Source organism: Chiloscyllium punctatum, chromosome 11 (assembly GCF_047496795.1).
Source record: "Chiloscyllium punctatum isolate Juve2018m chromosome 11, sChiPun1.3, whole genome shotgun sequence".
Lineage (NCBI taxonomy): Eukaryota > Metazoa > Chordata > Chondrichthyes > Orectolobiformes > Hemiscylliidae > Chiloscyllium > Chiloscyllium punctatum.
This window is the reverse complement of record NC_092749.1, coordinates 35,501,807-35,769,416: the sequence shown is the minus strand read 5'-3', so window position 1 is coordinate 35,769,416 and position 267,610 is coordinate 35,501,807. Positions and strand designations below refer to the sequence as shown.

The 267,610-nt window shown below is 39.5% G+C and overlaps 1 protein-coding gene and 1 long non-coding RNA gene across 2 annotated transcripts; both read left to right on the top strand.

The window, feature by feature from the left end:
- The first annotated feature begins 38,794 nt into the window (after positions 1-38,794).
- LOC140482895 (uncharacterized) lies at positions 38,795-42,843 on the top strand. The gene is made up of 3 exons (XR_011961804.1): positions 38,795-38,898; positions 40,933-41,018; positions 42,488-42,843. It is a non-coding gene; the product is annotated as an uncharacterized lncRNA (long non-coding RNA).
- An 86,576-nt stretch (positions 42,844-129,419) lies between these two features.
- Positions 129,420-266,317, top strand: lrpprc (leucine-rich pentatricopeptide repeat containing). The gene is made up of 38 exons (XM_072580618.1): positions 129,420-129,590; positions 136,311-136,522; positions 145,883-146,005; positions 149,026-149,147; positions 149,564-149,622; positions 153,949-154,035; positions 163,009-163,135; positions 164,038-164,182; positions 165,675-165,832; positions 166,792-166,897; positions 169,925-170,032; positions 183,511-183,629; positions 185,515-185,608; positions 186,181-186,250; positions 191,598-191,625; positions 192,201-192,258; positions 192,803-192,909; positions 193,113-193,190; positions 195,272-195,328; positions 201,542-201,655; positions 206,437-206,567; positions 206,841-206,926; positions 208,025-208,232; positions 220,203-220,327; positions 221,962-222,068; positions 229,221-229,289; positions 230,572-230,662; positions 233,727-233,869; positions 237,381-237,522; positions 245,329-245,455; positions 250,895-250,983; positions 252,709-252,913; positions 254,665-254,804; positions 257,842-257,957; positions 262,758-262,832; positions 263,632-263,716; positions 263,844-263,986; positions 266,109-266,317. Exons 1-38 carry the CDS (start codon positions 129,451-129,453, stop codon positions 266,187-266,189), a joined length of 4,275 nt encoding a protein of 1,424 aa, XP_072436719.1. The 5' UTR covers positions 129,420-129,450; the 3' UTR covers positions 266,190-266,317.
- Positions 266,318-267,610: the final 1,293 nt, after the last annotated feature.

Here is a 267,610-nt window from a genome sequence, read left to right as displayed (position 1 = left end):
TGGGATCATGGGGTATCCCAACAGCGGTGAGTACATCCATTACACTGAGTGGGAGATCAGGTTAACATTAGATGAGCTGTGTACCCTGGGGGCATGGTACCTACTTAATGAGACAAACTTAAGATGATAGTGTGAGAAAAGTCACTGAGGCTTATGGAGTAATGCTGTCCATGAAACTCAATGAAAATGACCCTCAACTGATTCCTGAAGATGGGTTTAGATCGGAGTGGTCTGGAAAAGCACAGCAGGTCAGGCAGCATCCAAGGAGCAGGAAAATTTACTTTTCGGTCATAAGCTCTTCCTGATGAAGGGTTTTTGCCCGAAACGTTGATTTTCCTGCTCCTTGGATGCTGCCTGACCTGCTGTGCTTTTCTAGCACCACTCCCATCTAAACTCTGGTTTCCAGCATCTGCAGTCCTCACATTTGCCTGATTCTTGATCATGTACAGCCCAATGTTTCAACCTTGTCACCTCAGTATTCTCAGTATTTTTCCTCTGCCTCCCAATAGGTCTGGGGCTGTCCCCATTTTTGCAGCAGCAGTGGAGGTCACTTGATTTGTGCTTGGTCCTGTGGGCATTGGATCATGGAGTCATTGGATCTGGAGTGCCTAGGCTTATTGAGAATCTTCTGTTCAGATTCAGGCTCACCCTCCTTCTCTCGAGAAATTGGGATCACAGGTAGGGTGGAGGTGAAATCGTTTTGAATTTCCTGAGAAAGTCCAGAGAGGCAGCCAGTCTATTGCCCCTTCGTCATTTGGGTGCCTCCTGGCATAATCCTATCATCTTATGTGGACAAGGTTTCCATGCCCCTCCCCTCCTGCGTTGCTATTGATGCTTAGCAACTATGATTAGAGTGATGAAGAGTTGGCCCAGGCATACATTTGACTTGATTCATTACTATTGTATGTACCAAGGTACAGTGAAAAATATTGTCTTGCATACTTTAGAGAGATCAATATTAATATTAAAGAGGTCCATTGAAAAGTCTGATAACAGCAGGCAAAAAGGTGTTATTGTATCTGTTCATACATTTGTACAAACTTTTATATTTTCTGCCCAATGGAAGAGAGTGGAAGAGAATAAACTGGAGTGAGAAGGGACTTTGGTTTCCCAATCTAGTGGGAAATATTGATGAAATCATTGGGGTGGAGGCTGATTTGCGTGATAGATTGTGCTATGTTCACAACTCTCTGTAGTTTTTTTTAGTCTTGAGAAGAGCAGTTACCATACCATGCTGTGATGCTTACAAATCATCCAATGGTGATGTGTGTGTTGGACTTGGCCTTCCATGGCTGTTGCCAATTTGTCTGCAGAGACAGCCAGTCTCATGAATGCTGGAGCTAGCACACCACCTCTATTCTTCAATATCTAGTGTATCGAGTGTCTCTGACACTGTTACTGGCCTATATCTGCAACTTGGATAATGTCATTAATGGCCAGGACCATAGACCTGTCTACTGTCTGAGGCTGAGTGAGTGCCTGTTCTCTGGCACTCCACTGAGCCAGGGATCTAGGCCTTTCTTCTCCAACGAGCTGCCAGTCACATGCTCGTCAGATTCTGCTTCCAAGTTTAACCTACATAAACTAGCCATCAAGGTGCAAATTTCTGTGCTTGTTCAGAGTGCAGGTGAAAATTTTGTCAGTACATCCTTTAAAAGAAGCCTGGATTCCTGCTCAGAGGTGGAGCTGGAGTGAAGGTCTTCAGGACTGCCCTCTCCTGGGCAAAGATTTGCTGGGCACCAAAGTGGCTACATGAGGGAAGAAGGAACTGGTGGTCTAAGAAGAATTAATGTATAGATTAAGAACAAGTGAGTGCTGGTGATAACAGGAGAGCAGCATATTGAAGTTGGCTGGAGTTTTTGGCCATTGATGTCTCCCTGTCTCCCTCTCTCGCTATTTCAATGCTTTCTCCCCATATAAAATGAGGTGGCCCTCAGGAAAAAGGACTGCTTTCATTTCCACCCCCCATCCACCAATGCCTCCAAATCCCTGTTGCAAAGTGGGGAACAGGATTTCCTTTTCTCAGGGTCCTCTACTTGGTGATAATTAACAAACAGCACACAGTGATGCTTCTGCACACTTTGTGCAGCTAAGAAACAGTGACATGAATACCAGAAGGTGAGCACTTTCAATTCCCCACTGCTCAATTCCCTGAGAAAGACATCCAAAAGCATCATTAATGAGCTGAAGAGTGGAAGATTGGGCGAGGAACGTCACACCAAGCCATGGTGGACTAGTCATTATGAAACTCACACGACAAAACACTTCATCAAAAAATGGAAAATTTCTACGTGTGAAACTTCCAGTTCTTTGCAACTTGTATAATCCTGACAAAACTTTTTAAAGACTTATTTTACTGAGATTTTCCTTAGTCTTGATGATCCCATTATCTCATTGGAAATTTGACTCATGTTACTTAAGATTAACTTCTGATTATTAAAAATCAACTTTTAAAAAGCTGAGGAATGATGTTTCATCACTCATAACCTAAGTAACAGAATGATTTGACTCACAGATAAACAGAACAAGGCTCAAGGAGTACAAAGAAATCCCAGAAATATCGACAGATAAAAGAATTGTACAAGAATGTGATTTGATGGCCCAGGAATACAGCAGTTGCAGTGTATTCCCTGGGCCAAAACATTTGAATCTCTACTTTGCAATCTACTGTAGTGTATTGTTAAAAACAACTTGGATGGTCTTTGGTATGAGATATTTTTATGTAATGTTTCTACACTGCAGTTCAAAAAATCTCTTGATACATTCTGAGGTCACAGAAGTTGCTATATAAAAACAAGCAGTTATTATTAAAATGAAAATTTCATTTGAATTGTGTGGGCATTAAAGATGCAAAACCACTTTCCAAAAGAGAGGAAGTTACTAACATTTACTCCCACCTCCTGCAAATGAGAATAGATTAAATGTTCATTCATCTCACTGTTGATGATGTGATCTTGATATGTGTATAAATCACAGCAACATTTACTTGTAAAACTAATGAAAAAGTAAAACATTGTGGGCAGAGTACTTTGTAATTTTTCCAAAAGATATTGTTAGATTTAATGTTTAGGCAAATCCTCACTTCTTTTAATGAATTCCAACTCACAGTTTTGTGGGTAACATCTGGAGGCAGCATCTACTCTCTCAAATGTAGATTTTAATGCATTGTATAAGGGAGACTGCACATTCAGGAAAGTAAGATTAAGAAAGACAAGAAAGTCATTCCAGTACAACTAAAATGGTAGTTTACGACCTGGCACAAGTAGTCCTGCGCTTGAACATTTAATAATGTGTGCTTCCCTCTGTGCTTTTCTTGACAGTGACTTTTTGGATGTTACACTACTCGTTATACAAGAATTTCTGCCAAATGACATGCCACTGAATACTAATTATGGCCATTAGTTAATGGAAGTAGAATACTCCAGTTGTCAGTCAAAGTATTATTTGCCTGAAATGAACAATGGACTGACTGTGGTTGCTTAGTGCAGAGAGAAAAAAACTGCAAATGAGTATGCAAACTGCACCATGACAAAGCCCTCCTTGAGAGCAATTTAAAGCTGCAATACTGCTCTTCGTAAATACAACTTCTTGGTTTGAAAGATGTGTCAAAATAAAGAATGATGGATGCAAGCCAGCGATCAAATTGAGGGGTTCAGGGGTGTAATTGGTCTATCTGTGGTAACGTTGCAATCCATTTTCCTATGTATAACAGCACAGTTATTTTGCTTCTAACCTTACTTTTAGGATAATTACTGCAGCTCCATATTTTCTGCAGTCAATTAAGCACAGATGCAATGCATTACTGCACAATAACTAAAACACGAATTATTCCAGTTATTAAAGAGCGGACTAAAATGAAGTCAACCTGCAATTTTCCAAATCAGATACCAGTATAATCCACATGTACTCACGTGAATTCATGATACAATAGAGGGTTAAAATACCACTTGCACACACTGACTCTTTTAGCAACTCTAATGAGTCGCAGGAATGTCTCATCTGCATGAAATATTTATTTTGGCAGCAGAAACCTTACAGTAGAAAAGAGCAAAAAAGAGAAGGAGAATTTAGAAATGAGGTAATATCCTTTCTGAAGAACATACTGGCAAAGAATCAAATGTTTGGCTTTGACAAAACAGTGGCTTCTATGTAAGTTTTCACTCGGTAGACACTGCGCTTATTGACTTATTCTGTCAGTTGCATTCAGAGTTGGAAACACCATCTTTGGTGGCCACTATTTTACCTGTAGCTGTCAAGTCACTGCAGCCTTAATTTCTATGAAAAAATTTTCACCATACACTTCACTCAAACACATCCAAGAAATTCTCAGACATATAGCTAAAATGTGGTTTGAATGCGTCTGTAACAATTGGGAAATTTGAAAAAGGAGGAGCAGGTCATATTAACTCTCAAGCCTGTTTTTCCATTCAGTTTAGATGAAGACTGTAAGTTCTACTTCCTATTTTAATGTTATCAATATTTTAATAAAAGTTGAATGCGATAAGGTAATTTTCATTCTTTGTGTCATTACTAATTTATAAGTAAACTGCTAATATATGAACATTATACCTGATATCAGATAATAAATTGAATCAAATTGGATTATCCTTTAGGTCATAAGATATCAGAGCAGAATTAGATATTTGGCCTAACAAGTCTGCTCACCCACTCAATCATGGCTGATATGTTTCTCAACCCCATTCTCCTGCTTTCTCCCTGTAACTTTTGATCCCCTTAGTTATCCTTTAATCCCTCAGTGCCAAAAATTCTATCAATCTTCATCTTGAATATATTCAACAACTGAACACCACAGCCATCTGGGATACACAAATCTAAAGATTCACAATCCATGGAATGAAGAAATTTCTCTCCATTTCAATTTGAAAAGGTCAACACTTTATCTGGACACTGTGATTTCTGGTTTTAGATACACTCCTGAGACAGCAGAAAATGTCTCTCAGCTCCATCCTGTGTATTCCTCAGCATGTCAGATGTTTCAATGAGATCACTTCTCATTCTTCAAAACACCAGAGAATATAGCCCAATTATATTCATGGCTGTCCTCTCATCCCAAAAGTCAATTTGTGAACCTTAATTTTACCTCCTCAAAACTAATTACATTAATCCTTAGGTCAGAAGAACAATGTTGTACCCAGCTGTAGTCTCACCAAAGCTTGTACAATTGTAGCAACACTTCTTTGCTGTTGTATTCCAATCCCATTTTTCTTTATAATCACTTCCTGTACCTGAATGTTAACTTGTGTATAAGGACAAACAAGTCTTTCAGAATGTCAATATTCATTAGCCCCACACTGTTTTAGAAATATTCTTATTTGTTTTATTAACTAAAGTGAATAATTTCATATTTCTTGATGTATTGTGCCTCTTTTGTATTTTATGTATTTTTAAAATTTTGTTAATGGTGATGGCATAGTGGTTTTGTCTCTGGACTTGTAATCAGGCAACTCAGTAAATGTTCTGAGTTCATTGGTAGAATTTGAACTTATTAAAAAGTCTGGATTTAAAATTCTCATGATGACATTGTTGATTATCTGAAAAAAAACCCATTTGGCTCACTATTGCCATTCGTGTCGGGAAATCTACTGTCCTTACCTAGCCTGACCTAGATGTGACTCTAGACACACAGCAATGTGGTTGACTCTTTACTGCCCTCCGAAATGGCCCAGCAAACCACTCAATTATATCATATCACTAAAAGGCCTGAAAAAAAATCTTTTTACCATCATCTGGAGGCAAGTAACTAAAGTGGGAATTGGGAGCAAGAGCCTCATAAAGTCATACTCAGAATACTACCTTATGGGCAATATCCCAGACTACACCATCATCGTTCCTGGGTATGTCTGATTCAACCAGTAGAACATACCCAGCAGAAGTGGTGGCATGGTGGTAAGCAGTTGGGAGTGAATTGCTCTGGAACTCCTTAACATTGACTCCAAACCCCATGAAGGCACAAGGCATCAACTCACTCCTAAACTAGGCAACCTCCAGCTGATTACCATGTGTCCTCCCTTCAGCTGATGAATCAGGAGGAAGCACTAAGGGTGTCAAAGGCTGCCAGATATTTACATGCTAGAGGCAGCACAGTCCTAACGGCATTGCTTCGATTCTGCAACCTTTGTGTCAGGTTTCCCAGTGCCCCCAACAGACCTGCCTGTTGCTCCATCATCTGCCTATCCATGTCAATTAAGTCACAAATTGCTGACAGCACGGGGTTCCCTCCTGCTTGGGGCTGAGTAGGGTGCCTGGTTGCTGGAGTCCTCTGACTGTCAGCAACCTGATTCATTTCTTCCTTGACCAGCTGTGGGATTGAATGGTAGCAAAAGAGACAATGCACGACCTGCAAGGGATAGCAATTGTACCATGTTAATAATAGATTCAGTATGTGAGTAAAGGGAGAGTAACACATTAATGGACACTGCATCTTATGCAGTGGCATAACATGTTTGTTTCTATGTCTCCAAAGGACCTGACTCACTCCTCACTTGCCAAGATCCTCTATCATATGGAGTGAGGGACCAAATGTTGGGCCCCTGTCCAGCTCTTTATTATGGGCACTTTACTCCTGGAATTGGAGAAAGGAAAGATTATGTGAGATGAAAGTGGGTGACATGGCTGTTAGTTCAGGTTGTAAGTTTGCTCACTGAGCTGGAAGGCTTGTTTTCAGATGTTTCATCACCATACTAGGTAACATCATCAGTGAGCCTCCAGCGAAGCACTGGTGTTATGTTCCACTTTCTATTTATGTGTCTTGGTCTCTTAAGGTGGGTGATATTATTACCAGTTCATTTTCTCAGAGGATGGTAGATGGGGTCCAAATCAACGTATTTATTGATGGAGTTCTGGTTAGAATGTTCGATCTCAAAGACATCTCTGAAATGAATTCCAGACTACTCAGGCCCCTTGGCATCACGGTAGCTCACAAACCTGCCAACACACTTAAACAGTGACCAATGAACCTAAAGGACCCTATACAAACAACTAGCAAAACAAATGTCATTTACAAAATAACATGCAAGGACTGTAACAAATACGACATTGGACAAACAGGCAGAAAACTAGCCACCAGAATACATGAACACAAACTAGCCACTTTAAGACATGAAACACTATCACCAGTATCCTTACGTACAGACGAGGAAGGACACCACTTTGACTGAGAAAACACATCCATCGTGGGACAAGCTAAACAAAGAACACACACGGGAATTCCTAGAGGCCTGGCATTCTAACCAGAACTCCATCAATAAACACATTGATTTGGACCCCATCTACCATCCTCTGAGAAAATGAATCAGAAATGATGTCACCCACCTTAAGAGACCAAGGCACATAAATAGAAAGTGGGACATAACACCAGCGTTTACCAAAGGCTCACTGATGATGTTACCTAGTATGGTGATGAAACATCTGATAACAAGCCTCCTAGCTCAGTGAGCAAACTTAAAACCTGAACCTCAACCTGAGCTACAAATCTTCTCAAAAATGGCATGGCTATTAGTGTTGATAAAGGTGGGGGAAAGTGGTGAGTGAGTCTATAGACAGCAGAGAAGGCATGAAGTGTTAATAATGTTGGGGGTTAGGGTGGGAGAGTGAGCAATACAAGATGCATTAGTGTGATCAGCAGAGCATAAGCCTCGGTAGGAGGTGGGTTTGGAAATGGAGTGGCTGAGTTATCAGGGAAAAGACGCTGGCACTTATTGTGACCGAGTCGAGAAGGTCATTGACTTATCGTGGCACTGCTGGGCATTTCTCTGGGTGGCTGATAATGCCCTGACCCGGGCGGCTATTACATGCAAGGCTGGCAGTGTCTGGTGTTGTGGCCTTCTTTGCTGCTCCTGACAGAACAGGATGGTCTTCTTCACCATCTTAACCATCAGGACCTCTGGGTCCCTGTCTGTATAGTGGGCTGCCAATTTCCCTGTGTCTGCCATGTCTGAGGCATATCTCGAACCGTGTAGAGAAGCTAAGAACTGTTAGCCTTGAACTGGGTGCACAACAGCAGTGAGTACATCCACTACAGTGAGGGGGAGATTGGGTTAACATCAGATAAGCTGTGTACCCTGGGGGCATGGTACCTACTTAATGAGACAAACTTAAGATGATAGTGTGAGAAAAGTCACTGAGGCTTATGGAGTAATGCTGTCCATGAAACTCAATGATAATGACCCTCAACTGATTCCTGATCATGTGCAGCCCAATGTTTCAACCTTGCCAGCTCAGTATTCTCAGTATTCTTCCTCTGCCTCCCAATAGGTCTGGGGCAGTCCCAGCAGCAGTGGAGGCCACTTGATTTGTCCTTGGTCCTGTGGGCATTGGATCATGGTGTCATTGGACCTGAAGTGCCTAGGCCTATTGTGAATCTTCTGTTCATTTTCAAGCTCACCCTCCTTATCTTCAGAAATTGGGATCACAGGTAGGGTGGAGGTGAAATTGTTTTGAATTTCCTGAGAAAGTCCAGAGAGGCAGCCAATCTATTGCCCCTTCTTCATTTGGGTGCCTCCTGGCATAATCCTATCACCTTATGTGGACAAGGTTTGCTTACCCCTCCCCTCCTGCATTGCTATTGATGCTTAGCAACTCTGGTTAGAGTGAGAGGGAGTTGGTGCAGGCGTACATTTGACTTGATTCATTACTATTATATATACCAAGGTACAGTGCTTAGTGCTTCCTCCAAGAATCAGGAGGAAGCACTAAGGGTGACAAAGGCATAGAATATACTCTCGCTGAGGGACTTCAATGTCCATCACCAAGAGTAGTGTGACACCACCTTTACTGATTGAACTGGTTGAGTACTAAAGAACAAAGTTGCTAGACTGGTTCTGTGGCAGATGGTGAGGGAACCAACAAGAGGAAAAGACATACTTTACCTCATCCTCATGTAACAGGCCCGCCAGCAGTAGGTAGGAATGATGGGGATGGTACGGCACAGGGGATTAAGAGCAATTGTGCTGGTACCTCTGCCAGCAGATGGCAATGGTGAGGAATTGTAGTTGAATAGATCCCCTTTGTAAAAAATGAGTATCCTTGGCAGAAGTGAGGGGTGAGGTGGTGGGGAGATACTGATGGAACAAGGAAGGAGTGACAAAGAATTCCTTCACCAACCTCCAAAACCACCTGATGAAGGAGCAGCGCTCAAAAAGCTAGTGCTTCCAAATAAACCTGTTGAACTATAACCTGGTGTTGTGTGATTTTTAACTTTGTCACCAAACATGACCCACAGGCTCATTCCATTTACATAATGTCAAGAGATCCTTGTTTATCTTTAAGTTCTTTTCTTATTTGAAATGACCTGATACCAGTGGAATAAAGAATCTCTGCTTTGTAACCTTTGTTTTGTATGTGTGTGTGTATTCAAAGCACAGATTACATTTGTGGCATAGTGAGCAGGATGCCACAAGGGCATTGGATCATGGTCAACAGGGTTGCAGGGCACCTGGCTCAGTGGATAGTGGAGGAGTTGAAACTGACAATGTCCATGAGAGAGGCTGAAGCTGTTCCACATCCTTGGGTGTTTGGATATTTGCAAAAGGATTTGGACCTTGAGCCAAACCCAGACAAAGGCTCCCTACGTATGTTCCCCAGATGGTACAGTGAAAGAAGGCGGTACTCCTGGTTAGATATTATATTTGCCAATTAGCAGGACGTGGACAGATTCAAAGGAAGACCAGAAACACTTGGTGATTTGGTCATTGAGGATACACAGCTCGTTATGATGCTTAGAGGCTCTGACATGAGTGAGCAGTTGGCATTTGTAATGGAATATTTGTACAGGAAAGCCCATCCAGAATTACTAGGAAGATGTTCATAGAAATCCACAGCAGATCTTTGAGATACTAACAAGGGGTTCTGAGGACAGCAATAACCTGACATAGCTACAGCAGAGGTTTTATGAATAGAAGCAAGCTGAATGTGAGAACCTGGTTTCTATATCCCTGAAAGTGGTGAAGTTGTCTGATTACACCATCCTCCTGGATAGCTCCTTCAACCAGAGACAGGAATGGAAAGCTTGCCGAGCAGAAACAGTGAGGGATGGGATTTCTAGATAGAATTGAGGAGGTCTAATATGACAAACCTCAATTATCTCTTTTTGAAATGTGGGATCATATCATCCAGGTCATGGAGAAAGATTGAACTTCTCAGATCAAGAACCAGGCTCCTATCAGGGAGCATTGACACCTATAGGGACATAGACCAGTCCTTGCTATCCAATCTCTTGATTAGCCTCACAATCTATCTCATCTAAGGGGTGCTCTGAAGACATGCTAGAATTGTGACAGGGCTGGGACTTCAAACAAGACTCCCTCAATAACTACAGCTGCCACTGCCATCGTTCACAGAGATCCCTTCCAGTATAACAGCCTTCCCTACCCACCAGATGTCAAACTTGGTGCTCCTATTGACAGCCAGATCTTTGGGAGGAGGCGGAGGTTAGGTCATCACAGGAAGAGGCTCCACTTATATAGATTGATGGGAACTTGCCCTATACTGAGTGTGAAATTTGGTAAGGTTGAAGCATTGTGTCTAATTGACACAGGAGTGGGGGTGTCAAATGTCACTGACCAGCTTTATTGTGCTCATCTTGCTGAACAGCATGGGCTGGATGATGTCTCTTCCCTCATTCAGGACTCAGCTTTGCAAAAGGCAGACATCCCCTATCATGGCTACATCGAGCTCTCCCTATCTGTCTTCAATCACACTTCTTGGTTGAGATTTCTATGAGTTCCTGACCTGATCAATGCTCCAGTGGAAGTCAGGAAGTTGCAAAGGCTCATAATGTTAGGGTGAACATAGTAAGAGAACTTGCACTTGAGAAACATGTGTTGAGACTGTTATGAGCAGACGGGATTGGCAGATGGGGCAAAGGTGTCTTTGACCTTGTTTCACCCACACTAGAACTTTTCAAGTTGCAGGGAATTGGGCTGTGCTTTTACCTGCCTAACCATCACTGTTCTTGATGATTTATGCCAGCCATCTCCAACTGAGTGTCATGTGCTATATGCAGCAGAGCTCCCACTTGGTGTAAACCTGGAAGCTGCCCTTGCTCCTGTGGGAGAATAAGGAGGGTACCCATACAGATTGCCAATTTCAATGACAAAGAAATTTGCCTCCAAACAAGAATGCCCATTCATGTCATTAAACCTGCCAGTGTCATGGACAATGGATCAGGAGATGGCATCTCCAACTTAATTTCAAAGATGGACATTGATAAGTGGATGAGACCCAGAGGCGGAGACTTGTTTCGATTCTTACCAAGTATAAGGCATTGGAGATTGTGATGTGTTAACCCACAAGATTGTGACTAAAGGTTCCTGACAGCCAGATCCACCCCCCCTCCCCAAATCTTGAGGAGGATGTTCAGAGCCATCTGTAGAAGCCTTTACAGTGAAGAGTCATCTGAGAATCCGCAAGTCTAGAACACATCCATGATAGCCTCATGAGGAAGAGAAATGGAAAACTGAGGAACTGTGTCAATGCAAAGACTCATAAGGACATTACTGTCTACCTAGGACTGAAGAAGTATTACAAGTTCTCAAAGATGCAAGGTCTTTCCATAGTCTCTATTTACCCCATTGTTATTAACAGCTACCCATGGCTGAACAAGACATTGTAAAGATGGCATTCCAAGCACTGGGGAAATACACAAGATTGTCATTTGGGCTCTGTATTGTCCTTGTCATCATCATGTATTTGATAGACAAAGTTTGGAAATGTTAATTTCCAGCCTCTCCTTACCTAGACAACATATTAATCTTTAGCTTTACATTCAAGCAGACCTGTACAAGAGCAGACAATGTCATAGCGCACTTGTCAAAGTTGAAAGTGGAAGTCAAACCAGAGAAGTGTTAATTTTTCTGGACAGAAGTATGGTAATTCAGGCACTTTGTTACGAGGGGAGGCATTTCTCCAGATGATGAGAAAATCCAAGCAGAAGTGGAGACATCCCAGCCTTAGCTGGAGAGAGAACTGCTTTAGTTCTGACAATTAGTGGGTTGCTATCGGAGATTTACACAAGGCTATGCACAGTTTACCTTCCCACTCTATGAGTTGCTGAGGAAATAAGAAAATGCTGATGGAGTGATCGGAAAAGAATGTATGAGGCATAATACTTTATCGAGCATAACAGAGGGGTTGGATCCCCAGCATACGAAAGTTCTTTTTTGCACCCTTAAGCAGATGCTTATCTCATCATTTGTCCTTGGCTAAGCAGATTTCACAGTGGAAACTGATGATATTTTCATTGGTCTAGGAATGGTATTGTCACAGGTTTAAGGACAGAAGAGAGTGGTTAGTGTTTATGTTGGTTGGAGTCTCAAAACCGAATGAGAGAAATATGGAGAATTCCTCCAATATGAAATGCAAAATGCCAGGCTTGAGGTAGGTTATTTCCTAAAAATTCAGGAACATTCTGAGTTTGAATTATTTACAGAACACAACTGACTTAGCTACTTTCAAGCATTCACCAAAATGCAGCAACATATATCCAATGGTTTTTTGAATCTGGAAACTTTCACTTCCAGATTCAGTGTCGGTCAGGCTAATGCTAATGTAAATGCTGATGCCCTTGGTCAGGAGACTGACTATGTGAGGGAAACTACCCTTGCCTGGTTAGAGGGGGCTGTGTCTAATGTTGTAAAGGCAGACTTCCAACCCAGATTTCCTATGACACTGATATACTGATGAGTGAGATGCAAACCAAGTCCAGACAGATACAGTAAAGTATGGTTTCACCTATCTTGAAAGAGAATCTTGGACACCTTCAGCTGATTGACACGAACATCAGTCAACTGCATCATTACTTGAAAGCCCAATATCCATTGAGCCAACAGTCACTGATGAGGGAGTCCAAACAGGAATTGCTGAAGTGCTGGAAGAGAATCAGGAAGAACGATGGAGTCCTCCACTGACTGGTTCATGACAAGGAGCAAGAGGTGAACCAAATCATCCTTCTCAACAGCCTCAAGTGTTGGTATCGGTTCATGATCGAGCAGGACACCAAGTGATAGAAAGATGCCTGACTTGACAGAGTGCTACTGGCCCAGGGTGGCTCCTGATATTGAGAACTACTGTCACAATTGTGGGAGGTATACACTTCCAAAGCAAGGAAGTGACCACCCACACATGGGACTCCTGGTTGCCAAGAGATCTCTAAAGATAATTGCAAAGGATCTTATAGCCCTTGACCTCAATCATAATGGGACTGGCATGCTCCTGTAAGCACAGATGTCTTCACCAAGTTCACACAGGACATTCCTATCCATAGCCAAAAGGCCTGAACAAAAGCCAGGATGTGAGTTTGTGATCTGTTTGTCCATTCTGAAATTCCAAGTCACATTCACAGTGATTAGGGTAGCAAGCTCAAGCGCAAGATTCTACAGGAGTTTTGCAAGACCTATTGCACTGCAAAGAGTTCCACCACCCTTATTATCGATATAGTAATGGACAGTGCAAGCAATTTAACCATACCCCGCATGACCATTTTTATGCTTTGCCTCCTGAGACTAAACAAAAATAATCTGAGTACCATTGCTGGTTTATGCTTATAATAGCACCCTGCATTCATGCACAGACTATTCCCCATCCTGCCTGAAATTCAGGTAAGATCCAGTCCTCCTGTGGACCATCCCTCTAGGGCTCACACATCTTCTGATTGAGACGGCCAGGATAAGTAGATAGTTGAAAATTGCACGAAGCCAATAAGATGTTGATTGTGTGGAACCCAAACCCACAAAGTCACTGAGCACTGCACACATGTGGCCAAACCTGATATTCTTGAACCAATAGTTAGAGGGTAGCCTCAAAAAATAGTTTACTGGAGGGATTTGCTTGAGGCTGGAGGTCTAATGGATCGTGTGGAGACAAGCAACTTACTCAGAGGTATTGCGGAGGCTGAACTATCAGTGCATAAATGCTGAAGTGAAATTGAGTGGGATAGGCATGTGGAATCCTGGGAGATTTGCTTGTAATTGTTCTATGTTTTTCTTCTCAACATTTTTCTCTCAGTCCTCTTGGTCACCATCTAAAACATCTGGCTTAGCCTCATGCAAACCTCAGCTAGCTACTTATTAATCTGGCCGTCTCGATCAGAATGTGTGTGGGCCCTAGAGAATGGTCCACAAGAGGACTGGTTCTTATCTGAAGAACAGGGTAGAGAATAGTGAAATAGAGTGGAATCGCAATGTGTTGTGAAGCCAGGGGGTGGATCCAGTGTGGGATCTCCTACCCTAGAAACTGTGCAGGGAGGTCACTAAGCAAAAAGTGCTGATCATATCATTTCTGGAGACCTGACCAACCTAGACTTCAAAATGGCTGATTGACCACAGTACCTGGACACCTTGGAAGGTACGAGTACAGATACAAGGCTTAGTAGATATTCTTGACTAAATACTGGATATCATATCAACCCTTACCATTTTGTCAAATCAATGGTGCAGTGACTCAAAAGATCTGGCCATCATTTTGGAATGAATCTACAAATCATGTAACAGTTTAGGACACAGTCACTGTGTCTTATCTGTTGTTGTCAGAACAGCAAGTTTCAAAATGGGAAGTGTGTAATGGGATCTCCAGCAGCAGGCAGCAGTGGTGAGGGAGCCACTGAGAACGAGTTAACAGTTGTGCTGGTATCTCCACAAGCAGGTGGGAAATGGTGAGATAGGGTAGCTGGAGTGGTTGAACAGACCCTCTTTGTAAAAAAGATTTTTTTTAGCACACGAGCATGATGAGTCGAGAAAGCAGAAAATAACAGATTTCTCAAACCAATATGACCCATAGGCTAACTCCATGTACATATTGTAAATAGCTCTTCGTTTATTTTTTTCCCCTCCTGTTGTAATGACCTAATGCTTATGGAATAATGAATCCCTGCTTCATGCTCCATGGACTCTCTGTGTGTTCAAATATCACGTTACATTCACCAATCTTTCTACCAAAGACACGTCTCTCCAGAACAGTATCAATCAGAGTTTTTGGTGTAACAAAGCCCGATCTTCACACTGAAGAATTCTCTCCTTTGTGTTGTGTCGCTATTACTGTGCTAAATGGAATAAACTTTCGACATCTCCGACAACTCAAGACTGGGTATCCATGAGGTGTTGTGGGCCCTCAGCGACAGTCGAGTTTTACTAAAACACAATCTGCAACCTCATGCCCTACATAATTCCCATTTTACCAAACTAATCCTAGTCCAATAAAGAGTTCAGTAGGGCATTTCAGGAAGAGCACAAGTCTTAGCTAAGCATGAGTTGCCAGCCATACCTAAAAATGAGTTGTCAGTAGTGAAGCTACCAAACAGGACTGCTTGTGCGTTAAACAGCATGAGAATCAAGTGATAATCAGGGCAAAATGATTCAACAATAAATATTGGACCTAAGCTCTGCAGTGCTACCACATCCTATCCTGAATGGTGGTGGGCAGCAAATCAACTCATTTGAGAAGGAGGAGGTTCCACAAATATCCTTGTTCTCAGTAATGATGGAGACCAGCTCCACTGCAAAAGATGAGGCTGAAGCATTTGCAACAATCTTAAGGCAGAAGTGCTAGTCTATGATCCACCTCAGCGTCCTCTGGAGGTCTCTTGTATCACAGAAGCCAGTCTTCAGCCTATTCAATTCACAACACATGATATGGCTAAAGGCATTGGATACTGCAAATACTGCAGGTTCCAACAATATTCCAAAAATTTGTACTGATGCTGTATGCTCCAGAACTTTCCATGTCCCTAGACAAGATATTTCATGATGGCTTCTGAAGAAACTCACTGGATTTTCTCTCTACAGATGTTGCCAGACCTGCTGAGTTTCTCCACCAATTCTGTTTGTACATAGTTTAGGAGAAGATTTGTAGCTCGGGTGCTCGTTGTTGTGGTTCTGTTCGCTGAGCTGGGAATTTGTGTTGCAGACATTTTGTCCCCTGTCTAGGTGACATCCTCAGTGCTTCGGAGTCTCCTGTGAAGCGCTTCTGTGATGTTTCCTCCGGCATTTATAGTGATTTGTATCTGCCGCTTCCGGTTGTCAGTTCCAGCTGTCCGTTGCAGTGGCTGGTACATTGGGTCCAGGTCGATGTGCTTATTGATTGCATCTGTGGATGAGTGCCATACCTCTAGGAATTCCATGGTTGTTCTCTGTTTGGTTTGTCCTATAATAGTAGTGTTGTCCCAGACGAACTCAAGTTGCTTGTCATCTGTGTGTGTGGCTACTAAGGACAGCTGGTCATGTTGTTTCATGGCTAGTTGGTGTTCATGGATGCGGACCGTTAGCTGTCTTCCTGTTTGTCCTATGTAGTGTTTTGTGTAGTCCTTGCATGGGAATTTGTACACTACATTGGTTTTGCTCATGCTGGGTATTGGGTCCTTTGTCCTGGTGAGTTGTTGTCTGAGAGTGGCTGTTGGTTTGAGTCCTAGAGGTTGCAGTAGTCTTTTGAACTGTGTCTTGATGCAACTTCTTTTGTGTGTGTTGGGGTGGTTGCTTTCGTAGTTTCTGTTTCTACATGTTTAAGACTCAATGCCTGGCTACTGAGAAGGACTTTGACATAAAGTAAATGATGAATGGAGGTATAGAGAGAATTGTAGTCTGGAGAGGGAAGTCCATGGCAGGAACTGTCTCATAATAAGGTAGTTGAAAATAAATAAAGTTTACCAATTATTTTGTGGATCTTCTGATCATGTTCCTGCTATCTGGCAGAGGTTAACTGATAGAATGAAGACTTTACATCTGAGAATGTCAACATTTAAATACTGAGAAGATCCTAGTTTGCCTGCAGCAGGTATTCCCCTGATGTTGAAAGCCTTAATGTGAACATAGGAGGAGCCATGGTGTGTCACACGAAGTAGGCATTATTGATGACTTTTGAGTGAGTAACCAAGTTGCAGTGTTGCAACCATAAATCATGTCATCGTTAGGTACAACAGTGTGGGTTCATTCCCTGCACTAGCTGAGGTTAACATGAAAGATTCTCCTTCTCAACCTGAGGCACAGTGACCATTAGGTTAAACTGCCACAAGTCCTCGCTCTCTCTCTCTCTTTCTCTCTAATGAGAGAGCAGCCCAATAGTGTGGTTGGACTATGGTGACTTTACTCACATCAGCAGGGTACTTATGCTTGCCCAAAATATGTGTAGCAAGATTAATAGCATTGTGAACAATTTCATGGCAAAAAGATAATTTTTTTATTTTGGTGAGAATTCATGGTGTGGTATTACAAAGTCAAATGACTGTATGTTCACTTTAAAATAGAGGGATACCTGAGTTTTGGTTGCTGTTATGGCAACTATTCAAATTTAATTAATTACTTTAAATTATGTCCAGGATACTAAAAATCAACTGAGTTTGAATTTATCATTTTGACAACATCAGTCCAATGAGAAGGAACAATGTTGGGTGTATAAAAATGCGGGCACTACCACCGAACAGCAGAGCAACTGTCATAGAGCCAGAGAGCTAAAAGTCTATCTAAAATCTTGCTCTCAAAGAAATTAGAAGACAGTCTATTTCAAAAGGTACGTTTTCCTGTAAAACATACTCACAGTAAAAAGAAAGAAGATGCAGGGAGATCAGTAGATGGAAGATTGAAGACAGTGGAGAAGACAGTGACTATGTGGGACTTGAGATTAAGTTAATGTAATAGTTAATAATTGTGTTATTGGAACAGCAGGTTAATAGGATGTGTTCAATTAGGAGAAAGAGTGTTAAGTTTGCTAATAGCTTTGTTTAGTGTTCTGTTAGGAAAATAAATTATTATTTTTCTTTAAATAGTGGAAATTAGGAGTTCTTTGTCACTCACACACTTTAACAGATTACGAGGCAAGGTGAGGTTTTCTGGGTGTCTGGTTTTCCTTAACAGAGAGGTTCAATCTCTGTGTTGAAACAGTTTGGGAGCTCATCAAAATGGCTCGACAGGGGATCCATGATGGCAGCGATCTGAGTGATCTGCTTTGCTCAGCTCGCATCTCACCTGCCCATTTAAGTTATTTCCATGATAATTCAGTATTTAAAGAATTATAGAATTTATATAACTTTCTTAAAGTCTGTTCTATTAACGAAATATGACAAAAGGTAATGGTTCCGGCAAGTCCCAACACGTGGGACACTCACCCCGAGACATCGGACGCTTTCACGGCCACAGCTGCAGCTCCCTCCACTCGTCCATTAGAGTCACTTACCCACCAGGCCCTGCTAATGAGTTTGCAAAACTGTGAGACATGATCGCCAATTGAGAAGAAGTTCCACGGTAGGCTGGACCCAATCGTGACCATGCTCAATCAGCATGGGGAGCAGTTGGAAGGCCTTGGATGCTGAATGGAAGAAGATGAAAGGAACTCTTCAAAGGAGTGAATTTGAGTTCTTAATGGTACAAGTTGACGACCTCGAGAATAGAGGTAGGCGGGAGAATGTCCACGTCGTGGGGCTGCTGAAGGGAGTAGAAGGCAACCAGCCAGCGAGCTTCTTTGAAAGTTGGCTGCCACAATTTCTTGGCTCGGAGGCTGTGTCGGACCAGGTGTAAGTTGAGAGGGCCCATCAGGTTGCAGTGCGCAGGTCTGGCTCGGACAAGTGCCCCTGTGTGGTCCGAGTGAAACTCCACAGTTAAAGGGACAAAGTTAAAGTCATGGAGGCCTCCAGAATAAAGGGGAAGGATTCACAGACCTTAATGTATGATGGTTCCAAGATAATTTTTTTAAAGATTTCTCTGCAGCTGTTATTCGTAAAAAGAAGTCCTCTGATGAAGCTAAGAGAAGACTGCAAGACCTTGGCATTCGGTGGTGCATCGCTTCACTTATGGTGGGTCTGTGCACTCATTTGACCCTTCAGAAAATGTCAAAAACTTTTTGGACATTTAAAATAGATCGGATAAAGGATGCAGACAATAGTGTTTCTTTTTCTCTCTCTCCTTTTCTTTAAGAAAACGTTGTTGAATTTGTTCTGATACTAATGGGTGTCAATGTATATTTGGAGATGGGCAGAATGTCTACTTTTAATTTCTTTATTAATATGAACTTCTCTTTACTCTTGTGGCTCAGGCTGGAAGGAGTTATGAAAGTGTTTTTGACTGATGTAAGTGCTCCCTGTGGGCAGAAGGTAGAGCCCCTCATTAAGTGCCTTGTATTTGGTTTAATTTGTTGGTTTGTCTTATACATAGTTGTTGTTATATTAGTTGTACTTGTTTTAGTTTATGTATTTTTTTAGATTTCATGAGTTTTTTTTTGTTTATGCTCAGCAATTGGTAAGTTGGATTTTCCTTTTTTGAATTCAAATGATGTTATGGAAAGTCATTGTTAATTGTGTCCTCAAATGGTCTACCTGGAATATTAGAGGGAGCCATTCACCAGTTAAAAGGAAAGAGGTGCTTTTCAGCCTTGGAAAGGAGAGGATGGGCATGACCCTTTTGCAGGAGATTCATCTCGATGATAAGGAACATCTGAAATTGCAGCAGAATGGGTTTGATTGGTTGTACTTCTCCTTCTTTAATATGAGGAGCAGGGGAGAGGCCATACTTATTCAAAAGAATCTTTCAGTTAAGTTGCTAGATCTGATTAAAGATGAGAATGGGTGGTTTGTTTTGAGGCTGTTTTTGTAGGATGAGAGAAGTAGGGTGAGAGGAGACTTACTTGAGACATATAAAATAATTGGAGGATTAGATAGGGTGGTCAGTGAGAGCCTTTTTCCTCAGATGGTGATGGCTAGCATGAGGGGACATAGCATTAAATTGAGGGGCAATAAATATAGGCCAGATGTCAGAAGTAGTTTTTTTTACTCAGAAAGTAATAGGAGCATGGAACACACTGCCTGCAACAGTAGTAGACTCACCAACTTTAAGGGCATTTAAATGGTCATTGGATAAACATATAGATGAAAATGGAATAGTGAAGGATAGATCAAATTGGTTCCACAGGTCGGCGCAACATGGAGGGTTGAAAAGCCTGTACTGCGCTATAACATTCTACGTTCTATGTTCTATGTCATTCTTAAAGGCTCAATACGAGGAGAAGAATACGGTATTTTGAATGTTTATTGCCCCCCCAGCGCACCCACTTATATTTTTGATTCTCCAAACTGATGGCTGTTGAGCCGTGGCAGATAATTACAGGGAGAGACTTTAATTACCTCATGGATCCCCCAGTGGATAGAATATCTCGAGGCCCTTCAACACTTTCTTCACAATCTAAGCAACTAATGGACTTAACTGCTGAACTGAGATTGGTGGATGTATGGAGGTGTCTCCACCCCACGGGTAGGGACTTTATGTTCTTTTCTAATCTGCACAAATGTCATACTAGGATTGAGCTTTTCCTAACCCCTGCATTATCCTTGGATTTGGTAACATTCTGTACAATTGGAAATATCATTAATTCTTATCGTGCTGCAGTATGTTTAGAGACTGAGGTTCAGGGCAATATTGCAGGCTCTCGGCACTGGCAAATGGATCCCTTTATTCTTAAGGACAGTAAGTTCATCGAATATTTCTTCAATGAATTTAAGATATTTTTAGACACCAATTCGGATATGGCTAGTGACCCATCGATTCTGTGGGAGACTGCTAAGGCTTATGTCGGGGGATAATTAGTTCTTACTCTGCCAGTCAGAAATGACAGAAGGACAAGCAGCAACACCTGCTTGAGGCACGACGAAAGACAACTGAGAAGGTGTGTTTTGATCAGCCATCGGTGGCTAAGCTGCAGCAGGATACAGCTCTTCGGTTCACCTCGAATTCCATGCTTATGCAGACAGCGTGGAAGGAACTTCACCTTGTGAGAAAAAGACACTTTGAACATGATGACAAGCCGGGCAGGTATCTAACATATCTTCCCAGGAGAAAGAATGTCTCCCAATCCATTACCTCAATTAAGGGTGGGACTGGGACAGTCACTTGCAATTCTAAAAAGATCAATACTGCATCTTGGAAATTTAATTTTGAAGTATACCAGTCTGAACGTTGTGTAGATGGATGGGCAAAGATGGAGTTTTTCTTGAAGAACCTGGATCTTCCAGGTATTACGTCCAAACAGGCGTCTTTCCTTAATGCAAGAGGTACAAGAGGTTGTGGAGCAGATGCAGAGTGGGAAGGCGCCTGGCCCTGATGGTCTCCCTAGCGAGTTTTACAAAGAATTTATAAATATATTGTTGGGGCCGATGTTAGACATGTATAATTACTCATACAGCCAGGATTGCCTCCTGTCGTCCTTAAGAAAGGCTAATAATTCTCTCATTCTTAAGAAAGGGAAGACCCCAGAGGAATGTGTCCCCTCTAGGCCCATCTCAATTTTAAATTCAGATTTTAAAATTTTATCGAAGCTTCTTGCATTAAGATTACAAACTGTGCTGCCTTCCATTGTTAAAGATGACCAGACTGGCTTTATAAAAGGCCGTATGTCCTCTATTAATGTCAGGAGGTGACTGAATATGATTCAAGTGTGTCAGCAGCAGTCGGTTCAGGGATTAGTGATCTCCTTAGATACGGAAAAGGCATTTGATCTGGTCGAGTGGCCGTATCTTTTTTATACCCCTGAACGATTTGGACTGGTGGAGATTTTTATTAGGTGGGTGAGGGTCCTCTATAGTGATCCTCTGGCGGCGGTTCTCACCAATGGTGTGAGATCTAGAAATTTTAATATTTGTAGGGGCTGTCGGCAAGGCTGTCCCCTCTCACCATTGTGTTTTACATTGGTGATTGTGCCGCTGGCAGAGGCTATCTGTAGGGATCCTAATATAACTGCCCTGGAAGTAGGCTCAAAATCCTGTAAGATCATGTTATACCTGGACGATGCTCTTGTTTTTCTGTCAAATCCAGTGGTCTTGGTACCCCATTTGATACAATGTATCCATTCATTTGGCTCCTTTACAGGTTATAAGATTAATTTCTCAAAATCAAAAGCCATGCCTATGGGGGTCTTAGGAGAATATTGATGCGGCAGGTGAGTCACAGTGAGTCACTGGAGGGTTTTCTTTATTTTGGCATCTTTATTACTACTGTCTTTGATCAGTTGTTTCAGGCCAACTTTGCTGATTTACTCAACAGGATTAAGTAAAATCTCCAGCGATGGGAGGCACTTCCAATATCCTGGCTGGGCAGCATAGCTCTTATTAAAATGAACGTCCTTCCCTGTTTGCTATATCCTATATCAATGTTCCCTTAATTTTTCTGAGGCAAACATTCCAAAGACTTTATGGATTTATTTATTCAGCATTGCAGGCGACCTCTTACCAAGCTGGCTAAATTGCACTTGCCCCATGGGTTAGGGGGAGTGGATCTCCTGGATATTAAAAGATATCAATTAAGTTCCCTTCTATCCTTCATGAGTAACTGGGTTTGTGAGGACCCAGCATCAATATGGCTAAAGTTTGAGGCCTCCCAGGCAATGTCCCCTCATTAGCCTGTTGTTCTTAGATAAAATGAAGAGTTACAGAATATTGCTGGAATCCAATTGTTATTAATACTGTTAAGGCGTCAAGGGCAATTTGGCAGAGTGAGGGTAATACATCCAAAATGTCCTTTCTTACGTCTGTAGCTGGTATGCTCGGTTTTCAGCCGGGGGTAATGGACTCCGGATTTTATGTTTGAGCAGCTAGGGGAATCTCCTGTTTGGTGATTTATTTGAAGGTGAAATAATGATGACCTTTGACCAAATAACCCATAAGTATTGTTTAGCTAGCAAACACCTTTCTTGTTTTTTTCAGGTCAGGGATTTTAATCAAAAAGGGACCAAGGGACCTTGCTTTTGACCAACACCTACAGATCTGTTATGAAGGAGAGGGTTCTTCATGCTAAAGGGACTCTCTCTATAAGTACTCTTTGTCATATGTTAGGGGGTGATCTTTCAGAAGACGTTGAGCAGCTTTGTGAAATCTGGGAGAGAGAACTAGGTATTGAGATTTCGATGGAGACATGGGAGGACATATGCGAAAATGTGAGGAAGATTTCAATCTGTAATAGGACTCATGCCATGCAGCTAAAGATTCTGCATAGGGTCCATTTGGCCCCAGACCATCTCTCAAAATTTAAGGTGGGAGTATCTTCATTATGTCCTAAGTGCAAAATAAATATTGGTATTCTCACTGTCAGTGGCATTGCCTCAGGCTTCTTACATATTGGAGTGCTGTGGCATGAGTTATAGAGAGGGTCTTGGGAACTGAGGTTAAGATAGACCCTATCTCTCTTCCCTAGGCTTACTCAATATATTCTCTAGATGCTCATGGGAAAAAAAACTTGTTAATATTGTCAATATTCTAATGTGTTGGGACTTTGGAAGTCCCCTGGGCCTGTCGGTTTAGTGAACGTGATGTCCTCAAAAGAAGAATTTTGAATAAGTGTTAGGTGCATTAGTCAGGGGTGAATGTAAGGGAATGAGTCTGGGTGGGTTGCTCTTCGGAGGGTCGGTGTGGACTTGTTGGGTGAAAGGCCTATTTCCACACTGTAGGGAATCTAATCTAAACTCATGTATATTACTCAATGCTCTCGGAGGTCAGGAGCTAATGTCTTGTGCTGAGCTGTTTTATTTACTTATTTATTTCTTAATTACTTTTGTTGATTTGCTTATATTGCACATGAGTACAGTTGTGTTTTGTCTGTGTTGTTTTGCTTTTATTTGTTTTATATATAATGTTTTTATTGGTTTATTGTTGTTGCAATTTTGTAATTTTAATAAAAAAACTTTTCTCTCAATAAAAATATCAATTTAAAAAATTGGCTCGACCAGGCCACTGTTATTATTTACTCTGCTATCAGATTTTTCATGGTACACAACATTGGTGAAGGTTAGTATCTGTCCAGATATTCGAAATTGCTGGCTATTGTGTGCTCCTTCACCAAGGTAATCTTTATGCAACTGGAATAATCAAGAATTGATGACTTCTCTCTTCCTTCCCACAAAAAGCTAACTTTTTAAAATAAAAACACTAATCAATGCTACCATGAACCCACAGTTATTTCAGTATCTGGGTGAATGCCATTTTGCACCTGGGAACCTTAAGATTGATTGATGGAAGTTTCTATTAGCTATAATGGTTCTGACCAAAACTACTTTTGGACAGTTGAAACCCAGTTCTTCAACACTGGAAAGACACAGTATAAAATTGTGCATTGTGATACAAATTGCTAATCTGTTTATCAGCCATAATGATGACAGCATGTTAAATGGAAAAATCATATTGATGCAGGAGGCTGTGCTTTAAAACCTGAGGTTAAGGCTTATTGTTGGCAAAGTGGAGGGTATATTTGCATTTCATCTAAACTATACGGATTTACTAAGTACTGTTGACAAAATTTCCCCACAGCATATCCCCAAAAATTGAATAAAATAAATAAATGAACAAAATTGAAAAGCTATTGTAGAATCATTGTTCTCATTGAGAGCAGGTGGATCTTAAGTACACGAGACAGATTAATAATGGGTGCACAGAATGTGTGATCATCCTCTACTGATAGCAGAGGGAACCATGGTAACAAGGAGGAAGCCTCACTATAATCTTGCACTAAGCAGACTTGTTTGTTTACTTTTATTTTAAAAATTAATATAACCACATAAAGCTTTGATTTGCAGTTAAAAAAAATTTGTATACGCATTACAATTTAGTCCTCTCGCCAATAGGATCAATCTCAAACAATATTAATTAATGGTGTTTTTCTGATTTGCTGTGCCATCAGGTTCAAGGGCTGACATTTAGGCACAAAAATAACATGTCTGTTTTTGTATTACCAAGACTGGCTTCTTGTACAATACTGCTGTTTCCTTTGTCCCACCACTGCTGAACACACCAACTCACCTAAGCCCTCGACTCTCAAAATTCATTAACTCCTGGAGTAGAAATTTTGAATGGGTGGCAGAAGTAGAGTGCAATACTGCAGCTGAATGGCTTGGTTCAGCCATAGTGTTGATATCAGGATGGATACTAACCTCCATGAAGAATCAGATGGCAGAGTCAACAATGGCAGGGCCACTGATCATGGTGTGCCAGTGTTTATGGAACTGAAAGCTGAGATGGTGTAGGAAAAGACTGCAGGATACAGGTTGGACACTGGGTCAAGGGATTGTTCTTATTAGCTTCACATTTAGGAATGAAGGGCCTGATACTTTTGAGAACACCAATCACCATCGGATTGCTTCTCTTGAACCATATTTATTACCCTGCATTCTGTCCCTCCCATTTCTGAGTCCAACCTCTGATGCTGGAGGCCTCAGAAATGAGCAACATACCTATTATCTAGCTGAATCCTTAAACTGTAGGACAGTTTGAGGAAGTCAAGCCACATCCTTTGTTTTACAGCAGGAACTGCAGTGTTCTGGTATATTCATTCATTCACGAACACACTGACAAGCTGAACATCTGAATGGATTTTTAGTGTGTTAGTTAATAAATGTGAGTCAGAGAAGCGAATAAGGGTCTTGCAATTATAAGGGGCAGCACAGCAAGAGGGTCGTATAGAATGATAGACAGTTTAGGCATTTAGGTAGGATGGTTGGGTAGTGAGGGTGTGTTGGATAGTTAGAGTGTGTTGAGTAGTGAGGGCACGTTGGGTAACAAGGTGAGTAGGGCAGCAGGGTATTTGAGTGAGTTGGTTGGTCAGTAACGAGTCAGATCAGTTTACAGGGTGTAGGTTGGACCTGGAAGTAGGGAGGGAGGGAGACTCAGGTCAGGTCAGAGGAGGTTGGATATGGATGTGGTGGGAAGAGATTTAGGTCTAGTTTAATTCAGGTTGAGAAATGAGTTACAGTCAGAAACGGAGGGAATGGGAAGGTGGGGTCAGGTCAGGTCAAGAGGCAAGTTGGGTGTGGGGAGAGTTGATTCTGGGCTGGGTAAGGTTGGAGAGGTGTAGGGAGTTAGGTCTGTGTTGGTTGGATCTGAAGGGAGTAGGGTCCCGACCAGTAGGGAGAAAAGAGTCAAGTCGAGTCAGGTCAGATTGGATGCAGAGATGGATGTGGGAAGAGACACGTGTGGGATGGTGAGGTCTGAAGGAGTAGTGGCAGAGTCGGGACTCGGTCAGGTTTGAATGAGAATAGGGCCCAGGGAGGGTTTGGATCAGGTTGGTGGGGTGTTGCAAATCTGTAGCAGTGTGTGAGGAGGTGGGTCTGCTCAGTGTCATCAACAATGGACTGGGAGGTGGGATTGTTAGGGTGTCCCACAGGGTCTCAGGTCAGGGGTTCAAGGGAGGAGTAAAAGGTGGGTGGGGCTGTCAGTTTTACAGTTGTCCTGGAGTTACAGTAGCTTTGATTTTCTAATCATTGCTGACTATTAGTACATGAGTCAGAAACCTCTGAAGTCATAGTCATGGAGTCATAGAGATGTACAGCATGGAAACAGACCCTTCAGTCCAACCCGTCCATGCCAACCAGATATCCCAACCCAATATAGTCCCACCTGCCAGCACCAGCCCATATCCCTCCAAACCCTTCCTATTCATATACCCATCCAAATGCCTCTTAAATGTTGCAATTGTATCAACCTCCACCACTTCCTCTGGCAGCTCATTCCATACACATACCACCCTCTGCATGAAAACTTTGCCCCGTAGGTCTCTTTTATATCTTTCCCCTCTTACCCTAAACCTATGCCCTCTAGTTCTGGACTCCCCCACCCCAGGGAAAAGACTTTGCCCATTTACCCTATCCATGCCCCACATAATTTTGTAAACCTCTATAAGGTCACCCCTCAGCCTCCGACGCTCCAGGGAAAACAGCCCCAGCCTGTTCAGCCTCTCCCTATAGCTCAAATCCTCCAACTCTGGCAACATCATTGTAAATCTTTTCTGAATCCTTTCAAGTTTCACAACATCTTTCCAATAGGAAGGAGACCAGAATTGCATGCAATATTCCAACAGTGGCCTAACCAATGTCATGTACAGCTGCAACATGACCTCCCAACTCCTGTACTCAATACTCTGACCAATAAAGGAAAGCCTTCTTCACTATCCTATCTACCTGTGACTCCACTTTCAAGGAGCTATGAACCTGCATTCCAAGGTCTCTTTGTTCAGCAACACTTCCTTGGACCGTACCATTAAGTGTATAAGTCCTGGTATGATTTGCTTCCCAAAACGCAGCACCTCATATTTATCTGAATTAAACTCCATCTGCCACACCTCGGCGCATTGGCTCATCTGGTCCAGATCCTGTTGTAATCTGAGGTAACCCTCTTCACTGTCCACTACACCTCCAATTTTGGTGTCATCTGCAAACTCACTAACTGTATCTCTTATGCTCGCATCCAAATCATTTATGTAAATGACAAAAAGTAGAGGACCCAATAATGATCCTTGTGGCACTCCACTGGTCCCAGGCCTCCAGTCTGAAAAACAGCCCTCCACCACCACCCTCTGTCTTCCACCTTTGAGCCAGTTCTGTATCCAAATGGCTAGTTCTCCCTGTATTTCCTGAGATCTAACCTTGCTAATCAGTCTCCCATGGGGAACCTTGTTGAACACCTTACTGAAGTCCATATAGATCACATCTACCACTCTGCCCTCTTCAATCCTCTTTGTTACTTCCTCAAAAAACTCAATCGAGTTTGTGAGACATGATTTCCCACACACAAAACCATTTGACTATCCCTAATCAGTCCTTGCCTTTCCAAATACATGTACATCAAGTCCCTCGGGATTCCCTCCAACAACCTGGCCACCACTGATGTCAGGCTCACTGGTCTATAGTTCCCTGCTTGTCCTTACCACCCTTCTTAAACAGTGGCACCACTTTAGCCATCCGCCAGACTTCTGGCACTTCACCTGTGACTATCGATGATACAAATATCTCAGCAAGAGGCCCAGCAATCACTTATGTAGCTTCTCATAGAGTTCTGGGTACACCTGATCAGGTCCTGGGGATTTATCCACCGTTACCCTTTTCAAGGCATCCAGCACTTCCTCCTCGGTAATATGGACATTTTGCAAGATGTCACCATCTATTTCCCGACAGTCTATATCTTCCATATCCTTTTCCACAGTAAATACTGGTGCAAAATACTCGTTCAGTATCTCCCCCATTTTCTGCAACTCCACACAAAGGTCGCCTTGCTGATCTTTGAGGGGCCCGATTCTCTCCCTAGTTACTCTTTTGTCTTCAATGTATTTGTAAAAATTCTTCGGATTCTCCTTAATTCTATTTGCCAAAGCTATCTCATGTCCCCATTTTGCCCTCCTGATTTCCCTCTTCAGTGTAGTCCTACTACCTTTATACTCTTCTAAGGATTCACTCGATCTATCCTGTCTATGCCTTACATATGCTTCCTTCGTTTTCTTAACCAAACCCTCAATTTCTTTAGTCACAGCATTCCCTATACCTACCAGCCTTTCCTTTCACCCTGACAGGAATATACTTTCTCTAGATTCTTGTCTCATTTCTGAAGGCTTCCCATTTTCCAGCCCTTCTCTTTCCCTTTATTTGTCCCCAATTAGCTTTCGAAAGTTCTTGCCTAGTACCGTCAAAATTGGCCTTTCTCCAATTTAGAACTTGAACTTTTAGATCTGGTCTATCCTTTTGCATCATTATTTTAAATCTAATAGAATTATGGTCGCTGGCCCCAAAGTGCTCCCCCACTAACACCTATTTCCCAAGTGTCAGTCAAGGTTTGCACCTTCTCTAGTAGGTACACCCACATACTGAATCAAAAAATTGTCTTGTACACATTTAACAAATTCCTCTCCATCTAAACCCTTAACACCATGGCGGTCCCAATCTATGTTTGGAAAGTAAAAACCCCCGACCATAATCAGCCTATTATTCTGACAGATAGCTGAGATTGCCTTACAAGTTTGTTTCTCAATTTCCCTCTGACTATTAGGGGTCTATAATACAATCCCAATAAGGTGATCATCCCTTTCCTATTTCTCAGTTCCACCCAAATAACTTCCCTGGATGTATTTCCGGGAATATCCTCCCTCAGCACAGCTATAATGCTATCCCTTATCAAAAATGCCACCCCCCTCCTCTCTTGCCTCCCTTTCTATCCTTCTTGTAGCATTTGTATCCTGGAACATTAAATTGCCAGTCCTGCCCATCCCTGAGCCATGTTTCTGTAATTGCTGTGATATCCCAGTCTCATGTTCCTAACCATACCCTGAGTTCATCTGCTGTCCCTGTTAGGCCCCTTGCATTGAAATAAATGCAGTTTAATTTATTAGTCTTACCTTGTCCCTGCCTGCCCTGACTGTTTGACTCGCTTCTGTTCTCAACTGTACCAGTCTGAGATTGATCTCTTTCCTCACTATCTCCCTGGGTCCCACCCCGCCACCTTACTAGTTTAAATCCTCCCAAGCAGCTCTAGCAAATTTCCCTGCCAGTATATTAGTCTCCTTCCAATTTAGGTGAAATCTGTCCTTCTTGTACAGGTCACTTCTACTCCAAAAGAGATTCCAAGGATCCAAAAATGTGAATCCTTCCCCCATACACCAGCTCCTCAGCCATGCATTCATCCACTCTATCCTCCTATTCCTGCCCTCACTAGCTCGTAGCTCCGGGAGTAATCCAGATATTACTACTCTCGAGGACATCTTTTTTAAATTCCTGCCTAACTCTCTGTAATCTCCCTTCAGAGTCTCAACCTTTTCCCTTCCTATGTCATTGGTTCCAATGTGGACAATGACCTCCTGCTGGCCCCTCTCCCCAGTGAGAACATTCTGCACCCTCTCTGAACCATCCTTGATCCTGGCACCAGGGAAGCAACACACCATTCTGCTTTTTCTCTGCTGGCCACAGAAACGTCTGTCTGTACCTCAGACTACAGAATCCCCTAACACAATTGATCTCTTGGAATCCAACGTACCCCTCGTTGCATTAGAGCCAGTCTCCATACCAGCAACTTGGCTGTTCGTGCTACGTTCCCCTGAGAATCCATCACCCCCTACATTTTCCAAAACAGCATACCTGTTTGAAATGGGTATATCCACAAAAGACTCCTGCATGAGCTGTCTACCTCTCTTACCCTTCCTGGAGTTAACCCATCTATGTGACTGTATCTGAGACTTTCCCCCCTTCCTATCACTGCCATCCATCACATCCTGTTGCTGTTGCTATTGCAAATTCCTCATTGCTTCTTACTGTCTCTCCAAACAATCCATTCGATCTGATAAGTTCATCTGCCGTCCCTGTTAGGCCCCTTGCATTGAAATAAATGGAGTTTAATTTATTAGTCTTACCTTGTCCCTGCCTGCCCTGACTGTTTGACTCGCTTCCATTCTCAACTGTACCAGTCTGAGATTGATCTCTTTCCTCACTATCTCCCTGGGTCCCACACCCCCACCTTACTAGTTTACAGCATTTATGGCAGATATAATCCAGAGTAACCTTAAACTCTCTTTAAACTCCCACATCTGACAAGAAGTACATATCACTCTATTACAGACCATTTTTGCTCCTTCACAAGAAAATAACACCGTCTTTTGCCCCAGGTTAAATTAATAGTTATGGCTTATATTTTAAGTTTAATCAAGAGACATAGCTCCAAAAACATATAATCAAGAAAGAACCTACTCTACTCACTACTGCAGATTCACTGTAGGCCACACTTAAAGCAATGATTAACTTATCCAATTCTGTGCTGTGAACTTCACCCAACAGTTCCTCCAAGATTAGTTGTGAATTTCACTGTTTGATAATTTTCTCAGGTGCACTCCGATGTCCAGCGATACATGAATTCAAACAGCAAAGGCAGTAACTGTGCAGGTTCTCTCTCTCTCTCTCTCTCTCCTGCACTGTCCTCACCATGTGCTTCCTTTGTCTGTTCTTCTCCCTTTTAAAGCTGCTGTTGTTTTGACTTTTTTTTTCCAAAGTTTCAAACAATGCAACAGCATATAAAACAGTAATGGCTGCTCCTAGAATTCGAGGAAATCACCTCCAGCACCTAAAATACCTCAAAAAAAGGAGCAGCTGTTACAGCCAGAAATTTATCCTGTCCCCCATCTTGGAAGTCTTCAAACTTAACTCAGAACAGTGAGTCTATGCAAAGCTAGTTAAATGATGACTAGGCAATAAATTTGTCCCAAGAAAATTTTCTCGGTCGGCAGTCTATACTTTGTCTCATTTCAAATATTTAAAATTCTAACTTCAATTCCTCGGAGACCATTTGATTTTCCAGATGCATCATCTTTGAATTTGCTTCTGCAACTGGAAACTGAGTGCAATTACTACACCCTAGTTGGGTTCCTATTCTCTTGTTAAACACAGAGTAGGACCGAAATTTAGTTGAGGAAAATAATTACAATTGTTTTAGGACAGTTTCAGCTGTCAAGGAGTCACTGATTTGAGAGTCTATTCAGGTCACTGGTGCAAATTTTCAATTGGACTCAGCTACCAGTCCTTTATCTCAAAGCTATATCTCTTTTTTTTTTCATTTTAACTGTTTGATTTTTGTATCTAAAGACCAATTTACAGCTGGTCATGAAAACATTACACGTTATGATTCACAGCCTCGAGGGATCCCGGTATGGACTCAGTGAGCTCCTGACCTCCAGGGAGCCCAGCACAGACTCGATGGACTCCCAGCCTCGAGGGAGCCCAGCACAGACTTGCTGGATTCCCAGCTTCGAGGGAGCCCAGCACAGACTCGATGGAATTCCGGCCTCGAGCATGCCTGGCACAGATTAGGTGCAGACTCTCTTCTTTAGAAGGATTGCAATGCTGGACTTTAACCTTTATTTCTTTATCTTTATTTATTTTTATAACTTATACATAAGATATAGTACCTGGGTATCTTTGTAGCTAAGGTGGCACCAGATGACAACTTTGTACATGTATCCCTGTACTTGAGTACATACGATAATAAAAGCTAATTCTAGTTCTAATTCTAATTATCAACCATTCAGCCAATCTCAGATTCATCCTTGATAAATTATTTCTTCCATACTTTTAACTATTCTTAAATGTTCCTTGCGTCTATTTAGCCTTTATTTTTTGCCTCTATTTGGCAATTGATCATGATGAAGAACTTCCAGACTTGCTTTTTTCTCGATTGAGCTTGTAACTCACTGCTGTAGTTTAAGAAAGAGGTGAAAGAGAACTGAGGAAATTATAGACCTGACAGCTAGGCATCAATAGTGGGAAAACTGGTGAAGGTAACAATGCAGGATACCCTTAGAGACAGTCAATTTTGCTTTGTCAATGGTAGATCATGTCTTACAAATTTAATTTTTTGATGAGGTGACACAAGCAGTGCATGAGGTAGTGCTGTGGATGTTGTATATTTGGACTTTCAGAAAACATCTGATACAGCGGTCACATAGTCAGTTGGTGAACAAATTAGAAACGTTTGTGGTTAATGATTCCTTGGCAGCATGGATTGGAAGTTGGTTAAAAGATGGGAAACAGAAGGTAGGTACAAAAGGGCATTTCTTAAACTGAAAACAAGTTGAATGTGGGCTCCCCAGGTGTTGGGATCCTTGCTTTTTTGATTTATATAATCGATTTGGAGATGGCATTGAGGGCAATATCTTTAAATTGGCTGATGATACAAAGTTAGCGAGAACAGTGAACTGTGAAGATAATGCTGAGCAATTTCAGAGAGACATTGACAAGTTGGCAAACAGGCAGACACCTGGCACGTGAATTTCTATGCAGGAAAGTGAGAAATATTGCATTTCAGTTGAGGAAAATGGAGGGAGAATACATGCTCAATAGTACATCTTTGAGGAGACCAGAGGGACCTCAGGGTTCAAGTGCATGATTCTCTGAAGGAGGCCAAGCAAATTGATCCTTGGGTTTATAAACAGAGACAGAGAGTATAAATGCAAGGAAATGATGCTATACCTCTACAAATTATTGGTCAGAATACTGCTCTGGGCATCTTACATCATTAAAGATCTGAAGAGACTGCATAGCAGATTTATTAGAATGATATCACAAATGAGGAATTTTAATCACAAGGAAAGATTGGAAAATTTAGGCTTTTTCTGCTTGGAGCAGAGAAGGTTAAGAGGTGACCTTATTGAGGCCTTATTGGGATTGTATTATGGACTCCCTAATAGTTAGAGGGAAATTGAGAAACAAATTTGTCAGAATTGTTTAAGAGTAATAGGTTGGTTATGGTAGAGGCTTTTAACTTTCCAAACATAAACCGGGACTGCCATCGTGTTAAGGGTTTGGATGGAGAGGAATTGTGAAGCGTGTACAAGAAAATTTTCTGATTCAGTATGTGGATGTACTGACTGGAGGAGATGCAAAACTTGACCTAGTCTTGGGAAATAAGGCAGGGCAGGTGACTGAGGTGTCAATGGGGGAGCACTTAGGGGCCAGTGACCATAATTCTATTAGTTTTAAAATAATGATGGAAAAGGATAGACCAGATCTAAAAGTTCAAGTTCTAAATTGGAGAAAGGCTAATTTTGACGGTATTAGGCAAGAACTTTCAAAAGCTGATTGGGGCAGATGTTCGCAGGTAAATGGGTCGGCTGGAAAATGGGAAGCCTTCAGAAATGAGATAACGAGAGTCCAGAGAAAGTATATTCCTGTTAGGGTGAAAGGAAAAGCTGATAGGTATAGGGAATGCTGGATGACTAAAGAAATTGAGGGTTTGGTCAAGAAAAAGAAGGAAGCATATGTAAGGTATATTCTGGATTAGTGGTGCTGGAAGAGCACAGCAGTTCAGGCAGCATCCAAGGAGCTTCGAAATTGACGTTTCGGGCAAAAGTTCTTCATCAGGAATAAAGGCAGTGAGCCTGAAGTGTGGAGAGCTTATCTCTCCACGCTTCAGGCTCACTGCCTTTATTCCTGATGAAGGGCTTTTGCCCGAAACGTCGATTTTCGAAGCTCCTTGGATGCTGCCTGAACTGCTGTGCTCTTCCAGCACCACTAATCCAGAATCTGGTTTCCAGCATCTGCAGTCATTGTTTTTACCTCATATGTAAGGTATAGACAGGATAGATCGAGTGAATCCTGAGAAGAGAATAAAGGCAGTAGGGGTATACTTAAGAGGGAAATCAGGAGGGAAAAAAGGAGATATGAGATAGCTTTGGCAAATAGAGTTAAGGAGAATCCAAAGGGTTTTTACAATTACGGTAAGGACAAAAGAGTAACTAGGGAGAGAATAGGGCCCCTCAAATGTCAGCAAGGCAGCCTTTGTGGGGAGCTGCAGGAGATGGGGTAGATACTAAATGAGTATTTTGCATCAGTGTTTACTGTGGAAAAGGACATAGAAGATATAGAAATTAGGGAAATAGATGGTGACATCTTGAAAAATGTCCATATTACAGTGGAGGAAGTGCTGGATGTCCTGAAATGCATAAAAGTGGATAACTGCCCAGGACCTGATCAGGTATACCCTAGGATTCTGTGGGAAGCTAGAGAAGTGATTGCTGGGCCTGTTGCTGAGATATATTTATCATTGATAGTCACAGGTGAGGTGCCTGAATACTGAAGGTTGGTTAACATAGTACCACTATTTAAGAAATGATGGTAAGGACAAGCCAGGAAACTATAGGCCAATGAGCCTGACGTCGGTGGTGGCCAAGTTGCTGAAGGGAATCCTGACGGACAGGATTTCCATGTATTTGGAAAGGCAAGGACTGATTAGGGATAGTCAACATGACTGTGCGTGGGAAATCATGTCTCACAAACTTGATTGAGTTTTTTGAAAAAGTAACAAAGAGGATTGAAGAGGGCAGAGTGGTAGATGTGATCTTTTTGGACTTGAGTAAGGCATTCAACAAGTTTCCCCATGGGAGACTGCTTAGCAAGGTTAGATCTCATGGTATACAGGGAGAATTTGGATACAGACTGGCTCAAAAGTAGAAGACAGAGGGTGGTGGTGGAGGGTTGTTTTTCAGACTGGAGGCCTGTGACCAGTGGAGTGCCACAAGGATCGTTGCTGGGTCCACTACTTTTCTGTCATTTACATAAATGATTTGGATGTGAGCATAAGAGGTATAGTTAGTAAGTTTGCAGATGACACCAAAATTGGAGGTGTAATGGACAGCAAAGAAGGTTCCCTCAGAATTCAATGGGATCTTGATCAGATGGGCCAATGGGCTGAGAGTGGCAGATGGAATTTAATTTAGATAAATGCGAGGTGCTGTGTTTTGGGAAAGCAAATCTTAGCAGGATATATACTTAATGGTATGGTCCTAGGGAGTGTAGTTGAACAAAGAGACCTTGGAGTGCAGGTTCATAGCTCCTTGAAAGTAGAGTTGCAGGTAGATAGGATAGTGAAGAAGGCACTTGGTATGCTTTCCTTTGTTGGTCAGAGTATTGAGTATAGGAGTTGGGAGGTCATGTTATGGCTTTACAGGACATTTATTAGGCCACTTTTGGAATATTACATGTTGTTCTGGTCTCCTTGCTATCGGAAGGATGTTTTGAAACTTGCAAGGGTTCAGAAAAGATTGACAAGGATGTTGCCAGAGTTGGAGGATTTGAGCTATAGGTAGAGACTGAATCAGCTAGGGTTGTTTTCCCTGGAGCATCAGAGGCTGAGGGTTGACCTTATAGGGGCTTATAAAATCATGAGTGGCATGGATAGGGTAAATAGATAAGGTCTTTTCCTTGAGGTGGGGGAGTCCAGAACTAGAGGGCCTAGGTTTAGAGTGAGAGGGGAAAGATATTAAAGAGACTTAAGGTGCACTTTTTTCACACAGAGGGTGGTACATGTATGGAATAGGCTGCCAGAGGAAGTGTTGGTACAATTGCAACATTTAAAAGGCATCTGGATGGGTATATGAATAGGAAGGGTTTAGAGGAATATGGGCTGGGTGTTAGCAGGTGGGACTAGATTAGGTTCAAAGTCTGTGAGAAGATTTGTAGCTCGGGTGCTCGTTGTTGTGGTTCTGTTCGCCGAGCTGGGAATTTGTGTTGCAGACATTTCGTCCCCTGTCTATACAATGTATTCACCAAAAACGGATACCCGTGCAATTTCATCAACAGATGCCTAAGGGAAAGACAACAGAATGAGGACATGCCGCAACCCAAAGGACTAGCCACACTACCATACATCAAGAGCATTTCCGAACTGACAGCCAGACTACTGCGACCACGAGGACTCATAACAGCACACAAACCAACAGCCCCTCTCAGACAACAACTCACCAGAACGAAGGACCCGATACCCAGCATGAGCAAAACCAATGTAGTGTACAAAATCCCATGCAAGGACTGCACAAAACACTACATAGGACAAACAGGAAAACAGCTAACGATCCGGATCCATGAACACCAACTAGCCACGAAACGACACGACCAGCTATCCTTAGTAGCCACACACGCAGATGACAAGCAACATGAATTCGACTGGGACGACACCACTATTATAGGACAAGCCAAACAGAGAACTGCCAGGGAATTCCTAGAGGCATGGCACTCATCCACAGATTCAATCAATAAGCACATCGACCTGGACCCAATATACCGACCACTGCAGCAGACAGCTGGAACTGACAACGGGAAGCGGCAGATTCAAACCACTACAAATGCCAGAGGAAAGATCACAGAAGCGCTTCACAGGAGGCTCCCAAGCCCTGATGATGTCACCTAGACAGGGGACGAAACGTCTGCAATACAAATTCCCTGCTCGGCGAACAGAACCACAACAACTAGATTAGGTTGGGATATCTGGTCGGCATGAACAACATAGAACATAGAAGAATACAGCGCAGTACAGGCCCTTCGGCCCTCGATGTTGCGCCGATCAAAGCCCACCTAACCTACACTAACCCACTATCCTCCATATACCTATCCAATGCCCGCTTAAATACCCATAAAGAGGGAAAATACCCATAAAGAGGGACCAAAGGGTCCTGAAGTTCAACAAGTTGAACCAAAGGGTCTGTTTCTGTGCTGTAACATCTCTATGACTCTATTCAAAATTATGAGCTATTTTGACAAAATATAGAAGTATATTCTGTTTCATTTCGTTGGTACGTCAGTGACTAAGGGTCACAATTTCAGGATTGTTTGCACGAGATTTAGGAATGAGATGAGGAGTGTTCTTCCTAGAGTTGTTAGAAATTGGAATGCTGTGCCTGGGAGAGCCCTGGAGTTGGATTCCATAGGAGGTTTCAAAGAGGGCTGGATATGTATTCAAAAATGATGAACTTAGAGGGTTATGGTGATTGGGTAGAAAATGGGACTAGCTGCGTATCATTTTCAGGAGCTGGTCCAGTCACAATGGGCTGAGTGGCCTCCTTCTGCACCGTAAAATTCTATGATTCTATGACAATGCCCTGAGCAATTTCAAGTCGTGCTTTGGAATGGTGGGGATTAGCCTCTGACAGCAATCATCGTTTTCCTTTTGTATCAGGTATGACTTCAGTCAATTTAGGCTTTTCCCACGGATGAGCACGGACCTTCGATTTCCTGAGGCTTCTTGATACCATGGTTTTACTAGATTTAAAATGACTAAATTGACCAGAAAACTGGATATTTATTACCATACAACAGGGCCAAAAAATGTATATGGCACTCCCACAATAAAGGTGAAGTCACAATAGTCCAGAATAAAGCCAAACACATTTGCAATTATAGAAGTAGAGATAAATTCCTTCAATTACTTCTGATTAATGTGCTATAATTCAGTCAATAAATGAGTGGGGTTCAAATTTGTTATTTCTGTTATCCATACCACTTAACCTTGATGACAATTCTGAAATGCCACCAGCTTAGTCCCAGTTGCTGGCAAAATTGATTTTTTGGTAACCTACATACTCACTAAGAAGTGGACTGAGACTGCCCAGTTCCATTCCACTTTAATCCCACTAGTATGGTTTGAATTCAACTGTGGATCCCAAAGGCAAAGGGACAGTAAAAAAAAATCCAACTCGACACATATAATGATCATTTCAACATGCTCACAATAAAGATTATATTTAGAAACTTTAGCTGTTTAGTTGACCTGAAAATATGCAGACACAAAGTTTTTGAAATCCTGGATTAAGAACACACCAAATAAGTCAAACTGACAAATGTTTACACTTATCCTAGAGCAGCAGTGAGCAAGAGAAGCATACCAGAGAAGTTGCGTAACTCTGCAATAATGTGTTTTAAAAAAAACTTGTAAGAGCCCAGCAGCAGTCATGCGATCGTGTATCATATTACTGCTCTGTGACAATGCCTATAACATGTACTTGTTTGTATTCTGGCACAACATACTCATTATGAGGCAGTGTTCTTGTTGTCATTAACGTAGAGTGAGTACAAACTTAGAAATTAGAATAAAAGGAACAACTTTGAAATGCTTAGCACAAATCAGTGTCTAGCTGATGATAGCATGATTGGTTGCACAATTACAGACAGATGATGTTTATAAATTGCTTTAGCTTCATTCTCACTTTTTATGATGTCAGCTGACTCCTGCCAGCTGTACTATACCCTTCTAACTCCTCTCACTATCCTGCTTGAAATATGACTTTTTTGCATTTACAATAAAGGTTGTTTAAAGCCAGTTCGTTTTCTCACGAACTAAATTTGTGATTGAAATGTCAATCTTATCTTGGCTAGCTGGTTTCACCAGAGAAGTTGGCTCATTTGAATAAAAACTGAAAGTGCTGGGGAAACAGAGATCAGGTCTGTCAGCTGTTGTGTAGCTGCACGAAGAACTGAGAATGCGACTGTTATTGCTAATGAATCAAGAACCAAGATGCCACCACAGTAGCCACAAGGAGTCCAAGCACCAGCATGTTACACTTAAGGAAGTACACATACATTGCAATATAATGATAAGTTATTAGCATGTTCAGTAAACCTGTTTGAATTTTCGAGTAAGTCAAACTTACACGACTTACCAATCCAGTATAAGAGCAATAATTCAGTGTGAAGGAAGATGGCTCAAGAATACTCTGTGGTAATCAGTGGTAATTTCTCCCAACAGATGAGAGCAGCACCATGAAGTTAAAAACCACAGGAAAAAGCCTCAGATGATGCAGAAGTTACATTTACACCAGTATGCTGGAAGTAAACATCACTGTCTCTGGCTGAACTGTGAGTACTTGATTTGTGAATTGCCCAGACTGGGAATTTTTGCAGGCAATAAGTTGATTCTGTATTGGGATACAATAGCTGCAGAGCACGTGGGACAATCTCAAACCCGAAGCAAAAAAAGGCCATAAACTAAAATAAGGCTTGGATTGCAACCAAAACCAGCAAGGAAGAGTTAAACAGAAAGCAAAGGAAGCACAGTATTGATATTGATAATATCTTCAGAAGACAAGGGAATATTTCCAAGATGGTGACTAAGTTCCCTATTATGAATCAGAAGGCCTTAGACATTCTATCTGGATTTAGGCTTTTTAAACAAAGCATGAAAATATATTTCCCAAGTTTAGTGATTGCAGAACTGACACAGTAGAAAGGATCCTGGAAACAAGCAAGTTGTTTGAGAATTGTGATCTTTTGCACCCACTGCAGAGCGATCTTATGTTACAACAGCTTTGCAAGTTATGCAATACAAAAGGACTATGGGTTCACACATACAAACATTTGATTCCAGAGATACAATATACCAAATAAAAGCTTGTGCAACATTGCGGCAGCACAAATGGGAATGCGTTAGAGATCTGCATACACATAAGCACATACATGAGGTTAGCAGCTCGATTGACCAGGGCAAGAATTCAGAGGAGATGGTGCACAGGCTTACCATGTTGTGAATATGATACAAAGTGTAGATAAAGTCAAACAGTTAGAACCTTTAGCCAGTATCAACTTGGTGTGCCCGAAGAAAATTGGTTTGTGCGTGCTTAAGTCCAAAGTTGACATGGGAGTTTGTGCAAGTATCCTACCAGTTAGAATTTGAAAGGATCTATTTCTGGGTCATTAGAAGTCAAAGATACAACTGACGCAGAAAAAAAATCTGATTACAGATGATGGGTGGGATTTTTAATCGACCAGTTCAGCCATAACCTTCTTTGGAACAGGTGAGACTTAAACCCAGGCCTTTCAGCTCAGAGATAGGGACACTATCACTGCCCCACAAGAATTCACCCATTCCTTACAGATATTTTCTGATCAAACTGCTCAGTGATGTCATTGTACAACTTGTGAGCAGGTGTTCTTTGAACCCATGCCTCATGGTCCAGAGGTAGGGAAACCTACCACAAGAACTCTTCACCAATTCCTTCGAGATATTTTCTAATAAATCTGTTCAGGGATGTTATTACACACCACTGGAACAGGCAGGACGTGAATTTGAGATGGTGATACTATCACTGCATCACAAGAGGACTTACCCATTCCTTCCATTTGTACATTGATGATGAAATGTAGCCATGGCACTTGTACATAAAAGAACACAAGTATTTACTTGGCAGACACTAATGGATTAGCAATAAAAAGATTGCTAGTGTGTCCAGAACTCATGAATGTCAGCATTTATGAAATTACCACAATACTAATTTGAATAACATAGGTCAAGAATATTCACATGGAATCGGTCCAGGACGTAAAAACAATTGAAATTGAAATTGTTCCACAGAGCAGGTATCCCATCACCAAGTCACCCTGTATTTACACATGGAGAGTTATTAACACTGATCCAGCTCCCTCAGAGTCAGCTCTCAGAGTGAACTGAACCTCTGACACTCCTATCAGCCAGGGCTCCCTGACTGCACCAGTTTAACAGCTCCAGTCAGGGAACTCATATTCTATAAGGTCCATCTGGCTGACCTTATTACATTCACTACAGTAAGCAGACGGAATGCAGAGAAGCTTAAAGTGTGTGCTGGACAATATAGGTCGTAATGGCATTGACTATTGTGTGTATCAGCAGGCAGACTTCTGCAGTGCTGGATTGGCCATGCTAAATTATTCCACAGTGTCCAGAGATATGTGGGATCGGTGGATTAGCCATGGTAAATGTGGGTTACAGGAATAGGGTGGAGAGCTGGGTGCGGTTGGGATGGTCTTTGGAGAGTTGGTGCAGACCTGAGAGGCTGAATGTTTTTTTTTCTGCACTGTAGAGATTCTATGATTTCAAGACACATATCTTGTGTTGTTTCCTAACTGTATTATGATTAGATCCCAAGTCTACAGGATTAGACAAGGAATCTATGAAACGGGGAGATGATTTGTAAATTCGGTTATTCAACACAATTTTCAAAAAGGTAAGTGAAAAGCACGAGGTTAAGAGAATGAGCTAACATGTTGAGAATACCTTCTTTAATAGAAATGTATAAAAGAGAATCAGAATTGAAAGAGTTATATCAAACTGCCTCCTCAGAGATTAAATCTGAAATATTACCTGAGATCTATTATATGAAATACAAAGAATTGTTGAGGAAATGGAGATTTACCTCAAATACCAACAGATGAGGATTAGGCAGTGGTCCATCAGGTCGTAACTCCATTTGAGTATCGCAATCAAATTCTACCATTGACTTGCAAAATTCCAAAGGCAGGTCAGTTCGATGTTAGGAAAACCCAAACTAAACTACTAATACATTTTTCTTGGTCATGATTACAGAAAACTGTGGTCAGATTTTTCAGACTCGCTATACATGCCTGCATCTGAAGAACCATTTAGTAGGGTCTAAAACAATTGCACAGAACCCTAACCAGAAATAGGAACCAGTATCATTTCATACAGTTGAATGTTTCCGCCAAATTTCCTGAAAGTATGCCTTTCAGAACCATTCTTACACAAATAGTAATGGAAAAGTTTTCTTTTTGTAAGATTGAGTTACGCAAAGGAAACCAATCATGTCAAGATTCAAGTTTTATGTCACCAATATTGAAAGAAGTAATGGCTCATTTTGAAGTAAAACAATTATCTTCAGTTTATCACCCATAACCCCAAGGGGGACCAGAAAGATAGCACAAATCTTTGAAGGCTATGAAGTAGAACTTGAAGTGAATAATTTGATAATGATTGGGATAAGGGAATTATACTGTTAGTTTTTGCCATGAGAGATGCCGCTAATGAGTCCATAGGACTTAATCTGTTTGAACTAATAATTAGACATGAGGTGAGAGGACCATTTAAATTAATTAAAAATGAATTGATAAACCAGAGTTCAAAAACTATGCTTCCAGACTATGTTTTGTATTTCAGAGGGAAATTGAACAAAACATTTGTGTTGGCGAAAAAGCATTTGAAGGATGCTCAACGAACCATGAAAACGAGAGCAGTCAAAAAGACCAAAGATTGCAATTTTATTACTGGATGGCCAATGTTAATATTGTTCCTGTCTCGAGGAAACCAATGAATGTTCACTGAACATTCTTAAAGCAGGAAGAAACTTATTGATGAAAATTATGTGGGGAGTACTCTGGACAGGAGACAGTATTAGCAAGTGTGTCATGTTACCATGTTGAAAAGATGTTATGACAGGAATTATAGACAAGAGAAAAGTATACTTACTGTAGTGAAAGATGCAGGAACAATTTATCGTGAAGTATAATATAGTAATTTATTGTTACTTGTATTTAAGAAAATATGTAAAATGTGTATAAATCACCATAATCTGGTACCATTTTAATTAAATAAATTATTTTTAAAATAATTCACACAAAGTAAAGACAAGTTTTGTTTTTTGTTCAATCCATGACTTCTTGATTTCTGAAGTGGCTACAGGATGCCGCCTCACTGCGCAGCCACCAAAGCAGGCCCTGAGGTGGCAACACCAGGAAGGAAGCACATCGAAGCAGTCCCACCACTGCAGACCGGATCCAGATTGTCACTTCTATAGAAGCTGTCCCATTACCACCAGTACTGCAGCCAACACCTTAACCAGGAGACTGTCTCAACTCAAAAGGACCAGGACCCATCTCAATTCCTGAGGACCAAGGGACCTTCCAAACTTACCAAGGGATCATTCACTCTGCCGTCATTGCAGGCATCACTGAAACACCAGAGGAAAAGAACTAATTCATCGACACTGGAACTGCTGTTCAAGGCTGCAGCCACCATGACCACAAGGAATATACCAGATCCACCGCTCTATAGCTCCCAGCTACCTTCAACTGTTCCTGTTGTCACTGAATATCTCTATCTCAGCTAAATGTGTTGTTAGGATGTGTACAAAGCTTTCAAACAAAGATTGTTTTGTCTCCTTCCTATTATACTATTCTTTGAATGAGATGGTCAAATTCTGGGCCAGTGTCATGGAAACCACCACCAAGTCTTCTTTTTGAGAGTTTTGAATTAATTCCTTGAGGCAAGCCATTAATTCAGGAATACAGTCATCACTTGCCACCATCCTACTCACTGCAGCAGCTGGTGTTCTGATGCAGGAGTGTGTGCTTCCCCAAACAGGGAAGGGGAGGTGAGGTCATGGGATTGAAGGACATGTGCAATTGGAGGATGAATTAAAAATGGAAAAGTCAAAAGTTGGCTCTCCAACAAACAAATTTGAAAGTACAGAGATGTTTAAATAGCATCATGCCTTAACTTCCAGAAAACCACTCAGGTGACTTACAAGATCAACTTGTGAGAATAACTTAGGAAAAATGGTTTTGACTGATCATGATGTTCATGTGAGAGATGTCCATAAAACAAAACCCTTACACTCATTCCAGAGAAATTGATTCATGAGTGAAGGTATCAAGTTCATGATAGACAATGATGTGGAGGAGCCAGTGTTGGACTGGGGTGGACAGTTAAAGATCATACAACACCAGGTTATAGTCCAACAGGTTTATTTGGAAGCACTAGCGTTTGGAGCGCCGCTCGTTTATCAGGTAGCTGTCCTCAGCACCGAAGTTGACAGGGTCCTCAGCTGGGTCTGACCATCTTACGCATTTCAGCTCTCACCCCTTCTCTTCCCTCCCACAACAGCGATAAGGTCCCCCCTATCCTCACCCACCATCCCACCAGCATCCACGTCGGGAGGATTATCAGCCGCCATTTCTGCTACTTCCTGTGATATGCCACCACCAGACACATATTCCCCACCTCTCCCTTATCAGCCTTCTGCCAGGACCATTTGCTCTGGGACACCCTGATCCATTTCTCCTTCACTTTCAACACCCTCCCCCCATAGCCATATGGTACTTTCTCCGACAACCACAGAAGGGTGTAATACCCACCTGTTTACCTCCTCCCTCGTCAGTACCCAAGGGCCCAAACACTCCTTCCAGATGAAGCAGCGCTTTACCTACACTTCACTCAATCTAGTCTACTGCATTCACTGCTCACAATGGGGTCGCCTCTACTTTGGGGAAATGAAATGTAGACTAGGTGACCGCTTTGCAGAACATCTGCATTTTGTCTACAAAAAAGACAGCTTCCAGTTCCCTGTCATTTCAACACAACTCTTTGTTCTCTGGTCAACATCTCTGTCACAGGCTTACTGCATTACTCCAACAAAGTTCAGTATAAGCCGGAAGAACAGCACTTCATTTTTCACGTGGGAATTCTACAGCCTTCTGGGCTCAACAATTTTATGGCTTGAGACACCTTCTCTCATGTCCTTATCCCTACCCCACACATGAGGCCTTGTTATCACTTAACCTGCTATGACACACCACCTATTGTTAGACACTAATAGTCCCCATTAGCAGCTAGCCACTCTTCTAGGTCGACCATTATCAACTCCTTTGTCTGTCCAACTATTCTTCCCTCTCTTTGGGCTCCATCTCTCCCTATCATGTACTCTTTACCCACTCCCCATTCCCAGTCTTCTGCATACAAACCAACTTTTTCTTAGCTACCATCAAGTCTGAAGAAGAGTCACCTGACCCAAAATGTTAACACTGATTTCTCTCCACAGATGCTGCCAGACTTGCTAAGCATTTCCAGCAATTTCTGTTTTCGTTTCTGATTTCCAGTTTCTGCAGTTCTATTGGTTTTTATTGGATCACAAAGATTCTGAAATGATTATTGCAAACTCAACATGATAACAAAGTAGATTCATAACTGATTTTGAGATTGAAGGATTATATTGAATGAATTGGACACAGGCTTTGTCACAAAAAAAGGGGTGGAAAGGCTGTTAGGACTTGTGCATGTGGGGAAAGATATTTTTTAAAATATGTTCACTCATGGGATGTGGGTGTCAATGGCTGGGCCAGCATTGATTACCCATTCCTTGTTGCCCTTGTGAAGGTGGTGGTGAGTTGCTTTTTTGAAATACAGCAGTTCATGTGCTGGAGGTAGACTCACAATGCTGTTAGAATGGAAATTCCAGGATTTTGAACAAATGACGCTGAATCAATGGTGATATATCTCAAGATGGCAACTGGTTCGGAGCAAACTTGCAGGTGATGGTGTTCCCATGTATCTGCTGGTCTTGTCTTTCTGTATGGAAATGGCCATGGATTTGAAAGGCGCTGTCTAAGAATCCATGTTGAATTTCTGCAGTGCATCTTGTAGGTAGAACACACTTTTGTTACCGAGCACTGATGATGGAGGGAGTGAATATTTGCGAAGATGGTACCAATAAAGTGGGCTGCTTTGTCTTGGGTGGTGTCAAGCTTCTTGAGTGTTGTTGAAGCTGCATTCATTCAGGCAAGTGGGGAGTATTCAATCCCACTCTTGACTTGTATCTTGTAGATGGTGTATTCAATTTGGGAAGTTAGGAATTGAGTTACTGAATGCAGGATTCCAAGTTTCTGACTTGCTCTTATGCAGACAGTATTTATATAGCAAGTCCAATACAGTTTCTGGTCAATTGTAACTTATAGGATGTTGCTAGTGAGGGTCCCAGCAATGATAATTCCATTAAATGTAAGATGGTAAGATTCTCTTTTGTGAGAGATGGTCATTGCCTCATACATGTGTGGTATGATTATCACTTTCAACTTATCAGCCCAAGCCTAGATATTGCCCATGTTTTTCTGCATTTGGACATTTAATCATAGAATCCCTGCAGTGTGAAGCACAGCATTTGATTCTTCAAGTCTACACTGATCCTTCATTAAAGTCAATCATGTAGATTTTTTATTCTTATAATTTTCTTTGCTTCCAATGAGACAGAAAAGTAGAGAAAAAGATATGAAAGGTACTTGGAAGAGGAGGGCGATCTTGAAGACATGGACAAGAATGAGGTGCTTAAACGTGGAGAAAGAGCCAGAGACGTATATAAGGTTGCCGAACTTGAATTTAGAGAAGAAAACTTGACCTACACTTGGGAAATAAGGCAGGGCAGGTGACTGAGGTGTCAGTGGGGGACCACTTTAGAAAATGGGAAGCCTTCAGAAATGAGATAACAAGATTCCAGAGAAAGTATATTCCTGTCAGGGTGAAAGGAAAGGCTGGTAGGTATAGGGAATGCTGGATGACTAAAGAAATTGAGGGTTTGGTTAAGAAAAAGAAGGAAGCATATGTAAGGTATAGACAGGATAGATCGAGTAAATCCTTAGCAGAGTATAAAGGCAGTAGGACTATACTTAAGAGGGAAATCAGGAGGGCAAAAAGGGGACATGAGGTAGTTTTGGCAAATAGAGTTAAGGAGAATCCAAAGGGTTTTTACAAATACATTGAGGACAAAAGGGTAATTAGGGAGAGAATAGGGCCCCTCAAAGATCAGCAAGGCAGCCTTTGTGTGGAGCTGCAGGAGATGGGGGAGATACTAAATGAGTATTTTATATCAGTATTTACTGTGGAAAAGGATATCGAAGATAATAGACTGTAGGGAAATAGATGGTGACATCTTGCAAAATGTCCATATTACAGAGGAGGAAGTGCTGGATGCCTTGAAACGGGTAAAGGTGGATAAATCCCCAGGACCTGATCAGGTGTACCCTAGAACTCTGTGGGAACTCTGCTGGGCCTCTTGCTGAGATATTTGCATCATCGATAGTCACAGGTGAGGTGCTGGAAGACTGGAGGTTGGCAAACGTGGTGCCACTGTTTAAGAAGGGCGGTAAAGACAAGTCAGGGAACTATAGACCGGTGAGCCTGATGCCAGTGGTGGGCAAGCTGTTGGAGGGAATCCTGGGGGACAGGATGTACATGTATTTGGAAAGGCAAGGACTGATTAGGGATAGTCAATATGGCTTTGTGCGTGGAAGGTCATGTCACACAAACTTGATTGAGTTTTTTGAATAAGTAACAAAGAGGGTTGATGAGGGCAGAGCAGTAAATGTAATCTATATGGACTTCAGTAAGGTGTCTGACAAGGTTCCAAATGGGAGACTGATTAGCAAGGTCAGATCTCATGGAATACAGGGAGAACTAGCCATTTGGATACAGAACTGGCTCAAAGGTAGAAGACAGAGGGTGGTGGTGGAGGGTTGTTTTTCAGACTGGAGGCCTGTGGCCAGTGGAGTGCCACAAGGATCGTTGCTGGGTCCTCTACTTTTTGTCATTTACATAAATGATTTGGATGCGAGCATAAGAGATACAGTTAGTAAGTTTGCAGATGACACCAAAATTGGAGGCGTAATGGACAGCGAAGAGGGTACCTCAGATTACAACAGGATCTTGACCAGATGGGCCAATGGGCTGAGAACTGGCCGATGGAGTTTAATTCAGATAAATGAGATGTGCTGCATTTTGGGAAAGCAAATCTTGGCAGAACTTATACACTTCATGGTAAGGTCCTAGGACGTGTTGCTAAACAAAGAGAACTTGGAGTGCAGGTTCATAACTCCTTGAAAGTGGAGTTGCAGGTAGATAGGATAGTGAAGAAGGTATTTGGTATGCTTTCTTTTATTGGTCAGAATATTGAGTACAGGAGTTGGGTGGCCATGTTGCAGCTGTACATGACATTGGTTAGGCCACTGTTGGAATATTGCATGCAATCCTGGTCTCCTTCCTATCGGAAAGATGTGAAACTTGAAAGGGTTCAGAAAAGATTTACAAGGATGTTGCCAGGGTTGGAGGATTTGAGCTATAGGGAGAGGCTGAACAGGCTGGGGCTGTTTTCCCTGGAGCATCAGAGGCTGAGGCGTGACCTTTTAGAGGTTTACAAAATTATGAGGGGCATGGATAGGATAAAGAGACAAAGACTTTTCTCTGGGGTCGGGGAGTCCAGAACTAGAGGGCATAGGTTTAGGGTAAGAGGGGAAAGATATAAAAGAGACCTCAGGGGCAACTTTTTCATGCAGAGGGTGGTACGTGTATGGAATGAGCTGCCAGAGGATGTGGTGGAGGCTGGTACAATTGCAACATTTAAGCTGCATTTGGATGGGTATATGAATAGGAAGGGTTTGGAGGAATAGGGGCCAGTGCTGGCAGGTGGGACTAGATTGGGTTGTGATATCTGATCGGCATGGATGGGTTGGACCGAAGGGTCTGTTTCCATGCTGTACATCTCTGTGACTCTATAACATCACAGCAGTATGCCATAGAATGTGGTGAAATGTGAATTGAGCAACTAGAATTTGGTGACTAACAATTCTGTTGGGCAGTCAGAGTATTATCAACTAGAAGAAAATGAGGACTGCAGATGCTGGAGATCAGAGTCCGAGTGTGGTGCTGGAAAAGCACAGCAGATCAGGCAGCAACCGAGGAGCTAGAGCATCATTTCAGGAATAAGCAGGCTTGTGGGCTGGGGAGGGGGATGGTGTGGAGATGAGAGATAAATGTGTGGGGGCTGAGAATACAATAGGTAGATGGAGGTGAGGGGGAAGGTGATAAGTCAGAGAGGAGTTTTTATTGTGGAAATGGAAGACACAAAATAAGCCAAATAGGTTAATTGAAAACCTGTTTGGAAGAAGAAATATTTTTTCTATTGATTCTTTCTCATGGGGGCATTTTAACTGTATAATGTTAAGGAAGAGACAAAATATTTATATCTAAACCTAACGGCTGATTTTGATTCAAACACATGAGCAACCAAAATTCGGAAATTTCAGGAATTATTTATGTTGATTTAATCAAAATGTATTTGAGCAAAGTATGTTCTGCACATGCACCATTTCACCTTGTCAATTGTTAATGTTTTAAGTTTGGTGAATGGGTCTTTATACAATATACTGTGCATTTTGTTATGTCTGTTGGGAAGGTCGAAATAAAGTTGTTCAGTAAGGGCTGCAAGCATGTATTAGTCTCAGAGGAATACTCAGTAAGAACCGGAAGCAAGTTCCAATTCGGCACAGCAAGAGAGTTTAAGCGAGGGGAACACACAGACCCTGTGGAGGGACGCTGCTCGGGAGGGGATCTATAGGAGCAATTTAATGGTCTGTCACTGGGAGAGCAGCCTTCAGTGGTGCACAGCGTCATCTCGTGGATACCAGCAGCAGCGAAGGCCGCCTGGCGTCAGACTCTGAGCCTGAGCACCGGCCCTGGACTATGGGTAATGTGCAATGGGCTCTTTCTCAACGTTCCGAAATCCGCAGAGTGTTCAAAAAGTTACTGATTACTCTAGACAAGGTACTTCGCTCAATGCGTTGTTGCTAATAGAGCGAAACGTGGATTATAACAAGCAAGTAATTCACAGCATTAAAACTGAACCTAAATACTCGAATCCAAAATGTTCACCACTCCCAAACACTCCCTTCTATTATTATTGATGGAATGTCGGGGTCAGGAGCTTAGTTTTATAGTAATTGAATTTAGCTTCAAGTATATTTTAAACTCTGCGCTATCAAAATACTTCCAAGTTGACTTAAACATGGTAGAAAGTAACACACATAAATGCAAATAAAGTTCTTGGAAGAGGAATTTAATGCTTTACTTCTCTACCCTATACTCATGGGGCGTTACTAAAGTCCAGGATTCTTAGTGGACTGGCTACTTCATATGTCTCTGAGATCAAATTAGAGTTAAATTATTGACAGTGCTGAATTTTATTGTACTGTATAGGAAAGGGCAACATAATAAGGAAGACACGTAAAATCGAGTCTAGATAGAAGGAACTACCTATTTAAAATATTTTCTCGTTTTATGCCGAAATATATTACCTTCAAGAATTCTGTTTCGTGTTTGTTATATTGTAATATTATTCCAATATGATTTAGCAACTATGTTGATGTTCATGAATATGGATACGATACATCAATCTCGGTTGCACTCCAGTCAGTGGTATGCAACAATGTTTCAGTCTCACGAAGAATGCTCCAGCATTTAGTGTCAAAAAGTAAGACATAAAAGCACATTTACAATAAATTTCTGATTAGTAGAAACCTTTCACCCCAACTCCGTGATGTTATAAAATCAGAAGACACAGACACCAGGTTATAGTCCAACAGGTTTATTTGAAATTACAAGCTTTCTGAGTGCTGGCCTTTAGGTGAAGTCATATCATGATGGTATAGACTGAGAGCATCCTGTAAGGCTAGCTAGCTGCCTTACAAATATTGGGCCAAAAAATGGTCCCCTCTGTTGTAGTCTTCCATGATTCTAACTTACTCATTTGGAAGCAGCAGGATCTATAGCCTTTGCCAGCACAGACATCAATAATAAAACTTTGGAATCCTGGGAAACCACACCACCTTCTGTGGTTGCAGAAGTATCTGAAGTTCCAAGTACTGTTTCTACTACTCAGAAATTCAGTGTAAAATGCTTCTATGTCTTACGTTTTGAGACTAAATGTTGAAACATTCTTCAAATATATTTCGCTGATCTCACACAGCTATTCTGTGGCACTTGTGAAAATATAGTTCATTCTTCACATGTTTTAGGATATAAGTTCGAACATTAGGATATGAAAATCTAAATGGAAGGGAAATTTATTCATTGAGAAACTGATAACACTAGCAATTCAGACAAGTTTGGACTTAATTACAGTTAAAAGTAAACCTATTTTCGTCTTCAATGTCAGAGTTAGAGGTGTAAATACTGAACAATAGATAACACATTTCTGGACTTCTTGATAGAGCCAAGGTGTCTATCAATAGCTCTTAAACAAGAAATTAAAGTTTGCAATTCTGGGAAAGAGTGCTATAGAGCTCTAAAAGTGATAGAAATTATTCCAAGTTGCAGAATCAAAGACTTGTATTAAAATTAAGACAATTTGTTTGCATTTTTGTTTAAATCATCCTAAAGCATTTCACATTCTCATAGAGATAGTGATTTGTGTGGAGCGCTGTATTAGAAGACTATTCTGTTTAATATATCTATGCAAGTTTGATATTGGAAGCAAGCAGTTCAGTTTGACAGAACAGACAGAGGCAGTTGCAGATTTGATTTGGGTTAGACAGATTCCCATCAGATTGAGAGTCAAGAAGGAAAGACAGTCAGTTAGGCCAGCACTTCAAACAGAGAAAATACTAACTGCATTGTTCTTTAGATGGAACATAGATGGTCTGGAGCTTCATTTAAATTTGTGAGGGAGAAACAGGTATCAAGGTTGCTTAAGCTTTCAGCTCATGGAAAAAATCAAAATTGGTCCTCAGACCCCTACAGTCATAGAGACATACAGCACAGAAACAGACACTTTTGTCCAACTTGTCCATGCTGACCAGATTTTTTTGAATTACTCTCGTCCCATTTGTCAGCATTTGGCCCATATCCCTCTAAACCTTTCCTATTCAAACACCCATCCAGATGCCTTTTAAATGTTGTAATTGTATCAGTGTTCACCACTTCCTCTGGCTCATTCCATACACACACCACCCTCTGTGTGAAAAAGTTGCCCCTTAGGTCCCTTTTAAATCATTCCCCTCTCACCTTAAACCTATGCCCTCAAATTTGGGACTCCTCCCCCCTGCAGCAAAGAACTTATCTGTTTAATCTATCCATGCCAGTCATGATTTTATAAACCACTAAAAGGCCACCCCTCAGCCTCCAATGCTCCATGGAAAATAGCCCCAGCCTATTCATCCTCTTCCTGTAGCTAAAACCATCCAGCTCTGGCAACATCCTTGTAAATCTTTTCTGAACTCTTCCTAGTTTCATTATATCTTTACTATAGCAGAGAGACCAGAATTGCATACAGTATTCCAAAAGTGGCCGAACTAATGTCCTTTATTCCCTCTGAAATTTCATTCCATACATACACCACCTTCTGCATGAAAAAGTTACCCAAGGTCCCTTTTAAATCTTTCCCTCTCACTTTAAATCTATGCTGTCTAGTTTTGAACTCCCCTACCCTGGGGAAAAGACCTTGTCTATTCATCCTATCCATGCCCCTCATGATTTTATAAACTTCTATAAGCCCACCCCTCAGCCTCCAACACTCCAGGAAAAATAGCTTCAGCTTATTCGGCTTCTCCCTATAGCTCAAACACTCCAACCCTGGCAACACCCCACAAATCTTTACTGAACCCTTCCAAATTTCACAACACCTTTCTATAGCAGGGAGACCAGAACTGAATGCAGTATTCTAAAAGTGGCCTCACTGATGTCCTGTATAGCTGCAATATGACCAGTAAAGGTAAGCGTACCAAACGCATTCTTCACTACCCTGTCTATCTGCAGCTCCACTTTCAAAGAACTATGAACCTGCACTCCAAGATTTATTTGCTTGGCAACACTTTGTTGGTACGCAGTGTTGGCTTGGAAAGTTATGGGACAGTATCGGGTGTCTGCCAGGAACCTGAACAAGGAGCTGAGGCATCCACAGCCATTTTTAAACAGAAGGTGGAGGGATGTGAAGCCAAAAAGCTATTGGAAGAAATTTCAAAGAATCTTACCTTGGTGACTGGTAAGAACATTGAAAAGAAAACAAACTGATTTCTGGATGGCTGTATCACACCTTTGGGTTGATTATGAAAAATGATGAACTTTCAAAGTTGCTGTAATTCTTATTATAGAGAAATTCTTGGGATAGAGAAGTTAAAAGTAGAACAATGTTCAAAGCATAAGTAATTATAAACAGTTGTGTTACATTAATAATGCTTGTTTTGTTTAATTTTTGTTTATAACAAAAGTGTTTTTCTTTTTAGAATGTGAAACTTTGTACTTGACAGCTTCAAACTTTTGTTCTGTCAATTAATGACTGGATGTTTGCACTTATCTATAAATGGTTCTCTTTAACAATTCCTTCCCAAATCGTAAAACACTATGGATACCAGAATCATTCTCTAAGAGGTGCAAGAAATGCATCAAGAAGAAAACAAATACAAGATGAGATAAGTACTTGGAACAAAGAGAGAAGCAGAAAGAAGAATGAATAAGGCAGATAAAAGTACAAGAAATGCACACCATAGATAAACACTGCAAAGAACTGGAATCAAAATCCAACAACAAAGATGCATTTTTCAAAATTCACATCTAATAGAAGCAACATGTTAAAAAACCTGTAAAGGAGGTTTCAGTTTTGGTCATAGTTGTAAAATTACTTCAAAATTGCATATGAACATGTGCTGATTTGGTTACTTTACACAGCAAGCTTCCACTAAAATGAATTTATGCAACTACAAGCATAATATTTTCCACAATACAATGTAATTTAGATTGCACAATTGTTTATTTTACTCCTTTAATTAGTGTTTTTTGATCATTGAAGAATGGTAACTTGTGCAGTCTTACTAATACATTTGAAAATTGATTTATCAGCAAGTTTAAGACGGATGGCAAGTCTTCTATCTGTGAGTAACCTGATTAAAATTATTTATAAAATTTAAACTGAACCATTTAATAGTTCTATTTTTATACAATAGATTGCCTAGCAAATTAAATACTCTTTGATTTGAAGAATCTTTTAAAAAAAATGCCTAATCATACTGGCATGTCTCAAAATAATGAAATGAAAAGCAATTTTAAGAGCTTTTCTGAACCAGTGCAGTCAGCAGAATCTTGCTTTCCTGACCTGGGAAATCAAACCGTTCTGTAGGCATGGTCCTGATTTGGACAATTTAAGTCTTGACCAGGATAAAAGAAAGCCAAAAGCTGAAATCATAAGCATAAAATGGGTTTGAGTGTAACTCGTCTACATTTTCAATTATCTGATCTTTTGCCCTTGTTTGTCTGATTCCACAGTCTGGGCAGAAACAAATAGAAATGTAAATACCCCCATTCTCATTACTTGAAGTAAATGGGTGAAACTTCTGCACAAGAAAATGTGTATTTTTCGACTGTCTTAGGTTAAGCTGTGAATGCAGCTTCAAATGTCAACTCTTGATCAAGTTTCAAATTGCATTATCAAATACAACTTGCCTGCCTCACTTTTCATTGTCCCTTTTTATATATTTTTGCCCACCATCTCACACTTTTGCAATGGGTGCTTCCTCCATTCACTTTTGTCTCTATCAAGACACCAGCTGTCCAACCACCGTCATAGCTTTTAATGCTTTTAGTGCTAAGAAATGAATTGAATTGTTTCATTAGTCTGTATGAACAATATGACCAACAAGACATCTGACTGGCATTGTCATTGGTTTTTGTTTTTGACATAGTGTGTGAACCTCTAGGGTTAGTTGTTTTGTAATTGTGTTGTAAAGGGAAATAATACAAGCTGACAAATTAGTCAATTAGTGACTCCCTCTCCCATCTATATCATTGTAAACTTCATTTCATTCTTTGTACGTATATGTCACCCTATCTGTAACTGTTTTCATGTATATAGACATTACTTCTGAACACATATCTCTCTTTCTGTATTTAAGTGTATTTGTGAATGAACCTTTGATTTTACGTATATAATTCTAAATGTGCCTTTGTGTGAACATCCTCCTCTCTCAAACTGTTTCTTTCACTGTTCATCTCTTTCTGAATTTGACTGTGATTCTTTTGTGGGAGTGCAATAACGGTTCACCAGATTAAACTCTGGGATGGCAGGATTGTTTTATAGAAAAAGATTAAGGAAACTAGGTCTGAATTCATTAGAATTTTGAAGAATGAGTGGTGATCTCATTGAAACTTACAAAATTCTTACAGAGGATATAGATATGACACATTCCCTGGATAGTGACTGTAGAACCAGATGCCATAATCTCATAAAGTCAGGCCATTTAAGACTCAGATTAAGAGGAATGTTTTGATTCAGAGAGTGGTGAATCAATAAATTCCAAATATCAGAGGCACGTGGAAGTTCAGTCATTGAGTAGGTTCAAGACAGAAATTGATATCTTTCGAGAAACATATGACACGTGATACAGAGATAGTGCAGGAAAATGAGGCTAAGGATATGAGTAACCATGATCTAGAAGGGCAGGGCAGGGCAGACTGAATAAGTTTTATAGCCTACTCCTGTTCCTAGATGAGTAAGTATGTATTAATTACTGAGTTATTAAATATTGGAAGACTCAAGCCATAAACACCAATTCTATTCCCTTACTACCAGCTATTCCCTTAGGAATTCCACTCCTCTCTCTGGAAACAGTCTGCGATTACACCAGTCTGTTTGCAATCTTGGTGTCACACTTATAGCACAGAACTTGGAAAACAGTGACAGGTTTGAACACAATCTGCATAGATTTACTGAAGAGCAATTGTGCTGTACTAATCTATTAGACTTTTTTGAGGATCTGGTAGAATAGATCAGGGGTTCCAGTGGATGTGGTTTACTTGAATTTTCAGAAGGTGTTTGACAAGGTCCCCTGTAAGAGATTAACATGTAGATAGGATTGAAGTAGTGTACTGTGACAATGCTGCTCCTTTAACAAGGTTGTGTGGTCCTTGCAATTTTTTTTCCAGAGGGATTGTAAAGGCAGAGGTTCTGATAAGTCTGGATTTATCTACTAGAAGAAGCTTTTAAGTAAAAACAAAACACTTGTACAATGAAAGGGGAATGACCAGTTCTTCCAGCTTTACTTTTCTCTGGTTTGTTTTGGTTTTAGCAGACTGGCTGTTTTGCAGCTGCTGGTCAGTTTAAACTGGGGAATCTAAAGAAACAGCTACACTAGAAGGAGGTTCCATGTTAAATCTCTCTGCCATCTCTCTCTCGTAAGGACCTGTGTCTGATTATATCTTTTTGCCAAGGGGGTTTTTATGAGGACTGTTGCAGGCATTTGGAACAGCATCATGAAGTTGGGATAGTCTGTGGGATTTTTGGATAGGTTAGGTTATTCTATGTTCTGTTCTCTTTTGTTTGTGTTTCATTTGGTACTCTGTAAATTAATTCTATTTTGTTTAAAACCGAGAGGTTTTGATCAGCTGCATCACTCCTGGAATATTGACTTTACACATGCTTAAACCAACTAAAAAGATTAAGGTTTGGGCTTCCTTCTCGAAATGTTTTGAGGGGGTCTGGCCTTGTCCATAATTGCACTGACATGGATAAAGAATGAGCTGTCAGAAAAGAAACAAAGAAGTAAATGGGTGGCACGGTGGCTCAGTGGTTAGCACTGCTGCCTCACAGCACCAGTGTGCCAGGTTCGATTCCGGCCTCAGGCAACTATCTGTGTGGAGTTTGCACATTGTCTGCGTGGGTTTCCTCCGGGTGCTCCGGTGTCCTCCCACAATCCAAAGATGTGCAGGTCAGGTGAATTGGCCATGCTAAATTGCCCGGACTGTTAGGTGCCTTAGTCAGAGGGAAATGGGTCAGGGTGGGTTAGTCTTCTGAGGATCGGTGGAAACTTGTTGGGTCGAAGGGCTTTTTCCACACTGTAGGGAATCTTATCTAAGTGGGTGGCTAGTGATTAGTTGGGTACAACTGGTACCAGTGCTTGGACCCCAGCTATTCACAATAAATATTAATGTTTAGATGAGGGAACTAAATGTAATATCTTCGGGTTTGCAGGTGACACAAAGCTGGGTTTGAAGGTGATCTGTGAGAAGGATGCAGGGATACTTCAGAGTGATTTGACAAGTTGGTTGTCTGGGAAAATGAATGGCAGATAAAGCATAATATAGATAAATACGAGGTTATCCATTTTGGTAGCAAAAACAGGAGGGCAGATTATGATCTGAATGGCATTAGATTAGAAAAGGGGGAGTGCACTGAGACCTGGGTGAGCCTAGTCACTGAAAGTAAGCATGCAGGTAAAGCAGGTGGTGAAGAAGGCAAATGGTGTGTTGGCCTTCATAATGAGAGGATTTGAATACAGGATTAGGGATGTTGTTGGAATAGAAGGATGTTGTTGGAATAGAGCATGCATAGGATTGCATTCCATTCAATAATTTTCTGATCTCAACTGGCTAACACTGAGATCCAAAACATCCACCAGGCTCTGTTTTTCACCAAGCAAGAGGGAGAATCAGCCAGACCAGATCACATTCCTCCCAGCAACCTCCAGTGCCCTTGACAGATGTCGAGGTGTGGGAATAGTAACACCGTAAATAGCCTGAAAATATTTAGTAAAAGCTCCAAACTTGCAGGTTTTCATCAAGTGAGATGGAAGTATGAGCAAAGGAAAGGCACTTAAGGATGTGGGGATTTTATAAGCTGCGGGTTGCAGCAGAAAGTGCTGACCGAGAAAAGTAAAGACTTCCACTGTTCTGAGCTCCTGGAGAAAAGACTGAGCCTCTTTTTGCTCACTGTGCCTTCAAGGAGCTACCTATGATCTTACAATTATGAGTTCTTCAATTATGATTCAATAATTTTGCATGTTACAATTAGACAGACGTTTACAAAATAAATGTTAAGAAGAATTGAAAGAAACAAAACTGTTATGCCATAAACACAGTAACAAAAAGCTGAATATGATATGAAGTGTTATGAGAGTATGCATGTTATTTTGGAGTTATTTTTTAAACATACTTGTCAGCTAAATTACAGATTACCATTAAATGGCACAGGTGATGAAAGATAGTCATCATGAATTATGTATGAAAATACTTTGCAACTAAAGAAGCATAGAGTATAATAACAGCACTGAATAAGTTTGACTCAAGGTGGTCTCGCTAATGCATGGCAAAATCAATCAATCCTTAGTCTATGTTTACAACAATTCAGTTGGAAAATCATTTCACAAATAAATATTTTACTGACAGAAAAAAAAGAGAAAAGAGATGACCTTCAATGAATTTGACATGTGTTCAGGAACTATTGATTGTATCATCAGAAGCCTTCCACTTGAACTCCATTTGCTTAAATGAGTGAAAAAAAAAGAATCTTATCATTTTAAACATTAAGTGTACAAAAATGTCCCTTGGAAAATAATTCACAAATGATTCAATTAATGGCAGTTCTCAAAGTGCTCACTGGTTCAAAATGTATAAAAGTAATCATGCTGGAAGTAACTTTGAAAGCAGGAATCTATGTAGTCACCTTCTACAATAAGAATAGGTGAATTACAAATTGAGTCTTTTGTTCCCAGAGGTATGCAGAAGAACATATGCCAATATGATTGCCACAGATAAAAAAAAGAGTGAGTGGTACAGCTTTTATCCTAAATATATAATAAAACACAACATAAGTGTTACCAAGCATAAAAACATCAAGTTGTTCAAATGCCATCATAAATTGCAAGAAGAGAGCTTGATAGGTTTAGCAATGTCACACAAACCTGTTTCAGAATAATCTCCTGAGAATGTAATTTTATCTAGGACTTAACAGTGACTTACCTTTTCTAGGATAACTATCTACATATGCAGAAGGACTTCTCACTAATAACAGGTCTTGTCAAGATATTGCACAACTGAACAAATTACATTGGGATTTATTTCTCTGGGTGATGCAGACAAATCTCAAAACTACTGTATGAATATTACAAAGTCATGGATTCTGCAGCACAGAAACAGGCAGTTGAGTCAATCTGTGTTTTTCTTCCAAATTAACCATCTGTTCTGAGCTGCTTTTTTGTCATTGGGTTTATTATTATTTCCATTTTCAAATAATTATCAAATTATAGAGGAATAAGCTACATTCTAATGGAAGTTTACACAGCAGAAAAAATTATTGAAAGTGTCACTGTGGTCTAGTTCCTCTTATGGCTGAGAATAAGTGTCTCAGTCAGAATCACAGATTGAACCTGGGACCTCCTGACTCAAAATGGAAGTTGTCATGGTCCAAAAATCTGCTCTCGCATTAAATGGGGTGACTAGTGGTGAGTTTAACATGAAATCACCACTCCTTAGGCAAGAGATGACTTCAGCCAAAATAGGAATTTAAACCACGGCATCACTCTACATAACAAAACAGCTGACCGCGTGAAAGTGAGGATTGCAGATGCTGGAGATTAGAGTCGAGAGTGCGGTGCTGGAAAAACACAACAGGTCAGGCAGTATCTGAGGAGCAGGGGAATCGACTTTTTGGGTGAAAGCCCTTCATCAGGAATGATCTCACCTCATGAATTAAAAAACGAGCTGACACACACACACTCATTGGGCATTTACTTACGAAGACAGGAAAACCTGTTATTTTTAATTACAGAAATAAACTTTTTAAAATTCCTGCTACTTATTTGAGTTATGACAGACATTAATGAACTAACCTGAGGGATGCTATGAGAAAGCAAGCTTTTTGTTCACAAGCTGATGTTTTCATTTTAGGTAAATCACCTGAATTTTCCTTTTGAAGGATATCAAAGATTTACTATCAACTTACTGCTTAGTTATAACATAGGGATAGTGAGCCAAATCAAATCAACCTCATTATCACAGGATTTGCAGCACAGTAAAATTCAGTGACCCTCAAAATTGCTCAACTGTGCCTGACAAGACTTTATAAATAGCAGATCATGGACACCAAATTTATAACAAAAATTAACAACTTATTATTAATAATGCAACTTTAGCAGAACAAAGATAAACTACAAGGTAATCAAATTAATATATATGATCTAAAACACAATCTTCTTTAGTCATATCCCCAACTGACGCATGGAAAAACAGACAGAATAAAGGGATCATTTAAAAAATAAAATGGAATTTGCCAGCTCAATCAATCATTTCAAATGTAGGATAGCAGACCTTCATGAAATCTTTAGACAACAATTTGTTGAAAAGGAATTAGAAATGTATATCTTGCTGGAATTCCAAAGTTACTGGTCAATGCAAACAGCTTCAGCGGACTTCCAGAAACTTTTACCCATTCCCTACAGATTGGGATTCTTTTCTTAGAACATTTAACAACCCTCAATAGCAAACTAGAGAGAGCAGAACACAATACTCCAGAGTTTCCAAAAATTATTCTCCTACCAAACTCAGTCAGAACTAATTTTTTCTCCTTCCAATCAATATTCTCTGTAGTTGGCTGGTTAGTACTGGTCCTCCCTTGACTGACCAATTCAATATCCAACCAGCTGCCAGCACTGAGCACAGCAACCACCCAGTGCTGATTCATTTCCTTTACAAGTACTGCAGCTGCGTTATCTTCCAAACAATATATCTTTGTTTTCTTCTCCTCTGAAACAACCTCATGTTCAAAGTTCAACTCTTAACCTCAACTTCCAGTTTCAAATCAAACAAACAAGAGAAAAATGAAAGATAAATAGTGATGACCTCTACACTTGGTGTTAAATAATTATCACAGACTGACAAAATGTAACAGTAAACTTACAACTTGAAAGATCAAAATCCACCCACTGACAGTGGGAAGTCTGCCCAGGTGATGGAGGTAGCTCAGTACAGAACTGAAAATATAGGCTGTTCCTTTCACTATCTCCACCATAATACATGGGTACCTATATCACCAAGTTGCTTGCCCACCATACTTTTAAGACAGTTGATTGATTTGCAGATCTGCTTGCTGTCACATTTTCTGATCATACAATTTGACCTCACTGAGTAGACCCCTCTAATAACTTAGTGACTTGCCAAGACAGACTTTCTGAGTGTGGGGGTGAGGACGGAACACAGAATACGCTGAATTGTTGTTTTTAAAACATGTTGTGATAGATGCTTTTTGCTTGCATTAAACAAGTTGATTTGCCATTAGGCATCTCTGCATTTAGTAAAAAATTTAAATCATTTCAATATTGCTGCCATATAAAATCATGTTTCTTGCTGGAAATCATTCATTTTTTATGATATGATGGAGGTGTATCATTTCTGCCACCCGTCTCGAGCACTCTAACCAGCTTGTACATTGCTACAGTTCGTCTGGAAACTGAAACATAGACCCAGTTTGATAACATTTAAAAGAAACTCCAAGGTTATTGCTTAAAGAGTTCAATAAGCTATAATAATTGTATGGGGTTAAGAAATAAAACATTTTCTAAATTTGAAGTGAAACAAAAGTATCTATTCATAATAATTATACTGTGAAAATGTCAAGGTTTCCATCAGTTGGCTTATTCAGACAACACAAAACTTTCATGGTTCAAATAAAGGTTGTTTTAATTGCAAAATTAAAGTGGTGCTTTAAAATTGCAGCATATGCCAAAATTGAATGTTACTCTTATTCTCTCTCATTTCACCAACAAATGTCTCATTGATTAAAATAGTTTCGCCTTCTCTATATTATTTCATTGTGGGATATTGGTTTCAAAAATATATTGGAAATTGCACAGTGGCTTCAGAAATATATTGCATAGAAGTTGCATAGTGTATTTCTCAGTAAAAGCATTACTTTTTACTTCCTGAGGTGGAGTTTTGTAAGTGGGAAGGCCACTTACTTAACTGCAGTAATATATACATGAATCTTCATATCTCCAATGGAACTTGTTGAAGGCAGAAGGATCCATGGATGATCTACCCAGATTTAAGTGGGCCTGTTGCCATACAGTATGCCCAACATGTAAACCTTCGGACAGCTCGTGAGTTGGGATGTGCCCTGGTTTTTCAATCAAAAGCAATGTGTTTTTGAGAGACTGGATATGTGAGGGGTGGGTGTTGGTCACTAAAAGACACCACACACATATACACAGAGAGAGAGAGACACACACAGATACATACATATTTGAAAAAAATGATCAATACTAACAGATCATGGAGAGTGATTGATGTTGTGCCTTTGTTTAAAAAAAGATGTAAGGAGAAACCGGGGAACTATAGACCTGTGAGTCTGGCTTCGGTTGTGAGTTAATTGTTGGAAGTGATTACAAAAGGTAGGGTTTATGGACATCTAGAGAGGGAAAAAATGATTAAGGATAGCCAGCGTGGTTTTGTGCAATGAAAATCACATCTCACAAACTTGATTGAGTTTTTTGATGGAGTTACAAAAGGTTCGATGATGGCGGTGCGGTAGACATTGTTTATTTTGGATTCTAGGAAGGCTTTTGATAAGGTTTGATAAAGCGTAGTGCTGGAATAAGCACAGCAGGTCAGACAGCATCTGAGAAGCAAGAGAGCCCACAGTGGGCGGCACGGTGGCACAGTGGTTAGCACTGCTGCCTCACAGCGCCAGAGACCCGGGTGCTAACTGTTTACTGTTACATTTTGTCAGTCTGTGATAATTATTTAACACCAAATGTAGAGGTCATCACTATTGTACCAAAATGCAATACCTGACATTTATCCAAATTGAACTCTACCTGCCATTTTTCAGCCCATTGACCCATTTGATCAAGATCTGTCTGTAATCTTAGAAAATCTTCTTCACTGTCTACTATTCTACCAATTTTGGTGTCACTGCAAACTTACTAACCATGCATTCTATATTCTCATCCAAATCATTAATATAATTGACCAACAAAAGAAGACACAGAACCAATTACTGTGGAACACTGCTGATCACCGGCCTCCATTCCATTAAGCAACCCTCCAATATTATGCTCTGTCTGCTGTCATTAAGCCAACTATGTATCCAATTGGCAAGCTCACCCTGAACCTCATGTGATCTCATGTTACTAATTAGTCTACCAGGCAGAACTTTGTCAAAACTAGGAGATAGTGAGGACTGCAGATGCTGGAGAAGTCATCATGAAGGGTTATGGCTGAAACACTGACTCTCAAATTAGATTACTTACAGTGTGGAAACAGGCCCTTCGGCCCAACAAGTCCACACCGCCCTGCCGAAGCGCAACCCACACTTACCCCTACATCTACCCATTACCTAACACTACGGGCACTTTAGCATGGCCAATTCACCTGACCTGCGCATCTTTGGAGTGTGGGAGGAAACCGGAGCACCCGGAGGAAACCCACGCAGACACGGGGAGAATGTGCAAACTCCACACAGTCAGTCGCCTGAGGCTAACCACTGTACTACCATGATATATGAAGAGAGCAGATATGGTTAAGAAGGTGCACTCTGTCAATACTATATGTAGAATATTGGTTTCCTGTCAGCCTAATTGGAAAACCAATTGTGTGTGCTCTGTTGTAATATACATTTCTACAGGCATCCGTACACTGCAAAGACTTGGGGGTTTTTTTCAACTTAAGGTCTTTTTTCCATCATGAAAAGTTATATTTTTGCATCTCTCATTCTGGCAATGTGATTAACACACAATTCATTCTTTCGACACTTTGACAGAGTGGAGATAAAGTTGTAAAAATGTAAATTATGTAATTTCTGCAAGATGTGTTTCAGAAAATTGCTGATTTTATTTCACAGTTACACAGATTCAGCACAAACACATTGCTATTCAAAATATTCAAATTACATTGGACCTATTCTGTATCTTCAGGGTACAGATGCAATAATCTGGGCCGTAAGTACTTTAGATTTTTGAACCTCACATTTTTGTATTATGCTTTGTTGCATTCTATTCTATGCTATAGATAATGAAACATGTTATTCTTAAAGTAACCAAGCTTTTAAAACACATGCCTCAAGTCATGTAATATTTCTTGCTTAAACTGATTCTTCAAATTTTCTTCCCTTCTTGCCTGAAAATACATCCTGCAAATGAGTTTCAGCAGATTATTTATAACTATGAAGGGCACTGTGGGCAATTCCAATCTGCTTTTGTCTACACAATTGCACTTTCTTACATATGGATTGCAATCAGTAATGTCTCTTGCCCAGTGCAAAGACCACCAAACTCATTGCATTACAAATCCAGTAACAGTGAGGCTGATTTGAAGTCAAAGTTGAGATTTTAAGAGTATCACAAAAGTTTACACAGAATGTTTAATTCTGTAGTGTCTATGCCATCTCTTGGAAAGAATTGGTTCTGCACACTGCTCTTTTCTGAGCCCTGCAAATTTTTCCGTGTCAAGAACATGTGCAACTTATTTTTGAAAAAAAATCTGATCATTTCTTCAATGCAAACTCAATGTTCTGAATGAAGCAAAGTGAATTTTTCATGGCATGTGGACATCACTAGCAAGGTCAGCATTTGTTGCCCATTCCTAACTTTTATTTGAACTGAATGATTGCTAGACCACTTCTGAGGCTGTTAAGAGAAAATCACGTTGTGGTGGATTTGGACTCACATGTAGGACAAACCAGAGGACAATGGCAAATTTTCTTTCTTAAAGAACAATAGTGAGCCAGATGGATTTTTGTGACAAATCAATAACTCTCTCAATTCCAGATATGTTAACTGAGCTTTAACTTCCACCAGATGTCAAGGATGATTTTGGAACCATATTCCTCACAGCATTAGGCAAGGCCTCAAGATTACTAATCCAGTGACATCACCATGACACTCCTAACATTGATGTGACACATATAGTTGGTCCCATCAAATGTAAAACTAACATTAGAACATAGAACTAATGTAAGAGTAGGGTATAAAGAACCTCTATCACTGCCCTAGAGATTATTGTTCCTTAGCAAAATGTTATATTTAGATACTGCAGAGATGCAGAATGTGACACACTGGCAATAGAGACTGGAGATCTGCATTTTTGCAATGACGGATGAAAACAATCTGCTCAAAGAATATGCTGTGTGATAAGGTTTTTGACTAATTCTGTGAATGAGTGTAATCTTACCAAACAAACTGTTAATAAGATGAATGAAGACATTGCTACAACACAGTGATAGCAAGCCAAACCAAACCAGCCTCACTGACACAATGAAATTAGAATATTCGGTGACCCTCAAAATTGCTCAATTGTTCCGAACCAGAGTTTATAAAGAGCAGATCTTGGACACCAAGTATAGAACTTTAAAAATTAACAATTTTTAAATAAAAAATACTTTAGCAGAACATAGATAAAACAAAGGGCAATCTAATTACTATCTATGATTCAAGCCCAATTTTTAAAATCATAAATTCTCAATCATACAGCAACAGACAGGCACAGTTAAGGGATAAATTAGAGAAGAAAAGAAAAGAATCAATATTTGCCAGTTCAGTAAGTGTTTCAACGATGAATACCAGGCCTTTATGGACTGCTTGGATGATGGGTTGTATTACAAGCACATAGGACTATATAACTTGCTTGACTTCTGAAGTCACCACTCAATGCAAAAAGCCTTAGCAGACTTCCAGAATTATTCAATCACTTCTTACAGATTGGGATTTCTTTCTCAGTACATTCAACAAGTCCATAACTGGAGTGAAATCAGAGAAAGAACAAAACAAAATTGTAACCATCCAGAAGCATTCAAAGGATGAAACTGTCTGCTGCTCAAAACCCAATCAGAACCATTCACTCTATGTTTTCTATTTTTCCTTCAACATTTTCTGTGGTTGGCTGGTCATCACTGGTCCTCCCTTGATTGACAAATTCAAAATCCAACTAGCTGTCAGTCCCTGAGCATCTCAGTGTTGAGTCATCTTGTACAGTGTCCTTAAAGCAGTGATTAACCTGCATTATCTCTTCAGGCCAGTTCCCCACTGTAAACATCTCTCTTTGTTCTCTCCATTTTTCTTGTAAAAAGGAAGCTGTTGTTCATAGTTCCAAGTTCAATTCTCAACTTCAACTCACAATTTCAAAAGAAAATGAGAAAAATAAAAGAAAAATAGTGATGGTCTCACCAATGTATGAATCAGGAGCATGAGAAGATCCATAGAATCTGTCAACACTACTTCACCATAGCATGGTCTTGGTTGATCTTGCTCTTTAAATCTTCTTTCTGTGCATGCTTTCTTTCGGAGCACTGCTCCTTCATCAGGTGGTTGTACCACCTAATGGACCACCTGATGAAGGAGCAGCGCCCCAATAGCTAGTGCTTCCAATTAAACATGTTGGACTATAACCTGGTGTTGTGTGATTTTTAACTTTGTACACCCCAGTATAACATCAGCATCTCCATTGATTCCCTCAGAGACCAAACATGGGTCTATTCTAGTCTTACATATAGTCAACGGTGGCAGTCTGGGATAACAAATGGTTCTCAGGTCAACTGGCCTTTTAGCCTACCGATGATTAGTTTTAGCATTACAGGTTATTTTGCATGAAATTTGTATTTACTTTAAAGTCTATTGATTAAAAGGCATAAATTTAATGATGGACTGTAACTCATTTTCAAGCATCAAATGAGTAGACCTAACAGACTCTATGGGGTATGGGCATCACTGGTAAAGTAAGAATTTGTTGCCTAATCCTAATTTCCCCTAAACTGAGTGGTTTGCTTCCTTGGTCATTGTAGAAGCAGTTAAGATTTAACTATCTTGCTGTGGATCTGGAGTCACACATAGGTCAGTCAAGGTAATGACAGTGGATTACTGGGACTAGCTTTACATATCACATTCATAGTTTAGACTGATCAGTCCAAACAGTTGACATTACAACCAGACAGTGATTTTGTGCTATACACCATTGGGGAAGCTTATCTGCTCCTGTTTTCAGTCAAGTGACTTTCATAGTTAGCCCTCGTCTTTCATCAACATCTTTCCGACCCAGAATACTTTCTTCTTGCATGTTTCTGTTAATTTGCCCATCATCGGTGTAATGTTGTCATTATACTCCCATCTCTTAAAAGCATTCTACCCTACATATTGTGATTTTGATGAATACACCAAGAATATACGTACAAATATATATTTGGACTAATGTGCAAACATTATTATACAATTTTACTTCGTCAGAGAGTCATAGTCATTGAGACGTACAGCACGGAAGCAGACCCTTTAGTCCAACTCGTCCAGGCCGACCAGATATTCTAACCTAATCTAGTCCCATTTGCTAGCTCTTGGCCTATATCCCTCTAAACCCTTCCTATTCACATACCCACTCAGATGCCTTTTAAATGCTGTAATTGTACCAGTTTCCATCACTTCCTCGGGCAACCCATTCCATATGCGCACCACCCTCTGTGTGAAAAGGTTGCACCTAGGTCCCTTTTATGTCTTTCCCCTCTCACTCTAATCCTATGCCTTCTAGTTCTGGACTCCCCCACCCCAGGGAAAAGACCTTGTCTATTTATCCTATCCATGCCCCTCATGATTTTATAAACCTCTATGAGATCACCCCTCAGCCTCCGATGCTCCAGGGAAAACAGCCCCAGCCTATTCAGCCTCTCCCTGTAGCTCAAATCCTCTAACCCTGGCAACATTCTTGTAAATCTTTTCTGAACCTTGCAAGTTTCAAAACACCCTTCCGGTAGCAAGGAGGCCAGAACTGTATGCAATATTCCAAAAGTAGCCTAATAAATGTCCTGTACAGCCACAACATGACCTCCCAACTCCTGTACTCAATACTCTGACCAATAAAGGAAAGCATACCAAACGCCTTCTTCACTATCCTATCTACCTGCGACTCCACTTTCAAGGAGGTACGAACCTGCACTCCAAGGTCTCTTTGTTCAGCAACACCCCCCAGGATCTTACCATTAAGTGTATAAGTCTAGCTCTAATTTGCTTTTCCAAAATGCAGCACCTCACATTTATCTAAATTAAACTCCATCTGTCATTCCTCAGCCCATTGGCCCATCTGGTCAAGATCCCATTGTACTCTGAGGTAACCTTCTTCGCTTTTAACTATACCTCCAATTTTGGTGTCATATGCAAACTTACCAACCACACCTCCTATGTTCACATCCAAATCATTTATATAAATGACAAAAACATGTGACTTCAATTGGTAAAAGTCACAATGCTGGTTAAGATGTTAAACCTGCAAATTTTGCCACTGAAAAAGAATTCAAAAACAATCTGATCCTACTGTTAGCATATAATCATTGATGATCCTCCAAACTTTAAGTGCAAATCGAAGCAATTGACTTCACTCTTCCTTTATCATCTTCCTTTTACATCCTGTTCTAAAGATAAAACAAAAATACTGAGACCAAAATGTCCAAATAACAATAAACAAAGTTCATGCCATGGAGTCTGACATATCAAAGAGACTTTTCATGTAAAACTCATTCATCCTCTTGGCTAGGGCCATTAGCCATATTATTAAAGGAGTGTTTCATTTTCAGAAAGGTTGATACAGATCAAGGGCTTATTTTCTGCTTTTTGAAACTATGGTGTTAATTTGGTAATTACCTTTTTCTTTTAACAACGTTTTAATGTTAATTGCTTAAATTTCCCAATGGATGCATTTGATCAATGGGTTTTCCATCAAAAAGGAGGACAATTACAGTCATCTTCACTAATGATTCTTTGGCACCTGTCAAGTGGGTTAACAGTCACTTAACCAGTCAAGTAATAGTCCATGACATCACTTCAGTTTGAAAGAATGTGAAACTGTCAGAAATTAAGCAGAGCATTTAATTTATTGAGTCCACTTTACTAATGCACAGTCTTTTTGTTTGGATTTTGAAAGCAAGGTTTATAGATATGTGCGAAAGAACTAAAGAATATTTCTTTATGTTTGTACGTAATGTCAAAGCTGTGAAACCAGGGAGAACTTTTAAAATGGTATGTATGATTTGTCTTTATTAATTGTGTTGAAAATTAACATTAACATAAATTTATTAGTTTTGATCTAGTTTGTACATGTAATGATTCTCCTAAGAATCAAACCTAGAGGTTTCCCAAGAGGAAAATTGAAATGCACAGCTGACCAATGCATCATGACTCTTAAAGAGTTCACAGGTCAAAGTGTGAGTGTGTGGGGTGCTTATATATTGAGTGATTTAAGAGAGTGTTGAAACCTATGAGTTTATGACATCATCAACAACAAATCTACCTATGTATATCAGTTGTAAAAAATAATCACAACAGTGCGATGGCTGGCACACATCAAAGTGTACCAGACACCTACTCTTCATGTTATCAACTGTAGAGGCCTGATGTTTGCGAATATGCTCTACGACCACCTCGCATACATACAAAGTATACCAATGATTTGTTGAGGTTCTCCAACTTATTTCAACTTGCCTTTCAGTTTTTCTGTCTCAGTTTAACTCTTGGAAGCAATTTTCTTTTCAAAATGCAGGAAACAAGTCTCAAAATAGCTGTAGGTGAGCAGTCCAAGTGTACTCAGATTGCATCATCCCCGGAGCTTCTTGTTAGCCAGAATGCATCAAGGCTTTGTCCAGTTTGCCAATGTACAAAGGTCCAGTTGTTTGGTTCTACATAACATGTATATTGCTGAAAATAGACACATTTTGTTGATGCATTTCATCTTGTAATCAGAATATGTATGTTAATATACAGGTCCCTGTCCTTTGCAGATAGATACAGCATGTGCACAAATTGTACCTGTTTCAGTGCAATAAAATAGGTGATATTCATTCTCTGGCTCATTTCTCGGGGCAAAGGCTTATCAAAAAAAAAAGTCAACTTACCACTTGCCTTTTTCAAAATTTAAATAATGCTTGGCAGTTAACGGTCAGCCATCATTACCTGGTGCATTCTCCATGGCAACAACACCCCTATCAATCAGAGTTCACTTGCCAACCAATCACCCTACTCATCTCATACAACATACTTTTGTTTGATACACTTGTGACTTGTCCTGATGAGTGCAAGATGAAACACTTTGAAGAAGTGTGCCATTTTCAGCAATGCATCAAGATCAACAGGTCTTCTTGCAGCTGATGATGCAATTCTCCAGCCAGCTATCTACTGAGTTCCCAGTGCAGAAACTTCAGGTTATTGTGTTGATCTGTTGGTATATTGCCCATAGTAATGTAGAACATGCATAGTATATTTCAGGTGCCACTTCATATCCACAGCAACTCTATTGATCCTGTTCAGTCCAACACATTGAAGATAATTTTGCCACGTTCTGTTGCCATAGCAGCATCATGAAATCTACAAATCTTAGGAAGAAAGAGGACTGTACCATTCTATTAAAGGGTTTCTGACTCATGTTACTGCGCAGGAAACTTACCACAGCAACATAGTCTCTTCAATAGGAATAAGATATCTGCAGATATCAGTTGAATTGCTGATGCATTGCCATGCGCTTTGTGCTAGTGTCCAAAATCAATAATCACCCTTTGCTTCTGTTTTACATGTCTTTGATCATGATGTATCATAAAATGCTGGGATTGGCATTGCCATAAGAAAATGTGTTTAAAATATTTTCATGCTAATGGCTTTTTTAGTTGTATAGCGCAACCAGGAACTGTTGATAAAACAGCAGTCAAAGTCAAAGTTGATATCAAGATCATTCCATTCCAATAAACGCACTGAATTTTAAGTGATGTGTCACTCTCTCTCACACACACACACACACACACACACACAAACTCTGGAAAAGGTCTAGATTTCAAGCAAGATCCTATGGTGTTATGGACACCCTGTTTTTTATATTTCTCCTGATTTTTACTTCTATTGAATTCAATTGAAACCGGATATCATACAAACAAATTTTCTTCAGGTATACAGTGAATGCTTAAGCTGAGGTCAGACAAAACATCACTCAGTAAGAATGCAGAGGCCTTTTGCATTCCCTTCAGTCAGTTGCAGAATTTCTCCGCTCCCAAACAACTTTCAGTTTAAGTTAGTTCTGCTATGTTTTTCTTCAAAACTGATCACAGCAGCATATTGCAGTATAATTGAAATGGTAATTTTTACTTCTCTTTTCTTTTCCAGAACAGCTTTTAGCTTCAATTGTTGCTTTTAAATGCCAGATTTTTAATTAAGGTAACATGTTATGGCTTACACATATTGCAGAAAAAAATATTAAAATCATAAATAAAGAAGTATAATGAACAATATAAATTACATATCGGTGACAGTCAAAGATGATTATTGCAGTCTAACTTAGATGAAGTACAACATAAATGTCTTTGCTCTTCCCTGGAAATGTGTTGTAATGTGACTAAACATTGTTTAAAAATAAAAGTGCTTTACCTCAGTTGGTTGTGGCCTTGTTGATAGTATTCCTGCCTCTGCAGCAGAAGGGCAAGGTTCTTGTGGTTCACTGGTTATTCTCGGCCTAAAAGACTAGATTTCAGTCTCACTTCTCCTGGAGGTGTGATACAACATGTCCAAGCAAGTTGATTAAAAATATTGCAGCTGCATGCTGTCAGAATGCCACAGTGGTAGCTTTCCTATCTGTAGCCCAGAAGGCCTAGGTTCAAGTCCCACCTGCTCCAGAGGAGTGGCATAACATGTCCAAACAAATTGATTGAAAACAGAGAATACTGGAGAAACTTCACAGGTCTGGCAGCTTCAACTTAGGTATGACTCTTCTCGAAATGTTAACTCTATTTCTGTCTTCACAGATGCTGTCAGACCTGCTGGGTTTCTCCAGCATTCTCTACATTTGTTTCAGGTTTGTAGCATCCGCAGTATTTTGCTTTTATTCAAGTGTGATGTAAAATGTCTTCTGAGTGTGGTCTTATGGTGCAATTGTAGCACCCCTTCCTCTAGACTCGAAGATCCAGGCTTAAGGCCCACATGTACTGGAGATGTTTTACAATATGTTTAAACGGTTTGATTAAAATAAATGTCTTCTGTGTGCTGATGGTCTCGTGGCAGAATATTAGTCTTCTTACCTCTGGGCTAGAAGACCTGAGTTTAAGGTCTACCTGTCTCAGATGCAGCCATGTCAAACATCTGCCAGATTTATCTTCTGATTGCAAGTGGGCCCTTAAGTATTTATTTTTTTAAAAACTATTTCAAAAACTGGAGGTCTCAAAAAATAACATTGAAAAAAATCACAGTCAAGATACAAAGTCAAGTTGGAAGCAAAAGGTTCCTGACAAGACAGTATTTAACCTCCAGTAAAATAAAATAGATTGTGTTTTAATATGCAAAGCAGAGGCATAGCTAGCGGGAAGCTGAAGTGCACAAATATGCATTTTGGAAGGAAGTACCTAATTTAATTTGACACAGCAGTCTGTACGTATGCATAGGTGGAGAGATGAACTGCGAGATAACTTTTCTTCATAACATTGGAGATGGAACAAATGGCTCAGTATAAATTAATTTAATTTAACTTACAGATGTTTTGCCCTCATGCTATTAGATGGGTAATGCACAATTTATCAATTCCAGCCTTGAAAATAAATACGAAATCCAGCATTCCTCAGAGGGCAAGTTTCAGATCATTATTTCTGCTGACACAATGCAGCTGTTGCTAAGTTTTTCTCGAGGAACAGTTTCAATTTTTTTTCTGCCACACAAGTCTTTAGCGGGAACAGGAAAGCATGCCCTGTTTGAGCTGTGATCTAACACCAGCTGACAGGCAGGTTTCAGGCAAACCTCTGGGGCCATAGCCTCTTGAGTGGCTTTACCACTCCAGAACTCAATTACAGCAAAGTTTTACGCTCCACAGCAAAACTACAGCCTTTTTCTTGATGCAAAACCCTATCACATGGAAAAGTAAATAAATCATGACGATGATATGGTTCACCATCTAATATTCATTGTGGTACACATGTTAGGAAATTGGATGTTTAGAATGAACCCTTGCTCTTCATTTATATCGACACAAAGCTATGAAGATAAAAATAATTGAAGTGAGGGCAGAAAGGTTTTGTTGTTTATTTTGCATTTTAATAGTAATTCAGTTATTACAGTAACTGATCACTCTTGATGGAGGAAATCTTAATTAGTTAATATAAATGGCATCTAATTACTGTCTGCTGTACATTACCATGTGCCTTGTGATATAAAGCTTTGGCTGGTGACATCTGCTTTAATAATGCAATACAGAGCTTCCTAAGGGGGACAGGGTTTGATTTGAAACTGAATATGGCGTACTTGAAATTCCCATCCCTCAGGAACTCTGACTATCTGATAAGTGCCATGAGCCAGAGTGGGGACTGATTCTGTCAAATCAGGCTCAAACAAAAGGCATAATGTAGAATCTTCTCAACTCTCCATGAAGTAATGTGAGCAGACACTTTTGACATTAGACAGTGCATCAGTTGTGGAATACTACACAGTTCACCTTTCTACCAGAAGGATGATCTCAGATGATAGAAAGAGGACAAAATAAACTGTATCAATTCCTTTTACTTTAAATTTTAAATTAATCACTTTAAACAAAGTTGGAATAAAACAACAGAAACTCTGGCTTCGGAGACTGCACTCTTCAATCTACTCCCAGGAGGTCAGAAGTTTAACTGCAAAGACGGCCCTTTAGCCTTTGAGTTTACAGCCTCAGCTGGAGGAAGTTTGGTGAATTTATGAAAATGGAACAACGTAAAGATTGTAGAAATCAGGAGGTCCATCTCAGTAGAAAGATACTACAGGTTCACTCTTTGCACAGTCATTGGATTCTGAAAAATATTTTACTTGAAGTAACAATCTTTCTCATTTTTTTTGTTGGAAAACGAAATAATGGATGATAAAAAATATAGTGCAGGACACCAGCAAAGTTGAAAACAGATGGTAGATGGCCAAAGGGTAGGCATTGGCACAAAGGGTTCAATTATATTTTTCTGTACTCTGACTGATTGTTTTTCTAAATATGTGAAGAAATAATGATTGGATTTTGTTAACCTTGCACTAAAGGGCTAAAAAGCAATTAGTTCCAAAGCTTTGAAGTTCTGGGAAAGAGCTAGAGTTTGTGGTCGTGCAGTTGGTTCTCATTTGCTCTTCATTCAAGAAGAAGATGTATACCGGTGAGCTGTTTGTATCTTGGTCAAAGAATGCAAGTAACTGTCGTTAGCTCTCTGTATGCTAAAGTACAACTATCCATTCAACAATTCTAAGAAACCCTTGGAACTGCGCTTAAAACAAAATGTTGCTATATAAAAGCGTGCATTTCTTCTCCTAAATTCTGTAGTTTGAACCAACAGGTACTTGTAGAACAGAAACTTTAAATATAACCATCCTTCAAAAAATGTTGACAGTGCTGATTCCAGAACTGTGAGTATTTAACTATCAGGAAAGACTTCTCTGGGATGACAAGATTGAGGTGTGACCTAATAGTCATCTTGAAAATTATGTAAGGATTGAACAGGGTAGATATAGAGAACTATTATGACCTCTGGGCATACAGGTTTTCCAAACATAAGGGGTCATCAGTATAAGATATTCATCGTTAGATAAGGAATTTAGGAAATAAAATCTTCATCAAGACACTGGTTGGAACATGGAACTTTGTACCCTGTCAAATAGTTGAGGTAAATAGCACAGATATATTTAAAGAGAAATTAAATAAATACATGAGGAAGACAAGAACAGAAAGATATGCTGATAAGGTTACAGGAAGTAGAGCTGGAGGATGCTTATAACAACAGCCAGATCATTAGTTTAAGCTGTTCGGTTTTATATGCAAAAATAAAATACAATGAATTCTGGAAATATAACATAACAAGAAAAATTCTGGAAATACTCATATTGCATCAGTGGAGAGAGAAACAAAGTTAATATTTCAGATCCATGGCCCTTTTGGCTGAGTTGGAAAAGTTAGAAATGAAACAGGTCTTAAGCAGGTTTAAAAACAGGGAGTAGGGAAACAAAAGAAAGAACACATGAAAAGGTCTGTGGTAGGTTAGGGCAATGAAAGATTCAAAGATAAAAAGGATCCCTGCATTTCATTGAATGATGGAACAGGCCTGAAGGATTGAATAGTATACTCCTATTCCTATGTCCCTATAAAGGTGTAAGACAAAATGGGATTAAAATGGGATAAGTAAAAATCTGGAGGGAGTATAAATGAGATAGCACAATCACTACCAACAGCTACTTCCTGAAAAAAAAGGTATGACAGTTATGATTTTAAATTGTCTAATGCAGCAAGTCCAGAATGCTGCAAAATAACTGTTACGACATAGGGTAAACCCTTTGTTAATTAAACCAAACATACAGAAAAAGCTCACCTCGCCTCATAATCTGTTAAAGTTTGAGTAACAGAGAACTACCCCAAATTCCACTATTTAAAGAAATAAATAATAACTTTTATTCTTTAACTCCAAAAGTGAACATTAAACAACAACTACTTACAACTCCCAGTCTTTGTCTGAAACATTTGATATCTACCTCCCACTCTGTAACAATATACTGATCCGATAAAGCCCCTATTAAATTTTCAGCAAATCAATTTTCAAAACCAGACAGCAGTGTTGATCCACCTCTGTAGATCTCCCTGGGTCGTCTTCAGTCTTCTACTGCACAAATGTTTCGTATGAAAGAAGATACCTTTTAGAGAGTTTTCGAGCAGTATGTCTGAAAATGGCAGAAGATGCTCTTTCTCTGGTATAGCTGTCCAAAATGCTTGCTTTTTATAGCCCAAAACATCAGATCGTCTCATTGGTTTGATAATGTCAAAACAGTAAAATTCAAATGTGATTGGGTTTTCATATCTTGGGGCATAATTTAAACTGATTGTTTTCACAGCAGTTCGAATCTAAACAATGAGGTATCTAAGTTACAGCTGCAATGTTACATCTTCAAATTGTGCAATACACTTGTGCTTGACAGGTGCTTGCCAGATTTCATTCTCTCTTAAAGGTACATTACAATGCCTTCAACTTCATAACATTCCCAACTGAAGATAAGTTGCTGTTTCTTAAAGTTACATTGAGCTAAGGACAGAGATGTCAGAAAAGAAGTGGATTGGAAATTATAATGGGAGGTAGTCAGGAGCTCAGTATCATGTTTCAAGCTCTTCCTTCCAAACATAGCTGATTTCTTCTTATCTTGATTTCTTTTTGACTGTTGTTCAATCTGGTGACTCCAATAACATCCTCTTGCATTTTGACAATTTTGTTTCCGAAACCCGATCATTTCTTTTCCATTCTTCCTCTCTAGTGCTCTGTCCATCACAAGAATGACATGAAGACCCCTTGATTTTCCCATGAAAGGTGTTCCTGCTTTATAAGCCTTGTATCTTCACAGATTTCTTTGTGTGTAAAGGTGTTTCCTAATTTCATTTCTGAAAGGTCTGGCCCTAATTTTTAGACTATGCATCCTACTTCTCTTCTAAAAGGAGAAATATTTTATCTATCTTACATTCTCCTTAATATCTGGAAAGTTGCAATCAAATAATTGTTTAACTTCTAATCTTCTTAAGGTGTTTAGTCATTCCATCCATTTTTATTCTTAACAACAGATGTTGGTTTAACTGTTCATTACGTTTTGCCTTCCCTTTCATGATCATCTTATGTTACATATTAACTGTGAATAACTCTTGCCAGGCTTAGGGACAACTGCCTCTCACCTCTTATGATTTTTTAATACTTCCCTTTGAAAAGATAAATGTACCTTCCATCCAGGTCTTATGTAAAGTGGCATACTTGTGATCAGGATCTCAACATGCAGGAGATCATAGGTTACAAATGTTCTATGGCCTATTGGTGGTCCAGCCATCAGTTGATATCAAGAACATGGCCTTTAACAAAAACGTTATGCTCTGATACTGATCTGTTATTTTTCTCATTAAATCTTCTTGAATAAACATTTTGATTATGCTCGCACTATATTTATTGACTGCTGAATATCTGGATATATGACTAGAACCAGTGGCCTGGTCAGTGAACCAATAAAATGTGTCAGGACAGGATGTTTAGATAAACAAAGGTTCAAGCCAATTCAACACTTTTATCATTTACAATTCACACTCTGAACATAATTAGAATTGAATGAGAATTTGATTAGAAAATAAAAATAAAAATGAGAATATTGTTCAATAATACTGAAACTACGATTTTGCCCTGATGAACTTATAATTGTCTGGAGTGCACATTCAGAACACTTGATTTTATATTTTTTTTATTACGTACTTTCAATGACTCTGTTTGAAGAATCAGTCTCCTGCTGGTGGGATATTCATGACAAATTTCTACCTTGTTTAAACATATTTGTGAGAAGATTTGTTGCTTGGGTGCTCGTTGTTGTGGTTCTGTTCGCCGAGCTGGGAATTTGTGTTGCAAACATTTCGTACCCTGTCTAGGTGACATCCTCAGTGCTTGGGAGCCTCCTGTAAAGTGCTTCTGTGATGTTTCCTCCAGGATTTATAGTGGTTTGTTTCTGCCGCTTCCGGTTGTCAGTTCCAGCTGTTCACTGCAGTGGCCGGTATATTGGGTGTAGCCACCAACTAGCCATGAAACGACATGACCAGCTATCCTTAGTAGCAGATGACAAGCAACATGAGTTCGACTGGGACAACACTACTATTATAGGACAAGCCAAACAAAGAACAGCCAGGGAATTCCTAGAGGTATGGCACTCATCCACAGATTCTATCAACAAACACATCAACCTGGACCCAATATACCGGCCACTGCAGCGGACAGTTGGAACCGACAACCGGAAGCAGCAGAAACAAATCACTATAAATGCCGGAGGAAACATCACAGAAGCGCTTCACAGGAGGCTCCCATGTACTGAGGATGTCACCTAGACAGGGGACGAAACGTCTGCAACACAAATTCCCAGCTCAGCGAATAGAACCACAACAACTCTGTTTAAAATCCATTTACATTATAAACTTTTTTTTTCCCTGATGAATTGCTGCCTTCATTTTGCTTAACTATATTATTGACAGAATATAAATTCCTTTTTCTCAGTTTCTCTCTACATATGATATCTCTCTGCATCTTAATTCTTCTCCTCATAAGGTGCATTTTGAAATTCTCTATGTTATCTTTTCATTTGGTTGTTTGAATTTTTGTGCTCATTTACCCCTGTACTGTACTTTCTAACCTCTCTTGATGTCTCTGTCTGATGACATATCTATGATTGGAAATTATCACAATTTGCATTACAACATTACAATGTTGACCACATTCAAAACTACTTCATTGACTGTAAAGTGTTTTTGGAACAACCTGACATCACAACTGGTGCTTTGTAAATGCAATTCTTTATTTTTAGACAGAGCAAAAGGAAAGGAGAATCTGCATTTTTGTTCTGTCTTTTCCAGTAGAAATGCTTCATAGCCATTCATATACTTTTGAAATGAAGTCCATGTTCTAATGGACAGAAATGTAGACAATTTGTACACAACCAAATCCTAAAACAGTAATGAGACAAAGATTTTTTTAGATTCAAAATTCAGAATCAAAAGTCTGAATCACAAAGATAATAATCTGTGGATTACTACCTGAGTCGTGTGCAAATTGGCATAGGGTAAATAAGACCAGAGAGGTAAATGTATGGCTCAAAGATTGGTGTGGCAGAAATAGGTTCCAATTTACACCCCTGTTCAAGAATGGAGGGAGACTGAAAGTTTGAAACTACAGGCCAGTTATCCAGCATCTGTTATTAGGAAATGTACATTATTTAAAAAGAAATAGCAGTGCAATTGCAATAAAATAGAGTCAACATAGTTTTGTGAAAGGGAAACTATGTTTGACAAATTTGCTTGAGTTCTTGGAGGATATAACAACTAGTTCTTGGTAGATGTTGCGTATTTGGATTTTCAGAAGCCATTCAATGAGATGCCACATAAAAGGCCATTGCACCAGACAGGAGCTCGCAGTATTTGGGGCGGGGACAACATAATAGCATGGACTGAGAATTGGTTATCACACAGAAGAGCTCGGATTAATCAAGATGAAAAGTCATAGCTAGTGCCACAGGGATCAGTGACAGGCCCTCAATTATTTACTATCTTTTTTAATGTCTTGCCTGTGCTCAAAATATAGAAAGTTAGCATGCAGATACAGCAAGTAATTAAGAAAGCAAGTGCAATTTTGGCCTTTGTTACTGCAGACTTGGAGTTTAAAAAAAGAGAATTCTTTTTGAAAATGCAGAGGGTATTGGTCAGATGATACCTGGAGTGCCTCATTTAAAACTGAGAGGTGAAAGAATTTCTTCTTCCAGAGGGAATGAATGCCTGGAATTCTTCATCCTAGAGAGATGTTGAGGCTACATCACTCAAAGTATTTAAAGAGGCAGTAGATAGATTTTTGTCATATCAGGGAGTTGAGGTCTATGGTGAGCTGATATGACAGACAAGTTGAGGACTTCAGGCAGATCAGTCAAGATTGTGTTGAAAAGCAAGCAAGTTTGAGGGATCAAATGGCCTACTCTTGTTCCAGATCTTATGTTCTTAAAGCCTAATTTAAACAATTTCAGTAGATTTGCAGAGGTATAATTGTTGGTTTGTTCATCAATAGGAAATCTTCAGTCTTCTAAAAGTACTATGGAATCTAAAAGAGGTGACAATATTTATTTAATGACTCATGGATGCAGAGAGGAATTGGAGCAGAATACGGAGGTTTTTCTGCAGTTATACAAGGTGCTGGTGAGACTACATTTGGGGTACTATGAGCAGTTTTGGTCCCCTTATTTAAAGAAAGATATCATTTCATTGAAGGCAGTTCAGAGAAGGTTCGTTAGCATGATCCTCAATATGAAGGGGTTGTCTTATGAGCTAACAGGTTGCGACTTGACTCACTGGAGTATCAAAGAATGAGAGACGATCTCATTAAAATATATATGATCCTTAAGGGACTTGACAGGATAAATGCTGAAAGAGTATTTCACTTCATGGGAGAGTATAGGACCAGAGGGTACATTCTCAGAATAAAGGAACACCAATTTAAGATTGAGAAGGGGAGAAAATTCGTCTGTCAGAGAGTTGCAAGTTTTTGGAACTCCTTGTCACCGTGGGCTGTTGGGGCCGAAATATTGTGCATATTTAAGGCTGAGATAGATAGATTCTTGATCAGTAGGAGAATCAAGGGTCATGGAAAAAAGCAGGGAAGTGGACATGAGGAATTTTAGATCAACCAAGATCCTATTGAATGGTGGGGTAAGCCTCCTCCTGTTTCTATTTCTTATGGTCTTATGTGTGAGATGATGGAACATTTACAGACACAAACTTGACACAAATTAATTGGAGGATTGGGAACCTGTGGTATGATGCTGTAATTTACAATTTTTTCTATTCTAATTTACTGTGTTCTGTGAACTCAACTGCCAACTTTAAAGCAAACCTCTGACAGAAAATATCTCTTCCAACAACACTTCATTGACAGTCCTGGAAATGCAAAGTATCAATATTATTAAACCACAAGCTAATAATTGGATAAACAAAGTTTTCAAATGTTATTTTCTATTTTCTCACATTTGTCTGTAGATTCCTGGTGGAGTAGGATTCCACAGTTGTCCAAATACTTGCAGAATAAAACAGAACCTTTGGTCCAACAGTTTGATGCTTGTATTTATTCTTCCTTTAAGCATCCTCCCTTGTGTCTAACTATTGCCAAATATGATAGCATCAGAGTCAAACTTGATACTATCACCTAACCTCATGTACATCTGAGCAGAAGTCATTGAACAGCAGACGGTAACTGGAGTTATGTGCAATTTCTCATCCTTTTGTGTTATAGTATTCTAGCTACTGGCTGGTACCACCACACTGAAACCATCCCCTCACTGAGCCATTGTGGAAGAAAAACCTCACAGGACTTTTTGAAGCCATGGACAATCAACACTCAATTTATGAATCAGGACTCCGAGAAAAAGTATTGTCCACTGAGTCATAATTGTTCCAAATTGGTGCAATTTTGCTTGATATATAAAATTTCACTTCAGAGCCAGGTAGGAAGCCAACACTATTGCGAGTCCTAATGATATATGAGATGTCCAGTTCCAAAGGTCATTATGAAGGGAGTCACCTGTCATTAGCCTGAACAAGTGATAGACATCAAACAGCAACTACGTCTTCAAAATTATCTTTCTGCTTAAAAACTTTCCACAGTCAAAGAGTGATAGAAGTTTGGAACCTTCTTATGCAAATAGTTAAGTAAATTGTTATTCTTATTGGAGATTGAATTATTTCTGCTAACCAAATTAAAGGAATGACACAATGTCAAATTACAGATCAGCTACTAACTCATTGAATGGTGGAACAAGATAAATAGCCTACTCCCCGCTCCTATGTTCTTGTTGCTGCGCTCATATCTGAGTCCTCAGAGGTCTGCAAGTCAGACATGAAATCATAAAAATGTTAATTACACTTCAGCCTAAGGTATATTAAATGGACAACCTAGTCATGGGAGGTCAGAGTGGCATTCATGTCTGAAGTGTACTGTTCAGATTACCTCAAACTAATTGAAAGATCCTCCTTATCAGTCTCACAACTTTTCAAACATAAAAATTTTCACAACATTTCATTGTGTTTTGGCCAAAAACAAATTTTAAAATAGTTATTAACACCTGGTGTTATAAAGTGACTACACTAAAGAAAGGTCTACTTCGATGAATCTCAATGAAGATAACCATTAATTTTTATTTTAAAATCCCTGCAACAATTTGCAATGCAGTTACATTTCCCTCAGTTGCGAAATTATATTCCACAGAATCTGATTTCTAGGAGATTGAACATATCATTTTGCAGTAACTAAGGACCTGAGATGAAATGCATGGATAAAAGCAAAATATTGCTGATTGTGGACATCAAAAAGTGCTGGAAGCACTCAGTGGGTTTGGCAGCATCTGTGAAGAGAGAAGCATAATAATCTGTTTCAGGTCTGTGGCATACAATGTTTGCACTACACAATGATCTTCTCCAATAAGAGGCAATCTGCCCCTTGACATTCAATGGTCTTACCATTACCGAATCCCTGCACTGTCATCATCTGGGGATTTTCCAGAAACTGGACTCACCATATAAATTCAATGGCTACAAAGCAGGTCAAGGGTGAGGAATACTAAAGAAAGTATCTTACCTCCTGACTGCCCAAAGCCTGTCCATCATCTATGTCAAATTCAAGAGTATAATGGAATACTCCCAACTTACCTCATTGAATGCAGTTACAATGATGATCAGGAATCTTGACATTATCGAGGACTGAGCAGCCCAGACTTGATTGGCATCACATCCAAAAACATTCACTCCCTCCATCACTGGTGTTCAGTTGCAGCAGTGTGTATCACTTATATGAAGCTTCATAGAGATTCACCGAGATTCTTTAGATAGCACCTTCCAAACCACTACTACCTTCAAGGGCAAGAGGAATGAATATATAGGAACAACTCTACTTGCAAGTTCATCTCCAAGCCACTCACCATCCCGATTTGGAAATCTATTGCCGTTCCTTCAGTGTTCTTGGATTGAAATTCTGGAATTCCCTCCCTAACAGGATTATGGATCTACCAACACATCATGGACTGAAGCGATTCAAGAATTCAGTTCACCACTACGTTCTCAAGGGCAACTGAGGGTGGGCAATAAATATTGGCCCAACCAGCGATGCCTGCATTCCAGAAGTGAATTTACAATGTGTAACAAGATGGAGTGGAGAGATTCTAAGACAAGAACAATCATCATGCAAGGTCAAAAGGAGAGGGCATGGAATATTTAAGGAACAAATGATGCATCTAGAAAAGCTGTGAATGATGGTATCTTGGATGAAAAAAAGGAGAAAGCGAAATGCATGAGAGAGAAAGAACAATAAAGAAAGAGTAGACAAAATGGAGCATGGGTTGCAGTGTAAAACCCATTTTGAGTTCAGATGATCTCGTCAAAAAATGAGGTGCTGTTCCTTGGGCTTGCACTAATCTTCATTGTAACATTGCAGGAGGCTGAGGGCAGAAGGTCAGAATTGTAGAAAGCCAGAGAATTAAAATGGCAGGTAACGGGAAGTTCATGGTTACATTTATGGACTAAGCAGAGGTGTTCCATGAAGCAGTTACTCAGACCTCATTTAATCTCCTTGGTGTAGAGGGGATTTATTATAAAGATGCAGAATTATATTTTGTTGAAACAATCTTTAACATTTTTCTGATGTCATTGGTTCGTCTGAGGAAGCAACCAAGATGCTTGCAGTTTTTAACTGCAGATACTCTACAGAGAGTTTTGTGCACAGGTGCTGCAAACCATACAAACAGAGGTGTTAAGTGCTAATTACATAACTGAATGCATGCAGAACAGTTTATCATTTCATAAATAACCTCTTGCAACTCTTCAGTTTGTTAGTGCCAACATCACCGAAGTCAATTCTCAAAAATTGGAGTGATAGTTATTATTTAACAATTGGTTTTCTGACTTGCTAGCTGGTGATTGTTCAGGCAGACCTATCATCCAGACTGGATGCACTACCGTGTACATTTAAATAAGATGCAAGTGTACTATTAGGTGGATTGTGAAAAGCACCAACTTCCATGTGGAAACTCCAGTTCATCATTTCTGAGGTGGAGGCAATCCAATTTATTGGTTGTTTGACAAGCTTCTCCGAATTATAAAGCCCAGAATTGCAGAAGCAGATGGAATTTCAAGATTCAAGGATTGAGAGGCAGGAGGTTTGTTGTGATCCCAGTTGCTGTTAATACAGGGCAAATTAATTGTCAATTAATTGTTTTGTTTCAAGCATGGAGCCTTGCAGTGAAGACATTCATAAGGTTTTCAATGCATTTCTTACACAAAGAATAAAACATTTATGAAACAAGAAAATAACATGAACATTGGACAAAATGATTTCATGACAGACATCGGAACAGGATTCAAACTCAAGATATTTCTTTTATCTCAGAAATATTATTATTAATACCAATGAAGAGTCAAGACTACCTTCACATCAAGATTTTTTGCACAGGCTGACACAACTGCACCCAGTTACCTTGCAACAAATGTCTGCATATTCAGTAAATGTTTCTCCTTCAACTGTTATCTCTCCGTGAGACCCTTAAAACAAACTGCAAACTAAATTATCTTGTAATTTAACATCAAAGCAATCAAATGAGTTCTTCAAACTCAAGTTCCAGTACTTTTCATCTGACATGCTGGATTACTGACCTCTTTTTTACTGTCTTCTGTGCATTCCTGAACCCCTGTCACTAGGCAACAGTGCAGTTTCTAAAACTCTAATTTTACTCTAATCAAACCGCTATCACCACTTCTTCACTACAAATGTTTAAGACCTCATTAATAATGCACATAAGCAAAGAAACCTCCAGATCCACATCACCCAAGCTGACAAAAATAACACAAAAATAACTAAAACCATATCTCTCCCTTCTTAACACATAAAGTAGAAAACATCAACTACACTTAAAGTTATTCTCCCAATAATTCTCAATTGGAAAAATGGGTGAAGAAGTAGCTTTAAGCAGCATTTTCATTTTCTGTTACAACATCCTCCCTGCATTATTTTAATTTTGCTTATGTACACAAACAGTAATCCTTCAATTACATCAAAACACACAAGCACATTCCATTACAAAAACATATTCTTCACAAAAACATCTATATTTTTCTATATTTGCTCTTGATAAGGTATCAGATATGAGATTGCTGCTTCCTGTCATAGTATCATTTTAATGTATTAACATGACACATGCATTGCTTTTTTTCTCCTATTTGGAATACTCACTATGTAATTCATATCATGATATTTCTTTTTGTTTTGATAAGATCTTGCTTCTAATGTCTCCCCACAGACAAGTAATACTATAACACCTTGTCTCCAGTGACAAAGTTTTGAGATTGGGCATTTTTATCTGCTCTAGCTTTTATTGTTGGACAATTTTAAGTCTTGGCCAATTGACACATTTTGGATTTTTTTTTTACTCTGGGTAGGCTGGGGCTTTTTTGTCCCCTGGAGTATTGGAGGCTAAGGGGTGACCTTATAGAAATTTATAAAATAATGAGGGGCATGGATAGATGAATGGCCAAGGTCTTTTCCCTGGGGTGGGGGAGTCCAAAACTAGAGGGAATAGGTTTCAGAAGAGAAGGGAAAGATTTTAAAAGGTCCTGAGAGGATAAAATCAAAGCTTTCTTTCGGCATTTGAAATACAACTTCTAAGTCACTTTTTAATTTAATTCTGTATGATGGAGCCAGTTTCTACCCTTTCACGGATACCTCCAATTAATATTTTTTTAATCATCAGCCAATGTCAGTGAGTGAATTTCTCCATTTCTCCCAATATCTTTATTAGTTTGAACAATAGAACTAGAACAAAGAACAAAGGAAATTTACAGCCCAGGAACAGACCCTTTGGCCCTCCAAGCCTGAGCCGATCCAAATCAACTGTCTAAACCTGTCGCCCAATTCCTAAGCATCTGTATCCCTCTGCTCCCCACCTACTCATGCATCTGTCCAGAAGCATCTTAAATGAATCTACCGTGCCTGCCTCTACCACCTCTGCTGGCAATGCGTTCCAAACGTCCACCACCCTCTGTATGAAGTACTTGCAGCACGTATCCCCCTTAAACTTTCCACCTCTCACCTTGAAAGCGTGACCTCTCGTTATTGAACCCTTCACCCTGGGAAAAAGCTTATCTCTACCTACTCTGTCTATACACTTCATGATTTTGTAAACCTCAATCAGGTCCCCCCTCAATCTCCTTTTTTCTAATGAAAATAAACCTAACCTACTCAACCACTCTTCATAGCTAGCACCTTCCATACCAGGCAACATCCTCATAAACCTTCTCTGCAGCCTGTCCAAAGTGACCACATCCTTTTGGTAATATGGTGACCAAAACTGTACACAGTATTCTAAATGCGGCCAAACCAATGTCTTGTACAATTTTAACATGACTTGCCAGCTCTTATACTCAATACCCCATCCAATGAAGGCAAGCATACTATATGCCTTCTTGACCACTCTATGCACTTGTGCAGTAAATGTCAGGGTACAATGGATCTGAACTCCCAGATCTCTCTGCCCATCAACTGTTCCCAAGGCCCTTCCGTTCATTGTATAATTCGCTATTGAATTAGTCTTGCCTAAATGCATCATCTCACATTTGTCTGGATTGAAAACCATCTGCCACTTTTCTGCCTAACTCTCCAGTCTATCTATATCCTTCTGTATTCTCTGACAGTCCCTTATGCTTTCTGCTACTCCACCGATCTTCGCGTCATCTGCAAACTTGCTGATCATACCAACAGTGCCCTCTTCCAGACCATCTATATATATTACAAACAACAGTGGTCCTAACACTGACCCCTGTGGAACACCACTGGTCACCTTTCTCCATTTCGAAACTCCCTTCAACTACTACTCTCTGTCTCCTGTTGCTCAACCAGTTCTTTTTCCACCTATCTAAACACCCTGCACACCATGTGACTTCACTTTCTCCATTAGTCGACCATGGGGAACCTTATCACACGCCTTACTAAAATCCATGTATATGACATCAACAGCCCTTCCTTCACCTATCAAGTTAGTTACTTCCTCGAAGAACTCTATTAAGTTGGTAAGGCACGATCTCCCCCACACAAAATCATGCTGCCGATCACTGATAAGTCCATTCTTTTCTAAATATAAATAGATCCTATTCCTCAGTACCTTCTCCAGCAACTTTCCCACCAGTGACGTCAGGCTCACTGGTCTGTAGTTAGCCGGAATATCCTTACTACCCTTCTTGTACATAGGGACAACATGAGCAACACTCCAGTCCTCCGGCACCTCGCCTGTATTTAAGGATGCCACAAAGATATCTGTCAGGGCCCCAGCTATTTTCTCTCTTGCCTCCCTCATTAACCTGGGAAAGATCCCATCCGGTCCTGGGGATTTGTCCACCTTAAAAACCTCTAGCCTTACCAACACATCTTCCCTACCTATGTCAACGTGATCCAGACTAATCAAACTTTAAACTCTAATCTCAACATTCATCATGTTCATCTCCTCAGTGAACACTGATGCAAAGTAATCATTCAGAATCTTACCCATTCACTCAGGTTCGACACAAGCCTTCCTTCGTTATTCTTTAGTAGACCAATCCTTTCTCTAGCTACCTGCTTGCTTTTTATATAAGAATAAAATTATTTGGGATTCTCCTTAATTCTGCTCACTAAAGCTATTTCATGACCCCTTTTAGCCCACTTGATTCCTCGCTTAAGACTTGACTTACTCTTCCGATATTCCTCCAGGGCCCGCTCTGTTCTTAGCTGCCTAGACCTTATGTACGCTTCCCTTTTCCTCTTGGCTAGTCGTACACTTTCTCCTGTCATCCACGGTTCACAAATCTTGCCCTTCCTATCCTTTGCCTTCAACGGGACATGCCTATCCTACACTATCTTTGAAAGTCTCCCACATCTCAAATGTCGACTTCCTTTCAAATAGCTGTGTTCAATCCACATTTCCAAGCTCCTGCCTAATTTTGATATCATTGGCCTTGTCCCAGTTTAGTACTCTTTCCTTAGGACCACTCTTCTTTATCCACGAGTATTCTAAAACTTACAGAATTGTGGTCACTATTCCCAAAGAAATCCCCCACCGCAACTTCTACCACCTGTCCTGGCTCGTTCTCCAGTACCAGGTCCAATATGGTCCCTTTCCTCGTTGGACTATTGACATACTGCTCTAGAAAACTCTCCTGGATGCTTCTTACAAACTCTGCCCCATCCAGACCTCTGACGCTAAGTATATCCCAGTCAATGTTGGGAAAATTACAATCTCCCATCACCACTACCCTATTACCTCTATATCTTTCCATAATCTGTTTACCGATTTGTTCTTCTACCTCATGCTCACTGTTGGGAGGCCTGTAACACAGCTCCAACAATGTAACTGCACCTTTCTTATTTCTCAGCTCCATCCATGAGGCCTCACCACCCAAGATCTCCATAGTGTGCTCCTTTAGCACAGCCGTGATATCGTCCCTGACCAGCAATGCAAATCCACTCCCCCTCTTTTACTTCCCTCCCTGTCCTGTCTGAAGCATCTATATCCTGGAATAGTTAGTAGCCAATCATTATGTCCTTCCTTCAACCAAGTCTCTGTGATGGTAATAACGTCATACTCCCAGGCACCAATCCAAGACCTGAGTTCATCTGCCTTACACATGATACTCCTTGCATTAAAGTAGGTGCATTTCAGGCCACCAGTTTTTTTGAGCTCATCTGCTGTCTGCCTATTCTTCCCTTTATTAATGCTATCTTCATAATTCTTACAGTCTCCAGTCTCCACCTCACTACCTACTTGTTTTCTCTTCTGGTTCCCCGCCCCCTTCCACATTAGTTTAAAACCTCCCCAACAGCAGAAGCAAAAACCCCCCCCAAGGACATTGGTTCCGGTCTGGTTCAGATGTAGACCATCCATTTTATAATAGTCCCACCTTCCCCAGAACTGGTCCCAATGTCCAACAAATCTGAATCCCTCCATCCTACACCATCTCTCAAGCCACGTATTCATCCTGCCTATATTTTCATTTCTTCGTTGGCTAGCACGTGGCACTGGTAGTAATCCTGTGATCACTACCTTTGAGGTCCTCCTCTTTAACTTCTCTCCTAGCTCCCTGAATTCTTCTTTCAGGACCTCATCTTGTTTTCTACTTATATTGTTGGTGCCTATATGCACCAAGACAACTGGCTGTTCACCCTCCCCTTTTAAAATGCTCTGCAACCAATCCGTGACATCCCTGACCTGGGAGGCAACATACCATCCAGGAGTCCCGATTTGGCCACAGAACTGCCTATCTACTCCCCTCAAAATAGAATCCCCTATAACTATGGCCCCTACAAGTCTTTTTTCCGCCCTTCTGAACAGCAGTGCCCACCACATTGCCATGATACTGGCAACTGCTGCCCTCCCCTGGTGAGCCATCTCCCCCAACAGTATCCAAAACAGTATACCTGTTTTGGAGGGAGATGACCACAGGGGACACCTGCATTGCCTTCCAACTCTTTTTCTGTCTTTTGGTCACCCATTCACTGTCTCCCTCAGCAATTCTAACCTGCGGTGTGACCAGTTCACTAAACGTGCTATCCATGACCACCTCATCATTGCAAAAGCTCCACAGTGAGTCCATCCACAGCTCCAGAGCCATCATGCGGTCAAACAAGAGCTGCAGCTGGACACACCTCTTGCAAGTGTAAGAGTCAGGAACATCAGACACGTTCCTAAGCTCCCACATCAAGCAAAAGGCACATGCCACGGGTCTGAGGTCCTCTGCCATTGTAAGCTTAGATTTGTATGAACTAACTAAAACCAAACAAAACACTTAAATGTATGATAATATTAGATTTGATTAGAAGCTGAAGGGAATATCTTTCCAAATGTGGTTCACTTATTTTGTTGGAGAAATAAGGGAACAGTTTTCCTTTCAAGATCAAATATCGAGAACTTCTCGTAGCCTGGCTCTTTTTAGCGATTATCAAGAAATAATTATTTTCATTATTATGAGCCACCCTTCATAATATGTTCTGAAGGAACATGTTTTACGTCTACCACTGCTATCATTTTGATACCCATTTTCTTTCCTGCTATAACTTTTCAGAGGATTCTTTAGGCCATGTTAGTAAAGCAATGGGTTTTCTACTTATTTGCCAGCAATCAGTCTTAATGCATCCAATCTTGTTACAACAGAAACACATAACTTTCCTCACATCACTTTAAGGTTCTAGCTGTCTCCTGTATAATTTTGGCATTCACTGTTCCCTATGGTTAATCCCTTTTCCATTCCCAGATTTTCTATTTGGCCAATAGCCTTGTTGATTCCTGTATTGCCATTTCTCCAGTTATAACGATCAGTGTTAGATGTCATTGGTGTCTGCTAGAACAGCTACTTCTTCGAACTTTAGTACTTGACACTCATCTAACTGAGCTTTCAGGATAACCAGGATATTATTTCAGAATTCTTCAATGATCATGATTTCCCTCACATTCTTAGAATTTCTCTATCATAGAGTAATAGAGATATACAGCATGGAAACAGACCCTTCGGTCCAACCTGTCCATGCTGACCAGATATCCCAACGCAATCTAGTCCCACCTGCCAGCACCCATATCCCTCCAAACCCTTCCTATTCATATACCCATCCAAATGCCTCTTAAATGTTACAATTGTACCAGCCTCCACCACATCCTCTGGCAGCTCATTCCATACATGTACTACCCTCTGCGTGAAAACGTTACCCCTTAGGTCTCTTTTATATCTTTCCCCTCTCACCCTAAACCTATGCCCTCTAGTTCTGGACTCCCCAACTCCAGGGAAAAGACTTTGTCTATTTATCTTATCCATGCCCCTCATAATTTTGTAAACCTCTATAAGGTCACCCCTCAGCCTCCGATGCTCCAGGGAAAACAGCCCCAGCCTGTTCAGCCTCTCCCTGTAGCTCAGATCCTCCAACCTTAGCAACATCCTTATAAATCTTTTCTGAACCCTTTCAAGTTTCACAACATCTTTCCGATAGGAAGAAGACCAGAATTGCATGCAATATTCCAACAGTGGCCTAACCAATGTCCTGTACAGCCGCAACATGACCTCCCAACTCCTGTACTCAATACTCTGACCAATAAAGGGAAGCATACCAAATGCCATCTTCACTATCCTATCTACCTGCGACTCCACTTTCAAGGAGCTATGAACCTGCACTCCAAGGTCTCTTTGTTCAGCAGCACTCCCTAGGACCTTACCATTAAGTGTATAAGTCCTACTAAGATTTGCTTTCCCAAAATGAAGCACCTCGCATTTATCTGAATTAAACTCCATCTGCCAACTCTCAGCCCATTGGCCCATCTGGTCCAGATCCTGTTGTAATCTGAGGTAACCCTCTTCACTGTCCACTACACCTCCAATTTTGGTGTCATCTGCAAACTTACTAACTGTACCTCTTACGCTCGCATCCAAATCATTTATGTAAATGACAAAAAGTAGAGGGCCCAGCACCGATCCTTGTGGCACTCTTCTGGTCACAGGCCTCCAGTCTGAAAAACAACCCTCCACCACCACCCTCTGTCTTCTACCTTTGAGCCAGTTCTGTATCCAAATGGCTAGTTCTCCCTTTATTCCATGAGATCTAACCTTGTTAATCAGTCTCCCATGGGGAACCTTGTCGAACGCCTTACTGAAGTCCATATAGATCACAACTACTACTGTGCCCTCATCAATCTTCTTTGTTACTTCTTCAAAAAATTCAATCAAGTTTGTGAGACATGATTTCCCACGCACAAATCCATGTTGACTATCCCAAATCAGTCCTTGCCTTTCCAAATACATGTACATCCTGTCCCTCAGGATTCCCTCCAACAACTTGCCCACCACCGAGGTCAGGTTCACCGATCTATAGTTCCCTGGCTTGCCTTTACCGCCCTTCTTCAACAGTGGCACCACGTTAGCCAACCTCCAGTCTTCCGGCACCTCACCTGTGATTATTGATGATACAAATATCTCAGCAAGAGGCCCAGCAATTACTTCTCTGGCTTCCCACAGAGTTCTCGGGTACACCTGATCAGGTCCTGGGGATTTATCCAACTTTAACTGTTTCAAGACATCCAGCATTCCTCCTCTGTAATCTGGACATTTTGCAAGATGTCACCATCTATTTCCCTGCAGTCTATATCTTCCATATCCTTTTCCACAGTAAATTCTGATGCAAAATATTCATGTGGTAACTCCCCCATTTTCTGTGGCTCCACACAAAGACCACCTTGCTGATCTTTGAGGGGCCCTATTCTCTCCCTAGTTACCCTTTTGTCCTCAATATATTTGTAAAAATGCTTTGAATTCTCGTTAATTCTATTTGCCAAAGCTATCTCATGTCCCCGTTTTGCCCTCCTGATTTCCCTCTTTAGTATACTCCTACTTTCTTTATACTCTTCTAAGGATTCACTCGATCTATCCTGTCTATGCCTGACATATGCTTCCTTCTTTTTCTTAACCAAACCCTCAATTTCTTTAGTCAACCAGCATTCCCTATACCTACCCTGACAGGAATATATTTTCTCTGGATTCTTGTTATCTCATTTCTGAAGGCTTCCCATTTTCCAGCCATCCCTTTACCTGCGAACATCTGCCTCCAATCAGCTTTCGAAAGTTCTTGCCTAATACCGTCAAAATTGGCCCATCGTTCACTTATCAAAACCATTGATCCCATACTTCTTTTTCTCTTTCAATTTCAACAAATGTTTAACTGGGTCAACTTCTTACAGTCCTAAATTTTAATTGATAAGCTTCATGGACAAGTTCATAGGCATTAATTATTGCCAAATTAACAGCTTCACAATATGCAGACTAACCCTCTGACAGACTGGTATTCATTGTTGTGCGTATCAGGAAACCCTGCAACAGACAGGTTCAAGCATACTTTGGCCACTTCTACTTCAGATACCTTTTCAAATGAGGTGAAATATCTTTCAAATTTATCCTCTGTAAATTTAGGCATGAAACAAAGACTTTTTTGTTTAAGCAAATGTATCAGTGGAATCAAAATCATCCTCTAAACTATTATTTCTTAGGCCTGTGACCAGTGGAGTGCCACAAGGATCGGTGCTGGGCCGTCTACTTTTTGTCATTTACATAAATGATTTGGATGCGAGCATAAAAGGTACAGGGAGTAAGTTTGCAGATGACACCAAAATTGGAGGTGTAGTGGACAGCGAAGAGGGTTACTTCAGGTTACAACAGGATCTTGACCAGATGGGCCAATGGACTGAGAAGTGGCAGATGGAGTTTAGTTCAAATAAATGCGAAGTGCTGCATTTTGGGAAAGAAAATCTTAGCAGGACTTATACACTTAATGGTAAGGTCCTAGGGAGCGTTGCTGAACAAAGAGACCTTGGAGTGCAGGTTCATAGGTCCTTGAAAGTGGAGTCGCGTGTAGATAGGATAGTGAAGAAGGCGTTTGGTATGCTTTCCTTTATTTGTCAGAGTATTTCTTCTTTTTCCTTTACTCTAAGTCAGTCATACCAAGTCATGTTGTCTGAATTCTCTCTCCGTCTGGATTCCAGTCTTTTTAAATTTTAATTTCCCTCTTCATTGCTTTATTTTTATCTTTCTCCTCTTTGCAGTTTAAGCTTTCATTTTTCCATAATCTTTCCATTTCTCTTTTTATTCTTACCACTTCAAGTTTTTCTTTCATTTCGCTTTCTTTTTCCTCCATTGAAAGATTCTTTTCATTTGTAACTGAATCTTTGCTAATTCTAGGAGTCATACATTACTTTCAGGTTTTTCTCCTTTTAATTCTAAATGCTGAGTAATCATTTTAACCATGTCATCTTCACAAAATCCTGCTTTTATTTCTACCTTCAATTTGTCTGTTAACTCTCTGTTTCGCTTTAGCCAAAGATTTCAAATGATCTACTTTACATTCTCTCCTCCCAGAAAAGTCTTAGTGACAGTCAAAGCCATGTCATATAATTTACAATAATGCTCAGCATCTCCATATGCTTATTGTTTGAAGGATTCACAGATTCCTCTGAAATTTGAGAAATTTTGATCATAGAAAATGCTACCACTTTGTTATGATCTAAGATGATGTTTACATTATACTGGATTAGTGGTGCTGGAAGAGCACAGCAGTTCAGGCAGCATCCAACGAGCAGCGAAATCGACATTTCGCGCAAAAGCACTTCATCAGGAATAAAGGCGGTGAGCCTGAAGCGTGGAGAGATAAGCTAGAGGAGGGTGGGGTGGGGAGAGAGTAGCATAGAGTACAATGGGTGAGTGGGGGAGGAGATGAAGGTGATAGGTCAAGGAGGAGAGGGTGGAGTGGATAGGTGGAAAAGGAGATAGGCAGGTCGGACAAGTCCGGACAAGTCAAGGAGACAGTGCTGAGCTGGAAGTTTGAAACTAGGATGAGGTGGGGGAAGGGGAAATGAGGAAGCTGCTGAAGTCCACATTGATGCCCTGGGGTTGAAGTGTTCCGAGGCGGAAGATGAGGCGTTCTTCCACCAGGCGTCTGGTGGTGAGGGAGCGGCGGTGAAGGAGGCCCAGGACCTCCATGTCCTTGGCAGAGTGGGAGGGGGAGTTGAAATGTTGGGCCACGGGGCGGTATGGTTGATTGGTGCGGGTGTCTCGGAGATGTTCCCTAAAGCGCTCTGCTAGGAGGTGCCCAGTCTCCCCAATGTAGAGGAGACCACATCGGGAGCAACGGATACAATAAATGATATTAGTGGATATGCAGGTAAAACTTTGATGGATGTGGAAGGCTCCTTTAGGGCCTTGGATAGAGGTGAGGGAGGAGGTGTGGGCACAAGTTTTACAGTTCCTGCAGTGGCAGGGGAAAGTGCCAGAATGGGAGGGTGAGTCGTAGGGTGGTGTGGACCTGACCAGGTAGTCGCAGAGGGAACAGTCTTTGCGGAAGGCAGAAAGGGTGGGGAGGGAAATATATCCCTGGTGGTGGGGTCTTTTTGGAGGTGGCGGAAATGTCAGCGGATGATTTGGTTTATGCGAAGGTTTGTAGGGTGGAAGGTGAGCACCAGGGGCGTTCTGTCCTTGTTACGGTTGGAGGGATGGGGTTTGAGGGCAGAGGTGCGGGATGTGGACGAGATGCGTTGGAGGCCATCTTTAACGACGTGGGAAGGGAAATTGTGGTCTCTAAAGAAGGAGGCCATCTGGTGTGTTCTATGGTGGAACTGGTCCTCCTGGGACCAGATACGGAGGAGGCGGAGAAATTGTGAATACAGGATGGCATTTTTGCAAGAGATAGGGTGGGAAGAGGTGTAATCCAGGTAGCTGTGGGAGTCGGTGGGTTTAGAGTGGGTTTGTTTACATTAGTCAACTCAGGCCTCAGAATGAAACCTGGCTTAGCCTACCTAACTTACCCTTTTGGTTTTGATTTGGAGGTCAGTTCTGAATGCATTCACAAGAGTTTGTATGCACGCTTTTCACACAATGAATCAACAAGAAATGAAAGAATTGCATTATACAAGACAAAAAGTTTGAAAATATTTCATTACAGACAACAACAAAAAAATCAAATCCACTCTCTTCCTTTTATCCCAGAAATATCCATACAAACACTAAGAATGTCAGTATAGAATTATCACTATTATCACACCAAGGTTTACTTAGACTGCCACAGACATTGAAAACAAAAAGTGCTGGAGATCACAGTGGGTCAGGCAGCTTCCATGGAGAGAAAGCAAGCTAACATTTTGAGTCTAGATGACTCTCTGCCACAGACACATCTGGTTTCTTTGTGGCAAACGTCTGCATGTTCACTGGATGTCCTTCCAGTATCTAGAGATCCATGTATGTACAGTCTGGGGAAGGGTCACAGTCAGTCCTGGGCCAGGAGGCTTGTCAGTGTCAGCCTATAGGATCCTGGCTTTAGGTGAATCCCCCCCCCCCCCCCCCCAAGTCTTTATATATTACATGTCTTGTTGCTCAATCAGTAAAAAAAAAGCCATCAGTGAGACCGAGCAGTAACATCACATGGTGCTGAGGTTAGGTAGCTCTTAATGCTTCAGTCAGCAAATCATATGAGTGTGTGAAGTTTCTTCTGTTAGCCAGGAGGTTGAGGGGAATCTTGTTTTGATCCTTCCTTCATTAGCAATCTTGAAATGTTTCACTATCTATATTGACTGTTCAGTTTGTCAGAGAGTCTTGAGCATCTTCCATGACAGCATTGAACCAGCAAAAGGTGGTGCTGTGTATGTGTTTTTTCTCAGGACACCCGTGAAGGAGTGTGGATATGCGGCAATTCCACCTTCTATCTGTTTGCATTTCAGATGAAGAATATAAAAGCGACCTAATAGTTGGGAATCTACTCTGAGAGCTTGGAAAGGATGATGGGGGTTTGGTTCTCTACTGTATTGTTTCAACCAAGATGTTCTGATTTCATTTCGGAATTTCAACCCTGTATTGTCCTAACATACCTTTTAATCCAAATACTTAATCAATGAAACACACCTTAAAATGAGGGACAAATTGGAATCATTATTTTATTGATGTGCAGATCTTCATCATATAAATAATCCAGTAGTAAGTGCTACATGTCATACTTCTCACAAATGCAAATAAATTACACCTCAGTTTGGTACCATCTAATTTGTATTTGTTTTCACATTTTGTGTTCTCAGTAATCACAATTCAAGAATTGTAAACAAGTAACAAAGCTGATCTTGAGTTTATAAAGCTCTTGTGCTTTAAAATGTCTTTAATTCCTTGATTAAATTCCTAGAAATCTGTTATTCTTCACCCTTGATTTGTTTATATGTTGATTAAATCTGCTGTTTCGGCTTAAAGGCTGAATTCTCTGCACGGTTAACACACCTGTACTCTTTGTCTATTTACGAAACAATTTCACAATTTTTGCATGTAAAGACCTTTCCTATCTTAATGTAGATTATATGTGTTAAAATTTATTGCTTACCCTTCAAAGTGTAGCATTAGTCTACTTTACATTCAGTTGTAAGAGCTTCAGGCTGTTCCCAGACAAGCAGCAGAGAGAGCTGTGAGCTTACTGACAAATCCACTTACATCAGTCAGTTTATTAGGTCAAGTGCAAACAGAGATAATACCGTATGGTTCAGTTTTGTACATGCAGCTGTCTTCTCACTGTTCAAATATGGAATAATTCGATTTTTTTCAAAAATTCTTCATAAAATGGGTGTTATACAGACTTGATCATTAATTGATCTCAATAGATTGTGAAGATTACTAATTTACCAGCTTTGGAACAAGTGCCTCAGGTAAATAAAAAAAATTGTTTGATGATATTCCAAAATTATTCTGGGAAACTACCAAATAGAAACAGAATTCAGTGCTAACTTGCTTTTAGTCTGCATTGCCGTTCAAACATATTTAACTTCGATTCTAATTCAAGACAAAGTGCATCATGCAAACACAAACTCATATTTTCATCTTGAAAGAGGCCGAGAGTCATTTCAATTCCGTTGACTCATTTCAACGTTAGAGGTGATTCTCCTCCTGAAACCTTGCAGGAATCACAATCTGGCCAATGGAAAGTCATGGGTACTGGGGAGCTGGAGATCCATCGGCATGATCCCCAGCATTAAGGTAAGTGATAACATGAGGGCTTTAGTGAAAACATCCTGATCATTTGGGGTGGGATTGGAGATGGTGGTGAATTGAGAGCAGAGGAAGCCTATGATTTTCTTCTGAGCACTCTTGGGCATCTGGGTAAAAAGGAAATCAGTAAAAAATGATGCAAAAAATTCTGAAAATTCTTCTTCCTTGAGTCTGACATGGTTATGTTCAGAAGAACCACCTAAACTTTGAGTGAGTGTTATTGCCTCCAGCTCTGAAGGACAGATGAAAAACAATCTCAGATCCTGCGGCTGTTTGGGCAGGTGAGTAACTTACATGAAATAAATATCCAGCGTTCAGTTTTCCCACAAAGGTCAGGTTATCCTCAATCTTCCCTTTTTTTAAGAACTTCATTATTTCACATTCTGAACAATGGAATATATTGCTAACAGTAATGTAACATGTAATATGAGAACCAACGTAAGGGAGAAATTGACTTGATCTCACATTCACTCATCTATTTGTTGCAATTGTCCATGACATTACCATCCAAGTGACCATGAACTGTCCTTCTTCATACAGAGGGCATTCTTCACTGTGTTGAGTGGCACTTCCATTATGTTAAATGGAATAGATTCAGTGGGTGAATAGCCAAGGTCTTTTCCTGAGGATAAGGAAGTTCAAAACTAGTGTTCATAGGTTTAAGGTGAGAGGGGAAACATTTATAAGGGACTTAAGGGGCAAGTATTTCAGAAAGAGGGTGGTGCATGAATGGAATAAGCTGCTAGAGTAGGCGGTGGAGGCTGGTACAATTACAACATTTGAAAGGCATCTGAATGAGTATCTAAATAGGAAGAGTTTAGAGGGATGTGGGCCAAATGCTGGCAAGTGAGACTAGATTAATCTAGGATATCTGGACGGCATGGATCAGTTGGACCGAAGGTTCTGTTTCTGTGCTGTATATTTCTCTGACTCTATGACTGCGTAACAGATATTGTCATTCAAAGCTGACAATACATGAGGTATTGTGTTAAAAATCACACAACACCAGGTTATAGTCCAGCAGGTTTAATTGGAAGCACACTAGCTTTCGGAGTGACGCTCCTTCATCAGGTGAAGGAGCGTCGCTCCGAAAGCTAGTGTGCTTCCAATTAAACCTGTTAGACTATAACCTGGTGTTGTGTGATTTTTAACTTTGTACACCCCAGTCCAACACCGGCATCTCCAAATCATGAGGTATTGTGGGCCAGTAGCAAGGGCATATCATAATTTATAAACCTAGTGTATCCTGCACTCTACCATAATCATCATATCAGGGTCAAGCCATGTTACAATGAGGAGTGTAAGAGAACATGCAAGGAGCTGCACCACTTGGAGCTAAAAATGAATTACCAAACTATTAAAGCTACAACATAAGACTATATCCATGCCAAAGTGGAAATATCATGATGTAGACTCCACAAAGTTCTGAAAGCAGTTTTCCGTTTTGGATAATCCTAAACAGCTCATAGAAGACAGAGGATCCCTGAATATCTCTGTCCTGAATGATGATGGGGCCCATAACATATGTTTAAAAGACAAGGCTAAAGTGTGGCAAAATGTGTTCAGTTGATGATCCATCTTGCCTTTTTGAGGTCCCGAATATTACAGAATCTAAACTTCAACCAATTTGATTCACTCCATCCAATATCAACAAACTTTCAATGGACACAGCAAAGATTCCAGGTCCTGCCAAATTCCTGGCTGCAGTGTTGAAGACTTGTGCTCCAGGGCTAGTTGTGCTGACAGTAACATTTAGCCAACAAAGCAAGAAATTACCATATATGTGCTGTACCTAAAAATCACAAAGAGTCCAATCCGTCTTGTTTTTGCAACATCAACTTACTCTCTATCATTCACAAAATTCACAATACAGCAAGTGGTATATAGGCATCAACAGCTTGCTCACTGATGTTTGAGATTTCACTAAGATTTGAGATCCAATTATAGCCTAGGTTACAGAGCTGAATTCCAGAGATGAGATTTGAATAATTGCCCTTAGCAACAAGGAGTAATTGGTCCAAGCGGACCATCAAGAAACGTTTGAAAGATGAATTGACTAGACAACCGGGTTGTAATGCAGGATGATGCCAACAGTATGGGTTCAATTTCCAGACTGGTTAAAGTTACCATGAAGGAATATCTTCTCAGCCACTTCCCTTGCCTGAGATATAATGACACTCAGGATAAATCACCACCAGTCATCTCTCTTTCTCTCACTCTCTCTAATGAGAGCATTCCTGTGGTGATTTTACCTTTACCTTGATAATCATTGTAGTTATTTGAGGTCAGTGATCTTAATCTCAGAATATCACTACAGGAGTTCTGTTCTTCAGAATAGTATTCTATGGTCAACTGTCTTCAGCTGATCCATCAATAACCTTCTCCCAATCATAAGAACAGAGTGGGAATGTTTGCTGATAATCACAGAATGTTCAGGTCCATTTGCATTCCTCAGCTGATGAAGCAGTCCATGTCCACATGTAGTCAGAGCCATACAATTTTCAAGTTTGAAATAAAAACTGACAAATTACATCAATTTCACATAAGTGCCAGCTATGATCAAGAAGAAATCTAACCATGTTCCTAGAACATTCAGTATTGGAAACGTTACTGTTAAGATCATGGGGTTTACCACTGACCAGAAATTTAATTGGAACAGCCACATGCAGTTTATTTTTTGAGGCTGGTAATTCTGCAGCAAATCATTCACTCCCTGTCTCTCTTAAGTCGTTTTGCCATCTACAAGGCACAAATCAGGATTCTCACAATCAAGGCTCAGCCCTGAAACACACAAATTCAATTTAACAATATAGATTCACAGTTTATATTCAGCACAATTCAAGATGCTCAGCATCATTAAGGAAAAAGGATCTGACTGGATTTGAACCCCATCCATCACCAACATTCACTCCCTCCACTGCCAGTCCAACGAGCCTGCATTGTGTATCATTTACAAGACCTATGGCAACAGCTTGGCAAGTCTTGTTTGACAGCTCTCCAAACTGCAATCTCTACAAAGGCAGCATGTGCATGAGAATGGCACCATCTTCAATTTCCCATTTTCTCACGTGCCTTAAAATAGGCTTCTCAAGTAAATTGGAATCTAGAAGCATAAATGTAAAGAGGTCATAGTTAGCTTATTGTTGAAACACTGTGGAAATGTTTGTCTCCCTCCTTATTGTAAGGCAATGAGAACAAAATAAAGTTGCATCAAAGATTCATTCAGCTCTTGCCTTAGGTGAAGGATTGCAGTTATGAAGAGACCCTTGTAATGTTATGACATTTCTAATTTAGCTGGGAAAATGTTTGGGGCTGAATTGATACATATCTTCAACATAGAGCAATGATTTCCACTGGTGAGTGAGATAATAACAAAAAGCATAATTTCCAATAAATCTGAAAAAAAAAGTTAAAGCAAAGTTTGAGAAACATTGTATACACTGAATGGTTGGAATTTGAAATTCTCTGGCCCAAGTCATTGTTAACGCTGAACCCATGAACCTTTCTGAAATGAATCACTTTGTCACTTGAAAATGGGAGAATATGAAAGAGAATACAGGATGAGAAAGAGAGTGGTTCATATGAACAAAAAGAACTACACTTCTCATGCACTGAATAGCCTATTTGGGCTTTAAAATTCTACAGTTCTGGTATTTTTTCTTCACCCTTTTATTCTGAAAGAAAAAGCTCTAATTTGCCTGACAGCTTAAGAAGGACAAATTTATTATGCCAGCCATTGAAATCTCATTGCAATAAATCTATATGACCCTGAGGTGTAATTAGTCAGTTTGACTGCGGACACATTCAAAACAAAATGAAAATATGGTTTTGAGATACAATAAACTGACTTCACAATGGATTTTTTTTTCCAGGTGGAAACAATACTGAGTTAATAAAAAATATGGGTGTTTCAAATTCTGTTTAACATATTTCTATAGTAGAGCATGTTCAGAGTGCTATTACTAATGTTGAAACAGTTGAACATGTCTCTTGTATTTCTCACTGGTGAATCTGAAGGGGAGAAATTTAATTTCCTCATTAATTCACGTTCTGTGCCTCCAGAAATGTGTGCATTACATAGAAACATAGAAAATAGGAGCAAGAGAAGACATTTCAGCCCATCAATCCTGCTCCACCATTCAGCATAATCCTGCTGTTTCCCATACTCCATGACAGCTTTAGCCTCTGGAAATCTATTTTATTCCTTCTGAAACATATTGAAAGTCTTTGGTGGAGAAAATTTCATAGATTTACCATGTTCTGAGTGAAGAGATTTCTCATCTCAGTCCAAAATGTCTTCTCTGTATCCTGAGATTGTGCACTTTGTGCGAGAGACCCACCTAGTGGAACGATCGTCCCAACATCCAGTCATGCTAGCTCTGTTAGAATTCTATGCATTTCTATGAAAGCTCCTCTCATTCTTGTAAACCTCAGCAAATACAGACACACTTGCTCAAAGGACAAACCTGCCATCACAGGAATCAATCCAGTAAACTTTTGTTTTAAGTATATCTTTTCTTAGGCAGGGAGACCAAAACTGCAAACCATACTCCACATGCAGTCTCAACAAGCCCTGTGCCTAATTTGTCATACAGCATAGCTTCAAAACGATGAGATGGGTCAGTTCATTAATTAAAACATTGAACATCAAGAGACAATATTTGCACTTTTATATTGCTCCTTATCAGAGCCAATTACTGGATATTTAAGGGCTGCTTCCCACCTGGCCTCAAATTTGAGGCTGGAGGTAGTAGTTCAGGGCCAGGGAGACATTCAGCAGATCACCCTGCTTGGGCTTTGTAGGAAAAGGTGAAGTGAATCCATCACATTGGACAACCCAAACTAAGGTTTGCACTTCCTGAGTGCTTGCGCTCTCCAGGGCGCTCGTATAAATCCCTTGACACCGCCTCCCCAATCCCCAATCCCCACCCCCATCCCGGACCACAGCACCCTTCCCTGCCATGAGGTAAGTCAACAGTCACCTGGTACTGGGCACTGGGGTTAGAAACCGGGACTGTCTGCAGTCACAACCGGGCCGGTGTCACAAACGATGATGTTGAGTGTTTAGAGCTGTCGACCAATCAGAACAATCAGCTCATTGAAGCAGAACAATGAATGGCTGTGGGACTGCTGCTATTGACAAAGATATGCTCCTCATTTACATGTACTGTGCCTGACTGCAAATATGTTCTAAGTATTTTTTTGTGTCTTCACTTGTGGGACATGGGCGACACTGGCTGGTCAGCACTTGTTGTACATCCTTCCATGTTGATTGTGTTTATTGATTAATTAGTTGATTGGGTAGATATAAAGGGGCAACAGGTAGGACTAGTCTGTATGAAAGCTGTACGACTGACTAGATAACAAACTGTTGACAAAGATGGTTGTCTTGGTCTCATCTATTGACTTGGATCTGATTTCACGTTGGTAGCCTAATGTTTGTCTATAGGTAAAGTTTAGAAACTAAGGATTGAATATTTTGTTTTTTTTTGTCAAGCTCAGAGTTATGCTTGGTTTGAAGAGTTTTGTGCTGAAAGGCCAAGTGAGACTTCTCACTTACCAAGCTTGCCTTTATCTTCTTACCCCACCCCTATGGCATTGCTCCTATTTGATTCTAACCCTGTACTACCTTGCACCATTCCTGGAACAACTTGCTGCTCAATGGATATCCTCTTAAAAACCAGCATCCTATATTTGAAAGGCTACTATGCACTAGTAAAGTCTGAAGTTACTTGCTTGGTGATAGGTAGATAGGTTCTGAAAATGGCCAAGATGGCACAATAATTCTCTGACAGAGACCTGGATGTTTGATGCAAAGGAAGGGCATCCAGTTTCCAGTGGGTTGGCAGAGAGGGCCACTACATCAGGCCTTGGCAGTCTGTTCCAAGGTCACTACACATGTCAGTGAATTAAAAATCACACAACACCAGGTTATCGACCATCAGGGTTATTTGGAAGAACAAGCTTTTGGAGCATAGTTCCTTCATCAGGTAGCCAGTGTGGGCAGGATCATAAGACACAGAATTTAAAGTAAAAGATCAATGTGTCATACAACTGATGCGATGTATTGAACAAACCTAGATAGCTGTTAAGTCACTGAGAATGTGGATGCAGGTTTCAATTCATTAATATGTAAATCCCAGAACTTCTGAGATAACATAAGGTTTTATATTAAAAAAAGTGACATCTCAGCTCAGACAATGATTAGAGTCTGTCTGCATCCCAACCTTGAGTTAGACTGGGTGGCGAGATAACAGACCATTGTCCACCCCTGTCCAACACTGGCACCTCCACATCAGGTCAGTGAGATCTCAGTAATTCAGGTCAATAATCTTCTCCACTCTGCAAGGGTAAGTGCCACACTCTTTTCTCTGCTATCTCACACTCACTCAATCTCTGCTACTCCACTCATCTTCACCCAACCCCCCTCAAGGCTCTACCACTGTAACTGCTGCCTGCAACATCTTTCCTCACTTGCTCTTGTTTTGCCATTTATTGTTGTTTCACCTACTCTCCCACAGTATGAACCCTACTTGGCTTCTTTGCTGCCTACTCATCACCTCAGGACAACTCACCACCTTTCTTTTCCCCGCACCAGCACTAACAGCTGTGCCACTCACCTTCAGCTCATTCAATTCCTCCCTTTATCTCATTCAAGGGGAAAGTCTTTAGACAGCACCTTCCAAACTCACAAGTAATTCTATCTAGAAGGACAAGAACAGCAGATACACAGGAAGAGCACCACTTGCAAGTTCCTTCCAAGCCATTCACCATCCTGACTTGGAAGTATATCACAGTTCCTTCAGAGTTGCTGGATCAAAATCCTGGAAGAAATTTCTCTTCATCTCAGTTCTGAAGGGTTGTCCCATCAATTTGATGCTGTACCCTTGGGTTCTAGTCTCTCATAATGGAAACATGGTCTCCATGTCTACTCTACCTAGGCCTCCTGAACTGCTCCTCATATGAAAAGCCCCTCCTCCTTGGGATCATTCTTGTAAATCTCTTCTAGACCCTTAAATACAGAACCCAAATCTGCTCATGATATTCCAAATGTGGTATGACCAGACCCTCAGACACTTCAAAGTGTACCTTTTTCTCTTGTATTCTAGCCCTCTGGAAATGAAAGGCCCCTTTGTGCTTCAGATTTCTGAAGCCCTTCCCCATTTAAAAAATAAACTATGTCCCTATTCTTCCACCAAAATGTATCAGCTCACACTTGCCCACATGGTATTCCATCTGCCACTTCTTTGCCCACTCTCCTAATCTGTCCAGGTCCTTCTGCAAACCTTCCTGCTTCCTCAACACTACTTACCTTTTATATTATTGTGCCAGTTGCTCAACCTCTGTGGATGGAAGTACTGAGGACTCCGAAAAAGCATTGATACCACCACCAGCTCAGATAGGGACCTCCCAGAGGGACAGTTAACATTAGAAAATGTGGAATCACAATCTGGTGAGCTCCTCACCTCAACAATTCCACGGCTGATCATGGAGGACTGCCGGAGACCAGGCACTTATTCAGCCCCTGGGCAGCAGAGGACCTGATGGTGTCGACGATCAGAGACTTAAACCGAATACACTGGGAGGAACAGGAGCCGCAGACAGGTAACCAGGGCGCTGTGAGCCTCAGTGCCCAGAAACTGAAGCACAGTGGTAACACATACAATTGTTTAGTTGCCTTCTTGGACAGGTTGTCACTTACCAAGAAGAGCCAGGTCCAGCTCTGCCCGGATCTGCTGGAAAGGCGCAACGTCTGCACTCATCACCCCCATTGTTGATCCTTAGGACCAAAGGCATGGTGACAGTGGGATGAGGAACCTGGCAAGCACTCTGGATGCCCCATCTTCACCAGAAAACAAAGCAATGTCTGGAGGCACCCAGCTGGAGAAGAACCACACACTTGTCCCCCAGAAGTCTCCTCTCAGAACACTCCAGATGTTGCTCTGTTTTCCATTGCTGCCCTGCCTCCCCCACCTCCAACACTGGTAATTCTAGTGGAGTAGGGACCACTTGCCTCTGGCAAGAAGACACTTTACATGTCTGGGCCATCTAGACACAAAGGCCCCAGTGTCACCCAAACAAACACCCAGGGTTAAATGCCTACATTACTGAGCAGGCTCAGCTGTGGAACCAGAAACTACACTGAGATGCAGTGGGAGTGAGAGAAGGAAGAAAACCTATTGGGGGCACTTTGTGGAATCATAGAATCCCTACAGTGTGGAAGCAGGCCATTCGGCCCAACAAGTCCACACTGACCCTCCGAAGAGTAACCCACCCAGACCCATTCCCCCTACCCTATATTTACCCTTGACTAATGTACCTAACCTCCACATTCCTCAACACTATGGGCAATTTAGCATGGCCAATTCACACTGAGCCACCGTGCCACCCATTTGGGTGGCATGATGATATTGCATTGTATCTGAGTTCTAATAGTTGTATACATTAGTGTGTGTTTGCTCTAAATCTGCTGGTTTGAATCTGTGTCACCCTGAATGTAACTATAAAGCTATAACAGATAGGAGCAGAAGAAAACCATTTAGCTCATTGAGTCTGTTTCACTATTCAACGAGATTGTGGGTGATCTGACAATCTTGCGCTCCACTTTCCTGCCTTTTCCCCATAACCCTTGATCCCTTTACTGATTATAAAACTGTCTATCTCAGGAGACGTGCAGCAAACAGAGAGCTAATATACAGAATTGGGATCACCAGGTCAAAGGGGGTGTGCAGGTCTGTGTCCAGTACAATGCAAGGGTCTGTGTTTACTATTAAAGATCCTCACATTGGTGAGTCCTGCAGCCTCCTCCCTCACAGTGTATCTTTACTCAACATATCTCACATGATCCTGCACCTACCTAGCTTTTCCTGCAGCCTCTGACCGACATGGTCACCATACCAGCTGTGATCACACACTGTTCTCCAGTGTCCCTAGAAGCCATGTGCTCCTGACTATGGACAAATTCCCCCACCTGCATGACCTTCTTGCTATCCATGCTTTACCATATCTCCTTTTAACAAATATAGTTATGCTTCTTCCACTTAGCCTTCTGCCCCTAATCCCGAGGAATAGTTTCCCCGAGTCTCCTCATTGTGACAGCAAAGCCTCCTTGTCCCTCACAACACCCTTTCCCCTTAGTTTCTGTGGGCAGACACAATGGATTGACTGTAGCCCACCACCTTGAGTGATTTTAAATGGACAGCTTGATGTGAGAAATGGCAGTGGTTGGCTGGACAAGATGTAAACATGCAAATTGGTATGGTTTGGGGAAGAGTGAAGCCTGTAGGGTTAATGGGATGAACTAATAATACAGGGAGGTGGATATTTTGGGCTCATCAGTAGTTATGAAGAAGGGTCGACTGGACTTGAAAATTTAACTCTGTCTCCACAAGTGCCCCAGCAATTTCTGTTCAGGTTGCTTATATTTCAGATTGCTTTTACAAAGCTGGGCTAACCTGTAGTCAGCTGATTGAACCTGCAATTTGAAGTCAGTGTTTATCCTTTTTAAAACTGTTTTAGTCCTCGAAGGTTCCAGGTATTAAAATCAGATGAGGAAGTTGAAAATTGATCATCAATAATTGATCACTATCTTGATACCTCCGCACCATGAGAAAAAGGAATGTAAGCAAAATTTATCTTCTTTGTTCATGGAAAGGTTTCCATTGTAAGGTTGATATGAAATAACAATTCAGAAATTGGGACCATAATGTACACACATACACATTCATTCCCTCCTCATTTTGACATGCATTCAAAACCTGCATAGGGCATGGCAGTCAGACTTATTCATTCTCTGGGCCACACGAATGGTCCAAGTTTCAGCCCTTCATTGCCCAGTTTTATAATTTATGTGCCAAATTCAGACATTTTTACAAACTTGATTTCTCAGAGGGTTGTGAGTGGTAATCTGATGATTGTCTCTTGTAGGGTGTCTGGACTTTCATTCCAGACCCCACTTGTATCCAATTTAACTTTACATCAGCCTGAAAATGAAATTTTCTCATCAACCTGTTCAGAGAAACTATTATACACCTCTGGAGCAGGAGGAAGTTGAATCCAGGTCTCTTGGCTCAGAGGTTGGGGCACTACCATTGCATCACAAGAGCCCTTTCAACCTTATTTGATCCATTAAGTTTTAAAAATTGTTTCTTTTCTTTTGATCTCCCAGTGGGCACCTCTGTTTTACCTTATTTGGTAAGCCCCTGTTATCCCCACCAGATGTGCCAGTTCCCTTCTCTTTCCATTTCATTTTGAAAAAGAATTTTCTACCATCATTTCCATTTCCCTGGAACCGGGTGGATGTTCAGCTTCTGCAATATTCCCCTGTAGTTCTTCCATGAGGTGAGGCTTCACCTTTACTTTCTCCTGCCTGTCTCAGAACTCTTCTGGAACTGCTTTAAATTTGGAAGAACAAGCAAGCCAGGTAACATCAGGAGGTGGAGAAGTCCACGTTTTCTTCAGGACTGGGGGTGGTTTCATTCCTCTCATTGACCAACCAGATCATATCCTCTGCCGGTCTTCACCTATCCCCTATCAGTTGTGCATGGGAGCAGTTCTGGCTATGAAAGGAAAAAAAAACAGTCAGGGAAAGTTTTACCTTCTCTTTACAGTCTGGCTCATCTTGGGGATATTTATGTTGCAAGAACCACACTTGGAAAAAGAGACACACTTGCGAAAATGTATTTTATTCATCATTCAAATCTATTTCTGTGTCCTGGTTCCCTTGAGTGTAAATTGAAAAGATTCAACCTCTGGCCTCTTTTGAGCAAAGTTTATGTTCTCTACTGGGAGAAAGTGAGGACTGCAGATGCTGGAGATCAGAGCTGAAAAGTGCAGCAGGTCAGGCAGCATCCAAGGAGCAGGAGAATCGACATTTCAGGCATAAGGCTTATGCCCGAAACGTCGATTCTCCTGCTCCTTGGATGCTGCCTGACCTGCTGCGCTTTTCCAGCAACACATTTTCAGTTATGTTCTCTACTACCAAGCATTTACTTAACCATGGAATGAAGAACTGTAATCAGATCAGATAAGGATAGCAAGTTGCCATCCCTGAAGGAGAACTTTATAAACGAGTTTGATTTTTGCATTGGCCCTGTCATTTTCCTGGTTATGTGACGCTGGTCTACAAATTAGTAGATTTGCTGAATTCAATTTTCCAATTTACCAATCTCACAAGCTCTAGATGGTCAATCCAGTATAATAATAATAATTTGGATATTAAACTGCAGTACACTGAACATGAGTGTAACCAGCACTATTGCAAATCCCTGAGCTCTCTTGTGTGATTGTTGAATGGTAAATGTGTTGTACACAGCCTGAGCAAATGGACTGTCAGTGACATGCTTAATGCAGCTGCATTCTGCAAACAGGGAGTTGCAGCTGAATTCTTTTGTAGCAGTCAAAAGTAAGTTAAAGATTGTGACAGCAGGGCATGGCCCCATGGTCCACATGACAGCAGTAAATGAAATTCTTCTCACCAGTGAATTGGTTAATGCATAATCTGGTATAAGATCATAGAAGCCTTGCAGTGTGGAAACAGGCCATTTGGCCCAACGATGCCACTCCAACCCTCTGAAGAGTATCCCACCTTATTACTTTATATTTCCCCTAACTATTGTACCTAACCTATACAGCCCTGAACACCATGGGCAATTTAGCATGATCAAGTCACCTGACCTGCACATCTCTGTGGGAGGAAACCGGAGCAAACCTGCACAGACACGGGGAGAATGTGCAAACTCCAAACAGACAGACACCTGAGGCTGGAATCAAACCCAGGTCCCTGGTGCTATGAGGCAGCAGTGCTAACCTCCAAGCTACCATGCCATCCCCTATATATACTAGGAAGGTTGGGCGCTAAAACTGGTCTAGAAATCTAATCTAAACCTATTTTCTGTCCTGAAATGTCATATAGTGGCTCTTGTTGAAAATTGCAACTGTGCGGATGTGCAGGAGAGGTAGGATTAAGATTAATTGCTTTACGTTTCAGTGAAATAATCTGTTAACATCATTTGGAGAGGCTCATCTATATGAGGCAAACCCAGAAAATGCTGGGTAAACCCACCAGGTCTCGCAGCATCTGTGAAGAGAGAAACAAAATTAATGTTGCGAGTTTGATATGACTTCTTCAGAACTGAAATTTGGAAAACGATTGTTTTTATACTCTCAATAGAGGCAAAGGAGTAACAAGTGATACAAGAGGTTTGAAGTTCTGCACAAAGATAAAGGAATTGCTTATTGGGGTGAAAGAGGAATAGTGATGTATATTAAGGTGCGGAAGGGTGAAAATGCGTCCTCTCAACTGAGAGCAAAATAAACTAGACACAAACAAGACAAGCACATATATGTGAGAGAAGAACATAAGAAAAATGTAGACAGACATAATGAGGTCAGTATCTCAAGTTGTGGAATTCAATTAATTTACATAGGCAAAAAAATGCTGCCTTATTCCTAATCGCCCCTCGCTTGGTCATTTCATGATGAGTTAATAGTCAACTACATAGCCATAGATCTGGAGTCACATTTTGGTGAAACCAAGAGACGGTCACAGATTTCTCTTTCCAGAAGGATATTACTGAGCCAGGTGGTTTTCACAATGGTTTCACATTCATTTATCATTCAAATAATTATTTGTAATTCCAGCTGTATTATTGAATTCAAATTTTGCCATTTGCCATGGAGGAATCAAACCTATGCCTCCAAAGCATTAGCCTGGGTCTCTGGATTACTAGTCCAGAGTCGATACCACTATGTCACTACAGTTGTCAAAGATAATACTGAAATCATCAGCAAACATCTGTCCTTACACTGAAACAGTTGAAACTAGTTGGGTCAGTGACACTAACCTGAGGAAAATCTGCAGTGAAATCCCATAGTTGAGATGATTGCTCTCCAGCAACCAGAACCATTGTGCTTCGCACTAGGTATGACTCCAATCAGTAATGAGCATTCCCCATAATTCCACTTGTTTGGACTCGCTGATAGTATACAATACTCAGTCACTTCTGAAGCACAGCTCTTTTGCCCATTTTTTTGAAGAAAGACCACTGCAATGAGGTCTGAAGCAGAGTGCACTTGGCAGAACCTATACTGAGTATGATTGAGCAACTTATTGCTACCTCAGTGCTGCTTGATCACATTGGCAATTACATTTTGTATCACTTGATTAATGATTGATAATAAAGTTATGGGGTGATAACTGGCCACTATAGATTTGCTCTGCTTTTCATGGTCAGAACATACTTTGACAATTTCCCATGTTGCCAGATGTCAGTTGGAGCTGTATTAGGACAACTTGGCAGGTGATGCAGCTAGGTCTGGGGCAGAACTTTTCAGTATTATAGCCAGATCGTATCAGGGATTTGCTGTATTCAATGCCTTCAACCCTTTGTGGATTTCACTTTATATGTCCCAGACTATTGACATTCCTCCCAAAAATACTTATTTAGTTGCTAGTAGTTGGTTTCATTAAATATGTAACTTGTAATAATTTACAAGGCGTCATTCCAGAAATTTAAGATGGATGCTGAAATTAATCCACATTCCAATTGATTCCCTACTCATGAAAGGTCACTGAAGGATCACACACAAAAAATTAAATCCTCTCGCATCCATTCCACTCCAGAAAATTGTTCTATATGAATAAGTAATTCATCATTTTTATGGACATTTGAAAATAAAACCATTTTCCTTTCTTCTTCAATGGGAATGTAATAGGATCAATGACAGACCTCGGTGTTCCAAGTACTCAATTAAGTGGACCCATTGGTTATTGACTAACCACCAATACAATAGATCGCAATCATGATAAGAAAATCTGGTTATTTTTCTCTCTTCAAATTGTGAACACAATGTGGATTTCTTAGACCCTGAAACTATTGCTTATTTCATTTTCATTTTTAAAAAGTAGCAGAATTTTATTTGGAGTGTTTGTTGCAAAAAAGCTTCCTTCTGGTCACATTAGCAGTCAAATTAATTTCCAGAAAGAGTAAAATCTAGCAAGCTATATTCAAGCAGAGTAAGACTGATAGCAACTGGCTATTGCCACATGCAGTTGAAGTCTATATTGATTCTTGATGGCACTGCAAAGCGGTTCCTTTTATCCATGAAGCTTATGAGGCACACTGACTTGACACAGATTGTTGTGGCAGCAGCAACTGGAGAGTGTCCAGAGACGGAACACTCCAGTATTAGCATTATCCCGGTGGATTCGACTGAGTTGATCTTCAAAATGTCAACAGCTCCCATGTTCAAGCTAAAATAGGTAAAATAAAACACACACACAGACAGTACTTCCATATTTTTCTAATCTCTGAAGATGTCAGATCTTTCAAAACTCTCAAGGCCAGCTCACACATAATGTATTCTTTATGTACAGCAGAGGAGTTCACAGAGGCCACTAGAGGAATCATTGCCTGAACTTGCTGCAGGCAGTGCAGTCAAATAAAATAGCACTTGAAAACCATAGAGAGGTTAAACTGGAAATGATACATTCTCAAAAGCAATGTGATAAAGAATGAACAATTTGAAGAGAATATGTCTAACCTCGATACATCAGGGAGAGCAAATATTTGCAATACTTCATGAAGCAGCCAACTTCAGCTGCTTTAAGACTGTGCACCTTAAACCTTGTGTCTTATTCATTAAAAAGGTGAGGAGAGCAGATAGTGTTTACATAAGCAAGCTAACTTTTATTTTGTCAAATTCCTAAACTGTAAAGGATTTAATTACCCTATGAATGGTTTCTCTTTTTCTTCCTATTCATTTTTCATCAGCCTTTTGGACTGAACATTTACTTCACCAACTGTTTATTTGTCTAACTGATATTCTTCTAGTGTTCTTCGATTTACATTTCATTGTTTCCCCTTTCAAATTATAGCCATTCTTCATACATATCTTTACAATATGTTTTCAAATACCTTGACTGAGATAATGTTTATATTATGTGCAGTAATGAGACTCTCTTTCGAACAAACGAACTGACAATTATAAAAGCAAATTACTGCAAATGCTGGAATCTGTACTGAAAACAAAACCTGCTGGAGAACACAGCAGTCAGGCAGCATCCATGGAGAGAAAGGAAGCTACCATTGAGTCAAGATGACTCGTCATCAGAGATGAAGTGAAGTTTGGACGGGGCAGTGTTTATTCCAAATTGGGTTGGGGGTTGGCGTGGTGGAGAAGAAAGGATGTTGACAATCATATTTCTTACTTGTGAATTAATTAACATATCTGGAGTATTAACATCTTTGTTCTCCCTTAATGTCTTTGTTTTGAGCAGACCTAGAAATCCACCTGCACCTCATCCCTTAATATGGTATGCCACTTCTGAAGAAACATTTCACTATAAATTGTCATCTTTGTTTCCAATTAAAATGCTGACTGATCCATTGTGCATTCATAACATGTTTTCTTTTGTTCAGAAAACTAAATTGAATTAATACATTTTAATAACCCTAACAAATTACAAACACATGCATAGTTGTTTTTAATGATAATCAATCTCAGTTGAGAAACCGGTCCTGAGTGTCTGCAGGGATTCTATCCTGGTAATAGTGTGGATCTACAGGAGCCCACTAATGGCCTCACCAAGTCTTTGTAGTTTGAGATCAAACCTGCACAGCTCCCTCCTGAAGATCTAAGAAATAGTAGGATTTAGGCTTTGGCTGGCAATGTGAGGGAGATAGGACTGATGCATCCTGGAAAAGTAATAGTGCAGTTCCTGAGCAGCCCTCCTATGACATACATTTGGCACCGATTTTCAGGGCCTCATCCACAGCCAAGTTAATGTTATTCCCTCCTTCTACCCTATAGAGTCTTTTGAATCTTTCTGTAGGCTGATGCAGCTACATCTCACACTGGATGTTAGCTGCTAAATGTAGGCAAAAGTGAGGACTGCAGATTCTGGAGACCAGAGTCAAGATTAGAGTGGTGTTGGAAAAGCACAGCAGGTCAGGCAGAATCCGAGGAGCAGCAAAATCGATGTTTCGGGCAGGAGCCCTTCATCAGGCTGCTAAATGTAGCCAGGCACCACATAATGTCCTTGTTTGGAATTAACCGTTTTTCACTCTGTGCCTAAAATAATGCCACTGAAACCTCCTTTACCAGACCAGGATCCAGTACATAATGTTCCAATGAAGTTCGAACTGTTCTGTCCAATTTCTAACATATTTCTGCAGATCTCTGGTGGAATTATTAGATAAATTTAGGAACATTTGTACTTTCGACTGGAAAATATGTCAATGAAGTTATTACCTTGGACAGTGTGCAACACTTTTTGAAAAAAAAACGATTTTCTGTTAAGACAGGAAGAAGGGTCATAGACGTCATGCATAGAACCAAGTGAGAGACATATTAAAGATTGATTCAATAATTTTCAGGATGGACAGATTGCTGGCTATCTTGAGGGAGGAAAAGGACAACATCAAAAATCAGAAAAAAATCAGAGGTCAGTTGGAAGACCATGATCCAGAATCAACAAAACAACATGGTTACAGCTGGTAACAGAGCAATCTTGCCCTCACCAAGAGTTGAGGGATTTATTAAGAAACCATAGACAAACCCTTTGTCTCTTGGTACCAAACAATAACATCAATAACATGCTGCCAGTATCATTAAAAAGTGACAACAGCATTCAATGTTTTTTTTTTGCCACAGCCTTCTTCCAAGCACTGGTCAGTTTGCAGTTTAGAACTGCATTATCCACATCACAGATGTCCTGGTTTAACATGCGAGTGAATGTCAGAAGATCAGCATTGGCTTGCAGACCTACAGCAGGAAAGGTTGACAAGTATTTCTATAATCTTACCACTTGAATGAGATGGCCACCTTAGTGCCAAGCTTTTTTGTGCTTGGACCAATGCCACGATAAACTGACCATTTAACCTTTATTCCAGGCAGAATCCTGAAAGGAACTATCAAGCCCTACCTAAACAGAAAATAAGAAAAATGAAAATATAAAAATGTACAAATACCCAAAGGAGTTTACATGTTCTAGCATTTAATTTGAGTTCTGAATGCAAACTGCTTTATTGCTGGACTCGATTAAATGTGGAGAAAAGAACCCAAAATTGTTGATGCTTCACAGACTTTGAAACTTGAGCATTATAAGTTATTATGTGGACCACATAGAAAGGAAAGTCATGTCTGTGTGAACATTTATTCAATCTATCTAGGTACTGACAACCCTATGGGAAATACGAACACTTTTCAGTTTTCACACATTCAACATCAGTGAAATATCAGGAACACAGAGACCACCTACGGACTGAAACAAGTAACAGCCAGTGGATATGACAATTCCGACATGTAATTCCAGCCTGATTTGTCCCTCAGCAGTTGAAATGAAAACAACCTCGTCACTCTTAAAATCTTCTCTAACCTCAAACTGACCTGGATGAGTTATACATTTCAGTGATTTTATTTTGAGAAAGGCAGGACACCTCGATGGACCATAGAGATCCACAGCACAGAAAAAGGCCCTTCGGCCCACGGCGCCATGTTGGCCAAATCAATCACCCAACTAGTCTAATCCATTTTCCAACACTTGGAAATTTGGGCTCAACATTAATTTTCTTTGTAAGTTTTTTTCCCCATTTACTTTCCAAGAGTTATGAAATAGAGACCTATTAATTGTTAAGCTTATTAGAGATTATATAAAAGTTTCATCATTAGCCAATCAAACTCCAGTATTCAAGGCATAATCTATTGCCCATTTTGTTGGTGGCCCTTTAGGCTGACAGAACTTCAGGAAAATTGTTCTGAACCTATAACTTCTTGTTTAATTCCTCTAAGTACAAACCTTCTACTTGCTTTTCCTCCCACAATGGCTGTTTCCTCCATTTAGAGTAATAAAACTGCAATTGTCTGACTTGTTAAGAGGTCTGAATCTCTAAGCATCTAAAGTCCCATAAGCTACTGCAAAACATGCATTCTGTACCTTTGCTTAATGGACGAGGACTTATTGAAACAAAATTTGAAATAGCTGTCTCAGGACAAAGTTAAAAATCACACAACACCAGGTTATAGTCTAACAGGTTTAATTGGAAGCACTAGCTTTTGGAGGGCTCCTCTTTTGGAGTGCTTTGAAAGCTAATGTTTCCAAATAAACCTGTTGGACAATAAACTGGTGTTGTGCAATTTTTAACTTTGTACACCCCAATCCAACACCGGCATCTCCAAATCATGCTGTCTCAGGACTTGTACCATGTGTGGTTGGTGGACAGAGGTAGGGAGTAAAGTCGGGAAAATAATGTCAACTTTGCTAACACAACACTTAATGCTGATTTTAATTTATTCATGAGGCTCTAGGAGTATCAGTCATGTCACCAAGTTGTAGAGTGGAGGAAAGGTACTGTTATTTAGTGCTAACAATCATTCCAGAACTATGAATCAATGCTGCAAGAAGCTTATCACCTCAACAAGGCAGGCAAGATAACTGTCGTGACTACCCCTGGCACTATTACACTCTTCACCCTCTAAAAGCAATACCTGTACAACTAGACATAACTGTGCACTTTGGTTAAGTGGGGCTGTAATTCAGGATTTTGCATTACAGCTCATTTCTTTTGGTGCACAACTCTGTCAGGTTACTTGGCACATTCTCTTGAACTGCCTGCCTTCTCTCATTGATGCTACCTCCATGAAGGAAACATTGTTGTACAGCTCCTATTGATGTGAGGCTATCAGAGGGGATGCTCTCATGTTTATAGCCTTCATATTCACAGAAGGCCGTGTATACACTGGGGAGGTGGTGTAACATTTTCCACAGAAAATAACAAAGTTGTAATTATTAGCATGAGTCTGGATGTAGGTTTGCTTGCTGAGCTGGAAAGTTCATTTTCAGAAGTTTCGTCACCATACTAGGTAGCACCTTCAGTGAGCGTCCGAATGAAGCCTTCATTCGGACGCTCACTGAAGGTGCTACCTAGTATGGTGACGAAACGTCTGAAAATGAACCTTCCAGCTGAGCGAGCAAACCTACATCCAGGACCTCAACTTGAGTTATAAATCTTCTCAAAACTCGCTATTAGCATGAGTCTAGAGAATGAAGGTTGGTGTAACATAGGTGAGCAGCTTTATGGCGGAAAAACTTGAATGTGTTTTCACAATAAAGATTACCCCACTAGTTTGGACAAAGCAAGTGATACAACTTAAGGTTAGGTAGGTAGACTTTAGGGGAATGCTCAAGGCCATAATGCCAGTGTAATAATTCATAATAAGATTATGATTGTTAACACTTTGTTCACAATTAAACAGACATTCTTGAGGGAGATGTGGAGAAGTGTAGTGATTGCTGTCCTATTGATCTGGTTTAAGTGTGACAGGACAGAGATTAGAAAGCTAATTGGGAATGTTAGAGAGAATATAGGATGGGGGAATTGAGATTGTTGTTCATTTGATGGTGGTGATGGATGTTTTGATACACCCTTCAAAGACACATGTCATGCAGCTTTGGGCTTGTACTGGTCAGAGTCAAGACTGAATAGTAACTGGAGCATAGGATGACACAGGAAGAATACATATTTTGGGTAGAATTTCATGGTGGAAGAATAGTAAACAAGAGGAAAGAAAAGAGGCATGACTGAAAAAACAGGAAAATGTAGAAACAAGACAGAAGGACTTGAGGGTAAACAGAAGGGACAAAAGGGGAAATAGAAGGAATGGTCTCAAGAGCAGCAGTGAAAATGCACACAAGTGAACACAGAGGAAGTTTGGGTAACATTGGTGTGGATAACATATGACAGACGTATACTGGTTGTAAATGGAAAATGGGATGTCACTATAAGATTGAATACGAAGCTGAAGTCAGAAGTAGCATGTTCAGATGAGATTGATTTGCAGAAAAACTCTGATTAGAATGGAGCAACAAGTAATTAATGTCCAGCATTATAGACATTGTGAAAGACCGAATGAGTTCCATGAGTTTGAGGGGCAGGGTATCACTGAGGTTCGCCATAAAGAATGCATTGAAAATTGAAAAGAGTTAGCTTGTTCTGGGGATCCAGAAATTGTGAGGTATTCCGAGTCACTTAGTCCACACCAACAAAACCTGCACACCAGTGTGAGTATGTCAGTGACTCAAAATGGTAACTCTGTTTCTCTCTCTCGAGAGAGAGTTGCTGCTAAACTTTGTGATTTTATTTCAAATTTCATGTATCCACAGTATTTTGTTTTTGTTTATCAGTGCTCAGTCAGTGATGTAATCCTCATCCAATCACAATAGAAAGAAACATGAAATGTGAACTCATCAATACAGATGAGTAGATTTGCAGTAGGGAAGCCATTAACTAAATGAAGATCGCTTCCGCTGGGGAAAACATTGTTAATTTTATCTTACATCTTGAATTTTCTTATTTTTTCATTGTAAGCTTGCTGAAGATCATTCATACTTAGATCCAGTCGCAGGTCATTTTGGTCATACCGCTCTGGCTCCTCTATCATATTCAGACAAAGTTGCAAGATTATGCAAAACACTTCTGCCATTTTGACCCTCACTTCCTTTAGCAACATGGGATGCAGCCATTCAGGCTAGGGGATCAATTCACTCTAACCATAACCAGTCTTTTCTGTATGTCTTGTCTGGAAACTTTCATCCCATTCATTGCCTTTACTAATACTTTGACAGCATCCTGTTCCTTACCAACAGTTACCAATACTAAGCATTCTAGTTTAGTTCATCGTCTGCAGGCATTTATCACCCTTTTACTACCTCTCATGAGGAGGTTGAACAGTTCATCAACTTCACCAGCATATTCCACCCCGACCTTAAATTCACCTGGACCATCTTTGACATCTCTCTTCCCTGGATATAGGTTTGTTCACTGAGCTTGGAGGTTCATTTCCAGACGTTTTATTACCTTACTAGGTAACATCTTCATTCAGTGGGCCTCATGTGAAACAATGCTGAAAATTCCTGCTTTCTATTTATATGTTTGGGTTTCTTTGGGTTGGTTATGTAATTTCCTGTGGTGATGTTACTTCCTGTGGTGAAGTCACTTCCTGTTCCTTTTCTCAGGGGGTGGTAGAAGCAATGCTTCACATGAGGCCCACTGAACATGTTACCTAGTAAGGATAAACAAAACGTCTGGAAATGAACCTCCAAGCTCAGTGAGCAAACCTACATCCAATACCACAACCTGAGCTACAAATCTTCTCAAAAACTCTCTTCCCTTCCTGGATGTCTCCATCTCCATCAACCGTGACCGACTCAACACTGACATCTTCTACAAACCCACTGACTCCCACAGCTACCTGGATTACACCTCCTCCCACCCTGCCTCATACAAAAATACTATCCCTTATTCCCAATTCCTCTGCCGCATCTGCTCACAGGAGGACCATTCCATGACAGAACACGCCAGATGGCCTTCTTCTTTAGAGACTGCAATTTCCCCTCCAATGTGGTTGAGCTCCAGCGCAGCTCATCCACATCCCACACCTCCGCCCTTGAACCCCACTCCTCCAACTGCAACGAGGACATAACCCCCACCCCCGATCCTCACCTTCTACCCCACCAACCTCCGTATACGTTGCATCATCCTCCGCCATTTCTGCCACCTACAAATGGATCCCACCACCAGAGATATATTTCCCTCCCACCTATATCTGCTTTTCGTAAAGACCATTCCCTCTGTGACTACCTGTTCAGGTCCACACCCCCCTCCCCAACAACCCACCCGCCCCTCCTGGCACCTTCCACTGCCACCGTTGGAACTGTAAAACCTGCACCCACACCTCCCCCCTCACCTCCGTCCAAGGAAGCAAAGGAGCCTTCCACATCCATCAAAGTTTCATCTCCACTTCCACACATATCATTTACTCTATCCGTTGCTCCTGACTGTGGTCTCCTTGACATTGGGGAGACAGGACACCGACTCACAGAGCACTTCAGAGAACACCTCCGGGACACCCTCACCAATCAACACCAATGCCCGTGGTCGAACAATTCAATTCCTGCTCCCACACTTCCAAGGACATGCAGGTCCTGGGCCTCCTCCATTGCCACTCCCTTACCAACTGAAGCCTGGAGGAAGAACGCCTCATCTTCCACCTCGGGACCCTCCAACCCCATGGCATCAATGTGGATTTAACCAGTTTCCTCATTTCCCTTCCCCCACCGTACCCCAGTTCCAACCTTCCAGCTCATGACCCGTCCCATCTGTCCACCTTCCTTCCCACCTATCCGCTCCACCCTCCCCTCCAACCTATCACCTTTACCCCCACCTCTATCCACCTATTGCACTCTCAGCTACCTTCTCCCAGCCCCACCCCCCTCCCATTTATCTCTCCACCCAGAGGCTCCCAGCCTCATTCCTGATGAAGGGCTTTTTCCCGAAATGTCGATTTTCCTACTCCTCAGATGCTGCCTGACCTGCAGTGCTTTTCCAGCACCACACTCTTGGCTCTAATCTCCAGCATCACAGTATTCGCTTTCACCCTTATACGACCTGCCGACCATTTAACTGCCCGTTGATGATTTTGGAGTTGTGCTTTATGCCATTCTTTTCTCACATTCTCTGTGTCAGTCTAATTTTTCCTCTTATTTCTCCTTTCAATTTAATATTTGATCTGGTTGTCACTTGACAAATTATTCTGACACGCAATATACGCCTTTCTTTTTGTTTCATCATATTCTATATCGCCTCTGTCATCAAGGCTTTCGTTTTTCTGACTTACTCTTTTGTTGAAATATACTTAGTCTGTAACTGAAACATCTCCTACTTGAAAATCACCCATTGTGGTATTAAATTTTTCTATCAATCTTTATTCTATTTTACTCTGGCTAGGTCTCCTGTCATTCTATTCCATTTGCTTATTTTCCAACTTAAAAGGTGCACTTTAGATTGTTCCTCATCCTTCTCCATTATCAATCTAACGCTTATGATACACTCACCCAAGTATTCTTCCATGGACACTTGGCCCACATCATTTCCCAGGACCAGATTAAGCAATACTTCTTCCTAGCTGGATCAAGAAATGCTCATCAAAGAAGTTTTTTTTAACACATTTCAGAAATTCTTGTTTTTTTTTGTCTTTACTTGAACATTATCCCAATCAATATCTGGGATATTAAAATCCACCAACATCATCCCGATTGTGGTATTAAAGTTCCCAAAATATCACCACTCCATAGTTCAGGCACATTTCTGTGATTGCATTCCAATTTTCCTCCTCTAACTCCCTCTCTTTCGCTATATGAAGACTAGAGAATGTCTACAATGCATGCTTATAGCTCTTTGTTTCTCACTAACCAAATGGATTCTGCTTTTGCCTCCTCAAAGATATTCTCTTTTCAATACTAATGTCCTCACTAATCATTACTGTTACTCCTCTTTCCTTATTTAGGTCCTTTAAATACTATGTAATCATAATATTGAGTGCCTAGCCCTTACCATTTTAAGTCATATTTTCACTTCAGCTTTAATTGTCAGCTTCTATAAAATGCAAAATAATTACCGAAAAACAAACCTTGCCTTTTAACGATGCCAAGTTACAGCTTGAACAAATCCCCATTCTCATTATTATTTAAATTATTCAGAAATGGCCACTTATCGTTGAAATATGCCTGGAATCATGACTAATCTATTGACACTTACTGCAATTTCCATATAATTTGCTCTGCTTATTTTCTCCATATGCCATATGTTTGTAATACTTTGTCAGCAATTTTCTATGCTTTGACTTGTACTCACTGTTATTAATCATGTTTATTCTGATCTTGCTGACTGACCCTCACTGTGGCTGTTTACTCAAAATTGCCCAACATCAGTTTAAATGTTGACACATTTTACAAGTCAGATTATTCACCAATTCCACCTACATTAATATTTTAGCTCAGTAGTACTGATACTTTGGTCCAGAAATCTTTGAATCTTGGTAGACTTGTTGCTGCATTTGCTGTATTCATGATCTTTTCTGTCTGTGTAATGTGGACTAAACCAGGATTCAATACAATTGTTCTCCAGCAAGAAAAATCATAAGAATGCTTTTAGGAAGCAGGTTTATAACAGCTCCCTCTCTGTCGAAAGGTCACAATTAAAAAAAAACATATTCAATAAGCTATTTGTCCTTTCCTCCCTTTTTCCTGTGGCGAAGTGCTTGACCTTCACTTGGCAACTGTCCATTCTTACACGTCTGAATTCAAGGTCTCAGTTGATGAAAAATCACAAGCAGTGACTCAAATGCTTTCAATCAGTAAATAAATATTCACACAATGTTTGGATTGAAATTGTTAAAAATCTGTACTTATAAAAGTCTAACACTTTAAGCTATTTCTCACGTTGTGCTTCCAAAGGGTCTTGTTGAATCTATGATTTTGGTCACGGCTGTCTAGACATGCTGTGTACATGGCCATGGAAAGAAATATGTATAAAGTGATTGCCACGTTTGACTACATGATAAATTGACAACACTTCAAACAAAAAGGAGAGAAGATAAAATTCAGGCAAGTGATTGTGAGAATGAGCGAGATAGGTGGATTAAGGATAGATTGAGTAAAAGGTTGGATACCTCAGAACAATGACAAGACAGCAATGAGGGTTTGAAGACATATTTAATTTATGATCCAGGTATATTATAAATCTATCAAATTTAAAAATGACATAATTGTAATAGTTATTCGATTTTCTGATTGATAGCATACTATTAGTTTTAAATTTATGTATATAATAATAGTAATTATTTTAAAAAGTCTGATGGGAGTGCTGGTCAGATTAGTTTACAAAACAGAGCCCAGGGATATGAAAAGTGCAGCTCCTGTGAAGGCAAGCTGTTTAAGGTAAAGTTAACACCATAGCACCATCTTCAGCATGGCGGAAAGTAGTGCAGTCTTCTATCAGAGGAGAGGCAGCATACACTTAACATTTTACCATTAGAAGTGCAACAATCCTCCCATCCATTGTTGTTTTTGTTGCAAGGTATAGGGTTAAAATTGTGCAGAATAAGGGAACAGGTGTTGCTTCACCAAAAGCTTACATTATAAAATTAGGATGCGCAAGCAAATACTAAACAGTGAGAAGCGAAAACAGGTAGAATTATCTATGACTAATAGGGCAGAGCGACCGTGTAGCGGGATGTACCAGTAACAGGGCTGGCACAATGGCTCAGTGGTTAGCACTGCTGCCTCACAGCACCAGGGTCCCAGGTTCGATTCCAGCCTCGGGCAACTGTCTGTGTGGAGTTTGCACAGTCTCCCTGTGTCTGTGTGGGTTTCCTCCAGGTGCTCTGGTTTCCTCCCACAGTCCAAAGATGTGAAGGCCAGGTGAATTGGCCATGTTAAATTGCCCATAGTGTTAGGTCAATTAGTCAGAGGAAAATGGGTCTGGGTGGGCTACTCTTCGGAGGGTCGGTGTGGACTGGTTGGGCCGCAGGGTCTGTTTCCACACTGTAGGGAATCTAAACAGGAGAATAGTGTGCCAGTCGCAGGAAGGATGTGGCCAACGGATGGAATTTAGTTTGGCAGGATGATCGCATGAAGACAGCAAACTATACAGTCACATATAAGGAATAAGATAAATAAGAGTAAGGGGCGACAGGCTTAGAGTAATGGGAGAAGTAAACAGAGGCAGAGAGAAGCTAGACAAAGGCGGAGTGAAGCTAGAACTTGTGATTAGTTACTTTTGCTGTAGCGCGTAGCCTATGGGGTGAAAGAGGACTGAGAGACGCAGCTGAACTGCAGAAATCAGAATTTAACCCTCAGATCGAGGTGCTTACTCGTTAGGCACCCGATCTTTCAAGTACGTATCAATAAAATTTGCTGCTTCAGAATTTGACTCGGACTGAAATTTATTAATATGTGAGTTTTGTTTCTCAAAGAGTAAACAGTTTTTGATGCAGAATTGGGCATCATAATGTGATGAAAAAGATAACAGATTCATATTTCTGGAATATTAAACTAACAGAAATGTCACATAAGTGATGTGGTCATTGTCAACTCCTTCTCTAAAGCATGTGAGAAAACGGGCTTTTGACCAACTACCCAGAGAACTAAAGTCCTCAATCAATCAAGTCTCACATTACAATGCCTACCACTGTCAATTAAGATCAATGGCTGGATCCTGGAAAGTGTGAAGTGTTCTCCATTCGTTGGAAGCTTTCCTTGCAAGGAAGAAATATTGAAATTCATCATCATTCCCAATGTGCCAGCTCAGTCTTCAGCTAATGAAAAATAGTTTTGATGGTCTCAAACCCAACAGTAAGGCCATGGTTTACCAGGCAGCACTAATCCCTGGACTTTACATCCTTTGGGACTTTGAAAGCCTTCAGCTGGCATCACAGAGTACTGTGGAAGTGTCAACATGGATGCCATCACAATGTCCTCTAAATATAGTGGCATGAAAAGCAATCCAAAAGCAGTGTTCTCACCAAAGCCAGATGGCATGCAATTTCGGCACTAAAAGCTTTAAATTAGCTTAGCTGCTTGGGATACGTTGGTTGTATTTCTGACACCAGACTCTTGAAGCAACTGCTCTACTTGGAACGCAGTTGTCACAGCAAATTATAGGAGAACAGTGCCAACATTATAGGGACGTCCTGAAAGTATACCTAAAGAGGTTAAACATTCTTGCTTCCAAGCAGACCTGTGACTGTCCAAAATAGAGAAGGTTCATTCATGAACATACCAAAATCAACAAGAAGCTTTAAAATGGGAACACTCAGAGTTGAAGTTGAGGCTTTGGAGAGATTGATCAAAATTCCCAACAAGTTATTTTCCTAATCCTTTAAGCAATATCTGCCTCAAACGTGGCAAGAGTCACAGATCATCATTGGACTTATTAGTTTTCTCAGAAATTGCTGAATTGGACCGGAAGCAAGCAACTCTCTACTTCAAGGGAATGCCTAATAAAAAGAAATTCTTCTGATGGCAAGGCAATAATTCAGAAGTAATTTATGTGGTTTCAAAATTCTAACACATCCCCTTGATATTACAGATTGATTCCAAGTTTTTTGTCTTGCTCACAGGTTGATTGTGGAGAAAGATGAACTGAAACCTGTATCTGTTTTGTCTACTCTGAGGCTGGCAATTAGCTGAAGAGAATTGAATCTTACGTTCTCCCTAGGCTCACTAAAAAAAATTAGAGGCGTCCAAAAAAATTACTGGTTGTGGAAACAGGCAGTGTGTATTTAGGTGGGGTGGAAAGTACAAGTATCATCAAAGGTCTGTCGGACAGGTTGTTTGTCCATCATTTTTCTTATTTTTTTGGATAAAAAATAGTAGAAAATACAGCAATTCTGCAATAGGTGTAGACTGCGCAGGCAGGTTAAAACACACCAATCAGCAGCTGTACGAGAAAGAAAGCTTAATGTTCTGAGTAATATCCTTCATCGGGGCCAAATCCAAAGTAGCCAGAGCTGGGCCCTAAATGAATCGGTATATTCCCTAACCCATCATGACAAATCTTTCCTTGTTCTGTAAGTACTATTTCTGAACTTACCTGTTATGTTGGAATTACAGGGAGAAATGAGGACTGCAGATGCTGGAGATCAGAGTCAAAACATGGGGTGCTGGAAAAGCACAGCAGGTCAGGCAGCATCTGAGGAGCAGAAGAGTTGACATTTTGGGCATAAGCACTTCATCAGGAATGTGTGTGTGTGTGGGGGGGGGGGGGGGGAGGTGGCTGGAGGAGCAAAGGGGACTGAGAGATAAATGTGGGGTGGTGGGGCTGGGAGTGAAGGTAGCTAGGACGACCTATGGGGTGCAGTGAGAGAGAGACTCACACAAGGATCTCAGTGAGTCTCTTACTGCACTTCCCAAGTCATCCAAGCTACTTTCTCCCCCCACCCCCTCCCCAGCTCCACCCCTGTCCTATTTATCTCAAAATCCCCTTGGGCTCTCCTACCCAACATTCCTGATGAAGGGCTTATGCCTGAAATGTTGACTCTCCTGCTTCTCAGATGCTGTCTGACCTGCTGTGCTTTTCCAGTGCTACACCTTTGGACTCTGATGTTGGAGGCAGGAAGTATACACTGGCAGAAAACAGAAACAGGAGATATATTCTGAATTTTGAGCTTCTGATAACAAACTGCATTTTGATTTTGGCTGATGCCTTAGTCACACTGCAAATGGTTTAAGTCTGGAAGTACCTTTGAGCAATTCAGTTTGGAATCAGGAGTTGTACTGTCTGCTTATACTTTTGCAATAGGAAAGCAGAGTTCACGCAGTACATGCTGAAACACAAATCCTCATTGTCCAGTGTGCATAGGAACGGGGTGGTGTCAGATCCATAAGTCTGCTGGTAGCATGAGAAGTACACTTTTAGAAACCCAATATAGTATTCTCCAGTATTCTTTGGATAAAAAGATCTTAAATCTAAATGTTAAAAAGGCAATTTACTTGCTAGGTTCTAGACTTCATTCACGCCATCAACAGAATCAGCAATTTCAACTTGAGCAGCAGCTGATGTCAAGGGTTGAGGAAATGGGGATTTTGGCCAAGTCGCCCTCTTGCATAAATTTCTTCCATCTGCCTGCTTGCATGCTTTCCTTCTCACATGCAAAAATTGGAAATGTAGGAAATGAAATTACATGACAATTTGTGCAGTAAAGCAATTTCACTGTTCAACGAGTTTCAGAAACATTTTCACATCCTTCAGCAGCAGTCCACCAGAAGACCTTTGCCCTTCTGAACTTTCAGTCTGTCATGATTCAAAACTGTCCAGTTTCTTCTGCATTTAGTGTCACTGTAACGGCAGCATTCTTGTCAACATTCATCAAGTTCATCTCTGGAAATGTTTTTTCATTGGATTTACAGCACTAGCACAATCAACCAATTCCATCAATTCTTCGCACATAGTTTTCATTTGCTTGCTTTTTTATGCACAAAATTCTCTGGAAACTTCTTTGTTGTTGGACAATCCCTCTTCAGAGGCTATAGGTTTTGCAAGATCTTGGCAGAGTTTCACTTTCCACCTGCTTCTATGTAGAGGCCTCATTTAAAATGCAGCTTTTGACAAGAGAACTTGGACTGAAATTCATGAAATGGTACTTCATGGTTTTTTGGCTTCCCCATAACATCACATCAGTAAAACAGTTTCAAATTTCGGATCATTCCCTGATTCCCTATTTACCTCCCTCATTCCTGGAATTGAGGAATTCAAAGAGGAATTGAGGCCTACAGCAGATCAGCCATCACCTTATTGAATGGAGGACAAGGTTGAAGTGTCAATTGCCTACTCCTACTTCTTATTTTATTGTAAGGACTCCCAAACCAGAGGCCATTGTTTAAAACTCAGGGACACCCTTCCAGGACAGAGATGAGAGGGTTTTCTTTCTCTCAGAGGATTGTGCAATTTTGGAACTCACTGCTTTAGAAGCAGTGAAGGTATTCCATTGAGTACTTTAAGGCAGAGTGAGTTTTCATGAGTAGATGGAAATGCAGAATTCAAAGTCCAAACAAATCAGTCTTGATCTTAATAAATGATGGAGCAGACTTATGGGGCCTAATTGCCTAGTTCTGCTTCTAATGCATACGCTCTGATGTCCAATACATGCTCAAGTGTAAACTGAAACAGGAGATGTGAGTTTCTTGACACTTGATTCAGTTGACTGTTTTTAAAGTCTTTAGTTAGATGGTAATTTCAATTCAGATCATTTAGTTAATTTGACATAGGTTTCCAGAATATGACTCCATCTATGGTCAGGTTGCAGGTTGCAGCGATTTAGGGCCACGTTTCTTCCTTTTTAAAAACTTTTTTTTAGTCCATGAAGGTCTTAGGTATTAAAGTCAGCTGACTGAAATTGAAAAGTTGTTCGTCCATATTTTGCCAATATTATACTTGAATAAAATGATTTAGCAGGGATCAGGCAGAGTTAATTAGATTGCTCCAGAGGGAGCTGGCATGGACTCGATGGGTTGAGTGCTGGAAATGAATCCATAAGAAAGATAGGTTTGCATTTAGTCTCGTAGAATATCATGTCAGATTGAAGGAGAAATAGTTCTTAACAATGTACTAATGGTTCAAAACTAATTTCTTTTGCTGAAAATGGAAAGAGATGAACCATAGGCAATCAGCAGCAGAAATGAAAGAAATCCACAGTAAGATTGAAGAAACCTTCCAGACTTCCCTTCTAATTTCTTTCACATTTGAGTATTAGTCCAGCAGCAAACCTGGCCGTAATACACTGATCAATCAGTATTATTTATGAATTGTGGACAGGGTGGATGTAAGATGTCTGACATTCTGTAAAATAAATTTACTGTAAAGTGGAGATGTTGGTGTTGGACTGGGGTAGGCAAAGTCAGAAGTCACACATTACCAGGTTATAGTTCAACAGATTTATTTAAAAATCAATTTTGGTGTGTTGCTCCTTCATCAGGTGAAGTGGAGGGAGGCACCCAGGTAGGGAGACCGGAATTGTATGCAATACTCAAAGAGCTAATGGCAAGATAATTCCAGGGAAAAAAAGAGTGTCAAAAGATAAGTACAAAAGGGTTAGTCAAATGTCAACAGCAGAATAACTTGTAAAATGTATCATAGAGTCATAGAGATGTACAGCATGGAAACAGACCCTTCAGTCCAACCTGTCCATGCCGACCAGATATCCCAACCCAATCTAGTCCCACCTGCCAGCACCCGGCCCATATCCCTCGAAACCCTTCTTATTCATATGCCCATCCAAATGCCTCTTAAATGTTAGAATTGTACCAGCCTCCACCACTTCCTCTGGCAGCTCATTTCATACACGTACCACCCTCCGTGTGAAAATGTTGCCCCTTAGGTCTCTTTTATATCTTTCCCCTCTCACCCTAAACCTATGCCCTCTAGTTCTGGACTCCCTGACCCCAGTGAAAAGACTTCGCCTATTTACCCTATCCATGCCCCTCATAATTTTGTAAACCTCTATAAGGTCACCCCTCAGGTTCCGAAAGCTCCAGGGAAAACAGCCCCAGCCTGTTCAGCCTCTCCCTGTAGCTCAAATCCTCCAACCCTGGCAACATCATTGTAAATCTTTTCTGAACCCTTTCAAGTTTTTTCCGATAGGAAGGAGACCAGAATTGCACGCAATATTCCAAAAGTGGCCTAACCAATGTCCTGTACAGCTGCAACATGACCTCCCAACTCCTGTACTCAATACTCTGACCAGTAAAGGAAAGCATACCAAACGCCTTCTTCACTATCCTATCTACCTGTAACTCCACTTTTAAGGAGCTATGAACCTGCACTCCCAGGCCTCTTTGTTCAGCAACGCTCCCTAGGACCTTACCATTAAGTGTATAAGTCCTGCTAAAATTTGCTTTCCCAAAATGCAGCACCGCGCATTTATCTGAATTAGACGCCACCTGCCACTTCTCAGCCCATTGGCCCATCTGGTCCAGATCCTGTTGTAATCTGAGGTAACCCTCTTCGCTGTCCACTACACCTCCAATTTTGGTGTCATCTGCAAACTTACTAACTGTACCTCTTATGCTCGCATCCAAATCATTTATGTAAATGACAAAAAGTAGAGGACCCAGCAACGATCCTTGTGGCACTCCACTGGTCATAGGCCTCCAGTCTGAAAAACAACCCTCCACCACCACCCTCTGTCTTCTACCTTTGAGCCAGTTCTGTATCCAAATGGCTAGTTCTCCCTGTATTCCGTGAGATCTAACCTTGATAATCAGTCTCCCATGGGGAACCTTGTCGAACGCCTTACTGAAGTCCATACAGATCACATCTACAGCTCTGCCCCCATCAATCCTCTTTGTTACTTCCTCAATAAAGTCAATCACGTTTGTGGGACTTGATTTCCCACTCTCAAAGCCATGTTGACTATCCCTAATCAGTCCTTTCCTTTCCAAATACATGTACATCCTGTCCCTCAGGATTCCCTCCAAAAACTTGCCCACCACCGAGGTCAGGCTCACTGGTCTATAGTTCCCTGGCTTGTCCTTACCACCCTTCTTAAACAGTGGCACCACGTTAGCCAAGCTCCAGTCTTCCAACACCTCACCTGTGACTATTGATGATACAAATGTCTCAGCAAGAGACCCAGCAATCATTTATATAGCTTCCCACAGAGATCAGGTCCTGGGAATTTGTCCACCTTTACCCATTTCAAGACATCCAGCACTTCCTCCTCTGTAATATGGGCATTTTGCAAGATGTCACCATCTATTTCCCAACAGTGTTTATCTTCCATATCCTTTTCCACAGTAAATACTGATGCAAAATACTCATTTAGTATCTCCCCCGTTTTCTGTGGCTCCACACAAAGGCTGCCTTGCTGATCTCTGAGAGGCGCTATTCTCTCCCTAGTTACCCTTCTGTCCTTAACGTATTTGTAAAAACTCTTTGGATTCTCCTTAATTCTATTTGCCAAAACTATCTCATGTCCCCTTATTACCCTTCTGATTTCCCTCATAAGCATACTCCTATTGCCTTTACACTCTTCTAAGGATTTACTCGATCTATCCTGTCTATACCTTCTTTTTCTGAACCAAACCCTCAATTTCTTTAGTCATCCAGCATTCCCTATACCTACCAGCATTTCCTTTCACCATTACAGAAATATATTTTCTCTGGATTCTCGTTATCTCATTTCTGAAGGTTTCCCATTTTCCAGCCGTCACTTTACCTGCGAACATCTGCCTCCAGTCAGCTTTTGAAAGTTCTTGCCGAATACCGTCAAAATTAGCCTTTCTCCAATTTAGAACTTCAACTTTTAGATCTGGTCTATCCTTTTCCATCATTATTTTATATTTATATGCGAAAAACTGATGGATTTATATGTATAATTTTTAATTTTAGATGATGAAGGTTGGATTTATGGAATTGGGTTAGTGACTGGTGGGTTTTTTTTCTTTTAAAAGATCCGAATTCCATCACATAAATAAAGCATCTACACAAAGAGGCCAGTTCCTATGGTTACAGTTAGTTGGTGCATGTTGTGCTCCTGCAAAGAAAGAAGGACCACATCAGGACAACTCGGGGAAAGCTTTCAGTCCGCCATCCTGTTGGACTCTACCAACTGTGGTATGGGGGGGGGGCAATCTTATAAAACGCAATGATAGTAATTTTAAAGCTACAGTAACATGATAGCAGATGTTCTAATTATAATACCCGAAGTATTACAATGTTAAAATTAAAATCTTAAAAGTTGAAATGTTGCTGTTCGAAATTACAAGGTAGTAACATGATATGTCCTCCCCCATTGCAGTTTAATCTGTCTCTGTGACCTTTGTACAACCACGTGCTCATCCACCTTCTCCCCCTTCTGGTAACATGGCGGCGCTCCTAAGGTCGGTTCGTCTTGTCAAGCGGTTGCTGGTGACCCGCAACCTGCACTCCGGCTTCGGCCCCGCGAGGTACACACAGCTCGGGAATGGCGTCGCTCCTCCTGGTCCCTGTGGTGGTTGGTCCAGGTGAGTGCTAAATGGGGAGAGGATCTTTCGAATTCACTCTGAGCCATCGCGCCGCCGCTTTCTTTTATTTCTTCAACATCAAAATTTTCTGGTGAAAAGGAGAGTGGAAGAATGCTCTTTTTCAAAATAAACGTCTGTGACAGTGAGGAATCTGGTCGCTTCTACACGTGACAGCCTTCTTGACCTTGAGGTCCATGTGCTGAGGGGGTGTGGGTTGGAGCAGGGATTGTAAACATTCAAAATTAACATATTTCATCTTCAATTGTGCTCCAATCTATCAGGTAGGTTTTATGATCATTGCTTTTAGCCCTTGTGTGTACCCCAGCACTTTGAAAATCTGTAATCTTCTAACTTTCCTGTCGCCTTTCCTTATCTTCTTCCTGGATTAGGCCATCACACATGGTATTGCCCAATGAGCTCTTTTAGGTTTTTGTTACTGTCCAACACATAGTCTAGTTGCGCCATTCTGTTCCTTATTGTCCCACCTATTATGTCTCTTGGCTTCTTTCCCACCCTGTATGTTACTTACAATTAGGGAAAAGTGAGGACTGCAGATGCTGGAGATCAGAGCCAAGATTATAGTGGGGCTGGAAAAGCACAGCAGGTCAGGCAGCATCCGAGGAGCAGGAACATCGATGTTTCAGGCAAAAGCCCTTAATCTTGCTACTTACAATTGCCCTCTTCCTCCTCCTCCTCTGCTCCTTTGTTCCCTTGGTTGTTCTTTTTACCCTATCTCCACTGTACTTTCTCACTCCAACTTGGGCTAATGGTTTGCATAGATTTGAAGAAATCTCCATTTTTAATGAACATTGCTGCGTTAATCATATTCCAAGAATTGTATCCAAGTGTAAGCAAATCCTAAAGTTAGCAATTCAAGGTTTAAGTGGATTTGACCAATTTTGATTCATGTACGTATCTGGAAATCTTGGATGCCAATTTCAATCTGGGTGCAGTCCTAATGGGTCATATCAAGCTGCATTGTGATATGACATTCAAATCTTTGGATCAGATGTTTAAGTTGAAAATTCAGTTCAAAACTTTGTGCAGGTCTGGAAAGAAATATACCATTAATGATCAACCACAGCTGTTTGTGGAGCTGAGATTCCTTCTATTATTGTTTGATAGTCCTGCAATTAGGTGGGTAATCCTAGCTCATCATATGACCATGTTTTATCCATCATTAATCTTTACTCTATCCAGATCAGGAACATTTGATCTTTGCTCCATTCACTGTACTGTTCAGTCTCCAGCCATCAGTACAGTGAAGTGCTGTTACAAGCACTTGACAGTAGTGTCAAATCAATTGTGTCTTCCATGTAGTAAAAGCCTTTTGATCCAAGTTGAATGCAAAAGATTAGGGAAAGTGTGACTTTACTTCAGGCAGCCCTTTGATATATAAAGGCACTCAATAGATGATTTTAACTAATTGAGCTTTGCTGTATTTCTTACCCTTAGATTTCCATCCCTCTCACTTAATCTTCTCACTTCTAAAGTCATGAGCCAATCTTTCATCTTTCTTTTTCTCGTGATGTGTGGTAGGAATGTAATTCTGTGTTGCTGAATAATGATAAGTTTTGAATTTGACAGTCTACAGGAATGCCTCTGTTATTGACAGTGACATACAAATATTAAGTTATGTATTGTAAAGATGAAGTAAATGCCTTCCAAAAGTGGATTCATTTTAAATTGGATTCCTGATGAGTAAGAAAGACTTTTGAATAAACACAATTGTTTCAACTGCCGGTTTAAGATTACACTGAAAAGGCTTATGACAGGAAATATATGAATAATTCAATACTGAAATACTACTTGCACAGGAGACATGTTTAAGCAACATATATCAAGGGATAAAATTATTGCAGTTATGGCTCGACAAAAATTTGATTGTGTTTGGTGTTGAGATAAAAACAAAATACTGTGGATGCTAGAAATTTAAAATTCAGAAAATGCTGGAGAAACATGGGTCTGTTAGCATCTGTGGAGAGTGAATGTAGAACATTACAGTGCAGTACAGGCCCTTCGGTCCTCTGTTGCGCCAACCTTTGGATCCAATCTGAAGCCTATCTATCCAACACTATTCCATTTTCATCCATATGTTTATCCAGTGACCATTTACATGCCCTTTGAAGTAGGCTAGCCTGCAACTGTTTCTGCCAGGGCATTCCATGACCCTTACTATTCTGAGTAAAGAAACTACCTCTGACATCTGTCCTTTATCTATCACCCCTCAATTTAAAACTATGTCCCCTTGTGCTAGCCATTGCCATCCGAGGGAAAAGGCTCTCACTGTCCACCTTAACTAACCCTCTGATTATTTTATATGTCTCAATTAAGTCACCTCTCAACCTCCTTCTCTAACGAACATAGCCTCAAGTCCCTCAGCCTTACCTCATAAGACTTTGTCTCCATACTGGGCAACATCCAAGCAAATCTCCTCTGCACCCTTTCCAAAGCTTCCACATCCTTCCTATAATATGGTGACCAGAACTGTGTGCAATACTCCAAGTGCGGCCTTTTTAACAACCCTATCAATCTGGGTGGCAACTTTCAGTGATTTATGTATATGCACACCGAGCTTTCTCTGCTCATTTACACTACCAAGGATCTCACTGGCAGCCCAGTACTCCTTATTACTGTTGCTCCTTCCAAAGTGAATCACTTTACACTTGTCCACATTTAACTCCACTTGCTGCCCCTCAGCCCAGCTCTGCAGCTTATCTATGTCCCTCTGTAACCTGCAACATCTTTCAGTACTATCCACAACTCAACCGATCTTAATGTAATCCGCAAATTTACAATCTGCAAAAGCACAGCAGTTCAGGCAGCATTCAAGGAGCTTCGACATTGACGTTTCGGGCAAAAGCCCTTCATCAGGAATAAAGGCAGTGAGCATGAAGCGTGGAGAGATAAGCTAGAGGGGGTTGGGGGTGGGGAGAAAGTAGCATAGAGTACAATGGGTGAGTGGGGGAGGGGATGAAGGTGATAGGTCAGGGAGGAGAGGGTGAAGTAGAAAGGTGGAAAGGAGATAGGCCGGTAGGACAAGTCCGGATGAGTCATGGGGACAGTGCTGAGCTGGAAGTTTGGAACTAGGGTGAGGTGGGGGAAGGGGAAATGAGGAAACTGGTGAAGTCCACATTGATGCCCTGGGGTTGAAGTGTTCCGAGGCGGAAGATGAGGCGTTCTTCCTCCAGGCGTCTGGTGGTGAGGGAGCGGCGGTGAAGGAGGCCCAGGACCTCCATGTCCTCGGCAGAGTGAGAGGGGGAGTTGAAATGTTGGGCCACGGGGCAGTGTAGTTGATTGGTGCGGGTGTCCTGGAGATGTTCCCTAAAGCACTCTGCTAGGAGGCGCCCAGTCTCCCTCATGCAGAGGAGACCGCATTGGGAGCAACAGATACAATAAATGATATTAGTGGATGTGCAAGTAAAACTTTGACAGATGTGGAAAGCTCCTTCAGGGCCTTGGATAGAGATGAGGGAGGAGGTGTGGGCGCAGGTTTTAGAGTTCCTGTGGTGGCAGGGGAAAGTGCCAGGATTGGAGGGTGGGTTGTAGGGGGGCGTGGACCTGACCAGGTAGTCACGGAGGGAACGGTCTTTGTGGAAGGCGGAAAGGGGTGGGGAGGGAAATATATTCCTGGTGGTGGGGTCTGTTTGGAGGTGGCGGAAATCAACTTCAACAACACATTCCACCCTGACCTTAAATTTGCCTGGATCATCTCTGACACCTCCCTCCCCTTCCTAGCCCTCTCCATCTCCATTAATGATGACCAACTTGACACTGACATTTTTTACAAACCCACCGACTCCCACAGCTACCTGGATTACACCTCTTCCCACCCTACCTCTTGCAAAAATGCCATCCCGTATTCCCAATTCCTCCACCTCCGCCGGATCTGCTCCCAGGAGGACCAGTTCCACCACAGAACACACCAGATGGCCTCCTTCTTTAGAGACCGCAGTTTCCCTTCCCACGTGGTTAAAGATGCCCTTCAATGCATCTCGTCTACATTCCGCACTTCCGCCCTCAGACCCCACCCCTCCAACCGTAACAAGGACAGAACGCTCCTGGTGCTCACCTTCCACCCTACCAACCTTCGCATAAACCAAATCATCCACCGACATTTCCGCCACCTCCAAACATTTTTCATTTGAACCATTAAATCACCCTCAATCCCATGCCTCTCTACTTTTTGCAATAGCCTACTGTGGAGAGCCTTATCAAATGCCTTGCTGAAATCTATATACACCACATCAACCTCTTTGCCCTCATCCACCTGTTTCGTCACCATCTCCAAGAACTCAATAAGGTTTGTGACGCACGACATACCCTTCACAAAACCGTGTTGACTATCCCGAATCAACTTATTCCTCTCTAGATGATTATAAATCCTATGTCTTATAAACGTTTCCAACATATTGCCCACAACCGAAGTAAGACTCACTGGTCTATAATTATCAGGGTTGTCTCTACTCCCCTTCTTGAACAAGGGGACAACATTTGCTATCCTCCAAACTTCTGGCACTATTCCTGTAAACAATATTGACAAAGATCAAAGTCAAAGACTCTGTGATTTCTCCCGTCTTCCCAGAGAATCCTAGGGTCAATCCCATCTGGCCCAGGGTGCTTATCTATTTTCTCACTTTCCAGAATTGCTAACACCTCCTACTTGTGAACCTCAATTCCATCTGGTCGAGTAGCCTGTATCTCAGTATTGTCCTTGACAACATTGTCTTTTTCCACTGGGGTGGATACCAATGAAAAATATTCACTTCGCGCTTCTCCTATCTCCTCGGACTCCACGCACAGCTTTTCACTACTAGCCTTGATTGGCCCTAACCTTTCTTTTGTCATTCTTTTATTCCTGATGTACCAATAGAAAGCTTGAGGGTTTTCCTTGACCCTATCTGACAACAACTTCTCATGTCCCTTCCTGGCTCTTCTCTGCTCTCTCTTTCGGTCTTTCCTGGCTAACTGGGAACACTCAAGAGTCCTAGCTGGGCCTTCACATCTCATCCTGACTTAAGCCTCTTGACAGATTTAACTTCTTTAATAAACCACGGCTCCCTCACTTGACCACTTCCTCCCTGTCTGACAGGTACGTATTTATCAAGGAGAGTTGAAAGATTTAAATGGAAAGCCGATTGGAGACAAGTGGAACTTGAGATGGGCATACCTAGAAGAAAAATGGCAGTGAATTAAGCACTCATAAAAGCAAAGTACTGTAAATGCTGGAAATCAGAGGTAAAAACCAACTTGTGTAGAAACTTACTATGTTTGACCATTTATGTGGGGAGAGAGAGAAAGAACTTTGCTTTTCTCTCTCTACAGGTGCTGCCAGACCTGTTCGGTGTTGAAAAATAGATTTTTTCCCTGTTGAGTGAGCTGGTACAAGTACAACATTTAAAAGGCATCTGGATGGATACATGAATAGGAATGGTTTCAAGAGATGTGGGCCAAATGTTGGCAAATGGGACTAGATTAATTTAGGATATCTGGTCGGCATGGATGTGTTGGACTGAAGGGTCTGTTTCCATGATGTACATTTCTATGACTGTCAGCTGCAGATCATCCAGTTCGGAAACCACACTGGGTTAATAGTTAGAAGGCTGCCACAGAGATACTTCTGATAAAAGTGATTGTGGCAGACATCAAGCAAAAACTGAATGGTTTGCATAACATAACATTGGAAAAACATTTTGCTGTCTACTTGGAAAAGTTAATCCCAAATCTTTCATGAAAACTGGAGGTTTCTTAGAATGTTTTTGTTATGCCCATGGCACAATAGTTTCTGTAATGTGTTTGAGTGTAGTAGAGCATAAAAATTGTGTCTTGTCCCAAATCAGTAGAGTTCACCTGCCGTGTGCGTCAAATTCTCATAGAAAAGTGGAAAAAGCAACTAATGTAAATAAACTATTTTCAGATTGAAGTCAATTGGAACAGTAAAACAGCATATGTAGTCCTGAAATTTCCATTCTGATTGTATTGTTTTTAATGCATCTTCATTACGTAGTTGAGCTACCACGTATGTTGGACTTTGGTGCCATGAGTAAAAAAAAATGTTCTCTGATAAGTCTTATAAGACACAAACTCTGCATCAACTTTAATGAAAAGATATGGAAGGGCATCTTCCACTCCTTTGGAACATATTAAACACTGTGACCAGGCTCACATTGACATCATCTTTTGGCTTTTATTGAAATACAGTACTGTAAGTACCAGTGGCTTTCATGTGTTGGTGATTCAAATGTTTGTTTGTGTATGAGCTTGCACACCTTCAGCTGGCTTTGGAAACCCCAGAGTTGTGTCTGAATCTGAACTTGGTTAATATTGATGTATGTCCTTTCCAACTATCAATGGATGGTCAACGGAAACCCCAAAATAGCAGAACCATGCTGAGGTCAGCTCAGGTGCCCATTGTTAATCTGACATTAGCTCACTTGCTTCTAGTGAGGGATCAAATATGAATCTCTTGGTGCAACAGGAATTGCCATCATTCTTTGGAGTAATGATTGTGTGATTTTTAATTGCTCAGCTTAAGCCAGCTAACACAAATTCATATTTGTTGCTTGATTGTTCATGTCCATTGTTGCTTGTGTGCCCTCAATTTACTGTTCCAGTCTATCAGTGAGTTAAGAGAATCCCTATAACAAGAACATGTTTGTCAATACTAAAGGTGACTTGTATAAGAGTGTGCAACTGTTTAAATCAATTTATTATTTTTAGTTTTTGCAGATATCTGAACAGCAATGTGCACTTGTGTGCTGTAGTCACAGAGCAGAAGGCACCTCCTAAAGATGAGGGGATCACAGCAGTTCGAGCTAAACAATCCATGCAGTTTGACTGGGCCTTGAACAAGTTGGACTCATCTGTACGGAGAACAGGCCGTATCACAAAAACCTTGTTGTTGAAGATTTTTCATGACGTTTGTCGAACAGGTTTGTCATTTGTTATATTTGGAGCACTTTTTAAAAATTGGTTTCTAATTGATCAAAATTTGCATTATAATTACTTTATTACCTGCTTTATTACCTGTTTGTCATTATTGAAATATGAACTTTGAAATAATTTTGAAAAAAAATGTGTAAAATATTTTGCTTTCCTCCTCTGAATATTTTAAGGCTTACATGATAACCCCCAATTGCTGTTTAATACATAGTTTTCTCTGCTTATTCTGTTATTTTTTTTCTTGATATTGAGCTACATACTTGGATGAGTCCCATGTGGGCAATGAGTAGTTTCAAAAGCCGATTGAATGCATTGACTTAAATACAATCATTTGAATTGAATGCTGCCTTCTAGTGACTAAGTGACTGGGACTTCCGGTTAATTCAGTTAAAAACTGAGTGTGATTCCAATAAATTATGTTCATGGGATATAAGCATTTCTGGTAAGTCCTGAATCTGTTGCTCTCCTCTAGCCTTCCTTGAGAAGGTGGTGATGTGTTATATTTTAATTTGCTGCAATCCAAGTGGTCCAGGTACATCAACAAGCTGCTGATCGGTAAGGAATTCTAGGATTCTGACCAGTAATAGTGAAGGATCAATGGTAAAGTTCCAAGTTGGGGTAGTGCATGGCTTGGAAAGAAACTTATGCTGACATTGGTATTCCCACATAAATGTTGTTTCTCCTTTCAGGTAGTAGAGTTCAACAGGTCAAAAAGAGACCCGTTGGCTCACTGTGCCCACATCTCTCTTCGGGCATCTGCTTATATGTCCCATTTTCCACCATTTGACCTATAGTCTTGTATGATATGGCATTTCCAATTATCATTTAAATACTATTTAAATTTTATGCCTGTATCTCCCCTCAGTCTTCTCTGCTGTAAGCAAAAAAAAAAGCAACACTGACCTAACTACTCCCTCTTCGTAGTTGAAATGTTCCACTAGAGACAACACCATGGTAAACCTCTACATTCTTGCTAGTGTAGTCACATCCTTTTAATGTGGCAACAGTTGGGGTTTGGTAGGTACTATCAAAGGAGCATTGATGAATTGCTGCAGTGCACCTTCTAAGGGGGAATACACAATCCTGCCATGCACTGGTGATGGAGGGTGAATGTTTAAAGTGGTGAATGGAGGGCTAATCACTCTGGCTGCTTTGTTTTGCGTGATGTTGAACTCAAAGATGTAGGCAAGAGGAGAGCATTCCACCATACCTCTGACTTGTGTATTGTAGATGTTGGATAGCCTTTGGGAGTGAGCTGAATTACTTGCTGCAGCTTACCCAGCCTTTAACCTGTTAATGTAGCTGTTATATTTATTTGAATGATTTCTGGTTATTATGCCATTTTCTATCAAAAAAAGGTTACATTTTCTATTGTTGAAGGTGATTATTGTCAGACATTCATGAGCTATGTCATTTATCTGCTCAAGCTGTTTGTTATCCAGGCCTTGCTGCATGAAGTTAAATAACGCTCTGTTGCATTTGTAATCATCTGCAAACATTCAAATGTTTGATCACCTAACTGTGGAATATCTTTAGTTCAGCAGCTGAAGGTGGTTGGTTTAAGGATAATAGTGTGTGTTCCTATCTCTGAGCCATGAGGACTGGGTTCAAGTTGCAACTGTTCCAGGGGTGTGTAAAACCACCTCTGAACAGGTTGATGAGTAAATATCTACCCTGGAGAACTTAGGACTGTGATGGTGCAGTTGTCATGTACCACCTTTTGAGCCAGGAGGATTGGATTCAAGACCCACCATAGATGTGTATTAACGTCGCTTAAAAGGTTGATTCGAAAATATTTACCCTGCAGAACATTTGCATCAATACCCATGGCTGAGACGATTGATCCTCAACTACCTAAACCTGCTTTGTGCAAGGACTGATTCCAACCAGTGGAGGATTTTCCCTTTAATTCTCATCAATTTTGGTTTTGCCAAGGCTCCTTTCTACCATCTCCAGTCATAGTCATACAGCGTGGAAACAGACCCTTCAGTCTGACATGTCCATGCTGACCAGATTTCCCAAATTAAACTAGTGCCATTTGCCTGCATTTGGTCCATATCCCTCTCAACCTTTGTAATTCATGTACTTGTCCAAATGTCTTAAATGCTGTCATTGTACCTGCCGCTACCACATGCGCACCACCCTCTGGGTGAAAAGGTTGCTTTTCTGGTCCGTTTTACATTTTTCACCTCTCACCTTAAACCTACCCCTCTAGTTTTCAATTCCCCATTTGAGCAGTCATTCCCATCCCATGTCTGGAATTTAACGTATTTGTCCCTGTTTGGAGAGATGCTCTAATGAGGACTGGACCCAAGTGACTGACAGAACCCAAACTGAGTAGCGGTGAGTAGGTCATTGCTAGGAAAGTGACACTTGATAGCATCACCTATCACTTGGCTAACAATTGATTAGGGCAGTACATAGTCGGTTTGAATGGATTTGTCCTGCTTCTTGTGGACAGGTCATGGCTATCATTTGGGTTGTAGGGCAGTAATCTAATTAAGTCTGGTTTTCTTGAATGCCATAAAAAAATTGAAATTGTGAAGAATATTTAAAAAAAACATTTTAAAGAGCAGGGAAATGTTGGTTACTTGTTTAGGAAGACAACTTTGGGGTAATTTCTTGGTATTTCTTTTTCCTGAGATGCTTACACACTTGATGCAACTGCAACACGCCAACCTGTCTGAACAACCAAAATTTTATTAAGCACAGTACAATATATGCTTTGGAGAAACCCTGAACACACTTCGCGATGCTTGCGAGGTGTGACCAGGGAAGCTCTCCCTGAACAAAGGCAGCAGTCCTTCCTTTATACAATATCTTCATATCATAGTTAGTAATGCCCACAAGACAATCTCCCGTCACATGCTACTCAAGGCCCAATGCACTGACCACATCATCCCCAGAAACAATGTAAAGCAAATCATCCCTTAATGGCCAGATCTGGTGTGAATTGTATTTTTTTTATCTACAGGGAGTAGTCAAATTGCAACTGTAATGTTGTTCTTGATTTCTGAATAAGGACAGAAATGTAAATAGGCTTTTGAATGGCAAGGAAATGGCCATGTAAATGATTCTGAATAATAGATGAGAATGTAATTTCTTACAATCTATCTGTAAGTCAGAGGCATCCCACCCTAGCCTCGGGATGTTCAATTTCCGGCAGGTCAGCAGAGCAAGCTAACTTTTCAATCTCACTCTAAGTCGCGGTCTCTGACCACTGTCAAATTCTATCAAGATTCCAAGTTAGTGGAAAACTTGGAATATCTCTTTTGTTTAAGTTAGGCTTGTTCACTGGAGGTTGAGTGATAGGAAGAAAAAGGAAGTTTGATTTTAAAGAAAGAGGGTCTTGGATTTTTAAATAGCATCTTTCGTGACCTCAGGATGTCCGAAGGTGCTTCAAACCAATTTTGTTTTCATCCATTAGTGGATGTGGCCCATCTCTAGTTGCCCTTGAGAAGGTTGTATGTTGAATATATTTTGAAGTGTAACTGCTTTTGCCATGCAAAAATGCTGACAACTAATTTACACATAGCCTGGTTCTTCAAACAACTGTGATGTGACAATCAGATAATCTATTCTTTGAGTAATATTTTATGAAGTATAATCCTGCCCAGTACATCAAAGATAGCTACTCTTTTGGAAAAGTGTTACTGAATCTTTGACATCTACATGAGATGTAAATGTGGCCTTATTTTAATGTCTTACCTGACAGTGCAGTAGCCCCTCATTCTGCACTCGCTCATCACTCTAGATTATGTTGCAATCTCTTGGCTGGGCCTTGAACGCACTGCCTCTGAGAGTTTGACCATTGAACCATGGTTGACACCAGTACGAAGACTTAGAATATATTTTTTAACCTGCAGTAAAAATACTGAAAGCACACAAAGTAGAACATTTTTTAAAGTGCAAACTGTTATCTGATGTTTCTTCAAAGTGCGAAGATATTGGTTTTCATGTGATAGTCAATGGCAATATAAGCTTGCAAAGCAGGATGAATGAACGCATTTGTGATAGCATCTTAGAATGGTTAATGCTATAGATAACAGTCAGACAGCGTGTCAAAGCCCTTTTCTGTGCTGATCGTGATGGATTAATTACTGATTTTAAAGGCTCCAACTTTAAGTTTTCTGAAAAGTAAAATTTTTGCATAATTCCAATGTTGATATATTTTATCAACCTGTTCAGCTATGTTGTATATACCTCTGGAACAAGTGAGGCTTGCATCCTGGCCTTCTGGCTAAGAGTTGGGTCATTCCCACTTCATCAGAAGAGACCCTATCAAGTCGAATATAGTACCCAGGGGCACATGGGCTACTGGAATAGGGTGTGCATGTGTGGGTCTAGATGGAATTCTCTTTGGAGATTCAGTGAAGACTCGATGGGCCAAATGGTCTCAATCTTCACTGGAGGGATTTTGTGATTCTATGGTCGTATTATAGCTTTTGGAAAAATAAGACCCATGAGCCAAGTATATGATTTAATCTTGAGGCTTCAGATAAATTATGAGAAAAAAAACAACTTGAATTGGTACATCTGCCACTCTACTATTCCAATTAAACCAAGAGGTCAACCCTGGTTCACTGAACAATGCAGGAGGATGTTCCAGGAGCAGCATAAACATACCTAAAAATGAGGTGTCACCCTGATGAAGCTACAGCTCAAGGCTACCTGCATACCAAGCAACATAAGCAGCAAGTGATAGATATAAGCAATTGCGCAACCAGTAGATCAGATCAAGGCGCTGTAGACCTGCCACATTCAAGAGTGAATAGCATGGGACAATTAAATTCTATGGCGGAGGCAGTTGAATTTTTAGAGCACGAGAAGACTGCAAGGAATAGAAGTGAGTTGGTCATTTGGATCTTTTGATTCTGCTGTGTCATTAAAACTGTCAATTGCTGATCTTACACCTTAACGCCATCATCTTGCTCAATCATCATATTCCTCAGAGTTGGGTCCCGGAAATTAGGTTTACCCGTGACCAGAGTTTTGCCTAGTGGACCCTTAGTTTATTTTTCTGTTTGACCTTTTAGAGACAGTTCCATTTGGGAACAGAGAGACGCTGGGTGTCCAGTTTCTAGACTCTGCTGGTGTTGACTCTTCTTTTACAAAGAAGTAAGAGAATTTTCAGCCATGCCATTCTGCGTTGTTTTTCCTCCTTACTCTGCTTACTCCAACAAAGAGTGACCTTTCTTTGAGGAGGCTGAATCTGGGAGCAGCTAATTGGGATTGAACCTTTATTGCCTTGTTCCTTCATACTTTGCTTCAGTGCTTCCATATAAGAGATCATGGTTGACAATTTATTTATGGTATGAGTAAAATGATGCTTTTTAGTTTAATTATTGCTTTGTCTTGCTTGGTGTTCCTGATTGTGAGACTATGAATCAATGGCAGCTCTCTCACTTTGAAAGTCAGTTCATGTTGTACTGCAAGTTGAGCACCCCAAACTTGACTGGTTAAAAATCAGATTTGCCTACAAACCAGATATATTTCTTTCAGCCCTCAGACTGAAATGAATGGAGAGAAAATTGATTTTTAAAAAAATACAATATAACTCAAATGTTTGCTTGTGTAAATTTTATCCTTAGAATGATTGTAACAACAGAACAGTATTTTTACTGCTCTCAATCTGAAGCCTGAAAATTAAACACAGAGAGACTATTTTGTTGATTTTATACAGTTATCCAAGAGGGATTGCTAACAACTGAAACAAAAGATGAACAGCCTCAGGCCAATTCAGAAACCTGAAAGTAAAATGCTGGTCTTTATCATCTATCGACTCTCATCTGATCCAGTGGATAATCCAAATTATGGGCAAATCTGACATGCGCCATGATCTGTTCCGAGGGTGCAGGATTTTGGACGTCAGAATAGTATTTGTCTTTTCTTTGACAATTTGAAGCTGGGGCTTGCAGATGAAAGTTACAGAAAAGCAATGAAACACTGATGGGTGGATGGCCTTGTGTGTAGCATTTCTCTTATTGTGTTGCTCGTGTACCACGTGTTATCAGATTGGCATGAGCTTAGCTACAAACTTTTTGTTGGATTTGGTAGTTATGTTCCCTCGGTAAAGCTGTTGTGTAGGGAAAAGTTTGGAGATGCTCATTAAATTTGAGCACTGTTTTCAAGGCTATGCAAGTTTCTTTACAAATTAAGGGTGAAGTGTGGTATATACCAAGTACAGTCAGCTTTGAAGCAGATTCCACATCAAATTGAGAAGTGAGATGAGAGATCGCTTGGTATTTCTGCATCTGTTGAAGATTGATGGAGTCAATGATTATGTTTAGTGACTAAATCCATTGTGATGGAATAGTGTATTCACCATGATGGTGGAAGGCCAACTAGAAGGGGTATGGAGGCCTATGACCAGTGATATGCCGCAAGGATTGGTGCTGCATCCAATGCTTTATGTCATTTATACAAATGATTTGCATGGGAGTATAGGAGGAATGGTTACGAAGTTTGCAGGTGACACCAAAATTAGTGGTGGAGTGGACAGTGAAGGTTATCTCCGCGTACCCGGGACTTTTGAGATGGGCAGATGGACTGAGGAGTGGCAGATGGAGTTTAATTTAGATAAGTGAGATGTATTTTGGTAAGGCAAATCAGGACAGAACTTATCCACTAAACGGTAAGGTCCTGGGGAGTGATGTTGAACAAAGACCTTGGAGTGCAGGCTCATTGTTCCTTGAAAGTGGAGTCAAAGGTAGACAGGATAATAAAGGTTTGTTATGCTTGAATTTAGGTCAGTGCATTGAGTATAAGAGTTGGGATGTCATGCTGTGATTGTATAGGGCATTGATTAGGCCACTTTTGGAATACTGCATTCAATTCTGGTCTCCCTGCTACAGGAAAGATGTTGTAAAACTTGAAAGAGTTCAGAAAGGATTTATAAGGATGTTGCCTAGGTTGGAGGATTTGTGCTATAGGGAGAAACTGAATAGGCTGAGGGCTGGCATGAGAGGTGTATAAAATCATGAGCAAGGATACAGTGAATAGCCAAAGTCTTTTCCTTTGGGTGGGGAAATCCAGAACTAGAGGGCAGAGGTTGAAGGTGAGGGTGGAAAGATTTAAAAGGAGTCGAAAGGGCAACATTTTCGCGTAAAGGGTGCTAGGTATATGAAATGAGCTGTGAGAGGAAGTGGTAGAGACTGGTTCAATTACAACATTTACAGGGCATCTGGATGGTTTCCTATTCAAAAGTTTGAAGGGATAGGGCCAAATGCTGACAAGTGGGACTGAATTAATTTTGGATATCTGGTCGGTGTGGATGAGTTGGACCGAAGGGTCTGTTTCCATGCTGTGCAACTGTTTGACTCTATGTACTCGCCAAGATGGTGGAAGGCAAACTAGATATGTCTTAGGAATTGCTCAGTGTGATAAGACTGCTTTCCTTTGAAAGTCAATGCCTGTAGCTTAAGATTTTTTGGTTACAAAGAATATGAAGGAAAGATAACCAACAACGAGCACCCGAGCTACAAATCTTCTCCCAAACTTTGAATATGAAGGAAAGATAACCTAGTCAGGAGCTGATAAACAATTGATCCCAAATTTGAATTTGAAACTTCTACAGGAAGTTAAAACTGAGGAAGGTTTAAAAAAAAGTGACTGTTTGAAAATTCTGATATTGTCATTGACTAAGGAGATAATTCAGTGACTATTGAATTTAACACTGGGATTCTAGAAAGAGGAAGAACAATGAGCATTTGAGAAGGAACAAGTAAGGGAAATACAGATAAGTCAGATACAAAATCAGTTATGAACATTTTTCAATTTTAAAGCATTGAATCAAAGTTAAGTTGAGAGCACTAGCCTTCATGTTCAGATTAGAAGATCTCCTTCTGGTAGTTGATGTTTTTCCCTGTCTCTTTGCAACATAAATGGGTGGCCAAATGTCTTCCTGAACCCCTCCAATGTCATGGTTCATTTGCTGCAGGAAAGTGAAAAATTATGGCAAGTGTTTAGTTGTACACACTTTAGTAAAGGCAATCAGACCCATATTCAGTGGTAATAAATGAGAGTTCTCTGTCATTGCTAGCGAGCCAGATTTTATAAAAAGTCATTCAGAGGATGTGCGCTTTGCCAGCTAGGCCAGTTCTTATTGCTGATCCCTAATTGTCCTTGAGAAAGGGAATTCCAGGATTTTGATTTAGTAATAGTGAAGGAACAACAGTATATTTCCAAGCCTTGGTTGTGAATGGCTCGGAAGGGAACTTGTAGGAGGTGGTGTTCCTCTGTATCCGCTGTCCCTGACCTTCGAGATCGTAGTGGTCACGGGTTTAACAGGTGATGGTTCAAGTGCGTGAATTTCTGCAGTGCATCTTATAAATGGTACATACTGCTGTTGCTGTGCCTTGGTGGTGGCATAATAGGAAATTAATGTTAGTAGATGTGCAAATCAAATGGAGTGCTTTGTCAGGGATAGTGTCAAACTTCTTGATTTCTTGTGTTGTTGGAATGATACTCTACTCTCCAGGCAAGTGGATAGCGTTTCAACATGCTCCTGACTTTTACCTTGTAGATGGTGGGAATGTTTTGAGGAGTCAAGAGATGAGTCATTTGCTGCAGGATTTCTAGCCTCTGATCTGCTTGTTTAGCCACAGTGTTTTTAATGGCCAATCCAGTTCAGCTCCTGGCCCCATAGCTTTTGCAGTATCCAGTGCCTTTACCACAGGGTAATTTAACATGGCCAATACACCGAAACTGCATGTCTTTGGACTGTGGGGGAAGAAAAAAAACCAGAGGACCTGGAAAAAAACCCACGCTGACATGGAGAAAATGTACAAATTCCACACAGATAGTCAAGCAAGGCTGGAATTGAACCTGGGTCGCTGGTGCCATCATGCACCATGCTGCCCTGGATAAGACCATAATTACTTTGCAATTCAAGATGAGTTTGTTTGTAAGATTGAGAAGTCTGGGCAGTTTTGACAGCTTGAGCTCAATTGTTCAGTGATTCCTACCATCTCAACATTTCGGTGTTTTTAACATTTTGGAGCTTTCTAGGAGTCTTTCATATTTATCAGTTGCCATTTGGTAAGAAACTGACATGAGTTGTAAACTTTTTAATTCATCCACTTTTTCCACTGTTATGGTATAGAATCTTTACATGAAACTAACTTCCTTTCTTGGTCATCTTTCTTTGTGACTGAAGAATCTGTGTGCTTTTTTTTTCAGTTTTGTTACAGCTAGGTTATTTTGGGATCAATTTTGTGGTTTGAAGTTTCATATCTGCAATCAAAATTAAATGCATTCTCAACGTTTTTCCATGTCCCCGCATTACTGCAAATAGAGCGAGTTCTATCAGTATTAAGTTACTAAGCTGTTTTATTTTTGATCTAAACCAGGCTTTCCTAGTGGCAATCAAGCCTTGCTTCTGCTCCGTAGCTGTGGTTCTCTGCTTCCGGAGATGCAACTCTCAGAAAGAACGGATTTGGCTCACAGAATCTGGGACAAACTGCAAGAGCTAGGTATGGTTATGGGGAGAGTTTATTTTCTCTGCAAAAATGAGGCTGAAGGCACTGATGGATAACATAAATAGCTGACGTTTCTTCAGATGCTTATGGTCGATGAGAAATGTTTGAATGCTTGTATATGGCTGACACAGCCTACAAATAAAGGTAGTCTGAAACTACATAATTTACAGGAGATAGTTGGCTATAACAGGCTCCACTAATTTTTGAGACGGTGTTGTACAGCATTTTATTCAGATAATTGTTAAGGTGGAAAGCTTCAGTTAACACATTTATTATTCATTTGATCTTTAATTGAGAGAAAAGATTTAGAAGCCATATAGAGAAATATAATACAGAGCAATGTTTAATTTTACTTGGAAATTCCTATTTACAGCTTCCTTATTGCACAAAAATGTTGAGGTTCATTGTACACATGGCATTACTAAACAAAAAAAATTCCCTTTTTAATTTTTTGATTTAAGAATTCAATTTCAGCCCAAATTTTGCAGTCAACAGTGAATGAACTGGCTTTACCATTTGTTCGAACTAGATGGATTTTTTTTTGTCAGCTTTTGACCTGCAACTTAGGAAAATAAATATTAAACTTTGGTAGCTCTGGTATGTGGGACTCAGGAAATCAACATTTTGGCTCTTCAGGCAATCGGATTGGTAAATCTTAACTGTAGGAAATAAAATAGAGAGGTGAAGAAAGGTTGGATTGAGAGTGTAATGGGATGGAAAGAATTTTTTCCGTAAAAAATATTCTGAAAGATGGAGTCTCCATGTAGATCAAATTAAAATTTCAGTGCCAGTAAGGTAGTTTGAGAGTGTGTTTTTACTTATTCTTTGCTGGGATATGGACATTGTCAGGAAGGGCAGAATTTCTTACCCTTGCCTGCTTGTCTTTGAACTGAGTGACCACTGTTCGGCTATTTCAGGCAGCAGTTGAGAATCCTCCACTACAATGAATCTCGTTTCTGTAGACCAGACAGAAAACAATGGCAGATTTCCTTCCCTAAGGAACGTTTGTGAGCTGTTGGGTTTTTATCACATCAGATTGTTTCATGGTTAGCATTACTTAGACTACCTTTTAATTGCAGATTTAGTAATTAAATTCAAATTCCACCAACAGCTGTGGGGATTATGAATCTGTGTTTCTAGCGCATTAGCCTGAGCCTATGTTTTACTGGTCTAATGGCATTACCATTATTCCACTGTTACCCCCAAAATTCAGGTACATTATGGTACTAAATGTTCTTGTGGTTAGGAATTGGATTTCAGTACCGAATCTCTGAGGTACTGGTCTAATGCTTTTTTTTTAAGAATAGTCAGGAATTGGTCAGCAACATCCAGATTTCCATGTCGTACTGCATATGTGCAGCTGCCAGAAGTTGCTATCCTATTTAGCCAATACGAAATAAGAGTGCTGTCAGCTTCACCATTGCTTTTCATAAAAAAATCCAATTTTTTACATTTTAGACACAATACATCTCTTTTGTGAATTTTCTTAGTGTTTGGCCAGTGAAAATCACAGTCTTGCAGATTTATTCTGCTTTGTAACAGCCAAACATCGTTGTGACATGCTCTATTTTCAATTGTCACAAGTCTGTTCATTATCTCACAAATGTGAAATATTGATGCTGTGAATTTATCCTGTTTTACGGTGTATGCGCAAGTAAGCTAAAAGATTGCTTCCATTTTCTTTCTGTGACTATATCGAAAATGGCAGTAGCTCCAGGCAAGTTACTATATTCATAAACACTTCGAAGTAAATTTGAAAAATCTAGGTGGCAGATAGATTATATAATTCATCTATACTTTGTAAGGCATAGAAGCAAACTTTGTAACCATCCAGGTCGTTTCACCAATTTGAATTGAATAAATCATGTAATTTGTTGACTTGCTTTATGATTTATTAAGCTTCTAAACCAACAAGATGTTTAGTCTCAAACTCTGTCGATAAAATGCTGTCACACATTATGATCACGTTTGTTTCACAATTTCTATAGCTGCTTAACCCTTTGCTTTCATTGACACAGTGAACTCAAAGCCAGCTAATCTAAGGGTAGTTTTTTAAGAAAAGATTTTTTAAAAATCTCATGGGAGTGTTTCTAATACTTCATTAGGATGTCTGGTCAAGGCAAGTTCAACAGCCAGATAAGCACCCTCAACCTTTGCAATAAACAATTTGAGATCCCTGCACTATGATGCATGTTAGCCTTTCACTTCAAATCTCATGACAGCTTTTGCAGTCTGTGGAACCTGAAGACTTACAGGACACATGGAAACAATAATAAATGCAATTGTTAACTGTAAAACAGAGTACGATTGGCTCCGGAATTCTGAAATGAAATTGAAATGCTGAAAATGTTCTGGCTATGCAACATCTGTGTTGAGAGACAAACAGAGTTGATGTTTCAGGTCTGCAACCATTTTCTCTCTATACAGGTGCTACTTAGCCTGCTGGGCATTTGCAGCATTTTATGCTTTTATTTTAAGTAAATTTTAACTGTTGTAATGTTCAGAATTAGATCTAACAGTTATATTGTACAAATGATCTATGGTCCCATTTCATAGGACTTAACAAACTCAGTTTAAAGCATCAGTGGACTTGTTATTGCTTGGAGCTATGAGAAGCAATGAGCTCAGTTAATTGGAGAGTGAAGTTCTTTTACTTATAAGCATGCCACTTAGTGCAGACAGCTACATCCATTGTAAAACTTCCTCTGCACTTGGATCAGAGGCACATAACTGATGTTTTTCCACTTCTCATCTAAACAAGCCTGTATCCTTATTAGTAAGATTGCCAGTTGGAACTGAATTAAAGACAGTTTTATAGTATGTATGTATGCCCATTCAATTGATAACGTAAGTATGTGACCTTCCTAGCTCATTGAAGATTTTCATATCATTTGGGCTAAATTTAATCCAGAATCAGTGGTTTTACTATCCAAGTTATGCCAATCGAATAATAACCAGCAGCTACGAGTTCAAATGTGCTGATCTTCTACTGATCAATTATCTATGATTTCCAGGTGCTGCATATGATGTGAGCCATTATAATGCGTTGTTGAAAGTCTACCTTCAGAATGAGCATAAGTTTTCACCAACTGATTTTTTGGCAAAAATGGAATCTGCAAATGTGCAACCCAATCGAGTAAGTTATTTACCTGTTTACCACTGAGTTTCGAAGTTCATTGTCTCTCTATTTACCTTTAGCATATTGCTGAAAATTGTGAACTTCTGTGTTGAAATGTGCAGTTTAATATCATATTTTATCACGTACTGCAGTTTTCAGTTTGAAAGGGGTTTGGAGAGTCCTCGCTGTCAACTTTCGCAGATTAAAATGATGACAAACCTGTTATTTTGTAGTTTTTTTGGATCGTTATATAGTTTGGCATTAGACCAAATCTATTTTACACATTTTTTTTGATATTTTGACTTGATTTTGCAGCTGGAATTGCATATAATTTTTCAAGTTGTTTAATTTTTGTCTAGAAATAGAAGTATTTTTATTATATAAAATACATGAAGCAAATCCTTGAATGTCCTTTTTTTCCTCTTAATATCCAGGTTACTTTCCAGAGACTAATAACAGCGTATTGTAATGAAGGAGATATTGAGGGTGCAAGGTATTGTTTCTAAAAGATTATTCATGTCCTGTAATTAGTGTGACTACAGAATGCACGTGATCAGAGAATGGCTACAGCACAGAAGGAGGCCATGCAGCTGAACCTGTCTTCACTGGTTCTCCAAATGAGTGAATTATTTATCTATTGTGAGGCATCTTTTCAAAAGCCTTTTTAAAAATCCACATAAATCACATCTATTGCATGACCATCTATGCTTTGTGTTTACATTTCACAAAAAGGCAATTGGTTTGGTCAACCAAGATTTCCCCTTGCTCACTATTCATTTGTTGCATTTTTCTTCTGTACATAGATTTGGAGGGATATGGGCCGGGTGCTGGCAGGTTGGACTAGATTGGGTTGGGATATCTGGTCGGCATGGGCGGGTTGGACCGAAGGGTCTGTTTCCATGCTGTACATCTCTGACTCTATGTTGTTCTGTTCTTTCTGTTAGTAAGGATTCCTTTACTTTTCCTCCCTCGAATGTTAAGCAGATTGGTCTGGGCATGTTGTACTCTCCTTCCTGAAATAAACATTGCATTAGCTTTCTGTTAGTCCTCTGACACTTCACCTTTTTCAAATGCATTATCAACAATGTATTGTAATGCCTCTTAGAATTTCTCTGGATTATTTTGTAATCCATGCATTTGGACAAGTGCAGATTCATTAAAGAAAGCTAGAATTAATTTGTTTAAGGTTATTTATGCTAAATGAGTTGGATTGTGTTCTTTAAGCGAACAAAAAATAGTTGAGTAGAGTAATGTGGTTGATGTTGTGGGCATGGATTTACAAAAGGCATTTTGGTCAAGTGCCACATCTTAGACTTGTCAGCAAATGTTGAAGTCTTACTTTCGATAAAATCTTTTGTGTAAGATTGATAGCAAAGGTAAAAGCCCATTGTTTTTAAGGAAATTTGGCAAAATTGGCTGAGTGGCAAGAAGTAGAGGGTGATGATTTGAGAGGGAATTTTCTTACTGGAAGTTTATATCCGTTGGGGTCCCACAGGGGTCATTGTTGGGGCCCTTGCTGGTTGTGGTTTATATAAACAATTTTAGACTCGAATATAGGAGGGTAAGTTCACAGATGAAACAGTTTACCACTGCACCAGTTTTTTGTGAGAAAAATAGTCTTAGATTGTGATAAGTTATAGACTGCTGGTCAGTGGTAAATGAGATGATGCAAGGGAATAAGTGAATGGTCCGACTCGGAGAAGCATTGAGAATCAGAGGTGCATATGTATACCAGTTCTTTAAGGTATCAGGATAGATGGATAACATGATTGAGAATGCATGTGGTAACCTTGCCTTTATTACTTGAGGCATCTAGTTTAAAATCAGGGAGGTTATGTTGGAACTGTATAGAAACATTAGTTAGGTGACAACTAGAGTATATTTTACAGGTTCTGAAATCCACATTATAGGGATGATATGATTCCACTGGAGAGGGTGCCTTGGCTGGACCGTTTTAGTTATGAAGAAATTTGAATAGATTGGGATTTTTTTTTTCCTTACAGTAGAGGAGATTGAGAGGCAACATGATTGAGATGTACAAAATTGAGGGGCATAAATAGGGTCGACAGGAAAAAAAACTTTCTTCTTTGTGGGAGGAATCAATGACCATGAGGCATAGATTTAAACTAAGAGCCAGAAGGTTTAGAAGAGTTGTGAGCAAACATTTTTTACCCAGAGGGTGTTGGGAATCTGGAACTCACTGTCTGTTGAGGCAGGAGCCCTCATAACGTTTAAGATGTATTTTGATATACATTTGTGAAACCAAAGCATTTATGGGGCCAATTCTAATCAAGAAAGCTAATGCAGTGCTTGCCTTTATATTTAAAGGACTGGAGCACCAAGATGTACAAGTTATGCTGCAGTTACTTAAAAAAAGCCCTGGTTAGAGCCCATTTGAAGTACTGTGAGCAGATCTAGGCATCACACCTAAGGAAGGATTTGAGCTTTGGAGGCAGTACAACATCGGTTTACAAAAATATCTGGTTTTCAGGCTTTATGAGGAGAGATTATACAAATTAGGCATGTTTTCACTTGAATTTAGATGGGTGATCTGATTGAAGTCTTCAAAGTATTGACAGGAAAAGAGAGGGTAGCTTAAGATAAACTCTTTCACCTAGTTGGGGATCCTAGAACTAGGGGGCAGAGACTGAGGATTGTGGCCAAACAATTCAGGAGAGATATTAGGGAGCATTTCTATACACAAGAGCTGGTCAATGGTTGGGACTGTTTTCCACAAACGGCGGTAGATACAGATCAATTGTTAACTTCAAATCTGAGCTGGACTTTTTTTTTCAGCAAAATCTTTTAAGGAAATGGTCCAAAAACAGGTATATGAGATTAGGCCATAGATCAGCCATTATCTCATTGACTAGTGGAACAGACTGGGGTGTCAGAATAGCCACCTCCTGTTCTTAAAAGGCTGTGGGCAAAGTGGTAGAAAATGGGGTGAGAATAGTTAAATGGTTGCTGTAACCAGATTTAATAATGTGGAGGAGCTGGTGTTGGACTGGGGTGGACAAAGTTTAAAAAAATCTCACAACACCAGGTTTATTTGGAAGCACTAGCTTTTGGAGCACTGCCCTTTCATTAGGTAGCTGTGAAACAGGATCGTAAGACACAGAATTTATAGCAAAAGATTACAGTATCATGCAACTAAAATGATGTATTGAACAAATTTAGATTGCTGTTAAATCTTTCATCTTTTTGGTTCATTAATATGTAAATCCCAGAATTTCTTTCATGTCACATTCTTGAGATAACTTAAGGTTTTATTAAAAAAGATGACAGGCGGCATTGTGGCTCAGTGGTTAGCACTGCTGCCTCAGGAACCCAGGTTCGATCCCAGCCTCTGGCGACTGTCTGCATGAGTTTTCTCCGGGTGCTCCAGTTTCCTTCCACAGTCCAAAGGTGTGCAGGTTGAGACAATTGGCCATTATAAATTGCCCATAGTGTTATGTGCAGTAGTCAGAAGGAAATGGGTCTGGGTGGGTTACTCTTCGGAGGGTCGGTGTGGACTTGGGCCAAAGGGCCTGTTTCCACACTGTAGGGAATCTAATCTAATCTGCAGAGAATCTAATCTAATCTAATCTAATTTAATTTAATGCATTGTCTGAGCTGGGATTTCATCTTTAAATTGTTTAATTTTATTGAACAGTACAAAATTACAGTTGACAATAAACAGAAAACAGCTATTCACAAAAAAAACACTATATACAGGGGAAAGGGCAACAAAGCTGAACCCCTTTGTACAACCAGTTTTCAGGGAGGTGAGGACAAACCTCCAATCCCCCTTCTATTTATCACAAAGACAACAGATAAGACAGTGCATACCGCACAGACCCAATATAGCTGTAAAAAAGACTGCTGACACCCATCCACACCACGTACTGATCAGACTGTCTTTGGCTGGCCTTTCTGCAGGACAGTCGTCGGCTGCCCTGCGTACTGACTGACTGACTGTCCCCAACCCACTTCCTTCTGGGATGGACATCAGCCACTGGCACCTAGTCACCCCGCTTACTAATCAAACCACCCCCGACCTGCTTTCCTGCTTTTGGCCTTCTAGCACCCAGCTGCCCCGTGTATTCACTGACTCTTTCTCTAGGCCAGTGTTTCTGCGGACCGGCCATTAGTTGTCTGGCTCCCAACCTCCCTGCGTACTGACCGGTCCACACACCCCACCCCTGTCGGCCTTCCTATGGGCTGCCATCAGCCTCTGCACATATTGACCAGCCTGACCTATATTGGCTTTCCTGTGAAAACGCTATCAGTTGCCTGGCCCCACCCACTCCACGTACTGACAGGCTCCTCCTGGCCCAGTTTGATTTTTTTTATTTAGGTGACAACATTTAGATAATAATCAAACAATGATTGCAGTAGTTGCCAGGCAATGACTTCCCAAGCTGAGCAGAAGTTGAATGGGTATGTGGTCATGATTTGAAGAGAATAAAGTGGTAACAGTTTGGATATGCTGCCAGTATTAAATTTAAGCATGAGATTTTAAAGCATTTTTATCATTTAGTTTGAAAATTTGCGTGAAACACCATTGCTTTCACTTCTAAGAAACGAGAAAGAACAGCAATGACAAAATACGTGATTAATGTTTGTGTGTGCATGCTTGCATAAGCATTTATTAAATAATATGTGTTCATTTTATAGTATTTATGGTGAATGGATCTATTGTCAGTGGAAATAGTTAGATGCAAAGTTTGGGCATTTAACACTTCAGCACATTAGCGATCTTTTAATTTTTTTTGTTAGAGCCTAAAGTTAAGTATTGTTAACACTTTATTGATGAATTCATACTGTTGTCTTTTAGTAAAATCCTCGGCTTCATGAAAAGTAAGGACCTACCAATTACAGAAGTGGTGTTTAATTCCCTGGTGACAGGACATGCACGGGCTGGGTAAGTAATGTGCTGCAGTGAAGTTTTCAAAGGTATATTGCTTAATATGAATGTGTGTATGTTTAATGTTTTGGATGGTGTGCTCTTTTTCCGTAACTCTTTGTAAATTTTGACGGTATTAGGCAAGAACTTTTGAAAGCTGATTGGGGGCAGATGTTTGCAAGTAAAGGGACGACTGGAAAATGGGAAGCCTTCAGAAATGAGATGACAATCCAGAGAAAGTATATTCCTGTTAGAGTGAAAGGAAAGGCTGGTAGGTATAGGGAATGCTGGATGACTAAAGAAATTGAGGGTTTGGTTCAGAAAAAGAAGGAAGCATATGTCAGGTATAGACAGGATAGATCAAGTGAATCCTTAGAGTATAAAGGCAGTAGGAGTATACTTAAGAGGGAAATTAGGAGGGCAAAAAGGGGACATGAGATAGCTTTGGCAAGTAGAATTAAGGAGAACCCAAAGGGTTTTTACAAATACGTTAAGGACAAACGGGTAAATAGGGAGAGAATAGGGCCCCTCAAAGATCAGCAAGGGGGCCTTTGTGTGGAGCCGCAGGAGATGGGGGAGATACTAAATGAGTATTTTGCATCAGTATTTACTGTGGAAAAGGACATGGAAGATATAGACTGTAGGGAAATAGATGGTGACATCTTGCAAAATGTCCATACTACAGAGGAGGAAGTGCTGGATGTCTTGAAACGGGTAAAGATGAATAAATCCCCAGGACCTGATCAGGTGTACCCGCGAACTCTGTGGGAAGCTAGAGAAGTGATTGCTGGGCCTCTTGCTGAGATATTTGTATCATCAGTTGAGGTGCTGGAAGACTGGAGGTTGGCTAACATGGTGCCACTGTTTAAGAAGGGTGGTAAGGACAAACCAGGGAACTATAGACCAGTGAGCCCGATGTTGGTGGTGGGCACGTTTTTGGAGGGAATCCTGAGGGACAGGATGTACATGTATTTGGAAAGGTAAGGACTGATTAGGGATAGTCAACATGGTTTTCTGTGTGGGAAATCACGTCTCACAAACCTGATTGAGTTTTTTAAAGAAGTAACAAAGAGGATTGATGAGGGCAGAGCGGTAGATGTGATCTACATGGACTTCAGTAAGGTGTTCGACAAGGTTCCCCATGGGATACTGATTAGCAAGGTTAGATCTCGTGGAATACAGGGCGAACTAGCCATTTGGATACAGAACTGGCTCAAAGGTAGAAAACAGAGGGTGGTGGTGGAGGGTTGTTTTTCAGACTGGAGGCCTGTGACTAGTGGTGTGCCACAAGGATTGGTGCTGGGTCCTCTACTTTTTGACATTTACATAAATTATTTGGATGCAAGCATAGGAGGTACAGTTAGTTTGCAGATGACACCAAAATTGGAGGGAAAGTGGACAGCGAAGAGGGTTACCTCCGACTGCAACAGGATCTTGACCAGATGGGCCAATGGGCTGAGAAGTGGCAGATGGCGTTTAATTCAGATAAATGCGAGGTGCTGCATTTTGGGAAACCAAGTCTTAGCAGGACCTATACACTTAATGGTAAGGTCCTAGGGAGTGTTGCTCAACAAAGAGACCTTGGAGTGCAGGTTCATAGCTCCTTGAAAGTGGAGTCGCAGGTAGATAGGATAGTGAAGAAGGTATGCTTTCCTTTACTGGTCAGAATATTGAGTCCAGAGAGGTCATGTTGCGGCTGTACAGGACATTGGTTAGGCCACTGTTGGAATACTGCGTGCAATTCTGGTCTCTTTCCTATCAGAAAGATGTTGTGAAACTTGAAAGAAAAGATTTACAATGATGTTGCCAGGGTTGGAGGATTTGAGCTACAGGGAGAGGCTGAACAGGCTGGAGCTGTTTTCCTTGGAGCGTCGGAGGCTGAGGGGTGACCTTATAGAGGTTTACAAAATTATGAGCGGCGTGGATAGGGTAAATAGACAAAGTCTTTTCCCTGGGGTCGGGGAGTCCAGAATTAGAGCGCATAGGTTTAGGGTGAGAGGGGAAAGATATAAAAGAGACCTCAGGGGCAACCTTTTCATACAGAGGGTGGTATGTGTATGGAATGAGCTGCCAGAGGATATGGTGGAGGCTAGTACAATTGTAACATTTAAAAGGCGTTTGGATGGCTATATGGATAAGAAGGGTTGGAGGGATATGGGCAGGTGGGACTAGATTGGGTTGGGATATCTGGACGGGTTGGACTGAAGGGTCTGTTTCCATGCTGTACATCTCCATGACTCTATAAATTAAACATAGTTACAGTAATATAGTATCTATTTTACTGGTCTAGAATCTAGTGATCAAGACATCAACAAGTCATGGCCTAGATTGGGAGGACAAACTCATTTGATTGAAACACCATTATTTTGGTTGGCATGAACCAAGTTGTTCGACACTTTGATTGTCAGAGTGTAGCTTTACTTTGTTGAAAACAAAGGAATAGGTCATCTAAAACTCAGAAAGATAACTAGATTGCTCTTCGAATTACTACAATACCTTTCTCGGACCATGACTTGTCACATGTATAGTGAGGCCATCTTTATGCTCTGAAGAAACTTAGAGCAGAAAAGTTCAAACTGTTCCTGGACAGAATTCTATCCGAAAGCAATTCCACCAGCCAAGGCCATCTGAATAGTTGAAGTGCTGAATCTTAGTACGACAGAAGAGAATAAGAGGTTCTCTCTCTCTCTAACCTGTTTCATGTTCAAGCTCTCCTGCAAAAATTAATTCTGGGCAAGTGGGCTAAAGGAACTGTTGTAACCTCCAAAAGTCGCTCTATTTTGAAGACCTTCACTTCAGTCTAATTAAAATGTGACTGAGAAACATTAGGCTTGCACCAAAAGAGATTGATTGAAATTGCATTTTTATTTACGATCAACATTTTCAATTTCTATTTTGTCATCTGTCTGTGTTTTTAGTTTTTTTTGTGTGTTAGTGTAAACAAGTTGCATGAGTGAGATTTCATGTTCTGGTTAACACCTGGGTCAACTGTTGTGAAATAAAGTAACCTTCATTTTTAAAATTCTCAATTGTCCTTGTGTTATTTAAATTGACTTGATCTCTGTGAACTTAGAAAATACAGAACTGCATAAAGTAACTTATTTGACCTCTGGCAAATAGAAGGAAATGGTTTGTAAAAAAAAAATACCTGTGATAACGTAATTTATTTCTGAATTTACAGATGAAACCAAATTGGGAATGTGATGGTCATTACTGAGCAGGAGAAAGTGAGCACTGCAGGTGCTGGAGGTCAGAGTCAAAAAGTGTGGCACTGGAAAAGCACAGCAGCTCAGGTAGTATCCGAGGAGCAGGAGAGTCGACGCGAAGGACTTATACTTGAAATGTTGACTTTCCTGCTCCTCGGAGGCTGCCTGACCTACTGTGCTTTTCCAGCACCACACTTAATATGGAGGTGACTGATAATAAGTTACTAGGAAGGCCCATTAATAATGTTGCAGAATGGACAAATAAGTAACAAATTTAATTCAACACAGATAAATGTGAAATAATATATTTTGGTGGGGAGAATAGGCAAGTCAGATGACTTGATGTTACGAATTTGAGGACGTGTACTGTACCTTTAAGAGAGAGTGAATGCTGTTCTGAACTGAGGGGTTACCAGCACCTGTGTGTATGACTAGATGTCAGCCTCAATGTACTGGAAAAATTAAGCCGTGAAATGGATACCTGAGTTTTGGTTGCTGTTTTGACAACAATTTGAATTTAACCAATCACTTCAAATTATGTCCCAGGATACTAAAACCCAATTGAGCTTGAATTTATTGTTTTGCGAACGTCAAACCGATAAGACAATCCGATGTTGGGAATATAAAATTGCAGACATTTTGAAAATTGGAGACAGACTGCCATTGAGAGAGACCCAAGATATTAGGAAACACTCCCTATCAAAGGTTCCTTTTCAAATGAAATATATTCACTGTAAAAAGAAAGAAGACAATTCAGGGAATTCAGCTGGAAGTGTCAAGTCACAGAACATGACCCGGCTGTGTGGTTTTGAAATTAAGTTGATGTAATTTTAATGAGTGTCTTATTGGAACAGCATATTGTTATAGAGTTGGAAGCAGGTAATAAGCAGTTAAGAGAAAGGGGGTCTTAGAGGTGTGACAGTTGTTGAATGTTCACTTTTAGTGTTAAAAAAAAAATTGCTGTTATTTTCTTTAAATAGTTGAATTTGGGAGTGCTCTGTCACTCTTATTTTGACAGATTATGAGGTGAGGTGAGCCTTTCTGGATACTTGGTTTATTTAACAGAAGGGTTCACTGCCATTTCATAACACTTGCACAGTGCAAGTCTGTGTGGGGCATAGGGTTCGTAAATTACAAATACACCATTGACTAGAAAGTGTAACATTTGTTTGTGAGACCCACAAAAAAAAGCAAATCAAATACCAAATTTTTGTTCTTGCAGAAGGCTGGGATTGTGAAGTAACGAAGTTGTGTTAAACCTGTATTGAACCTTGGTCAAAGAAACTTAGAGTACTGTGTGCAATTCTGGTTACCATGTTGTGAAAAGAATGAAAGGTAAAGTCACCATTGTCCTCCTGGACGATAGGGCAGCTGTCTCAATAGAGAGAGACAACTGGAGGTGATTTGATCTGAGGGTCACCATAGCTCAGGTAAGGGTAGAGGTTGAGAAGGAGAGTCCTTCATGGTAAACTCAACCAGTGTAGCAATTGAACCCACGGTGTTGGCATTATTCTGTATTGCAAACCAGACATAGTGAATAAAGCTAACTAAACCAACTTGTAAAAGGAATATAAGGCACTGGAGGGGCAGGATGCACAGGAATGCATAGATATACATTTATCAGGAAATGATTGAGAAGGAGGGTCTCTTTTTTTTTCTCAAAATAAAATTCTCTAGTGGTGACTTAATGAAGGTCTTTAAAAATTATGAAAGGCTTGATTAAGTGGATTCCCTCTTGGGGGGGAAAAGCACAACGAGAGCCTGTCAGAACAAGACAATCACAAAGAGATCCAATGAAATATTTAAAGAAATTACTTCACCCAAAGAAACATGAGAATGTGCAACTCAGTAATATTAGGAGGGTTTTAAGCACATTACAGAAGTACTTAATGTGAAATTGGGCAAGTATATCAAAAAGAAGGGAATAGATGGTTACGGTGACCAGTTTCAATGAGGAAAGGTGGGAGAGGATTGAGTGAAGAATTAACAAAAGAATAGACTGGTTGGACTAAATAGCTTGTTTTTGTGTTGTTGTGTTGTGATTTTACATGTAAGAAATCATTTTTAGAAGTTCAGTTTTATGATCGAGGCACAAAGAGTTTGTCAGTTCAATGAAAATATTTGTCAAAAGTGTTGGGCGGTTTTGCTAAGTGCATCAGAATTAAGAGATTCATGTCATTGGATTTTGAAAGGAAACATAAAGTTGTCTCAATGATTCAAGAAAAATAATGAAAGTTAAGAGTTATAAAGCTGAGACAGGAGTGATAATTCTTTGGGATCAAGACTGTTGGGTGGTATGAAAGAGGTTGAAACTTTGTTTTTGTTAATAGATCTCCAAACATTTCTGTTAATGTTGCTTGGCTTGTTTTTCTTTTTATGTAATTAGCTTGTGCTCTATTGTTTAAGAACGTCTTTAGCATTGTGAATATGCTTTAGGACTAACCAAAATGTTAATCATCTACAAAAACAAATTAGGGTGTCTCAAGCTAGGTTTCATTCTAGCATCTGTCTTGTCCATTGTTAGCATTCGCTGGAATCATAATATCCAATATAATCTGATGCATGTAAGATTTTTGTTAATGTTAGATACTGGGCAGTTTACCTGTCAGATGACAATGACACTCCTTGACTTCAGAATGTATGATTAACAATGAAAGTGGAGCACAAGTAATTTCAATCTTGAATCGTATTCCAAAGTGAAGTCATTGTTGTAAATAATGAGTAAGGAAAAGCCAGGGAACTACAGACCGGTGAGCCTGACATTGGTGGTAGACGAGTTGTTTGAGAGAATCCTGAGGGACAGGATTTACACTTATTTGAAAAGGCAAGGACTGTTCAGGGATAGTCAACATGCCTTTGTGCGTGGGAAATTGTATCTTATGACCTTGATTGAGTTTTTTGAAGTCGTAACAAAAAGGATTGATAAGGGCAGAGCGGTGGGTGTGATCTATATAGACTTCAGTAAGGTGATCGACAATGTTGCCCATGGGAAACTGGTTAGCAAGGTTAGATCACATGGAATAGAGGAGGAACTCGTTATTTGGATACAGAACTGGCTTGAAGGTAGAAGACAAAGGTTGGTGGTGGATGTTTGCTTTTCAGATTGGAGGCCTGTGAGCAGCGGAATGCCACAAGTGTCAGTGCTAGGGCCACTGCTTTTCGTGATTTATGTAAGCGATTTGGATGTGAATACAGGAGATATGGTTGGTAAGTTTGTAGATGACACCAAAGTTACAGGTGTGGTCGATAGTGAGGAAGGTTACCTCAGAGTGCAACAGAACTTTCAACAGATCGGTCAAAAAGCCGAGGAGTGGCAGATGGAATTGAATTTAGATCCATGAGGTGCTGTATTTTGGAAAACACATCAGTGCAGGACCTATACACTTAATGATAAGGTGCTAGGGAGTGTTGCTGAACAAAGAGACCTTGGAGTGCAGGTTCGTAGTTGCAGGTAGATAGGATAGTGAAGAAGACATTTGGTATGCTTGCCTTTATTGGTCAGTGCATTGACTGTAGGAGTTGGGAGGTCATGTTATGGTTGTCCAGTATACTGTTTAGGTCACTTTGGGAATATTGCATTCAATTCTGGTCTCCCTGCTTTCGGAAGGATGTTGTGAAACTTGAAAGGGTTCAGAAAAGACTTGCAAGGATCTTATCAAGGTTGAAGGGTTTGAAGTGTACCGAGAGGCTGAATAGACTGGGGCTGTTGTCTCTGGAGCTTTGGAGGCTGAGGGGTGACCTTAGAGGTTTATAAAATCATGAGGGGCATGGATAGGGTCAGTAGACAAGGTCTTTTCCCTGGGGTAGGGGAGTCCAAAACTGGAGGGCATAGGTTTAAGGTGAGAGTGAAAAGATATAAAAGAGACTTAAGGAGCAACTTTTTAATGCAGAGGGTGGTGCATTGTATGAAATGAGGTGCCCCAGGAAGTGGTGGAGGTTGGATGGGTATATGAATAGAAATGGTTTAGAGAGATTTGAGACTAGATTTATTTTGGGATATCTGGTTGGACCCAAAGTTGCTTCTGTGCTGTTTATCTCTATGACGCTATGATATAAATAATTGCTGCACAAAATCTGCATCAGACTGCAGGTTTTCATGGTGGAAACAACATTGTTAGGATTTGTTTAACTATGGTTAAGGTGGTTTAGTGCATGTGTATAGTCCATATAATTGTAAACATTCAACAGTACTGTCTTCCCTTGTGTGCCTTTTCTTTGATAAAAGGACAGGTAGTGTCATGAACCTCAAGTCTGAACTGTTTTGGTCATGTTTTCTTGTATTTTAATATGACTAATTTAGGATAGACCCGTCTCCTTTGCGCATCTCTCTGTTTTAGTAAATTTATTTTGTAATTTTATTACAACCTTGATTTGATTTGCATCTTGTGTGATCTTATTTAAAGAGCATAGAACATTACAGCGCAGTACAGGCCCTTTGGTCCTCAGTGTTGCGCCACCCTGTGGAACCGATCTGAAGCCCATCTAGCCTACACTATTCTATTCTCGTTCATATGCCTATCCAATGACCATTTAAATACCCTGAAAGTTGGCGAGTCTACCAACTGTTGCAGGCAGTGTGTTCCATGCTCCTGCTACTCTGAGTAATACAATAACATTTTATATTTGTGTTATTTTAGCAAGATTTCAAGTATGTTTCAACAATACTGGAGTCAGATCTGACTCTTGTAAATCTTGTCTGCAGTCTGAATGGGGATTATGTAAATTCTTACCCAAATTTTATATTGTCCAGTTTCATTGTTGTCCCATTGTACATTGATGAAGTAGAGCTGGGAAGCATCTTAAGTGTTCAATCCTTCTGTATTTAGTCAATAACTTCAACACTGTGCATGGGTAATTTAATTGAGCTGTCTGGCATATGACCATATCTTTGTACTGATTTCATTGTCTTGTTACTCACAAGAAAGGTCTGTAGCATGAATGTTTTTTTTCACTTGGTTGCCACCTTGTTTTTGAACTAGAAATTTAAAGGTTTTATCTCCATTTTTAAACTTCATTTCATTTCTAAATTTTGTTTGATTCTCCACTGCAGTGCTGATTGAAGGCTGTGCTCTTGGATTGTGAAATTCAGTATATCCATTTGCTGTGATTCAAATGGATGTTTATGATCTCATCCCAAGAAGAATAGTATGCCCTGGCCATTATTCTTTGTCAACATTCTTCCCTCTACCGACCATGATAAATAAATAAATAGTGAAGATTAAAATTTTCTAATTGATTGGTTCTCATGTACAATTTGGCTAAAACCGTTAGCTGCGTAATAACAGTGTCTGCATTTAAAAGTGATTTTTGGTACTTTGAGTACTTGAGATGTATCTGGAGGACAACTACTCAGACAGTATAAAATATGCCAGTGCACGAATGCTTCAGATACTTTGTGTTTATTCGAACAAGTATAGTATTGACTGTTGGATATCTCCATTGTTCAGTTTTAACTGAGCTGTGTAGCATCTGTAGATCTCAGAATAAGGGGTTGCATATTTAAGACAGCTGAGGCATTTCTTCTCTCAGAAGGTTGTGTACCTCTGGAAGGCTATTGAGGCTGGGTCGGTAATTATAGTTCAACAGGCTGAGATATGTGGATTTTTGATCATTTAAGGGAATCAAGGCTTATAGGGAAATTGCAAGAAAGTGGAGATGAGGATTATCAGATCTGCCATGATCTCAATGAATGGTGGAATAGTTTGCATGGGCTGAATCACCTATTTCTGCTTCTATATCTTGTGTTTTATCTGTGTGGTGCTTTAACTCTTAAACTTTATTCCAGTGATATGGAAAATGCAGAGGGCATTCTAACTGTGATGGGAGGTGCAGGAATTGAGCCTGGTCCGGATACCTATGTTGCACTACTGAATGCATATGCTGAAAAGGGAGATATTGAGAATGTGAAACAGGTAAAAACTGGGCAGCATCTGCTTTTGTTCAAGTTCAACTTAATTGCAATAGAAATTTATGTAGAAACATTACCTATTCTTGGGAATTAAGTTTTATGCAAAAATCCTGAAATTATGTGAATAGACTAAAGTTTGATTTGCTGCAACAGTTTGTTTTTATTTGTACTGTTTAGTCATTTGTCAAAAGTCATATTTTTGAAGTTGTCGCTGTTCAAAATAATGAAAACCAAACACTATTGGGGTCTTTTGAGTGTAAGCATGCTAGAATTTAGTTTATGATGCTTCTGTAACTTTGTAAACTTCTGTAAGTTTATGCAATTTCTGTCGCCAAGGGTCTTTTATTTAATTATGCATTTCCATGAAAGTTTTAAAAATTGCCATTTGGTTTGTGATATGGTATAAAATTTCTCGTATGCATTCTACAGAATGCCATTATTTATGGTTTGCTGTTTTCTCTCTTTGTTAGATGACATCAGGTAACAAATGATTGCAATAAAAATTAGTTTGACTGAGACTACAAAAGTAGGAGGAAGTAAAAGTTCAGATTTTCAAATTCAGTATTTCTGTTTATTTTGAAGTGACTTTTTATAAAGAGTCCCATAAATTCAGGTTATAAATTTTATATGTAAATAAATATATCCGTATATGCCATGGAAAATAAATGTTTCAATCTCCGAACTTATTTACTAAATTTAAACTCTATAAATTGTTTATTCAGATGGTACACGATAAGAATTGGTAGGGTAAAGCTTAAAAGAACAGATTGTGACAAGTTTGGGAGAAGGAACAAGATTAAAAGGTGTTGAAAGCGAAAAAGAATTGTCTTAGCACAGCCTTAAGATATTTATGTGATTTGAATGTAAAGTCTATTTTTGTGTGCTTAATTTTTCTCTTGTTGATAGACACTGGAGAAAGTTGAAAAGACAGATGCCAGCCTGATGGACAGGGACTTGATGCAAATCATTTTCAGCCTGGCCAAGTCTGGCTATCCACAATATGTTCAGGATATTGTGGAGCGGATGAGACATGACAGGGGATATGTACCAGGCGAGTTCTACACTAGTGTTGTGGATATATGTGGTTTTCAGTTGTGATTTCTCAAATCTTATTCACTTCAGGATTCTTGAAATTTGACTTAGACAGTGTAGAACATATTCAAACTGGAAAAAGCCTGCTAAGTAAAAACTAATTTTGTTTCTGTTTATATGGATGAAAAGTACTGTATTATCCTAATAATTGTTTTTCTATTAGCATAAGCTATGGCAAATGACAAGCTCGTAAAATGTAAGTTTTTGGGCAAGTTTAAATGAATATTAGACTAAAAATCTCCTTATCCTGTACTTAAGCATTAATTGCTAAAATACCAGTTTTTTGTTATTGCAATATTCTAAGGAGTTGTGTTCCATAATTAATATTCTAAGTATTTAGAGAGACGCAGTGAGGAAAGCTGCAAATGGTCAAAATAATACAAGTTGTTAGCATCTGATATCTCTGCTTGGATTCTTTAAGGACAGTAGCCATTCTTTTGGCATGTTGAGAATGTCCATTGGTTGCTCTGCCTTCTGATTTTGGACAAACTAGAAACACAGTTGTGTTTAATTTCATGTTATATTAAGTTCTGCCTCATTGACATAATGAATGAAACGATGGATCTTCTCGCACTCTATTTCAAGACTTTTACAGTAGTTGTGAAGGATTAAATGAGAGCACAGAATAATCTTAGAATCATATCATCGAATCTTTTTAGCATGGAAGCAGGATATTCAGCCCATCGAGTCCATACATAGTGTCCGAAGAGCATCCCAACCAGATTTAATTCCCAATCCCTACCCCTGTAACACTGCATTTCTCATTGCTAATCCATCCAACCTACACATCCCTGGACACTTTGGGCAACTTCAGCATTGCCAATCCATCTAACCTGCACATCTTTAGACTGTGGTAGGAAACCTGCGCAGACGCAGGGGGAATGTGCATATTGCGTGCAGACAGTTGCCTGAGTGGTGGAAGTGAATCCAGGTCTATGGCACTGTGAGGCAGCAGTGCTCACCACTGAGCCACTATGATGTCCCTGTGAGTGAATTTTTCAAACATAACACTTAATTTAGAGTATATCGGCAGTTTCTCTCTTCGTTTTGAGATTATCCACAACTTAAATCATTTACCTGGTTCACAAAATAAATTGTGAAATTTTAATGTTTTCATTTTTGTTCATGTAGTTATTGGTCTATTTTAAAACATTGGTTAAGAGAAATTTTGAGAAATCCTAACATTGAACACACCATTTTCCGGTAGCAGTTTTTTTTGTTGCAAGCTTCAATTAATGTTTATGAATCTGTTGTTGGATTACAATACTTAGTACACTTTTATGAGATCAAGCACAGTAAAACATCAAATAGTAGCTGAGCAGACTTTTCATCTGTAGGCCGACCATATTTAAATGTTGATTAAGAATTATATTTCATAATTACAATCTTTTTGGTTATAATGGAATAATTGTCACAGTTTGGCTTATTTTGTGATTTGTTGATTGTTACAGATGCAATGAATCTATGTTTGAGCTTGATTACACAAGGTTGGGAAGAAACTGCTTTCCAAGTGTTGAAAACTTTTCCTACATTTCAGTCTGAGAACCAAAATGGCGATTCATTAGATCTTGGTAACTTTTTCATCCGGCACTGTACTAATCAAGACACGGTAAGACAAAGTAATGGATAATAGTCCCATAATAATCAGGTGTCTAATCAAAATTATTGTATGTTCAAAAAACTTGGTGATAACAGTATCAGTGAGGTACTGTTGATCATCAGCAGAATTGTATTTAACCATAATCTGTAAATTCATAGGCCAGAATATCCCCCACTCCAGCGCTGTCATTAAACAGGGTGGGCAATGCTGGCTCAGTGAAGAGTGCATGAAGGCATACCATCTATAACTAAAAATGAAACATGAACATAGTGAAGCAATGGCACAGGCCTGTTTGCATGCAAAACCAATAAATGATTGAGCTACGTGATTCCTCAACCAATGGATCAGACTTAACCCCTGTGGTCCTGCCCCATCCAGTTATGAATGGTGTGGACAGTTAACATCTAAAATATACCCAATCTCATGATAGGGAGCTCAGCATAACAGTGCCAACAACTAGGCTAGAGCATTTGCAAACTTCTTCAATCAGAAATATGGAGAGGATGGTTCATCTTGGTCTCCTCCTGAGATCCTCAATATCACAAATGCAAGCCTTCAATCAATTGGATTCACTCCATGTGATGTTAAGAAACAGCTGAAGGCATTGGATACTGCAGTCACCAGCTCATTGATACTTGATTTGCATTCTGTCCAAGGTAGTCTGCTTCTGTCTTCATGACAGTCTTTGTTCAAACATGGACAAAAGATCTGGATGTAGGTTTGCTCGCTGAGCTGGAAGGTTCGTTTTCAGACGTTTCATCACTATGCTAGGTAACATTATCAGTATGCCTCCAGATGAAATATGGCTTGCTTTTTATTTGTGTTTTGGTTTCCTTGGGTTGGTGATGTCATTTCCTGCAGTGATATCATTTCCTGTTCTTTTTCTCGGGGTGGTATTTTGGTTCTATTTGTATGGATGGCCATTTTCTTTAAGGAAGTAATTAATTTGTTTTTTTATTCTCTTCTAGACAATAGACAAGCTCTGTCACTTCTGTGAGGGACTAATAGAGGCCAATTTGCATTCAGCTCCTTTCCACTTTGCTCTTTACTGTGCACTGGATGCCAAAAAATCTGGTTTGTATTATGTGAGAAGTTTGAAGGATATTGATTAATAATTAGCTTTATAAAAAGAAATTACTATGTTACGTGTGTCATGTGTGAAACATGGCTAAGGGCTACTTTAATTAAGCTCGAACTACAATTTGAATTTTACTTCCACAAATTTAATTTGTATAGAAGAAAGCACTAAGACTGGCTGTATAAGTGTACTTGATATGAAAAGGATTTAGGTCAGCAGACAATTATTTCTGTTCCATAGAGAGCTTCTCTTCATCCAGTAAAATGCAGGACTGACTTCTGCAAAACTAATAGCATTTCTTTTCACTTAACTTTGCCTTTGGTGTAACTGACCAGAGATGTCTGCAGTGTAAAAACCCAGATTAGTGGACCTCTGCGTATAAAGGTGTCGGTTGAGCCATTTAAATGCAGATTTTGTGTGCATGTCAGTGCAACCCAAGCAGCATTAGTAACTGTACGAAGTGGAACCATTCCTCTTTTCATTAGAGAGGGCTGTGGCCGAGTGGTATTATTGCTAACTATTAATCAGAAACTCGGGTGATGGCGCCCAGATTTGATAAGGCTGAAGCATTCAGCCAGAAGTGCCGAGTGGGTGATCCATCACTGCATCCTCCACAGCTCCCCAGCATCACAAGTGCCAGTCTTCAGCCAATTTGATTCACTCCACGTGACATCAAAAAACATTTGGAGGCTTGATACTGCAAAAGCTATGGACTTTGACGACACTCAGGCAGCAGGACTGAAGATGTATCCAGAACTTGCTGCATACCTAGTCAAACTGTTGCAGTACTAGCATTTACCCAATAATATGGAAAATTGCTCAGGTCTTGCATAGAAAAAGCAGAACAAATCCAACCCAGCCAATTACCACCCCATCTGTCTACTCTTGATTGTCAGTAAAGTGATGGAAGGTGTCATCAACGGTGCCATTAAGCAGCACCAATTTGCTCATTTCACTGTCCTCCAGTTTGGGTTCTGCCAGGGCCACTTTGCTACAGACTTCACTTCAAATGTCGACAAAAGAGCTGAATTCCAGACCTTGGCTGAGAATGACAGCTCCTGACATCAAGGCTGCATTTGACTGAGTGTGGTCTCAAGAATCTCAAACTAATTGGGTATGGGTGGATGGGGGTATGGGGCTGGAGACAACTCTTGAATGATTGGAATCATGCATGGCACATAGGAAGATGGTTATGGTTGATGGAGGTTAAGCTGTAGGATGTTAATGCAGGAGTTACTCAAGGTAGTGTCCTGGGCCCAACCATCTTTAGCTACTACATTAATGGCCTTCACTCCATCATAAGATCAGAATTGGAGACATTCACCAATGATTGCACAATCTCTAACGTCATTCCCAGCTCCTCAGATACTGAAATAATTCAAGTCCAAGTGCACTAGGGCCTGGACGTTATTCAGGCTTGTGCTGAAAAGTGGCAAGCAATGTTCAAGTCATACAAACGCCAAGCAATGACTACCTCCAATAAGAGGCTCTACCACTGCGACCCATTGACGTTCAATGGTGTTACTATCGCTGAATGGCCATTATCGACATCCTGGGAGCTATCATTGACCAGAAGCTAAACTGACTGCAAGTGTTGCTGTAAGTAACTCACCTGACTTCCCAAAGTCTGTGCAGCAGTTACAACACAAATCAGGAGTGTGATGGAATGCTCTCCATTTCCCTGAATGAACGCAGCTCCAACAAGACTTGAGAAGCTTAACACCATCTAAGACAAAACAGCCCACTTGATTTGCATTGCATCCATAACTGTTGCAGTGTGTACTATTCACAAGATGCATTGCAGAAATTTGCCAGATCTCAGTCCACTGCACCTTCCAAACCTGTATCCTCTGCAATCTTGAAGATCAAGAGCAACAGATATGTGGGAACAGCACCACCTGCAAGTGTACCACTGAGCCATCTTAACTTGGAAATTTATTATCATTTCTTCAGTGTTGGTGGAACAAAATCCCTCAATTCCTTCTCTAATGGCATCATTGGTCTAAGCTACAGCAAATGGGCTGCAGTGATTAAGAAGGCAGCTTACTAGCACCCTCTCAAGGACAACTAGGTTTTGGGCAAGAAAAACTGGCCCAGCCAACGATTCCTCTGAGTGAATTTAAAAAAAAAAACTCACATCCTAAATTCATGGAAGGGGCAAAAAATATTTTGTTTGTAGAATTTGTATTTTCAAAATCATTTCAGAAGATAATCTTCGGCATTTTTTTGTGAATTAGTGATGACAAGTGCAAAAAACACTGCATCAAATAAAATAATATTTTATACATGTCACTTGTTCATAACCGTACAAATAAAATTGGAATTAATAAAAAGAAAATTAATTACATGTTGCACTTCAAGAATTATTGAGTTTCACAGCATGGAAACAAACCCTTCGGTCCAACTTGTCCATGATGACTGGACATTCCAATTGAACTTAGCCCAATTTGACTGCATTTGACCCATGTCCCTCTAAGCTATTCCTATTCATGTACCCATTCAGATGCCTTTTAAATGTTATTGTATGTGTCTCTTTCCACTTCCTCTGGCAGCTTGTTCCATATGTGTACCACCCTCTGCATGAAAAAGTTACCCCTCAGCTCCTTTTCAAATCTTTTCCCTTGCCTTGAACCTTTACTCTCTCGTCTTAGGACTCCCACCACTCACTCACCCGAGGGAAAAAGACCCTGACTGTTCACCATATCTGTACCAGTTATCATTTTATAAGCTTCTATAAGGTCACCCTCAGCCTTTGTTCTGGGGACGAAAGCCCCAGCCTAATCAGTAGGTCCCTATCGCTCAAACACTCCAGTCCTGGCAACATCCTTGTAAATCTTTGCTGCACTCTCTCAAGTTTAACAACATCCTGTAGAAGACCAATCAGAACTGTAAGCATATGAAAACACTTGGAATTGAGTTTGTATTTTGTTGTCAAATACCATGGGAATTGGACAACTTTTTTCTATTCTCGTATCTTTCTGTTCAGTATTTCTGATGATAAATTTTTTTTTAAATATTTCTAGAAATGTCTGTTGAGCTCATGAAGATCATGCAGAAGAAAGGTTTATCTGTTCGGCCCCATTATTTTTGGCCTCTGCTAGCCCAGCATCAGAAAGAAAAAAACACACAAGGTTGGTGATATTTGAAACCTTCTCGTTTGCTGATTATTTTCAATAAGACAAAATGTTTGTTGTATGATTCATGAATAAGCTAAATGAGTAATGTAAGTTAGCTAAGAGAACTTCAGTATGATCATGCACAAAGTGTTCTGATCTGAAGTGTGAAGTACAGTTTCGCAGAAGTATTTTAACATTTAAACAGCATTAATTTGAAATCTAATCTTGGATCCTAAGCCCATTCCAATTCCCTAAGGAACTCCAATGTCTAATGTCTGTCTGAATTTGTTCTGTAAATATGTTTTTATTTTTAAGAAGAATTCTGATTCTATATGGGACATAATCATTCAATAATAATTATAATTAATGAGTGGTTATGTTTTGACTGGTAGATTTCTCTTGTCTGATTCTCATCTGGACATTTCCAGCTGTAGCTTTTTAAGGTTGCTGTCAAGTTTTAATGAAAGATATATAATTTTCAATTAGTTGATCTTTGGTGAAGGTTTAGAATTTTAAGATAAATAGAGGACACTTTTAAAATAGTGATCCTTAGTTTCAGATTATCCTGCAAGAGAAAAACGTCTCTCCTGATCTCCTGTGTTAAGATCTCTTGGGATACGTTTCAATCAAGTCATCTCTTAGTCTATTAAACTCTAGTATATGCAAGCCAAACCTGGTCAGCCCTTTCTGAAATGAGCAACCTGCCCATTTCAGGTTTTAGTCTGGTAAATCATCTCTGAATTGATTTCAAAACATTATATTTTTCTTGAACCAAGGTGACCAATACTGTGTATGGTACTTCAGACATGGTCTTAGCAGTGCTCTGTTCAACTGAAACATAGCCTCCCTACGTTTGTATTCAACTCTCATTGCAATAAATGAAAGTATTTCAATAGCTTTCCTGAATTAATTAATTATTTTTTGAGGTAGGAATCCCTGCAGTGTGGAAACAGGCCCCTCAGCCTAACAAGTCCACACATTATTGCTGAACCTGCATTCTAACACAACACCTTTTGTATCTCTAAGCTGTACCCTGATAATAGTTTTTCTATTTTTCCTGCCAAACTGGACAACCTCTGGTTTTCTGACATACATTCCACTGATCAGATCCTTGCCTACTCACTTAATCTATATCCCTGTGATGACTTTATAATTCCTGCTTTTTGTGGTTCTGAGTTGAAGTACTATGAGAATTTGGGAATTTTTTTAAGGTCAAAAAAATTTTGAAACATGTTTTTAGCAATGCATTATTTGGTAGTTGCATGTCTTGACAAATGTTTGTTTACTGGAAACTACTTGTCTGGATTTGTCACTGTAAGCTTTCAGTGTCGACTTAAATATTATTTGGAGTGGTTGGTAAACAGCCTGTTGAAGGTTAAAATGTTTAGGAGTTGAGTTTCTGAAAAAATCTTGTTGTCAGTCCACAATGAAACCAAATTGTCCCCTGAAAATATCTGGAAGAATTTTCACGACTGTGTTTCCTAAGAAAGCTATGTTTTCAGAGCTCCCAGAGACAAATGTGTATGCTTGGTAATGCTAGAACATTTACACATGCCAGAACAGCAGATTGATAGTCTCCTGAACATTCCACACCTTTCTGCCTTCAAGAACTAGCCATTACTGTCCATTTCTTTTTCCAAAGGTGAATCTCTGCAGACGGAGCAACATTTTTCTTTCCACTTAGTATGGAATTGGAGTTAGATTTTATTGTCATGTGTACTAAAGTACGGGCATACAGTGAAAGGTGTACCAAGTCTCTCTTCTCCACTGTCATCTTAAATTCTGGTTTTGTATTTTCTATTTTAAATAACAAGAGAAGTAAAAGAAATAGAGCCCAATGAAAAATCTTCAAATCTTCAAGTCCCGATCCAAATGAAAATCAAAAAGTCAAGATTTTGAAATCTTGTCTTCCTGGGCATGTCCGTGGTCTGGAATTTCTATCAGTCTCCTCCTGGGACATTCTCCACCACTGGCCTCTGCTGCTGCCACCGATTGCTAAGACAAGCCATCTCAATTGCTGCTGCTGCCGCCACACATGCTCAGGAGACTGGGCCTGTTCTCTCCTTGCCATAGATGCTGAAAAAGGCTTTTAAAGAGAGAAAAGAAAAACAGCAAAAGTAAAAAGAAAGAAAATGACCAAAATTTTTGTGTTTGTGCATGTGATTGTTTTGTGGTACTTGGAAGGGTAGGTAATGTATATTTCAAACAGCGTGCAATTCTGATCTCCTTCCTATTGGAAGGATGTTGTGAAACTTGAAAGGGTTCAGAAAAGATTTACAAGGTTGTTGCCAGGGTTGAGATGACTTGAGCTATAGGGAGAGACTGAATAGGCTGGGGCTGTTTTCCCTGGAGCGTCAGAGACTGAGGGGTGACCTTATAGAGGTTTATAAAATCATGAGGGGCATGGATAGGATAAATAGACAAAGTTGTTTCCCTGGGGGGAGGAAGTCCAGAACTAGAGGGCATAGGCTTAGGTTGAGAGGGGAAAGATATAAAAGGAACCCAAGAGGCACCAAGGGTGATGCTTATATGGAATAAGCTGCCAGAGCAAGTGGTGGAGGCTGGTACAATTCCAACGTTTAAAAGGCACCTGGATGGCTATATGAGTAAGAAATGTTTAGAGAGATATGGGCATTGTGCTTGCAATTGGGACTAGATTAGGTTGGGATATTTGGTCATCATTAACAAGTTGGACTAAAGGGTCTGTTTCCGTGCTGTACATCTCTATAATTCTAAGTCTCATGTTTCTAATCAATAATTTTGATCTTAATTAAAGAATCTTGATTGTCTTTAATATAAACCTAATATAGAGAAGATATCTCTGGCTATATCTGTAACTGGATATAGCATTTAAATTTACATTGTGGTCAGTGAAGTAGTCGAACTAAAGAGAGTTACAATGAACTTCTCCACCCAGTGTCATAATATCCCCACAAAACAAAGGGAGTTGAAATCACATTATCAGCCTTTTTAAATTTTATCCAGTTGTTAACTATTTTGGCTAGCACATCTGACTTACCCTTTTTGAGTTGGTACCTTGAATGAATGTCAATTTGCTGTCAGCCAAGTAAAAGTTCTTTAAAGACTGTCTACTGACTACATACAATCATGCCATTTAATGTAATTTCACTTGTGCCTCATGTTTTCAAAATTTTCCTAATTCAAATTTAACTCTGCTTCAGATTGAACTACCTCACTTTCAGGTTTGATGCAAAATTCCATCATTGTAGTCTTTCATCCTTGAAGACTATATTGCAGTAAGATCAGTAACTAGCCTATTTTCATTACATAATACTACATCCAATATAGCCTGACCTGTTGTTGGCTCTTCAATATGCTGAGAGATCGTGAGGACTGCGGATGCTGGAGAGTCAGAGTCCAGCTCCACACTTTGCTGACTCTTTAACATGCTGTTCTTGGAACCCATTCTTAACATTTTCCAGAAGCTCGTTTCCACAGCTTTAACACGCATTTGGTTTACCCAGTTTCTCTGCAGATTGAAGTTATCCATGGTACTTGTGTGTATATGGTACAAGATTCTCTCATTTCTTGAATTTATCCCAAGACCCACACTACCACCATTATTTGGTATATAAATAACTTCAACGAACCACTGTTGCCCCTCGTAGTTTCATGGTACTATCCAAACAGTTATCTTGTGATCTGCAATTCTCCCTTAAAAAGGTACTAGTCCCATTTCACATTATCCATGCAACTCCACCTCCTTTTCCTTCTTGTCTATCCTTCCTCAGCATCAAATATCCTTGAATATTCTGTTCACAGTCTTGGTCACTGTGCAGCCATGCTTCTTTCATGGCAATTATAATCGTATACTTTCATTTGTGCTTTTAGATTATTTATCTTGTTGTGAATGTCACACATGTTCATGTGGTTTGCCCTTAACTTTGTCTTCATGGTATTGTCCTACGTTTGTGGCACACAAGATGCTCGCCTTTGTTTCTTCTGTCTTCTAGTCTCCCTTGCAGCTCTTCTACTTCCTTTTACCAGTTCAATTCCCTGCCAGTTTGGGAAAGCAGGAATATGAATTTAAGTTTAGAGCCATGACCTTATTGAATGACGGAGAGGGCTTGATAGACTGAATGGCCAACCCCCTGCTCCTTGTTTGTATCGGTTATTGTTAAGGAGCCATAACTAGTTACTGACAAGGTAAGGTGCAAATCCACTTTTCTTGCCAAAATTATTTATCGCACTTTGTGTCAAGTTTATTTTGTGCCTTAAGATGGTTTACTCAACAGCACATACTTCACGAAAGACTGCATCGGTAATTATCAAATAACTTCTCCCAGATTTTGATGGAATTTTTCTTATTCCTCCATGTGTTTTCATAATTCTATATTCCTTATCCTTGTATTGACTGTCATGATTTAGTGAATTAAGATATCATTCTAATCAATCTTTCGTAACTTAATGTTGAAGTACAATGTAGAGGTTTTGGAGAGGTATTGGAATTGAAGAGGTATTGAAATTATTACAGAATGTGAAGGTGGACAAGTCCCCTGGGCCAGATGGGATCTATCCTAGGATCCTCTGGGAAGCAAGTGAAGAGATTGCCGAGCCTTTGGCATTGATCTTCAAATCATCATTGTCTGCAGGAATAGTGCCTGAGGACTGGAGGATAGCAAATGTGGTTCCCCTGTTCAAAAAGGGTTGTAGAGACAACCCTGGTAATTACAGACCAGTGAGTCTCACTTCAGTTGTTGGTAAAGTGTTGGAAAAGGTTATAAAAGATAGGATTTATAGCCATCTAGTAAAGAATAATCTGATCAGGGACAGTCAGCACGATTTTGTGAAGGGTAGGTTGTGCCTAACGAATCTTATTGGCTTTTTTGACAAAGTGACCAAACAGGCAGATGAGAGTAAACCGGTTGATGTGGTGTATATGGATTTCAGCATAGTCCGCTATTGTACAAAATGCGGAGGAATGGGATTGTGGGAGACATAGCAGTTTGGATCAGTAATTGGCTTGCTGAAAGAAAACAGAGGGTTGTAGTTGACTGAACATGTTCATCTTGGTGTCCAGTTACTAACGGCATACCACAAGGGTCAGTGTTAGGTCCACTGCTGTTTGTCATTTTTACAAATGACCTGGATGAGGGCATAGAAGGGTGGGTTAGCAAATTTGCAGACAATACTAAGGTAGGTGGAGTTGTGGATAGTGAGGAAGGGTGTAGTAGGTTGCAAAGAGACATGGATAGGATGCAGAGCTGGGCTGAGAGGTGGCAAATGGAATTTAATGTGGACAAGTGTGAGGTGATACACTTTGGACGGAGTAATTGGAATGCAGAGTACTGGGCTAATGGTAGGATTCTTGGGAGTGCGGATGAGCAGAGGGATCTCTGTGTCCTTGTACACAGATCCCTGAGAGTTGCCACCCAGATTGACAGGGTTGATAAGAAGGCATATAGTGTTTTGGCCTTTATTAATTGAGGGATTGAGTTCCGGAACCAGGAGCTTATGCTGCAGCTGTACAAAGCTCTGGTATGGCCACACTTGGAGTATTGTGTACAGCTCTGGTCACCGCATTATAAGAAGGATGTTGAAGCTTTGGAAAGGGTGTAGAGGAGATTTACGAGGATGTTGCCTTGTATGGAGGGAGTGTCTTATGTGGAAAGGCTGAGGGCCTTGAGGCTCTTCTCGTTAGAGAAAAGAAGGTTGAGAGGTGACTTAATGGAGACGTACAAGATAATCAGAGGGTTAGATCGGGTGGACAGAGAGCCTTTTTCCAAGCATGGGGAAGGCAAACACTCGGGGACACAGCTTTAAAGTGAGGGGAGGTAGGTATAAGACAGATGTCAGAGGTAGTTTCTTTACTCAGAGAGTAGTAAGGATATGGAATGCATTGCCTGCAATGGTAGTAGATTCGCCAAGTTTAAGTGCATTTAAGTCGTCATTGGACAGGCATATGGATGTAAATGGAACAGTGTAGATGGATGGGCTTCAGATTAGTAAGACAGGGCGGCGCAACATTGAGGGTCGAAGGGCCTGTACTGCGCTGTTATGTTCTATGTAATGTATCTCATGTTGTAAACTTGATGGAGTCCTCTATATTGACATTTGTCACAGGACTATAACTCTTTGTAAATGTATAATTTCTTTGGTTTCATCTTTAACTTTGACCTGTTCTTCCCAATTCTCTTTGTCATTTCAAGGCACTTGCTCTGCACAATTTCCTGCAGTTCACACATTAACTGTTCTTTAGACATTCCTTGGATTCATTCAGACATTACTTCTTTCAAATTCTGTATTCTGCAGTAATAGCCAAACCTATTAAAGATGTGTTCATCCTCATTTTGATGTTGTTAATCGTTAATCCTTCCACTGAATTGACACCTGTTTCTGTTTCTGGATCATTTCCAAATCGTGTAATCGTTAGATCTTCTGTTCTTTGTGTCATTGTGCAAAATCTTGTGTTAGATGCTAACTGAACAAAATGATTGTTCCCTCTGAATGCTTCAAAGGCAGAAGATATCAAATCCATTCGGACCTCAATTGCCAAGAACCAACATGCACGTGAACTAGTTGTTTGTCGATATCAGAGCACCTTTATTATAATCCAGTAATTTTAAATGCTAGTATAGATTGCAGAATTCCAAATTTGAATTTGATCAATTTTTTCATAACAAATAAATGATTGCAATTGTGTTCAACTGACATAATGTTCTCTTCCTCTGCTGTAAATACTGACAATCAATCACCATTTAGCGTTTCCACCATTCTTTATTTTAATTGATGAGATTATTCTCATGCATATTTGAGGAACCCATATTTACTTCTGACCACCTGTTCCCTAATGTGACTGTAAATCATCTTCAGGTGCTTTAATATTTCTTAGAAAATTGTATTTCATAGCAATTCAATGTCACTCATGCATTCAAGGAAGGATTTTTTGCTAACATTGTCTTGTGAAACTAAATTATCTTGGGGTTCAACATCTGTATGAAGGTTTTATCTTTTTGAAAAATGTCAATTTTATATTTCAGTTGTAAAATACAGATTTAGCCAATTTTGACTTTATTTTGTCATCCACATTTTATGTCTGTTCAGAGACTGTAAAGCTCAAAAGTAAATATTATGAATTGTATCGCATGTCTCAGCCTAGACACTGTACATCAGACAAAGAAAATATGAAAGCTTGTTGCTTCCAGCTCTTTGTTATTTAATTTAACTGTCATTTCTTCCCATACCTGCTTTTCACCACTGTTAGTTGAAGGCACATCTGTTCCAATGCTTGTCAGAATTATAAAATGTGAAAAAAAAAGCAGCACTTAGCCTTGAACATTTGATAAATCTTTTTTTTTGAAAAAACTCATCATGAAATATATTAAATGGGAAGAAATAGCTTACAAAGAATCAGAAAAAATGTTGGTCTCTGCTGTTCAAACTACTAGATGTTCAACCAAAATTCTGCTTTTTAAATAACATTTTTATTATTATTGTGACAACAGCCAAGAACAAAATCGCCTGTCATGGATAGATATTTGACCAGAGATGGAAGTGTCAGTTAAGTAGAGTAGAGCTGGAAGCAATGAATGTTAAATGTTGTCTTCAGGTTGATGTGCAGAATCTGTTTAGCAATGCAATGCATTTGGAAAAATGGTATTTAAACCAATATTGGCATTGCTGTCTTGACTTGTTGCATTGATCATGTGCAATGTTTCCTCACCTACCTGTTGATTTGTATGCCACTGACAATCTTTAGAATCCCACTTATTTGGGAATCAATATATTTGCATCTGATTATACTTTCATGAACTGCATTTTTATAATGAACGGATTTTAATATTTCCAAACTTTGGGGTTATTTTGCAGCAAGTTGTTACTGGTTTATTATTCTTTTGTGTAATATGATAATGGTCATTGATGAAGCAGCTGAAATCTTTTAGGCTGCATGTTACATTTAACATACTCAAGAAAACGCAGGAAAACCTGTTTGAAAATGTATTTTGCCTTTCATAACCTAGTTGTTTGGTCCAAGAATATCATTCTAGTTGAGTCTAGTGGTCTACCTCAATATGTTCTTGCACCTTGGTCTTCCAAATTAAGTCTTCGCTTTGGAGAGTGCTTAAGTTCTGAGGTGTTGAATTGGGGGCAGTTCACCTGCTTACTTTCTCATGTAAAGGAAGCTAAGAAATGACATATATTGAGGGATAGAAAGTATTACATTTTTTATGTCAGAATACCTGCAGATTTTCTTTATAATTGAAAGAAATGAGTTGGACAGAATTGTCTGAAGTTTGGACTGCGTAGCCTGCTTGATTTAAGTGCATTATTTGTGACATGGTTGTCACAAGGCCTATTTAATGTGTTAATAGCAGTTATGCTTTCAAGAGAAATGCCATTTACTGGATGCATTTTGCTGTTGTACTAGGACCTGGCTTGTGACATAATTTTCAACCTGAATTTGCTCAGATTACTGCTTCCCAACATTTGTTTTGCTTGTATGTGAATGGTAATAACCTGGAATTTGCTGCTTGTAGAATGATGTATATAGAAACAATCAATTTCTGAAGGAAATTGGATGAGCACTTGAAGAAAATAAACTTGTAAGCAGTCGGGGCCAAGTAGAGGAGTGGGGCTTATTTTTCAAGGGCAAACTGGTATGGACTCGATAAGTCAAATGGCTGTCTCGTGTGCCAAAAATGACTCAATGATTCTGTTCTTCAGATTTGTTTTTTTCCCATTTACAATCCTAAATTTGGAAAGGGGTAACAGTACAGAGTATTTTTCACCATGTGCTAATTGCATGGAAATTTTACTTAGTCATCCATACATTTTGAAGAAATTGCAATGACAGCAATGAATGAACTAAATATTTTGAAAATAATTTAGAATTAGGATAACTAAAATGTTCAATTTTGACAAAACAAGTATTTGTGTAGCTTATTGAGTGTTTATTAACAAGTTGCTGAAATTGCCAGCCTTGGTGAAGATTTGATTTCTGTTTAGGTGCGTTATTCAGGGTCATTGGGATCAGCTGAGATGAATGGAATGTATAAATTCAAGTATTAGAATGAAATGAGCTGATTTGTGATACAAATTGCATCAAGCATGCATTAGAATTAAATGTAAGGTAGGTATAGCTCGCTCAGCGTCCTTACAATCTTACCAATTTGGTGCAGGTGTAATTTAGCAATTTTCATAAACCTGGTCTAATGTGTTTGTCAAAAAACTGACTTAATCTAAGAAAGGTTTAAATAGCCCAAGTATCATGAAAAGAATTGTGTACATGGTAATGTTATGGTTGAACTACTTCATAACCAGTATATTGTGCACAAATACCATACAGTGCTCATTGAAATGATTTTTAACAAGTCAGTAAAATTATAGCTCTGGAAACTACAGTGAAATTAATAAATTTTATTTCACAGGTTCTACACATGAAGTAATTTTTCTCTTTCCAGGAGGGAGGATTGATGCTTTGAATAAGGGCATTTCAGTTTGGAGATGTTTTTCTTCCAAGCACTGCAGTTTCAATTCATATTCTGGTTTGTTGCATGTCCTAATGTTACTGTAGAAATAATTTGTGTGCATTATGAAGTTTTCTGGATTTTTTTTTGTTTCCAAGGTCTTAAATAAAATTCAATTGACTGGCTTCTGTTTTGAATGAGCTTTGAGTCTGTGAAAAGGTCTATTTTTTTAATTCCCTCTTAGACAGTGATTAGTCATCCTGCATCTGTTCTGTAGTTGTAGTTATGAGCGTCATTATCGACAGAGGTTACTGACTTAATTGTTTGTGTACTGCTAATTAGCAGCAGTTTTTCATTAGACGGAGAAGTTCTTTGCAAATAAACTGTCACGTCATTACTTTTAGATTAAGTGGAAACATTGAGTGACAGCTGAGTGAATGTAACTGCAGCTGACAATTTTTTTTAACATGATATAAACCACCTTCTTTAGCAAATAAGATCTGCCTCGGAATTTCAAGATTCTGGCTGCTGATGTAAATTATGAGGGAACTTGAACATAATTGATCTTTTCAATGGCAAAACAAGAATGAAACACTGATCTACATATATATGTAAAAGTATTTTTCAGCTAAAGAGCAGAGGCCATAAAGCAGAACTTGAATGCATAAATTGCATGATAGTGCAATGCAATTTTTGTAACCATGAGGAGCGTGCAGACCTCAAGATATAAAAAGATTGAATTGTTTGAATCCAGAGCACACCAGCCTAAATAGCCATTTGGGTTTCAATCAATACCAAAACATCTGTTGTTGCTATATAAAGTAATCCAGGTTCACAGCTTAAAATTGGTGGTATATTTATGTAGATAGGTCATTAGTAAGTATTGCCTTAGTGGCCCTCCTTTACTAATTTGACAAGTAATCTTTCAAGTACAAAATACTCTGCAAGCATGTGCTCATTTACCTTACCGTTTTTACTGTTCCATTTCCTGCCCACACAAAATATAGTAATGCATAAATGCAAAAATAAATATGAAGTTGTTCTGGGGCAAAATAGGAAAAAAGTGTTGTGACTTTAATTTAGAGTGACTTAGCCCCACATAGACATTTGTGCTCAAAGGGAAATCACTTTGGATTATCAGCAGTGTAGCGCACTGCATAAAATATTGAAGGCTACTTTACTTTCTAAAGGTGGCACTTCAGGCTAGAAGAGCTTTAAGCAAATTTTACATTTACAAATAACTGACAGAGGTAGCTGATGAGCTGTGAACAGCATATGCTGCCTTACTTCAAGATGTCGTATAAGCTGACAAGTCCATTTCTAATAACAGAATTGTTACATTTGCTTCTGATGTGATTTAAGAGGAAGGAGAGCTGTAAAGTTTTGTTGTGTTTGAAGTCATCTTTCCAGTTAAATTGAAAATAGCATTTAAAATTGAAGGCAGCTTTAATTGTTCTGCATATTTTTGAATTGCGATTGTTTTTCTCTCTTGTCACTGAGTAATACGGAGTTAGAGGTGAAATATGTAAGAGGGCTTGATTCTGAGCTGAGACAATAGATAAAGCAGACATTTTATATACTGCTAATTCTCAGAAAATTTGTTTCAAAGCTGGTTCAGATTGGGCAGTGGCAGTTAAAGTGTCTTTTAAATTCTCTTGACCTGTTGATTTACAATTTCGTTTGAAATTGGGTACCTGACCATTCTGAATAAAAACATTCATTCAGCTCAATAAAAGGTATTCTTGCCCAAAAAGAAACAGGGTGCTTAGGAAAATGTAAAGGTATTATTAACCCAAACTGTTCATTTTTTAATATTTGTATACTATATAATTTGAGATTGGCACTCCTGATCTGCAAATGTTTCCAAGGTCAGAAATTAGAGCTGAAACATTATTACGGCCATCAAAACTCCTCCATCTAAATGTATTTTTCCCACTTGATAGCCTAGTACCTTATCCAAATGTTGCTTTTGTTAACCTTTGGTTTAACTTGCATGACAAACTCAAAGCCAGATCTACGAACTGATTACTTGCAATGAGAAACACAGCATTTCTGATCTTGCTGCTTGTTTGAACCTGTGACACCATGTTCTTCTACTATGATTTAGTTGAGATTATGGTCCAGATTTACCTATTTTATTGTGTTTATTGTCTTGATTGTCTGAGTTTCACTCTGCTTTCTTTCGAGACTTTCATCGTCAAATTCAAAGATCAGTCCTTTAAAACTGCAGATTAATGTTGTGGGTCTCTGGCCTTTGGCATTTTATGTAGAACTGGGCATAGCATTCATGGCAAGTCTTGATAGCAGTGCTTTAACAGTTTGAGAGTGGCATCCATTAACTTGATCTTGACTGTACTGACTAGAAAGTTTTTTTTTAAGTATTGCTGCAAATAATGGATTTCCTAAGTTACATTTATACGATGTCTTTTAACTTTGTCTTTAACTTTGTTAGGTTTAGATGAAACATTGGACTACAGTCTGTATCTTCACTTAGGGGAGGTATAGCAACCCATGGTGTTTTTCCAGTAAGACACATAAAGGTCTCGGTGACCTGGTTGATATTTATCTCTCAACCGGCATCACTAATCTAGATTGTACCTTGTTTGTGGGACCTTGCATAATACAGCACTTCATTTCACTTTTGAAATGTTGCTGAACTTTTTCATCCAGCACTTATAAAGACAAATTAGAAACAGCCCAAATTTGAGATGTGTTAAACTCGGGACAAAAGCATGTTGATTGGTGAGCAAGTTAACACTGGCTGAGGCATTGCCTTGGTGGAGGTTTTGTCGAATTACAGGCTCCCCAGCCTCCCAGCTAATAGAAAAAACGTCCAGGATTTTTAACAGATTTCACATATTTGTTTGCAGAGACTAGATCCCTGTGTCTGAATGTATGACACTACTTGCAATTGTCAGTAGATTATCAAAAATGTATTGGTAATTTGACTGTTAGTATGCCTGGGTTGTTCAGTATATGCTGCCAGTTGCAAAATTGTGCCTAACAATTGATGTTCTGTTTTGATTTTGTAAGCGTGGATTATTATGAACAACTGAAGAAGCAAATTGTTTGATTCAATCAATCAGTTGCTTAGATGTGCATCACACTTTTACTGAACTTTATTTGTAACATTTCCTTATTAAGTGGTATGCAAAATATCTTTTGGGTTGATGGCAGCATCCTGTTCATGGAAAATACCACTCATGTGGCCACTGCATTGTAGCAATATGAAGCAGCTTATTTAAATGTTCAAATGTTTGGGGATGTTTTATCAATTTTTAAACAGTCACAGCAAGTATTTGTGCATTTGTCCTAATGAGTGTAAAATGAAAATATTCAATATGCAGCACTATTCAAATACTGTGCACCAAGTCATTTTCCAAGTACTTCATGGCTTTGAAAACATTTTATAATTGTTTTCATTTGAAATTTTTCTGTCCTATTTGGTCGCATTTTGTGTTGGCTTGCATTCAGTTTCATTTGTTAACATTTTGTCCATTGACATTTTAATTCATTTTAATTTTTTTTTATGCGATCTGGGCATTGCTGGGGAGGTAATCTTTTGTTGGACATGATTACTTGAGGACTATTGAGATATGTTGAAGATACTTTTTATGTAATTCATTTTGTCAGCACATGGCTAATTTATCAAGTTATTGATGCCTTCAAATTTGGTGATGTATGTCAAATTTGTCAGTTTTCTTTGCAATTGTTAGTCACGATTGGTAGCATCCAAATTCTTATAAATTTTTATGCTCACCATTTGGAGGTGGACAACTACCCGATTGTATGTTCACCATGCTTAAACCCCTTCATTCTAAATAGAAATCAAGCCTTGCAACAATGCATTCATGTCTATTTGAAGTGGAACTGAAGGTTTCAAATTTGGTTTGAACTTTTCCATTAAAACTCCCACTGTTGTGTTGCAAGTAAAGTAATTTGTGAAAATTATGGGTGATGGACTTGAATATTTCGAAGGAGGTAGAGAATAAAATTATTAAATAAGCCCCAATCAGATGTATTAACAGCTAATATTTCGATTTACAAATGGCTATTAATTTTCAGGGATCGTAGAAGTACTGAAGGTCATGCAGAATCTAGGAGTAGAACCTGATGTAGAGACCTACGCAAATTATGTACAGTCGGCATTTGACAGCATTGAGACAGCTCGTATCCAGCTTGAGGTTTGTATTAACAGTATCTCTTAATCAGCAATAACTTGCATCTTATGTAACCTCCTTAGGGAAGTTAAAATATCCTGAGGCAAGTTCACTTCATATAAGCTTGCTTCCACTAAAATTGTAAATTGTTAGTGACTGTCTAAAGAAACAAGGATGACATTAGAAAATGTCTTTGTATCAAGTGGTTAGTAACGGAAATGCCTGAGTGTGGTGGAGGCAGGTGCAATCATGGTTTTCAAAATTAATTTGATGTTTACGTGAAGATTTTAAAAAAGGTTGCTTGGTCACTAGGGAAAAGACAGGAGTGGAATTCACTTTGTACTTCTGACAGAGAACTGTTATAAGTGGAATGAGTTGAAAGGCACTATAACCATTCTGTGATTTATATGATAGAACCAAAGAACAATTAGAGCACAGACAGAACCAATTCAGGTCTGAATTTGTCTGCACTGGTTGAATAAACGAGTCACTCATTCCGATCTTTCCAGTACCTTGTCTGTAGCCTTGTCGCTTACATTCCCTCAGGTGCAAATCCAAGTTCCTATTTAATGAGTTCAGGGTTTCCGCCTCAACTCCCAAATGTGGGCAGTGAATTCCAGATGTCCACTACCCTCTGGGGGGGAAAAAAACTAATCCTGATGTTTCTAGTCCTTCCAACAATCACCTTATCTGTGCTTCCTCTAAATGATCTCTCCACTAGGGGAAACCATCTCTGTCCACTTTTTTCAGCCCTTCATTAATTTGCATCCCTCCATTTAATTGCTCCCCAGACTCCTTTGAAAGCAAAGCATCCATAGCCTTTCCAATCTTTTGCTCATACCTTTGCAAGCCTGGTAATATTTTTGGTAAATCTGTGTTCTCGAGAGCAATTATGTCCTTCCTGTATTGTGGTGGTCAGAACCGTACTCCAAGCTCCAGCTGAGGCTTCACCTGAGGCTTGTATAATTCCAGCATCACATCCTGCTTTTCTTTTATTGAATAGCTCTCCCAATAAAGAAGAGAATCCCCATATGCTTTCTTTAATACCTTATATATCCTGCCACCTTCCGGAACCTGTGGACATGAAGGACTCTAGTTGATTGCTTTCTTCTCCCCTTCTCAGTCCCCTCCCTATTGGTTATTCCGTGTTTGTTTGTCCATTCCAAATGCGTAACCACTCGCTGTCCTAGGTTGAATTCCATTTGCCAATTTCTGCTCATTCAAGCAAACTGTTGATATGTTGCCGCAGTTGACAATTTTGGTCTGGAAATTCCTGAATTATGCCTCCTGCATTAAAGTCTAAGTAATTAATACATACTATAAACAGCAAAGGACCTGAAACTGTGACCTGTATAATACTACTAGTAACAAGTCTTGATTCACAAAAATGTTGGTGAACCATTATTCACAAATCAGCTCTCTGTATAATCTATAAATATATCAATAACTCGGCTAAATGACAGGATACAATTAGTTTCTCACAATCTAACTTGCCTACAGAAATATGGCAGTTGAATTGACTAAGATTATAAATTAGTAACATATATGGAATATTTTGATCTATCATCAGGGAGTGCTTCTGAATCATTCTTTTTCATTTCATTCATTAACTTGATGTGCAGCTGTTTGTCTGAATTCGATTGTATTAAACAGTTAAAATTTGAATTAAAAAAAACAAAGATTGGGTCTATTAAGTTGCATTGCTGGTACTAAATGCATGTAACCGTATAAAGAATGTGTTTTGGAATTGTTGGGTTGATACTCAAAACACCAGCTTTGGCATATTAGCAAGACTTTTAAATGAGTGCCTCTTGCATAACAGAAATTTGGTTAATTAATTAGTTGAAGTCGATGTTGTCAGCTAAAGAATGGGAAATGTGGAGACATGATGGATGCTTTATTTATGAAGGAAAATGGATGTCTGGTCAACACAGTTGGATTTTATGCCTCTGAACTCAGAACTGAAGCTTTAAATGGACATTTGGACAAGGTTTATTCAATGTGTAAGTATTATAACATTCTGCATGATCTGTATTTTACCAGATGGGATTTTAAAAATTATTAAACAATTTGTGGTATGTTGATCTTGCTTTTCATTTTAAAAAGGCTTGATCTTAAACACAACATCAAAAATTTCCTTAAAGCTGCTTTTGTTTAGCAGGGATTTCTTCTGCAGATTTGAGGAAATGCAGCTTCAAAAATTTTATCATAAAATGTAAATACAAAGCAAGAAATAATGTAAGAATTGGTATACCTGATATGTTATGAATGTTATCAATTTTTTGAAAAGTACTGAATTATACAAAAACTGATATTTTTTGATGTAATGTTAAATAAGCTTAATTCTATCGATATAAGTTATCGATCTTACATATATAGCATCTATTACCAGTTGCTACAAATTTCTAACTTTCTGCTGGGCTGAAAATGCGACTTCTGTCCTTATCATCTGATCATCATCAGTATATTGGTATCGTTGAAAACAACGAATAGAGTATTATTCTATGGTGGTGGTGCTGCTGCTGTTTCACTTTGTAATATTCTAAATTCACAATATATATTTTTCTCTTCGTAGTATCATTACCAGAAAACCCAGCAGTGGATTTGAGCAGTTTCAGGGGCAGTCTTATTTTGGGATTCAAAAGGTAAGTTCATAACATTTTCAAAAAAATGAATATGAATCATTTAGGAGCCCAGTTAATACTGTATATTATGAATATAATTGATCCAGCATGTACAATACCATACTCCAATGAAGCACAAATATTTGTGTTTATTTTTTTAACGTTTGGTCATTCAAATATTCAAAATAATAAATATGCTTCAACCTGTGACATTATTGCATTTTTTGTTTTCTATAGCAACATGAAACATGTTACTGACAAAATAGATCAATCAAGCCTTCCTTCAACCTCTTGAATCTTTCCAATCTGTTCAATCACAAATACATATCTTGTCCACATGTGTGTATTCTTATTGTATATGCTACCAACAAACTAACTTTGAATCAGACAATATTGTGCTTGATAGCATTCTTGCAAAATCGACTTTATCTCCTGTAAAACAGGCTTTGAATAACCCATGCCAGAGATAGGTACTAATGAAGTTGAATGCCTGTTCGGGTTAATTGAGCAACAACTTGCTGACAATCTAACTGAGTGAAACATCCCTGCCACAAATGCGAGTAAGGGAGCTTAAGAGTGCTCTGAAAGAAAAATAAGAGTCAACTTAAACATTGGGTGGTATCCTGAAGATCTGAAGAAAAGGCCCAGGGGTAGCTTCTTTGGAATCATCCAGTGTGGTGGTGTGGGTTGTAAGAGGGCCATTGCCTGAGATGATATGGCTGTATTCAAGTAACCTATTGTGTCACCCTATTGAGTTGAACAATGGAGAGATGTTGGAGGTGGATGGGTTATTTGCTCTACCAAAAGACTGCAGAGAGTTCAAGGACTGATGATATATCATGTCTGAGGTGATAGAAAAAAAGGAGAATCAAAGGATGACAAAAATAGGAGTGGATTCGAGATTGAGGGGAATAGAAGCTTAGCAAAGGACTGGCAAATTTGCAAAAACAGATGGCTGGATTAGAGAAACATTTGAAAAATGACACAACAGGGATTAATCCCAGCTATGTAACATCTATTTTGAAAGCTGAACTTTTTTTTATTGTAAAAGCATTCTCTTAACGTGGTAGGTGAATTAGATCTTTAGGAGAGCGACCAGGAATGAGAGAGCTACATCAGCCTGGGGCATTCAGTTCAATTGTACGTGCTCCAGACGACATAAGTTTAATCTGTGTATATTTCGAACTTGAAAGTGTGGTGCTGGAAAAGCACAGCAGGTCAGGCAGCATCCGAGGAGCAGGAGAATCAACATCTATTTCTGACAAAAGGTTTATGCCCAAAATATTGATTCTCCTGCTCCTCTGACCTGCTGTGCTTGTCCAGCACCACACTCTTGGCTCTGATCTGCAGCATCTGCAGTCCCCTCTTTCTCCTTGTATATTCGGAACTACCTGGCAAATTTTATCAGTCAGGAATTACACAAAATAATGGCAATGACCTGGCTTCCACAGCTCTCTGTGGCAATGAATTCGACAAATTCACTACTCTCTGGGAAAGAAGTTTCTTCTAATCACTGTTCTAAAGGGTCTTCCCTTTACCCACTGCCACTTCCCTTTAAAGTGAAAACATACTATGCTTATGTCAGATTTAGGAGATTGTGAAAAATAGTTAAAACTAAGGTTTGCAGTTTTTTTTACAAATGAGCTATAATTGGCTGCACTGTCATCTTAAATGCAATGCTCAATGTAACAAGCATTTTAATTAATCAGCAAAACTTTGCCTTTGCAAATATATCTTTAATAGTTTTGTGCTGCAGTGCGTTGGCTGCATTAAAGCATATGCCTTTTTGTTTGAATACTAAGCGTTCCCATTTAATTTTAGAGCAGGGGCACAGATTGGAAATGTGTGACTTATTCGCATTTGCATTTCAGAGGATTAAAAAACAAATTTAACATAAATAAAGAACACGCATACTTGCAATTATTAAGTAACGGTTCTGTCTCATGGGTATTAAAGGTTTTTGTTTCAAGTGCATACTTACAAAAGGACTTTGAAGGATGTGAATTTGCACTCACTTCTGTTTTGCTGCAAAACTGCATTGCGATCAAATTTTACCTTTGGTTAAATTCAAAATTGATTGAATGAAAATGGTAAGGAACAATTAAGTGGTATTTGGAAATATGGTAACCGATATTAACTTGAGCAGTTTGAGCTCAACTGGTTAGTGTCTTAGAGGCAGACCACAGGAGCACAAATTAGGCCATTTAGGCTGATAGGTTTTTCACCCCCATTCCCCTGCTTTCATCCTGTAACCTTTGATCCCCTTGACAAACAAGAACTTATCTATCTCAGTCTTAAATATACTCAATGTCCTGGCTTCCACAGCCCTCTGTGGCAATGAATTCCACAGACTCACTACTCTCTGGGAAAGAAGTTTCTTCTAATCACTGTTCTAAAGGGTCTTCTGTTTACTCTGAGGCTGTGCCCTCAAATCCTTGTCTCTCCTGTCAATGAAAATCGTCCCAACGTCCACTCTGCCCAAACCGTCCGGTGTTCTGTAAGTTTCAATCAGATCTCCCCTCGTCCTCCTAAACTTCAAGTATAGTCCCTGAGTCCTCAAACATTTTTCATGTGTTAACCTTTCATTCCTGGGATAATTCTCGTGAACCTCCTCTGGACCCGCTCCAGGGCCAATGCATCCTTCTTAAGGTATGGGGCCCAAAGTTGTTCTGCAGCACAGTAAAAGGCCCATCTGTGCTAGTTAAACATAGCCGCCTAACTATTCTAATTCCATTTTCCAGCACTTAACCCATGGCATTGTATGCCTTGGCATCGGAAGTCTGCATCTGAATACTACTAAAATGTTATGAGGGTTTCTGCCTGTACGATCCTTACAGGCACTGAGTTTCAGATTCCCACCACCTGGGTTAGAGTCATGGAGTCATAGAGATGTACAACATGGGAACAGACCCTTCGGTCCAACCCGTCCATGCTAACCAGAGATCCCAACCCAATCTAGTCCCGCCTGCCAGCACCTGGCCCATATCCCTCCAAACCGTTCCTACTCATATACCCATCCAAGTCCCTCTTAATTGTTGCAATTGTACCAGCCTCCACCACTTCCTCTGGCAGCTCATTCCATACACGTACCACCCTCTGCGTGAAAAAGTTGCTGCTTAGGTCTCTTTTATATCTTTCCCCTCTCACCCTAAACCTATGCCCTCTAGTTCTGGACTCCACGACCCCAGGGAAAAGACATTTCCTATTTACCCTATCCATGCCCCTCATAATTTTGTAAATCTCTATAAGGTCACCCATCACCTCCAATGCTCTAGGGAAAACAGTCCCAGCGTGATCAGCCTCTCCCTGTAGCTCCAATCCTCCAACCCTGGCAACATCATTGTAAATCTTTTCTGAACCCTTTCATGTTTTACAACATCTTTCCAATTTTTCTTGACATCTCCTCTAAACTCCCCACCCCTTATTTTAAATCTATGGCCTCTGGTCATTTAATACTCTGTGAAAGGGTAATATTCCTTCCTGTCTATGCCCCTCACAATTTCATACATCTCAATGATGTTCCTCTCAGTTGCCTCTCCTCCAAGCGAAAGAACCCATCTATGCAAACCTAAACCTTATAGGTAATATCGTGGTAAATTTACTCACCATCGTCTCTAGTTGCATCACATCCCTCCCATAATGTGGATTCCAGAACTGTGCACGCTCTGGGCGTATCCAACGTTTTTATGCAGTCCTAGTATAACCTTCCTGCTCTGAAAGTCTGCCTTGGCTAATAAAAGCAAGTCTTCCATGTACCACCTTAACCCATACGACCTTCATAGATTGGTGAACATGCACACCAAAGTCCTGCTGATCTTGTGTGCTTCCCAGGGTCCTACTGTTCATCAGGTGTTCACTTGCCTTACTTACCTTGCCCAATTTGGAGTATTGTGCATAGTTTTGGGCCCCATATCTCAAGAAGGATGTATTGCTTCTGGAATATGTTCAGAGGAGGTTCACAAGAATAGTCCCAGGAATGAAAAGCTTAAAATATGAGAAATGTTTTGAGGACTCTGGGTTTATACTCAGTGGAATTTGGAAGCATGAGGGGTATCTAACTGAAAGATACTGAATGGTCTAGACAGATATTGAAAAGATGTTTCCATTGGTCGGAGAGACTAGAACCGGAGGGCATAGCTTTAGAGTAAAGGGAAGACCATTTAGAATGGAGCCAAGGAGAAACTTTTCAGCCAGAGAGTTGTGAATCTATGAAATTCATTGCCACAGTAGGCTGTGGAGGCCAGGTCATTGAGTATATTTAAGACTGAAATAGGTTCTTGAGTGTCAAGGGTTACCGGGAGAAAGTGGGAGAATGGGGTTGAGAAACCTATCAGCCATGATTGAATGGTAGAGCAGACTCAGTGGCCTAATTTCTGCTCCTATGTCTTGTGGTCTAACGTGCACCATCTCACATTTACCAGATTGAATTCCATTTGTTACTGATTAACCTTTGTGACCAGCTTGACAATATCCTCCTGAGATATAAAGATTTCCTCACATTACACCACCCAACCAGCTTTTGTCTCATCAGAGAACTTACTGATCAGCCCTTCTGCATTGAAGTCTAAATCATTTACATGTTCCACAAGCAGCAGGGATGCCAACACTGATCTGTGTAGAATCATGCTTTCCTTGACACATGCTTACAGTCACAAACAGTCCTTGACTATCACTTTCTGCTTCCTGCCATGAGCCAATTTTGGATCCAAGTAACCAAATTTTCTTAGGTCGTGAGGAGCCCAATGGATCCATGTGGGTCATATCAAAAGCCTTGCTGAAGCCCACATTGACAAATTGTCAAATGCATTGTCCTCCTCTGCACACCTGGTCAACTGGCTGGCAAAAGTCCACAACATGAACCTGCACTCTAATGACAGATTAACAAATAACTAAAATTGTAAAGCTGCCGATGAGGCAATTGGAATTTTTTGAAAAAGCCATTTTAATTATTTAGATTATGGGAATGGCAGAGGGTCATCGAACCTGGGCAGTCCTAGTCCATGCTGTGTTGTAGTTGCATTACCGATTTGTTACTGTCATTGTCCATCCTGCTTCTAGCCTGTACCATAAAGCTCTTATTCATGTTACTGCTAATTTTCCCTTTAATACATGACCAAAAGCACAAAATGAACCACACAGTTTTAAAGGCAAGCTTTTTTGTATTTTTTTGATGATTAAAATCCAACTAAAATGTTGATTTTGATGCAGTACTTCGTGAAATTTGCCATGTTGTTGAAAATGTAATTGGACATTTTGTTTCAGGACTTCTAAAGCTGTTTGGTAGTTCTGCTCTTCGTGGTCCTCTGTAGTGTTTGTTGAGATAAATATAATTGAAATATAATTCTTTATGTTTTGCTGCCCTCTGCAGGTCTGAAGATTTTGATTTTCTTGCCAAGGTATGTGCTGGGAAATAAATAAATTCACTTGGCTGTAATGACTTATCAGAAGTATGAATATAAATGACTTAATTTAATCATTCAATTATGCTAGAATTTTGATAGGCATAAAACTTTAAACTTTCTGTGTTTAAAACTTGCTCCATCTTTTAATAAATCATTGATTTACTGCTAGGTTGAAATGTTGAATTTGTATGAATACTTAACCTATCAAATTCCTTTGCAATTAATTTAAAACTGATACGCATTTAAAGGTACACTGACTATTCATGTTTCTTAAAACTTAAAACATATTTGGTGCTTTAGTATCAGGATGGCTAAATACAATTTTGTGATAAAAGCATGTGTGTCATTGGGAGATAGTCTCATATTTTGTTCAGTTTTATTTCCGAAAGAAAGTCAGCTATTGAGTGGACGCTGTACTGTCCAGCATTTTACAGATGAAAAACCACAATATAGTGTTGATTAATACCTTTGTAGAAAAGTGCTTTGTTATTTAGAAAATACAATTTCAAACACTGCTTATTCTTGTGCACTACTTCCACCTACAATATATTATTATTTTGTTTTTTCAGATAACGGAATTGTTGTACAAAGATGAGCGTTATTGCCAGAATTCTCCAGGACCGACTGGTAGTGTTTCAATTTCCTTGATTGTAACTTGCCCACAAATCCGTTCTACCTAATGATGGGGCTTGAGAGATGACAGGAGTACACTGATTGCGTTTTTTTAAAGTGAAAAATTTAAAGTGTGTAGTCAGAAAACCTTTCAGTATCTTTATGTTTTATGTGAGTTTTTTTATTAATCTAAAACTTAAAATGCTTTTTGTATTTGTAGCTTTTGATCATCTTAATTTTAACTAAGAAATTTATGGATTTACTGAGAAACAACATGCTTGTGCCAAATATTGATGTTGCAGTTATGTCATTGGACATGTGTTGGTGAACATTCGTGGGATTTCTACATTTAACTTCTATTTAGCTTCCTTCATTTCAGTTGTTTGCTGTATATGCTGCTGAGCAACACTATCCACATGCCTCATTGATGATTGTTGCCATCTCAGATACAGAATCCTGAGCCCTGACAAACGATTTGTGGTAGATTAGTCTTGATAATGCAACAATCTCAATAATTTTGTGGCTCGATTATCTTGTTTCTCTTCCCTCTTTCTTACAGAAGCTGTTGGCTATTTTCTTTATAATTTGATTGACAGCATGAGTGACTCTGAGGTGCAGGCCAAGGAGGAGCATTTGAGACAATACTTCCATCAGTTGAACAAGATGGTACAATTTCATTTTAGCTGCATAATGCATGTCATGTTTGACATGTATCTATTATACTTAGAACTGCTGCTTTTAAGTACACTAGGATCTCATTTACTGACATGGTTATAGTTGAAGAAGCAAATTACATTTCAAATAATTCCAGTTAGAGAATTTCCAGCTATTTCCTTCAGTAACAGTTAATTTTAAATGTTTTTTTTCAGGATGTAGTAATTCCAGCAAATATCTACAGAGGAATTCGAAATTTGTTGGACGCTTATCACATTCCTGAGTTAATTAAGGTGATTTGCATTTGTCATTTATCTTGTATAAAGATATTTTTCTGCATGGAAATTACTGTATTATTGTGTCATAATATTGTAACGTTTAAAGTACTGTATCTTTTCAAACTTTTATAGAGGGTTATTTAGGAAGGCCATACTTGAAAGAGGACTCAGTCTTCATTTAATGTCATGGATTGTTACCGGCTGGGAAGAGGCTCTTTGGCCCATCATGTCCATGTCAGTCATTAAGCACCAGTTTTTTACTTTTTTTACCACTTGGTCTATAGCACTGGATGGTATGGCATTTCAAGTGTTTATTGGAATACCAGTAAAGTTTTGTGATGGTTCCTGCCTCTATAGCCCATTTAGGCAGTGAGTTCCACATACACGCACTTCTCTGGGTGAAAAAAAAATTCCTAGAAAGTTCCTGCCCCTTAACTGAGTAAAAGCTTCTTCCTTTCTACCCTATTTATGCCCCTCACCTCAGTATTCCCTACTCTAAAGAAAATATTCCAACCTGTCTAATCTATCTTCCTTGCAAAAATACCTCAGCCAACCTTCTGGTGAATCTCCCTGCATTTTCTCAAGTGCAGTTTCTATAGGAGCGGCACAGTGGCTCAGTGGTTAGCACTGTTGCCTCACAGCACCAGAGACCCAGGTTTGATTCCAGCCTTGGGTGACTGTCTGTGTGAAGTTTGCACATTCTCCCCGTTTCTGCGTGGGTTTCCTCCGGGTACTCTGGTTTCCTCCCAGTCCAAAGATGTGCAGGTCAGGTGAATTGGCCATGCTAAATTGCCCATAGTGTTAGGTGTATTAGTCCGAGGGAAATGGGTCTGTGTGGGTTACTCTCTGGAGGGTCGGTATGGATTTGTAGGGCCGGAGGGCCTGTTTCTACACTGTCAGGAATCTAATCTAAAAAAATCTAGTCTAAAGTAGTGTGGCAACCAGAATTGCACGCAGTACTCCAGCTGTGACCTAACTGATATCACTCAGGTTCTGAGCTCATTTGCTGTGCAGTGAACACAGACGGGTGTATGATTTTTAAAAAAATCCATAACTCTTATCCATGATTACTTTTTAAGATGGCATGCATGGAAATAGGTAACAGAGGTTACCTGTCACCCTTAAATCCACAGAAATTGCACTGTCTTTAAGATGAAGCAAGAAAATGGAAATAACCCAGTTGTTGCATTTTTAACACCAATGAATCTACTTTGCATGTGTTTTTGCACAGAATATGTTCCTGTATTACTTCTGTTGTGTAGAATGTGGTTCATACATTTGACATGGGTCCATCTTGAAAGGCACTCAGCTTGTGTAAATAATGTAATAGTGTTTTTTTTGTGTACAGAGCAAATCAGCTTTTAAATCCCAAATCAACCCAACCTGACAACCGAAGGTTATTAACCCGCCTAAACTAATGCCTATGTCACTCTGCATTTGTAAAGATAGATATCTTGACCAGACTCTGTAATTAGACCTGACATAGTAACACTTTTTTCAACGATGAGATCTTTGAAAATAATATTTCTCCTGATAATGTGTATAGCATATTTACCAGGTATGTTGCAGATCAGAACATTTTGTAGTTCTTCCATGTACGTCCAGCACTGTGCCTCATCTGAAACTTAACCAAATGTTTTAAGCATAGATTCTGAAGTTGAGCATTTTTGCCTCCATTTCATGTATTCAGTATCCAATCAGCATTGACTCAAACATCTCTGGATCAGTAACTGGGCTTCTTTTTGTGTTTCCTCTTTGAATGTGAGAGAATGGAATTAACAGTAGTGCCTGAAAAATGAGATTTTTCTTGTATTTCTTTTGACTTGTGGATTTTATTTGTTTAGGAGAGGCAGGTGAGTTGGTGATGAACTGAAGTGAAATTAGACTGCAGGCTTAAGCAATTTCTTCCTTTGTTCTTCTGTTACAGGAGCGCGTCCACAAATAAAGATGCCTGAGCATTTTAAGAAATTTGAATCCAGATTTTTTATCTTTTAATTTATTGAATCTCTATCTCCAGCACTTTCTAACCCACAGGGAAAGTGAATGAGAAGCGTTGAATGCTTCATTTTCTAAATTCAAGAATTGTTGTTTTTCAGGATGTCATTGTTTTAGTTGATGAACAGGATAAGCTGTCTGCTGCTGACCTGCCAAAAGTGAGTACAAAGTTCATATTGAAGCTTTGAAAACAATGTTTTCATATGAAAACTGAAGCATGGCCTAATTAATCTGTTAGTCTAATTTAACAATGAAGCTAATTTATTCATGCAAACTGCAGTCTTACTGAAGTAGTTGATTAACCAGCCTTAGAAGCCTTGTGTTATCTTTTTTTCATTTGGTTGGGTACATTCAACAAAGTATTTGTCTCTGCATTTATGTGTATTTTCATTATCCTCCAGCTCAATCTGCTGTGATAGCTGAATCTTGTCAGATTTATGCCAGAGGTGTTTAATAGACCGCTGCAGAAAATTACCAGTGTGTAAAGGTGTAACAGTCTCTCCTTGAAACCAGAAATGCAGCAGGCATTTTTAAAGTCAGGAACTGAACAAACTGGAATAACTGGCACATGGTGTTGGATATCTTGATAGATTTTAGAGAATATACATTACTGCTGTCATAAGGATTTGCTGTTGTTTGTTTCAAAGCAAGCAATTTTTAATTTACTAGGCAATGTAAAGGTGTGAATAGATATATATTTTGGTTTCTTGGCCCATTAAGTTAAAATCCAGATATTACAGTAAGAAGAGAGTTTACATGTTACAATAGCAACTGAGATTTATATTGCCCCTTCTTCTTAATAATGATCCCAAGGTGCTCAAACAAAAAATGATGCTTAGTCACATCTGGTAGATCAAATGACCAAGATTAATGAGTTACAATTTAGAATCTTTCAAGAAGGATAGCAAAATGAAGAGAGGAAGAGGTGAAGGGAGGCTAGTCCCAAGCTAAAGGCCTCTGCAATGGAAGGTGTGGCCGCCAATACAAACAAATGAGTTCAGAGAAGACGTAGGCCATTTGGCCCCTGTGTTTACTCTGCCATTTAATGTATTTTGCTGCTTTAAAAATATTCAAAGACTCTGTTTCCACTGTATTTTGAGGAAGAGAGTTTCAAAGATACGTGACTCAGAAAAAACATTCACCTCAGCTGTCTTAAATAGTCGATTCCTTATTTTTAACTATGTTTAAATATAAATTAGGAGCAGGAGAAAGCCATGCAGTCCCTTAAACGAGCTCTGACATTCGGTAAGATATTGGTTTTTGTTAATGAATTTATAGGATATGGCAATCCATTAAGTAGGCCAGCATTTAGTGCCCATAAGAAGATTGTAGTGAGCTGTTGTCTTAAACTACTGTAAGTCGTTAGGTGTAGGTAAACCACAATGCCATTAGAGAGGGAGTTCTTGGGTTTTGATCCAGTGACACTTATAGGATGGCAATATATTTCCAAGTCTGGGTGGTGGATGGCCTTTTGGAGGGGGAGGGGGGGAAGAATGGCTGTCACATGGAAGTGGTCGTGTTCCCGTATACCTGTTACCTTTGTCCTTCTAGATGGTAGAGGTCATTGATTTGAGAGATAACTGTCTAAGGAGCCTTATAGATGGTATGCACTGTTGCTGCTCAGTATCTGGTGGTGAAGAGGATGAATGATTGTGGATGCGTTGCCAGTCAAGTGGGCTGCTTTGTCATGGATGACATCAGTGTTGCTTGAGCAACACGTATTCTATTACAGTCTTGACATGTGCCTTTTTGCTGGTGAACAGGTTTTGGGGAATCAGTAGGTGTGAGGTACTGACTACTTTTTGATTGTAACCTCAAATCTTCATTCTGTCTGATAACCTCACACCCTCATGCCTAACAAGAATTTGTGCCTTAAAAAAAAATCAGGACTCTGCTTCCCCAATCTTTTTAGAAAGACTGCTCCAAAGAAATTTGATAACCCCTTTCTCTAGATTGTCTATACATCCACACTGTCAAGACTTCTAAGGATCCTGTAAGTTTCAATCAAGTGACCGCTTACCTCTCCATATACAAGCCTAGCCTAATTGGCCATTCCACATAATAGTACAGCAAACCTACTTTGAACTGTTTCTGATGCATTTACATGCATCATTAAATAAGGAGACTGATATTGTACACAATACTTCAGATGTGGTCTCTCAAAGTATGAACTCCTACTTTTGTATAACTTAATGACCAGTTTTTGTATCATCAGCAAGTATAGCTACTACACTGCCAATTCCTCCTTCAAAGTCAGTTATATGAGGTCCCAGCACTGATCCCTGCGGCCCACCACTCATTGCTGTTTGCCAACCAGAAAGTTAGCTTTTTATGTTGACTTTGTTTCCTATCAGCCAGGATATCCGCCATAATGCCAGTATATTACCCGATACACCCATGAGCTATTATTTTCTGTAATAACCTTCGATGTGACATCTTAGCGAGTACAACACACCCACAGATTCCCCTTTATCTGTAGCATGTTATTTCTTTGAAGAACTCCACTACATTGGTTAAATTGGCTTCTCTTTCAGAAAAACATGTTGACTGCCTGATTACCTTGTCCAGTGTTTCCAAGTGTCCTGCTATAATATCTTTAATAATAGCTACTAACCTTTTCCCGTTGACGGATAAAAATAGTTTTCGACATTCTGTCCCTGTTCCTTTTGCATAAACGCTATTGTTATTTTCCAGTGTAATGCATCTTTTTTGCAGATCTAGAGAATACTTTTCTAACAATACAATCAACTGTCACACTTTCCACTTCAAAAATGCATGAATGAAATCCATCAGGACTTGTCAAACGTAGCTCAAAAATTTATTCAGTCCTGCTTTCCTGCTTATTGTAATTTGTTTGAGCTCCTCTCTGTCTTTTTCTATTTCCTGATTACAAGTTGTTTCTGGTAGGTAAAGTTGTCATAGGATCAAAGGGCTGCTGAGTTATGAGAAAGTGAGAGATGACTGGTGGTGGTTTAACCTGAGGGGTGTGACAGCTTGGGAAGGGACGAATTTGAGAAGATGTGATCTTCTTGATGATCTCCGCTGATATGGGAATTGAATCCACACTGTTGGCATCACTCTGTATCACAAACCAGCCATCCCACCAACTGAGCTGACCTCTATATGAAGACTGATGCAACATTGCTATTCAAATTATCTTCTAACTGCTCTATTTTTATTAATGTTTACCCAGATTCATTTTATAAGCACTTTATAAAAAACAAAATATTCTTCAAAGTTCTTGCTTGCTATTTTTTGTATTTTTAGGTAGTTTTCTCATGCTCTACTGTGCTGTAATTTTGCCCTGATATGTATTTTAATCATCTTTGCTGATCTTTATTTTCTGGTTCAGTCTTATGGCCTGCAACTTGTCTTGGCATAATTATATGCTTTATGCTTACGTTTGATATACTATCTTTGACTTTTTTTAGTTAACTTGGATGGTGAGTTCCATCCCACCTCTTTAGAATGCGTCTGTTCTGAAATATTCCAGTACATGTCTGTTGTCTATCCCTTAAACTAATTTGTGCTTTTGTTTTAACTCACACTCCTTTTATGTCACAATAATTGCCTTATTTAGATTTCAGGTACTGGTCTTGGATTCACTCTTCTCACCCTCAAACCAAATATAAAATTCAGTCCTATTACAATCACTGCACCTAGGTGCACCTTCACTGTGAGATTATTAATTAATCCCTTCTCATTGCACAATTTCAGGTCTAGCATAGCCTGTCGTCTTTTTGCAACTAGAATGTGCTATGCTAAAAAAAACTACCCTAAAGACATTCTGTGACCTGCTCATCTAGTCGACCTTTATCCTGCTGTTTTTCTCAGCTCCATATGTAGACTAAAATTACTCCATGCTTATTGCAATACCTTTTTGGCAAGCTCCTATTATTGCTTCCTTTTCACTCTGTCCTACTATGTGGTTACAGGTCGGGAGCCTGTACAACTCTCCCACAGTGACTTCTTGCCTTTCATTTCTAATCGAAGTGCTTTTGCATCTTTTAAGGCCATCTCTCTCTATTGTACTAATATCGTGATTAATTAATAAAGCTGTCCTTCCACTTTTTCCTGTCCTTCCTACATGTCCTGTATGCTTCGGTGTTAAGGTCCCAATTCATGTCATCCTGCAGTTACATCTCTGTAATAACTATTCAGTTGTGCTTACTTAATTCTGTTAGTGCTGTTAGTTCATATGTTTTGTTTCAATGCTACCTGCATCATTTCTTTAGTTTTGTATTGTTATTTTTTTTTTATCTTTCTCCTTGCATTGATTTATTCTTAGATTTATACTCTAGCTCTTTCTGTTATCATTTACTTATTATATTACTATTTTTTTACCATATTACAATATTACTATTTTTCTCTAACTACTGTCCTCTACTCTTATTTCACACATCCTTCTAATTTTGATTTTTAGTTTGAAATCTCTCAACTTCCCTAGTTGTTATTTTTCAGGATCCTGATCCCGGCATAATTCAGGTATAGACTTTCTGAATGGTATTGATCTGCTTTCTACAGTACTGGTGGTAGTGTCCACATGCCTGAATGCACTTCTCTCACAAAGGTTTTTGAGCCAATAATGCAGTAGTTGAAACGAAGGATGCTGAAGTGACCCGAATAGGCATATTTTGGAGGATTGTTGCAAACTAGAGGAAATTACAAGGTTGAGAAGGATGCAGCCATAGAGGAGTTTTGAAGCAATGATGACAATTTAAAATCAAGAATTTGCTTGACCAGAAGCCACTGTACGTCAGCAAGGGTGGGAGTACAGTTAAATGAGACTTGATGCAAGTTAAGCTTCTGTACTTGTCCATTTGCAAGTCAATTTGTACGCAAGTTGGGACACAGTAAAAGACAAAACAAAATAGCCATTTGTAAGTGCAAGGAAACGTTCATATTTCATATTGTAAATCAAGGAGCCCCTATAGTTAAATGTTAAGATATTGAATTCGTGAAAAATAGTTTCAGCAGCAGAGGAGCTGAGACAAGAATTGATTATGAAAGTCAACACAGACCAAAGGACCATAACCTCCTCTCTCATTGGAGAGGGGTGACTGATGGTGAATTTAACTGAGGTTCACCATGCCTCAGGTGAGGGCCAAGTTGTGAATGTGGGATCTTCGTGGTGACCTTCATCAATATCGGAATTGAATCAATATGAGACATTTAGGAAGGACAGGAAAAAGTAGCTTTGTTAATTAATGACGATATTAGTACATTAAAGAGGGATGGCCTAATATGCCTAATATCACCATCCAGCCAGCTAGCTGAGCTAATCAATTCCACAAGAACTAAGGATGTTAATGAGCTAAGGACCAGGTTCACATCATGTGGCCACTATAGCCTTGAGGGGTCAAAGTGCAGCATACTGGCTTAATAAATAACTTGCCGTTACAGAGCAAATGATCAGTTTGGCTGTTAGGTAAACCTGTTTTTGATGTGGAAATAAATAGAGTCTACCCTACTAATCAGTCCAGTAACAAAGGCAACAAGTAATATTAAAGAATGGAATATGATAGGAAACCTCCTCACATTCTACCCCAGCAACCTCCGCATACATTGCATCATCCTCCGCCACCTGCAAACCCCGAACACCTTATCTTCACCATGGACATCCAGTCCCTCTACACATTTATCCACCATGATGAAGGCCTCCATGCCTTCCATTTGTTCTTCTCACACCGATGTAACCAGTACCTTTCCACTGACACCCTCATCAGCCTGACTGAACTGGTCCTCACCCTCAACAACTTCTCCTTCCAATCCTCTCATTTCCTTCAAACCAAAGGGGTAGCTATGGGCACCTGTATGGGCCCCAGCTCTGCCTGCCTCTTTGGGTATATGGAACAGTCTACACTCCATGGCTACACTGGCACCATTCCCTACCTTTTCCTACGCTACATCGATGACCGTATCGGTGCTACCTCGTGCTCCCACGAGGTTGAACAATTCATGAATTTCATAAACATCTTCCACTCTGACCTCAAATTCACCATCTTGGACATCACCTGCCCATTTCTTGGACCTCTCCACCTCCATCGACTAAACAAACATGGACATTTACTACAAACCCACCAACTCCCACAGCTATCTGGACTACACCTCCTCCTGGACTACACCAACTTCTTGTGAAGATATCATCCTTTATTCCCAATTCCTCCACCTCCGCTGCATCACCTCCCAGGAGGGCCACTTCTACCTTAGAACATCCCAGGTGGCTTCTTCCTTCAAAGATTGCAATTTCCTCTCCCACACAGTCAACGATGTCCTCCAGTGCATTAACAGTTCAAATTATTTCCTGTTATCTAAATGGCTATTTTTTTTCCATTTCTAAGTCAGTAACAAATAAAATTTTTATTTGTCAGGGGTCAGAGGAGAAAATTGCTGCCCTGGAAGCAAGGTTGGCAGAACTAAAAATGGACAATAAACCTATTGGAGAGACGGTGAAGCAACTAATCCTATTGCTTTGTGGAGCTGAGGTATTGTATATAGAATAATATCATGTGTTCTTTGTGTGAAGGTGTGTCAGTAGTTCATTGTCTACTGTTGCTTCATCATGAGCTATCTTAGCAGTTTTTGTCCATGGTGAGTTGTCATTACTTTTAATTCTCAGGGGCAGGGTTAGGTAGCAGGTCCATAGTCTGTCTTCATTTAGAATGGGAACCAAACTTGTAATCTTGGTGTTATTCTGAACGTCACACTAGTAAACAGAACTAGACAACCCATATAAAAGAATAACCTTTTGAAATGTTACTGAGCAGAGTTCTCAATTTACAAAATTTTTTCTCATTGAATTATAATGCTGGAAGAGGATTTCCACTCCTTTACAACACCCAATTGACCAGAAGCATTCTGTTTGTCAGAAATTTTCAGCACCACTCCCCCTTCTATGAAATGTTAAGAAATGTCCTTGGCCAAGCATTACAGTTTCAGAATGCAAGTGCGTGTCCGGAAGCACAGCAGCCTCATAGATATGATGAGTGCCAGGGATGCCATTCTCTCTGTGGATGCCCAATGAGTAGAGAGATGTATCAGGAATAGTGCATACAGGTTGTAGTTGGAAGCATTGTTCTGCAAACTGCTTATTCTGACTACATGTGAACGAGAGGCTCTGGGAAGGTAACCTCAAGTAACAAATTTGAATTTTAAAGAATGCTTCCTTGCAAGTTTCTGCTGAGTTTCCAAATTAAGAGCAGGAGTAGACCATTCAACCCTCCTGGCTTGTTCTGCCATTCAGTAACATTGTGGCAGATTTTGATTTTGGCCTTAACTCCATATTCCCACCCATTCCTGATAACCTTTTGTTAGTCAAGAATCTATTAAACTCTACCTCAACACAATTCAGTGTCCTGCTTTCCATAGGTAAAGGGAGTTTCAAAGATTCATGATCCTCTGAGAGGAAAAAGTCCTTAACCATAAATGGAAGACCCCCTCAGCGATCTAATTGGCACTTAACAGAATTCATGTAGGACGGTTACAAAAGCTTGGCAGGTGAGGGAAAGGCAAGATTTCTAGTGACAGTAAACACAGTCTGAGTTTATGGTACAAGCCATCTAGTTTTGAGAAGGGGAGTTTCTTTGTGATGAATCTTGGAAATCTCTACCCCAAATGGCTGTGGAAGCTCAGTCATTGAGTATGGTTATGACTTTAACAGGAGGAATACACTGGTAATGAAAATCCACTACAAGAGCTGTGCCATGAATGCAAATATTTTAATTCAGTCGCCAGAATGGCCAAATTGTTTCCCTTTATTACTGTTATCCAGAACAAAAGAGTCTTTCACAAGGTTCCTTTGATTTCTAAAGTAAATTTGAGATGTGTTTTTAATCAGTAAAGGAATTAAGAGTTACGGATAAGGCAGGAGAGTCGAGTTAAGGATTATCAAGTTAGTCATGATCTTGTGGAATTGCAGAATAGACTTGATGGGCTAAATGGCTCTGTTTAGTTGAAATGGGCTTTTTACAAAAGCAAAAGTGAAAAAAGATCCTGGTGACTAAAGGATTTGCGATAACATGGGATGGTTTAATGTGGTTCCTCAAATTTCCTGTCAAAGACATGAAAATACTTGTGCTGCAGAGTCAGTATCAAATTCGGCAGTTAGTCAGTTAGACTTGAGCCTTTGATTCGAGATAATCGTTTTTCTTTAAGTGTCAATGAAGTAAAGATACTTCAGATAACTGGAACTTTTTCAGGTTCCCAGAAATACTTCAGTAAGAGATCTATGCAGCTTTTTCCTCTGCAGAGTTTCTTCTTACTACTTCAGTATAGAGAGATATTTTCAACTGTAGTCTTTTGACATTTTCCCCTCCAGTGGCACACTAGAAAGACAGAAGGGTCCAGCAGAATATTCATAGGCAACCCTTCAACACAAGTCCTATCTCTTGTAAACCAAGTTTGGCTAGCACTTAAAACCATAAACCTCTAATCTTCTTCAAAATCTTTGGAAAGCAGAGACTTGAAGCATTGTTGTTTTCCAGTACATAGCACTAATTTAAGTATTTGCTTGATTTCTAATAAATTACGTTGTGAAATCTCTTTTCAAACTACATATGTTGAAGATTTTAAGCCATTTGAACTTAACTCTTAAATAAAAATGTGTATTGCGGTGCATTCAAGTTAAAGGTCTAGATTAGTTGATATAGAGAGATGAAGGTAGAAGAGGAAAATGCTATTGAGTTCAGTGTCAGCCATTATCGAGGTTGGCAGAACAAGCTTGAGAGGCCACCTCAACTCAGTTTTCAGTACCTGATTACAATCTGGAGTTCTTTCAAGAGCACATGCTACCAGGAAGGATATCAATGAGAGCAACTTGTGGATGTCCACCTTCAGTTGCACGCATATTAGTTTCAGAAAAGTAATTGTTGGTAAATCCTAATTAGTTTCAACGTTATCAATAAAGCAAAACATTGGTAAATGTTTCAACTTTGGTTTATTAGGTAGAACTGTCTCTAAAATGTTCATGCCCTAGCTTGAGCCTCCTGTAATGTCATTCTTCATATAATTCACTGTCTCAAGGAGAACGTTTAAAGAAAAATGATGTTACATTCGGGATTGTTTTCACAGTGCAGTACTTTATAATTTTCAGCAGTGAGGAACATATTCTGTAAGAGTAATCAGTCAATGTAAAATGGTGTCTTGTAATCATTCGAGCTCTACAGCACTGAAAAAGGCTCCTCGGCCCATTGAGTGGCACCTTCCTAACTGTTCTACTCCCATTTCAAGCACTTGTCCCATAGCTTTGTATGCCTTGGCATAGCAGTTGTGCATCTAACTACTTAAATGTTATGAGGTTTTCTGCCTCTACACCCTTAGAGCTAGCGAGTTTCAGATTCCCATCACCCTCTGGATTGAAAGCATTTTTTTCTCATATCTCTGCTAAACCTCCTGCATCTGACCTTAAATCTGTAATCCTGGTCATTCATCCCTCTGCCAAGGGGAGATATTTATTCCTGTCTATGCCTCTCTCAATTTTATACATCTCAGTTATGTCCTCTCCTCCTCGATCTCATCTGCTCCAAGAAAATCAATCCCAGTATGTCCGATCTATTTTTGTAACGAAAACTGTCCAATCTAGGCCATATCCTAGTAAATCTCCTCTGTACCCTCTTCAGTGTAATCAATTCCCTCCTATGTGGATTCAAGCCCAAGAACTTAACAAAAGCCTTGCTGAAATACTCTAGTTGTGACCTAACCAACTTTTTATGCAGTTCCAACATAACCCCTTTGCTCTTAAACTCTATGCCACCCATAACACCCATGTGATATTTCCTGCCTGCGTGTGTAAGGAGGAATTTGTAAGGGTGTTAGAATTTCACTATAGAGTTTTGTGGTTAATGGTTTATTTTCTTTTCTGTAAGAAGCATCTATTTATTTGTAATACTTAGTGCCAGTATATAGTCTGTGCTGTCTGGGTCCAGGGAATTCTGTATAACTGGATAAAATCTTTTACTTTTGTGACGACTTAAGAAATAATATGGCTTGATTTCCAGTGTGCAGCCTTAGTTAAGATTAACACTAAAATGTCTCACCTTTCTTTCCTTACAAATGTGCACTAAATCTTGGGAGCTTCTTTTAAAATATGCAGTGCAGCTAGAAACGCAAAATCCATGCATTGTTACCTTTTTTGTTTGTTGTAGTTTTCTCACCATTTTACAAAGATACTGACTTCTTTGGATATAATTACTCAGGAGTTGAATCACTTATAGTCAGTGAGCATTATTCATGTGCAAACTTTGTCAGTGGGTGTTGGCATGTTATTCAAAAAGGGAAATGGTGAGGTAGTGTTATTTGGAGTAACATTACAGCTAAATCTAATTTCGTGCTTACACTGCAAAAGTTTTCTACAGAAATCACAAAATGGCAGTCAGCAAAACTGTCCACTGAATAGATTTCACCCCGCTTCTAAATCTTTGGATACTGAGGTTACTTTTGCTTCTGCTGGTCTGGTTGATAGAACTAGTTCAGCAGAGTGCTGACCTGATTGCTTTAGGCAATTACTTCGTTAATGTTTTTGAGTATGTGTCACACTCAGGTGATGCTTGGTTCTTTGCATACTTTTAATGTATTTTCCTGTAGCTTTTTCTTCGTGTTTTCATGACCTGAGTTATCCCCATCTTGCAGGTACACCACTGCTACGGATTTCTTGGACTTGTCAACAACTATTTTATTTTATTTATTTTTAAATTTTTTCCCCACACCTTTGTTCCTGTAAAAGATGGTAATCTTTCATCATTAACTCCCTCTAAAAGCATTACTAAGGTTATTATAACCATCTGCATTTTTGTTACTGATTATGATGTTCCCATGAACATAAACAGTGAACAGCTGTGTCAGAAATTGTAACCTATCAAGAATTTAGTAAATATTATGTGTATTGCATGCTAATTTTTTGTGTTTAAACTAAAGCAGGCGAAAGTCAGTTTGTTGGGAGATATAATGTTCTGTTCATTACATTGAAAATCGTTATTTAATTTTATCATCAATATATTGAGATATACAAACCAATTTGCTTTTTACTCCATTGCTTAAATGTTTTGTTTTCTAGGTCCTTAATTCCCAGTGAAAAATTATCTTTTTCATTTGTTTTAGCAGCCACCATTCTTAATGATGGTATGCAAATCCACCTATATACCAATTAAGCATACTGAATAGCCATGAAAAGTGCAACAACAGCTTTTGAAGTTCTGGTGAGAGGAAATCTTAGTTATCTTATACAGTTCAGTCTGCCTTCAGCAGAACAGTTTTCTCATTCTCCTTTTAGAATATGCAAAAAGCTCTTGAAGTGAAAACTCAATATGAATCGGACATGGCTATCGGTGGCTACGCTGCACTAATAAATCTTTGCTGTCGACACGATAATGCAGAAGAGGCAGTGAACCTTAAACAAGAAGTGTAAGTACACTAGTGCAGAAATATGTCAGTTTAATTTATGCTGATATATGGACCTTCCTGAATTAAACAGGTAGTAATCTTCAAACCCCCTTCATAAAATATTTATCGGTGCCTGGACCATGGCTAAATCAAAAGTGAGAGTTGCTACATATTGATTTTATATAGCATGAAGTTGAGCATTGCACCACTGCAGCATTTGAAGAACAAAATAATGCTCTGTTCAATTGTGAAAAAAATAACCTTTCTTTCCTCCTCCTTATTCTAAAATTTAAGGGACCGTAAAGATTCCTCGGCTGTCCTTGACATAAATAAATACTTGGCACTTGTGAGGGTCTTAGCTAAGCATGGCAGACTAGAAGGTAAGCTGACTGCTCCTATAAAATAATTAGTTTTTCAAGAAAAATGGCAGTTAAGCATCTACACCTCCATAAGGAGAATTTTGACTTTATTTTGCTGGTATATATCCTGTGTTCAAAGATTATATTAAAGCATTGTGCATGCTAATTTTCATATGAATTCAAATAAAAGTGCTGGACAGTGCAACCCATTACAGTAGTTATAATGGCTTGGCAAGCTTGTCATTTATATTTTGCACAGCTCAGTGCATTTGCTTTTTGTTTGAAGCTCTTTTTGTTAGCATAGCCATTCAAAGTTTGAGGAACATGACTAGTGGCATAGATTGCCTCCTGTGCCTCTACTAATGGTTTTTATTTTTGTTTTAGTATGGCAGTGTACAATAACTTGAATATGAAGTTGTATAACATTTTCACAGTTTTAATGCGCTATTGGGAAATAAATGTTTAGTTTAATTTCAGAATTATATATAAAACTTAAAATATTTTGAAATAATTTAGTCGTTTGAATTAGCAGCTAAAAGCCAAGCTGTTGAAATAAGAGAAGGGACTTGATCAATTCCGTAAGGAAAACTAATTTGTTCAGATTATCAAACCTTTTTTTATGGTAGACTGTTAGAAAGCTTTCCTTCGCTAAGACTGGATAATTAGTATCGGCTCTGCAAACAGGCTGTATCGGTATCAAGCCATTAGTCTAGATGTAAATACAGTGTAAACACATCTTAATTATCTGGCCTCGTGACAAACCATCTGCTAGAGAAACAATGGTGTGATTTAGCAGATGCTATCATTGAAGGATAAAAGCATCCATTTACTGAGATTGTGCAGCTACAGGGCAGGCTGTGCAGGGTTATACAGTGCAGAGTGGGCACACAGATACTGCCTATAATTTGTAGTCACAGTGGCAGAGAAATGATAAAATCATGCCATTGTGGTGTATAATTGTAGTCTCGCATAGATATACAAGTAGTAATTAACTTGAAATCTGCATTATACTCCAGAATTTGCATTCTTGCTCAGTTAAAATGCCATTTTTGAAAAAAAGGCAGTTTGTTTTTCTTTTGAAATAAATTTTGTCTGGGAACTTTTTGTTTTGCATTGTAGATGCTATTTTAATCCTAAAGGAAATGAAAGAGAAAGAGGTTGCTCTCAGAGATACAACCACCACTTCGTTCTTCCATATTCTGAATGCTGTTGCCTTGAAAGGAGAAGCAGATGCAGTGAAACAGCTACTTGAATCCATTGTCAATTTGGGCTTGGCTAAGCCAACTGCCAACCTCTGTTCACCATTGATCGGAGTCCATCTTGATCAGTAAGTGGAAAAATCAAGATTTCCCAAAAGCAACAAACTAGATATTCTTCTGAATTAAGGGCACTCCTCTCATATAGTTTGTGCTTATTTTACAAAATACTCTAATTTTTATGAGAAGCTTTATTGTCTGAATGATTAGTAATGCAGTATAACTTCATGATAGCATAGGAGCAGAAGTAGGCCATTCAACTCCAGTCTAGATTCCCTGTAGTTGGTTATACACTGGCAAACCTCACTTCAATTCCCTTCTGTGGTGTACTTAAAACAGTTCATTGCTTGGTTTTGGAACTTGCATTCAACTCTTCCTTAATTTTTAAAACTGAGTTGCATCATCAGTTGTGATTCTGTAAACACATGCATACCAGTGACTCCCAACTCTTCCCTTTATTGATGTTGACCATTTGTGCTGCAAACAATCACATCCTGGATCAGCTGTAATGTTTTCCAGCTAAATAATTTGACAGGTCAAAGCCATAATTTTCATTCCAGCCATCAACTATATCTTTACTGTTAACGACATTTTGGTCTGAAGCAGACTGATCACAACCACAGTATCTGGTTTAGCACCGAGCTGAGGATGGGGTAACTTTTTTTTGGTCTCCCATCAGACAGCTACCTAAGGCTGTTGGTCCCAAATCTGTTGTCTCTCTTGTGGTTTATGGCTCTTGGCCTCACTGCCTCGTAATTGAAACATGTGGATGGCAATTTTGGTCCTTGTCTATGAAACTTCTCCAACACATGCATATTCTTCAGTACTGTGACTCTAGTTGCTTCTACATCTGCACCATTGCCTCCTGTGACTTAAATTGTTCTGGTCCCACTTTTAAAATTTAATAAACTTGAAGCACCCTGTCATGATACTTTCTTTTTAAGACCTTATATTCAAAATGTTTTGATCAAACCGTAGTTTGCCTGAATCATTTTTGTCTGGTTTCAGTATAATACTCTGTGTCTTTGAAATGCTTTGAGGTTTTTTTTCCTAAGTTTTCGCACACACACAAGCCCCCCACCACCCTACATGATAAATACCTTCTCTCTCCACTCTCCACCATACACATTCAAACTCCATATGTTTGTGAAAAGTTGACAGGTTCTGTCTATTCATGACTGTATGGAAAGTACTATTAAATGTAGGAATGATTCAGGGGCAGCCTGGTGATCTGTGAGCTCTAGTTTGCTCCAGTATTTTATTTTTGGTCTATTTCTGTACAAAATTTATAATTCTCACATGTAGAAAATTTAATCTAAATTTGCTGATGTCAATTATTCATTTAACGAGTCATTGGAAAGATTTTTGAAAAGATCTTTCAAATGTGTATTTAATTATTCTTGAGCTAAAAGGACAGGTCAGACACTTTACACGCAGCAATTGTGCAAATAACTGATAACATTATGGTTTGCAATGTCTGGTTCTATTTTTATGTTCTAAGCAAGAATAATTATTTAATTTAATGTAATCTTGTGTTGTAACTTAAGTATTTATTTGAAGTGAAATTTGATTCAATTATTTGATCTTTAAAACTTCACTTAACATTTAGAAATGAATATTTTGGATTTTCATTCAGTTTCTCTTTGAATGTTAATTTAAAGGGTGACATCTTATGATAACATGACAGGAAACCAACTTGTATATTTCCAAGTCTAACAGTGCAGAACAGTCAAATTTACATATACAATTGACATGACATGATCGTTGAACCACTCTGCATTAATGATAGTATCCACTAACGTTAATTCAACTTCTTTGCATACTGCCAGGTTCAGAAACTCCTTCAAGATGGTTCTTCTTGTGTTGTCATCAACACTCCTTTTTTTCCTAAATTGCACAACTGTGCATTCGTGGCCACATTCTTGAAATATTTTTGAGGACTATTGCTGATCAGCATAAGTGAACTGAGCTTGACAAATTGAGACTTTTTTTTATTTCTATTGCCATGTCACAAGATGTTAAACTTAGTCTTAATTGCTCTTTATGCCTATTGGATATGAGTTTCAGGAATGACAGCAGAAAGGAATGGCCTACAGACTGATCATCAGTATCAAATATCTTGGAAAGACAAATCTTACATGCACAGTTGCACATTCTGGATGAACCTCTTGCAGGAATAAAACCACCATTCCATGTAATCAACTCAACAAGTACCCTGAATGTATTCTGTTTTGTATGCTTTACAACTTGCCTTTGTCTTAAGATGCTGCCAAAGTTTGATGTACAATTGATGTTGTTGCATTTTATTCAACTGGCTGTTCTTAGCGGGGAGCTTGAGTGTACTGTGTTGTGAGGCTATCAACTACTTGTGATATCATAATTAACCCAGCCCTTTTAATTTAACTTTCCTGATAGAAATAATCAGCAGAAACCTTGATTAATCTTTTGATCTGAGAATGCTCAGACTTCTCATCCAACTAACTCATTTTGAACTGCAGTCAAACTACATTCTGTCCCAGTTTGTATTCTACAACAAGCACACTTGCTGACATTTCATTAAAAGATTAAGGTTGTATTTTATAATGAATAAAGTATCCGTTGAGAGAATCCTAGTTTGATGGGGCAAAGAACTGAACATATAAATATGGTACTAGGTCAAAAACAGGTGTTTTGCTAAATTGGGGGTTTTGAGATACATTAGGGAAATGGTCAGGATTACTGCTCACTTCTCTGTTCTAGGAATGCTTCGTGTATACAAAGTGCAGAGGTGTTCTATTCTTCAGCTCAGGCATTCCTGTCCTTAATTAGCTTTTCAGATTGTCAAACTTGTCATCTCAGCCCTTCAAGGAGCATGATTGAAGTGTCAATTCAGAATGTAAACAATTGAGCTTGCTCTGCTCTATGAGGTATACTGAGTAAAATTATTGTGCCATTCAAGGTATTGTTTTGAGAATGGGGCTTTATATTTAAGTAGTTGCTAACGAAATATTTTGATGGGGGAGGGGTGGGGAAAGAGTAAATGCAAAGATAAAAAATTAAAAGGGACACCAACTTCTCACAAATGAACACAACTATCACTATTAGTTACAGCTGATTAAGAACGAAGTGTTATTGTAAATATCTTGTTGATGTTTAGTGAGGCTGACAGATATAAAATGCAATAATAACTGCAGACTTGGTCGTCTTTATCCACCTTGCATATTTTGACCAGAGACAGCTATTTTTCAGACCAAAGAATTTCAAACTGAAAACATTCGATCTTTAAGCTTAAAATTTGTGATGTTTATCCTAAGAGTCACAGTACAGAATTTTAAAAAGTTGGTTACCTGAAGCATGTTTCCTCTCACCCTATTTTATACTGTATTCTAAGGATAGTAAAGACTTCTGTGTAGCTTGCCTTATTTTTCAAACTCCTTTTTTTCCATTATGATTTTAGCATCACCAACGATGAAGGACAAAAGTAGTTCATTTGCTTTGCGGAGACAGGACACTGATAAGATGATTTTTCGTCAAGGATCATTGGGTTGTAATTAAGTTGCATTCATGGCTATTGCATTTTGAAGGATGATTGGTAAATGACAGGCTTCATGTGCTTAGCATGGACAGCGTTAGCAATTTTTTCTGTCCCTGTCAGAAAATCCTGTTGAGGCTGATAATGTAAATGCAGCATATTATTCCGAACAAAAGAGCAGGGAAATGAGCTATCTTGTCTAGTCATTCAGTTGTTTAACAGTGACTTCCAGTTAGACTTAATTGGTTGGAAAGCACTTGACATGTGAAGTTACAGCTATTTCGAAAGCGTGTTTGAGTAAATTTTAAAGTAAGTGACAGCTAAATTGTACCTAGGGAAATTATAAAGCCTTCAACACAGTTAATTTTTTGAGGATTAGTTGTAATTGCAACACCAGTCTCCTTGAAGATTCCTCATTATGTCTAATGAACAGAGAAACATTTAGCTCAGTAAAGAGCCAGTCCTTTTAAATGTATGATTGTGCAAAGCTGATTGTACCGTGTAGAATTGATTTCCCTGTACACTAACATCTGGTTTAGATTTGCCGATTGGGATTTGTTACACAAGTGTCTTTTTTTGCCTCCAGTCTTTTTCTTTCCACCCTGCCTCCCAACCCATTTTTATTTTGCTCCTTTCTCTGAGGTTTTCAGCTTCAAAAGACAAGCTTTTCAATCAGTAAGCCTGTCATGAATTGCCACTTAACTGAAGCTTTTAACATAACGTTACCACACTACATGGCAATTAAAATCAACAGTCCACAATGTTTTCTTATATAAAAGTGAACTGTCTCTTGCTTTTCCATTGTAAACTTCTTCACCACCAAGCAAATGGAGACTAAGCTGTTGAATAGCAGCTGTAAGCTTTTCACGGCAGTGCTCTATTGTTTGTCTAGTCTGTTGCTTTTATTTAGTTGCACATCTATTCACAGATAAAAAATTAACCTATAATTTTGTCTTCATACAGAGTGACAAAAATTTGAATGTCTCAGTAGGGTTCCACTCACTGTACTGTAAACATGGCTTGGGAAGGGTATAAGGTACATATCTATCATGTGAAGCCCCGTTTATATGGAAGAATAGCACTGTGTTTAGATTGTAATGATCCAATTTAGTTATTTCATTTTTGGAATTGAGACTTTTTTTATTTTGCAATGTTTAATAGGTTGCCTGAACAAATGCTTAATGACAGTGTAGCCTGTTTTTTTTAAAAATGTTACTGAGGCAGTAGTTTTATTTTTTTAATTATCACTGCATATTCTTCTCCAGCCAAGAGGGTAAGACAATTCTGATCATAGGGGAAGGAAGACTTTGGTTCATTATTAATAATGAAAGGATGAACATTTTCTTTTGCAAATTTTTATCGTTATGTCGCTTACAGTGAAATAACAAATTAACTCCAGGTATGTGGTCACAAAAAGAGATATGTACAGGCTACCAAATGCAAACACCTAATGGCACACTACATTTATAATTCCTGCATCCTTGATTTGAGGCAGGAATTAAAAGCATTGCCTCGGTGTAGCATTCTCTTTACAAGTCAACTACATACTAATGTCATTTTGCCCACCAGGAAAAGTAAAATAATAAAACTGCCAATTTGGAATTTGGTTCTGTGAATGCATACTTCGACATTTGCATTTTTGTCATTTGAGTTGTCAGGTTGCAAAAAAAAGGATTGCTAATAAAACTAGAGATAGATTAAAAAGTAAGTGGTAATTACGTCCTGAATGCTTCCTGAAGCTCCAGCATTGTAAATAAGGGTGCAATGACTTTAGTATTTGCAGAAATGAAGACATTAAATTGCTATTTTTAAAATTGTGGTTGTTGTTTGCTGGGCAGTTAAGAGTCAACCATTTGTTGTGGGTCTGGAGACACATCTCGGTCAGACCAGCAAACAACAGCTGATTTCTTAACCGAAAGAACATTAGTGAGCCAGATGATTTTTACCATGATCCCAAACCAAAAGGAACTCTGGGTTACTTGTCTGGTGACTATTGGCTTGGACAGAATTTAGTTTGGGATTTTGCAACTTGGTGCTCTTCTCTGTTGCTTCTTACACCTGCCCTGTATTTCCCCAGGATGCCCCAAACTCCTTCCTCTGAGGCCAAGGTTGTGGAATGTGACCACTGCCTCCATCTCTGCTGAGTGTGAAAGATACGTACCTCTGATTGGCTGATGATGACTCTTAGTAAGTGGGTCTTCAATGTGAATCCTAATACACAGAGAAAGCCTTCCAGCCACCAGGAAGATATCAGTTAGCCAGATCCTAATAGGGTGCAAATCTTTCTCCTCTCTTCTGTCAGAATTAGTGCAAAATGGGCAGGTGCCTTCCCCCTTTGTAAGAAGAACATTTTTTGAACTGTGTAAAGGCTGCTTTATATTGTTGGTAGACAAACAGGAAGCTGGAAGAACACAGCAAGCCAGCCAGCATCAAGAGGTGGAGAAGTCAGTGTTTCGGGTATAACCCTTCTTCAGGACTAGATGTGGGGATAGTTTAACATTTAAGATTAACATGAAACAGATATCAGTAAATGGGCAAATCCTGGTTGAACACCCCAAAAAACTACACTTTAAATTGCCAGTGCCATCAAGCCAGATCCCACCCATATGTTGGTGATGCTGTTGGTCATGAAGTCACATTAAAACTTTGTTTCCCTTCAAAGAGATTCCTATTCTTCATTTTCAAAGACCTATGCTTGGAACTCCCTCACAGCCTGTCCGACTCAAGTTGCCTCAATGATTGCTTATACTTTGGTAGTTTAATCTCTCTTCCGAAGACTCTGTTTCCAAACATCTAATTATAACCATCATTTCAGCTTTTATCAAACAGCCATTTTTACCAAGCTACTGTTAAAATTCTTTAAGCTCCAGTCTTTTTCGCTTGTGTCAAGATTATGCTGCATTTTGGGTTTTTTTTGGCCTCCATTTTCAACTGCAGTAAAACTATGAATGTCTCCCAGTGCTGCTGCTTAGTTCTAACTTTGCTCCACAGCATGAGCCACCACATTCTGGGATGACTTCTGAACTGTAACTGCCCCTTGTCTGTCAGCAGAAACATTTGGAGGCTGGAGCCACTATTTGTGTTTCAGCACTCTCCCAACTCTGACCTACACCTGATCTCTCCCAACACACAACCCCAGAAATATAGAAACGAGCAAACCTTCAAAATCAAAATTCATCTCCATGATGATGTAGCATGCTCCAAGATGCCCTTAACATAACTTTAGGGTTCGCTGGATGTTTTAAAACTAATTCAGGTCTGACTTTCTCTGCATTACCATTCCTGCAAACTTTCCAGATAGCAAACCTTTAGCTAAGTAAGTCTAACTGCTGCTTTTGCAACTCTGTCTCTTCCATGTTGATTTTGTTAAATAAACATGGTAGACCTTCCAATCCTTCATTTGCTTTTCGCGTTCTGATAATAAAATTCAGTATTTTAATTACCGTATTAATTATTAACTTTTTAAGTAACATGATCCCAACTTTTGAACTGCACTTGACTTCCAGGTGCTTCAGCAGCACTTATCCCATTTTTAACTGCTGTTTTAGTTATAGGACTTAAAGTTTATATTCTGAAGCACCTGAACCATAAAGTAGATATTCATGGCAATGTTGACACACAGTCTCCTGAACTGATGTCATGATTACACCATTGTTTTCTCCAATTCTGCATTAGAAAGACTGAAACCTTGTTTTTAACTTTTGCATAAACTCAGAGGTTGTTTCCCTGATTTCTAAGTTCATGGTCTATCTTGTTCCTATTTCTTATGTTCTAAACATTGTGTTTTTGTGCTCAGGAGACAACAAATTGAGGGTAACCAGGGGGCTGATGAGAATAAGGAAGATAAAGTTATTAATATCAGTAAAGCAGAGATAATAGGAAAAGTCCAAAGGAGTAGTCGCCAATAAATTACCAGTACATGTTGCCCTATATCCTTGGACTCTTTCTAAAACAAAATAAGGGGCTGCAGATTTAATGGGTGTACTGGTCATATTTTCCAAACACTCCAGATTGTACAATGGTTCCAGCAAATTGTAAATTAACAAATGTAACACCATTAATTAATGGAAGGAGGAAAGGGAAAGCAGGGGACTACAAGCTGATTAGCCATCACTACTTAACTAACAGGGCAGCACAGTGGCTCAGTGGTTAGCACTGCTGCCTCACAGCACCAGGGACTCTGGTTTGATTCCAGCCTCTGACGACTGTGTGTGGAATTTGCGCATTCTCCCAGTGTCTGTGTGGGTTTCCTCCCCACATTCCAAAAGATGTGCAGGTCAGGTAAATTGCCCATGCTAAATTGCCCATAGTGTTAGGTATTAGTCAGGGATAAATGTAGAGAAATGTGTCTGAGTGGTTACTGTTCAGAAGGTTGGTGTGGACTTGTTGGGCCAAAGGCCCTGTTTCCACAGTATAGGGAATCTAATCATGTAGGGAATAATCTTAAAAAAAAACTAATCTAAAATGATGATAAAGGAACCAGTAGATGTAGTGTGCTTGGATATGTAAAAGGCATTTGTTAAGGTATCAAAGAAAATTAATATGCATTTAAGAACTCACTGAGTTCAGAGTAATATATTAACTTGTTTAGTGAATGAATAAACAAGCAGGAAACAGTGACTAGAAAAATGGGGCATTTTGGAGTTGAAGTTTTGCTTAAATGAATGTATCCAACTTTGCTGCTGATACAAAGCTAGATGGCAGTGCAAGCTATGAGGATATAAAGGCTGCAACGAAATGCAGGTAGGTCAGGTTGAGTCAACAGCAAGATAGCAGATGGAAAATCATGGTGTTATTCAATTTTATACGACAAACAAAAAGCAGAATATATTTTAAAGGATCTGAAACTTAGAGACTGTGGTTCATTTTATATATATAGCTTAGGTCCATGCTGGGTCCAGCAGGCAATTAGGAAGGCAAATGGAATGTTGCTTTTATCACAAGGGAACTGCGAGCCAAGTGCAAATAAACTTTGTCCCAGGCTTCCATAGCTTTGTCAGATCTCTTGGAGAATACTTTGTGCAGTTTGATTGCTACATCTAAGGAAGTACGTAATTTGACTTGGGACTCAATACAATGATTGTAGTGCCAATTGGTTGGTGGCTTGACAAAGTTGTCCTATGGTGAGTTGCTATGCTGTCTGGAGTTCAGAAGAATGAGAGGTGATCCAACTGAAGCATACAAGATTCTGAAGGGCTTGACAGAGTTGTTACTGAGTCATTGCTTTGCCTGGCTGGGAATCTAAAGCATGGGAACGTAAACTGCTTGTTCTCAAATTTTTTTCTGGCCTCACTTCAACTATTTTTGCTCCTCCTTTTGGTGTATGTTACAGGATCTTGTTTTGCGTGTTTTGTACATAGTGCCTCAAGTTTGATGGCAGAGCTATCAATACCCTTGATAAAGCTCCCTTCTAAAGTCCATCACTCTTCAGCTCCTCTCACTGAAACTTTATAATACCCAATGTTTATGCCTCACCTCTGCTCTTTAATAGTATGATATTGATATTAATATGTGAAGCACTGAGTGCCTTCTATGTAAACTTCTATCTTAATGCAGGTTGTCATTATTATTTTGGTGCTTTTTTTAGAACCAGGAGTTGTATACCAGGTAGGGGTAGACAAATAGTAAATCTGAATAGGAACACAATGAAGGGAGGTTCATACCTCCACAACTGGTTCTGGACTTGATCCAAGGTCTGCCCTTTCAGGTCACCTGACCAGCTTTCTCAAAGGGACACATACGTGACACGCCTCACCTTTATTTTAAAACTCTCATCAATAAATGTACACAAAAATTATAAGTGTTATACTAGCATTGTAGCTAACATACATTATTAGGAATATATACAAAAAGATGTGGAAAAAGTAAATGACCCTTCTAGTTTACATTAACATGATCAGTCTCTCAGGAGGTTGATGATTCCTAGAAAACAGTTTCCTTGTTTCAGGAACTTTTTCCAGTGTAGTCTCCCGGGCTTCCAGAAACTCTCTGTTGTTCTGCAAGTACATTCCTTCCTGCTGTGGTTGGTTTGTGATACTGCTATTGTCACCTCCCTGGGCATGACTGACCCTGACTTGGTCAACACCACTAGTCCCATCTGCACATGCTTGGTATTCTGAGGACTTACTCCATTTATGAGGTGTGACCACCAACTGGTCTGCATGTCTCCTCTAGACCAGTTCATCCCTCGTCTGCACTACATATGATAATGGTCCTGTTTGAGCCACCATCACTGTTGGGCTCCATTTTTTCTCAGATGTATAATTCTGGGTCAGCACGGTCTCTCCTCTTTGGAGTAGCCTTGACCTTGACGTTCCTTGTCATTCCCACATTAAACACAGAAAACTCCTACCTTCTGTAGAGGTAGGGATACAATTCGGAGTGGTTTCCAGGACTGGTCCACACTCCAGATGAAGGCTCAAAACTGGGACACCAGCACCTTGTCATCCTGGGAAAAGTACATAATATATTGCCTGGTAGTGGCAGCCTTGACAGGGCATCTGAATTGACATGTGCTTCTCTGCCTGACCGTTTTGATCTCGTGTGAGTAGGCTGACAGAGCCAGTGCCCATCTCTGTACGTGTACTACCACCATTGATGGTGTTTCCTGTGTGTTGGCCAAAGATTGAGGGTTGGAGGATTATATATGGTCAGTTGCCTGAAGTGCCTGCCCTAAAGGAAATGGGTGAACTTTTGACACCGAGCACGATGCTCATTCCTCCTTTTTCGACTTGAGTGTAATTCTCCTCAGTCTTGATTCATAGAATACCACTCATAAAAGACATATGCACTGGAGTGGTATGGGGAAAGAAACTCTGATAGATGGATCTGTTGCAGGCCTACTTACAGATTGGGGTCACGAAGAGTCTCAACTGCCGCTAATAGTGGCATGTGGGACTTTTCTGCGACAAGCAATTTCCTTTAGCTATTATGTCAGCTGTGTTTCTGAAAACCATGGATCAAATAGTAAGTGGATTGCCAGGATTCCAGTGTCATTTGGATGACATTTTGATTGCTGGATCCTTTAGAGAGGAGCATTTGAAAAATTTAGAAGAAACCCTAAAATATTTGCAGAAGCACAGCCTACAAGTGAAAAGAGAAATGAGTTTTTTTTTAAATGCTCCATAGAATATTTTTGGACCATGCAATGATGGCGAGGAACTACATGAGGCACCCAAGAAGATGGAGGCTATCACAAAGTCCCTGGAGCTGACAATAATGCAGGGTATCTGTGTTTTACTATGTGAAGTGGCATTTCTGCACACTGGTCCCTTAACTGTACTTTCACCAATACATAGCCCTTCAGTGGTGCCACTTGCTCAGTGCATGTCCAGAGTGTAATTTTGGCAGGCTTCAACAGTAGTGCCCTCAACATCTCTGTATAAACTGATTTGGAAATCATCAATACCACTGTGCCTGTATCCAATTCCATTTTTACTGTTTTCCTCTCTAGTTTGGGAAGGACCCAGAAATGATCCCGTACTGACAGTATGTTTAATTGAAATCCTGTTGACTCTGGGCCTTCTGCTTCCTCTACAGACCCAACTGACGCCCTGTCTACTACTTGGTTGGCAGCGTGCACCTTATGCCTTGTCCTCAGAATTGTTTCTTTCTGACCTTTCTTAATTTTTGGGAGTGAATAGTTATTGTCTAATTTTATTGCTTTTGTCAAGTTTATGATCATGGGAAGAATACTTCGCAGTTGGATGATTCATTGAAGGTGGGAGCCTCTTCAATGTTGATAATGTCATTGTTCCTCTTGCATTTTTTGTCACCCAATCACAGAATTGATGTCACTATCCCTCTTTCCTTTCTAGTTTAGAAAACGTTAATCGTCAGCTTTATTCAAAGACAGTTTTTCTGAGCATTCCATTACCAGGTATAAGTGGAATTAAAAATAAGCTCTTTGCCTCATGAAACTGTAATAAGCTGCACTGTTTCTGAACAGGATTTATTGTGTGCCAAGCGTTTTCTCGTGTAATTTGCTAGTATTCAATCCTCCACTGTCCCTTCAGTTTTAATGGAAGTAGTCAGATTGGTTTCTGTTCTGCAGGAAGCATTATTTATTTATTCTGCATTTGATACCAAAACAGGGATATCACCATGAGAAAACTTGGACTTGTTGCTGTCACTAAGAAAGAAATGTAATGCTTCTGAGTTGAGTCGTTTAATAGCGACACATTTAACATTCTGATTACTGTAACTGTTCTTTATAAGGTATTACTTAGTGTGTGAATTTCTTGAGCAAAACGTTGTCTCCTCAGACCAAATATAATTTAGAATACAGAGGATTCCCAATTTACAAATTTCTGACTTATGAATGCTTGTATTTGTGAATGTGATCCGATATGGAGTGTTATTAATTTTAAAGATCCAATGTGTGAACATTTCCTTGTACTTAGGAGAATGCCATTTCCAACTTGTGTATAAATCGACTCATGGGAATGGTCTTGGATTCACAACCCAGGGACTGCCTGTGTTGCTTTTAATGCTCAAATATATTAATGAGGCTTTTTGTTTTCTTTTTCAGGGGGAATCTACCTGCTGCCCTAAATGCAATAATTGATTGTCAAAAGAAATATGGCCAGATGCCGAGGCTTCATGATGTTCTGTGCAAGTTGGTCGATCAGGGGGACACTGATCTCTTACAGAAAGGTGGCTGATACTGGAGATACTGTGAAAGCCAACTGATTTTGTTTTGTGTTATTACCAGGCTCCCTTCCCTCTCACTCCAACTGAATTTGAATCACAGCATCCTAATTATTGTGTGCCCTTTAAAAGCAAATCTGTAGAATATTCCCTACATAAAAATTACGGCTTTTTATGGATTAATTTTCATTTGAGTTTGCTGTGTTAGTTCTGAACTTGACTTCACTGGTGATTATTTATCGATTCATGAATACCATAAAGCTTCATATGCTGCATTTTCAGCTGCTTGATTGGTAGATATAAAATTAATTTACAGGCAGTTGCATAAAAATTGGTGTAAAAAATTATTCTGAATGTTAAGTGCTTTTACCCCTTAAACTCCTTTTCAACGTTTTCTATTTTTGTTTTATATTTGATTATTTGAATGTTGGCACTGACCTTCAAGGAGAATACTGAGGCTTTTTTGCTGCTATGTAACTGATGCACTAGATCAGATTGTTTTTGCATTGAATGTTATTTCTTCAAATTTGATTTCTGCTCTATTTCAGTTTGTTTTACCTATGTGTTGCTTCTTCAGTTGGTATTAGAATAGCACCTCAAATTTCTGTGGCAGCAGAATGTTTTGCCCTAAATTGGTGTGAGGCATAAATTAGTGTCTCTTTTCTTGGTCTATTTTGTGGACAGTTTTTACCTTATGAAGTGAAGTCTCCCATAGGAACTAAGAAAAATGTTATGAAATGAAATACTAATTAATTGAAATTGATTAATTAAGTGAAGTGACCAGTAGTAAAACAAAGAAAATATTTGTGTGTAAGTCTTAGCATATCTTGTGTGAACTTCCAAGTATTTACATTCAAAATTACTCAGTGATGCAGTGGCTGTTATGTTGCAAAAAGCACAGATTCACATTTTGGGTGAAAACCTTCAATTCTATATATTTGCATTATTTAGTAGTTATGGGGATATTCAAAAGAAATTGCAATATATTAAAACCAGTGGGTTTATTTGTAGTGAATGGCTGAGCACATTGAGCTTGTTTTGGAAAGGAGGAGAACCTGAGCTGATAGTATACTAATAGTTTGCATAATAATAGAAGTTGAGAATTAATCTGGATGAATTGTTCCAAAGTTTAAAAACCAGGGGCTAAATGAGATGTGCAAAACCCAGTTGGTAGAGGTATTAATTTTTGGGGGGCAGCTAAGAGGTTTTTGGTGTCTTTCTATTTCTGTGCTGCTTATGTTTTATTGACATGGAATATGTAACCAAGGAAAGCTACTAAGCTAATTTGTCCAAATGGATTCAGTAATAATTAAATGTGATACTGCAGAGGTAGCGAAGACGGATCAAAAATGAAGAGGCTTGTTCGGACGAAACGCATTTTCATTTCCTGTAACTTCCTTCTCGAAAGAACCTTCCCACTTTCCTCAAACTAAAATCTGCATTGTGACTGGACAAAAGATGTGTTAAATTAACTTTTTGCCACTGAGAAGCCAAAGTGATGGGTAGAACCTTGTGGAATGTACAGTGCATAGAATTTTTTTTTTGCTAACATTTCTTGGAATGAAAAGAAATTAAGATTTAACTTCAGTTTTGATGATTGTTGAATTACATCGCTTTAAAATTTTCTCTTGTGCTTGCAGCTATGGATTTTGTAAACCAGGAGCGAGGTGAAATGACAATGCTGTATGACCTTTTTTTCGCTTTTCTTCAGAGTGGGAAATACAAAGAGGCCAGAAAAATTATCGAGGTGAGACTTCATCCTATTATGCTGTTCACATAGCCATTTTAGTTTGAACAATGAGCATCAATTAATATTCTGAACCTAAGATGAGTATTAGTCTAATTCTGACTGATGCAATTTAGTCTACAAATTGAATAATGTTAACCTTATTAATGTGATAAGTATAGAATTTCTTCTTTTGATGTCTGCATAATGCTGCAATAAGAATTATAGCTATTGTTTTTGTTAGATGTTATTCAAATTAAAATGTTGTTCTAGCTTGGCTTGATTAAATTGTTCCATTTGTGCCAAATATTATGGTTGCATATTAAAATTGTGATTGTAGAACAATTAAATTAAACTGCAAGTCCCGAGTGTATAAAGTTCTTAATCCCCTTTACTGATCAATTCTTTTGTTGTGCTTAAAAGCAGCGGAATTTAATTTGCAGCAGACAGAGGGTGAATCTGGTCAGATTTACTATAGGACATGTCTGAGAGCAAATAATCAGCCAGTCTGCTGCAGCATCATATTAAATTCAACTTTTCCTTCCTGTAATTCCTTAAGCAGCTTATGCTCAGCCAAAGGTGACTGATCACGCAACTACATTTTGCATACTGTATCTGGTCTTGATTAAAATCTTTCCTAGTAATATAAAGGGATAAGTTGGAGTAAAACTATCTGTTTGTCCAGCGTTTACATTTTTTTGGAGTACTGACATCAGGAGATATGTTGATCTAATAAGACCTTGGTACTCTTGTTGGAGCCATTTTTTTAAAAAAGTGAATTTTAATTTTTATCTTAATACATATAATGTCTTTTCTATTTTCAAAGAATGTATTCTGATCTTGCCGTAAGACTTGTTATGAAGAGTGAGAATAGGAGTAGTGTATTTAATTCCTCGAGCTTGTTTCACCATTCCATTAGGTTGTGTGAACTGAAACAATTCCAGTTACTCAATGTTGTTACATACTCCTTTTAAATCTTTACCTGACTAAAATCTATTGATCTCAATCTTGAAAACTTGAGTTCACCCAGCATCTGAAAGAGAGTTGTTCTTGAAACAAATAAAGTTTAATTTCACTCTGAAATGGAGCAGCTCTAACTTAAGGCTGTGTTCCATAATGCGTCAAAAAATTAGATCTTTGTGTCAGTGCAGTTGAGTCCCTTGTTTTGAAATACCTCAGTTTGGACCACTTTAGTCTAATGATTATAGGTTTTGGCCTGCCAAATTTGAACTTTAGCTGCAGCGAATATATTAAGCCATCTAATATGGAAATAAACTCTTGTGTGAATGGTGATAGGAGAAACTTGACACGATGACCTGAGAGCATATTACAACATGAAGTACTTTTCCATATTGTCACTTGTTTGTTTAGAGATGGCATTAAAGGATCCTTTTGACTACTCATCTCTTCTGATGTGATACATGTTGTTTGTAGCTTCCAAACACCGCACTTGTTTTTTCTAGCTGACCATTTGTATTTCTTTAAAAGTCTGTGTAAATAGCCAAGATATATTCTACTGAATGATTGCAGTTGGCAAGATGACCAGCCATAAAGCAATAGGATCAGAGTCATTATTGCAAGCCAAGTTTGTGCTTTTGCTGATCTTTTACCTTTATTGTTCTGAATGATATGCCAGCGTTTTAGAATTTTTTTCTCAGGAATTTTCTGCATGGATTTATACTTGAAAGATTAGAATATTTAATGTTAGTCTTTAAACTAAACCGAGAGTCATACTTGGAAGCTACCTCCTTGTTCTTAAAGGTTGCTGGTTGAACAAACACATGCGCACAGGGGATCAGAGAGGACAGTCAGCTATATGACTGGAATGACTCAAAATAAAGCCAGCAGCATAGATTCAATTCTCATACAACTGTGATAGTTCATGGAACCACCTCTTCACATTACACTATTCTTACAGAGTGATTACCCTCAAGTTATATATAACTACTCCTGTTTCGTTAATGGATGGAGGTTCTTTGTGGACAATGTCTCTGTACCATACCGTTGATTTGTTAAACAAAGAAGCTGGGAGTTAAAGTGAGCAGGAGAGAATGAACTATTTTAAAAAATAGAAGTTGCTGGAAGTGTACGTTGGGCAATTAGAATGTGAAGAGGAAAGATTGTATTATGATATTTCAGTAATGTATTCACCAGAAAATGAGCTTAATTGACAACATGAAGAATGTGTGGGCGATTCTACTCATTGTACTTAACATGGTGTGGGCTCGACCATGGCTGACTACAACATGGCCTCGTCTCCACTTTCCCGCCTGCTGCCCATAACCCTTCAACCTGCAACTAATCACAAATCTGTCAATCTTCAGCTTCTGTTGCAATCCAGGGTAGTGAATTCCACAGATTCACAATCCTTTGAGCGAAGTAATTTCTCTCTATTTCTGTTTTAAATCTGCTATGCTGTCTCATTCTAGGTTGCCCTACGAGAGGAAACACCCTTTCTTCTTCTACTTTGTCAAACATCTTAAGCATTTTGTGTACCTCAATTAGATCTCTTCTCAATTAGACAAAACCCCTCCTTTGTGGATGTAGTGAACCTCCTGTGTAATATCGCCAATGCCATTACATCCATTCTCAAATAAGATGAACAAAACGCTGCAATTATCGTCATAAAGATGTACAGCACTGAAGCAGACCCTTCATTTCAACCCCTCCACACAGACCAGATATCCCAACCCAATCCAGTCCCACCTGCCAGCATCTGCCCCATATCCCTCCAAACCCTTTCTATTCATATACCCATCCAAATTCCTTTTAAATGTTGCAATTGTACTAGCCTCCATCACTTCCTGGCAGCTCATTCCATACGCGTACCACCCTCTGCATGAAAACGTTAGGTCTCTTTTATATCTTTCCCCTCTCACCCTGAATCTATACCCTGTAGTTCTGGACTTCCCCACCCCAGGGAAAATACTTTGTCTATTTATTCTATCCATGCTCCATAATTTTGTAAAGATCATCCCTCAGCCTCTGATGCTCCAGGGAAAACAGCCCCAGCCTGTTCAGCCTCTCCCTATAGCTCAAATTCTCCAACCCTGGCAACATGCTTGTAAATCTTTTCTGAAGCCTTTCAAGTTTCACAACATCTTTCTGATAGGAAGGAGACTAGAATTGCACACAGTATTCCAATGGTGGCCTAACCAATGTCCTGTACAGCCGCAACTTGACCTCCCAACTCTTGTACTCAATACTCACATGAATAAAGGAATGCCGCCTTCACTATCCTATCTACTTGCGACTCAACTTTCAAGGAGCTATGAACCTGCACTGCAAGGTCTCTTTGTTCAGCAACACTGCCCAGGACCTTACCATTAAGTGTATAAGTCCTGCTAGGAGTTGCTTTCCCAAAATGCAGCACCTCGCATTTATCTAAATTAAACTCCATCTGCCACTTCTCTGCCCATTGGCCCATCTGATCAAGATCCTGTTGTAATCTGAGATAACCTTGTTCACTGACCATTACACCTCCAATTTTGGTGTAATCTGCAAATTTACTAACAATACTCTTACGTTCACATCCAAATCAATTATATAAATGAGAAAAAGTAGTGGACCCAGCACTGATCCTTGTGGCACTCCACTGGTCTCAGGCCTCCGGTCTGAAAAACAACTCTCCACCACCACCCTGTGTCTTCTACTTTTGAGCCAGTTCTGTATCCAAATGGCAAGTTCTCCCTGTATTCTGTGAGATCTAATCTTGCTGACCAATTTCCCATAAAGAACCTGTCGAACGCCTCACTAAAGTCCATGTAGATCATGTCTACCACTCTGCCCTCATCAATCGTCTTTGTTACTACTTCAAAAAAACTCAAATCAAGTTTGTGAGACATGATGTCCCACGCACAAAGCCATGTTGACTATCCCTAATCAGTCCCATAAACATGAATAACAAGCATATGGGATGGACACAGTACTATTTTAATAAAGGCTATTGGAAATATTTTGAAATTACCACTGTTTTCCATTTTTGAAAAAAAAAAGTTTGTAAAATAATTTGAAAATCATTTAGACAAAAAAAACTTCATTTTTATGAGCAATATAAGAATAGTACAGAATTAGCACCTAATTGAGCAGCTATGTATCCTGGGTCAGGATTTGTGAAAGCAGCCCATGTGAGTTTACTCAAATACAGATTAAATCAATTTTGGAGTGATAGAAAATCATTGGAGATACAATATAAACCATTTAAGGCTTGATATATGACGGCAACCCAATATGCGAATTATAGAATAGCTCTACAGCCTAAAAATCACACGACCTCAAGAACAGATGGCAGTTAGTGGAAGTGCCGGAGATCAAGCAGTTAGCCACAATATGTGGGGTTTCTTAGCACAGTCAAAACTATTTTTTTGTCTGTGCAACCAAGGCTATACTTCACTGCTGGTCAGAACAGCGATGTCGTCATCAAGAGCTGAAAGGCGTCATGGAAGTTGTCCTTAACAAAGACTGTCTTCAAAGTGAGTGTTCTCAACTCTGTCCCACAGCAATGCCATACCTGCTGCCTCAGCAAACCTCAACCCTGCATCAAGTTTAAAAAAAGTACTATTCAACAGCTAAAGATCAGCCAAGCATCAGGAGTAAACAGAATCCCTGCCACAGCACTGAAATATGATTTGAGAAGCATATTAGTTGGATTACATGACAAATTTCCTTATCCAGAAAGAGAAAAGTAGGCCATGTAAACCACAGCAAAAGTTATCCCAAGAATTCTCCTAAATTGTCTTTTCCCTGTTAGTGAAGATTTCCTTCCAGAGTTGCACTGTGGGCACATTATCTTCACCTCATGGCAACTATAAGAGAAGTGCAAGGAAAGCACCTGTACTTGCACATGGCTGTCTTTGATTCACAAAGCTCCCTATCAACAGAGATATTATGGAGCATCCTTCTTCATAATCATGCCAGTATTCAAAAACTTGTCAGTATTCCCCCCCACCCCCCCCACTTCATGATCTCAAAACTTCTTAAGAAAGGGATTCACCACAGACCTGGCTCTTCCGTCATATTGATGTTCTTCTTGAGATTTTTCATATCTTATTGCTGCAATGCTTCAGCTCCTTCTGTTCAAGTTCTCTGCATGAATGGAATTAATAAACTAAGTAAATGGGAACCTCCAGTGCACTTGGAGGCTGAGATCCAAGCTATCATTGCTGAGATCCAAGCTATCATCACTGAGATATGAGAGCATGGGTCTCACACTCAACATTTGTAAGACAAAGGTGCTCAACCACCCTGCCCCAGTCACACTGCACTAGCCCTGGTTATCAAAATTTGTGGTGTAGTCTTGGACAATATGCTTCACGTTTACCACACTTTGGACACCTACTGTCAGCAAAGACTGACATTGACAACAAGGCTGTTTTCAGTATGGAATGTCTTTAGATGGGAATGGTATGCCATTTGCTTAAAAATGCAGACGTGATGGAGCATGTTTATTTGGGATGGAATAGTTCTCCAACAAAAATCAATCAGTCTTAGGCTGGGACTAAAACCCTAATCTGACTACAGTTAGCTTGGTTCCACCACTTGTTATACATAAAGAGTTTGCGCAAGTTTTTTTTTGAAAGAGTGCATCAGCTGATTTCCAGTAAAATTGCTTTTGATATGTTATAGACAGCAGTTTAGAAGCATGCATCATTTCCTTTTGGCTTTACATTCAAATCCATGTCAGTTATTAATTTAATCTGCAATACAAGAATGAAAATGAGGATTTGCAGCATAGCCGTGCAATCATCTTACACTTCTGTAAAGAGTTGCACTTGATTTTGGAAGCTAAGAGATCACGTACCGAGGACCTGGGAAAATATTCCAATTTGGTGTTAGTTTAGACAACATGACAGTTATTTTTCTCAATGGAGCTTATTCATGTTTTGTTTTGAATTCCTACTCAATTTTGGAAGAGATTATGAGTAGATGAAGTGGGTATAATGGCAAAATTATCTCAAAATGCCCAAATTAGTTGAGGATATGTTATTCCAATCATGTAAAAAAAGCTGAGAGATGTTCGACTTTTGCCACAGGAAGTTTAATTTAAATGGAATGAATATTTTCTATCATTGCCATTATTCTGGAGTTTATAAAGTTCCTAGGCTAGTAAAATACTTGAGCAATAAGCTGTAAATATAGAACATCGATGAGGTTAGGAGATTTAGTTAAGCTGACCTAGATGTTCTTTTGAGGATTGAGTCTTAGTGTAAGTGAAAACTGTTCTCAATATCAAATGAAACTGAAGGATATCCGCATTTATTGCTTAGCTGACTTTGAAATGACAGGCACATCAATCATGTCTAAACACAGGAGATTTAATACTTGTATGTTGTGGATTTGTGTATTGTTGACATCCATGTCATTTGGGTAAGTGAAGATATTGAAAGTTGTAATCAAATGTATTATTTGTTCAGTACCCACAGTCAGACTCTTTTGTTTAATTTTCAGGATTCAATGGTGTTTAATATTTAATTTCATGCTATAGTTTTCATGCAAATCTACTTTATATGGTAAAGTTAGCATGAAAACACATCTGCTCCATCTACCTCATTGTAGAAAGCATGAAATTGTTGAGAACTTGGAGTGTATTACCAAACTGATTTAATTTTTAGAAAATCAAAATAACTTGTTTCATCTATTTATTTAAATCCTTAAAAAATGTAAAGAATTTGGAAGCTCAGATGATCACTCTGGTTATAATTGTCATGTAAAATAGATTTGAGGAAGCTATTTCATTAACATTGTTAGATATTAATTACACAATAGAATTTCCTTTAAATCTCATGGAGTGATTTCATGAAAAATTGATGTTAAATTCTTCCTATAAAAACTTGAATTAACGTAGTTGTATTAAGAGTCTTGAATATAAATACTATATATCACAAATGTTTTGTGGAACAGGCATAACAGCATCTAATTATTAATGCTGTTTTATGTCACAAAAACCTAGTTGCAATTAATGTAGTCATTTTTCAAATGATTAATTTAACGAAGTGCTGTTTAATAATAATTACTGATATCAAAAATTTCCTTCAGTTTTTCCAAAAATAAAAATGTGATCAATTTATGCCTGTGCCATAACAAAGTCATCCAAAGAAATGGATGAATTTTTGCCCACATATGTTTTATTATCCTATCCATTTTTCTCTTTTGAATATTTTGTCTTTCTGTCAGACTCCTGGCTTGCGAGCCCGTCCAGGAAGGCTTCAGTGGTTTGCAGATAAATGCACAGCCACAAATCAGGTAGGTGATTTCAGTTAGAAAAGCAAGATTATTAAGTTCATGGTTTATTGTACAAGATGATGGCTCATCATGCTGGGGTTGCTACAGTTAATTGGATCGGGGATTGCTCAGTTAACTAGAAACAAAGAGTTGGGATAAATGGTTCATTTTCAGGTTTACAGACTGTGACTTGTAGAATGCTGGGGGCCAGTGCTGGGCCTTCAACAATTTGTGATATATGTTATTGATTTGGATGAAAGCACACACTATATTGTAACCAAATTTGTCGGTAATACAAAGATAAGCAGAAAAAGGAGTTGAGAAGGCTAGAAAGAGTTTGCAAAGAAGTATGGATGGGTTAAGTGACAGATGGAGTATGTTGTGGCAAAATATGATCACTTTTCCAATAAGAATAGGAATGCAAAATATAATTTAAATGGAGAGAGATTGTGGAGGTTGAGGTACAGAGAAATGAGTATCCAGGCCGTGTTAACAAAATATTAATATACAGTAAAAGCAAGTAATGAGGAAGGCAAATTGAATTTACCTTTATTGCAAGGGGGATGAAGTAAAAAAGGGAAGCCTTGCTGCTAAACCAAAAGGCATTGGTGAGACTGCACCTTGAGTATTCTGTTAAGTATTGGTCTCCTTAACTGCATGTGAAGCAATTCAGAGAGGGTTCACTAATCTGATTTCTGGGATGGAGAGTGTAGTGTTCTGAGGAAAGGTTATAATAAGGCATATCCTCATTGGAGCTTAAAAAAAGAGTTGACCTTGTAATATGTAAGATTTTAAAGGGGATTGAAAGGATAAACGTGTGGAGAGTGTTTGTTTTTTGTTAACCAGGAATCGAGAACTAAGGAATGCAGTTTGAAAATAAGCTGCCTACAATTTAAGATTGAGATGAGGAATAATTTCTTCCAAGGGCCATGGCAGAGTAGTTGAGGCTGGATCCTTGAGTCAGAGATGAGGATTATAGGGGACAGGCAGGAAAGTGCGGTTGAGACCAACATTGGATGAGCAATGATCTTTTCAAATGGTAAATCAGGCTTGATGGAAGAACGGCACTTTCCTTCTGCTGTTCAGTGTCATCTTACAGAAAAACAAGTCAGGAGAAGGAGAAAGCTTGGTTATCTGTAGTACGTTGCCAATCCAAGTGAGTCATTTCAATAATTAAAACAAAACTTGCAATTCCTTTTTATAAGACCCATTATCATTAGACCGTGTGGAAGTCTTTCAGTATTAACAAAATTTGTTTACTTTAGATCTTTGAATTCTGAAATATTTCCTTAATTCGCTTCAGGTTGAAGCACTTGAGAACATGGTGGAAGTGACCCAGAAGCTATTTGAATGTGACCGGGATCAAATGTACTATTATCTTTTGAGGTTTTTCAGTGAGTAACGTTTTAATTTGTTATTAATCTTAAAGACCAGTGAAGATTTTTATGTATATGTGCATGAAGTACAGTATTTCTAAGTCTTCTAGCACTACACAAATTAATTGTATTCTGAAATGATGCTAATTTTTCAGGATATGTAATACTGACACTACAGCATTAAAGCTCTCCAGCATTAGAATGAGCAAAAATGTGTAATTATAATGCATTTTTTTGACAACTGACAGTTGGTTCATCCCAGTATAAATCCCTTGGGTGAAATGGGCAGGGCAGAAGAAGTTAATTGGCACACGATTGCTACTGATCTTTTAGTAACCTGGTAGTCAGTAATGTATTTAATTCTAAAGTCAGTTTACATTTTTGATAAAACATTTCCTTTTCACATCGTCGACTGTGAATTAGAATTGATTTTTTAAAAAGATTGTTGTCATTGTGCTGGTTCTTCCAATTGATCAGTTTATTCCAAGGATGTGTATGTCTCTTACAACCAGTGGACATTGCAATTATTGTTGCATAGCTGGAATTTGCATGCTGTATTATCTGTTGGGTGATTGGTGAGAATGAATCCTTTAAAAACAGTTTCTGAAGCTGATTTGTATTTTTCTATCCAAAGTGCATTATGGTTGTAGTTTATGTTAGTCTGTGCATGAGAGATTCTGCTATTTCCTTTGTATGCAATTTGTTTCCTTCTGTGTAACAGTGCTAGTGATTGTGAATTTAAGTTGAACAAATCTGTTGCATCAATTCTTCGTTTCGATGCCCAGTTTACATGGGGTCAGTGGGTGAATTTGACCCCTCAAATCCTTAAAAGGCCCTATAAGATTAACTCACCTGGGCAATCAATTGGAGGAAAACTGCCCATCATGAATAGTATATGAAGAGCAGCTTCTGCAATCACAAGCTCGTTCTGTTTGATTCCAACAGTTAGATAGTAAGGGTTGAAAGTGAGAGTTGCTGGGGATGATCTTTTGGGAGCTAGGGTTCAGATGTGAAGTCTTGAGTCACAGCTTAGAGCCGATGTCCATGTGTTAGAGACTAGGAACCAGATTGCAAGAAAAATGCAAAGGAAGTGGTTGCTGGGAGCACAAATAATATTGTGAAAGGTGATGGGAAGGAAGTAGCTGTGAGGGAAGTTGGAGAATAAGAAGGTTGAGAGGGAAGCTGAGAAGGACGTGGGGGTGGAAGGAAAAGGCTGCAATGGGGTTGGTGAAAGAGTGAAAATGATGTGGTGCAAGGGATTTGGAGGCAAGTGGAGGCTTTCAGGGGGTGAAGGACAAGTTGGAGCTTGCAAGAGAACTAGGAGTTAGCAAGGAGGATGAGGGGCTGCAAGGGGATTGGAGTATGGGTGAAAGCGTGAAGCTACAAGGAAGTGGAGTTAATGAGAGACTAAAGGTAGTTAAGCAAATAGAAGGCTGCAGGGGCTTACGGGGGTTAGGAATCTATATGGGAAAACAAAAATGTTTAATAATAAAAGCATTTGGGGAAAGTTAGAGCAGGATTAGCATGGGTTAGAAACTATACCAGAGAGCAAGGGGAAAAAATAAAATTTTGATTCATGGATGGAAGAATTGGGAATGAGGCCAGAGAAAGTGAGACAGTTTGAAGAGAGAAAACTGAAGGTCACAGGATGTGCAAAAGCAGGGGAGGATAGAACAAGAGGTAGCACTAATGAAATTTGACACTACAGTACAGAGGGAGGAGAGAGGGCAGTTGGCAATGTCACAGAAGACTGACAGATGAAACATTAGTGTCAGGGATATTCTGTTTGTTGCATTTAACCTGCAAATAACTTTAACTGTAGAAGTCCTCTGTGCTGCCACTAAAGTACCCAAAGAAAAACGTTCCCTTCACAAGAAACCAGAAACTACAGGCCAGACAGTCTAACTTCAGTGTTGGCAAAACAACAGGAAGCAATTCTGAAGGGCAGAATTAATCTGCACTTGTAGAGGCAGGGATTAATTAAAAACAGTCAGCATATTTTATTAGTGGAAGGTCATTTCTGACCAACTTAATGAAATTTTTCGAATGAGTAGGCAGGTTGTAGATGAGAGCAACATAACCGATGTTGTCTCCTTGGACTTCAGCAAGGCTTTTGATAAGGTCCCGCATGGGAGACTGATAGCAAAGGTAAAAGCGCATGGGATCCAAGGAGATTTGGCTAGTTGGCTTTTGAATTGGCTGAGTGGCAGGAAACAGAGGGTGATAGTCATTGCAAGAAATCTGTCGCGCAGGTCCTTTGCCTTCGACTTGTTGGACTACATTTTGCTGAATTCCATATTTGAGGTATTTTTATTGCGAACCTTGTGTATTTTAACTTGAACAACCCCAATGTGCATAACTGTTTGAGATGACTATTTATGTTGAGACTGTGGAGGTCCTGTGGTTTGTAGATAATGTCTAGCCTCTGACCCAGAAGCTACAGGTTTCGGGCATGGACTATATAGTTGAACTATTGAAAATAGATTTGCTTTTGGATGGAGTCTTTGAACAAAAGGCTATATTGCTACTTTATCCTTTAGGTATCATCAGTTGGGTACAAATAAGTTAGGAAATGTTATCATGTGCTCCTGCACCTGTATGTTACACTATATTAAGTAGCACAGGTTCAGCTCATTCAGATGTGTTTCTGCATGTTAGAAGTTTTGCACTGAAAATGCGAAAAACAGAGCATCTGTTGCTGAACGTGCAATAACTATTTGGTGCTGTGTTCCACTTGGCAGCATTTTAAATAATTTTCAGTTGACTTGAGTGTTGGACTTCAAAATCCATGATTGACCCAGTCACAGAGTTCTTGTTCCAAAACTGCTTTGGGTTAAAAGCAATTCGTAAAGTTTTGGCATTCTTTTTATATTGTAATAAAGGGTTTTAATCAATATTACTTTGCAGTTGAATTGGATATTGCGTATGATTGATTCCTAGCTTTACTGGTTCCACGTTCTGACCTCTCGTGGCAGAAAAAAAAATCTCATTTTTTTCCGTTTCACAATTGCTCAACAGAGACCCTGAAATGATTTCAATTTGCCCTTTTTTGTAACTTAATTAACCGGCTTAATTTAAACAGAGGAAAATAATGACTGGCGGAAAGCTGATGCAACATGGACCAAAATGCAAGAGGAAAATGTGATACCCCGGGAAAGAACACTCCGATTACTTGCTGAGATACTCAAGACCAGTGGTCAAGCGATTCCATTTGAAGTTCCAGAGGTAATTTTTATACAATCAAGAATAAATTAGTTTGTGTTTCTAAAATCTTAATGAAGACTTAATACTTAATTTCTAGTAAATTTCTAGTTTCATAGAAACAGAAAATTGAAGCCTTCACACCTTCTTTGTCAGTCAGTATAATCATCGCTAATCATCCAACTCAGTACCCTATTCCTGTTTTCTCTCCATACCCTTTGATCCCTTTAGCTGTAAGAACTATGTCTATCTCCTTGAAAACATGCCTCAAGTTTTGGCCTCAACTTCTTTCTGTAGCTGAGAACTCCACAAGCCTACCACTCTTTGGGTGAATAAATTTCTCTTCATCTCTGTCCTAGGTGATTTACCCTATATTCTTAAACTGCGACCATTGTTCTGAATACTCCCGCCTTTGGGATTATCCTTCCTGCATCTGCCCTGTTAGAATTTATGAAATATCCTGCTCAATTATTGTTCACTCCTTCCATGGCCAGAATATCCTTCCTCAGTTGAGATCAAAACTGCACCCAATACACCAGATGTCGACTCACCTATGCAATTGCAGCAGGCCATCCCTGCTCCTGTAATCGAATGGTCTGCGTACCATTTGCTGTCTTCACTGTCTCTGCGCCTGCCTGCTTGCTTTTGCAACCACCAACCTATAAGTTCCTTTCCAAGCTATTCAGCATCCTGACTTGAATATTGTCTGTTTAAGGATATGGTACTAAAATGATGGTATTCGTTTGGAATACTTGCAAAGACATTCATTGGATCTTCCCCACTTTTTTTCACCAAATCATTGGTGGTCGTGCCTTCAGTTAAGTCCTACAATCTGAGTAGCCCTCCCCATATCTCTCAAGCTCTGTAGCTCTATTTCCTCCTTTATAACATTGTTAAAATCTATATTGTTTGAATAAGCTTTTCATCTTCTGTCCCAATGTCAAAGGACTCACTTTTTATCAAATTGTTCTGAGATATCTTAACATTTACTACTTAAAAGCTATATAAAATATGCCTTTAATAAACTGAAATTAATATCCCTTTGGACTGCTCTCACCCAGACCTACTGGTGTCTGAGTAGCATACTGCTCAGGATAAGTGCTATTGAAGTCTAAACAAGAAAGCAGTGCACCTTTAACAAAATAGAATACCTCAATTGGAAAGAAAAAGGCCACACACTCATACATGCTATTTGACTTTAGTAAAGTCATTTTTTCCATAGTGCTAAAGTCACGTTGCTGTATGACCCTGTGCTATACAAGAATCACGCAATACAAATCACGTTTAGTGTTGGCGATGAGATTTTGCTATGGCCAACACATGTTTTTAAAAGTTATCACTTCAGAAAAAGCATCCCCACTTCGTTAAATTATTTACAGCAAATTTATGTAGACGTAACACGCGTTATAGCAGAATGGCCTGTATGTCCAAATCTTATGCATTTTTATCTTGAAAACGATATTGTTAAAAGGAGACTAGTCAAAGTTTGCTGTCTTGCACTCAGGATGTGGATGCAAGGAACAGTCTCAATAAGAGACTATTTATACTGCATTAGAAGAGGGTGCAGAGCAATGTGATACAGGAGGCAGTTAGCTCAGTTAGGCCATCCTTGGAATGGGAATGCAGCAGCATTTAGATTAGATTAGATTACTTACAGTGTGGAAACAGGCCCTTCGGCCCAACAAGTCCACACCGCACCCGCCGAAGCGCAACCCACCCATACCCCTACATGTATCCCTTACCTAACACTACGGGCAATTTAGCATGGCCAATTCACCTGACCTGCACATCTTTGGAGTGTGGGAGGAAACCCATGCAGACACGGGGAGAACGTGCAAACTCCACACAGAGAGTCGCCTGAGGCGGGAATTGAACCCAGATCTCTGGCGCTGTGAGGCAGCAGTGCTAACCACTGTGCCACCGTGCCGCCCACCATTTGTTGATCTTGACTCTCTGATCTTTAGTCAGAAATACACTCCGATTGGACAGAGTTTTGCCATGAGGATACGGCAAAAATAACAAGTTTCCATGACCATTTTTTGAATTAAAAAAAGGGGAACATTTGTTTAAAATAAATTTGCTTACCTGGAAAAGGATCCTCTATGTTGATATACATATCTTCCAGCAAACACAAATGCTTCAAACTGGGTCCTGATTGATAAGTTGTTTGCTTTTATGGTACAACTCTTAGCACAATCTGGATTGTTTAATAAATGATGTCAAATAGCAGAATCCCATCAAATTGTGGACATGCTGATGGGAGACATGCAAGCATGAGATAGTGGAGCACGATCAGAATGTTGCTGGTTGTGGAACAGTCAACAAGATACATTATTTTATGTCATTATTGGAATGTATAGCTCATGGACCTGCCTTCACACTGAGAGTGAAACCCCTATAGATATTTTCATAAAAACGTGTGGAGCAGGTGGGACTTGACCTGGGTTTCTTGGCTCAAGATGGCGACCCAATCACTGTTTCACAAGACTCCATGTGATGTTTATGGATATTTACGGATGAACCTGTTCAGAGAAGTTGTTACACGCTTCTTGAGTAGGTCCAACGTGAACATGGACAGCTGATATTTTTAAAAATTTATTGTGGAATGTGGTTTGGAATTTGCTGCCTGAATGGGTGGCAGGAGCAGATTCCACATTGATGTCCAAATTGTCAATATTTTCTCATCAACCTGTTCAGATATGTTATTACACACCTCTGGAGCAGGTGGAGCTTGAACCCAGGCCTCCTGGCTCAGAGGTAGGGTCACCACACATGCCACAAGAACACCCCAGCTGGGCATTCTGTAGATCTCATATTTCTTGAAATTTTTTTAAACGCCACAGATTTTATTCTCTGTTTACATGCATCAACTAGTGAAAGATATCTCTCTGCTTGGGAGATCTGAGGCAAAACTGCCACAGTTCCAAAGGGGGCTTCACCTCTCCTTAGAGGTACAGAGATGACTGCTCTCATTTTAACTTGAGGGTCACCACTCATCAGGCAAGGGATGAAGTTGAGAAGGTGTGATTATCATGGTGATCTTAACCTGCTCGGGGAATTGAACCTGCAGTGTTGGCATTATTCCATAGTACAAACCAGCCATCCAATCAACTGAGCAGACTGCCTCCTCTATCACATTGCTCATTATTTGATAAGCTGCTCATTCTAATATTGCAGATGTAACTGAATGCATCAATGTATTTGAAGTGTGAAAGGGATATTGTTTTCATTGAAAAAAAAGGTCACAGAGACTGCTAAACTATGCTGCATTCCCATTGCAGTACAAGAATCAGCCTAGAGTCATTCCACCTGGTGCGAGATACAAAGGTTGACAGATATTGTCTCTACGTGCCAACACTGGCCAAACCAATCAGCAGCCACCTTCCTGCGCTTTATAAATTTGTGTCCATTTCCTCAAATCTGTTTCTTGTGTCCTCATCCTGATGAGTACAAGCTGCAAAGTGTCAGCTTTTCGTCTCTCTTTAGTAATATATTTATTCTGTATTAAAAAGCAATTTCTAAAAATATTTCTCAGTCATGGTATGAGGATGCTGTAAGATCGACTTCATCTACTCTCAATCAAGCCATGCAAACAAGAACTACTGATTTGACCATTGATTCTGCAAGTGACTATCAGCGCCAACTGCTCATGTTGTGCAAGAAGAATCATATTCAAGGTACAATTTGTGATAACTTAACAAAGGCAAAGAATTAACTTCTTTAGGAATTAATCTGAACAGAAAATATGGAAGTGATTAGGTCAAATCATTTCTGGTGGGAAAATTACTGGAATCCATAAGGAGATATACTTGGGAAGGTACAAATTATTCAGACAGTCAGCATGGTTTTGTTCAGGGGAGATCTTGCTAACATAGTTGGATTTTTTGAGAGAACATAGGGGGGATTGAGTAGACTAGTGCAGTGGATGTTGAGTACATTGATTGTAGTAAGGCATTTAATAAGGTCCCATGTTAAAGATTAATCAGCAAAGATGAAAGATGGGATTCCGGGAAATGTGGCAAGTTATATCCAAAATTCAGTCAGTGATGGGAAAGAAAAGGTAATGGTTAACGCATGTCTTTGTAAATGGAAGGTGATTTCCAGTGGTCTTTCATAAGGTGCAGTTTTGGGGCCCTTGTCCTTCGTGCTATATGTTAATGATTTAGACATGATTGGAAATTTACTGCTGACACAAGTAATGGCCAGGTCATTGGTAGTGAAGAGGATGGTTGTCAACGTCAGGAACGCAGCAATAGTTTGTTTGAGTGGGCAGAGAAGTGTAAGGTCATGCATTTGATGAAAGCAAATAAAGCAAGAGATATCCAGTAAACCAGAGGGTCTTAAGAGAAGTCAAGGAAGGGTGAAACCTTGGATTGCATGCGATCATGTCTCTGAAGGTGGCAAGAGGTGGTAAAGGAGGCATATGGAAAACTTTCTTTCTTTAGGCAAGGTAGCTGTATGATATGGGAGCTGGCTGATCCCATTGTGAATGGCAGTGACCACATCTGCAGCAAGTGTTGGTTGCTGGAAGAACTCCGGATCAGAGTTGATGATCTGGAATCTGAGCTTCAAACACTGCGGCACATCCGGGAGAGGGAGAGTTACCTGGACGCTTTGTTTCAGGAGGCAGTCACACCTGGGAGATTAAGTAATTCACCTTCAGTTAGTGATCAGGGACATCAGAATGTGACTGGAAATGAGGCGGGTAGGGGGAACCAGAGTTCAGGAGTGCAGGAGCCTCAGCCCTTGACCTTGTCCAATAGGTATGAGATTCTTGCTCCCTGTACGGATGAGGAAAAGGTTTCTGGACAGAATGAGCCAGCTGACCACGGCACTATGGTGCAAAAGGCCATTCAAAAAGGGGGAGCAAAAAGACAAGTAGTTGTTATAGGGGATTCTATAATTAGGGGGACAGATAGTATCCTTTGCAAGCCGGATCGGGAGTCTCGCATGGTGTGTTGCCTGCCCGGTGCCAGGGTGCGGGACATCTCTGGCCGGCTTGAAAGATATTAGAACGGAAGGGGGAGGATCCAGTTGTTGTGGTCCACGTTGGTATAAACAACATAGGCAAGACTAGGGTGGAGGACCTGTTTGGGGATTATCGAGCACTAGGAAGGAAATTGAAGTACAGGTCCTCAAGGGTCTTAATCTCCGGATTACTGCCTGAGCCACGTGCCAATTGGCATAGGGATAAGAAAATTAGGCAAGTAAACACGTGGCTAAGGGATTGGTGTGGGAAAGAGGGATTCCACTTCATGGGGCATTGGCATCAGTTTTGGAACCGGGGGGGGGGGGGGGGGATCTGTACCATTGGGACGGTCTCCACCTGAACCGATCAGGTACCAATGTTCTAGCGAAGAGGATAAATAGGGTGGTCAGTAGGACTTTAAACTTCTGAGTTGAGGGGAAGGGAAAGTGAAAGTGACAGGGAGTATGGAGTTAAATGGAAAGATAAGCGGCAGGGTAGCATATGTGCAGGCGGATTTAAACTTGAGACAGACTGGGAATGCAGCAAAAAGGAAGGATAACTTAGGACATCTTATGACTTCCAATATCTCTAATGATAAGAAAGTTAGCATTAAGACACTTTACCTGAATGCTCGTAGCATTCGTAACAAAGCAGATGAAGTAATGGCACAGATCATTGTGAATGATTATGATGTGGTAGGCATCACAGAGACGTGGTTACAGGGGGGTCAGGACTGGCAGTTAAACGTCCAAGAGTTTTCAACTTAGCGAAAAGACAGGGAGGTGGGCAGTGGGGGCGGGGTTGCCTTGTTAGTTAAGAACAAAATTAAAACTATGGCACTGAATGACATAGCGTCGGATGATGTGGAGTCTGTGTGGGTGGAATTGAGGAACGACAAAGGCAAAAAATCCATAGTGGGAGTTATATACAGACCACCTAACAGTGGTCAGGACCAGGGGCGCAACATGTACCGGGAAATAGAGAAGGCATGTCAGAAAGGCAAGGTCAAGGTGATCATGGGAGACTTCAATATGCAGGTGGACTGGGTAAATAATGCTTACAGGATGGCTTTTTAGAACAGCTTGTCATGGAGCCCACAAGGGAGCAGGCTATTCTGGACCTAGTGCTATGTAATGAACCAGACTTTATAAAAAAATCTTAAAGTAAGGGAACACTTAGGAAGCAGCAATCATCATATGGTAGAGTTCAGTCTGCAGTTTGAAAGAGAGAAGGCAAAATCGGATGTAATGGTGTTACAGTTAAATAAAGGAAATTATGAGGGCATGAGAGAGGAACTGACGAAAATAGACTGGAAGCAGAGCCTAGTGGAGAGACAGGAGAGCAAAGATGGCAGGGGTTTGTGGGTATAATTGAGGACACTGTACAGAGGTTCATCCCCAAGAAAAGTAAGATTATCCGGGGAGGGATTAGACAGCCATGGCTGACAAAGGAAGTCAGGAAATCTATCAAAGAAAAAGAGAGATCCTATTAAGTGGCCAAGAGCACTGGGAAGTCAGAAGATTGGGAAGGCTACAAAAACAAACAGAGGATAACAAAGAGAGAAATAAGGAAGGAGAGGATCAAATATGAAGGTAGGCTAGCCAGTAATATTAGAAATGATAGTAAAAGTTTCTTTCAATACATAAGAAACAAATGACAGGCAAGAGTAGACATTGGGCCACTTCAAAGTGATGCTGGAAGTCTAGTGATGGGAGATAAGGAAATAGCAGGAGAACATAATAAGTACTTTGCATCAATCTTCACAGTGAGTAATATCCCAGCAATTAAAGGGAGTCAGGGGGCTGAGTTGAGTATGGTTGCCATTACAAAAGAGAAAGTGCTAGAAAAGCTAAAAGGTCTTAAAATTGATAAATCTCCTGGCCCCGATGTGCTACATCCTAGAGTTCTGAGGGAGGTGGCTGAGGAAATAGCGGAGGCATTGGTTGAGATCTTTCAAAAGTCACTGGGGTCAGGGAAAGTCCCGGATGATTGGAAGATCGCTGTTGAAAGCCCCTTGTTCAAGAAAGGATCAAGAGAAAAGATGGAAAATTATAGGCTAATTAGCCTAACCTCTGTTGTTGGTAAAATTCTAGAATCCATCATTTAAGGATGAGATTTCTAAATTCTTGGAAGAGCAGGGTCGGATTAGAACAAGTCAACATGGATTTAGTAAGAGGAGGTCATGCCTGACAAACCTGTTGGAATTCTTTGAAGAGGTGACAAGTAGGTTAGACCAGGGAAACCCATTGGATGTGGTCTATCTAGACTTCCAAAAGGCCTTTGATAAGGTGCCACACGGGAGGCTGCTGAGCAAGGTGAGGGCCCATGGTATTCAAGGTGAGCTACTGGTATGGATTGAGGATTGGCTGTCTGACAGAAGGCAGAGAGTTGGGATAAAAGGTTCTTTTTCAGAATGGCAGCCGGTGACAAGCGGTGTCCCGCAGGGTTCAGTGTTGGGGCCGCAGCTGTTCACATTATATATTAATGATCTGGATGAAGGGACTGGGGGCATTCTAGCGAAGTTTGCCGATGATACAAAGTTAGGTGGACAGGCAGGTAGTACTGAGGAAGTGGGGAGGCTGCAGAAGGATCTAGACAGTTTGGAAGAGTGGTCCAGGAAATGGCTGATGGAATTCAATGTGAGCAAATGCGAGGTCTTGCACTTTGGAAAAAAGAATACAAGCATGGACTCCTTTCTAAACGGTGAGAAAATTCGTAAAGCCAAAGTACAAAGGGATCTGGGAGTGCTAGTTGAGGATTCTCTAAAGGTAAACATGCAGGTTGAGCCTGTGATTAAGAAAGCGAATGCAATGTTGTCATTTACCTCGAGGGTTGGAATATAAAAGCACCGTTGTGCTTCTGAGACTTTATAAAACTCTGGTTCGGTCCCATTTGGAGTACTGTGTCCAGTTTTGGTCCCCCCACCTCAGGAAGGACATACTGGCACTGGAGTGTGTCCAGCGGAGATTCTCACAGATAATCCCTGGAATGGTAGGTCTAACGTACAAGGAACGGCTGAGGATCCTGGGATTGTATTCATTGGAGTTTAGAAGATTAAGGGGAGATCTAATAGAAACTTACAAGATAATACATGGCTTGGAGAGGGTGGACACTAGGAAATTGTTTCCGTTAGGACCAGTGGACACAGCCTTAGAATTAGAGGGGGTAAATGAAGAACAGAAACGCGGAGACATTTCTTCAGCCAGAGAGTGGTGGGCCTGTGGAATTCATTGCCGCAGAGTGCAGTGGAGGCTGGGACGCTAAATGTCTTCAAGGCAGAGATTGATAAATTCTTGATGTCACAAGGAATTAAGGGCTACGGGGAGAATGCGGGTAAGTGGAGTTGAAATGCCCATCAGCCATGATTGAATGGCAGAGTGGACTCGATGGGCTGAATGGCCTTACTTTCACTCCTATGTCTTATGGTCTAAGGTATTGAGTACATATTCAGGAATGTAATGCTGGAACTGTATGAGACATTGGTTGACCACAGCTGGAGGTTTGTGTGACGTTCAGGTCACTGCATTGCAGGGAGGGCTTTAAGGGACAGAGGAAATTTGCAAGAATGTCGCCAGGTCTTGAAGATTGCAGGAATGCGGAAATATTAGATATGCAAAGGTTGTTTTTCTCAGAATGGAGGAGGCTAAGGTGTGACTGACTAAGTGGAGGTGTACAAAATAATGCTGATCTTGGACAGAATTGATTTCAAGTGATTGGTCAAAGGATTAGAGAGGACATGAGGGGAAGACTTTTTCTTTTGAGTGTCTGGAATTCACTGCTCAGTTTGGTCCTGGAGGCAGGGAACTTCAGGTTATTTGGAAGAGCCTGGACCTGAATTTGAACCTAAAGCTCTGTAATATGCAAGGTAATGAACCTGGTTCTGTAAAATGGTATTAGAATTGGCAACTAGTTTGTGATCACTTTCTGTGTTGTAGCCTTCTTATAGTTCTACTGTTTTTTTGTGGTTCTACACCAAGAAGCACAACTTAGTTCAGGCACTGATAAACCAGTATTTTTCTGCATATTTGCAGCTACCTCTAATTTGGAAAAAAAAAACTATAGCAGTTGGAAAGTTATTTGGAAAAGGTTGTCATAACGGACCAGGAGAATTTAATAAAATGTTGAATGTATGCTGAATGAGTGATGAGATGGATGAACCTGAGTACCTGACTATGTTGGGAAGAGAAGAAAATTGCAATGGAGGCAAGATGTTGTATGTCTGGATGCAACCTTCTGTCTTTCTGATGACTTACTTGCATTACTTCGTTGTGCACATTCATACCATATTTTAAACTCATCTGTTTGTTTCCCTGTTGGTCCAGAACATCTGCTTGAATGTAAATTTATGACCTATTGACGTTTTATATCATTTTTTTATCCAAACTGGTTCAGCCCTTGAATAGGGTCCAGTTAAGTAATTACTCTTAAATTACTGTTAAGATCTAGAACGCAGTACCTGAAAGGGGCACAGATCCTATTCATAGCAACATGAAAAGGCAATCAGACATGCTTTTGCAAAGAATTAATTTGAAAGCTTGTGGAGAAAAAGCTGAGGTTAGGGGCCTAAATTGGATTACTCTTAGAAAGGTCACTGTAAATATGATGGGCTAAGTAGCCACTTTCATGCTGCTACTTGTTAGATTAGAATAAAGATGGATAGAAAAATCAACTGAGTCCTTGAGATCCTGCTCAATGAAAAAATCTGGTATACTATACTAACAGTTTTTCATGAATGCAGTGATCTGGAGTGACTGGTTTATTTGTAGTAAGAGAAAATGCAATCAAGGTCTCCTCCTGTTTGAGGCTCTCCTTTCCCCTCCCTTCAATTCCATCAAAATTTATCAATCAATTTTTAAAGATTGAAATATTTTTGTAATCTGCCTTTGTAATTTTTTTCCATTCAGAGGACTAAAATGGTGCTATTTTGGACTATATGCAGTTGTATGAAACATCATGCTTCTGTGCATAAGCTATACTATATCTCAGAGACTTTCTTTCAATTGTGGCTTATTTAGTGATTATCACATCTGGAATATCACTTGCAATCCTACTTTTTAAACTATGTATGTTTTCTTACTGGATCTTTGTGACCATTAATTAATGCTTACCCTCATTGAGCATGCGGCAGCAACTCACATGGTGTAAAATGGCCTTCCTTGCTTGATTCTGTCATGAAATGGCTTGTCATAATTTCTTTTCTGCTTTGTTCTGGTTTTTGCTTTGTCTCTAAGTGCTAGCTATAGCTCAGTGGCAACGTCAACGTCAGGAACATCTCTCTCATCTGCAGGCCATGTCATTCAAACTCTATACCAGGCCTGAACACACAATCTAGACTTGTATTTCAGTACTTGTGTTGGAAAAAGTGCTACGCTCTCAGAAACTGTCATCTTTGAAAGATTTTAAATCAATGACATGAAAAACATTTCTGAGATTATGCCAAGTGGAAATGTTTTCTGGTAAACATTTAACCCTCCTTGACATCACAAAAACAGATTATCTGATTAAAGCCACATGTCATAAATTCGTGTGCATCTTGGCTCTCATGTTCTCTAAATTGGAATTGTGTTACTTCAGATGTACTTCACTGGTTTTGAAGCACTTTGGGATATCTTGAATCTCTAAAAGGCACAATATGAATGCAATACTTCTTTCTGACACTCTTTCCTTCCAAAAACAGGCAACTAGTTAGAATGAAAGGTTTTGTACCTCATTGATCCCATTGTTGGTTCAATCGCAGTTGTCATTTGGTTAAAAGCAAAATACTGCAGACTCTTGAGATATGCATTTGAAAGTGCTTGAAAACCTCATCAGGTCTGACAATATCTGTGGAGAGAGAAGTGGTTGAAGTTTTGGTTCCCATGACCCTTCTTCAGGACACTCATTCAACTGTTTTGTAAAATAAAACTTATACCAATCTCATCAACACCTATGTTTTCAGATATTGGAGTTACTTGCATGAAAATGGCTTTTGATGGGGTTAAGCTAAAATGGGATCATGCCATCGTTAGCTAATTTCCATGATAGACCATTAGTAATGCTTTAAATGAAAATTCTGAATAATGTAGCTCGGACACCAATCTTTACACCAGGTTTAGTGCTGAGACTGGAAAATTATGTTTAAACACAGTGAAAAATCATGAACATTATTAAAGACAATATATGAACCACATCTGAATACTTGGATTTTAATCCTTGGATACATCAAATAAGTCCCAGGGACAAAAAAAGTAGTGTTCAAAACCCAGACTGTTGGTTGCTGCCTATTTTATTTTTTAAAACCATTTGCAATACTACAACAAGGTATCTGTTTTCTGCTGTAGTCTTCATAAAATAAATTGATCAAGTTTAACCTTCAATAATAAATAAAACTAATGACTGAAGAAGCCCAAATAATTTGATTTGAGCTGTCAAAAATTAGTTTTTAATTTGAATTTGTTTTGAAGGACTTGCAAATATTTGCAGAATTGTGTGTTTATGATTTATTTTAATAAAATACTCCTTTCATTCTTCTTAGATGCCCTTAATGTATTCATGGAAGCTGAAAAGAAGGGTCTAGTATTCAGCTCAGCAGCTTATTCAAGCTTCATGAATACTCTTCTGAGTCATGGGTTATTGGAGGAAGCCATGGATGTCAGAAGCAAGTAAGTTTTTTTTTCTAATGAAGTGAAAGGAAAAGAAGATGGAATGTAAAAAATGTTAGTGCTAACCTCCAATAGTCACCCTAACACTTGTTCAGCGTTTTAATTGTAGGAAAAGATTTGCGGATAGTGAAATGTAAATCCTTTATTGTCTGCATTACACTGTCTCATGTACAAATTGTTGATTTAAGACTGACAGATGGAAAAGGAGAAATCACGATTGAGCAATGGGTGCTTAGGCAGGGATTAAGGGGATTGGCTCTTAAGAGTAAGAAAATCCAGAGACCAATGCTGTATTACTTGAACCCTGGAGGCTGAACGTGACTGAGAGGGATAGTTTAACCCTGTACAGTACAAAGGATTTTCTTAGGATTGATCGCAGTAATAGTCACGACCTGATTCTTCTGGCCTTCAGAATTCCTGAGGTCATAATGTGCTTGCAGTGGATGGATGTTTTTTGGTGTAGTGGACTGCAATAATTGTTCAAGTTTAGCTCCAGTGGCCCTCTGACAAATTGTGTAATCCTCATTCGTTGAAAGATTGTACAGTGTGGATTATGTACTTTTTTTTCTTGCATGGATTGACGCTTTCTGGTTTTCAAAGATAATGTCCTTTCATCATTAAAAATTTTTAATTTCTCCAAGATTGTCACGCACTGCTTGACTGATGGTGCATTGCATGTCATTTAGAACAGGAAAGCTTTGTTCCTGAATGACAGTTATTTGGTGGGAAAAAAAAATCATGTCTTTAGAAATGCCCAGGAAGTGAAGGATTTCTGTACAATTAATGAGGCATGAGAATAAACTGAAGATCTATGCAGGAGTAGAGAGCGCGAGTATCCCATTTGTGTGCAGATGTGTGAGATAGTGCATTGTAGATGAAAAGAACCAAGACAGTGTAGATATAAGGTGTAAGCCAGAACAGAACATGCATCTATATATCCCCAATTTGCTTATAAGGTAGAAATCTCATGGCTGAATTAAATTGTTATTTAACTATATAGAACTATTCAGTGAGCCCCTTTTAAAGAAGTGATACTGTAAATTTGAATTCTCTGATGTGCACAATTACAATGAAAATTAAAAGACAAAGTGAATTAGGGAGTAGGCTTTCACATTTAACAAAAGGAATTGGATATAAAGCTGTTAAATATTTGGAAGGACTGTATGTAGTTCTTGGCAGAAGCAGACCCACAGCACAAAGCAGCAATTGTTGAATAAATTCAGGAAACCGACAAAATGGTTCATGTGGAAAATAAACTAAGTGTCTCATTCCCCAGAAACATGAGCCATGGTCGGTAAAACTATAAAATGGTCAGGAAAGGTTTTTTTGGAGTGGCCAAGGACATCAAGTCAGAGAAAAGGGATAATGTATTCAAAACTTCAGTTCGGCCACAATTAGAGAACTGTCTACTTTTGGGCTCACTCCTGTTGAAGACATTTACGGAGATGGTGCTGGTGGTGGGAAATGGGTTTTGCTTAAGACTTGACTTTTAAAGTTACAATTTTTTTGACTTAAGGAAAAGTTAATTTCTCCACGTATTCCACTGATGCTGAAGCATCCATGTAAAATTTCTCAGTGAAAATGAAGAAACCAGGGAGAAACGTTCTTGGTGTTGCTAAACATGGAGTGCATTATGACAGGGAATTGGACAGACAGAAACCCATTTAACCTGTTGTGGTGAAACTGAACAAGTATTTGAAGCGACAAATGATTGGTTATGGGGCGAATGCCACACAATATGGTTCCATAAAACCACAAGACATAGGAGCAGAAATAGGTCATTCAGAGCATCAAGTCTGTTCTGCCCTTCATTGAGATCATGGCAGATCTGATATTCCTCAACTCCACTTTCCTGCCTTTTCCCTATGTCCTTTGGTTCACTTACTGAGTAAAATTCTGTCTACTTTGGATTGCATGAGCAGGGTTGAAGCAGACAAGAAACTAGTTGAACGTTTTGGCAAATGATTGTTCTGTTAGAATACTGAATCCTTCCATTGAGCTGTTATCAGAGTTGAGAGTGTGATGCTGGAAAAGCACAGCAGATCAGGCAACATCCGAGGAGCAGGAGAATCGACATTTCGAGCATAAGCCTTTCAGAGAATACCTGATGAAGGGCTCATACTTCTCGGATGCTGCCTGACCTGTTGTGCTTTTCCAGCACCACACTGTCAACTATGATCTCCAGCATCTGCAGTCCTCACCTTCTCCCAGTTAAGCATGGTTGATAATTGGGCTTGTTAACCTGCAGTACTATTGGACATTTTTAATATTGTAGTGTAATCAATAATTAAGAAAGGCAAATCAAATGTTGTATCCTCCACCAGAAAAGCTGAGTGAAGATTGAGTAAAGTTAAATCATTTTCATGCTTAGTGTGTAAAAAATGCATGAAGTGGGATCTGAACAATCATATGCCAAATTACAGAGGGCCTATTGTTCCTCCCAATTTTGTCATGCCTCTATTAGGAAAATGGAGCAAATCGAAGGACTGAGCAAAATGTTTGAGCAATTGCAATAGAAAGCTGCTTTTAAGAAACATGGACAGGTTTGAAATAGAAGATGATCTAGAATGAGGAGATCCAGAGTCTAATACTAACCTGAAGGATCATTACAAGAAGGCAGGCAATGTACATGTTCTCAGTAATGCAGTTTGAATAATGAATGAATACAACCACTGATGTATTTTAGCTGTGACTCACTAGTTAACTCAGCTTGGCTTAGTGATAGTACTCCTGGCCTGTTGGTAAATGCAGTCATGTTTGATGGTAAGTTTTTATTTTCTGAGTAGTGTACCACCACTCTTCCTAGTGCCTGCAGTTCATTTAATAAGGTCTTAAACCTGCATTGTTCAGTTGGTTGATGAGTAAAAAGGAGTGGGCAGGGGAGATGCAGGATGATTTGTGATGTGGTGTGAAGATAAGTAGATTGTTTATAGACAAGGTGACATGTTTAATTATGAAGTTTCGAACCAGATCAGTTGTCTGTATGTTACAGGCTTTCTTTTCCTGAATGAAATTTTTTCTGACGTATGGACAGAAATTGCAACAAAGAATGTACTTTAACCAAATGCAAACCTGTGCACCTTCAGTCTGGAAGCATGAGACGTAACTATGAAGTAGTCAAGGTTGTAGTTCTTTTTGATTTTATTTTAGCTTTTTATTTAGTGTCCACTTGAGGTGTTCCTGTAAATGTTCATTGTTTTTGAATCAAATCAAATGCTATCTTCAATTAATTCAAAGTCATCATCTGATCTCTAAATTACTATTTCAAGATTCTTGATACAATAAGTCATTCATTATATGTAATAAGTTTAAATTGGAGAAGTTGCAGTTATGTAGAACCTCCTATGAATGTGCTTCCAATGTTGTTTGAAGATGGAATAACTTAAGTGTGAAATAGGAAGGTGTTTACTGAGCTGCACGATTTGTAGGTTTTGCGATGTTGTGACTTAAATTATTGCACCTGGTTGCTTTTACATTGTCTAATTGGGAGCATAATTGTCAAGTGTTATACATTTTTTTAAAGCTGTTTTTAGTATTTATAATGTTTCAAAACTTCTCATAAATTGCTTTTGAAATGTAATGATTGGTATGGGAAAAAGTACTAACCATATTGACATTTCACAAATGAGCAGAAAAATAATTGATCAGTTGATCTATTTATGGTGAAGTTGGATCAGGGGATTGTTGGACAGAATAGTGGGTCTAGTGGAATCTTCAGTGTCCATCAAATTTGATCTTTTGATCTGCTGAATACCCTGCATTCGGTTTATTTTACAGCAGCATTCTTCTAACAGTAACAAAAAAAAATGTGTGCTGGAAATCAGGAACAAAAATAGAAATTGCTGGAGACCTAGCAGGTCTGGCAGCATCTGTAGAGAGAAAGCAGTGTTAACATTTCAGGACAAGTGACCCTCCTTCAGAACTGATTGTAGCTTGGAAATGTTTGGTATGCATGCTGAAGATAGGGTGGAGAGAGAAGTAAACATTAGGTGGAGATGCAGTCCAGAGAGAGAACAGCAGTTGAGTAGGTTTTAAAAAAAAGGGTAAAGGTCAGCCTAGGAAAATGAAAAACAGCTAATGGGGGCCATTAGTAGTTGACGATGGGTCCGTTGTGGTAGCAGCCCATGTGATGATGAGGCTTGATGTGTGCTTCAGTGATACTGAGCTTTCTGTTGTTTACCAAATCAACGCATCACTATGTTCCCTGGCCAACATCTCTATCTTAGGGCTCACTGCAGCGCTCAACGTAAGCTCAAAGAGCAATTATCTCATTTTCTGCTCGGGGGCTGCACAGCCTTCATGACTCTGTATTGAGTTCAATAATTTAGGGTTGTGTCCTTACTCCAAGCCCTCATACCTGGTGTTGTCATCACATAAGCTGCTGCCATAACCAACCCATTGTCAGCTCGCAACCATTGATTCTCCAAGTTTGACCTTTACCCATTCCTTTCTCTGCCCAATTACTGTTCTGTCTCCTTGGGCTTCATCTCCACTTATCTCACCACCCCACCTTCAGCAAATATTTAAAGCTTTGCCTAGCCTACAATCAGTTCTGAAGAAGGGGTCACTGAACATGAAAAGTTAACTCTGCTTTATCTCCACAGATGCTGCCAGACCTACTGAACTTTTCCAGTAATTTCTGTTTTTGTATCTTCTAACAATTGTGTTCTGCCAAATGAGCGAAACTGACAGAGCTGTGTAACAGACTGTTGATTTTCAAGTGTGAATTGTTCAGTAATTGTATGTTTTTATTGTACGGTAGGATAAAATATTTTAATGTTTTCCAGGAAGTGCATCATATTTTGTGGCCAGATTGTTAAATTTTCATCCAGAGAATCAATACAAAAACCCAAATGATTTTGCACTTGCGGTGTGACTTCATGGCTGCATATGGTGTTAGGTGGATTAATTTTTAGGAGGCACCTAGTGTTTCGGTCACAAAGCTGTAGGTTTTGGGATGAAGAACACATCCTCCCATTGATAACATGGCTTCATTGTTTAGATGCACAAAAACAACTGTTGTTACTCACCGTCAGTGGAAGATATTGTATATGACTCTGATTTCACAGTGAAACATGATTTGCAATCGCCAACCCCCACCGAAATCACATACAAGCTGAGACTCTGATCTGCGACTTTTTCAATGTCTAATATCTTCATGTTTAAGAGATAATGTTCTGGAAGCTAGACCACTTGCTTAAACACTGCCTAGGGTACCACTTATGGCAGCTGTCAGAACCAAAAAAAAGAAAGAAAGGGAGAGAAAAAACACTATTTCAGTATTTGACGTTCTAACATAAAAGCTGTCTACAGGTCGACATTTGTGGCAAAATTTTTAACATTGGAATGGTAGTTTTTATAATTTCACCTCGGTCTCAACCATTTATTATCATATCAGAAGCATGTCAGTAATTCCTTTCTAAATGTCTGCTTCTTTAGAGTTGAGACCCGCATCAAGGGCTTTACACTGAACGACGCTGCCAACAGCCTACTCATCATAACGCAAGTTAGGCGGGATAATCTGAAAGGTATGTCACACATTATGACCTTTACATCATGTTAATGCCTCTGCAGATTTTCATGTAACGCCTTTCGTAAGCTGTGATAAAGGAGTCCATTTAGCAAATTACCTGCTTATCAAGAGTCTTTTGTAGTAGCTGGGAGACATAAATTACTATATATGCATCTATAATACAACTGAAGCTGAATATGAATGTACTTGTCATTTGGCCACTTAGTCCAGTTTCCATTCCATTTAACAGAGGATGGTTTTGTCTTAGCTAAAACAGTGGGCTGCAGACTTAGGGGGTGGGGGTGGGGGTGGTGGGTGAAAAGTACAAGCTTTCAAAAATTTTAGAAATGGATGAATGAGCAAATTCACCTTTACACAGTTGCAAAATAATAGAAATTCCTGCAAAGCAATTACAACTAAAGAAATTTTGTTCGAAAAGAGATATTGGGTAAGAACTTTTCTGCAGGGGTAGGTACGAGGGATTCAACCTTACTATCTTCGTTGAGGTGTTGCCTAAGAATTATTTTTGCTTGGTAAATTAACTACTGAGAGAGGCAGTGGATGATGCTGATGTTAACAGTCATAAATGTTTATTGTTAACCAAAACATCTACAAAAATTTGAAACTTTACTTTTGTGTACAGTAATTACTTTATTTATACTTGTGTTCTTTTAAGTCATATTCTGCTTTGCAAGTCGAAGATAAGACTTCATAGATTAGATTTCAAGGTATTATCCCTTCCATCTATTCATCTTTTTTAAATGTTCAACATTTTTCCAATGCTGTTTCTTTCTGAAAATTACATTTAAGGTTTTGTTCTTTCATTTCATAATTATAGTAGATACTAAAAACATTTAATTATCAAATTAGAACAAAGTGTATGTTTGTAAAATGACATGTAGATAGTATTTGAAGTTACAGCATAGAACCACATGTTCATATTGAAAATGCTTTGTTTAAAGGAAGGACAATTAAATCAATTCTGTTTTAATAATACTGCATTTCAGACAAAGTATGTAAAAGCAATCTTTATTAATAATTTGTTTTTAATGTTGTGGCACTTTCCTCCTTGAAACTGTTTTACCCCAACAAAATCAAACTTACTTTGTGCAACTCTGAGATAGAGTCTCCGGTTTTGAAACTGAGATGAATATGTATATTCTCATTATGGTCTATTTATTTTGCACAACATTTTTTTGGATAATATTTGAAGTAAGAGTTTTTTTGTAAATCCAATGGAAACCAACATTTTTGTTCAAGGTAAATGTGAATAAGGTGCTCCTCAAACTTGCCTATGTATTGATTAATGCAGTGACCAGAACTTTTACAAATGTAAGTTAAGTTCACTAAATTTGAATCAGTAACGTTTTAAAACTATTCATATCTGACGTCAATGTGTGATTATCAATCAAAAGCAGCCCTTCTCTTGAAGAAAATGGGTCTCAAAAGGTTAAGTAAAAACACAAATATTATACAGATCTACCTGTAAACCTGATGAGCTAAAGGAATCATTTTCATAGATGTTAACTAAAGTCATAATATTAACTTATTTTCAGTGTCAAATCAATTTTGCTTCAGTTGGAAAGAGGTTTTTTGTCAATTATTGACTTGTGCTTGCAACTACTGGGGGGAAATGCAAATTTCACAAGTTGCAGCACTTGTGAAATTATTTTGCAAAAAAATAATGTTTTAACACTTTTTATAAAATCCCTTCATTATCTTTGGTTAAATTTAATTTCAGATGCTGCTTCTGCCCTAAAAGAGATGTTGCAAGTTAATCAAGTACCCAGTCAGCTCGCTGTTGCACGGCTAGTCCAAGCTTTAGCCTCCAAGGGTGATGTGGAGAAAATTCAGTATGTGGAAAAATTGATGAGCAACTTGGCACGACCTATCAACTTGTCAAAGATGTTATTTATCAATAACTTAGTCCTGGCTCACATAAAGAAGTAAGTAATTTTTTTTGTTGAGATAATTTAGCAAAATATGCCACTCTGAATTCAAGTAAGATTGCCACTATAAATCTTCTTGCAAGCTTAATGAAACTTGAGCTTCACAAATAATTTATTGGTTTCAAGAATATCCTATTAATTTGAAATATTTTCACTTTTTTTTGAGAAGTGTTTGTATTCTCCTAAAAAAGACATTTATTGAAAGTAGCACAATTCTGTTAACAGTTTAATTTTTAATGGAGAAGTGCATTCACGTATGTATAAGCATACTTATTTTTGATTTTTTTTGTATTATGCCAACTTTTAGTTATCTGCTTTCTCATTCTCTTTGCTGTTGTCTTTCTTGCTTCCTCCTCAACATACTAATTTCCTGAAAAGTGAAAATAATCACCCTTTGTTATTAGCAGTATTAATGACTATTCAGAGCATATTGGCCCTAACTCAGTAAGTATTTGCTTGGAATTTAAACATCAAGGTTTCAAAAATGTGTTGGAATGGGAATAATCATTTCAGTTAACCATTGGTTGTGAACATCCATTTTAATTTAACAAATAAAGTACTTGTGAAAATTGCTTAATGGAAGATTAACAGCAGATTGAAGAGAATTTTAGCCAACATTTTAATAGAAAAAATTATGAGCAGTGCCAAATAATTTTAGTATTCTCTTCTTTCATGATTCCTGTTCTAATTTCAACCTTCATTTAAAAAGAATAATGTAACTTTTATCTCAGGAGTGAGCTAACTGACGGCTAATCTTTGTCAATAATATGAGTTGAATATAAAATTTTATTGCCAATGATCACATTCTTCTTACAGTATATTTGCTTAATTACAATAGCAATTTGGGGCAGATATTTGCATTTTATAAAGCGCTTGTTAATATTGTTACTGGAAATGGTTTACATTATTCTAACTTGTTCTCTGATACAACACCCTGTTTCTGAATAGGAAGCAATTAACAGTTATGATCTTTCATGGTACAATGCTACACTGGGCATTAATAAAATATGGCACGGTGTTAGGATTTTAATTTTCTTGATTTTACCAAGGTGTGGATATGTGATAACTTTTTCTATATTTCCCTAATTTGGACTAATAGCAAAGAAAGATTTCATAGCATTGCCTGAGTCTTTCTGCCAAGCCCAGATATCCAACCTGTTTCTTTATTTTTCCCTGTGCTTAATATTTGATTGAAAGTATCGCAATTTCCAGTACAATCGAACTCTTTATTCCTTTTCTTCAACTCTTGCACTTGACTTGCAGAGTAAGTGATATTTTTAGAAGGATGTGTGTATCTTTATTAATAAATATTTAATAGCGTGATAAAGATTAAAATGTCTTTTTAGCCTGAATTATTTAGCGATGATGCCTTAGTGCAATATTTGCATGTTTAAGAATTTATTGGAGCTTGTAAGCTGGGTGAGTTGAGCGTGCAGATATCCACACAACATCTGCCATTTAACACAAATTTATTTCCTCTTACAAGTGCATCACTGTAAGTTAGACTTCTCAAGGTCAGTTTGTTCAAATGCTGCATCTGATTACTGTTGATTGTCTCTGTTCAACCTGAATTATTTTACCAGTTTTATCATTTTTGCTTCACTACAGTAACAACCATTCAAACAAATAGCAAAATTTTCCTTCAATAAAAATGCATTTGTGCTTTGTTTTCTGTTTTGTATCTGGTGGCTACTTGTAAGATTGTAACTTTAAGATACAATCCAACATTTTGTTCTGTTTTCCCTCAGTAACAATATTGACACAGCAGTGGAATATATTGAACCATTCTACATTCCAGGAGAAAATAGTTCTCAGCAGCAAGCAACAAGCATGTCCTATGTCTTTAGAAAAATATTAGAGGAAAATTGTGAAGCAGCAATAGACAAATGTAAGTTTATCTAACTTTGCATGCTGCTTGTTGTATAATTCTTGTACTTAAATTCAAAAATGCAAGAGAGATCAATTTTGGGTATGGTCTAGGACTTAACCAAGTTTTATATTTGAAATTTTAGTTGTATTGGTGTTGCTTGTTTGCCTTTCAGCTTGAGCCCTAATGCTACCAATTGGCTCCATTTTTATGCAGGATCTTCCTTCACACTCCTGTGATAGGAGTTGCGGTCATCTGCTTTTTTTGGTGTCCAATCATGGGTAGCTCAGACAGAATGTGTGTGGTACTACTATTAACTGTGCTAGGAATTGACAATTCTCATACCCATTGTGTTGGGTGGGTTTCATAGCTATCAATGGGGTGACTTGCAGCACCATAATCATGCAGTTCGAAGAGTGTTTATCAGATAAGTACAATGAGCTTGAGACTCTGCTGCGGTGACACATCAATTAGTTATATCTTCCAAATTGTTTTTTCTGTTTACAGTCTGTCCGTATAAATTTAAATGTCTTTGCAGGACCAATGGTTTCACAAATTTGTGAAAAGCACATGTAAAATTTGTGGCCTGTAAGCTCAAACTTGAATGGTTAGCTATGAAGCTTTGGAAAGTTAACACAAAGTAAACTTGACGAAATAGTTGACTCCCTTTGTCATTGTGAAAGCAGTTAGTTAATGGTATTTTCCTTTCTCTAGCTCCCACCAAGGTACTTTGAGTGAAGCATAGTTCCATTTGTATCAATTACTCTCAGATGCCATTCCAATTCTGTGACTACTGTTCAATCACTATTGCCTTACTAGGGATAGTATTCACCGTATAAAATTCTATGGGAGTGTGGCTCCAAAGCTCCCATGCCTCCAAGTTCATCTTTTATTGCTCGGGACCCACTTGTGCGATGTTGGTAGGATTATTCTGAAATGATGTCCACACATATGCTTCCAGTGAAGTTGTTAGTTTGTAGTGGAGAGTTGTATCCCTGACCCGAAATGGGATGATTGGGCGCCGGCGTTTTGGCACAGCCCGTTTGGGGGCCAGCTTGTTTGACGACAGATGTTTTGGCGCTCAGAAAAAAATGTTGATTGATTCATCATCATTCACAGGTAGAACTTTAAAAAGTTTTAAAACTAACTTTATTGAAAAATAAAAATATTAAATCTGTTAATCAATGCGTTTTGTTAATACCTCCTCAGCCATCATATCCTGTTTCTAAATATGCACTAGCTCAATTTATACAAAGGAAGTGCAAACAGCAACATACCTATTGGTCTTTTTGAGGCTGCAAGCTCAACTACACTATACAAAACCACTTAGTACAAAAAAATGCATGCAATTATGTGTTCATATGTACAAGTAGTATATTTATGTTGAAATAAAACTTATCTACACCATTCGATAAACATGCGTGATTATTCAACATAACAGATGGTTATATAACAGTTATATTGTAATTTTGTTACACTGAAGCTATCCATACAGACAGATTTACAAATAAAGAAATGTTCTTAGTGCCAAAACATCCGTCGCCAAATGGGCTGGCACCACATAGGTTTGGCGCCTAAGCGGCTTGCCAAAATGCCAGTGCCCAAACGGCGGCACCAAATCCCCCTGACCAGCATTTCTCTGCTGTACTTGAGAACACTGAGACGAGTTGCTTTATCTTGGCTGACCAAGTATTCAGCTATTCAGCCCTCAAGCCTGCTCTGCTGTTTAATAGAATCATGGCTGATCTTGCACCCCTCATGTCCACTCTCCTGTCCTTTTCCTTTAATCTTTGACTCCTGCACTGATCAAGGATCTATCTACCTTTAAACGTACACAAGGACTCTGCTTCCACGATGCTGTCTGACAGGGAGTTCCAAAGACACTCAACTCTTGGAAGAAATTCCTCCTCATCTCAGTCTTAAATTGGCACTCCTTTTATTGTAATATTATGCCCTCTGGTCCTCAGCTCTCCCATGAGGGGAAGCATCCTCACAACATTTACCCTGTCAAGCCTCTTAAGAATCCTCTATGTCTCAATGAGGTCACTCCTCATTCTGAACTCTAGTGAATAGAGTCCCAACTTGCTTAAACAATACCTTCATATCAGGGATCATCCTAGTGAACCTTCTCTGAACTGCCTCCAATAAAATTATATCCTCCCTTAAATAAGGGGACCAAAACTGTTCTCTCTACTCCAGATGTTATATCATCAGCACCTTGTACAGCTGCAGTAAGGCTTCCCTTCTGTTATACCCCAACTCCTGGAACTGAGGGCCAACATTGCATTGGCTCTTCTAATTTCCTGCTGAACCTGTATGCTAGCTTTATTTGTTCCATGCTCAAGTACTACCAAGTTCCTTTTGACTTTCAGATTTCTGCAGTTTTTGTCCATTCACATGTACCTAATCATAAATTGAACTTAGCACCTTCCTAACTCAGACACAGTATTTGAACCACTTCTGGCTCCACGATGGCAATATGAAATAACTGTCTTGAAGATCCGAGGGCTGCACACTCACTGGAGAGAGATGATTGGTGATGGTTTACCCTGAGGGTCACTGCCTCAGGTGAGAGTTGAGGTTGAGAAGGTGTGACCTTCATGATAACCTCAGCTGGCATGGAAATGCAATTTGTACAGCTAGTACCACTCAGTATCACAAATCAATTGTCCACAAACTGAGCTAACTAACCACTCCCTTTTTCTGTAATGATCTAGAAAGAAACAAATGCATTCTATAAAATGCAAGGCTTCACTTTCTTCTCTGGAGTTTCCTTTTCCTATCCTATTCTAATTTTTTTTTGGTGCTGAGTTAACCTCTTTGGATAGGCTGCCTTAATAGTTTTGACAGATACACCCGAATTAAACAGTGACCTCCTCCCTCCCCCAACCTCTTCCTTCTCCCGGGCATTTACTTTTGTGAAGTGAAACATGAACATTAAATTCTATGACAATTTTTTTGAGAAAGTTACAATAGTATTTAAATGCCAATAGAGCAAAATATAAGATTCTTGGCTATATTTAAACTAAACTAGCATTTGGTGCCTTTTATATTGCAGTGAGCGCCATGGCTGAGCGGTTAGCTAATCATTTTGCAGTGTATAAGCCCGCGACTGATCTCTTCCTACAATATATGGATCTCAACAGAACTGAAGATGCCAAACTCCTTTTACAGGTATTCATTAATCATTCTGTAATATGATTTGTAAAACAATTATTTAATAGTCACTGCCTTTCTCCTTTTTCTGTTTGGAGTTGCATATTTAAACAAATGTGTCAATAATGTTAACTTATGTTACTGTGCACTACCTTGTGAGTAATGATCAGAATGGATGCTATTAACTTAATGGGTTTTTGTTTCGACAGTATGTTCACGTCTTCTCTCTCAGGATTTGAACATATTTCTTGAGTTTCCTCAATAATACCCTCAATACTTGTGTTAATTTTTTTTAAAAAGCAAAAGGACTGCAGTTGCTGGGCATCAGAAACAAAAACAAATTGCTGGAAAAACGCAGCACCTCTGGGAGCATCTATGGAAAGAAATCAGTTAGTTTTTCAAGTCCAGTAACCCTACGTCAGAACTTGGTGCTAAATGTAGCAGATCAAATCACGAGATAAATGAGAGATAGGAAATCTGATAAATAATTATTTTTCACTTCTTTGTGTAGTTGGGACACGTTTTATTTATGAGTGCATAAGACCAAATACTGAGGGCAGCCGTAATCATTATGGTGCGATGCATCACTGTTCAGAATTGGGCAAGTGGACAATTGTGTATTCTGCTCTGATATGGTGCGTAACATTTTTAAAATATTACGGTTTTAAAAAACACTTCCTATGCTTGTTGCATAAGACAGAAATCATGATATCGTTATACTGTCATTAACAACAGTAGAGTAAAAACCTCTTGTAATTAAACTGGGACCTCCTATTTCACTGTGACACATGCAGAAAAAAGATTCGGATTTCTTTCCTTATTGTTCCTTACACTCCTCTCAATTTCAGTACATCACATGCCTGTTTGAAATAAAGTACCACTACAAATCCCAAGAAATAGATGATACTAAGTGTAATGTAAAATTGATGCTGCTCAATTGAAATCCTAAACATTTTCTCCTTGGACGTGAAATCTATGTACACAGCAGTGTATTCTTCTGCAGCAAAATTAAAAACACTATCTGTTCTCTTAAGTTAGTTACCAGTAAAGTAGTAGTGATTCCTGTAATTAAGCTGGAAATCCTCAGAATCTGTTTAGTTTTTTACATTTGTTCACAGAATGTTGGTATTGCTAACAACTTTTTTGTTACTTGTGCTTTAATTTTCCAGTGTTTTCAGTGTATCCTTCCTCTGTACATAAAAAAATGAAAACGTTCCTGAAAGGTGTAAAGATTTATTGCTGCGGCATATGGTATTTTATCAGTCATGTTCTGTCTGCAATTTTCCAACAAAATAACAAATGCATAAATTCATAAGTTGCTGTTGCTCGATGTTCTGAATTTGCAGTAAATGACAGGGTGGTAATCTTCAGGGAATGAGACAACAGCATTCAGGCTTTTTGATGGTTTAAGACGTAAAACAGAGCAAATGTTGAGCAGTCTGTAGGGAATAAAAGCTGCCATTGACAGTGTACACACACGCACTGACAAAAGAGTCTGTTCCCAGCAGGTGGCAGCCAAACAATCAGTGATATTGCAGATTGCTGGGTTCATGGGTACTCATGCTGTCAGCCTGTGCACATTTTTCTCTTCCAACAGTAAACAACACAGCTTTTGCTTGTAATATTATATGATTAATAAATGCAAAGAGTTAAAGCAAGCCAAACTACATATTGAGCTGGAACAGCCTACAATTAATATCTATTGTCAAACATTGTTGCACATTTAGACTATGGTATTTTGTAACTCTTATATAAACATAACACCAACAGCAGCATTAATGTATTAAATTTGAGCAGTATAATTACATAAATGTTGACCAACGCACTTTTTTGGATGTGGGAATTCTGTCATATTAAATAAATAAATCTTGACCAGTAAAAAGGATTCAGGCTCATAAATTACATTCTGACAGAGCCTGCGTGGGTTTCCTCCATATGCTCTGGTTACCTCCCACAGTCCAAAGAAATGCAGATTAGATGGATTGACCAAGGTAAATGTGGGTTACAGCGAGAGGATTGGAATGTGAGTGGGATTCTCTTCAGGGGTCAGTGTGGATTCAGTGAACCGAATGAGCTTTTCTCTGTACTGTTGGTTTTCTATGATTCTACGAATCATATCTCTTAAGAGGTCAACCTAGCACAGTGCATGATGCTAGTTATAAATTTTGCCTTTGCAACAAACTTTAAAAATCTCTTAGGGTTTTGTTTTGATGCAAATTGATACACTTTGCCAAATTCAAACATGTCATCGGTTATGCGTAATGCTACTTGGTCTATTTTATCCATTTAAGGTTACAAATAATTGTATTGCTCTCGAGTTGTGGAAGCATGTATGCAGTTCTGCAGATATGAGATAGAAATTCAAGGCACATGTAGATTTGGTGAGCATCCCAGAGAGAGAACCTGTTCACATATCTGGTTCCAACTGAAAAATCAAACTCCTTTTCTCTTTTTTTTTGATTGATTGATATGTGTTTCCAATTTTTATATTTATTCCAAGACTTACATTCTTAATCATGATGTGGAGGAGCTGGTGTTGGACTGGGCTGGACAAAGTTCAAAATCACGCAACTAAGTAAGCGCTAGCTTTTGGAGCACTGCTCCTTCATCAGGTGGCTGTGGAGGAGGACCATAATGCACAGAATTTGTAGCAAAAAATTAGTGTCATGCAACTGAAATAATATATTGAACAGTTTTGGGACCTTTCCTGCTTTATTGCATTTTTGCAATAAATATATCATTTCAGTTGTGTGGCACTGTAATCTTTTGCTATAAATTCTGTGTTTTTATGTTCTGAGGAAGGAGCAGCGCTCTGAAAGCTAGTGCTTCTAAATAAACCTGTTGGACCATAATCTGGTGCTGTGATTTTGTACATTGTACATTGTTAATGACTGTCTAATTTAAGGCCATTGCTTGGGAGTATCCCGGTGGGTATTTTCAAATCCTGGTGGGTATTTGAAAATTCAAGGGTGGAGAGGAAATTGCAAGATGAATAAAATATTGTGAATTGTTGTTTGAAGTATTTTCTTAAACTTAGTGCAGTGTATTTTGTTTATGATGGGCAGCCCCTCATTCGAGTAAAATGCATCTCTGATTTGGGATTGCCATACTCTCAGTTGAGTGGTTTTCTTTTACGCTAATGGAACATTCTTGGATATGTATGCCCCCTCTAGTTTTTCTCTCATGAAAAGTTAGTGTTATCCTTTTAGTCAAGGGGCAAAATCCCAACAGATGCCTTAGTCAAACACCTTTGTTGGGATGGTATAATGGGCCAGCATGTTCTGATTTCAGTCCTTCCCTCAATACTTGTCAGGTTGAAATCTACAGAAGTAAAAATACAATAAAACCAGCATTTCCCTTATGTTTCAATCTGTTAAAAAGTAGTAAATGGGGGTGGCCCTGATCATTCATAGCATACCGAGATTGTTTTTGGGATATCAAAAAAATCCCAAAGAAATCTCAGATGCTTTGAGCAATAATTTTAACAACAGACAAAAGGTGAAAGGAAGATGGTCTGCGAGTAGGTTTTGTGTTAGTGCAACATGTAAACTATGTGCAACTGTTAAAATAATTAACTGAAAATGGCATGAATAAAAACTGGATAAATGGCATTGATGTGAAACTGCAGTACTTGATGGGTTGTAATGTGAATGGGTAATGGCAGAAAATACCGTTGAAATTTATTCTCGATTATATGGGCATCAATAATCTATTGCCTTGTAGAATTACCATTGTGAAAGTGTGGTGAGCAGCCTTGTAGAAGTGCTATTTCATTTGATACTGAATCCTGGGGTAGATTCCAGGATTTTGACATCTGCAGTGAAAGAATGTTGATCAGAGTTCAAAGTCTGAATGGTAAGTCACTTGGAGATACTCCTTTTAGGTGATGATGTTCCCGTGAGTTTGCTGCCCTCCTCTTTCTAGGTGGTAGATGTTGTAGTTTTGAAAGATGCTGTTGAGGGAGTTTTGGTGAATAAATATTAGTTCAGAAAGGCAGGAGAATAGTACTGAAAGATGAATAGCAACTTCAAGTAATGTACTTTGGCATTAAGCTATTTTTATTTTGTAAAAATTACTCATAGTGCAACTTAGCAAATTTGTAGTGTATCTGAACTGAGCATGCTGTTTTTGATATGATGCCATTATTTAATTGATTTAATATGGTGCGAGTTATATTTCTAGCTTATGACTTTTGTGCAAGATCATAGCCAATGAACAGTGTGACTCAATTCAAGTTGGGACTTTGACAGAAAACAAGAAAATACTCACTTAATTTCTTGGCATTACTGTGGGTTTCTGCAGTGCTGTTTCACTTTGGGGACATGAAATTGACATCAGCCTCACCAAAAGGATGCAACTCTCTTGTCTGTTAGTTACAAAGGTCATCTATATGGTCAGCTTCCGCAGTTTGAGCTGGGTACAATCTACCTGCATAGCATTTTGTCACAGTGCTACTGAAACAGCAGTTTACTTCGGCCACAGAGACAACTAATGTAGAATATAATAGGAGTTATTTTCTGATGGAAGAACTACTGCTCTGTATTTGGCCTTTTGATACTCAGCTTGACAACTTCAGGATGAGGAATTATTGTATCATTCATTACTAACATTCACAACTGAAGTCAGAAAATATGAATAAACTGGAAATTACATTTTTAAATATGGCTCATAATTATAGGATTAAGTATTTCAAATGCGATGTATTTAGCGAATGTTCCTTAATTTGCAATTGTGTGCTATTTCAACATAAAGTTAAGGTATTTACCCAAATAGTTACACTGTCTAAATGCAACCAATGTATTTGGGTTTGTTTTTCAGAGGTGCCCTGCAATTGCCGAACAGAAAAAAAGTTTGATTTCATTCATTGCTAAGTCTGCACAGAAACCTGGGCAGGTATGTACACAGAGTCTGCAAAATATTTGTATAAAAATCATAGAATCCCTACAGTGAGGAAGGAGATGACTCAGCCCATCAAGTCTGCACTGATCTTCCGAAGACCATCCTATCCCAACCCCCCCATCCCTGTAACCCTGCATTTACCGTGGCTAATCCACCTAACCTATACATCCCTGGGCATTTTATTCCTGAGCTACTATCAGTGGCAAGTGACGAGCAGTCAAGGGTGTTAGTCCTATTTCCTAAATCAGATTCTTTAAAAGAGGTTGAACTGCAATCACTGAAGAACAGTCTCAAATTACCTTCGAATTCTCTGCCATGTCACTGGCTGCCCCAAAAATAACCACTTCGGTAAAGAATTGCTGCTGAATTAAAAAGCTGTTCGGTAAAACTGGTTCGTTTCTTCTTGAATAGATTAACACAGCCCTCTTCTGATACTTTACACATGATTTCACTCGCCTTCAAATTATTTCTATCACCCACTGGAGTCATCTGATATACCCATTAGTGCTGTTTTCTCTAATGGCTTTCTTTCTGACACAATTCTTTACACTTTGGCTAAAATAAAAATAGCTGACTTCTAATGATACTGTGCTAATTGTTCCTTGTTCTGCAATGTTGCAGAAATAAGTCTTAATTTTCCAAATGAGGGTAATATGAATGGAGAAAAATGCTTGTCACATTGTAAAAATGTAAGGCATTATCTGTTTAAGGAGTTAATTACCCAGCAGTATGGTACAAAATGTTCAATGTATTGTTATCAGGTTAAATTTTATTTGTCTCTTTTTTTTCTAAGGCTCACAAGATCACAGGGCTACTTGATCTGATGAAAGATTTTCCAGAAAAGGAAGTGGCGTATTCATATCTAATGAAATGTTATGGTAAACTGTTTAATGTCAGGCTTATTTTGTTAAATAAAGTCAAATTTATTTGGAGCAACAATAATTCAGTATTTAACCACAATGTAAGGCTATTGCAAAATGACTCCCGTTTTTGTTTCTTCTCTAGCATTAGACAATGATGTGGTTTCTGCAAAGACCTTGTATGAAAAGGTTCAAGAAGAAAAGTTGATACCAGACAAGTTGTTCCTGAAGCGCCTTGCTGTGCTACTGAAAAATTCAGGGGAATCTTTATCTTTCACTGAACCCCCTGTGAGTATTCCGACTTTAATCAGCCATGATTTCAATCTCGGATCCATACTGAGGTAAATTTAGGGCAATACTGTGAAATGCTCTGCAAAGCAACCGAGCCAACCCATGGTGACATGTTTGATTTTTCATAGCACTGAAGAATGGGTTTCCACCTTGGATGGCTGCCCCTCATTACAGGATTTGCCGCTATATTACAGGCAACATGTTGGGTTTTTTTTTGGTCTGAGTTTTCTGAAACAATTGGTGGGTGCCAATAAATGAATACAATGTGCCAGCAGGTGGATGAGCAAACCTGCTGAGCCTCAAATTGCAGGATACAGAGTTTACAGCTTGTGATTTCCCCAAAAAGTGAACTCCTAATTGTAACGTTTGTTGCAGAAGTTTACTCAGTGGGAACTGTCTGATCACCCTTAGGAAGCAAATTCCTATCATTTTTGCCTACAGAGCGTTAGGTAAAAAGCAATAATGTTAGAAGCTTATAAAGAACAGGGTGTGTAGTCAGTAACTGAGATATGTCCAAGCCAATAAATGTACACATTATTATGAATAGATGAATTTGATGACTAAAAATTTTTTCCCAGGAATATCAGTGTTGAGGGACTTTGGAACTGTCTTTTTGAAAAGATGGAGGAGAGTCATTGAATATTTTTAAGGCAGAGGCAGACGGATTTTTGTTAAACCAGAAGGGTGAAAGGTTATTAGGGAAATCATGGTCAGATGGGCCATGATTTTATTAAACGAGAAACAAATGCAAGGGGCTAAATGGCTTATTCCTCCTTTATTTGTTTGAATTTGATTTATAATAGCTTTGTAGGCATGGCAAACATTAGTATGTAACCACCTGTTTACAAATTTGCACTGTTGACCACTGGGATGTTTCAGGCAGAAAGAATGACCTTGATTTATAAGGGAGCGCTCATGTTATTCTAATAGTAATGTCGCAAGTGTCATAAATTGCATTTTTATTCCATTGCTTACAGAGTTATGAAATTTTCTTTTCCCTTTTTCTATCTTAATTGGACAGATTTATTTTAATTGTACACGGCCAACGTTTACTGTTGATCCCTTGAGATGGTAGAGAAAGGCTTTCTTGAACTACAGCTGTCCATGTGGGGGTGCAGAAACAAGTACAGTACTGTTAGGAAGGGAGCTCCAGGGTTTTCATGGGGATTGTAGTCATGAGGGAAGAGCAAATTGTTTTCACATCAGGATGGTTTTGCAAACTCCTAAATTTTGATCTAAGTTCATCAGTACAAAATATTTAAGTGCAGCCTGCAATTAAAGGAAAATACTATGGATGCTGGAAATCTGAAGCAAAGAAAATGCTGGAGAAACTCAGCAAGTCTGCCAGCATCTGTGGAGAGTGTTAACATTTCAAAATGAAATTTATATCGCTGCTAATTTATTACAGTTTTGATTCAATTCCCTGCAGTATGGAAACAGGCCCTTCAGCCCAACCATTCCATATCGAACCTCTGAAGAGCAAGCCACCCAGACCCATTCCCCTCGCCTATATGTACCCCTGACTAATCCACCTCTCATTATGGGCAATTCACCTGACCTGCACATCTTTGGACTGTGGGAGGAAACCCACGTAGACACGGGGAGAATGTACAAACACCCCACAGTCACCCGAGGCAGGAACCGAACTCAGGTCCCTGGCGCTGTGAGGCAGCAGTGCGAACCACTGAGCCACCGTGCTGCCCCAATTTTGTTATAAATTGATATTAGACTCTGTAAACTAAGTTTAATTATGCTCAACACGTTGTGTGTTACATGAATTCCCCCCTTTTGCTTTGGCTTTTTTTATATGCAGCAAGCTGTTCAGTTTGTGCTGATTATTTTTTAATAATGCTAATACCATCACTGTTGAAAAGGTCAGTGCATTTAAATGTTCCAACAGTTTGGAATATGACATGTCGGTATTTAGTCATACTTTGCCTTTCAAAACATAATTACAATGCTATTCAAAGAATTGTACCTGTTGGATTGAAAGTTATTTCATCAGTATAGGCATATTATTTTTAAATGCAGTGCTTTAAATAACAGTACAAAGCCCACATATATTAAGAATATAACACTTTGTTCATATAAATCATTCAACATTTTATTCTCTAAACAGGAAAGTTTCAAATTTTATGCAGACAAGCTCAGGCGAGAAAAGGCAGCAGAATCTTCTGATGAAAGTCAAGATGAAGATTGAAACTATCAGACATTTTTATACTTTTGAGCCAATTTATGATGAATGTGTATTTCTGAAATGTTAATTTTAACTGTGTTGACTGTACAGAAGTATTTAATGTGACAAATAAAGGTTCAGAGGAGACAAAACTTGAGCTTTTTGTTCGATAAGTCTGAGAATTTTGAAATTATTATCATTCCTGCGTTGTCTATCGCTGAGTGGTAGCATTCTGAAGCATGTAATCTAATGTAACACTTGTGGCGTAATGAGGGCATACTATAAAGGAGCAGGTGAGTTCTCTTGATCTTGACCAATATTTAATGATCAATAAACATAATGAAAATGGATAACCTCAATAATTTTATTGCTGTTTGCAAATTCTTGGAGTTAATTGCCTACTTTAATTTGTGAAAGGTGGTGTATAAATATGTGTTTGTATTCCAGTTGCACTAAAAGTAGCACACAAAGTAAATTAATCAACCCAAAAGGTATAGGTTATTGTTCATTACAATGCAGTCACATTTTTAAGCATTGTGTGTAATTAATAGAAATTGAGTGATGGATGAAGAATCTTGCATGTTAGCATTCGTTCATATCCAGTTTGATGGCACTGGGCTACTACAAATATATAGTATTGTTATGCGAGCAACACACTGTTTGGTCAAATTAACAGGGGAAGCTTAAGGCATGGATGTACTATTCTCCCTCCTGATTTTTTGAAATGTTAATTTACGGGATGAGGACATCACTGGCCAGGCCTGCATTTATTGCCCATCCCTAACTGCCCAGAGAGCACTTAAGAGTAAACCACATTGCGGTGGTTGTGGAGTCACATGTGGGCCAGACCAGGTAAGGATGATAGATTTATTTCCCTAAAAGAAATTAGTGAATCATATGTCTTTTTTTCCAACAAATGACAGTAGTTTCATGGTCATCATCAGACTCTTAATTCCAGATTTCTATTGAATTCAAATTCTACCAAATGCCATATCCAGAACATTACATAGGTCTCTGACTTAATAAAAAAACAGAACAAGCTGTAGCTTGATTTGTTTCCGTTCCAAAGGAATAAGTATTAGATAATACCACTCGGCCATCACTTCTCCTCAAACTAGGAGACTAGGCCTTGCAGACTAGGATCTTGGAAACTCCACAGATTTCTGTTGAGGGATGGCAGTGGCAATTACACAGTTTCTGAAAATGCGCAACATATTCGCCTGCCTGCCTAAATTCATATTCCTGTGGAATTGAAGTAAATCAAGCTGTAAGCCAACATGGAATTTTTAAATTAATAGTTGCCTGGACATGAATAAACATCAGAGTTTTCTTAACCAACTTAGATCCAAGATAAAATTTACATCTGTATAGGAGGGAGGTCAAGGACAGATCCTTGAAGAACATCCAAGATGACGGTGGAGAGGCAGGAAGTGAAGCCATTGGTG

Bases quoted from the DNA above. Each gene is read 5' to 3' on its own strand.
- lrpprc (XM_072580618.1), top strand. From the start codon at position 129,451: ATGGCGGCGCTCCTAAGGTCGGTTCGTCTTGTCAAGCGGTTGCTGGTG. The intron at 192,910-193,112 runs GTACAATTTCAT...GTTTTTTTTCAG, and splicing joins TCCATCAGTTGAACAAGATG to GATGTAGTAATTCCAGCAAA. The intron at 263,717-263,843 runs GTAAACTGTTTA...TTTCTTCTCTAG, and splicing joins ATATCTAATGAAATGTTATG to CATTAGACAATGATGTGGTT.